This window comes from Mirounga leonina, unplaced genomic scaffold (assembly GCF_011800145.1).
Source record: "Mirounga leonina isolate KUSES-001 unplaced genomic scaffold, KU_Mleo_1.0 Mir_115, whole genome shotgun sequence".
NCBI classification, from domain to species: domain Eukaryota; kingdom Metazoa; phylum Chordata; class Mammalia; order Carnivora; family Phocidae; genus Mirounga; species Mirounga leonina.
The window spans coordinates 53,433,068-53,659,594 of NW_023270268.1; the positions used below are offsets into that span (position 1 = coordinate 53,433,068).

The 226,527-nt window shown below is 37.7% G+C and overlaps 3 protein-coding genes and 1 non-coding gene across 12 annotated transcripts; 1 reads left to right on the forward strand and 3 right to left on the reverse strand.

The window, feature by feature from the left end:
* Positions 1-17,629: 17,629 nt before the first annotated feature.
* IFT80 (intraflagellar transport 80) lies at positions 17,630-142,096 on the reverse strand. 5 transcript variants are annotated; one of them, XM_034998132.1, is made up of 20 exons: positions 141,995-142,096; positions 127,682-127,764; positions 125,023-125,244; positions 115,920-116,030; positions 114,361-114,429; positions 106,771-106,880; positions 101,036-101,125; positions 99,943-100,080; positions 73,565-73,744; positions 57,876-57,994; positions 53,899-53,973; positions 50,983-51,146; positions 37,355-37,419; positions 34,646-34,781; positions 34,080-34,227; positions 32,817-32,988; positions 31,613-31,702; positions 31,339-31,511; positions 26,430-26,553; positions 17,630-18,081 (listed from the first exon to the last, which is right to left on the reverse strand). In XM_034998132.1, the coding sequence occupies exons 2-20, from the start codon at positions 127,716-127,718 to the stop codon at positions 17,971-17,973; spliced, it is 2,334 nt and encodes a 777-aa protein (XP_034854023.1). In that variant the 5' UTR covers positions 127,719-127,764; positions 141,995-142,096; the 3' UTR covers positions 17,630-17,970. The 5 variants fall into 5 exon arrangements, with proteins under 5 accessions (XP_034854023.1, XP_034854031.1, XP_034854038.1 ...); XM_034998140.1 differs by lacking the exon at positions 141,995-142,096 and adding an exon at positions 137,192-137,230; XM_034998147.1 differs by lacking the exon at positions 141,995-142,096 and adding an exon at positions 131,674-131,691.
* LOC118007197 lies at positions 63,772-63,881 on the reverse strand. The gene has a single exon (XR_004678325.1). It is a non-coding gene; the product is annotated as a small nucleolar RNA SNORD22 (small nucleolar RNA).
* Positions 142,097-142,473: 377 nt separating the features above from the next.
* Positions 142,474-181,417, forward strand: SMC4 (structural maintenance of chromosomes 4). 3 transcript variants are annotated; one of them, XM_034998180.1, is made up of 24 exons: positions 142,474-142,579; positions 143,729-143,872; positions 144,768-144,946; positions 145,410-145,601; positions 147,188-147,364; positions 154,298-154,462; positions 154,711-154,838; positions 158,099-158,239; positions 159,002-159,152; positions 160,380-160,544; positions 162,524-162,757; positions 164,756-164,941; positions 166,173-166,334; positions 168,720-168,945; positions 169,025-169,101; positions 169,943-170,095; positions 171,274-171,400; positions 175,939-176,128; positions 177,164-177,308; positions 177,615-177,788; positions 178,217-178,399; positions 178,548-178,780; positions 179,501-179,684; positions 180,133-180,285. In XM_034998180.1, the coding sequence occupies exons 2-24, from the start codon at positions 143,734-143,736 to the stop codon at positions 180,283-180,285; spliced, it is 3,864 nt and encodes a 1,287-aa protein (XP_034854071.1). In that variant the 5' UTR covers positions 142,474-142,579; positions 143,729-143,733. The 3 variants fall into 3 exon arrangements, with proteins under 3 accessions (XP_034854071.1, XP_034854087.1, XP_034854079.1); XM_034998188.1 differs by lacking the exon at positions 142,474-142,579 and having other exon boundaries at positions 143,734-143,872; positions 180,133-181,417; XM_034998196.1 differs by lacking the exons at positions 142,474-142,579; positions 144,768-144,946 and having other exon boundaries at positions 143,416-143,872; positions 180,133-180,459.
* A 934-nt stretch (positions 181,418-182,351) lies between these two features.
* On the reverse strand, positions 182,352-194,798 carry TRIM59 (tripartite motif containing 59). 3 transcript variants are annotated; one of them, XM_034998204.1, is made up of 2 exons: positions 194,655-194,798; positions 182,352-184,967 (listed from the first exon to the last, which is right to left on the reverse strand). In XM_034998204.1, exon 2 carries the CDS (start codon positions 184,962-184,964, stop codon positions 183,753-183,755), a length of 1,212 nt encoding a protein of 403 aa, XP_034854095.1. In that variant the 5' UTR covers positions 184,965-184,967; positions 194,655-194,798; the 3' UTR covers positions 182,352-183,752. The 3 variants fall into 3 exon arrangements, with proteins under 3 accessions (XP_034854095.1, XP_034854105.1, XP_034854113.1); XM_034998214.1 differs by lacking the exon at positions 194,655-194,798 and adding an exon at positions 193,614-193,687; XM_034998222.1 differs by lacking the exon at positions 194,655-194,798 and adding an exon at positions 190,068-190,083.
* Positions 194,799-226,527: the final 31,729 nt, after the last annotated feature.

The window sequence follows — 226,527 nt, forward strand, 5'->3', positions numbered from 1 at the left end:
CTCCCCGCAGAGCAGGGAGCCCAATGCGGGCCTTGAGCCCAGGACCCTGGGATCATGACCTGAGCCGAAGGCAGACGCTTAACCGACTGAGCCACCAGGTTTCCCCCAAAGTGTTCTTTGTTTTCTATTTGCATCTGCTTCTATTGGTTTCCAGTTTTGAGCCAGGTGGTTTTTCCTTTTTATCCACTAAAGAACTGTAAACATATTTCTCGTTATTCTTATCCATAGAGATTTTCTCTGTCACTCAGCAAATGATCGTATCTTTGCAGCTCTCTAGCAAGAATTTTCATTTTTCTAGATCTCAAACAATAAATCTTGATTTGCCTTTTAACTTTTTGCTTCCTCAGTTGAAATTTTCTGGAGGGATTGTCAGCACTTTTCTCCCTACTTTTCCCTAAAAATGTGCTCTCTGCTATATTTATAAAAGCAAAGAATTAGACCCTTGTGTCTTAGTAGTGACAGGGACTTTATTTTGGCTTCCAAACCTCAAGTATATTATATGTCTGTTGACTGCTATATCTTTATGCTTCCAGATTTTTCTCACAGGCATCTTTGTGGTTTCCTTTGTGTCATTTTATCTGAGGAATGGTTAACTATTTTTATTCTTGCTCACAGACATTCTATTTGTTATACTAGATAAATGATCATATTCTATCTTTATAGGGAAGACCTTATTTGAGCCTGTAGACTTCAAATATAGCTTGATTTTCTCTTGCTTGCTATCTTTGACATTCTTATGGATTTCTGCATGGGTTCCTCTTCAACTTCTGTTTATGGTACCACTGTTTTACTGGGTAGACTAGATGGTACCTCTAACTTTATATTTCTTTTATTCCTGCTTCTGGATGATCTCGAAGAATCCCTATTGTATTGTTTAAGATTTTATCTGAGGAACTGTCAATAGTTTTATCTTCTGTCTCTCATTGGCTACATTTGTTTCATCATAGAAAGGATTAGAATCCTCCAGATTTATTCCTGTCTTATTTCAGTTTGTGGGAATTTTATGTATTGACCAAAGATTTTACCAGACCAAAATTACTTTTGATTATTTTCCTGGGTCTTAAAAGTATCTTCTCTTTGTTTTTAGGTTCATCTTTTTCTTGCAAGGTGTTCATTGGTTTGTCACATTTCTCCATGTGCATAACCCCTGTTGAACTAGCCAAGTGATCAGATTCCTAAAGATTTATACCAGTTTACTTCTTCCTCTTATGTTACTGTCTCTTTTTTCCATAGTTTCATCTTCTGAGTTTTTCTCTTGGAAGCTCTTCACAGTATTCTTTTCATTTTCCTTTATTTGAAATTTTTCTGCTGCTAGAAGCAATGAGACTCCCGAGTTCTATATAAGTTCCGTATCTGTGTCTGTGATATAGGGACAATGCTGACTCAGTTCTGCTTGAAAATTAAGTTCCTATTTCTTCCATTCATCTCTGCACATTATCTGTTGGGCTAGGCAAACATTTAGATTCTTGAAACTTTTTTGTTTTTTAAGGTAGATCTTGTTCTTTGACTAACTCTGTTTTGCAGATTCTTGGTCAAGTCTTCTACTTGGTTCTTTCTTTTAGGAGTTTTGACTGCTGGTGCCTGTTGGGTCTTCTCTGGGTTCAGTCTTTCCCACAGAAGTTTTCAGAAGTTTCCTGATTGTTGTAAGTTCAGTGGATTCACATTTCTCTCTGGGAGCTGTCCCGAGCTTCTTGGTTGTCTTATATTCTGGGGTCCACCATTTGCTGTGTGGTTTTCCTAAGGCCCTTGGTTCCTGTTGAGTCTTCCACTGGGTCTCTTGACACCTGTGGGTGAGGTTTTCACCTTTTCCACATTTCCACTTGGGAGATGAGGAGTTCTTGCTGCTTTCGCTCTCTGGTTGTATTGCTTGCTTTGGTGTTTTTATAAGCTTTTTGATGCCTTCAGATTTTCCACGGAGTCTGCATTTTCCTCATTCGTCCCCAGCCCTCTTCTGAGTATTCTTAGATTTTCTCATCATTCTGGTTTGTGTTTGGACTGTTCTAAGCTTTTTGTGGGCATCACAACCATTTATTTATTTCTCTGGTTCTGTTGGTGCTTGCAGGAATTCTTTGATACCTGCCAGGTCTTCCAAGGGCTTCCAAGGGCTCTGGTTTTACCTTAGGTGTTTTCAGCTGCCTCCTGATAATTCCTGTTAGATTTTCTACTGGTTCTGGATTCTGCTTTCAAGTGTCCTAAGCTTTCTGTGAAAGTTATCATCATTTGTTTGTTCCTCTGGGTTTATAGGAGCTCTCTGATGGCTGCCAGGTCTTCCATGGGTTCTGGTTTTATTTTAGGTGCCCTCGGCATTCCTGTGAGAATTCTTAGTTTTTACTGAGGCTGGCTTGTGCTTTGGCACACTCCTAAGCTTTCTGTGAAACTTAATACCATTTATTTGTTCCTGTTTCTTTTGGTGTTTGTTTGTGGGAGCTCTCTGATACCTGTCAAGTCTTCCACAAGTTCTGCCTTTTCCTCAGGTATTTTCAGCAGTCTCTTGAGTAGCCTGAGAGTTTCTACAGGTCCCGGATTCTGTTTTGGGGTGTTCCAAAGCTTTTTGTGGACATTTAATTTTATTTTAATCTGTTTAAAATTAATAATTTCATAAGTTAAAAACTGAAACTCATAGTACTGTGTGAGAATTCTGGCAATTCATTTTGATAACTTAAATAATATTTCTAGCATTTCTAGCTCTGATTTAAAATTTGGTAGCAATTACATTGTAGCCATTTTTCTAATGAGTAAAATATAAATGTGCACATTTTTAGACATAAGCTTGGCAGTTGCTGTGGGAGGTGGCACTCTTCACTTGCTACCATGATAATTATAACAATGATAACTATAATTCATTGAATGCTTACCTATGCCAGGCACTGGGCTAAGCATCTTGCATATATTATCTCATTTAAAATTCATAACAGGAGGAGCTAAGGATTTTTTTTTTTTTTTAAGATTTTCTTTATTGAGTGTGAGCACAAGTTGGGGGGAGGGGCAGAGGGAGAGAGAGAATCCTAAGCAGGTTCTGCTCAGTGCGGAGCCCGACCTGGAGCTCGATATCATGACCCTGAGATCATGACCTGAGCCAAAATCAAGAGTCAGATGCTCAACTGACTGAGCCACCCAGGTGCCCCCAAAGGTTAATAATAACGATCATTAACCCCATTTTACAGATGAGAAAAGTGTAGACAGAGAGGCGGAGTAGCGTGCCCAAAGTCACACGGGCGATAAGTAGAAGATCAGGAAGCAGATCCAGCCTGTTTGCCTTCAGAGCTGGTACTCTGAACCACTGAACTTTCACCATGCAATTAACTGAGCCTCACAGTGTATCTTAGCATTGTTGCTGCGGCTGTGGCCACATAGCCTCACGTTAGAATCACTCTTTATTTTTCCACAAGTGAAAGAAGGTAGCTATTACTTGTCACTTGCTGTTTAAAAGAACTGTTATTTAAAAAATAATAGAATCTAGGCCAGAAATCTTTAATGACCCAAAAACTGTGGAAATGCAGAAATGTTTTATGGGTAAACCTGAAATGATCAACAAAAACAACACGGTTATTGTTTTTTTGCATTTCATTCAGCCAAGTCCTTCAGCACCAAGTATGCCTCCTTCCTGGTCTGACTTTGTTAATTTTAAAATAGCTGGTAAATCTTGTCCAACATCTTAAAAAAAAAAAAAAAAAGCCAGAAAGCTTTTTGTATGCCCAGAATAAAAAACAAGAACTGTGGAGTCTGACATTATCACTAAATCCTCGATGCCAGCTAATATGGAAACAGGAACAAAATAGCTTCCTAAATTAAGATTCTATTTATATTCTTGTGGTAGAATATGAGTGTTTGTTCAGACTTTATACAGAATAACATAATGATTTAGACTGCCCAGATGAATCTCTAGACGCTAGATTTACTAGTTATGTGATCGTAAGCAAGTTGCTTAACTTCTCTAAGGCTATTTTCTCTTCTGCAAAGTGAGGAGAGTACCCACCTCAGCTGGGTGTCATATTAAGGTATGTACAGGTGTCATATTAACTTTACTTAAAAAATTGTCAGCTGGTTTTGGTTGAGGTGATACACTGTGGGTGAAAGCCTGGGTAGGAAAAGAGAAATGGGGTTTGGACAGGACAAAAATGGACCAGGAGTGGCAGACTAAATTATATGGGAAGGGTTGAGTGTGTGGATAAGAAGTGCTAGAAAGCTAGGCCAGTAGAGTAGGAGATTGGGATACTGGATCTTGAGACTTCCCCTATAGAGAAGCTGTGGGTGAGGACAAAGTGGAAACAGTGGTCTTGGAAGTGGGTCCTGGAGAGTGGACATGAGGGCTTTCAGAGTAGAGGAGGGTACAGGTTTCTGGGAGGATAAAAGGACGGGTAGAGGAGAGCAAGTCAATGAAAGCAAATGCATGGCCTGATGGACATTGAAACCCACCTCAGGTTTGACAGAACCGAGTTTGATAGAAAAGTGTTTATATAGACATTTCTAATTTTTAACCTGAAGAAGAGAAAGCCAAGGGAATATAACTGTCATGAAATATTTAAAAGGCAAACTTATAGAAGTGGAATTTTTTTACAGGGCTCTAGAAGGTGGAACTTAAAGGTAAAAAAAAAAACAAAACCTCAAATACATCAATTTTTTCCATCTGTCCATCCACTCATCCATGCACTATTCATTCAGCTACCACCAAAAAACAGATTTGAGGTCGTCTACAAAAAGGACACACAAAACAAGATCCTCCAAAAGTAAATGAAGGAACCAAGGCAAAGGGGAAAGGCAAAGCTGCAAAAATAAGGTCATACCTTGGTTCTGAGCTTTTTGGCAGGAAATACAAAGAAAATGTTCAATTAAAGGATTCAGTGTTTGTAAGTAAAAACCAGACCAGGTGTTTGAGAGAAGCACGTATCTTCCTGGTACTGACAGTTGGAAGAAGTTTCTCCTCTGAGTTCTCATAAAGAAAACACTGTAGTGGCGCCTGGCTGCTCAGTCAGAATATGTGACTCTTGATCTCGGGGGGTGTGAGTTCACATTGTGCATAGAGCTTACTAAAAAAAAAGACACTGTAATGTTAAGAATAACATATTCAACCATTTTTACACTAAATATGTTCCATAAGGCTTATGAACATTAGATCCTCACTATAGGCATAATATTGTAGCTCAGTACAATTTTTCAAGGAGTCTAAATGATGTAGTACAGTAACTCTTAACTCCTAATGCTTTGGTCTAATCCCAAAATAGGTTATATTCTAGAGGGATGGATGACTATATAACTTTCAAATATTTCACCATAAATGTTATTTCCCTCAAGTGTTTTGTTTTTTTTTTAAAGATTTTATTTATTTGTTTGACAGAGAGAGACACAGCTAGAGAGGGAACACAAGCAGGGGGAGTGGGAGAAGGAAAAGCAGGCTTCCCGCCGAGCAGGGAGCCCGATGCTGGGCTCGATCCCAGGACCCTGGGATCATGACCTGAGCCGAAGGCAGACGCTGTACGACTGAGCCACCCAGGCGCCCCATCCCCCAAGTGTTCTAAAAGCCATTTTGTTGCTTTTTTAAATTACAAAAATTATATTTAAACATAAACAGCGACCCTAAAGACTCTACCAAAAATAACCCACAAAACTGTTAGATCTAATAAACAGTAAAGTTGAAGGAAACAAAATCAATATACAAAAATTATATACACTAATAATGAACTATCAGAGAGATTAAGAAAATCTCATAATTGCATCAAAAAGAATAAAATATCTAGGAATTTAATGAAAGAAGTGAAAGATCTGTACACTGAAAACTAAGACTTGGTGAAAGAAATTGAAAAGACACAAATAAATGAAATGATATTCTGTGCTCATAGATTGGAAAAACCAATATTGTTAAAATGTTAATTTTATCCAAAACAATGATTCAATGCAACCCCTATAAAATTCCAATGTCATTTTTCATAGAAAAAAAAAAACAAAAAAATCCTAAAATTTGTATGGAATCATAAAAGACCTAAATAGCAAAAGCAATCTTGAGAAAGAAGAACAAAGCTGGAGGTATCACACTTTCTAATTTCGAACTATATTATAAAGCTATAATAATCAAAACAGCATGGTATTGACATAAAAACAGACACGTAGGTCAATGCAACAGAATAGAGAGCCCAGAAATAAAGCCACATATATATGGTCAATTAATTTATGACAAAGGAGCCCAAAATATGCAATGGAGAAAGGACAGTCTCTTCAGTAAAGGGTGTTGGGAAAACTAGAAACATGCTACATGCAAAAGAATGAAACTGGACCACTATCTTAGACCATACATAAATATAACTCAAATGGATTAAAGACTTGAACATAAGACCTGAAACTATAAAACTCTTGGAAGAAAACATAGGGGTTGTGCACCTAGACATAGGTTTAGGCAATGATTTTTTGGATTTGACACCAAAAGCAAAGTCAACAAAAGCAAAAATCCATAAGTGGGACTATATCAAACTAGAAAGCTTCTTTCTGGGCGCCTGGGTGGCTCAGATGGTTAAGCGTCTGCCTTCGGCTCAGGTCATGATCCCAGGGTCCTGGGATCGAGTCCCACATCCGGCTCCCTGCTCAGCGGAGAGCCTGCTTCTCCCTCTCCCTCTGCTACTCCCCCTGCTCATGCTCTCTCTCTCTCTGTATCTCTCTGTCTCAAATGAATTTTTAAAAAAAATCTTGAAAAAAAATAAAAAAATAAAAAGCTTCTTTCTGTACAGCAAAGAAAATAATCAACAAAATGAAAAGGCAGCCTACAGAATGGGAAAATATTGGTAAATAATATATCTGCTAAGCAGTTAATATCCAAAGCATAAAAAGAACTCCTACTAGTCAATAGAAAAAAAAAAAAAATCCTATTTTAAGAATGGGCAGAGGACCTGAACAGACATTTTTCCAAAGAAGGCTTACAAATAGCCCACAGGTACATGAAAAGGTGCTCAAGACCACTGATCATCAGGGGAATACAAATCAAAACCACAATGAGATCTCACCTCACACCTGTTAGAATAGCTATTATCAGAATGACAAGAAATAACAAGAGTTGGTTATGGAGGATATGGAGAAAAGGGAACCCTTGTGCACTGATGGGAATGTAAATTTGTACAGCCACTGTGGAAAACAGTATGGAGTCTCCTCAAAAAATTAAAAATAGAACTACCATATGATCAAGCAATTCCACTTGAGGGTATTTATCCAAAAGAAATGAAATCACTATCTTGAAAAAATATCTGCCCTTCCATGTTCATTGCAGCATTATTTACAATAGCCAAGACATAGAAATAACAGATGAATGGATAAGGAAATTGGGGTGTATATATATATGATGGAATATTATTCAGCCATAAAGAAGGAAATCCTGCCATTTGTGATAATGTGGATGGAACTTTAGGGCATTGTGCTAAATGAAATAGATGAGACAAAGATGAATACTGTATGACCTCACTTACATGCAATCCTAAAAAAGACAAACTCATAAATATGGAGAAAAATTAGTGGTGGCCAGAGTCGGGGAGGGGGGAATGAAATGGGTGAAGGTGGTCAAAGGATACAAACTTCCAGTTGTAAGATAAATAAGCATGGTGACTATAGTTCATAATAGTGCTTTGTATATTTGAAAGTTGCTAAGAGAGCAGATCTTAAAAATTCTCATTGCAAGAAAAAAATTTTTATAACTATATATGGTGATGGATGTTAACTAGACCTATTGTGGTGATCATTTCACAATATATACAAATAACAAATCATTATGTTGTACACCTAAACCTAATACAACATTATATGTCAATTATATCTCAATTAAAAAAAAAAAAAAACACTTCCAAAGAAGCAGTGGACCAGGTCGTTGAGGCTCATAACCCCAGATCCATTGCTTATTAGGGCTGTAATTTCAGTTGAATTGTTTAACTTCTTCGTGCCTCAATTTCTTCTTCTGAAAAGGAAGCTAGACGTAGTACATCAAAGGGTAAAACTCATAGAGCCTCGCACCGAGTACAATCTATGTATGAGGTGGTTGGCATTATCACTGCAAATGGATTTGAAAAAGAAGGGTCAAGGCTAACTTTGAGGCCATGAAGGGGTTTTCTGCATTGAGCTTTGGAGGAGCCTCTGAATTCCAGAATCTGTCAGAAGCAGAACTTTAGTACTTACCAAAAGCCTTAAAATATGCATAGCTTTGATTCAGCAATTCTCCCACTGAGAATCTATCCCATGGAAATAATCAAGGTCCTGTGAAAAGATCTGATTGCAAGAGATACCCTTTGAAGCACTGCTCTAACAGTGAAGTATTGAAAACTCCGTAATTCTCTAATAGGAGGACACTGGTTAAGTAAATTCTGCTCCATCATACAAAGAGACTTTCTGCAGCTTTTTAAAAAACATTTCTTTCTTTATCTCAGTGAGAGAGAGAGAGAGAGACCACAGGGGCGAGGGGCAGAGGAAGAGGGAGAGAGAAACTCAAGTAGACTCCACAATGAGTTCGGAGCCCGATGTGGGGCTCCATCTCATGACCCTGAGATCAGACCTGAGCTGAAACCAAGAGTTTTACACTTAACTGACTGCACTACCCAGGCGCCCCCATTCTGTAGCTTTTAAAATGATGTGCTAAGACATTATTAATTTGGGAAAACATCCATGATATAATGTCATTAAATGAAAAAAAAGAATAAAAGCATATTACGAATAAATGCGCACAGACACATAGGAGAAAATTCTGTTTTAAAACCCATATTTTATGCCACTATACTGAGATATTCCAACAAATGTATAGATCTTCCAGTCCTTTTTTGTTTAAATTTTTAATTACTCAGGTAATAACAAATACATCTTCCTTTTAAAAAGAAAACATTACAGGGAGCCTGCTTCTCCCTCTGACCCTCCCCCCTCTCATGTGCTCTCTGTCTCTCTCATTCTCTCTGTCTCAAATAAATAAATAAAATCTTTAAAAAAAAGAAAAAGAAAAAGAAAACATTACAACAAAATCCCCCCTAACACACCCACCCTCAATCCCTGCCCACTCCTTCAACTTGAGATTTAACCACTATGTGGTGAGTATCCTTTCAGAATATTCTCTGCATATCTTTACTACATAGAGATGTATTCATAGTAAATATATATAATACTATTTTGCACCAAAGGTTTTTGTTTCTGTGCAATCTTATCACATGTGTAGGTTCGTGTAACCACCACCACAATCAAGGTACAGGATGGTTCCATTTTTACAGAGATCCTCATGCCACCCTTTATAGCTTTATAGCCACATGCACCCTCTCCAGGTAATCCTTAACTCCTAACATCCACTAATCTGTTTTCCATCTCTATATTTTGTTATTTTAAGAACATTATATAAATGGAATCATACAGTAAATAACCTTTTGAGATCGATCAGCATAATTCCGTACAGATTTACCCAAGTTGTTGTGTGTAGCAATAGTTTTAACTATTGAATAGTATTTCATGATAAGGATGTATCACAGTTTGTTAAACCATTCACCCACCGAAACATCTCTGCATTGTTTTCAGTTCTTGGCTATTATGAGTTGAGCTACTATGAACATTTGTGTACAGCCTTTTGCATGAACATAAGTTTTCATTTCTCTGGGATAAGCGCCCAAGACTGTAATTGCTAGGTTATGTGGTTTGTGCATGTTTAGTCTGCAAGAAACTGCCATACTCCTTCTGTTAGTGGCTGTAACATTTTATGTTCCTACCAGCAGTATATGAGTGATCCAGTTTCTCTGCATCCTTGCCAGCATTTGGTGTTTATCACCAGTTTTTATTTTAGCCATTCTGATTGTTGAAGTTTCAATTTGCATTTCCCTCATGACTAAGATGTTGAACACTTTTCATGTGCATTATTTGCCATCTGTATATCCTCTTTGGTAAAATGTCTGTTCATATCTTTTGCCCATTTTCTAATTGAATTGTTTGTTTTTTACATTCCGATTTGATAGTTCTTTAGATATTCTGGTGCAAGTCTTTTGTTAGATACAGGGTTTGCCTACTTTCTCTTAGTCACTATTTAAGAGTCCATTTCTGTTTTTGTCAAAGTTATACATGCACAGATTTAAGTAGACAAATAGTTCCATGAGAACTGCTGTGAAAAACAGCAGGACTAAGCTCCTTCTTCTCATTGTCCCTCTCTCTTCCTAGAAGCAGCCACTTCCAGCTCTTTTAGCTGGCTCTCTTGCTACTTATTGCCACATCACTAAATAGCATGTTTATTATTTCCTGATTTTTTTGTTTTTGTTTTTTGGCATTATTTATTGCCTTTCCACTATGAAAAAAATGAAGATTTTTCTTCTTTTTTTACCTTCCATTTATTCCCCTCCAACATACGTACCAAATTCCTCCAAAATAAACCCAGAATCCCATATCCCCAATTCTAGATCCAAAACATTGTTTCATAATTCACACAGCCTGAACTCATTTGGCAGTAAAACGGATGAGAAACTACTTCTAATTTTTATTGCTTAATGTAAATATTCATATTGAGCTGCGGAAATATTGATATGTTTGATTAGGGAGTGATAGCTAAGACCCTTCTAGGGATGTTCTGTAATAAACTATCTATTTTCAGTATTACAAAAATTTTTGAATATCCATTGTGTTTCTTAAACAAATTTGAATTATTTTTAAGATTTTACTTATTTATTCGTCAGAGAGAGAGAGAGAGAATAAGCAGGGGGAGCGGCAGGCAGAGGGAGAAGCAGGCTCCCTGCTGAGCAAGGAACCTGGTGCGGGACTCAATCCCAGGACCCTGAGATCATGACCTGAGCTGAAGGCAGATGCTTAACTGACTGAGCCACCCAGGCATCCCACAAATTTGAATTCTGAAACATATTTGGCCCAAGGTTTTCAGATATGGGATTATGGGCCTGAATAATTATAATATGGTTAGATAAATATTCAGTGTTTACATTATTATGACTATGTAAATAAATTCTATTCACGGGTAAGCCATGTGATATATGATTTGATACTATTAATGTCAAAACCATGCAGAATTACTTTTATAGACTAGCACATTTTTAAATTATGTTAAAGAAGGATAACATAAGCTCATAGAATAGGAATTTTATTTGATGGTTTTCCTATATGTTATTTGGCAGATATTTAAACTGAACATTACTTCCTTGAAGTGTTTGCTCAAATTGCGCCTTCTCAGTGACACCTCCCTTTACACCCTATTTTATTATTTTATTTTTTATTTTATTTTATTTTCAGAATTCAAAATCCTTTTAATAACAAGGCAGGATCTGGGTTTGTTTTTTTTTTTTTAAGATTTTATTTATTTATTTGAGAGAGTGAGAATGAGAGAGAGTACATGAGAGGGGGGAGGGTCAGAGGGAGAAGCAGGCTCCCCGCTGAGCAGGGAGCCCAATGCGGGACTCAGTCCCGGGACTCCAGGATCATGACCTGAGCCGAAGGCAGTTGCTTAACCAACTGAGCCACCCAGGCGCCCCTGGGGTTAGTTTTTGTAGCTGTGACTGGTCCTGCGGCCTCTGGCTAGCTCAAAAATGGGAGATAAGCTTACAGCCACTTTATACTCGCCTTATTTCCAAAGAATTATAAAGTGTTTCTCCAATTAAATATTTTAATATGAATGTTACTTTACAGTAGAAGTTATTAGACTAGAAGAGCATTTTCAATCATCTAGAACATCCAGAAACCTCTGAAAAGTTGAATTGCTCTAAATTGTTTTGAAATCATGTGTGTTAGAAATCACTACATTTTAAAAATTACACACAGTGCATGGTGAGCATATGATGGCCAGAGAGAGATGTCCTCCAGCAGCTCAGGCCAAGTTGTGGGGACAGAGTAGCTTTAGAGGAAAGCAGACAGAATGAGAAAATGACTTTGTCACAGGCAATATAAGGCTGTGAAAATCATAAATTTTTTGGCCCAAAGGTCATTGACCACTGAGCAGGAGATACTGATAATATATAGGCTGTGGGCAAGGGGAAGGTAAAGATGGGTCTCTTTAAAAAAAAGAATTGCTTCATCACCTTCTCTTCGGCTTCTGCAGATGGTGTTCAAAGAAATCTGACAAGTGATTTTGCTACAATTCTATCTGCAGATCAAGAAATCTGCAAAACAAATAAAAAATCCATATATTTTTATTATGGATATTACCTTTTTATACAGTAGACCTTGTAAATTCTGATCTTTTTCAGTATAAGAATTGACAAGAAAAATATGTTTGAGGTATTTAAACAGGATTTATGTAGCATACGTTTTCAGAAATGAATGTATTTTCTATAAGTACAAAATGACAGATATTTGAAGATATTCTTCCACTGATACTCCTGGTAACTGTTTGCTATAGTAAACCATTTTCTAAAATATGTTTGCTTTAAGACTTGCTTATTTTTTATTGTAACTTATGTTCCATATTTCATTTATTATAACTTATGTTCCATGTACCACAGTCTCTGTGCCAAAGCATTTTTGGAGGGATCATCATGCCCCCAAAATATCACTCATCTGTAAAGGGGCCAGACCCCACGCATTCTGTATAAACAATCTTCTTCATTTGATGGTTATGAAATATACAAAATATTTATATATACATAAAAAAAGCACTAAATTAGATCAAATCCCCTAAAATGTATTAAATTATTAGTTTAAACTAACCAAGAAGCTTCTATAATAGATTTTTTTTTAAAGTGTAAGACAAAAGAACATAAATACACATTCAGTATGACTGTGAAAGTGATGTTGTGATACAATAAAGAGTATCTCTGGTCTTTGTCCCTGGTTTTTGGCACAGAGCTTCCAAAGCCCTTGGAATTTGAGAGATGGGAGTGTGTTATGCTAATAAAGTGACTCTAGGAGCCTTTAGTAGCTCCAGGGTGGGTGCTAGTTACTAGAAAAAGCAGCCAGGTGATTAGAGGGCTAGACCCTTCAGCCACCTGGCCTCCAGGGAGAAGACAAAGGCTAGAGATGAATCACAGGGCCAGTGATTTTTTTTTTTTTAAGATTTTGTTTATTTGACAGAGAGGGACACAGCGAGAGAGGGAGCACAAGCAGGGGGAGTGGGAGAGGGAGAAGCAGACTCCCTGCCGAGCAGGGAGCCCGATGCGGGGCTCTATCCCAGGACCCTGGGATCATGACCTGAGCCGAAGGCAGACACTTAACGACTGAGCCACCCAGGCGCCCCAAGGCCAGTGATTTTATCAAGAGTGCCTGTGTAATAAAACTCTGATTTAAAACAGTAACAACCACAACAAAACCTGGGACATTGAGACTGGGAGAGCCTTCCTGGCTGATAAACACATTGATATGCTGGGAGAATGATGGAGAGGAGAGGGCAGAGGAATCCAAGAGTTGGTGGGATTAAGGTGACAGTCTGGACAAAAACTGATATATTTGAACAAGCTTTATGTGAAGTGGTTATGACTCTTACCTGAATGAATTATGGGAATGGATATTGTGTCTGACTGGGGAAAATAACAGCACTGTAAAATAGAAGGCATGTAAATCCTTCCTTCAAGCCATAGTCATTAGACATGCTAAATGGGAATGAAGATTGCTCAGGCCCATGCAATATAGAACAGAGGCTAGAGTGCTGGTATGGACAAAACCTCTGCACAATAGCCACATATGGAGTGTAGACTGGGGCTTATGACAAAAGTCTGTGAGCACCTCCCCGTGACAGCTACTAGAACTCTGGACAAAGCAATTTCCATTTGGAGAAGCAATTACTAGCTTGCTATGAGACATTAATTGAAACTGCCTCTGACTGAAAAACATGAAGTAAGGATATCTTGGGTGATGTCAGAGAAACGCTCTAACGAGGAGGGCAGTTCTGTAATAGAACAGAAATGGTGTGTGCAGGAACACACCACCAGGACAACGCACGGAGTTACACAGCATGTTCATGAGCAGGTCGACTCGCTTCCCCAGGAATGACTCTGGAACCATGTGAGGAGCTGCAGGATTCTAGCATCATTCGGACAGTGCCTGTAAACAGCTCCCAACAGACCAACAAACAGCGGCTTGGCTTATGGATGGCAGTTTCAACATGAACACACGACACTGGGTTGGAAGGCCACCACTCTGATTGAAAAAGGTAAAACAAATTGGCTCGGTGAGCTGCACTGCATGCTGTTTACCCTTCTGTCTGGACCCTGACCTACTCATAGGCAGTGGCCAATGGCCCGGCCATATGGTCAGGCAGAAAGGCAGTGGAAGACTGGCCTATTAAAAGGGTGCCCTTCCGGGGCACGGCCCTATGGAAATCACTATGGGAACCTGAAGGGTGCCTTCAAGTAGGCCATGTCAATGCCCATCAGAACCCCCTTCCAGCATCAGAAGATGATTGGAATTGACAAGCAGATACCCAGGTGTGCTCACCTGAGGTGGCCACTGGGTTAATGAAGCGAGTGGACTGAAACAATGCAGAGGGGTTGAATCTAGACATATTCTTTTTGCACCTGCAGAGGCACGAAATGCCAACAGGAACTGTTCTGTCTGCCAGCAAGAGAGATTTAGAGACTGCAGATGGGCCCACAATTTCCAATTGTGGAAATGAACACCGCAGATAAAGGGGGACTACTGTATCTTCCTCAGGGCAGTACTTTGGTAAAGAATTAGAACAGGCAATCAAACATTGGTTGTCTAAATGGTGGGGGGGGGGGGGGGATAGAGACAAGAAGGGCTGGCTTACATGCCTTCATGAGTGTGTGCTCACGCTCAACATGAGGGGCTAGGAGAGTGTTCCCACTGTTCTGGATCTGGGGTCAAGGGGTGGGGGAGGATGCTGGTACAACAACTATACTTTTTTTTCCTTTCCCACATCACCTTAACTTTCTTTTTCCTGCCTGGTGCCGTGGTTCGTGGGCCGCGGCTGCAACTATAGTGCTTGAAGAAGGAATGATTCCTAAGCAACAAACTGTTTTAAAATATTTGTCAGAATTCCTAAGGGCCTAATGGGTGGGCTGTGCTTTCACTCTATCTGGCAATTTTGGGGGCTAACAATGCATAAACTATATCGCCTGTGGGTGGAAATAGCCCACTAGGTCTGTGCGTGTATAACCCTACCCTACATGAATGGGAGTAGACTAAGGGGGAGGCACTTGCTAGACTTGTATTGTTGCTTGCAACCTAGACCAGCACAGTGGCTGAACCTAAGGTGAAAAGGTTTGGATATAGATGGAGAGGAGGAATAGTGGCTAAAAATAAAGGAATGAATAAATTTGTTATGCAATGAGAAAATTCCAATATTAACGCTTGGCAAGAAGCTCAGAGCAAGAGATGAGATTGTCCTTTAGCTCAATTATACCAGATGCCTGAAAGTGTGAAGCTGAGACCACTCCTGCTTTTGGAACTTGACAAGATTAAGGGAAGGAAGCCTGCAACCCTAAGTGCCCTCACTCTGAGAGACATTCTGGTCCTAGGATATGATGATGATTGGACTAATTATTAGAGACTGGATGGGATTCTAGTAATGTGCCAATATCTTTTGACTCTTATTTTTCAGGTTATGTCTATGATAATGTGATATGCTATTACACACTGGCATTGTTGAAAAGATAATACTGATATTGATAATCAAATGTATTGGGAAATTGATTAATAGCTTCCTATCCTTACCCCACATTGACTCTTCTAAATGTTGCTGTATCTTTTATGCTCAGTCAGGTATGTACCTTGCCATAAAAGATCCCATGGTCAAAGACCAGGGGATAACCTGTGACATAATGAATATATCTGGTTTGAGATGAGGTGTATAGGGGGTGTCTGGTACAGAGCTTCCAAAACCCTTTGAATCTCCTTAGTGATAGGATCTTTGTTGTGCTAATGAGGTGACTGTGTGTGTGTGTGTGTGTGTGATGGTGGTTAGATAGCTTCAGCATGAGGACTGGTCAGCAGAATAACCACATGGTTGGAGGGCTCAGCCACCTGACCTCCAGGGAGAGGAAGAGTTCAATCACGTGGCCAGTGATTTAATCAATTATACCCATGTAATAAAACCCTGATAAAAAAAAATTCAGGACAGCAAGGCCTATGAGAGCTTCCTGGTTGGTGAGCACATTACCGTGCGGGGAGAATGATGGTCCTGGATTCCATGAAGAGAGCGCATGGAAGCTCTGTGCCACCCCGCTTTCCCCCCAGACCTCTCCTTTCTCCTGGACCTTGCTCTATGCATCTCTTCTACTTGGCTGCTCCTGAGTTGCACGTTTATAATGAAATTGTAGTTGTAGTTGTAGTAAAGCATTTCAGTGAGTTCAGTGAGTCATTCTAGTGAACTATCAAACCTAAAGGGGGCATGGTAGGAATCCCCAAATCTGCAGCCAAGTCACAAGTGTGGCTATCCTGGGGTCCCCGCATGTGGCTAGCAACTAGTTAGGGATCCTGTCCTCTAGTTCGTGGGACCTGACGCTAACTCTGGGTAGTATCAGAACTGAATTGTAGAACACCTTGTTGGTATCAGAATTGTTAGAATGCAGACATATTTCGTTATATTAACTTTTTAAATTGTAGTAAAATAAATATAAAATTTACCCTTTTAACCATTTTTCTTTTTAAACTTTTTATTGGAATATAACATAATGTAAAACATATAAATAAGTACAACTTATAAGTAAACTGCTCAATCATATTTCACAAACTGAACTCACTCTTACACCCAGCATCTGGATGAAGAACAGAATATTTCAACATTCCAAAAAAGAAAAGAAATACATTAAAAAGACAGAAACATTTTCATAAAAGAAATCTAGATATATTCATTAAAATGGGAGTGAGAGAGGTAGTCACTTTCCAATACATACGCATACACTCAGTCCATAATCTACCTTTCCAAAATTTACTTCATGGAGGATTTTCTAAGGAGTATTTGTGTTAATGTTCAAAAGCTTTTGTGGCAATAATTTTAGGACATACTGAATTAAGGTAGTCAAAAAGGTTTATCATTTAAGATTTTCACAAATTCAGACTCCAGGACCTAACGCCTGAACATTCTCAAGTCAAGGAGGAATGAGGAAAATATTTCTTGTCCATCCTAGATATATGTCTAAAAAATTGTAAGATATATATATATAACAAAATTTACCACTTTAACCATTTTTAAGTGTACGATTCAGTGGCATTAACTATATTCACAATGCTGTGCAACCATCACCACTGTCCATTTCCAGAACTCATTCATCCCAAACAGGAATTCTGTACTCATTAAACAATAATGCCCCATTTCCAACTCCCCTCCAGTGCCTGGCAACCACTATTTCTTCTGTCTCAATGAACTTCCCTATTGTAGGCACCTCATATAAGTGGGGTCATACAATAGTCTGGCTTATTTCACTTAGCACAATATTTTCAAGGTTCATCCATGTTGTAGCATGTGTCAGAATTTCCTTCTTTTTAAAGGCTGAATAATATTCCACTGAATGTCTACACTACATTTTGTTTATCCATTCATCTGTTGATAGACATCTTTTTTGTCCATGTTTTTGCTACTGTGCATAATCCTGCTATGAACATTGATGTATAAATATATATATATACACACACACACATATATATATACACACATTTTCATAAATCCACCCTCATGTATTTTTCTTATATAAATAAACTTTTGGAACATCTTACAATTTAGAGGTTGAATAAAAATTAATGATAACATACATTTTAAAGAGTCCAATGTTTTATTATCAGAATTAATATTTGTTCATGCTGAAGATTCAGGGATAAAATAATGGACAAAAAACTGGAATGTTAGCAATACTACATAGGTGTATAATAAACATATAGGAATATTTTGTAATTATTGGACTAAAATATATAAAAGATGAAATTACATCAATTATTTTGTGATTAGTCTTTCTGAATGTACTTTTAGTTTTAAATACACAGCAAGTGCTTATACTTAAAGAGTCTGTTTTTTTTTTTAGCATTGAAAATATGATTATCCTTGATTAATCAGAATTAGTTTCAAAAGGTAAAAATTCTTTGAGGTAAGCAAGAAATTTAGTGCCTCAGACCTATATTCTTGCTGGACTGGCTGGTTGATGATCGCTCTCGTTCTTTAGTAATTTCCATCTCAATTTTGGCTCTGATTTTCTCCCAATCTATTTGGAGCTGCAAAAGAAGAAAAGAAGAAACATACTTATATTTTATACCATATTTTGCTTAATTCAAGGTAACCAAGAGCAAAGAAAAATAGAATGATGGTTTCTAAATCACTAGCGAAAAAGAGAGCATGAAAGACAGGTTATGAAATAATGCTAAAAAAATACCTTTAAGAATAAGACCAAACGGAGCAATTACCACAATAAAAAGCAAAGACTCTCATTATGATTCAAAAGACCAAAATCTAGTTGTAGCTATTTATAAAAGGTACATCTAAAGAGTCCCATGGAGTCTTAGGATTCTGCACAGGTGCCTCAGGGCCAGGAAGGAGAAGGTGAAACAAGGGGGAAAATGGACAGGGTCCTCACCATGAGGCCATGTTTCAAATGGGTTAGCGCCTTACCTCTTATATACTGAGGTTTCCAGTAGAAGCCTAGCTCTGAGAAAGGATATAGGAGCATTCGCTTCTCCTGAGCATACTCTGAAAAACTGGCTGCTTTGCAACAACTTGTAAAGTAATATAGACATTGGGATGGTTTAGACAATGACAAAAAGATATTAAAGGAAGCGCAGTGGGTAAGCAAGGCTGGGGGACACACAAAAATAATCACAAAAACTGGTACCATTCTCGTTTCCTTTCCTTTTTTTTTAGATCTCTATGCCCAACATGAGGCTCAAGCTCACAACTGGGAGATCAAGAGTCAGCCAGGCACCCCTGTTCCTTCCCTTTGATCCATGATGCAGTGCTCCCTGCCCTGCCTTTCCCCTAAGCTCATTACACTAGGTGTTAGCAATGGACTCTTCTCTGAGTTCTATGAACAATTTCTTTAGGAAAAAGCATTCTACTGTTTAAAAAAGTTTAGAGGTCACTACTTTAGGAATGTGTGTTCTCTCAGGAAAGACACAGAAAAATTGGGGCCTAGATTAAATTAACTCTGATTTACAATGAAATAAACCCAAACTCCTGAGACTGAGCAAAAAGTGAACTGGTTTCCACCTCCATATAGGGGAACTGAGTGAGGTAAGTATTAATCCAGACTGAGGTACTACATGCTGCCCTGAGCAGATTTCTTTCAAGTAACTGGGAGATTAATTTAACCTTATCAGGACTTCATGCCTCTTTTTTTTTTTTTTTTTTTAAGATTTATTTGAGAGAGAGCGCGCACGGGGGCCGGGGCAAAGGCAGAGGGAGAGAGAGAATCTCAAACAGACTCCCCACTGAGCGTGGAGCTAGAAGCAGGCCCATCCCACACCTTGAGATCATGACCTGAGCCGAAATCAAGAGTCAGAGCTTAACTGAGCCACCCAGGCGCCCCCATGCCTCTTTTATTTTGTGCTGAAAGTTGATGGAATTAAGTATGTGGTTCTTTTTTATTCCAATATCCTTCAACTAAATTTTTGTACAGTAATTTGTGGATATTTTGGTCACTTTTTTAAAAAGATAATTCTATATACTTGCCTATAATGTGTAAAATAGATGAATTAAAAGAATCCCTCTTACTCATAGAAGATGAATGTGTGGTAAGATGGAAGTGACAGCTCACTGAAAGGCAGAACAAATATTAGATAATTTGAAAGACTCATTTTTCAATCAGGCCAGAACTTGATATTTTTAAATGGCAAAACACTCATTTCTAAGTCTAACAAAACATTTGCAAAAAGAAAGACAAAACATGATTAATGCCTTGGCCTTCTTGCAGCCTTAGACTGACCTAATCCATCACAATAAAACCATATATTGACCGTGCCCTACACAACACTTGCTCTGTTGCACCAGAAGTCCATCAAGCAAATTGATGGCATCTATATTAGTCACTTGTTACAGTACAGATGAGGGTGTCAGTTGATAGCTATCCTATTGAAAATAAACGTTTCACTTCCACTCTGGCATTAATCCAGTTTTAGAATAGTGTTCTACTGATAATTTAGTTCTTAGAGTATTTTTACTAGTGGGTTTTAGATAAGGATGTACTCATGACAGCTTTCAAGTGACTGACTTCTACACGAAGACACATCTTTTTCTATTATAGGTAGTGTCAGTACTATCTGGCACTTCTTATTCTAGTCCCTGGTAAATTCTTCTTATTCACATAGAAGTAATTTCAAAATCATACCAAATGGCTTTCCATCCTCTATCTCTCTTACTCTCGGCTGAAAATCAGCTTCCTCTTTGCGGAGACTACAATGACCATCAGACATGAATTCACTTAGTTTCCTTCTTCACACAAACTTACCTACATCTGTATCCATCTCTGGCTCTTTCCCTTCCGTCTCAGGCCAACCTCTTCACATATGTCCCCAATCCCATCTTCTTCCACTCCACTGGGACATCTGCCTTCAGTTCTCACTTACACATTCAATTTCCTCCTCTTCACTGGCTGTTCCTTATCATCCTTCCCCCTCAATTCTGTCTCCCTGCAAACTACCACCCTCACTCTTCTTCTCATTCCTGATTCTCATTTTCTCCCCAGAGCACTGTAATGTAACGTGTTCCTACTCCACTGCATACACTTTTCACTAATGCCACCATCAAGTATTTTTAGTCTTCATCCTATATATGATTCAATGACTCCTTCAACAAATATTTAGTGCTTACTATATGCCAAGGATTGTTCTAGGTGCAAGGATTCAGCAGTGAACAAAAAGATAAAAATCACAGGCTTCATAGAAAGATAAGCAAAGATAACAGTGGAAGATATAAAAATATATTAAAACGTGAGAAGTGGCAAGAGTTCTGAAAACAGGGAAGGGAAACAGTGAATGCCAGGGGTGGAGTGGGGGGGGAATGGGTATTGTGTTTCAAATAGAGTGGTAAGAAAAGGCCTCCCTGAGAAGCTGACGTGAAGACCTACAAGAGACAAGTGAGTCCATGGGTATATCTGGGGAAGAGCATGATGACAAAAGGAAGAAAAAGGTCCTGATGTAGAAGCATTCCCTGGACCTTGTTGACCACAGCTCTTTGAAAAATCTCTCAGACTGTATACCATTCTCTTCTGATTTGGTCTCCTTTCTAAATGTTCTTCCCAGTCTTTTTTTCTCCTGTATCTTTTCCCTAAACAACCTCTTAACTGTTAATATGCACCAGCGTTCCAACCACAACTTTTTTATACTTTCCCTAGGAGATCATACCAACTCACATAGCTTCAACTATGCCTACATGGGTCATGACCATAAATTTATTTATCACGTCCTGATTACTCCTTCAATGTTCACAATTATATTTCCAATTGCCCATTAGATATCTCCATCTGGATACCCCACAGGGACTTCAAACAAAAAAATGTATATTTTCATGTATTCAAACTCAAAAGGTCTAAAACTTGTATATTCTCATGTTCCTTATCTAGATAATGGTATCCCTCCCCATCTACTGTCACCCACGCTAGAAATGAAGTTGTTCTCAAATGTCTTGCCTAGTCAACTTAACCACCTCTCCTCCCACCCCCAAGCACAATGTTCTCTCGATTTTACAACTGATTTTTTTTCTTACATTAATCTTACCCTTTCCATCTCCTGGTGGAACTATTATAGTAATCTCCTACCTGGTCAGTGTCTGCCATGTTTACTTTTATATTCAAAGTAGCAAGGGGAGTACATTGTCTGCCAAAAGTGCTCAATAAATATTGAATGAATAAAAGGTAACTACCTAGCAGATGAGCTATCACCTAACAATTTCTCTTAGGTTTTGTGTCTCAGGACCTCATAAGATTATAAGGACTTAAAACCTGCAAAAGAGCTTAAGTAGTAGCTATGCCTAAAGTGGTTTGTCTGAACTACAGTATTGGCTCTTCTTCAAAATTCTCTACTTTCTGAAATTCTGCTCCCAAGCTGTTGGTTTGTTTGTATTTCCACTGTTTTCTCTCTCCTGGAATAATGTTTTAAACATTTCCTGGTTTTTCTACTTTTCTTCTTGTATAGAATATATTCGGTAGAGTGAATTTTATTTGCCAGAATTGCAAATTATTTTACAAATATTTACTGAACACTGCTGTAGACCAGGTATAATGACTCTAGTTGGGGTCTTAGAAGACAGTCCATCTTGTATAAATCCCAGGTTTCCATATTTTAAACTAGAAATGCCCAAATAACATTTCAGAGCTCATAAAGACAAATGTATATGAAACTTTTCACTTAAAAGGTTTCACATTATGCATTGTGAGCCCACCAGAATTCACCACATATCCAGAACAAATTTCTCAGTTTTTTAAAAAAGATTTATTTATTTTGTGTGTGTGTGAGAGAGACAGAGAAAGTGAGAGTGGGGAGGGGGAGAGGGAGAGAAAGAATCTCAAGCAGGCTCCATGTTCAGTGAGGAGCCTGTTGTGGGGCTCGATCTTATGACCCTGAGATCAGGACCTGAGCTGAAAACAAGAGTCAGATGTTCAACTGATTGAGCCACCCAGGCACCCCTAATTTCTCAGTTTTTAAAAATGATCTCTATTTAACTCTTAATTCTCAACTAAAAAGTTTATATAATCAAAATTTTGGCTTAGATAAATAGTGGGAAATTTTTAAAAATAATTTTCATCTTAACATACTACTTTGTAGGGCGCCTGGGTGGCTCAGTTGGTTAAGCGACTGCCTTCGGCTCAGGTCATGATCCTGGAGTCCCAGGATCGAGTCCCGCATCGGGCTCCCTGCTCAGCGGAGAGTCTGCTTCTCCCTCTGACCCTCTTCCCTCTCATGCTCTCTCTATCTCATTCTCTCTCAAATGAATAAATAAAATCTTTAAAAAAAAAAAATACTACTTTGTAATTTCTAGTTAGCTTCCAAATTACATTAATGAGGAAAAAAAGGAGGATACTAGAACATAGGACCATGGGGAGTCAAGGTAACCTATATAGTTTCAGGGTTAAAAAAAAAAAAGCCCTCAAAATAACAAAAAGTCAGGTTGTTCTAGTTATCTCATTTGGAAGATTTCTGCCACTCTTGTGATTGATGTATTACATTTGGTAACAGTTGAATACATAGATAATAAGAAAGAAGATAAAAATGTTAAGTTTTTGCTCTCTAAAATATAATTTTAATTATAATGCAATCTTTATAATATAAATTATAATAATTAAAAATTTGAAGGTAAGAATTATATTTTCTATGTCCTCCAAAGCACCTAATGTGAAAATACTGAAAAAAATATTAATGGCAAGGATAATGAAGACGAAACAGAGTAGGATGAATCTGCTTAAAAATTATGCAATAAAGTAAATTTAACGTGGGTGCTCAGTTTTAACATATCATCATATTTTCAAAACTATGATAAAAAGATCAAGTGATCGGTGATTCTCTGGGCTGCTTAGCACTGTAGTGGTGGTGGCTACTGTCATATTCTGTGAATTAGAGTGTAGTCCTCGGAGGTCCCAGGGACCCTGAGTTTGTCCCAATAGTAGAGTAAGCTCTCACAGCCCAAACTCTCAGAGGATTCATTTTCAGGACTGAAGTTCCAAATGAAACAAAAAGTCTGTGGAGCATCTATAAAATACACCCCTTTCTGGGCACCCGGGTGGCTCAGTTAGTTAAGCGTCTGCCTTCGGCTCAGGTCAGGATCTGGGAGTCCTGGGATTGAGCCTCATGTCGTCGGGCTCCCTGCTCAGCGGGAAGTCTGCTTCTCCCTCTCCCATTGCCCCTCCCCCCCGCTCATGCTCTCTCTCTCTCTCTCAAATAAATGAAATCTTTAAAAAAAATACACTGCTTCCTACCAAGAAATAGACAACTCATGTCTATCCCAGATCCAGATGTTGAAATTGCATCCAGAAACTCTAAGAATGGCCCCAAAGGCTTTACTACCTTGCAACTGTTTTGAAGTGCAAAAATGTAGATCACGACACTCAGTATTTTAAATATGGTGTGAGATAATAGAAAATATATATATTGGTTTCTGCTCCCAGTTCCTGGCAGAGAACTCCTGAAACTCTTGTAATTTCCTAAGGGATAAGAGCACTAGGAGCATCTTTTGTTCTAATATGTAGTCTTTGACCTTGCTTCCTGACACAGGGTTCCTGAAACCTTTGTAATTTCCTGAGTGAAAGGAGCATCTTTTCTTTTAAAGAGACAACTCCAGGGCGCCTGGGTGGCTCAGTTGGTTAAGCGCCTGCCTTCAGCTCGGGTCATTATCCTGGGGTTCTGGGATCAAGGACCGCTTCGGGCTCCCTGCTCCTTGGGAGTCTGCTTCTCCCTCTGCCCCTCCCCCCACTGCTTGCACTCTCTTTCTCTCACTCTCTCTTTCTCTTAAATAAATGAATAAAATCTTTAAAAAAAAAAAAAAAGAGAGAGACAACTCCAGATAAGTCCTTGAATGGCTCCTGCATGAGGGCTGGTCACCAGAAAGACCAAGCCATGATTAGAAGCTAGGAATTTTCAGTCCTGCCCCTCAACCTCTTGAGAAAGGAGAAGTACTGAAAATGGAGTTAATGATCTATCACATCTATGTGATGAAGCCTCCATAAAATTCCAAAATACAGGTTTCAAAGGGCTTCCGGGTTAGTGAACACATCCACACTGGGAGGGTGACACATCCCAACTCCAAAGAGATAGGAGCTCCTGAGGTTAGGGCCTTCCCAAACCTTGCCCTAAGTATCTTTTCATCTGGTTGTTCATCTGTGTCCTTTAATAAATTTATGTTTTAAATAAACATAAGTAAATGTTTCCCTTAGTTCTGTGAGTTACTCTAGCAAATTAATCAAACAAAGGGGACATGGGACCTCTGATTTATAGCCAGTCAGTAAGAAGTGCAGCTAACAACCTGGACTTGTGACTGGCATCTGAAACCTAAGGCGGGGGTTACTGGGATCTCTGATCTATAACTGGTCAGTCAGAAGCACAGGTGATAACCTGGGCTTGCAACCGGCATCTGATGGCGGTGGGGTGCAATCTTGTGGGACTGAGCCCTCTACCTGTGGAATCTGATGCTATCTCCAGGTAGATAGTGTCAGAGTTGAGTTAAATTGTAGGACACCCAGCTGGTGTTGGAGAATTGCTTGTCAGCATGGGAAAAAACCTCCACACATTAGGTGATCAGAAGTGAAGTGTTCTGTGTGAACAGTAAAGGAGACTCACAGGTGAATGACTCATAGTAGGGAAGAACTGTGTTTTAACCTATATAACAGGGAAAAGACTGAGTTTCTCAAGTCATATGGCAAATGGATGATGTTGGCTTTAGTAGAAATTGTAGATACCTTCTCCCTACCTTTGTTCTTCTTCCCAGGACTCATCTAATTTACCCTGTTCTTTAGGACAGGTCAGAACATTCCATTTTATTCTGTCTCCAAGAAGCAGCACTCCCACATCATGTACAAGCTCCACAAAAACAGAAGTCATATCTGACTCAGCATCCAGCATAGTACCTGGCCCAGAGTGAGCACTCGTAAACATTTTTTTGAATAAATGAATGAATAAAAGGCTAAGCAAATCAACTGGTTCACAGAATTTGGAGCAAGGCTGCCCCTGTCTTGGGATTACAAGGCTCTTGAGTCTGCATGGCTAGAGATGAACTATTTATTTCTGTAGTCTGAGCCTAGGTGGATCTAAGCAGGTGGCTAACAATAGTCCTGCTCTAGGCACTTGGGCAAACTGCTCCACCTCTCCTTGTGGGCTGCTATATACTGGAATGATTTTCTTCTAATTACAGTGATGAAACCTGAGATTCGGGTAGGGATTTGAAAGGCAAAGGTTTAGCCTTCTTTGGTTCTAGGCAGTGAAGTCTCCCTGGGCGAGGCCCTTCTCCAGGTGCAAACTAGCTCCCTAGAATTTTGCAAAGTGACAAAGTATCCATTTTCTGGCCAATGCCCTAGGTGTTTATGTATTTCCCCTGGAGCAGAATGGGCAGCTGGTGGAAGAGGAAATTCAGGAGTTAGAAACCTTTATCCCAGCCATTTATATTGTTTATATAAAAATATCAATTAGCACCCAACTTTAATACAAATTAAATATAATGAAAACAGACTTGAGTTAATCAAAACATGGCTTTAAGGGGCCTGGTGGCTCAGTTGGTTAAGCGTCTGCCCTCAGCTCAGGTCGCGATCCTGGAGTCCTGGGATCAAGCCCTGCGGCTGGCTCCCTGCTCAGTGGGGGGAGTCTGCTTCTCCCTCTGCCCCTCCCCCTGCTTGTGCTCTGTCTCTCTCACTCCCTCTCAAATAAATAAATAAAATCTTAAAAAAAAAACACAAAAAAACACATGGCTTTAAGATTCCAGAAAAAAATCAGTAGTATAATTATAGAGTCAAAATAAGACTGTAATATCATAAGGCAAAAAGTTATTTTTTGGAGATTATGGTATGAATTATTCCAATTTTGTCTTATTAAGATAAATATGTATACTTATAAAGCATATACATTATCATAAAATACTGTATAATACTTACACCTTCTGCATACTGCAAGTATCGTTTATTAGTTTCCTGTTTACCAAATGTCTCCAAAAACTTCTGACGGTAAGCAAGAACTGTATCAACATGTGTTTTGTATTTTACAGCCAATTCAAGTGCCCTATAATGAGAAACAAAACAGATTACCAGCACTGCTTGTATTAGCCTCATAGAATTTTGGGATAAGAGAGTGGAACAAATGGTCTGTGTTGGTCCCTCCCCACTCATCCCTCAATATGGAACACCATTCCCTACCTCACCCATCTTGCAAATTCCTACTTACACTTCAAGGTTCAGATCAAACATGATCTCTTCCCCCTGACCAACTTCCTTTGTAGAAATAAATGACCATTTTCTTATCTGTGTTCCCTAACATTTTACGCATACTATTATTCCTACAGCACTGCTTACAGTATATTATAATTATTATTTATGAGTCTGTCTCTTCCACAACCTATCCATTTATTGAAGGGAAATCTGGGTTTCATTTCTCTTTGGTGAGTACTCCAGAGTATATGTATGGTCAATGTTCCCTGAAAAATTCATTGAAATCATAATAAAATTCAAATGAATGAACTTACCCCCTATGTAAGTGGCTTAACTATCTTGACCATTTTTTTAAGTCTATAATTCATTCTGTTCTAGAATTTATTTATCTAAAGTCTAAGTTTATTCTGCTCAATATTCAATTAAATACTGATATCCTTTATGTTATAATACAGCAAATTTAAAATATTATAAAACTAAAATTTGTAGATAATAAAAATCTGACAAAACGCCTTTTGCCATTTGATTCTTAGAAAAAGTTAATAGTCATTTAAATTTTATAATCCAATTAATATATATCAATATAACTAAGTTATTTTTAAGGTAATATTTTATTTAAATAGCAGGCAAGAACTAAATGAATTACTGAAATCAGTGGTATAATAGCAAAGACATAAAATCTATATATTGATAATTTGGAGGGAAATGAAAAGATTAATCCTCAGTTCTTAGCCTATTTGTGTATGTAGGTTTTGGACAGCATCTCAGCCCATGATCCTGTGCATAACTCATATTAGTTGAATCAGAAAAATCCAGTACAGTATAGCTCTCCTACACTGTTTACGGTAATCTTGTTTTTTAAAAATATTTTATTTATTAGAGAGAGACAGAGTGAGTGAGAGAGAGCACGAAAGGGAGGAGGGTCAGAGGGAGAAGCAGACTCCCACTGAGCGGGGAGCCCAACGTGGGCCTCAAACCAGGACTCCAGGATCATGACCTGAGCCGAAGGCAAATGCTCAACCGACTGAGCCACCCCAGGTGCCCTGTAATCTCGTTTTTAAGTATGATGTTAAAGCACATTCTTTTTCAAGTTTCCTTGCTTTCTAATATGACATATGACTTCTGAATAGGCCAGTCCTGATTTATTTATCAGAGCCAACTATTGTAAATCAATTCTTTTAGACAATACTGACTACTGACTAGATTTTTTGCAACATGTGACCCTTCAGTAGGACAATCTGTTTCATTCTTAGTATGCTTTGGTTTGACCTAAATAGTCACTCTAATAAGTATTTTAGATATGCCCTGTGCATTAATTGACAATTGGTAGACAACTGAGAAAAATATTAAAGACTTAATATAAAAATTACGAATATAAGTCATGTGTAATACAAATGATAATGCCGAAATTCAGCACAATGATTTCTTATCAAAATATATTTACATAAACCATATGGCTAACTCCAAGGATCAGTATTTACTATCCATCGCAAACTCCTCACAAAGTTCCCTCATTCCCCTATGACTTTAAGTCTTTCAGAGAAAAAGAGGATACATAGAAAAGAATGCAGAAGTACTGCAACATAGAGGAAAAAAAGTGAAATGCAAGAAGGCAAAAACCAAATCACAGAGGCTCAAAATATGAGAAATAGAAGTAAAGATGCTTTAATCCTTCTAATCCTGTCCCATATCACCCTTTATATATCCTTAAGGCTCTGACTCCAGTGTGGTTGTGTGAGTGGAGACTCTGGTGAACCAGCCCTTTGGCACCTGAAATATGCCATTTCCTGTTCCTTTTTTATGACTGAACACAATTGGAGAAGGAATTTTTGTTGTGCAAAACCAGAAGTATTCCAAGTGGGGAATACGTAAGCATCTATTCTGGGTTGGGACTTTTCAGAAAGAAAATTATCTCCAAAGAGATAATTTGTTATGGAACATCAGTACATTTAATTATGTAGAAAGAACAGAATTGATGTCTAATACTGCATTTAGATACTAGATGCTAAGTATTATCTATATGATAGTCATTATTATTATAAAATATGCATTATCTGATTGAAGAGCAATAGCTAAAGGTAAACATTCAAATTATATGTGCTATTTTAAATGTTCTCTAAAAGCATACACTGGGTAAAAAATGTTTATCACACAGAGAAGGAATTCATTCCAATTATATAAGGGTTATGGGAACAGCATGTCTCTAGCTTTAAAATGGTTATTTGGCAACCAAACAAATGTGACATTAGATTATGGGGCTGGAATAAATCCATGTATCCTCTCTGATTTAAAATAGAAGGAAGTTATATAAAAAGATTTTATAACTTCAAAATATGATCTTTTACATAACTTGAATGAAGCAAAATCACTTTATATAACTGGTAGAAGTAGAGAAATTATTTTTTATTAATACTTACATAAAGTTTCTACTTCTCTTAACTTCAATTTTTGAGAACAGACTACCACCAAATGTCCAAAGTGAACATCACATAGATGACTTGCTTACCTACAACTCTTCAAGGGCTGTAACCTATTAGTTTGCAGGTAATTTTCCTTTTTCTTTTTTCTTTTTTTAAAGATTTTATTTATTCGTTTGAGACAGAGAGATACAGAGAGAGAGAGAGCATGAGCTGGGGAGAGGCAGAGAGAGAAGGAGAAGCAGACTCCCTGCTGAGCCGGGAGCCTGATGTGGGTCTCGATCCCAGGACCCCAGGATCATGACCTGAGCCGAAGGCACTTAACCATCTAAGCCACCCAGGTGCCCAGTTGCAGGTAATTTTCAAATTCAAATATGAATGACAGAAGCACAAACCAGCAGAACTGTGCTTCTCAAATGGAATAACACATATTAACAATATGAAATCTGAGGCGCCTGGGTGGCTCAGTTGGTTAAGCCACTGCCTTCGGCTCAGGTCATGATCCTGGAGTCCCGGGATCGAGTCCCGCATCGGACTCCCTGCTCAGCAGGGAGTCTGCTTCTCCCTCTGACCCTCCCCCTTCTCAGGCTCTCTCTCTCTCTCATTCTCTCTCTCAAATAAATAAATAAAATCTTAAAAAAAAAAACCAATATGAAATCTGTTCCCTTCTAAAGGACTTAAACAAATATAGAAATTCAGGGATCTTAAAAGCAACATAATACATTTGTTATCCAATACTTAAATTCTATCTTCCTAGAATTCTAATTAATTAATGGATCTGGGCAATGATCATCAGTGGCTGCTAATAACAGAAAAAGATAGGCAACCAGTCACTGTGAAAATATATTGAACACCACCTCTGATTGAGCCTTACCAAAAGGAAAAAAAAAGTTAAACCTGAATCTAATCAAGTTTCTAGATTCAACAACAATTTATGGCTAATCCAAGGGGCAAAGGAACATGTCAAATGACACCACAAAGATGTAATCAACAAAATCCAGACTATGGGAAACTCTATTGACCCAGTCTCTGCAGTGGGAAAATTACAAGAAAACACAAGAAAGAGGAAAACCTATAGATTAAAAGAAGCTTGAGAACATATCAATCAATCATAATGTATGGACCTTCTTTGGATCCTGAACCAACCAAACAAACAACAAAACAAAACATTTATGAGACAATCAGAGAAATAAGAACACTGAATAGAATTATTGTTAACTCTTTAAAGTGTGACCATGGTACTGTGGCTAGATTTTTAAAAACCTTGAGATACATACTGAAATATTTACAGATAAAGTGATTTGATGACTGGGATCTGCTTTTTAAAAAAATGGTAGGGTGGGTAGGGGTCGAGAGAGACAAAGATAATGAAAGACATTTCAAACCTGGAAAAATCAGCATGCCAATTTTATAACATAGTAATTTCAGGTGTGTATAAATCCTACAGGCTTTTTCACCGAGGGACACATAACTGAGAGAATGAGGGGAGAAACCTCCTATGTCATAGAGAAGAGCAGCACGCCACTCTTTCAGAAAGCAATCTGTGTCAAAGCCTAATGCGAGGAGAAGGCTACTACTGAGCACTCCTCATTTCAAATCCTACAGCCTTTCTTCCTTAGCATCACAAACCTCTCATGGCTCTGCTTCTCTCTGCCAGTCTGACTGCTTCATCCCAATCTTTCAGCAGATTTTTCTTCTTTCACCCACCCCATAAATGTAGTTGATGTCTTCTCACTCCACACATTTCCCAAGCAATTGTGTCCATTCTTCTGGTTTTACTTGCCATCCATTTGCTGATGACTCCTAAATCTACATCCCCAGTTCAAATCTTTCTCATGAGCTCCGGGTTCATTAATCAACTAATATCACATATCTATCTCTTCACAAATATTTTAAATCCAACATGCCTAACACTGAATTTACTATATTCCCTTCCAGATCTGCTAATAGTACCATCATCTACCTAGTTATTGAAATCAGAAATTCAGGAGACATCCTAGGCTCTTTTTTCTTCTTCACACCTCAACTTCTAATCAATCACAAGTTTAGAGAAGGCATAAATCTTCAATGGCAAACTCCTCATAAATAGAAATGTGAATAAATTCTTCTGTGATGTTAGGAAACTATTAAGTACAGCGGAAAATGTAATTTACCAAGTGGTAGATAGAAGAATACATTAAGATCAGTTGGGTTTTAGAATTGATGAAAAACATTTTTATTACCTTTCCCAGTTATAGAGATTAATATTGATCTGGATTGCTTGATAAACAAGGCCAGCCTGAAGAAGTACCATTTCAGCTTCCTGTATGTTCCCACTAAACATTAATATGTGAGCCATTTTTGATTCTTTAGATGGAAGCTCTTTTATAGAATTAATGTACTGAACCTTATCAATCTAAAAAAAGAAAAAAATATATATGAAGTGGATAGTGACAGCAATATAACAAATTATGGTAAGAAAACCCACAAACATACAGATAAGTAAACATTATTTACTTCACCAATTGCTGCGTAGGCTATTTCTGCAGTGGTCATATCTCTGTTAGCAACTGCCATAGCAGCTAGGCAAGCCCACATGGTTTGCTCCTAAAGTGAAATAGGAGAACAATTATTTCAAATAAGCAGTGATTTAAAATACATTAAAACTGGAGTGCCTGGGTGGCTGACTCGTTAAGCATCTGCCTTCGGCTCAGGTCATGATCCCAGGGTCCTGGGATCAAGCCCTGCATCGGGCTCCCTGCTTGGCAGGAAGCCTGCTTCTCCCTCTCCCACTCCCCCTGCTTGTGTTCCTGCTCTTGCTATCTCTCTCCCTGTCAAATAAATAAATAAAATCTTAAAAAAAAAATACATTAAGGTTACATTTTAATGAAAAAATTAGACATTGCTGAGCATGGCACTGAAAAAACTACTAATTTAATTAATTAATGATGTGGAAATTTCATGTGACTACTTTGTTGAAATATATTAATAACAAATGAAGAAATTTTTTTGAATAAAATTTCTTCCAATTTTCATTTCTAATTATCAAAGATTTATTTTTGAACTTCTGACATACTTTTAAGATAATTAAAGGTTATAAACCCTCCAGGCTTTTTGATGTGGTCAAAGAATGTAACTTACAAGGAACCAGAGAAATAGTGAGGTTCTCAGACAATGCTATTATCGCAGATTGCCATCAACAACTTATTGTAAGGGAAACCATTTAAAAGTCATTTTAAAAGTGTATTCTAAGGACTGCTAAGCCATGTAAAATTAAAAAGTTCTGTGGTCAAATATGCCTGGAAAAAACTAGATTCAACCAAGCTGAGAAATGCTGATCTAAAGTAGAGGTTCTTAACCTTAGGTGTACAAACCATCTGAGGAATTTAAAAAATATGCCTTGGATTCATCCCAGATTGAATAAATTAGAATCTCTGTGGGGGTAAAACTTGGGAATCTGACTTTTTAGAAAAAGTTCCAGAGAAGATTTTATATGTGCCAGTATAGAGAAACTACTCATTTAAATTATAGCTTCTTCAAAAATAAATCACACAGCAATATCTATCCCCTTGTATTGCTTATGTCTTCACTTATTAAAAAGAGACATGATCTCATTTGCAATTTTTCCAGCCTTAGCTGTTACCATTTCTCATCTTGCACAAAGATACGTGTAAACTAATACACAATATATACACAATTAGGGATCTAAAATGTAAAGTACCTTAACAAAGCGACAAAGTCTTACAGCATCTTCCCATTTTGAACTGCTTACATATTCATGGAGAATAGCAGGATATGGTGATATGCTGATGTGAACCAGTGAGCCATCAGCTCTTCTTATAGTTACTTGATTTCCAACAAAACTCACAATATGGGGATTTTTACTAAATTCACTGTTGGAAAAAAGCAAAGTATAATTTATGTTCTCAGCAAAATCTTTCATATATACTAAATTTGGGGAGTTGACCCTTGACATAGATATAAAGTCTCCAAATCTCCAAAATTCACCCCCAAAAAAGTTAACTCCAGGGAGAATGTATATATTTAAATAAACATCCGAATCCAACTTGCCACACACTTGGAGCAAAATAAAAAAGTTTACTGTGGCAAAAACTATTACATATTTGAGAGCTATGCCTAAAAGCATTTGAAATAAGCTTTTTTCCCCTAAGTCTTAGGTAAATTACACAAATGATTTAAAAAATCAGCGCTCATGTTTGAAAGTTTAAACCAATAAAAAATTAAGATGATTCCAAGATTATTTTCTCATAATAAAAAGAGGTGAACTTTAAGAGATTAACTTCTCTTCATTAGTTTAAATACTTTTAAAATGATGCCTCTCTGGTTTTGCTAAAGTTACGAACTGAATATTAAAATGAACTCAAAATAGATTTGAAAGTTAAGGTTTGGAGCTAAGAAGCTTTGTATTCTTATTTTGTCAAGAGTGAGAGATCTTGTTATTTCTTAGAGAATTTAGAAATATATGTTTTTTCTGAAGCCTGTAAAATTAAAAAAAAACCTCTTCAGTAACCTTATATATTTTTTCTATCTTTAATATTAATTTAAAAATTCAATTCTAGAGACACATACAGTCCTGTATGATAATAATTAATAAGTTATAATAATCTGAGAAAGAATAAGGTTGACACATGTTGCATATCACTGAAAAATCTTAAAAATGTCCATATTAAAATCACTAAACCGCACTGAAAAAAACTACCTGAGTTACACTAAAAAACAGTAGGCTTGAAAATTATATTTATATAAGGAAAATTATATCCATAGAAGGAACAAATAAATATAATAGTATTATACAACACTTTCAACTTGACCCCAAAACTTAAATCTCATTAAGCTAGCTTTAGCTGAGCAATTTCGTTGACTGGGTAGAGTGAAAGGTACCTTGCAGGATTGAAATTAGAAGCAAAAACATGACACTTTAGAGTTATTTATCACAATAAACAATTCCAACAGTAAATGTTACCTTGCATCCCTTTCATATAATGTTTTAGGCAAAATGTCTCTGTCCACATAAACCGTATTGGGGTAATACCACACTGTAAATCGAGTATCTTGAAGTCCACAAAGGATATTACATGTATCACTCCATGCCAAAGTATGCACCATTGTTCCTTATTTTAAAAAGAATGTTAATGTACTATTAGTTCCACTATAATAAGTATTAAAAATACTTTAAAAATCAACTGACATACAAGACCCCTTCTAATTCCTGGTAGGTATGACTCTATTTTCTAATTGTATAATGGTGAAAATGTGCAAAAACTCATTTAAAAAAATGTATGGAAATATTTGAGTATTTTACCTAGAACCATTATGTTTTAATTTGTAAGTCTTTCTTTCAATGCTAACGTAGCTGTAGCAGCTAAAGACTTGCTATTTAAGTGGTGTCAAGTAGTTAAGAAAGGTTATAAGACCAAAGCATTATTCACAGATTAATTCAAGTAAATATGCTATTTAGTATAAATATGACAGAGTAGATCTAAGGAAATTCAAAGTAATCAAATTTTAAATGTATTCTAATTATTTTACCAAGTTTGATAATTTGTTCTTCCTTCCCAAATCGTTTCACTGAAGTGATACAGAGATCTCTATTTTTATCAATGAAGGCAATTTTTCTATCATTGGTAAGTCCCTTTTGATCCAGAGCAATTTCCAAAATTTCATTCTAAAATTTAGAAAAAGGAAAATACTCGATTAGTTTTAGTGCTTGACATCAGATCACTTAAATCATTCAATTACAAGAACATTTGTTTATTTAAAGATCAATTAAATATCACTCCCTACTTGGAATGATAAAATGTCCCTGTTAAGTAATTTTAAACTACTGATATAATTCAAAAGCTAAAGCAGTTACTTTTTTTTTTTAATTTACAAGGGAAAGATGCCCCTTAAAACACTATAAATAATGTGTATTTTTTTGAAACTCTGTAAGCTGGGAAACATTTCTTTTTCTTCTAAGATTTATTTATTTATTTATTTGAAAGAGAGAGTGCACCAGTGGGGGAAGAGGGAAGGGGGAGAGAATCATCAGACAGACTCCCTGTTGAGCTTGGAGCTCAACTTGGTTCAATGCGGGGCGGGGGGGTACTCGATCCCATGACCATGAGATCATGACCTGAGCCAAAACCGAGTCAGATGCTCAGCTCAACCAACTGAGCTACCCAGGTGCCCCAAGCTGAGAAACATTTCTATCTGTCCTCCTGTTCTACCTTTAGTAGACAGAGTGAAAGGGTGAGGCAAGTCTGAATATCACAAGAGAGGTCTACTTTAATTAATAAGTTCCATAACAAAATTTACTCTAAGTAGAAAGTCTATGTTTATAGATTTGTAAGAGTAGATTTATGAAAATATCTTATGTTTTTAGGGTTTTAAATTTTATACGTTCTTTCACATTCATTTACTGTGAAACAGGAAACTACCTTGTATTGTAGATACAAGGTACTATACTATACAAGGTACAAGGTACTTTACCTCGTAAAGTAAGTATTCCTATACTTACTTGATAGATGAGAAGACTGAGATGCATATCCATTAAGTGATTTTGCTCAGAAAAACTGGTAATGAGTATATCTAGAATTTAAAATCCAGATTTCTGACTTTAAGATTAGTGTTCTGTCCATATAACAAAGTATTTCTGGTATACTGCATTAATCTTACACTACTATACTAGCTAGTGAAATGAGTTTCCTTATAACTTCGAAATGGTTCAGTGTGGATTCATTTCAACTCAATCCAAGAGGGATTTATTTACTGCTTACTGTCTTAAGACTTGCTAGGACTTTTTTCTTTCTTTTTAGATTTGCTAGGGTTTGTTTTGTTTTTTGAAGGTGTTACAATAGTACCTTAAATGTCCATCATTTGGGCACAGGTTAAATAAATTCTGATACACACATAAAATGTTATACTGTATGGTGGGGAGAAAAGGATTGGGAAAGCACTTTATGTACTGATATAGAAAGATCTCCAGGAATAGTTTATGTGAGAAAAGCAACGTACAGAGTTGTATGTTACATTTTTGTAAAAGAAGGGGAAAAGAACATATATCAGTTTTGCTTATATATAGGCACTAAAAAATCTCTGGAAGGAAAAAGGAGTTTAATAATGGTTGTTACTTATTTGGTAGAACAGAATTATACTGATAAGGAACAGGTGTAGTAGGGAGACTTTTTCCCTGTATATCCTTTTTTATGCTTTTTCATTTCTGAACCTTATGAATGTAATGTTATGTAAATTCAAACTAATAATTACAAAAAGAAGAAAATATAGAGTAACGCTTTACTAGTGGCATTGAACAACAGAGTTAAAAATATATCTAGACCTGAATATATCTCTCATTAGAATAAATAAAATGTGCTCCTTTGTTATTGCAATGCTAAAAATCAGAAACCAATAAGCATCTTCAAGATCTTTTTGTACTGGGGCACCTGGGTGGCTCAGTCGTTAAGCGTCTGCCTTCAGCTCAGGTCATGATCCCAGGGTCCTGGGATCGAGCCCCGCATCAGGCTCCCTGCTCGGCGGGAAGCCTGCTTCTCTCTCTCCCACTCCCCCTGCTTGTGTTCCCTCTCTCACTGTGTCTCTCTGTCAAATAAATAAATAAAATCTTTTAAAAAAAAAAGATCTTTTTGTACTTCTATAGAATTTTTTTTTCAGTTTAACTACAGTGTTGAAACCTAAAGAAAATGCTGGCTAAGGACAGGTCAATGGGAAAACTGCAAGATGTTTAGAAATACAAAACATTTTTATCTACTGATAGGTGCTAAAAGTTTAATCAAGATAGAACATTTTATTGAAAAGCAGTAAACAGCCTGGATAAAGACATATAAGTCAGATTATTTTATCCAATTAATTTGTATATATAGCTTTCCATTACAGAGTTTACTAGTGCTTAGTCTTTCTGACATTTTTAGGCAAAATATGTAGCCTGCACACTGGGTTTAAATATAAAACTAATTTCTAGGGGTGCCTTGCTGGCTCATTCGGAAGAGCATGCAACTCTTGATCTTGGGGTCATGAGTTCAAGCCTCATGCTGGGTTATAGAGATTACTTAAAATGAATTAAATAAATTAAAACTTAAAAAAATAAAATAAAAATAAAGTGGAGGATTGAGGCAATTATTGCAGATAACCCTTAAAAAAACTAAACTAATTTCTATGTTTTTTGCCTTAAAATGAAAACATTAATTTTAAAAAGGAAGTAAGTAGTGGCTATTTACATTAGAAGTAGCTAATGTCCATTACCTTATGAGAAAGAAGCTTGCCATCGCCTAATGGTTTTCCAGTTGATGCCTCAAAAAGGAAGATTACTTGAAAAAAAGTAAAGCATTGTTAATTTATTATATTAGAATTTTTATTGGTAAACTTCAATGGATTATCTTATCCTGATGAGAATTTATTTAACCCTTTGGCCCACAGAGTATCTACCAGCACAGAAGAGCAACAGCATCAAATTCCTACTTATTAATGGGGTCATTTTCTTAGAAAACAGTGGAAATTAATACTTCTTCCTAAAACATATTCCCTAATTAGAATAGTTATTAGATATTAGATATTATGTTGATCCATAAGATCTACAACGGCAAGTCCAAATCTAGATGTAATTTGTAATTTTCAGAACTCTGATTTGGACGAATATAACATCAGACAATCATATTTCACAAAAGAAAAATGTGTCAAGTGTCTACTACTATAATACCAGGCGATGTGTTATGTACTGTTTAGTTCCCTGGGGTCAGTACACAGTTTCCTGTGGTATAATTAGTAATTTGTCTGGTTTTTGTCCTGAGTTCCTGGCAGGGACCTTCAACAACCCTTGGAATTTCCTGAGTGATTAGGAGTGCCTTAGTTATACTAGAGGGGAGACTCTTGGTGAGCCCCTAGATAGCTTCAGAATGGGGGATAGTCATCAGAAAGCCCAAACATATTCAGTGTCCTGACCTCTGGGGATACAGAAGTTGGGGGGTTGGAAATTGAGTTCAATCATGTGGCCAATAATTTAATTAATCATGCCCATGTAATAAAACGCCTATAAAAACTCAGTGTTGCTTCCTCATTGGTGAACCTACTGATATAATGGGAAGGTGAAGTGCCCTGATTTCATGAGGAGGTGCAGAAGTTCTGTGCTCCTTCCCAGGTCTCACCCTATGTGTATCCTTTATAATAAAACTGTAATTCTAAGTATAGCACCTTCCTGAGATCTGTGAATCATTCTAGTAAATTATCCAACTTGAGGGGGCCACAGGAGTCCCTGTATTTGTAGCCAGGCAGCCAGCAAAATGGGTTGGCCTGGGGGCTCCCTGAGACCTGTGGCTAGTGTCTGAAGTGAGGGCAGTCTTGAGGAGAACTTTGCCTTTAAGCCCTGGGGTCTGTGCTAACTACAGGTTGTTAGTATTATAAACTGATTGCAATACACCAGTTAAGGTAAAAATGGAATAGTTGGTGTCAGGAAGGGTGAGATTCACTGGACCAACCCTAACTCACTGAAACACGTGGTTTGGGAAGAGAAAGGATGAAAGAACAGGGGATGAGGAACCTCTGACTCTTAGAGGCAACAGGATCACCCACGATATGGAACAGCTAAGCTGCAATCAGCTGTGAGAGGTAAAAGCTACCTATGGAATTTTGAGATGATGGATCCATCTCCTGGGAAGCTGGCTCACTAGATGCATAAGAAAATGCAAAATAATAAGAAAAACGGAAAATATACAATCCCGTGGTTATTATAATCTGTAATAGGTAAAATGAAAGCAAGAGATGGGCCAAATACAGATTCTGGACAGTCTCAATTACAGCCTCTAGTCCCAAGGCTCTCACTGAAAGAATACGTTGGAGATCCTGATTCTGGTTAGCCTGAGGTATAGGGCCTACCCTCAGAGCCATTGCCCAAGGAAAAAGTTAGGCTAAAACAAATCATGAAAAAGGCAAAAATAATTAGAGATAGACAGAGAGGAGCATCGAGGTCCTCATCCCAGTAAGGTGAAAATCTAAGAAATGGGATGAATAAAGCAAATGTTGATGGGGTAAAAAAAAAATAGAGGTTGGATGAACCAATGGGAATTCCTGCTGGTCCCCCAACATTGAAGGCCTTTAAATAAATCTGCTTTAATCATCCTAGTTTGGAGGAATTTGGAAAGCCAAATGGCAAAATAACAAAAAGAAACCTCACCTCTAATTGCCTGGGGCTATGGTCCCCCAATTTATCAAGATATGGATTGATGAAAGGGCCAGAGTTTCTTGCCTCAACACTCTGCTGGGGACTTGAAGAAGCTTCATATGAAGCAGCTGTGACTCTTTTACCTGAATGTATTATAGGGATGGATATTGTGCCTAGCTGGGAATGTTTCCCCTATCAAGTATTGTAAAACAAAAGGCATGAAAAATCCACCCCTCCAATAATATTAACTGGACATACAAAATGGGAACTAATGAGACTGCCTGAACATGTAGGCCTTATATCAAACGGTACAGAACAGAAGCTGGAGTGCTAATAAAGATACACTCTCTATAAAGCAGTCTTGTGTGGCGTGCACTGGGGCTTATGACAAAAGTCTGTGAGCACCTCCCCGTGACAGCTACTAGAACTCTGGACAAAGCAATTTCCATTTGGAGAAGCAATTACTAGCTTGCTATGAGACATTAATTGAAACTGCCTCTGACTGAAAAACATGAAGTAAGGATATCTTGGGTGATGTCAGAGAAACGCTCTAATGAGGAGGGCAGTTCTGTAATAGAACAGAAATGGTGTGTGCAGGAACACACCACCAGGACAACGCACGGAGTTACACAGCATGTTCATGAGCAGGTCGACTCGCTTCCCCAGGAATGACTCTGGAACCATGTGAGGAGCTGCAGGATTCTAGCATCATTCGGACAGTGCCTGTAAACAGCTCCCAACAGACCAACAAACAGCGGCTTGGCTTATGGATGGCAGTTTCAACATGAACACACGACACTGGGTTGGAAGGCCACCACTCTGATTGAAAAAGGTAAAAACAAATTGGCTCGGTGAGCTGCACTGCATGCTGTTTACCCTTCTGTCTGGACCCTGACCTACTCATAGGCAGTGGCCAATGGCCCGGCCATATGGTCAGGCAGAAAGGCAGTGGAAGACTGGCCTATTAAAAGGGTGCCCTTCCGGGGCACGGCCCTATGGAAATCACTATGGGAACCTGAAGGGTGCCTTCAAGTAGGCCATGTCAATGCCCATCAGAACCCCCTTCCAGCATCAGAAGATGATTGGAATTGACAAGCAGATACCCAGGTGTGCTCACCTGAGGTAGCCACTGGGTTAATGAAGCGAGTGGACTGAAACAATGCAGAGGGGTTGAATCTAGACATATTCTTTTTGCACCTGCAGAGGTACGAAATGCCAACAGGAACTGTTCTGTCTGCCAGCAAGAGAGATTTAGAGACTGCAGATGGGTATGGGGAAGATGCTCTGGGGGGAGTCCTTGTAAATAGCTGGCAAGTCCGACTGACGCCTATAGGCCTGGGGGCTACAAGTGGGTCCTGACAGAAATAGACCCTGACTCTGGGTTGAGCTTTTCTTACCTGGTGGTAGATGCAAAGGCTTAGAGTACTACCAAGGAAGCTGAGCAGAAGGTATTACACTGATTTGGACCATACACTGATTTGGACCACTGAATCACATTTCTTCAGACCAAGGAACACACTCTACAGCCCATCATGTCCAACAATAGCAGAGAGATCCTTTTTGAGAGTAATAGTTTGGTAAAGAATTAGAATGGGCAATGAAAACAATGGTCATTTAAAATGAGGAGAAAGGAAATATAGGCATGAATAACTTGTTTACAAGCCTTCATGAGTGTGTACTGACACTCAACATGAAGGGAGCAAAGGGTGTGTCCACAGTAGGTAAATTCCTCTGCAATTTCAGTGGAAATAGGGAATGGGGGTGAGGAAGATGCTAGTTATGACTATGTAATTATTCCCACAATGAGAGAATGCTTTTATGATGGCTATACTTTTTCCTTCTTTCCCATATCACCTCAACTTTCTTCTTCTTACTACATACAGGGTCTCAGGACCAAGGTTACAACTACAATTATCAGAAGCAGAAGATGATTCCTAGGCAAGAAACTATACTTTCAACTTTTAGGTCAGAATTTCTAAGGACCTGATGGAGTGGGTTGTGCTTCCATTCCAACTGGCAAATATGGGGTTAAATGTGAATGCAGCTATAGTGCCCAGTGGTAGAGACAGCCCACTAGTTCTTTAGAAATGGAGAAAAGGAGAAATAATATCTGAAGATAAAAGAATGACTAAATGGGTATGCAATGGGGGAAATCCAGTATTACATTAATGTTTCAAAGGATTCTCCAAGCAAAAACTGATATTGTTTTTCAAGTATAATTAGCATACAGTGTTATATTTAGTTTCAAATAAATAAATAAAAAGTTAAAACACCTTTAGCCACACTCACAAAAAAAAAAAAAAAAAGAGAGAGAGGGACAGAGAGGACTCAAATAAATCAGAAATGAAAGGAGAAATAACAAGTGACACTACAGAAATACAAAGGATTATTAAAGAAAATAAGACAAATTATCTGTCAAAAATTGGACAAACTAGAAGAAATGGATCAATTCCTTAGCTCAAGTACACCAGATGCCTAAAAAAGTGAAGCCACGGGGCACCTGGGTGGTGCAGTTGGTTAAGTGTCTGACTCTTCATTTTAACTCAGGTCCTGATCTCATGGGTCATGAGATCGAGCCCTGCTTTGGTCTCTGCACTCAGTGTGGAATCTGCTTGGGATTCTCTCTCCCTCTCCCTCTGCCCCTCCCACTTGTGCTCTCTCTCTCTAAAAAAACAATAAATGGGGGCGCCTGGGTGGCTCAGTCGTTAAGCGTCTGCCTTCAGCTCAGGTCATGATCCCAGGGTCCTGGGATTGAGCCCCGCATCGGGCTCCCGGCTCAGCGGGGAGCCTGCTTCTCCCTCTCCCACTCCCCCTGCTTGTGTTCCCTCTCTCGCTGTGTCTCTCTCTGTCAAATAAATAAATAAAATCTTAAAAAAAAAAAAAAGCAAACAATAAATGTTTAAAAATTAAAGATATTAAATAAAATAAAAGATAAAAAGGTGAAGCCGGGGCCCCTGAGTGGCTCAGATGGTTAAGCGTCTGCCTTTGGCTCAGGTCATGATCTCAGGGTCCTGGGATCAAGTTCCACATCGGGCTCCTTGCTTAGCAAGGAGCCTGCTTCTCCCTCTGCCTGCCACTCCCCCTGCTTGTACTGTCCCTCTCTCTCTCTCTGGCAAATAAATAAATAAAATCTTTAAAAAAAAAAAAGTGAAGCCAACAAGAGACTCACTTCAGACCTAAAGACACATGCAGATTGAAAGAGAAGGGATGGAAAAACATTTACGATGAAAAAGGAAGTGTAAAGAAAGCTGGGGTAGGGGCAACACTTATATCAAACAAAATAGACTTTTTAAAAAAAGACTAACAAGAGACAAAGAGGATACTACATAATGATAAAGGGAACAACCCAACAAGAAGATATAACAATTGTAAATGTTAAAAAAAATTGTAAATATTTATGCACCCAACATGGGAGCACCCAAATACATAAAGCAACTATTAACAGACATAAAGGAAGAAATTGACGGTAATACAGTAATAGTGGGGGACCTCAACACCCCACTTACATTAATGGATAGATCATCCAGATAGAAAATCAACAAGGTAACAGTAGCTTTGAATGACATATTGAACCAGATGAATCTAACAGATATATTCAGAAGATTCCATCCAAAAATAGCAGAATCCACATTCTTTTCAAGTATACATGAACATTCTCCAGAATAGATCATATGTTAAGCCACAAAACAAGTCTTAACAAATTAAAGAGAACTGAAATCATATCATGCATCTTTTCTAATCACAATGGTATAAAACTAGAAATTAATCAGAAGAAAAAAATCAGGAAAGAACACAAATACATGGAGGTTAAATAGCATGCTACTAAACAATGAATAGGTCAACCAAGAAGTCAAAGAGAAAATAAAAAAATACATAGAGACAAATGAAAATACAATGGTCAAAATCTTTGGGATGCAACAAAAGCTGTTCTAATGGGGAAGATTATAACAATATAGGCCTACCTCAAGAAGCAAGAAAAATCTCAAACAACCTAACATTACACGGAAAGGAGCTAGAAAAAGAAAAACAAGCAAAGCCCAAAGCCTGTAGAAGGAAGGAAATAATAAAGATTAGAGTACAAATATATGAAATAGAGACAAAAAAAACCACAATAGAACAGATCAATGAAACCAGGAGCTGGTTCTTTGAAAAGGTCAACAAAATTGGTAAACCTTTAGCCAGACTCATAAAAAAAAAAAAGAGAGAGAGAGAGAGACAGAAAGAGAGAGATAGAGAGGCCTCAAATAAATCAGAAATGAAAGGAGAAATAACAAGTGACACTACAGAAATACAAAGGACTATTAAAGAAAATAAGAAAAATTATATGTCAATTGAACAACCTAGAAGAAATGGATCAATCCCTAGAAACATATAACCTTCCAAAACTAAAGCAGGAAGAAATAGAAAACTTGAACAGACTGATTAATAGCAATGAACTTGAATCAGTAATCAAAAAACTTCCCCAAACCAAAAGTCCAGGACCAGATGGCTTCATAGGTAAATTCTACCAAACATTTAAGGGTTATTATTACCTATTCTTCTCAAACTATTCCAAAAAAATAGAAGAGGAAGAAAAGATTCCAAATTCACTCTATGAGGCCAGCATTATCCTGATACCAAAAACAGATAAAGATGCTACCAAAAAAGAGAACTACAGGACAATATCTCTGATGAAAATAGATGCAAAATTCCTCAACAAAATATTAGCAAACTGAATCCAACATTAAAAAAATAATTCCCCACAATCAAGTGGGATGTATTCCAGGGATGTAAGGGTGGCTCAATATTTGCCAATCAGTCAATGTGATAAACCACATTAACAAGAAAGAGAATAAAAACCATATGATCATTTCAATAGATGCAGAAAAGGCATTTGACAAACTACAACAAACTACAACATCCATATAAACTCTCAATAAAGTAGGTTTATAGGAACATAAACCAACATAATAAAGGCCACATAGGAAAAAACCATGGCTAATGTTATTTATTTTAGATAGAGAGCACGTGTGAGTGTGGAGGGGGCAGAGGGAGAGAGAGAATCTCAAGCAGACTCTGTGCTGAGCACAGAGCCCCACTTGGGGCTCGATCTCATGAACCTGAGATCATGATCTGAGCTGAAACCAAGAGTCAGACGCTTAATCAATGAGCCACCCAGGCGGCCCTTGACTCATCTGTGAATATGGTGTAAAACTGGCATTGCTGGTAAGATTGCAATACTAATATTAATGGTTAAATGTATTGGAAATATCTGAGTTAAAAGCCTCCTATCCCTAGTCCACACTGACTGCTCCAAATTTTAGGCATATTCATCATATAGGTACTATTTTTGGGAATGATCCTTTTGCTATAAGGGATCCATGATCAAAGACCAGGAGTGGCCTGTCCCTTGGAATTTCCCGATGACGGGAGTGCCACTGTTTCACTTAAAGAGATGACTCTTGGTGGGCCCCCTTAGCTTCAGGATAGGGGCTGGTCACCAGAAAGACCAAGCACATGATGAGGGGATCAGGATTTTCAGCTCTCCCCCCAACCCTGACCTCTGGGGATGGAGATTAAGTTCAATCGCATGGTCATTGATTTTGGTAATCGTGCCTAATTAGTCATGTAATAAAACAAAAAAGCCTCTGCAGCTTCCTGGCTGGGGAGCACATGGATGTGCTAGGAGCATGACCACTTCAATCTCATGAGAAGAGAGCACAGAAGCTCCCAGGCATCACACTATGTGGATCCTTTTTAATACAACTGTAATCCCATATATAGAACTTTCCTGAGCTGAGGTCATTCTAATAAATTATTGAACCTGAGAGGGTCATGGGAACCCCTGTATATGTAGCCAGTGGGTCAGAAGTACAGGTAGTCTGGGGATCCACCAAGACTAGCAGCTGACATCTGAAGTCAAGGCAGTCTTTTGAAGGACTCTCACTTAACATCAGAGTTGAACTGACATCTCACAGGGGGTAGAAATAGATTATCTACGAACAACTGAGAATTTCTATAAGTAATCAATATTATTTTACAACTTCAAATTCATGGCCTTACTATAGAATATTCAACTCAAAGTTCTACAGTACCAAAATGTTTGGTTTCCCTCAGAATTTCGGGGGGGTTTTTGTTTTATTTATTTATCTTTAAGATTTTATTTATTTATTTTACAGAGGGAGAGAGAGAGAGAGAACAAGCAGGAGGAGCAGCAGAGGGAGAGGGAGAAGCAGGCTCCCCCTGAGCCGGGAGCCTGACGTGGGGCCCTACCCCATGACCTGAGCCGAAGGCAGATGCTTAACCGACTGAGCCACCCAGGTGCCCCTGTTTTGTTTGTTTGTTTGTTTTTAAAGTAGACTCTACACCCAACATGAACTCATGACCCTGAGGTAAGAGTCGAATGCTCTACCGACTGAACCAGCCAGGTGCCCCTCCCTCAGAACTTTGTATCCAGGGTTGTAGAGGTCTCTTAAAAAAAACGGTATTTGTCAGAAACACTTGATTTGGGAGCTTACCTAGCTTCCAGTCTGAGAATTTCCTTGAACTCCTGAGGGAAGTTTCCAGAACTATTCTCTCCATATCCCCAATAAGCCCCTTAATTTTTAGAGTTATGTAAGGAAAAGAATACATGCAAATAATATGCAGTCTGTAAAATAATTACTTTTTACCATTATTTTAGCATTAATTCTAAATTATTTTTCTTTTTGAGAGCTGTTAACAATGATTTCTCTTGCTAACGGATAGCTGGGAGAAATAACTCCCTTATTGAAATGGAGCAGATATTTTGAAATTAAATGTTTTCCATAGATTATCAAGAGTTGGTTTTCAGACAGACAAAACATTTGTTTGGAAACCATGAAATACATACGAAATATTCAATGAGATAATATAAATTCAAAATTTTTGCTATATAAAAATGAAACTTTTGGTAACCTATAACAGCTCAATTTCCCTCCAATTTATCTTCTAAGTTACTTAGCCCTGGTCCTTACCTCACATGCTCTGATTTCAGGTGAATGGGTATCTAGTACTCCTACTACTCCACCTCTACACATTCTTTACCTGTACACTGTCATTCTACCTGCCCAGCTTTCTCCAAGATATGACCCTCTCAACCATCCCCACTTTCTCCTGGACCTTTACCGCACCTTTTTTGTCCAGTTCATCCTTAGTACTACAAACATTTTGAAGTTGCCTTCATTCAAAAAAAAAAAAAAAAACTTCCCCGCTGCATTAATCTCTATTAATTCCTTGCCTCTCTTAATGCTAGACTTCCTGAAGCAATAGGCTTTCAACTTTTACAACTCCTCTCCACCTATTACAATTTGCTGTTCAACCTCACTACATGAGGCAGAGGGTCCTGCATGGATCACCAGTGACCCCCATGTTGCCCATTAAATGAGTCTATTTTCAGTCTTCAAGCATCTACTTTTAGTCTTGACCTCCCAGCAGCATTGAGTGCTTCCAACCATCCTCTTTCTTGAAACTCTTATGCAGGCTCCATATAACAGTTTTCTCCTGATTCTCTCCTATTTTGGACCATCTCTCATTCTCTTTTGCTAAGTCCTTCTTATTTGTTTTAGGTTAACTTTTCACAGTACCTACTTTCCCTGATTTCATCTACTTTCATGACATCAAGCATTATCTAAATAATGATAATAATGATAATTCAAAGTTCTCTATCTCCAGCCCCAGCTTTCTGTGATGTTCTGAGTAGGCCAAGTTGTAAAAATTACAGATTTGTATGGAGGCAGCCAAACCAAATGCTGCCTCTGCCCCCTTCTCTGTTTCACCAAAGGCTTCTTCTAGTCTCAAACATGGCAGTGGTATACAGAAAAGTGTTCTTTCTCTTTTAAAAAGATTGTTAGGGGGGCGCCTGGGTGGCTCAGTCAGTTAAGCATCTGCCTTTGGTTTGAGTCATGATCTCAGTGCTCTGGGATCAAGCCCGGAGTCATCGGCTCCCTGCTCAGGCAGGAGTCTGCTTCTCCCTCTCCCTCTACACCCGCCCCCCACAGCGCTCGTGCTCTCTGTCTCTCTGAAATAAAATATTTTTTAAAAAATTAAAAATAAATAAATAAATAAAAAGATTGTTAGAGGATGAGGGGAATATTGTTGGAGTGTTAGTTTTGGTGATTCTCTTTAAATAATTCCCAAATAACTCCAATCCAAGATTCATCCCGAATGGAGTAATTTTATATGACCAAACATGCACAAGGTTTACCCAAACGAAAAGACAGAAATGGCACGAAAAGACAGTAGTTCCACAAGTAGCCAAAAAAATGAACAATTTATACAGATCCTAAAAATGCTGAAATGTGTAGAACATGATATTTAAATTCCGGAGGATCACATTTCTAGTATATTGATTATTAGCTGTTAGTAAATCTTAGGAATGTTAAGTTTAAGATCACTGGCTATATTCACGGAAGAAATAATGTTGTAACAATAAGTTATGCTTTAAAATTGCTCAGAAAAATGAAAAAGAAAAATACTGTAACAAAAGTTTTAATTAAGCAGGGCATATTTAAAAATTTTGGCTTCCATTAAAAAATGTTTTGGGCTTGGCTAAACCCAGTTTTTTTTCATAGCTATACAAACTAATAACTTTTTAAAAAGATTTTATTTATTGGGGTGCCTGGGTGGCTCAGTCGTTAAGCGTCTGCCTTTGGCTCAGGTCATGATCCCAGGGTCTTGGGATCGAGCCCCGCATCGGGCTCCCTGCTCAGCAGGAAGCCTGCTTCTCCCTCTCCCACTCCCCCTGCTTGTGTTCCCTCTCTCACTGTGTCTCTGTCAAATAAATAAATAAAATCTTAAAAAAAATTTTTTATTTATTTACTTATTTTGAGAGAGAGAGTATGTGAGAGTGGGGGGTGGGGCCTGGGAAGAAAGGCAGAGGGAGAGAGAGACTCTCAAGCAGAATTCGAGCTGAGCATGGAGCCTGAGGCAGGGCTCAATCTCACGACCCTGAGATCATGACCTGAGCCGAAATCAGGAGTCGGACACTTAAGCAACTGAGCCACAGGCGCCCCCAAACTGATAACTTTTTTATAAATAAAAGTGTACCATCCTTTTGCTGATTGTACATATTATAAAGAGATGGAGGTATATGGATAGATTCGTCTACTTCTTTCTATAACTGCAAGTGGCCCTGAACTACGGGAGGCTGGATCTGTATTTTAGTGTTAGTATGTAGCAAAAACTGGAGCTGCAGGCCTGAAAGAGTTGCTTCTAAACATAAGTAACTGCTAACTTCTACTCTCCATATACCCAGACATTTGTTTCAAATAGTCACCCACCCTAATATCATGGCTTATCTGTGCAAGTGTTTGAAGAAAGGAAGTCAAAAGCACTAGTACCTCTACTATTTAATCTGTCACCTAAAGTGGTAGAATACTGTACTTGGTGCAAGAATCCTGCTTATAAAGGAGCTCCCAAATTAGGAAGGAACCACTGGTTTCATATGTGAATGGTCCCCCTTAAAGGAAAATTTCATAGGTTAATGATTATAACTAAGTACTTCAATTGTTTTCTACTGTTAGCATATACCTCTATTTAACCATCAGTGAATACTAGTTTCTTTTAAAAGGAACATAAGGAAAATATTTTCCTGCTCATTTAATATCAGTTTACAATAATAATTTTATTTTAGTCTTTTTGATTTTCTGTTTAGAGCAAAACAGAATTGCATGATTATCTTGTCCAACAATCAAAATTTACGTAAGTAAAACAGGTAATTTACTGGCAGATAAACCTATATTTCTGAAAATGTTGATAATTCTTCCTAGCTCTAAAATTCTATGAATTATCAAAGAATTAAAAAATAATGAAATGTTTCAGATGTGAATTAAATATAGAAAAATTCAGAATAAGGTATATTCAGTGGGAAACATATATACTTTATCACAGCTTTTATCTGAAATATGTGGTGTTGAACAAGAAAAGGACAGACAACTCATAATGATCACTGGGATTTTTAAATTTAAGTTTACTGAAGACAAAAATCTGACTTCCAAATTATTATTATCAACAATTACTCAGCCATCTTAACTGTGTCTACTAACTACATACTATCTTATTTGTCTTTTTTAGCCAGAAAGGAAGTCCTTCAAAAAACAAAACAATCACCAAATGTCCTCTGTCAGAGAAAGTCTAAGGCATGAAGAGACAGTCTTAGGAGGATTATATTTCTACCAGTATGGGACATGATGTTATCTGAAAGTACTGAAAATTAAAAAGCGGGACAGTTTTCTAGCTCCTGAATTAGGTCTTTCACAGCGTGAACTAACAAAATTAACCATCAGGTCAGTTTTTTTCTTTTTAGTAACATGTCACAGTGACAAACGTTTAGCCATATGTATCAATGGAGAAAAGCAATTATTTAATATTTTCCCACTAGGCTTTAGGAATAACTCACTCTCTTATCTCATTGGTTCTACTTCCTCTCACCCATCTCTAAATATTGATGTGCTCAGTCTTCTCTTCTCTGTCTGTATTCACTTCCTAGGCGATTTCATTCAGCGCCATGGCAGCATCTGTACACCAGTGACTCCCAAATTTATACCTCTAGTCCCCAACTTTCTCCTGAGCCCTGGACTTGTCTATGCTATTGTTTACTCTCCATTCCTGCTTGAATGTGCAAAAAGCATTTAAACTTACTGTGACCAAAATAGAACCCCATATGTGGACTTCTTCTAATCTTCCTCCTTCTCCATCTTCCATCTTATTCATCCAGGATAAAAATGTAGGATACCATGCTTGCCTCCTCTCTCTCATGCCAACATCCTTACCATGGCCAAGTCTTTACATGATCTGGTTCCTGCTTATCTCTCTCTGTCCTCTCCTCCCACACTCTGCCTAGCTCATGTTGACCTAGTCCCATGGACTTCTGGCAGTTCCTTTTACAAGCCAGTCATTCCCACCTCAGAACCCTTGCACGTGCTTGTCCTATAGTCATTCCCCTGTTTCACCTCCAGTGTGCTCTATTCTCTCACCCTGCATTTTCTCCACAACACATATCATGAGCTGACTACTTATTATATATTTGTATGTTTATTTGTGTGTCTTATTCATTGTTGTATCCTCAACTTCTAGAAAAATACTTGGTACATGGCAAGCACTCAGTAGTGGATAAATGTCACTGTGATATAGCAATGCCCTAATAAAATGGTGTCTCTGTACGATGGAATTCCAAAACATCTGACATACTTATATCAATTTATAAATATAATATGGTCTTTATTTTTATACAAAAATTTTGCATTATTCATAACTTTCTAATTCATTAATTTAAAGAATATATAAATATAAAAATATTTATAAAAATATAAGTATATATAAGCAAAATAAATAGTACAATGAAGCACAGTATTTACTGTTACCAGATGAAGAAAAAGGGAACAGTTTAAAAAACCACTAAATTTAAGAATTAACAAACATTTTTAGAACTCACAAATTTAAACTCAAACTCCCTACCAACAGCTACTAAATATATAAAGATTTATTACTTACCAATAAGCTTTGCTGTTGTGATAATCTCTATCTATCAATTGGGTATAATATGACAACTTTAGTATTTTAATTAATTCACACTTAGGATAAATTAGGAAGCTCATAATTCTTTCATATAAAATCAACATATTAATAGATGAGAAAATGAAAGTTAATTTAAGGAAATTTTACACTGTTAACAAATTTCATGGAAATGTGACATGGAAAATTATAAAAATGCACTTACTTTTTTCATCAGCTTTGTCTTTTATTGCTATGGTATCATTACTCAGAGACACAGTCTGTGCATTCAGAATATCTGTTCTCATTCCAGGAAATTTTGGAGAAGAAATGAAGCGGCCTTCATAAGAATATAAATAGATACCCCCACCATCTACAAGAAGAAAATGTCTAAAAAAAAAAATTTCATTTTATTAAATCATTCCTGATAGACATTTATTTCAAATTATTCACTGCTTTAAAGCATGTCTAGTATATACACATTTCTATATGTCTACCTTACTTATTTTCTTAGTACTTCTAGAAATGCAATAATTGGATCAGAGGGCATATACTTATAAAATTTTAATATAGGTTTTTAAACTGCCCTTTGAAAGGTTGTAATAGTTTACACTCATACCACTGCCATATTGGAGTGCCTGATTCCTCAATGCTGAACACAGTATTACTTTTTAAAATCTTATGTTCAAAACTGTAATATCCTTGATTCAGAACTATTTCTTGATTCAGGAATTGCTAAGTGTTCTTTCTTGGCATGGAAACAAATATATACTAAAATTTTAATTAAATTAATACTTGAGTATTGGTGTGTAGTTTAATTGAAGGGTTTGGCCCTTACACATTAGTGTATGAAAACAATATTTGCTAATGTTGACAAAGTGACACATCATATTAGTATACATTTTTTCTTTGTTTCAATATTAAAAACTTTTTCTCTCCTGAACAAGACACTATAAGCTTTTAACCTCCTTGTGAGTAAACCTGTGTTTCAAAGGGCAAACATTTCTAAATGTAGAAATAGGACAAACATTAGGCAGTAAGTAAATTATTCTTTACCTAATCAGTTATGCCATTAACATATGCCTTTACTAAGAGCATATTCAATACACTTATAAGTAATGTATAAGTAAATTTATTTGGCACTGTTTGAATAAAAAGAATTTCAGAAATATGGTTTTTTAGATAGCTGACATCTTACTTTTTAAGTGGAAAAGACATCTTTTTGTATTAAAAATGTATGATGTTACAAAATAATATTATTTCAATTTCACCAAACAGATGATACAAAATTTGACACAATTTTCTCAATCACTCAAGGTCATCAATATGATGATCATCTTCTTCAGTAACTGTTTAACTGACAGCTTTGGTACTCATGAGAATCTGTTGGTGAATCAGAGTAATTAAGCTATTCAGCTATACAGTTCTGTGCTTTTCGTTTTCTCTATGCTGCCTTGCCAGGCAGTCACTTTTCTTCTTGTCCTTGTGCCAGCCTCTCACAGCCCACCAGCATTCCTCCTCTGGTTTGCTATTTATAAAAGGCTGTGGGTTAGAAAACCTGATAACACTATTAGGAGATTGCCTAGGTGGCGAGTAAAGGAATGAGGAATAAAATACATGGTTTTAGTGCAAAGATTTCATGGGTAGCTATTTTAGGCAATTGTTGATTTCTATTTTCAAACTTTATTCCTGGTTTTGTTGGGTTGTAGTTTTCTAAGACTGACCTCTGATTCAGTAGGATATCACTGTACTTGATAGACTGATGATAGTTTTTATGGAAAAGTGTGGGTTCTTGAGGAATAGCTATTCCCACTTTACTCCAGTTTGTTGGCCTGGAGTTTCATCGTCCTGTATACACTGAAGGCGTGGGTAAAGAATATTATTTTTCAAACTTCAGGTCACAGCCACGCAATGGCTCCTAAAATCAATGTGTTTCAAATATTTAAAACCAAAGACAAGAACAGAACAGAATAAAAAATAAGGGCCCTGAGGTCACAACGATCTCATAGTAACTCCCCCGTTTCTTTCTTTTTTTTTTTTTTAAGATTTTATTTATTGGAGAGAGAGAGAGAAGGGGACATGAGATGGGGGAGGGACAGAAGGAGAGGGAGAAGCAGACTCCCCACTGAGTGCAGGGCCCAACCTGGGGCTTGATCCCAGAGCCCTGAGATCATGACCTGAGCTGAAGTCAGAAGCTTAACTGACTGAGCCACCCAGGTGCCCCAACCCCTCTCATTCTCTCAGATCATTACTTTGATATTTACTTATAATAAATTTAGTCTCATCATTCTTAATAAATTAATACCTTTTATATTTCTCGATTTAAATTTTTAGTATAGTAAATGCTGAGACATATAATCTATATATAACCCTCAAGAACTTTTTAAGAGTGTAGAGAGGGGTGCCTTGGTGGCTCAGTCAGTTAAGCATCCGACTCTGGATCTCAGCTCAGGTCTTGATCTCAGGGTCATGAGTTCAAGCTCTGCATTGGGCTCCACTCTGGACATGTACCTACTTAAAAAAAAAAAAAAGAAGGTAGAGAAATTCTGAGACCAACAAGCTTCAGAACCATTGACCTAATAGCTTATTCTTACTTTTTTCCTTTAAAATGAATAGAAACAGGGGCGCCTGGGTGGCTCAGTTGGTTAAGCAACTGCCTTCGGCTCAGGTCATGATCCCAGGGTCCTGGAATCAAGCCCCGCATTGGGCTCCCTGCTCAGTGGGGAGCCTGCTCCTCCCTCTCCCACACCCTGCTTGTGCTCTCTTTCTGTCAAAGGAATAAATAAAACCTTAAAAAAAAATAAATAGAAACAGATTGATTCCAAATGACTAATGTACCATTCTGTAAGTGGCATGCTTTAAAGAGTGCTTTACTGCAGGGCGCCTGGGTGGCTCAGTTAGTTAAGCAACTGCCTTCCACTCAGGTCATGATCCTGGAGTCCCTGGATCGAGTTCCGCATTGGGCTCCTTGCTTGGCAGGGAGTCTGCTTCTCCCTCTGACCCTCCCCCCTCTCATGTGCTCTCTCTCTCATTCTCTCTCTCTCTCAAATAAATAAATAAAATCTTGAAAAAAAAGAGTGCTTTACTGCAATCTGAAATATTTTAACCCCCTATTCAATAGTCAAACATGATAAACACATACCTTTCTGCCTGCAGAATTAAACTAACAGTTCCTTCTTTAAGATCAAATATAAGTGGTGTATTCCAGTTCTTCGTACTAAAAGATAAATAAAATGGATATTTATTAACATTCAAAATACCAAATACTTTTTAATAAATAGATAAGTATTCATTATAAATACTGTCATCAGTTTCACCATAACTGTATATATTTCTATCATAGCACTAGGCACATTGTTCTGAAATCATTTACTTACATGTCTGTATCCCTGAGCAGAAATCAAACTCTGTGTAAGTAATAAGTATTTAATAGTAAACGTTCAACAAATGTTTATTCTAGGTATCACAATATGTGAATTGAGGAATCCTAAGTGCAAGTTCTGTCATTTATTAGCTCTGTGATTTGGGCAAGTCATCTTATGTTTCTCATCTGATAAATAGTAGCAGTATGACTTGGTAAAGAAAGGACACATTTTTGGCTAGCCAAGGATTAGCGATCTGGTTTCACCACCTGTCGACCATATGATCTTAATAAGCTTAACCTCCTAAGCATCAGTTTCTTTACTTGTAAAATGGAGATAATGGCGACTCACCTAAAGTGTCTAGCTAACTGCCTCTTATATAGGAGATACTGAACAAACAGAAACTATAATAACAATAATGTTATGAACATGAGCATTTTTCCTACAGGTCTCCCAATGTTACTGTTAGTCCAAATGAAGATTTCTGTGAAGCATTCTGTAAACTGTAAAATACTACGTAAATGTAAGTTATGACCATGCTTATTGAATAAACGGATAAATAAATGAACAAATAACTCTTTTGGTTTCTATAGTGTAATATGATTCAAAGACAGGAAAGAGGGAGAGAACATTTACAAACTGAAAACCCACCTCAAATCATCAAAGTTTCAGTTTAAAATGTTTTATTACTCTTAAGTATTCTGAATTCCTCTCAATTATTTTCATGAAACCAATTCTTTAAATCAGATTAAATCTCATATTCAGATCCAGAAAGTGCAGGAAGGGGAAGGATGCAGTAAGTGGGCATACTGGTGGGAAATTAATACTGGCTAATGCAAAGAGTCTGGCACCCGCTTCAATAAGTAAATGCACGCACAAAGCGAAACAATGAATAAAATACTAATAATTAGTAAGCCTGGTGTTCACAGGTATGATAAAGATATGTGCTTTATACTTTAGAAAAGATATCATAGCATGCTTCATTTATGTAGTCACTGGATTAACCTTCATTCTTTGATAAGAATAGTGATTGTGAGGTTTTTTAAATGTCCCCTTGCAAAACATCTGATATTTATGACTACTGGGATATATATACCTGCCATGTAAATATAAACTCCCTAAACCACATTGGTGAATAGAGCAAAGGTATTTTTCTATACAATTATTTGAAAAATCAAATGAAAATTTAACATAGAATACTTATGTATTTTTTACTTTTTCTGGAACTTTTCATATAAACCACTATATTGCTTACATGCTTGTTTTAAAAATTATATTTTTATTACTAAAATAGGGGTATCAGCTATTAAGAACTAAGAGTCAAACCCCAGCTCTTCCTTTAGTAAGGCAGTTTAGTAATTTGACCTAGGGTGAATTACTTAAATACTCTGTGTGTCCTTTAGTTTCTTCCTCTTGTAAAATGGGAATAATAATACTCAACACACAGGGTAAATTAGACCAGGACCATAACAGACAGTATAATAGTGCTCGATAAACGATAGTTGTTGTTATCTAAAATACTAGTAGGTTTTTTGGGGCCTCTGGCTGGCTCAGTCAGTAGAGGATGCGACTTGATCTCGGAGCTGTGAGTTTGAGCCCCACGTTGGGTGTAGAGATTACTTAAAAATAAAATCTTTAATACATAAATAAAGAAAATAAAAACACTAGGTTTTTTAATTTAATGAAATATATTTTGGTGAAAATAGGTCTCAGCACTACCTCATTCCCACTATTGCTCCCTGGTATTTCACTTTAATAAATATTTTGTACTTTAATAAATGTCTTGACAAGAGAGGGGAGGCAAGACTAAACCAGAAAAGAAGAAAAGCAATCTTATATTTTGCCACATATTAACTAGTATGTGAAAAGTAGAGTGACAAAATTAAATCACAGCTGCTAAACTTTTGAGTATTTTAAAAAGCAACCTCTCTAATACAAGTAACACGATACTAATCCTGTGGATTCAAGTATGTCATTGCCACTAAAACTAGCAGAACAAACCCATCACTTGGGGTGGTTAAGAGCCCTACCTTTCTTCAAACAAACCCGAAATTGAAGAGATCTTCTCTATTTTTTCTCAAGTCCATGAAAATTAATTATTCAAATGACTATGTGTACTAAGTGATTGTGAAATTTCTTCACATTCTATAATCCCTCCCCTATATAGCAACTGTGTAACTGGGTATCTTTCTTGACTTTTCCCAGAGTCTTACTGTTGCTCCTTCTCCTTCATGTAAGAAAAAAATTTCAGTTAAATTGAGCTACCTGTTTCTTTGTCCCCTCTCTTCTCTGCTTCTCCCATTTAATTCTTGGTTGCTGTCCTAAGTTGCAGATTCTGATTAGTAGCAGATTTATACATAGTGAGTGAGAATTTTTAATATATAGTTGTAATAAATGTTACTGTTAATCAAATTGGATATCTTTGTGCTGTGTATTACTGGGCTTAGGAATCCAAGATACCACTATACTTTATTTTTTGATTCATTTATTCATCCAAGAATTTTTTTTTATTAAGTACCTACTACATGTTGAACACGGTGCTGGGTACTGGGTGTACAATTGTGAATAAGACACATATAGTCCTTATCTTCAATTTTATATTCAATGATTAAACTATAACCACATGATTTTATAAAGATAAGCACAGAATATAAAAAACAATCGTTAACTGTTCACAACTCTTGAAAGTAACATCGTGGTTACTTGAGTTTCCTGGATAGTTGAGAAGTCAACTGGTGGCATGCTTAGAGCCAGCTTGTACCAAGTGGTATATTTTCAGGAGTTTTGCAGGCCAACTGTCAAATAGAGGTATTTTTTAAAATTAAATTATATAAACTTATAATTAAGCAAATTATATTCAAAACAAAGACAGTAAGTACTCCAAACCTATTACTTCCAGATGATTTTACTACCTTTTACTATTATCTATGCACTTGAGATTATTTACATCTGTTATATCTATATGATGGCAATTCTATATAATGGCTTGCTACTGTGCATCTCTTTTCAATTCTGCCTTCAGTGACATCATATTGGTATCTTGAAATCAGCCTTGGTAGAAGTATTTACGTTATAGAAATAGGCAAACACTGCAAATCAGGTTGGTTTGTTTGTTTCCAAAAAGCCAGTTCAACATTTATCAGCAGATATTGAGTTACACTTTGGAAAATACCAAGTATATTTGTTTTAGGCACAAGTTTCTTGGATGTACTGAATTATTCCCTGCTTTCTAACACAAAATAGATTGAACATATTTTCTTTCATTATTTATGGGCAACTCTGGATTTTCAATATGAACAGCCATGATTACCCTAGGCTATAACACTAAGCCTGAATACCTCCTTGTGTCCTTACTGAACATCTTTCAGCCTGTTGTCAGGCTGCTAGCTGTCCTCTCTCTTCCAGTGGTGAGATGGGTCCTTTTCCCATCATTTATCAGCTGCTCCTCTGGGCTTTGAAATCAAGTTACACTAAATTCCTTGGGACTGTGAGGAAAGTAAGAGTAAACACTATCTCAGAGAAAGTATTTTCTATTATAAAAATGATTATTAACTTCTGATGCACAAACTTTATTAGATTTATTTTCACTGCTTATACCTCATTTTTAAATCACTTTTTGGTTGGGAGTAAGTTCAGGATAAGTGAGGTTTTAAGAAAATTAAATTTAGAACCAAACCATGTTGATAGGAAAGCTTGAAAATAGATTTCCTCATCATAGACAAAACTTTGAATTTTTAAGAAATGCCAAGATGCTTACGAGAACACATAACATTGAAGAGACGTTGAAACAACTAAGTGTGCATAGTTCAAAGATGCTTTAATGACTCTATCACGGAATTCCAGTAAATCCACTGCATCATTAAGAACATTACGAACCTAAACAAGGAAAAAGGAAACACCAAAAAACAACATTAAAATACATCAGAATTTTAATTAGGTAAGTTAGCAAGATTTTGAAGCATAAAATTCAATGCACTCTGGATTACCTACTCATATAAAAAAAATTCAGTAGGAACTGGGCATAAGATGACATATTTGGGTATAAAAATCAACCAACAAAAGAAAGACACAAAAAAAACTTAGAAATGTAGATTTCTAACCTGAAAGCCAATCTCAATGATGTAACAATGGAGAAATAGGTGAAAAATGCTATAACATTGAGATATAGTAAAAAATATATATGGTATATTGGAGTTGGAAAGAGACTATATGATTTCTGCCCAGACAGTAAGAATATCTCTTTTTAGGGCTAGGTTTTACTTTAAAATTTAAGTTCTAAAAAAAAGAGATGTAATAATTTAAAAAATCAAAATGGAGTGGGAGGTATTAGTAAAGACACCAACTGTGAAGAAGTCAAGCTGCACAGAGGGGCACAAATACTACCATTACATAGAGATAATATATAAGGAAGCTAAGTACTAACTAACAAATAAAAATTTTACTTATGATAGTCAAACTGTTACAAAAGTAGCAGAATAAAGCTAGCAAGGATTTTAACACTTGGCAGTATCTGCTAACAACCTTAAGTTGACGGACAATCTGCAACAAATTAAGAAAAATGTTGAGCAAGTTAAATTTATCTAATCTCTTGTCAATACCAGATGGGTAGGACATTGTAGTAAGAGGTGAAAGTAGAGAAAAAGAGATTAATTGTACCTAGAACTTAGCATTTCTTTAAATTCCCCTCAAAATGTTAGCATCTTTCTAAATATAATGTGGCAATTGTAGAAAGGGTACGGAGATAAAAAGAGAAAGACAAACTTCTTTAAGGTACTTCTTCAAAGCACTTATACCTATAAGGCATATTACATTTTTATTATCTGCTCTTCAACTCCCATCTCCACGAAACTACCACCATGATGGAGATAGCAAAATTACATATACATATATTCCTTGACCCAGCAATCTTACTTGTAGAATTCTATCACAAAGATAAATAAGCAAAATCATGAAATAACACACACATGAAAGGTTGTTACTATATACAGCTCTATTGGTAATAGGAAAAGACTGGAAACAGCCCAAATGTCTATCAATAAGTGATAGACTGAATAAACTATGGTATATTCACAAAGTAGAATACTATACAGCTCTAAAAAGAAATAAGATCTATAGAGTGATCTCTAGGATATAGTGTAAGGTGAAAAATGCAAGATGTAAAACAATGTGTCTAGTCTAATACCTTTTATCTAATAAAAGGAAGGATATGAAGATATATGGATTTGTTTTTGGTTTTTTTTTAAAGATTTTATTTATTTGACAGAAAAAGACACAGCAAGAGAGGGAACACAAGCAGGGGGAGTGGGAGAGGGAGAAGCAGGCTTCCTACGGAGCAGGGAGCCCGAGGTGGGGCTCGATCCCAGGACCCCGGGATCATGACCTGAGCCGAAGGCAGACGCTTAACAACTGAGCCACCCAGGCGCCCCTGGATTTGTTTTTTTTAAGTGTATACTTTAATCAGTATATAAACAATTAGGTAAGCTTATGGAGAGGCTGACTAAGATACATATATTGGGAGATAACAAGTATCCATCTAAATTTTCTATATTTCATTTTTTTAACAGAATATTTATTCATGTTGTTTACTGTATAATTTCTCATGTGCCACTTTATAAGTCCTTTATTGTAAAGACCATTCTTTTCTCTGATGACAAACAGCAGCCATACTGTCAGTGATTATTCCGGACCTCCACATTGGATAAATTCAATTTCTTCTTGAGATACAAGTTTTGAGATACAAGTTTCCTTCTGTATTTCTGAGGTAATATTTTTATTATTTCTGCAGTGTCCAGTGGACCCTGATGCATCAGCAAATCTGGTGATTTACTTCCCTTAGAATGCTGTGAAACTAGGGCGCCTGGGGGGCTCACTCATTAAGCGTCTGCCTTCGGCTCAGGTCATGATCCCAGGGTCCTGGGATTGAGCCTCGCATCAGGCTCCCTGCTCGGTGAGCCTGCTTCTCCCTCTGCCTTCCACTCCCCCTGCTTGTGCTCTCTCTCTCTCTCTCAAATAAATAAATAAAATCTTAAAAAAAAAAAATGCTGTGAAATTAAAGAAGAGTGAGAGGATAGTCCTGCTGATCTGAAAACTTCTGATACACTGGGTTTAGGAATTGTCTCTTCTGTCAGAATCCCATACTAGGGCGCCTGGGTGGCTCAGTTGGTTAGGCGACTGCCTTCGGCTCAGGTCATGATCCTGGAGTCCCGGGATCGAGTCCCGCATCGGGCTCCCTGCTCGGCGGGGAGTCTGCTTCTCCCTCTGACCCTCTCCTCTCATGCTGTTTCTCGCTCGCTCTCTAATAAAATAAATAAATAAAATCTTAAAAAAAAAAAAAAAAAAAAAGAATCCCATACTAATAGAATATGTGGCTTGACTACCTGAACGACCCTGCCAGCAGACGCCATCTTGCTGTCCCTCATGACCCTGAGATGGGGCAGCTTCTGGGGCGCTTGCTAAGCACAGAAATAACAGGAGTCCTGAGGAGTTGGGGGTGGGCCCTGCCTGTGATATATGGATTTGTTTATGTTAAAGAAGCAAAACAAGAAATCTAAAACAGTATTCATAACATATTATCAGAATAATATTAATGTTATTTTATTTTATTTTTTTAAGGTTTTTTTTAATTTATTCATTCGAGACACAGAGATACAGAGAGAGAAAGAGAGAATGTGAGCAGGGGGAGAAGCAAAGGGAGGGGGAAAAGCAGGCCCCCGCTGAGCAGGGAGTCTGACGCGGGACTCGATCCCAGGACCCTGGGATCATGACCTGAGCTGAAGGCAGACACTTAACCATCTGAGCCACCCAGGCGCCCTGATGTTGTTATTTTAAACTATATTGTGGGATATAGTTTAATATATATGTTTGTATGTATATATATATATATGTAAGATAGATAGATAGATAGATAGATAGATAGATAGATAAATAGACAGATAAATAGGCCAAAGATGGGACCATTTGAGCATTGAAAAGAATAATAACTGCAATGGATTGAAACACATCAAAAATTTTAAAATCTGCAAGTTTATAATGATTACATCATCATCAATGACAACAACACTCATGGGGAAATCAACTCATTATTTGAAAATTGGTAAATATAGAAAATAGTTCAGAACTGTTTCACCTCAGAGTAACCAAATGGTTGAAAAGGCAGTGTCTTATGGAAGAACTTTAGCTAATAAATGCAGAAGGAATGGTAGAATTACAAGATTACCATTTTGCAAATCCCAATGAAACATGGTTCTAGACAAGTATTATCAATGGCTGCTAAAAATATTAAAGTAAAAGCCTAATGAGCTCTTCAGACTTTTTTTTTTATGATTGATGAATCAAGACTTACAATACCTAAGCATATTGATTAACCATAACATCACTAAAAGAGAGATAAGCAGATATATGTTGTCTCTTGATGTGATGCAATAGGAAGTCCATAGCATTACTTACAAAGTGTTCTTTATACTTATCAAGGCTCTAAATCTAATAACCAGTCTACAGGAAATACCGGGGCTAGATGAACATGTTAAATCGAATCTTATCCCATAAGGATGCAAACGGGAAAATGTGAAAAATTCAGCAGAACAAACCACCTGGTTTCTTAAGCAAATAAAGAGAAGAAATTATTTCAGATTTAAAAAGACTGAAGAGAATGGTAGAAACATTAGATTGGCAGCAGACCTATCCACAGAGACCTGGCAGGCCAGAAAGGACTGGCATGATATATTCAGAGCACTAAACAAGAAAAATATGCAGCCAAGAACACTATATCCAGCTAGGCTGTCATTGAAAATAGAAGGAGAGATAAAAAGCTTCCAGGACAAACAAAAACTAAAAGAATTTGCAGGGGTGCCTGGGTGGCTCAGTTGTTAATTGTCTGCCTTTGGCTCAGGTCATGATCCCAGGGTTCTGGGATCGAGCCCTGCAACGGGCTCCCTGCTCAGCAGGAAGCCTGCTTCTCCCTCTGCCCACTCCCCCTGCTTGTGTTCCCTCTCTGGCTGTCTAATATTTCTCTCTGTCAAATAAATAAATAAATAAAATCTTTAAAAATCTTTTAAAAAATCTAAAAAAAAAAAAAAACGTTAAAAGAATTTGCAAACACCAAGCCAGCCCTACAAGAAATATTGAAAAAGGGTCCTCTAAGCAAAGAGAGAGCCTAAAAGTAACATAAACCAGAAAGGACTAGAGACAATATACAGTAACAGTCACCTTACAATACTATGTAAGGTGTACTGTAGGCAATACTATGGCAATACTATGGCACTAAATTCATATCTTTCAATAGTTACCCTGGAATGTAAATGGGTTAAATGCCCCAATCAAAAGACACAGGCTATCAGATCGGATGAAAAAACAAGACCCAACAATATGCTGCCTGCAAGAGACTCATTTTAGACCCAAAGACACCTCCAGTTGAAAGTGACGGGGTGGAAAACAATTTAACATGCTAATGGACATCAAAGGAAAGCTGGTGTGGCAATCCTTATATCAGAGAAATTAGATTTTAAACCAAAGACTATAATAAGAGATGAGGAAGGACACTATATCCTACTTAAAGGGTCTATCCAACAAGAAGATGTAACAATTGTAAATATCTATGCCCCTAACATGGGAGCAGCCAATTAATAACAAAATCAAAGAAACACAGTACAATAATAGTAGGGGACTTTAACACCCCCCTCACTGAAATGGACAGATCATCTAAGCAAAAGATCAACAAGGAAATAAAGACTTTAAATGACACACTGGACCAAATGGACTTCAGAGATATATTCAGAACATTCCATCCCAAAGCAACAGAATACACATTCTTCTCTAGTGCCCATGGAACATTCGCCAGAATAGATCACATCCTAGGTCACAAATCAGGTCTCAACTAGTACCAAAAGATTGGGATCGTTCCCTGCATATTTTTGGACCACAATGCTTTGAAACTAGAACTCAATCACAAGAGGAAAGTTGGAAAGAACTCAAATACATGGAGGTTAAAGAGCATCCTACTAAAGAATGAATGGGTCAACAAGAAAATTAAAGAAGAATTTTAAAACTTCATGGAAACCAATGAAAATGAAAACACAACTGTTCAAAATCTTTGGGATGCAGCAAAGGCTGTCCGAAGAGGAAAGTATATAGCAATACAAGCCTTTCTCAAGAAACAAGAAAGGTCCGAAATACACAACCTAACCCTACACCTAAAGGAGCTGGAGAAAGAACAGCAAATAAAGCCTAAACCCAGCAGGAGAAGAGAAATAATAAAGATCAGAGGAGAAATCAATGAAATAGAAACCAAAAGAACAGTAGAACAGATCAATGAAACTAGGAGCTGGTTCTTTGAAAAAATTAGTAAGATTGATAAACCCTTGGCCAGACTTACCAAAAGAAAAGAGAAATGACCCAAATAAATAAAATCATGAATGAAAGAAGAGAGATCACAACCAACACCAAAGGAATACAAACAATTATAAGAACATATTATGAGCAACCTATATGCCAGCAAATTAGACAATCTGGAAGAAATGGATGCATTCCTAGAGACATATAAACTACCAAAACTGAACCAGGAAGAAACAGAAAACCTGAACAGACCCACAGCCAGTAAGGAAATTGAAGCAGTAATCAAAAATCTCCTAACAAACAAGAGCCCAGGGCCAAATGGCTTCCCAGGGGAATTCTACCAAACATTTAAAGAAGAAATAATACCTATTCTTCTTTACAGGCTCTGGGACTAGGATAGGAGGTAAGACATCTGACTGTTTCTTCACTGGGATAATACCTATTCTTCTGAAACTGTTCCAAAAAATAGATATGGAAGGAAAACTTCCAAACTCATTTTATGAGGCCAGCATTACCTTGATCCCAAAACCAGACAAAGATCCCATCACAAAGGAGAATTACAGACCAATATCCCTGATGAACATGGATGTAAAAATTCTCACCAAAATACTAGTCAATAGGATCCATCATCACATTAAAAGGATTATTCACCACAACCAACTGGGATTTATTCCTGGGCTGCAAGGTTGGTTCAACATCTGCACATCAGTCAATGTGATACAATACATTAATAAAAGAAAGAACAAGAACCATATGATCTTCTCAACAGATGCAGAAAAAGCATTTGACAAAGTATAGCATCCTTTCTTGATTAAAACTCTTCAGAGTGTAGGGATAGGGAGGGTACATACCTCAATATCATAAAAGCCATCTATGAAAAACCCACAGCGAATATCATTCTCAATGGGAAAAACTAAGACCTTTTCCCCTAAGGTCAGGAACACAGCAGGGATGTCCACTATCACCACTGCTATTCAACAGTGTACTAGAAGTCCTAGCCTCAGCAATCAGACAACAAAAAGAAATAAAAGGCATCTGAATCGGCAAAGAAGTAGTCAAACTCTCACTCTTTGCAGATGATATGATACTTTATGGGGAAAACCCAAAAGACTCCATCCCAAAACTGCTAGAACTCATACAGGAATTCAGTAAAGTGGCAGGATATAAAATCAACCCACAGAAATCAGTTGCATTTCTATACACCACCAACAAGACAGAAGAAAGAGAAATTAAGGAGTCCATCCCATTTACAATTGCACCCAAAACCATAAGATACCTAGGAATAAATCTAACCAAAGAGGCAAAGAATCTGTACTCAGAAAACTATAGAATACTCATGAAAGAAATGGAGGAAGACACAAAGAAATGGAAAAATGTTCCATGCTCATGGATTGGAAGACCAAATATTGTGAAAATGTCTATGCTACCTAGAGCAATCTACACATTTAATGCAATCCCTATCAAAATACCATCCACTTTTTTCAAATAAATAGAACAGATAATCCTAAAATTTGTATGGAACCAGAAAAGACCCCGAATAGCCAGAGGAATGTTGAAAAAGAAAAGTAAAGCTGGTGACATCACAATTCCAGACTTCAAGCTCTGTTACAAAGCAGTAATCATCAAGACAGTATGGTACTGGCACAAAAACAGACCCATAGATCAATGGAAAAGAATAGAGAGCCCAGAAATGGACCCTCAACTCTATGGTCAACTAATCTTTGACAAAGCAGGAAAGAATGTCCAATGGAAAAAAGATAGTCTCTTCAACAAATGGTGTTGGGAAAATTGGACAGCCACATGCAGAAGAATGAAACTGGACCATTTCCTTACACCACACACAAAAATAGACTCAAAATGGATGAAAGACCTCAATGTGAGACAGGAATCCATCAAAATCCTAGAGGAGAACACAGGCAGCAACCTCTTCAACCTCAGCGCAGCAACTTCTTCCTAGACACATTGCCAAAGGCAAGGGAAGCAAGGGCAAAAATGAACTATTGGGACTTCAACAAGATAAAAAGCTTTTGCACAGCAAAGGAAACAGTCAACAAAACCAAAAAACAACCGACAGAAGGGGAGAAGATATTTGCAAATGACATATCAGATAAAGGGCTAGTATCCAAAATCTATAAAGAACTTCTCAAACTCAACACTCAAAGAACAAATAATCCAATCAAGAAATGGGCAGAAGACATGAACAGACATTTCTGCAAAAAAGACATCCAAATGGCCAACAGACACATGAAAAAGTGCTCAACATCGCTCGGCATGAGGGAAATCCAAATCAAAACCTCAATGAGATACCACCTCACACCAGTCAAAATGGCTAAAATTAACAAGTCAGGAAATGACAGATGTTGGTGGGGAACTAGAGGGTATTATGCTAAGTGAAATAAGTCAATCAGAGAAAGACAAGTATCATATGATCTCACTCATATGAGGAATTTGAGAAACATAGGGGAAGGGAGGAGAATAGGGAAGAGAGGAAAAAATGAAACAAGATGAAACCAGAGAGGAGACAAACCATAAGAGACTCTTAATCTCAGGAAACAAACTGAGGGTTGCTGGAGTGGTGGGGGGTGGGAGGGATGGGGTGGCTGGGTGATGGACATTGAGGAGGGTATGTGCTATGGTGAGTGCTGTGAATTGTGTTAAGACTGATGAATCACAGACCTGTACCTCCGAAATAAATAATACATTATATGTTAAAAAAAGAAGATAGTAGGAAGGGAAAAATGAAGGGGGGGGGAAATAAGGAGGAGAGATGAACTATGAGAGACTATGGACTCTGAGAAACAAACTGAGGGTTTTATGGGGGGGGATGGGTTAACCTGGTGATGGGTATTAAAAAGGGCACGTACTGCATGGAGTACTGGGTGTTATATGCAAACAATGAATCATGGAACACTACAACAAAAACTAATGACTGGGCACCTGGGTGGCTCAGTTGGTTAAGCGACTGCCTTCGGCTCAGGTCATGATCCTGGAGTCCTAGGATCGAGTCCCGCATCGGGCTCCCTGCTTGGCAGGGAGTCTGCTTCTCCCTCTGACCCTCCTCCCTCTCATGCTCTCTGTCTCTCATTCTCTCTCTCTCAAATAAATAAATAAAATCTTAAAAAAAACAAACTAATGACTAACAAAACATAATATGGTAACTAACATAATAAAATTAAAAAAAAAAACACTGAGGAGACAAATTAACTAAATGCAATGTGAAACTTTGTTTCCTGACATAAACAAACCAACTATATAAATATGTATTTAGAAAATAACTGGAGAAATGGGACGTGTTATCATAGAAAGATATAATTTAGGAAACAACTAGAGAAATGTGAAATGCTACTATGGTTATGTTAAAATAAACAGTTTCATCTTTTAGGGGCGCCTGGGCGGCTCAGTCGTTAAGTGTCTGCCTTCGGCTCAGGTCATGGTCCCGGGGTCCTGGGATCAAGCCCGACATCGGGCTCCCTGCTCCGCGGGATGCCTGCTTCTCCCCCTCCTACTCCCCCTGCTTGTGTTCCCTCTCTCACTGTGTCTCTCTTGTCTTCTTGACAAGACTTGACTTGAGAAGTCTGTAGAAGCAACACTGCTCTCAGGAATCAGCCAATTTTTACTTGAAACAAAAATGCAAAGAGTGCTTTCAGTGAGAAGGCTGAGTTGTGTCCGCAAAGCTATGGAAGGATGCTGCACGTTGTATGCTACACAACTCCAGGGCTAAGTGAATGGGTCCCCTAGAACCGAGCAGCAGGTGGCAACTCTGCGAGTCTCTCTTTAAATCTTTGTGAGGTCTTTCATGAAGGGGAGAAGACAACGATCTTACAGATGCCCATGCTCTGATTTTAAAGAGACCTAGATCAGGCCACTCGTCTCACTTCAAGTACTTTTAGTTCAATTAGCCAGCAGAGCCACTCTCTGCACTGCCTTTGCCCCCTGGCTTCTCAACCAGGAGTCCAGCAGGTCAGGGACTTCATTCCACACTCTCCATTTTTGTTCCATTTCTGCTCCACAGAGATGTTACCTTGTTTTTGAGTCCAGATAAGTCTTCTTATTTTTATTTTATTTTTATTTTTTAAAATTTTATTTATTTGCAGGGGGTGGCACAAGCAGGGGGAGCGGCAGGCAGAGGGAGAGGGAGAAGCAGACTCCCTGCTGAGCAAGGAGCCTGATGTGGGCCTCGATCCCAGGATTCTGGGATCATGACCTGAGCCAGAGGCAGACGCCTAACCAACTGAGCCACCCAGGAGTCCTGAGCTAAGACTTTTTAAAAATACATATATTTCGTATGTTATTGATCTCTTTGGAGCCATAGATACGTCTCTTTCTTCCAAGTGTGAACTTAATGATACCACCTCACCAGAAATCTAGGCTCCCAGAGACTTTTTTAAAGGCCCAAAATACCATCCTCTCTTAAAAATATTTTAAAGCTAATGGAATGGAATGAAAGTTTTTAAAGGAACTTACATGGTAGTTTCTTTATAGCAACATGATACACAGTGAAACAAACTGGCTGCTAATATAAGTTGGGGAAATTCAATATTTAACAGTACGATTGTATAAGTCTCTGCCATTATTCAATTATAGAGAGATTTCTTAAAATTCATATTTGCCTAAAGCTTCCCATGAGGGAACTCCCTTTTTTGTGAATATGGAACACTAGAACTAAAAAGGAATAAAACATCTCAGCCATAATAACAAAACTAAACACACTCTGACAATTGTGGTTATAATTTCAAAACTATGGTGAATCCCACATCAGAAATGTCCTGTGGTGAATTTTATTTTTTTAAAGATTTATTCACTCATTTGAGAGAGAAGGGAGGGGCAGAGGGAGAGGGAGAGAATCCTCAAGCAGAGCCCCCCCCAACACCCCAAGCACAGAGTCTGAGGCGGGGCTCAATCCCACAACCCCGAGATCATGACCTGAGGCAAAATCAAGAGTCGGACGCCCAACCGACTGAGCCACCCAGGTGCCCCATTGTGTTCAATTTTATTTTATTTTATTTTTTTTTAAAGATTTTATTTATTTATTTGACAGAGAGATAGCGAGAGCAGGAACACAAGCAGGGGGAGTGGGAGAGGGAGAAGCAGGCTTCCTGCCGAGCAGGGAGCCCGATGTGGGACTCGATCCCAGGACCCTGGGATCATGACCTGAGCCGAAGGCAGACGCTTAACGACTGAGCCACCCAGGCACCCAGCCATTGTGTCCAATTTTAAAATGCACCCATTTACTCTGTTCAATTTAGGGTGCTTCCAAGATTAACCTCTTGATATCTGTATCACCTAATACTTCTACCTGACCACAATATTTAGACTTCCACATTTCCAGAATACTCATTTAATCCTATCATAGATATAATCATAGCAATACTTATCATTTATTTTTGTTTTACATATATCATCTCAATCCTTAAAATCACGCTATTATTAATTCTTATCTTTACAAAAGATAGAGTGACTAAAACTCAATCTTGAATTATGGCAACTATTAAAAGCCAAAGCTGTGCCCCTTGCTAAACTGAGAGTAGCAGGAGAGACAAAAAAGGTAAAGAGGAGACCTAAGAAATGCTTCATCTCCTTCACCAATACTCTCTCCCTTCTAGGCATTTCTTCCTAACAAAGACATCAACTATTTCTTTCAGAAAGAATCATCCACTCCAGGTTACTGTACCCAGAAAAGCTGAGGTCCAGGGAGACAGGTAAAAATAAAGCCTATTGCCAGGTAGCAACTTCCAGGTCCAGCTCCATATTTAACAATTTGGACTCAACGTGATCTCTGGTTTCTGAATTAATAAAACACAAACCGGGCGCCTGGGTGGCTCAGTTGGTTAAGCGACTGCTTTTGGCTCAGATCATGATCCTGGAGTCCCTGGATCGAGTCCCGCATCGGGCTCCCTGCTCGGCAGGGAGCCTGCTTCTCCCTCTGACCCTCCTCCCTCTCATGTGCTCTCTCTCTCTCATTCTCTCTGTCTCAAATAAATAAATAAAATCTTTAAAAAAAAAAAAAACACAAACCAACCAACAGTCTACTAAGTTTCTAAGGAAATTGTGAAACTCTAAACCAGGCAAACAAAAAAAAGTGATTGTTCAGTCCCTATGACAATCCATGGCCCCACCTTACAAGAAAACTAAGTGCTGCTTAATGTACAGTCCCCAGAAAGGGAATTCTCCCAAGTAGGAGACCTTCCCAGAAAAGCACACCAGAGTTGCCAAATTAACCAAGCAACTAACTCTACTGCAAAGAAAAAGAGTTCTCGGTATATTCCTGGCCAGCTGGCTTTTAGCTATGGACCTGGTAATCAGTGTGTTGTTTTCCCTCTCCTCTTTTCCAAATTGTTTTCATCACAGCCATCCTGTTTTCCCTTCATCACTGTAGGTTAGCAATATGGGCGGGGGGGGAGGGAGAAGAATAAGTAAAAATCACATTTATTTATAGTTTTCCAAATCAGAGATCTAGAACTGGATGGAATATGTGGATGAGTCTAAGTTATCTTCTTTTAGGGAGGGATGGGCTTGTTTTCAGTTGCATACAGAATAGCTGCATTAGTTACGTAAAGTGGTTGGTAAAGTGGCTCTCAGTGATCTCCACCTCCTATTATTCACATCCATGTATTATGTCTTTCCACTTCTGTGTGCATCGGATCTAGCAGCTTGCTTTTAGTGAACAGAATATGGTAAAAATGATGAGATTTCACTTCCGAGTTCAGATTATAAAAAACTGTTACTTATGGCTTGCTCACACTCACTCTGGCCCTTCTCACTTGCTTGCTCTGATAAAGCAAGCTGCCAAGTTGTGAGCTACCCTTTGGAAAGGCTACATATAAGGAACTGAAGTTGGTCTCCAGTCAACAGTCAACAAGAAACTGAGTCCCTCGGTTCAGCAGATCATCATAAACAGAATCCTGTCCACAACTATGTCAGCGAGCTTAGAAGCAAATCCTCCCCAGTTGAGCCTTCAGGTGTGACTAAAGCCCTGGCCAACACCTTGATTGTAACCTTGTGAGAGACTCCAAGCCAGAAAACCTATCTAAACCATGCCTGGATTCCTGACCCAGAGAAACTGAGAAATAACAAATGTTAAAACATTAATCCACTAAATTTTAGGGTGATTTATTAAGCAACAATAGATAACTAGTACAGTATGGTCGCTAAACAGCCAAAGGATAAACCATAGTGGATATATGCTGGTTTTTGTCTTCCCAGAATCAAATGCTTTTTTCTGGTAAGCATGCCTTCGCTTTCCTTTGGGGAACCATTCTCTCCATTATTCTCAGTAACCAAGAGGTTTAGATGGGGTTGACTCATCCTCCCCGACAAACTAAATACACTCAACCTAAACTTGACACATGAGACCTGATGCTGAGACTTCTGTTGAAATCATTGTGGGGAGTAAAGCACTCTTCTTATTGGACTTTAAGTTGATAGATGTAAGCCTGGAACTATCAAGGCCATAAATGAGGGAGAGGTTTTGTAAAAATAAAGCCAATACAGAGAAAAGGAAAATCAAAGAAGAGAAATGATGAAATCCTGTTAACAATAAGCCTCTGAATCTAACAATGCCTCAAGTCTATTTCTTGACTTCACACACAGAAATAAGTTTCTTTCTTCATTGTTTACCTTAAATCAATTTGAGATGAATTTATGAAAAAAAAAAAAAGAGAGAGAGAGATTTTCAACATACTAATCTAGGAGGTTCCGTGAGAACAGGGACCAAATTTGTTTTTATCACAACTACATTTCCCATTGCCTAGCCCAATGCCTGGCAAGTAGGGATCACTCAATAAATATCTGTTGAATGTGTGAACGAAAGTATTCTAAGAAAAAACACTGAATAGGCCCAACTTAGCAAAAATGCAATGCAAATGTTTTATAATCACTGAGAGAATAAAACAAAACACCTTTAAAAAAATTAAAATTGTGTTCTAGTTCTAAAACTTTGAAGATTATTTACAAACATTATTTTAACTATAAAGACAATTTGGATTAGGTAAGTCATTTAAGCACCTCCACTATTCATTTTAGCTCATGTAAAAATCCTCTAATTTCTAGGATGACTCCTTTTTATTATGAAAGAAAAACTCCTCTTTCTAGATATAGTCTCATCTTGGGGCATTTTTGAAATTAAGGTTAGAATTTATTTTAGCAATACTATATTAGCTAGTTCCCCATATACTATCTGAATAAAATAATCATGTCCCCAAATCAATTGATTAGAACTCACAATGCAGGGTGCCTGGGTGCTCAGTTGGTTAAGTGTCTGCCTTCAGCTCAGGTCATGATCTTGGGGTCCTGGGATCGAGCCCTGCGTCAGGCTCCCTGCTCAGCAGGGAGTTTGCTTTTCCCTCTCCCTTTGCCCCTCCCCCTGGCTTGTGCTCTCTTGCTTTCTCTCTCTTTCTCAAATGAATAAATAAAATCTTTAAAAAAAAAGAACTCACAATGCATTCTTTGTCATAGATACAATACTATGAATAATGTTTTCGTTGCCAGGTTAATTAATGAAATATCTATTTATACATAACATCTAGATCCAAAAACTAATTTACAGTAAATACGGAAGACAGAGGAGTATGTCAAACCACACCAAAGGGATACAGTCAGTAAAGTCCATACTATGGGAAACTCTGCTGGACAAACAACTTGGTTTCTTCAACAAATAAACCGCAGGGGGTTAAAATAGAGATTGAAGGGAAACCTATAGATTAAGAGACTTAAAAGACATGTCAACCAATTGCAACATGTAAACCATTTTGGATCCTGATTCAAACAAACTTTAAAAAATGTGACATGTAGGAAACAACTGAAAATTTGAATACTTCCTGGATATTTGATAATATTAAGGAATTATTATTTTTAAGGTACAATAACGGTATTGTGGTTATGTTAAAAGAGTCCTTGTCTTTTAGCTGTATATTGAACATTTTACAGATAAAATGTGATATCTGAATTGGCTTCAAAATAATTGGGGAAGGAGGAAGATATGGACATGGGTGGGGCCAGCTTGATCATGGGTTGATGGTTGTTAGGGCTGGGTGATGAGTACCTAGAGATTCATTATACTATTCTGTCTACTTCTGTGCAGGTATTAAATTCTCCATAGTAAAAAGTTTAAAAATTTAAAAATAAGTAAACATAACAAAGAAAAACTAAAATGTACCTAATTATTATGAATCTAGTGATCATATTATCCAAATTTAAAAATCTGGATACTTAGGCTAAAGAATATTTGAATAACCCTAGAAATTATAAGATATATGCTTCCAAATAATTACGATACTCTGAATTCTGAATATGAAGACAGAGGCAACTCATACAGACAAGAGGAAGAAGAGTTAGAAGGTACAGTTCCCTTTTCTCTGGCAGAGGGTTTGCCACTGGTACACTGTCTTTGGCCTCTTCCTCCTACCTTTTGTCAACTAACTTTTAAAATATTTGTTGAACATTTATCATATGTAAGACACTGGGCTTGAGTAAAACATAGTACTGTGCCCTTAAGAAGCTTACAATTGCATAGATAACCCCTCCCACTGGAGTTCTCAGACCTGAACATTTCCACCCACTTCCCATTGCCACATTCCAACCTTCCTGTCTTATTTTACTCTAAAAGTACCTGTTTTTCTCTCCCTAACTCACAATAAGAACTTCCTAGCATTTTCCCACTTCGGCTTGCCTTAGGTAATTCTTAAAAGGAAAAAAAAAATTTTTTTAATCAGGTTAAATAAGCTTCTACAATTATAAATAAATAAAATAATGTAACCCTGACAGTGACTAGCAAGCTAGGCCTGCCATGGGGTCAGCCCCAGGAGTTAGATCTAACTTGTCACAGCTTCTTCCCTCCTTCCCCAACTGAATCCACATATTCCCTAACTGCTTCGAGTTTTACCATCCCTGCCTCAACCCCACAACCACAGTAGCTGTGGGCACTCGAGTTCTGTATCAGTGACAGGATCTTACCTTAGGTCATGAAAAAGTCACTAATGGCATAGTTAAAATATTTCTGATGTGCCTGAATTTTTATAAACTTGATTTATATATAATTAGTGAAGATAATTCCATATTCTGTATCGTGAGCTAATGTGAAAAGCAGCAGGGTTAATCATCCATGGAACATAATCATACCTGCATGGTTCTTCGTTTCGTTAAGGTTACTTGAAAATTTTTCCACTCCCAACGCTGCTCCACCACGTGTGCAAAAACAACATGCCCATTTCCACAGGCTCCGGCGATCTGAGTGCCATCAATTGACCATGCAATGTTAAATATGCTGCCAGTGTTGGGCTTTTCTAAAGCATATGACCACTGGAGAAGAAAGAATGACAGAAAAATTGATATACTGAAAAAAAATTTTAAAGAAATTTTAAATTGAGCATACATTAACATTTTAAGATGATTTTTTAAAAGAATGTGTCTTTATCCTAGAATTAATATTTTTCATAATAAAATGATTGTGTACTGAACAGAAGAAGATACAGATGTAATTTTTAAAGTACACAGTAGAATACGATAGAAGTATATAAAATCTCTCAAGCACTGCAAAACACCCACACCATTTCCATTCACATCATTATATTTAAGTAATAATACTGAATGGGTAAATACAAAGATTCTATAGAAGAAGAAAAAAAAAGACACTTTACTATTAATTCTTAAGGTCTCTATAGTCCCTACATCTAAAAGGATGGAATTTTGGTTATAATATTTGGAATATTGGTTATAATATTCCAATAATGTCACTAAAAATTGAAACTAAACACACAATATAACTAAGACATACCTGATAGACATTTTAAATCATGAAAGCATAGGTTAATGGATATTTTCTTCTTGTTTCTTTCTCATAATGTAGTAAATGTAACTTCTAGAGTTTACCTTTTTGAGAAAGTTATCTAATCAATAAGCATCAACTGGGACAAAAGAGACTGTGTGTGTGTGTGCGCATGTGTGTGTGTGTGTGTGTGAATAAGACAGTAAGAAAAAGCCTTTTAAAAGATGCTATTACATGCATTTTCTTTCATTTTTCAGATGCAACATACATATTTGCTAAAAGGATGACTTATTTGACTAAATTGATACACATTCTCTTTCCATTCTTCCAACCTTAAAAAGCCTAAAGTCAAATTAAGTCTTGATTTTTTTGTTGTTGATTTTTTGGTTGCTCTTCGGTGGGTATTTATTTTGTTGCACATTATTGTTGTTTCAAATGTGTTCATTGTTAGCCATGGGCTCACTGACAAAAAAAGTGGAGAAAATGGAAAAAATACAGAAAAAGATTCATTAATTCACACTACTATCAAAAAGACTTTAAATTCTCAATAAAGTTCATATATACAATAAAAATGCTGAATGACTCTTACCACTCACTGACACTTTTTTTCAACTCCCTTCCACCATCCTTTAAACCTCTACCTGTTGCTCAAGTAAAAGGCCTATAGGGTGCCTGGGTGGCTCAGTTGGTTAAGCATCTGCCTTCAGCTAGGTCATGATCCTGGGGTCCCAGAACTGAGTCCCATGTCGGGCTCCCTGTTCAGCAGGGAGTCTGCTTCTCCCTCAGACCCTCACCCCCTCATGCTCTCTCTCTCTCAAATAAATAAATAAAATCTTAAAAAAAAAAAAAGGCCTATAAAAAAAAGTTATCGAGAAGGAGGTAATGAACAAACTTCCACTTCATCAGCAGCATGAAAATGTTAGAAACTTTCTTTTCTGAAATTAAGAAAAGCAAGTTCAAAAAAAGAATATATATGAGTTGAAGTCATCTTTTTAAAAATAAGTGAAGACAAAGAACATCAAGGATATAAACAATGTGCTTCTGGCAATAAAATGAAATTAACTCATTTGTGTTTGACAGAATTATGAAATACTGCATGACTACTATTTTACATAAAAATTAAGTGGTTGGTATAGGCAAATGAGACTTGATTGTTAATATACAATACTTAACAGATTGTACTAGGCTTACGGCACATCTGTCATTCTAAATCTAGTCTATTCTCATGGTGTAGATCCAACAGAGATCTTATTTTAAAACCACAGATTCACATTTTAAAACTACTTACTTTTTTTTTTTGAGAGAGAGAGTGTGTGTGAGAGCAGGGAGTGGGGGTGGTAGAGAGGGGCAGAGAGAGGAAAGAATCTTAAGCAGGCTCTATGTGTGGAGCTTGACACAGGAGTCGATCTCACGATCCTGAGATCATGACCTGAGCCAAAATCAAGAGTTGGATGCTTAACTGACTGAGCCACCCAGGTGCCCCTTAAATCTATTTGCTTTAAAGTATGATCTTAAAATACCCAAAGAACCAAATCAGCAAGAAAGACACACCTTACTAAAATTAAACATAGAAAAATGTATCTAAGAACTCTTGGATGCCTAACCCTAGCTAAGAGGAGAAACTGGAAAGAAATGTTTAGATAATACTATCATCACCCTATATTTCTCTGATTTCTTTCAGAGTCTGTAAGATTCATCAAAAATGAAGTCTGCAACATGCAACTTATCCCTAAAAACAAACTTCAAAGAATATAACAGTACCATGATATTAAAGTTATATTAAATTTGTATATTTTTATTTAAAATTAAGAAGTGATTTCTTTTAGATGACTAGTTTCAAAAAAAAAATACAAGCACAAGCAAATCATCAGAGAATGGGTCTTTAATAGTTATGAAATTTGGGGTGGGGTTAGGAGATAAGGTTATTTTGTCCAGTCAGTAAATTTATTAATTATTGGTAAGTCAAAAAGATTTATCATCTGTGCTTTAAACAGACTTTTAGGGGCACCTGGGTGGCTCAGTTAGTTAAGCATCATTAAGTGTCCTACTCTTGATTTCAGCTCGGGTCATGGTCTCAGGATCATCAGATTGAGCCCCCCATCAGGCTCCACACTCAGCAGGGAGTCTGCTTGAGACTCTCTCTCTCTCCTTCTCCCTCTGACCCACCCCCACTGCTGTGCTCTCTCAAACAAATAAATAAATCTTTAAAAGTAAATAAAGAGATTTTTAACACTCTAAGTCTCTTCTCTTCCTCTAATATGCCATGGAATATTCACGTTTGTGTTTCAAACTCTAGAAAGAAATGAGGTAGCCTCCCAAGATGTAATTTAGTGATACTAGTAGTAAGATGAAGATGAATTTTTAAAGATCCCTCTCACTTAACACTTACTCTTGCTTTAACCCGACTATCCCTTACTTTAGGATATGCCCAGGCCAGCAGCATCTATACTGCCTGTGATCTTGTTAGAAATGCAAATTAATGGGCCCAACTCCACCTTATAGAACCTGATCCTCTGGGGATACAAGGCCCAGGAAACTTCTTTAATTTTTTTTTTTAAAGATTTTATTTATTTATTTGAGAGAGAATGAGAGAGAGCACATGAGAGGGGGGAGGGTCAGAGGGAGAAGCAGACTCCCTGCCGAGCAGGGAGCCCGATGCGGGACTCGATCCAGGGACTCCAGGATCATGACCTGAGCCGAAAGCAGTCGCTTAACCAACTGAGCTACCCAGGCGCCCGGCCCAGGAAACTTTTAATGAGCTCTTCCAGGGATTCTTATGCATGGAAAAGTTAGGACACTGGTTCTTAATTCTGGTTGCACATTAGAATCACCTGGGATGCTTTTATAAAAGATACCAAAACCCAGGAATCCAATCAATTAAATCCAGAAATTCTTGGGATGGGATCTGGGTATATTTTTTAAAGTTCTCTATGTGATTTTAACATACAGCCACTGTTCTACGAGAAAAGCAAAATCTGTAATTTGGTTTAAGACTATCATTAACAACTGGCTCACTGTTAATACCCTGCCAATTCATCTGCCAACTCTTGAGAAAATTACATGACCTGTGTCTTAGCCTCTAATCCAGCTTCTCATGGTTATGTGTAAACTTGGTTTCTTACATTTGTTACCAAGTCCAAGCTTGTTCTGCTCACCACATGACAGGCCAATTAAGTTGAGAGGCTTTATGTTGGGGCAAGGAGAGTGACTTTGTTTGGAAAGTCAACAAATCAAGGAGATGGGAGGGCTATTGTCCCAAAGAACCATCTCCCCAAGGCATGAGGTTTGAGCTTCTGTTATGTTAGGAAGAGGGGGAGGTGGGAAGGGAGTGGAGTCAAAAGATGACTGACATCTGTAGACATCTGAGAAAGACAGTGTAACCTCTTTGTCCTTGATCCATTGATCTTTGCATACAGGAATCTGGTCATGTAGTTTCTGCAAACCTTAAACATGCGTAGTCATTTCTGTATCTCCTGTATTTCCTCATCTCCTCGGGTGAGGTAGATTTTGGGTAAAAAGCAGTTTTTGCAAACCTTATCTGTAACATGCCTGAGTGCAGGGCTAAGCAGAACTTTCTGCAAGGGAAATCTAAGCAATATGGAGTCAGACATGCTAAGTTTCTCCTTGTTACACATTCATCAACCTAATTTTTCCTCTTTCACTTTTTATTATCAGACTTTCAAACAAACTAAAGTAGGAAGAGTAACATAAAGCACTGGTTTTCAAACTGTAGAGTGCTTTAGAATTACCTAGAGGGATTGTTAAAACAGATTACTGGGCCCAACTTTGGAAAACAGTGTGGAGGCTCCTCAAAAATTTAAAAATAGAGCTACCCTATGACCCAGCAATTGCACTACTGGGTATTTACCCCAAAGACACAGATGTAGTGAAAAGAAGGGCCATATGCATCCCAATGTTCATAGCAGCAATGTCCGCAATAGCCAAACTGTGGAAAGAGCCGAGATGCCCTTCAACAGATGAATGGATAAAGAAGATGTGGTCCATATATACAATGGAATATTACTCAGCCATCAGAAAAGATGAATACCCAACTTTTACATCAACATGGATGGGACTGGAGGAGATTATGCTAAGTGAAATAAGTCAAGCAGAGAAAGTCAATTATCATATAGTTTCACTTATTTGTGGAACATAAGGAATAACATGGAGGACATTAGGAGAAGGAAGGGAAAAATGGGGGGCGGGAATTGGAGGGAGAGATGAACCATGAGAGACTATGGACTCTGAGAAACAAACAGGGTTTTAGAGGGCAGGGGGGAGGGGGGATTGGTTAGCCTGGTGATGGGTATTAAGGAGGGCACGTACTGCATGGAGCACTGGGTGTTATACGAAAACAATGGATCGTGGATCACTACATCAAAAACTAATGATGTATTGTATGGTGACTAACATAACATAATAAAATTAAAAAAAAAAAAAGATTACTGGGCCCACTCCAGTTTCTCTGATACAGTAGATGTAGGGTGGGTACGGCCAAAACATGTTAGATGACACCATGAGACTGCAGATGGCAAAATCCAGGCTATGGGAAACTACAGGACATGACCCAGTTTCTTTAACTACAGAAAATTATGAAGGGTAAAAAATTTGGAAGCGGAACTTACAGATCAGCCAATCACCATGACTGTATCTTATTTGCATCTTAATTTCAACAAACTAAAAAAGAAAAGAGTTGGAAAAATTTCAACAGTGCCTGGATATTTGCTAATATTAAGGAATTATTGTTAAGTGTTTTCGGTTTATTGTTATTGAGATTAGGTTAAAAAGTCTTTGTGTTTTTAGTGATGAAATGATATGTTGTCAAGGGTTTGCTGAAAGTAATCTGGGCCATGGAGAAGTAGGTGGTGGTATAGATGAACTAAGAATTAGCCATTAGTTGGTAACTGCTGTAAGTGGGTAATGGGTAAATGGGGATTCATTACACCAAATGCAACCAATAAATGTTATTGTTAAGCATCATAAACTCATTAATTTTAACATATTTGATGTGTTCCAATAAATATAATGTTCAAATTAATCCAATTTTAGCCAGCTTTTTTGACAGAATCTTGTAGTCTTTGATCACTTCCCTTGTTTTTTAGTATGACAAAATGTTCCAGATTCACATTTTATATTTTCTGAACCACACCTCACATCAGCCTTTTCTTCAGTGAACCCGGGTTTATTTTATGGAAATGTGGGAAATGGTATTGAGAGAAAACCTTCAAGTGTTAGGGGTGCTCACTGTTAAAAGTTGATCATTGCTTTTCTAGGCCCTTTTAGTGGACAGAGCTAGGAAATTTTTTTTCATGAACTTAAACTGATACTTCCAATTCAAATCCAGGAACCATAGGATTTTACTTTGATATCTTTCACCTAGCCCAAAATCCCAGTTCTTAAGAGCACCAATAAAAATACTCAGAATAACCATATCAACACCATAGTTACAGAGTTTTAAAATTGTTTTCAATTCTTTTGCTCATAAGCCTTTTCTTTTTTTCTTTTTAAATGATGATTTTATTGAGATATATTTCACATATTATAAAATTCACCCTTTTAAAATATAGAATTCAGTGGTTTTTAGTACAGAGTTGTGCAACTAATCTAATTTCTGAATTTCAGAACATTTTCATCACCACAAAAAGAAACTCACACCCATTAGCAGTCACTCCCATTCCCCCTCCCCATGTCTCATGGCAACCACTAATCTGCTTTTATTTTCTATACGGGCCATTTCATCTAAATGGAATATATTATGTGGCCTTTTGTGACTGGCTTCTTTCACTTAGCATAATGTTTTCAAGGTTCATCCATATTGTAGCATGTTTCATTGCTTCATTTCTTTTTCTTTTCTTTCTTTCTTTTTTTTTTTTAAGTAAGCTCTATGCCCAACATGGGGCTTGAACTCACAACACCAAGATCAAGAGTCGCATCCTCTACCAACTACCAGCAAGGTGCCCCACTTCATTCCTTGATGTTGCCAAATATTGCATGGATATAACATATTTGGTTTCTCCATCATTTGATGGGCATTTGGGTTTTTCAGGTTATTGGCTATCATAAATAATGTGGCTATGAACATTTGCATGTTGGTTTTTGTGTGGACGTGTTTTCATTTCTCCTGTGTATATACCTAGGAGTGGAATTGCTGAATCTACGGTAACTCTCTCTTTGACCTTTTGAGGAACTGCCAAACTGTCTTCCAAAGTGGCAGAGCAATCGTCTGAGTCTACAGCAAGCACAAAGAGCCAACACTCAAATCATTTAAAGTCATTTGGAATAGTTCCTCTCTAGATAGATATACAAACAACTGAATATATAATTAGGGTTTAATTTCCTTTTGAGTTTTACATTTGAGGAAAACTTTCTTGAGTGGTAGCTTTTAGTATTTGTTCTGTTCATTACTTCAGGCATCTCCTCTGAAGACTCCTATTATATATACTTTGCATCTTTACCTTCTGTATCTATCACTTTGTATCAAAACTTTGTATCTCGGGTGGGGTGGGAGGGATGGGGTGACTGGGTGATAGACACTGGGGAGGGTATGTGCTCTGGTAAGCGCTGTGAATTGTGCAAGACTGTTGAATCTCAGATCTGTACCTCTGAAACAAATAATGCAATATATGTTAAGAAAAAAAAAAAGAAGAAGAAGAAGAAGAAGGTAACAGGAGGGGAAGAATGAAGCAGGGGAAATCGGAGGGGTAGACGAACCATGAGAGACAATGGACTCTGAAAAACAAACTGAGGGTTCTAGAGGGGAGGGGGGTGGAAGGATGGGTTAGCCTGGTGGTGGGTATTGAGGAGGGCACATTCTGCATGGAGCACTGAGTGTTATGCACAAACAATGAATCATGGAACACTACATCTAAAACTAATGATGTAATGTAGGGGATTAACATAAGAATTAAAAAAAAAACTTTGTATCTCTTTTGCCATTTCCTTGCTTCCACTTCACTTTCTATTTATCCCTTAAGGCAATATCCATTGTGTTTATTTGCCCTTATATTCCTTCTAGTTTCATCTTCACTTCTGTAATAATTTTTCCCTTTTTTATAATTCCCTTCTGAGTTCTGCCATCTCTCCTTAAAAATTTCCCTTTCTCTAGTCACCTCATTTCTTAATTTTCCTAGTTTTGATTTATATGGTTATTTCATAGCTTTTGTCATGTTTTCAATATCCTTCAACTTGTTTTGAATTATTTGGCAGGGCTTGTCTATTTATGGCATGCCTTCATTGTCTTTGGCAACATTATGTAATTTGACTATGATCCTTTTCTGGGACTATGATCCCAAAGGCTTCTGTCCAGTTTCAACTGCTATTTGAACTGACTGGCCTGTCTCCGTTTCAGGCATTTATTGGCAATTTGGGAGTTCTTTTCTCATGGTCTTAAAAGCCTAGCTGTCTTTCCTCTGCTTCCTCACACATAGATGCTGAGACCATGTATACCTGTCAATGGTATTTTGGAAAACCACTTGCATTTGGGAGTTTGTAGGAATATGAAATATCAAGTTTTGTTGTAGTGGCTGTCTGTGGATTGTTGGTTATACTCTCTTACTTTCTGTTTTATGGGGAGATTTGAGAAGATTCAAAAATTATGACACTATACCCAACAACATAGATAAATCTCACAGACGTATGGCTGAATGAAAAAAGTCAGACAAAAGTAAAAATACTGTACGATTCCACTTATATAAAGGTCACAAGCAGGCAAAACTAACCCATGGTGACACAGTCAGAATAGCAGTTATAATGGAGGAGTAACTAACTGGAAGAAGGCCCAACAGAAGTATCAATCAATGTTATTTTGAGCTGCCTATAAAGAAGCATTATGTCACTGAGCAAGAACACAACAACTGATTGCTGGTTTGCTTTTGAGGGGTTTAGCAATATATTTTTTTCTAAAGGCAATCTTGAAAAATTGTAAGGCTGGCCAGTTTGGTTTTGGCTCTGGGTAAATATTACTGGCACCTCCCCAAATACCTAGAATGTTGATGGTGTTCTATGGCCAACCCAAATTCTCCTCATAAAGGGCCATCTCCCCGTGTAATAGTATTTTATACCTCTCTCCTCACTCTCATCTGAAATCTGCTCTCAACTAGCCAAATACTTCGAAAAGGACCTGAAAATAACAATTTCTTAAGTCAAAGCAATAAAGCTAATGGAAATTTTGTTATCAGTAAGAAGGGGGTGAAAGCCTTCCCCAGGATATTTCCACCTACATACTCATTGCTAAGATTGGCCCTGAACTGCAGTTACAAAGATGCAGTTTTCTATTACTGTTGTAACAAATTACCACAAACTTAGAATCTTTCATAGATCATAAATCCACATGGTTTTCACTGAGCTAAAATCAAGGTGTTGTTGGCAAGTCTACATTTCTTCTTGGAGGCTCGAGGGGAGGATCCATTTCCTTGCTTACTCAGGGTCTTAGCAGAATTCAGTTTCTTATAGCTGTAGGACAGAAGTCCTCATTTCTGTGCTGGCCACTGGTAACTTCTAGAGACCACTTGCATTCATTGGCTGTGGTGCCCTTCCTCCATCTTGAAAGCAAGCAACAGCAGAATGAGTTGCTCTTACTTAGAATCTTCTCCTCCTTCATCCTTTATCCCAGCTGGGAAAGATTCTCTGCTTTTAAGGATTTATGATTAGACTGGGCCAATCTGAATAATCCAGGATAGTCTTACCATCTAAAGGTCCACACCTTTAATCACTTCTACAAAGTTCCTTCTGCCTTTTAAGGTGACATATTCACAGGTTCTGGGGATTAGGGCATGGACATCTTTGGGGGCCCATTATTTGACCTACTGTGAAATTATAGCAGTCAATTTAGGGACTTTATTATTTATTATCTTTTCAAGATTTTATTTATTTGAAAGAGTGCACGTGAGAGAGCACAAAAGGGAGGGAGAAGGGCAGAGGGAGAGGGAAAAGCAGACTCCCCACTGAGCAGGGAGCCCAACTTGGGGCTTGATCCCACGGTCCTGGGAGCAGAAGGCAGATACTTAACAGACTGAGCCACCCAGGTGCCCCAATTTGGAGATTTTAAAATTTTTTTCCTAATGATTCAGATTCAGATATAAGCATAAACAGATGAACCAGTACTTTTACCACTTTTTAAAGTAGTTTGGGGTTTATGGGTTTGGCTTTCAAAAGGTTTATGCACAGTTAAAGAGAAAATAAACAATAATTTGCTCATGTTGTCACCAAGTGGTAGTAGGAACTTGGTATTGTTCACATGGTATTCAATTATCAAGGATATCCAAAAGAAAAGATTTAAAAATTATTGAACAAGTTGCTTTTAGAAAGAAAAAAGAACCAAAATGGGTTTAGGACATCAAGCAAAATATGCATTTAATAGTCTATCATGTAAATTATACAAAAGCATTGAAATTATATAGGCATACCTTATTTTACTGCACTTCACTTTACTGCACTTTGTAGATACTGCATTTTTTACAAATTGAAGGTTTGTGGCAACCTGCATCAAGCCAGTCTATTGACGCCATTTTTCCAACAGTATCTGCTCATTTCATGTCTCTGTGTAACAATATGGCAATTCTTACAATATTTCAAACTTTCTCATTATTATTATGTGTGTTACGGTGATCTGTGATCAGTGATGTTATTATTGTAATTGTTTTGGGGCACCATGAACCAAGTCCATATAAGACAGCAACCACAACCCTAATCAGTCAGCAGCCATCCACATTAAGGCAAGACCCTCCACCAGTAAAGATTATGACTCACTGAAAGCTCAGATGATGGTTAGCATTTTTAGCAATAAAGTATTTTTTAATTAAGGCATATACATTGCTTATTTAGGCATAATGCTATTGCACACTTAATAGACTATAATATAGTGCAAACATAACTTTTATATGCACTAGGAAATTAAAAAATTTCATTTTGCTTGCTTTATTTGTGATATTCGCTTTATTGCAATGGTCTGGAACCAAGCCCACAAAATCCCTAAGGCATGTCTTTATTAAGAAAAAGCAAGCTATTTTTTTCATGAATATTTCCTGATAGTATGAAAAAATTAGACTCTGAGACAGAACCTTCCTCAGGGAAAATATGAACATCTTAGAATCCTGAGAGGAAAATCCTTAAGGATCAATTTTAAATTATTAAATCTATGGCCCCTAAACAGATGATACTGCAAATAATCAGATAAGGCCTAATGGTCTGGGGGAAAAAAATCTATAGAATTTCTTTAAAAGGGAAAGATGTTCAGAAGGGAAAGGTAATTTAACTAAAAAACAATGAAATAAAAGGAAATAACATTTTTCCTTAAATCAAAATAAAGGATTTAAAATTTTTTACATGACTGGTATCTCCAGCATTGACTAATCAGAATGTGTGAATATTGGAGTTTAGTTTATGAGGTATTTATTTATGCAGAAGATACTGTGAGAGAGATTGTAGAAGAGGAAATTATACCACTTCTCCCCCACATGCAGGGTGGAGGAACAATAACCTACTGTGGAGGAGGAGTTAGTGGATTGGTCCATGTGTAATGGGAGCTTTTGCATGATTTCAACATATAGTACACCTAAAGAACATTTGTCAACAGAACTGAAGTTCTGTGCTTCTAGACATAGATAATTAAATTTAGATTTTTAGGTACCAAAATCAGAAAAAAGCAAAACCAAATTTGTGCTTCTTGGTTAAAAAAAATCTCTATTTAAAAAAAAGACTTTTTAATGTTTTTTTTTTAAAGATTTTGTTCATTTATTTGAGAGAGAGAATGAGATAGAGAGAGAGAGCATGAGACGGGGGAGGGTCAGAGGGAGAAGCAGACTCCCTGCCGAGCAGGGAGCCCGATGCGGGACTCGATCCCGGGACTCCAGGATCATGACCTGAGCCGAAGGCAGTCGCTTAACCAACTGAGCCACCCAGGCGCCCGACTTTTTAATGTTTTTAAGTTATTCGACCAGAGAGAAAGCTTACTTTAACCAAGTTTAGTCTCATCCTATATAAGTACAGACATATCTAAAAATTTACCATTACTCTATTCCTTCTCTCTTCTCCCACAACAATTATAACCTTTGCCATTAAATAACCATGTTATTTAATTATCTGTTTACATATCAGTACTCTCAACAGAGGGTGAATTACTCCTAGAGGACACATATGAATATTATTCTTTGACTAGCTAGAGTATCACACATCAATATTTGTTAAATGAATGAATGAATGAGTATGCCTGTGTCCTTAGGAAAGAATTCCTTCCCAGAGCTCAACCATGACTTCAAACTTTTTAAAATAAAAAAAAAAAAAAAAATCCAAGGAGCAAATTAAAAGTCAAAGATTTAGAAATCTTAAAGTAGCCTTCTCAAAAACATCAACCAAACTGATTAAATGGATCAATTCTAGTAATGACCTAGTCAAAATGCTGCAATGTAAGTCATTGAGTTACATTAATTGTGATAAGTAAATGTAAGTCATTAAAAACCAAAACAATATCTTTTGTCTGTACAGTGATCCATTAAAATGCAACATTTATGCAACACCTGCTATGTGTTAGGTATTGATTTTAAGAAGATTAAAAGTTAATTCTGTAATAGAACTGTGATTTTGTTATGCTTAGTGAATTTCCCAATTCCGGAGGGCAGGGTCTTATACTGTAAAGGATGCACAGTTCCTTGACCTGGCCTCTGGAAGATATCCCTGTAACCTTGTAGCCAATTCTTCTTTTTGCTTAATGGTTTCTGCTACTTGTATCCAACTATAATAAAATGTAGAATAAGTTTGAAGTTATAGGATCAGCCACACTTCTCCAGCACTGCTGGAGTTTTTCCCACTTGTAGTATACCATGTGCAGTGCTGCCTCTTTCTTGTAACAATCTTCCTATGAAACAAAGAAAGAAACAACACCCTACTACTACTTATGAGAGGAAGCAAGCAGGATGTCCAATGGCCACGGAAGAGATATCACAGAATGGTGGAGTTGAAAGGAAAGAGGTAATCACTTAGCTTAGTCCATTTAACTTTGTAATATCACCACTGGAGTCTTGACTCCAGGGCTCTACAACCATGTCAATACTACTACATTAAAATACACTACAATACAGGGCACTTGGGTGGCTCAGCAGGTTAAGCGTCTGACTCTTGATTTCAGCTCAGGTCATGATCTCTGGGTTGTGGGATCGAGCCCCATGGTCTGGCTCCACACTCAGTGCAGAGTCTCCTTGAGATTCTCTTTCCCTCTGCCCCTCCCCCTGCTCATGTGCTCTCTGTCTCTCTAATAAATAAATAAAATCTTTTAAAAAAATAAATACAATATGCCATCATACTGGACAGCACAATATGGAGAACAACTGAGAATGCATTTATATAGTGTTGACCTACTCATTAAAGGATGTTATATCCCTGTAAGAGAAGAGACCATTTTTCCCCTGTATTCTGTCAAACTGCTTAGGCATACAGTTCCCCACCAAGGAAATGACTAACTGAATATTCAAGAACAGAGTGAAAAAAAAAAAAAAAAAGGCAAAAGTTCTCTTAATCAAGCAATAGCACCACCTGCTGATTAATAAAAGCAACAACGTCGGTTAATTTAAAAATCTGGCCAAAGGTATCTTACATATTCAGATCTTTTCCCTTGAATTGTTCCATTTAATGTAACATAATGCAATTCATTAATATATTCTGTATATTTATTTATAATAATTAATTTAATTTGAAAGTTTCTATTTCACGTATTTGAATCATGCATTTCTTAAAAATCAAAGGTAAAAATAAAATTTTATTATCAAATCAAGGAAAAAATTATGGTACTATGGCTTTTTTTTTTTTTTAAGATTTTATTTATTTATTTGACAGAGAGAGAAATACAGATAGGGAACACAAGCAGGGGAAGTGGGAGAGGGAGAAGCAGGCTTCTGGCTGAGCAGAGAGCCCAATGTGAGGCTCGATCCCAGGACCCCAGGATCATGACCTGAGCCAAAGGCAGACGCTTAACACCTAAGCCACCCAGATGCCCCATGGCTTTTAATTTTTATTCCGTAAGTAATTTACTTGTACCATAATTTATTTTACTAACCAGTCAATAATGTATATTTAGTTTGTGTCTGATATTCCCTGACTACCTCACCTAAAATAATGCCATCTTCCTTACCCAGCCTTATTTTTTATGTCATTTATTACCACTTAACATATTATAAATTCATTTTGTTTGTTTGTATATAGCTTTTCATCTGCTATAATGAAAACTCAAGAGCAGGGAATTTATTTTGTTTATTGCAGTTTCTTTAACACCTAGGTCAAGTGCCTGGCATATAATAGACTCTCAATAAATATTCATGAAGTAATTAATGAATATGAAGATAAATGAACGAATGAATATGCAATGAATCTTTAAACTTCCTTGAAAGGATAATAGCTGTGTCAAAGTTTCAAGGATCTTGATAGATCTTGATAGAAAAGTTGTACCAATTAATACTCCCTTCACAGCTTTTTGAGGAGGCCCATTTTCCCATCTTCTGATGAGTGAAAGTGGCATTACACTGTGATTTTTATTTATATGATGAAGAGACTGATCACATTTTTGGGTTCTGCGGGCATTTACAATATACTTCTTTTATTCTTTGCTCATTCTTTTTTCAGTTCAAGATTTTCTATTTGATTCCTTTTTGTAATTTCTCTTTTGATATTTTCTATTTGTTCAGACTTTGTTCTTCTGGGTTTTTTTTCTTTTTTTAAGATTTATTTCTTCTATTTTAAATAAAGGGAGCGGGGGGGGGCGGTGGTTAGGAGGGGCAAAGGGAAAGGGAGAGAGAGAATCCCAGGCAGACTCCCCACTAAGCGTGGAGCAGGATGTGGGGCTTGATCTCACAACCCTGAGATCATGACCTAAACTGAAACCAAGAGTCAGATGTTCAATTGACTGAGCTACCCAGAGCCCCTGGTTTCTTTTAGTTCTTTATCTATGGTTTTCTTTAGCACTTTAAGCATATATAAAGTCTTTGTCTAATAAATCCAATGCTGGGTTTCCTCAGGGATGGTTTCTATTTTTTTTTCTTGTGAATGGGCCATACTTTGCTGCCTCTTTTGTATGCCTGTAATTTTTTTGTTGAAAATGGATGTTTTGAATATTATAATGTGGTAATTCTGGAAATTAGATTCTCCTCCCTCCCCAGGGTTTGCTGTTGTTGCTTCTTTGGGGCTACAGTCATTTGTTGTTGTTGTTGTTTAAAGATTTTATTTATTTATTTGAGAGAGAGCACGCAAGCACATGAGCAAGAGGTAGGGGCAGAGGGAGAGGGAGAAGCAGACTCCCTGCTGAGCAGGGAGCCCAACATGGGCTCAGTCCCAGAACCCTGAGATCATGACCTGAGCTGAAGGCAGAGGCTTAACAGACTGAGCCACAGAGATGCTCCAGTCATTTATTTAGTGACCTCTCCAAACTATTTTTGCAAAGACTATATTCCTTTCATGTATGGTCACCTAAGTCTCCATTCTTTTTTTTTTTTTTTTTAAAGACTCCATTTATTTATTTGAGACAGAGAGAATGAGAGACAGAGAGCATGAGAGGGAGGAGGGTCAGAGGGAGAAGCAGACTCCTCGCCGAGCAGGGAGCCCGATGCGGGACTCGATCCCAGGACTCCAGGATCATGACCTGAGCCGAAGGCAGTCGCCTAACCAATTGAGCCACCCAGGCGCCCCTAAGTCTCCATTCTATTATGTAAGTAGTCAGTTAGTGACCTGACAGAGCCAAAAAGAAAAAAAAAAATACTCTCCTACTCTGTCAATTGGCTCTGAGCTGGGGCACTCCTTCAACATTTAGCCAGACCACCCATAATTTTGCCTTAGCCTTCACCACCTGCTTGTGCAGAGCCCAAAGATCTGCCAGTGATGCAAGCCTAGCATCCTCTCAGGTCTTTTCTGAGCGTACATCTGGCCCTGGGCATGTGTTTTGTACTACAGAATCTCCAGTATTTGTAAGAGCCCTACAAAACCCTTATTTTTCCATTTATCTTCCTCCTCAGCCTCCTCCTTCCCAGGCTTTTCGGTCTATCTGCTGCTTGCCCCATTCACCATCCCTTGCCCCCAGCAGCCGTGAGTAGTATGCTTTCAACAGATGCTACCTGGGAAGCCACTACAGCTCTGACAGATTTCAAGGGAGGCAAAACAAAGACACACCTCTGTGCTGATCCCTCAGGGGGACCAAATAAGTCAAAAAGTACAACCACAATTTTTTTTGAAAACATGGTCCATATTGTTCCCTCTGGGACCAGCAAGCCACACCAGAATGCAGGTTGTCATCCCTATAGTCACTGCCATGCTGGGAACAGGGGATGGCAGGCAGGTAAGGAAAAAACACTGCAATGGTTTCTTACCAAATTTAGCAGTCTCTTTCTTCATTAAGCATTCTCCTTGGGTGTGGCAAGTTCTGAATTAGATTCCAGAGCTCTGAAAAAGTTGATTCTGACATTTATTGCCAGTTAATTATTGCTTGAGTGGAGGGAACAATTCTTGGAATTCCCTAGTCCACCATTTTCTGCAACATCACTTCTCTTTTGCTCAGTTTTATTGAAGAACTTATTTATTTTTATTTTTTTAAGATTTTATTTATTTATTTGGGGGGGCACAAGCAGGGAGGAGGGGCACAGGAACAAAAGGAGAGGGAGAAGCAGACTCCACGCTGAGCAGGGAGCCCGATGTGGGGCTCCATCCCAGGACCCTGGAATCATGACCTGAGCTGAAAGCAGACACTTCACTGACTGAACCACCCAGGCGCCCCTGAAGAACTTTTTAAAAACCTTTACTGCATCTGTACAATTGATACATAGTCATTAAGTAAGGTTCACACTAAACAAAATCATATGAAGAAGGAACAGATGACCCAAATATACTTTTGGGTACAACTTAGTTAAAGATATGGGTATACAATTTTACAGAAGTAGAATCACAGAATAACATGTTCTCCTATAACCTGGTCTTTTCACTAAATAACTTAACCATGGATATCTTTCAGGTTATTAAACATAATCTCTCTTCCCCATTTTTAAATATGTTAAGGGTATTCCATTTTAGGTATAATCAAATAATAACCTAATCAGTCTTCTTGTGGACATTTATTTCTAATTTTTACTATTATAAAAATTCTGCGATGAAACTGTTATGCATACAGCTTTATGTACTTGTACAATGATCTCTTTAGAGTAAATTCCTAGAAGTGAGATTACTGGTCAAGGGGTATGTACATCTGATATTGGATATGTATTATCAAACTACCCTTTAAAAAGGTTGAATCAGCCCACATTCCCACCAACAGTGAGAAATGAGAGACCTCATTTCCTCCTACTTGAGTGAATCTGAGGTTTTTAAGTCATTATTAATCTTTTTAATCTATTAGGTAAAACACATCATTACTTCTTTACTTTATATTTATCTATGAGTTAAATTGAACATCCTTTCATGTTTTTATTGGCCACTTGCATTTGTTTTGTGAACTGACTATTCATGTCATTTTGCTATTTTCCTGGATAATTTCTTGAACAGAGAGTCTTAAGCAGGTAGCTCCTCTACTCTCCTCCACTTTGAGAATCATTGCAGTAGTCAGCATAACCCTCAAATATGCAGACCTAATGTTTTGAAACTCGTGATCAATTATTTTGAATAAACTTGATATGTAAGGAATGATAGTGGTAGGACAGCTGCTATCAGATCAGCCTTCTCACAAATAACACCTAGTCACTCTAGACAAGAAATAAAACAACTACTTGAAGACTGGAGAGCAATCAAAAGCAGGCAGACAGCTACTCTGGAAAACAGTTTGGCAGTTCCTCAAAAAGTTATAAAGATAGAGTTACTATTTAACCCAGTAATTTCATTCCTAAGTATACCCAAAGAAATGAAAACATATGTCTGTACAGACTTATATACATTCTTAGCAGCATTATTCATAATAGCCAAAATTTGATACAACCCAAATGTTCACCAACTGAGGAACGGATAAACAAAATGTGTTATATTCATATAATGGAATATTATTTGTTCATAAAAAAGGAATGAAGGACTGGTGTATGAAACAATGTGGATGAACCTTGAAAACATTATACTAAGTGAAAGAAGGTAGTCACAGGAGACCACATACTATATTATTCCATTTATATGAAATGGCCTGAATAGGGAAATCCATAGAAAAAGAAAGGTGATTAGTAGTTGCCAGAGGCTGGGAGTTGGGTAGGGAGAAATAGGGATTGATAGTAAATGAGTATGAGACTCCTTTTAGAGGAGAGGAACATGTTCTAAAATTAGAATGTGGTGGTTGCCCAACCCTATGAATACATTTAAAAACACTGAATTGTATACTTTAAATGGGTAAAATATATAGTATATAAATTATGTCTCAAAAATGCTGCTTTAAAAAAAGCAGGGAGAAACTTGAGTCAATCGTTGAAAAAAGGAAACAGTATTGAGTAAATTTCCATTTTTTACAAACTTTTACCTAAGAACATATCCTAGTTGGTGCCAAGAATGGTGGCTAAACCTCAGATAGAAACTGGCTGTCATTGGCAGAGAAATGAGAGGATAAAGTTCAATGACCACACAGATGGAAGTTGAGGGGAAAACTCCAGAAAGAAAAAGGTCACAGAGAATTCATCTTTCCACCAGAAGGAAGACAGAGACTGAAGGCTGAGTTCAGTCAAGTTAACTCCCTGTTAACACACACAGAAAAGTCAGTGCTCTTTAGAGAAACATAGCAGAATCCAGAGTCTTTACTATGTATTGTTCACAATGTTCAGAATACAATTCAAAATTACTAATTATGCAAACATACAAGAAAAATGGCACAAGAGAAAAGGCAATTGATGACAAAATGCTAGAATTATCAGATAATGATTTTAAAGAAGCTATTATAACCAAGGCCTTAATGGAAAATATTATTTTGAACAAATATAACAACAGAGAAAAATCTCAGCAGAGAAATAAGAACTATGAAAAAACAACCAAATGGAAGTTCTAGAAGTGAAAACTACAATATCTGAAATTAAAATTCACTGGACAGGCTTATGAAAGGATTGGAGATAACCAATAAAAGGATTAGTAAACTTAAAGATAGATCAACAAAAATTATCCAATTAGAAATCTGAAGGGAGGGCGTCTGGGTGGCTCAGTCGTTAAGCGTCTGCCTTCAACTCAGGTCATGATCCCGGGGTCCTGGGATCGATTCCCACATCGGGCTCCCTGCTCAGCGGGAAGCCTGCTTCTCCCTCTCCCACTCTCCCTGCTTGTGTTCCCTCTCTCGCTGTCTCTCTTTCTGTTAAAAAATAAAAAAAAAATCTTAAAAAAAAAAAAAAAAAAGAAATCTGAAGGGAAAAGAGATTGGAAAAACATGAATAGAGTCTTGTTGACCTGTGGGATAATATCAAAGCTCTAAAAAATTCCTAACGTATATTCCAGCAGGGGAGGGAAGAAAGAATGGGACAGAAAAAAAAAAAATCTGAAAAAATGGCCAAAATTTGTCCAACTTAGGTGAAATCATAAATTTATATACTCAAAAAGTTTACAGAATCCCAAACAAGACAATACAAAGAAAAGCATACACTATCAAACTGCTGGAAACCAAAGACAAAGAGAAAATCTGCAAAGCAGCCAGAGGTAGATACCACTTTACATTCAGGAGGACAATGATACAAATAGTCACTTATTTTTCATCAAAAACAATAAAGACCAAAAGAAAGTGGGACAATATTTTTAAAGTGCTCAAAGGAAAAAACAAACAAAACTCTGTCAACTCAGAATTCTAAATTGAGTGAAGACGTCCTAAAAGAATGAAGTGAACAGACATTTTCAGATAAACGAAAAGTAAGAAAATTCTTAGCCAACACATGTATACTGAGATATGCCTAAAGGAAGATTTTTAGGCTGGAGGAAAACTTCAGGCTGAAGGAAACTAGGATCTTCAGGAAGAAATGAAGAGCACTAGAAATGTTGAACATGTAGGTAAATATAAAAGACTACCTTTATTCTCTTAATTTCTTTAAAATGAATATGACTTCTAAAGCAAAAATTATAATATGCTGTGTGATGTAATACTTATGACAACTATAGCATAAACAAGAGGTAGATAAATGGAGTTACATGGGCACAAGGTTCTTATATTTTACACAAAATGGTATAATATTAACTCCAAGTAGTATATGAGACAAAATAAGCACCAAGTAATGCCCATTCTCTCTGGGCAACAGACCAGGTAGAAGGGGCCCTGCAGGACAGAACCCTTTTGACATAACTACCCTAACTCCAGGAACACACCATGAAGAAGCCATGGCACCCTCCCCACTAGGCACTGTGTGCTGTGGAGACAGTGGGATAGAATGCTATGGAACATTCCCACCCTGCACTCAAAGAGCAGAGGGGGCACCCCTCCTCTTCCCCACTTGGTGCTGCCAAGACTATGAGGTAGATCTCAGTCAGACCATTCCAGCCCTACACTAGTGAAGCAGGGGCCCTCCCTGATGCGCACTGCAAAGACTGACAAGTAGGGCTCTGTCTGCCATCCCCAGTTTGCACCAATGACAGCAAAGAGGCAGCACCAACTCCTCTCAACAAGAGTTGGGGTAGGATTATGGAGAGAAGGGAGCTACAGAAAGATATTCTTTAAGTCTGTGTATGAAGTCTCTGGAACACCATCAAGCAGCCCATACATGCAACCCAGTAACACTATGACAACTATACTGCAGTGTGGAAGAAATACCACCTAGGTTTCAAATTTGCCTCTGGGTTAAAAACAGGGCAGATCAGAATAGTGCTGCAATGGCTTTAAAAATGAAACTGATATTTGAGCCACAGTCCACAAAAATGAACCAGGACATGGGTTCTGAATCAATACAGGTAACTGTCTGATTAAAAAGAAGATATAAATAGAAACTAGAGTTTCAGATCAGCTTAGTGAGGATCTTTTAAAAATAAAATAATTTTTAGATGAAAGTTAATGGCAATATTAAGTTTACTGTATAACAACTGAGTTAGAGTAATACACCTATTCACAAAAATATAAAAATTTCCGCTTTTTCAGCAGAGGGAATACAGTCGATGGTACTGTAATAGCACTGTATGACAACAGATGGTAACTACACTTGTGGTGAGCACAGCAATACATATGGACTTGTCAAATCACTATGTTGTGCACTTGAAACTAACATAATATTGTGTGTCAACTATATTTCAATTAAAAAATCTGCTTTTTCAATATTCCTGTCATCAATCTAGTTACACACTTTTACAGTATGAAATGTATTCAAACCAAAACCTAATCTATCATTAGCAGCCTCCAAGTGTTTGAGATTTTTCCTCTCCACTAGAAATATTTCTTGAAAAACATTAAAATAAAATGTTTACAAAAATCACATTTTTCTAGGCTTAATATTTCAGATAACCTGAAAGTTTACATCACCATCATTCTTTGAAGCTTATTTTATAAAATTACTATCTAATTTTTGTCAAGGAAGCCTAGGTAAGAATTTTTAATAAAATGTTAAGAAACACTGCACTCAACTAAAAATTTGTGAAGAGCTCTGAAAATAGAAATCTGATAAATCTGTAGCAAAACCTGGGGCACAGATCATTCTCGAGGACCAGATTCTTATATTTAATAATGAAATTCTTCCACAAAGTCTGGCTCTGGATAAATGATTACTACTATTTAAACTTTCAGTTCCAAATTAGGAGAGAAAAAATAAATGAGCTACATTGAAGAGTGACACTTCCAGGTTGAAGAGAACATGTAGTTACTTCTTAAAAGAGGCCTTAGCAGGTTTTTTCAAGAGATAAACAAATGTGTGAGAAAAACATCCAACACCAACAGACTTACATTTTTGGTTTTAAGTTGACACTACTTACTTGCTAAGTAGAAAAGATGAAGAATCTCAATAAGCATTGCCCTGCTTACCTTTCATCACATTAACTTGCCTTGACCCTCCAAACAGATTAGTTCCCATTTCTAGGAGCAGCCTGTACCTCCCTGTAAAATTTATTGCAACTGTAATTAAATAACTGAGTGTGTAATCAATCATTTAATATCTGTCTTAGCAACAAGACAGTAAACTCCACAGGGGCAATGGCCACTTGGCATTTTTTTAAAGATATGCAAAAAGTACTTACAGGTAATTTGGTTTTGACTCAAAATGCTTACAGCATTTATATCTTAGGAGAGAGAATTATTCCTCAAGAAACATGTAATGTTCTATATCACCTTAAAAGTAATGTCCATGTTTTAACATTTGTATGTATGTATATAAATATATATATCCATATGTGTGTGTATACATATATTTAAATAGCTTCAGAAAAAATACTTTTTTCCAAAAAGTGAGAAGGCCAAATTAGATGATTAGAGAATTGAATGGATTTTGCAAACAAAAGGATAAATCTAGTTTTTTCTCCTCTTCAAAAATTAAATGAAGCATTGTTCTTATTTGAAAATTTTAGAAAATGCAGATATGCAAAAAAAATTTTTTAAATCACCTATCATTTCAAACTCCAGAAATAACCTTTGTTATGTATTATATTCTGTCAGACTATTTTCCACTCATATATAGAGAGAGATATACATTTTTATATAAATTGGACCATCCTATGCACAAAATTTGTAACTATTTTTTTTCTTTTGATTATGTATCTTAAAAATCTTTTCATGGCATTATGAAAGTAGATTATCATTTCTAATAATAATTATATTCCATAAGTTAAATAACAGCCTAATGTTGGAGATTTAGATTGCTTTTCATTTGTTAAATTATAAATAACATTTCATTGAGCATTCTTTATCGTATGATTTCTATAGATTTTTGGAACTGGAGTAGTGAAAGTATATGTATATCTCTTGGCTAATTTTGATACATAGTGTCAAACTGTTTTCCAAAAATGTTTGAAGAGGGCGCCTGGGTGGCTCAGTTGGTTAAGCGACTGCCTTTGGCTCAGGTCATGATCCTGGAGTCCCGGGATCGAGTCCCGCATCGGGCTCCCTGCTCGGCAGGGAGTCTGCTTCTCCCTCTGACCCTCCTCCCTCTCATTCTCTCTCTCTCAAATAAATAAATAAAATCTTAAAAAAAAAAATGTTTGAAGAAATCAATATACATATATATATTCCTAGGAACTACTTTAGGAATAGTCCTTGTCTAATCAAATAATTCATAAAATCTAAAAAATAATTGTATGAAGGGAGATATAATATGGTTAATAAAAATCATGCAAAAAGAAAAATGATCAGATAAAAGAGTTCCAAATAAGGGTGCCTGGGTGGCTCAGTTGGTTAAGCGACTGCCTTCAGCTCAGGTCATGATCCTGGAGTCCCGGGATCGAGTCCCGCATCGGGCTCCCTGCTCAGCAGGGAGTCTGCTTCTCCCTCTGACCCTCCCCCCTCTCATGCTCTCTCTCTGTCTCATTCTTTCTCTCTCAAATAAATAAATAAATAAATAAATCTTTAAAAAAAAAAAAAGAGTTCCAAATAATTTTTGTGAAAATATGCAAGGCAAAAATGAAACAAAAAAAATCCATTGAATTTCCATTGATAATTCAATGAATATAAATGCTCCAATAGTATTCACAACTAGTTATTCTGAGTCAGTTTAGAAAATTAGGAGACAATATCATCACATACATTATTCATATACTATAAACATTTTCCCTGTAGCAAAATGATAGAGTATAGATCATTCCTGAAGACTAGATTCTTACAATATCTAATACTGAAATTCGGCCACAGAATATGCCCCTGGGTAAATGATGACTACTGTTAATTACACAACTTTAAGTTACAGATTATGAGAGAGACAAAATATTATATCCCCAAAGAAATTTTAAATGAGACAGATGCTAAGGAAGAATCAGAAGAATAAATTACATGAGTTTTTTTATACTTAATCTTTTCAATTAGACAACTCTTTTGGTGTCACCTTCATTATCATTTACTCTTTCGTCTCTAAAATTAAGGCATTTTTTCTATAATAGGGCAAGCTTTAATACTTTCAGAACTCAGAAGGAATAATCAAACATCTCACACATTTTACTTAAGTGTTCCTTCAAGTGTGGTCTGAGGACTACCTAATAAAGGTAACCAGGAAACTTCTTAAAAAGACAACTCCCTGGACCCCATTCTACTGAGATTTTGATTCATCACATGGCAAATGGGGGCCCAAGAATATGTATTTTAGCAATATCCAGGTGATACTTCTGAACACTGAAATTTAGGTAACTTGATTTATCATTGTAATGACTGCACAGGTATCTAATAAAATTATATCACACAAAGCCAGTACCAATTATACCACACCACAAGAAGGCACTATCCTCAGTCCAGCACCCAGACAGTAAGGTATTCAAATTGAAATCTGGGTAATTATTCTTGATTCTTCCCACTTTTTATAGCAAGAGTTTATCTCTTGAACCTGTCCACTTCTTCCCATCCCAACTGCTATTCCCTATTACAACATCACTTCCTTATACTGCAAGACTACTGCAAAAGCCTCTAATTAGCCATCCTGCCTACAGTCTACTGTCCCTCTAATCCATCCTCCCTGGTGACCTCAGAGTACATTTCCCCAAAAATGCCAAATCTAATAAGGTCACTACTTAAAATGGATCAGTGGCTCACTACTGCCCGAGGATAAAATCCAAACTACTTTTAATTTTTCTAACAGACTAATTCCTTGCCTTTGCAAGTTCTTTTCCTTCTCCTGTACCACTATTCCTTTGATACCAAAGCAATATTTCCAACATTTGAATATTATCATGTCAGTAGCCACCATCCATGGCTCTCTACTGATAACATACCAGTTTTCCAACTTTATTGTTTTAACTGTTCAAAGGTAATCTTATACTGGATGCTCAAATAGTAAAACTGATTAATGTAGAGCTTTTCTGGTTGCAGAAGATTTTTGGAACTGGAGTAGAGAGAATATGACCAGGCGCCCAACCCCCTCACCTCCTTTCTACCCTACAGTAACTCCTAAGAGTGCTTCACAGAAAATACCTTCATTTTAAAAAGCTAGACTCTTTTACATGGCAAACATAGATCTGGTCTAAGAATAACTTTTCTGTATTACCTCCTGGTACTAGCCCATGCAAAATCTTATTGACATTGCATAAAAGGCACCATACTTGGATACCCAGAGGTTCCTTTTGACTGCAACTCTCATCCCCAACTTGTCTCCTTGAAGAACTACTAATTCTTCAAGCCTCGGCTCTCCAATCAATATTCACAGGCAGAATTAAGCTTTTCCATACCTTCACAGTGCTTACACAAAATAAATCTCCTGTATAGCATTTATCACATTGTACTATGAGTCTTATAGCCTGATTCTCTACTAGATTGTCAACAACTTGAATGAAAATCTTTACATCTCTCTATCCCCAGTTTCTAAAATACTCTGATGAGCAGTATACATGTGATGTCTATTGAATAAAAGAAAATATAAATAAATGTTAATCTCAAGTCCTTAAAAAATTATTACAGTGTCCAGTCTATTCAGTCAAATAAGGTAAAAGAAAAATCCTTTTAGAAAGTTTACTTTTCCAGAATAGTTAACATTCTGATAATAGGCTTGGTGTTTAATAAAGTAAATCTTTAATTCAGTTATTCAGATCAATTCAATACCCCACATTTTTAAATTTTAAATATTTTCATCAAAATGGCAATTTAAAGATTTATCTATTTTATTTTTTTTCAAAGATTTTATTTATTTATTTGAGGAGAGCTAGAGAGAGAGAGAGCATGAGCAGGGGGGGTGGTGGTTAGACAGAGAGGGAGACGCAGACTCCCCACTGAGCAGGGAGCCCGATGTGGGACTCAATCCCAGGACCCTGGGATCATGACCTGAACCAAAGGCAGGTGTTTAACTGACTGAGCCACCCAGGCACCCTTATCTATTTATCTTAAAGAGAGAGAGAGAGCACACGCAAGTGAGGAGAGAGGGAGAGAGAGAATCCTCTCAAATAACCAGAAAACTTATAAACCAGATCATTTATGAAGCTTTAATAATTCTAAATTTCTTTGCATTCAAGGAAAAAAAGCCACAGAACAATTATGTGATTTCCTCTTAGTTAGGAATAGTACAGAATAACCCCACTCATCACTCAGCTGCTTCTGGAACACTCTGATGAAGTAACTCATTATTCAAGTACAATGGATGAATGCTGCTGAGCTTGGCTGTTTGTCTAGGTTCTAAACAGAATTTGTACAAAGAAGGGTATACTCTCTTGTGAGGAAAAAGTCCCCCATGTATTCAAACATGAATTCTTGACAAAAACCCAACTCCTTTGGTTTTAAAATGATCATTTTTCAAATTTACTATTAATTCCATGCCAAAAACATACAACTAAAATTTCTATATGAAACATATTGACAGTGAAAAAAAAGTTTAAAAACTGAACTCTCCGTATTGGCTGGGTATAAATTTTAATACTTTAACTACTTCACCATCTTCTACAATCATGCTTAAAATCAGTATTTCCAGAAAGACAAACAATAGAGAATGTACCCATTCTTCAGATTCAACTTAAAGCGTTTATATGGTCCCATAAATCTGGAATTGATTGAACCAATATATTCAGAAGACAAATCAGAAAGATGCAGTCAAATGCATTCACTGAAAATATTTTTTGAAGATTGAGAACCAGTGCTCGCTTCGGCAGCACATATACTAAAGATTGAGAACCAGGTGTGTTGTGCATAACCACATTCATGACAGCACATCTGTGATTGTTCACCATTATGACTTACCCCAGTTTTATCACACAAGCGTAAAGTATGGAACGATCCAACAGCAAATAACTCTCCATCTGGAGCCCAGGCAACTGAGGTAATAGGATGCTCATGAGGTTGTGAATTGTACAAAAGGCGGCCATAACTATCCCATACCTAAAAAAGCAAATTTTAAAAAATCTTTTATAACAGTCACCACATTATTACAAAGAAGTTTGTCCTAATGGTAAGGTATCGATTAAAGATTTAGAAATCATCACTTTATTACAGTAGTAATTAAATGTCTTTACTATCACACAAGGCGGAAAAGCTATATTCTTTAAATCCTAAATATCTCAAAAAATTTTATAACGTGATAATTTTCCAATTTCACTAAATCCTTGGTTAATCATATAGCCTACACATTTTGAATCCTTTTAAATTTAACAATAAATTTTGAAATGTTCAGTTTTTTGCTTAAATTTTTTTGCTCAGTAAGTGCTCTATCAACTTTCCCTAAAAGTATTTATTTCAACTAAATTTCCTCTAACTCCAGTTACACTGAATCTTATTTTCAGTATAAATTATTTTGGTCTGAAGCTGAACAATGTTTAATAAACCAGTAAGATTGATTTTTAAAACTTCACTTGAGTTGATTTAAATAACCAGTAAAACTAGGAGTTTTATTTATGTTGCTACTCATTAAATCAAATTCTATACGTCAGTGAGATAGGTCAATGAGAAAGTCAACACTTTAAAATACCACTTAAGGGACACCTGGGTGGCTCAGTCGTTAAGCATCTGCCTTCTCAGGTCATGATCCCAGGGTCCTGAGATCAAGCCCCGCATCGGGCTCCCTGCTCGGCAGGAGGCCTGCTTCTCTCTCTCCCACTCCCCCTGCTTGTGTTACCTCTCTCACTGTCTCTCTCTCTGTCAAATAAATAAATAAAATCTTTAAAAAAAATAAAACAAAATAAAATACCACTTAAAATTATAAAATAACAATTTGCTAAATTATTAGAGCTAAAAGACATAGCTAAAGTAAAGTACTAAAAGAATATTCTTATTTGCTAAACACTTTTCACCTAAATTTAATTCTTTCAACCAGGTGATAAATTCAAAAATCACATACCTTATATTTACAGTCCTCACCAGCAGACAAAATCAGATCATTGACAGAGTTCCAATCTACTTTTAGAATAATGCCATCATGAGCTTTCCACTATGAGAAAAAGTAAGATATTAATTATAATTTCAAGAGCACTAAAAAGTTTTTATTTTTATTTATTTATTTATTTATTTAAGAAAAGACATTTTGCCTCTCTAATGATTCTCTTGTTCTGTCTTTGGAGATTCCTGTCTTCCTTTGATAGTTGTTATGCATAACCTCATTTGCTTGTTTCATTTCTGATTTAAAGTAATGAAAACACTTAGCATTATGACATCCGCTATATAGCTTACCTCCTTATAAATCTCAATTGCCTGGATTCCAGATGGAAAATCTCTTGGTATTGAACTATTCCAAGCTTGACGTGTGTGTGTGATAACACTGGACTGAATCCAAATCTTGCTCTCTTTTATACAGTTGATTCAATTAAAGATAATGCCTTCATTCTTATTGACTAATTCTTCTTTTTTTAAAACTTTGATTATATGACCATCTTCTTTAGTACTCTATTCATTCTCTTCTGCATATTTTCCTAAGCCTCATTCTCTTTACCTTCATGTCTCTAGTCACTGAACTACATAAGAAACCTCTGCATATAACCTCTGTTACCATATAACAGAAGGATGTTTTCCACAGATATGTACATATTCTATACATATATATAGAATGCATACATATATGTCACCCAGAAATTGATAATCTAGAAAGTAAGCATGGATCCCTTCTTGCTCTTAAATACAATCAATTCATGTGCCCATTTATCACATGAGTTTTACCATGTTTAGGGAGAATAATATAACTGAAAAAATTAATTTTCCTTGAAGACCATAGGTACATTTTAATGTCTGAGCCAATTAACTTCAGATCAAAGAGTAACTGATGTTAAGGGCTCTCTCTCTATAGACCATTCCCAACTATTGTTCCTTCTTTTTTTTCTTTCAAGATTTTATTTAAATTCAATTTAGTTAACAGATAGTGTAGTATTAGTTTCAGGGCAGAATTTAGTGATTCATCAGTTGCATATAACACCCAGCACTCATTACATCAAGTGCCCTCCTTAATAACCATCACCCAATTACCCATCTTCCCACCCACCTCCCCTCCAGCAACCCTCAATTTGTTCCCTATAGTTAAGAGTCTCTTATGGTTTACCTCCTTCTCTTTTTTTATCTTATTTTTCCTTCCCTTTTCCTATGTTCATCTATTTTGTTTCTTAAATTCCACATATGAATGAAATCATATGGTATTTGTCTTTCTCTGACTGACTTATTTCACTTAGCATAATACCCTCTAGTTCCATCCATGTCATTGCAAATGGCAAGATTTCACTCTTTTCAATGGTAATATTCCACTGTGTATATACATACATCTTCTTTACCCATTCATTAGTCGGCAGACATTTGGGGTCTTTCCGTATTTTGGCTATTGTGGACATTGTTGCTATAAACATTGGGGTGCATGTGCCCCTTTGAATCACTATGTTTGTATCCTTTGGATAAATACCCAGTAGTGCAATTGCTGGGACATAGGGTGGTTGTATTTTTAACTTTTTTAGGAACCTCCATACTGTTTTCCAGAGTGGCTGCATCAGCTTGCATTCCCACCAAGTGTAAGAGGCTTCCCCTTTCTCCACATCTTCACCAACATCTGTTGTTTACTGAGTTGTTCATTTTAGCCATTCTGACCAGTGTGAGGTGGTATCTCATTGTGGTTTTGAACTGTATTTCCCTGATGCCGAGTGATGTTGAGCATCTTTTCATGTGTCTGTTGGCCATTTGGATGTCTTTTTTGCAGAAATGTCTGTTCATGTCTTCTGCCCATTTCTTGATTGGATTATTTGTTCTTTGAGTGTTGAGTTTGAGAAGTTCTTTATAGATTTTGGATACTAGCCCTTTATCTGATATGTCATTTGCAAATATCTTCTCCCATTCTGTCGGTTGTCTTTTGGTTTTGTTGACTGTTTCCTTTGCTATGCAAAAGCTTTTTAACTTTTTTTTTCAAGATTTTATTTATTTATTTGACAGAGAGAGACACAGAGAGAGAGGGAACACAAGCAGGGGGAGTGGGAGAGGGAGAAGCAGGCTTCTGGCAGAGCAGGGAGCCGGATGCGGGGCTCAATCCCAGGGCCCCGGGACCATGACCCCAGCCGAAGGCAGACGCCTAATGACTGAGCCACCCAGGCACCCCAAAAGCTTTTTATCTTGACGAAGTCCCAATAGTTCATTTTGCTTTTGTTTCCCTTGCCTCCAGGAACATGTCTAGTAAGAAGTTGCTGTGGCCGAAGTCAAAGAGGTTGCTGCCCATGTTCTCCTCTAGGATTTTGATGGATTCCTGTCTCACATTGAGGTCTCTCATCCATTTTTAATTTATCTTTGTGTATGATGTAAGAAAGTGGTCCAGTTTCATTCTTCTGCATGTTGTTGTCCAATTTTCCCAACACCATTTGTTGAAGAGACTGCCTTTTTTCCATTGGATATTCTTTCCTGCTTTGTTGAAGATTAATTGACTATAGAGTTGAGGGTCCATTTCTGGGTTCTCTATTCTGTTCCATTGATCTATGTGTCTGTTTTGGGGCTAGTACCATACTGTCTTGATGATGACAGCTTTGTAATAGAGCTTGAAGTCTGGGATTGTGATGCCTCCAGCTTTGGTTTTCTTTTTCAACATTTTGGCTTTTCAAGGTCTTTTGTGGTTCCCTACAAATTTTAGAATTGTTTGTTCTAGCTCTGTGAAAAATGCTGGTGTTATTCTGACAGAGATTGCAATGAATGTGTAGATTACTTCGGGTAGTATAGACATTTTAACAATATTTGTTTTTCCAATCCATGAGCATGGAATGTTTCTCTATTTCTTATGTCTTCCTCAATTTCTTTCATAAGTGTTCTATAGTTTTCAGAGTACAGATCTTTTATCTCTTTGGTTAGGTTTATTCCTAGGTATTTTATGGTTTTTGGTGCAATTGTAAATGGGATTGACTCCTTGATTTCTCTTTCTGCTGCTTCATTATTGGTGTATAGAAATGCAACAAACTTCTGTGCATTGATTTTATATCCTGCGACTTTGCTGAATTCTTGTATCAGTTCTAGCAATTTTTTGGTGGAGTCTTTCAGGTTTTCTACGTAGAGTGTCATGTCATCTATAAAGAGTGAAAGTTTGACTTCTTCCTTGCTGATTTGGATGCCTTTTATTTCTTTTTATTGTCTGTTTGCTGAGGCAAGGACTTCCAGTACTATGTTGAACAACAGTCCATCCTATTGTTCTTAATGTACACAGTAAAATATTAAATTAGGGTCAAATAAGCTCTAAGAATAAGCAGTAATTCAGAGCTTGTTTTATTCAAGATATATAAAAATATGTACTCTCAGAAACAAATGTTTTGATAATATCCTTTAAAAGCATTAATTCACACAATTTACTGCCAAATTAATACGAATGTCCTGAAATAAACTGCAAGGATAAAAATAATTCATAGACACAGATATGGGTATATATAGGTACACATACACAGAGATTCTCAAGAACCTCATTTCAAAGCTACAAAAATAAATTTTTGCATATTCAAAAGTTAAGAACAAAATATGATTTAAACTTTCTGTATACTATGATTTAGGATTATCAGTTTATATATTACACATATTTGTATACTACACATAAGGCATAGACAGTTTTCAATTATTTCTCAATTAACCGGGCATTTTGTGAAATTCCTTTGACAACAAGCTCCTTGAGGGCAGGAACTATGTTCTGTTTCACTCTGAGTTACCTCACACATGGCATAGTATCTGGTATATAGTATGTATGCACTACATTTTCACTGAATGAATAAATAAACAGAAGTCTCCTCACTATAAAACCAAGTTCTGGGTCTCTAGAAGAGTCCCTAGAGCTCTTAAGGGAAATCAGGTGTATACTTTTAAACTGTATTCTACAAGCAAGAATTAAGTGTTTCTTTTTGTGGACAATCTAAATTTGAATATATGTTTATGCCCAAGGAAAACTGCTGCAGCTTTAGTTTACGAAGAAAAAAAAAAAGAAAATTTGCATTAAGTTACTAATTATACTTTAACTCCTCTTCCACTCTAGCTGAATTTTGGCAATGGATACTTTTCTTTCCCTCCACTATGTGCTGGCCCAAAGATTCTACTAAACCACTAAACTATAATTTACCAATGGTAATATATAGTATCTTTCTGACTTTCATTTATATAAGCCTAATTACAGGTATCTCAATAAATCATGTAACTATAAACCAAAAGATTCATCTTGCCTGTTTTTGCTGTATAATTTTAAAGCAGATTTTTGTAGTTTAAGTAGTATGGAAGGACTTTGACTAAAGGCAGGCAGAACTAGTTCTCTTTTGCAGCTTCTTTCATTTGCCCAAATTCTTTACCTTAGCTGCCTAAGAGCAAGCAAGGACTTGTATCTTCTATTTCTTTTTTGTACCATGGTTCTTAGCAGAGTGTTCTGCATGCAGTAAAAATGTAAATGCATGTTGACTTTATGAAATATATATAGCATAATCTACATAGAAGTTAAAATTATGGAAACTCAATGTCATTTCTATTTCCTTACTCCCCAAAATCTATACGTACTTAACTGTTAAATCTGATGCTCTTAAAACACGTTTATACCCATTGTAGCTGCTCAATCTCCAACACCAAATCCCTTACTTAGGACCCAGTCATTCTACATCTTTTTTCCAGCCTCCTTGGCTCTAATTTAATAAGGGCAGACTAAAAGGTAGAGATGACATAATAACTCACACAGTAACATCTATAGTAACAACTACTCTATATTGAGTGCTTACAGTATGCATTCAATATGCTTATTGTATAGTCTGTCTTATGCACTTTGCAATTTAACTCATTTAATCCTTACAACAATCCTATAAGTAGGTATTAGCATCACAACTAAGATGAGAAAGCTGAGAATCAGATATTTTTTAACTTGCCTACAGTTACATTTAGGTAAATAAGTGAACATCTGAAACCAGGTGACTAAGTATGAAGCCTGTATTTTTATTATCCACACTATACTGTGTCATTATCAAAATATGAAGAAAATGACTCTGCCTTTTAACACTGAAATCAAACCTCAAAATCCTGAATATAGGCTTAAAGGTTTTCCATTAATTTGTCCTACTCTGACCTGTCTTAACTGTCACCCTTGTTTTGCTTCTATATATTTGGTAAAATTATATACACCTAACTTGTTCTAAACATTACACTGACGACCCCTCCACTCTAAAAATACTAAAAGAATGCTAAGGTTTTAGAGAACACTTAAGTGTATTGAATAAATGATGTTGAAGAGGAGGATGCTAGTTATAATGATAAGAAACACAGTCTAAACAAGCTTTTAAAGTTTTATGATTTTGTCCTGTTTTGTCTCAAATCTATACATCTGAGGCTGACTCTGCTAAATTTAAAGATGCCTATCATGCCAAATCATGTGACAATTTAGTAACTCAAAACACATTTATGATTTACTGATATAATGTAAGTTGGAATAAGGAGGAAGTGAACCTTGTTAGAAATATAACCAGATATCCCCTATTCTGTAATACAGGCTAATAAAAACACACACTTAAAAGCCTCAGACAAAAAGACCACCCAGAAGAAAGAGACTCCTAAGAAAGTGACCTCTCGCTTAGCAGTCCAACAGATCCTGATAACAATTTGCATATGCCTGAGAAGTACCTGTAAAACTTTAGCATTTGGTTGAAGAGGTTTAATGATCAGCTGCTTGCCTGCTGTGTAAAGAACCTTTTCTGAATCAGGGCCCCACGCTACTGAATATACTGGTGTTCCTGTAAAAAGGAAAAGAAAAGAAAAAAAAAACCAAGAGATTTTCATTATTATGCCTTATAATAAGAGAGATAGTTAAGAGGACCAAAAAAGCAATGTGGAATGTCATTTCATTTCCTTCTTATTCAATGGCCCTCAAAATTGGAGCATAGCCTGATACCGAAACACAGACTGAATTAATACTGACCATTGAAAATCTACTGTAAGCAACTGAAACACTGTTTTTAACTAATTTTGATCTTGCTTAGAAAATATGATGGGAGCTTTTAGGAATTCAATATAGTTCGCTATTGAAATATAGCATACATATAAATATATATCTAATATACATATAGCATATATAAAATAAATATACCTCATTATTTTAAGATATAAAGTATCAGAAAAGTCATGATTTATCATTTCCCACCAACAGCAATCAGTGCTAAACTGACTCAATACATAAGTTGACTTAAATTTTCCATACAAAAATATACATGGTATATTTACCTTATTGATTAATTCCCATTCCTGAGGCTACTACAGGAAATATACCTACCACTCATCTGCTGCTTAAGCAGTTCTCTAATGGACAGAAATCACCCTACCCCAAAATGATCTATCCCTCCTATCTATGAATTTATAAATGGCAAATTAAATATCAGATTAGGGAAAGTTCTGCTATCTATCAAGTGTAGCTTTGGCCTGAAAGCTAGGCTACGAAGGGTTCAGATATCCCATAACCAGGATGAAGGTGACTTAACACTTTCAGGGGAAAAGTACATTTGACTTATGTACCATTCTATAAACTACTTTAAATTTCACACTGTTTTCAATTTCTTAGGATAGGAATGTATTTTTTAACTCAATGACTTTCTACATTATTTAATATCTTCTGGAAGGCTGTACTTTATTTGAACCTAGTTTTTAAAAAATGAATATTATACCTATTGAAAGCATTAAATAATCTGTATTCCACTGTCTGACCCAGTTACCATCCATTAGGAAAGTGAATCAAGGTTATACAATTAATCTATGAAATATCAACCCATTTGTATTTCTAAAACTGCTTTCAAAAACTGTCTAGAACTCCTAAGTCAGACTACTGTAGCAGTTGACTTTCTGTGAATGAATAAGACATTCTTAGTAAAATGAAATCTGAATCTGAGGATTTATGGGTAATCAATAAGATTTCATTGTTCATTTAAATGGGAAACCCAACTGGTGCTAATCAACAGGGAGTAATCAGTAATCAACAGGGAGTAAATTTCAAGAAGATAAAGGCTTGTGTTCGAGTGGCACCCTACTTCTTTCATGCCATTTTCTTCCCAATCAGAATATAATTCAGTTGTGAGCAAATCTCAGCTGTTTAAGGGATTTAAAATTCTAGCTTACAACAGACCTAGTACAAAAAACCCCTGAAGCATGCATGATTTAGGTTAGATATCATATTGGGTCTAAATATGCTATTCAATGACATCTAGGATTGTTCTGTATCAGAGGAACTCACAAATGGCCAACCTCATTCAGAAGGCACTTCTTCTGTTCTTGGTAAGTACATTATCTTGGAATATTCTCTGGAAGTAGCCAGGAGCTGACCTGGATTTCACAAGTAAATTGCCAAACAGGATACAACTCTAATAAACTCCCCAGAAAATGTAAATCAAAATTTCAGATATTTCAAATGTGGTTCTTGATGAGTACAGGAAGGGAATAGAGGCTGAATGCTTTTTTGATAGGGTGGTGGAGTTATAGGTATCTTCTTTATTTCCATTATTATAAGTTGTAATTATTGTGAAAAAAAGTAAATTAATATATTTTAATTAAAGACTATCAAATCATCATGAATACAATGAGTAAAATTACACTTTCCTGGGGTGTACATTAAAGGATGACAAACATCTACCCCCAAGGAAATAATTCAGTAAATACAACTCCCATTGAGTTATACAGGATGTGACTCTAGCCCTTTAGTTGTGGTAAAAGGCACAGTTGGGGTATAGGATGAGGAGTTAGGGACGCTTTTGTCCTCTTTAACATTGAATTTGTGGCCTCATTAAGTCAGCTGTGCACCATTTCCTTGCTTATAAACCTTATAAATCTTCAGAATACTTATCTTCCCTGTTGGGACTTGGGAGTTTATTCATTTCTTGATTATAAAATATTTTTAAACCATAATAATGTTAAAAAAACAGATATAAGAACTTATAGTATAAAACAAAATAGGATTATAGAGGAAAAGTTAAGTAATTCCTTTGCTATAACATGTGGCTTTTAACTATGGGGTTATGAGAGATAAGATAAATAGCTAAGTCTCATTAGTTCAATCTTCCTAACCACTAATATTTAAAATGGATATAACATCAAGAACTAAGAGAAGTTTTCATTATATTCATCTCTTATATTTATAATAAAATGTTAAGTGTAAAATTACTATATATATGAATGTTTTCTTTTCCAAAAGGAGATATACTACACAACTTCCAATTTGAGTAGTTCTGATGAACATCATTACTGAAGTGGAAAAATTAGCTTCATAAAGAAAATAATGATTTTTATTATGATGAAATCCATCCCACTTGCATTTCAAACAAACCTGTAATATTTAAAATATTTTTTTTAAAACATGCTTATTAAAGCATTGAATTACTCTCAGTGCTACACTTCACTTTGCAAACTCAGTATGAAAATAACAACTATAGCCTTCAGGTTAAACAAGTTTTCAACAAAAAGTTTAGCAAATTATGTGATGTTATTAATTCTAACACTAACCCAAAAAAATGGACAAAAAATAAAAGTAGTTTCATAATAATTAAATAATTTCTTGCCTTTTATATTGGGAATTTTTATTTATGTTCCATTTCAGTTAAGACATTCAAAAATATCTTGTTTTTCTGACTTTGTACACTAAGATCATGTGACCTTTTTGACATTTTTTAAGAAACCACATGCACCTGGGGTTGTGTTAAATGTCAGACCCTTATCTCTCTGTAAAACAAATTATCTAAATTCTTTCAACCTGTTGAAGGCATTTTAAACCACAGAAGAGGAGACAAAAATGTATTTCGATTGTTTTAAGGAAGTACATGGTCAAATATACCATGTTTTTCACACTCATACTAAAAAGTAGCCCCTAAAAATGTTTTTGCATGTTTTAAGAATGCTTTTGAAACAAACTCTTCACTATTACAATGAGGTATTAGCTATCTTTGCCTTGAATGCAATATAAGTCTACATTGGGTGAATATAAGTAAAGTACTTAGAGCAGAGTCTGATACTATACAATCACTATCTATTACCTACTACTACTAGAAATTACTTTGTAATGCAATAAGCAACCAGTTGTTTATTGTGTTGTTCATGATAGGAGGAACTCAATTTTTTTTGGTTGACAAATCATCAAGAATTAAAAAACCAAGAATTATTTCCCTTTTATTCTATTTGTAGGGACATATATTAACAGTAAGCAATCAAGTGGGATTTATTCCACAAAAAAGCAACTCTGATTGTATCTGTCACTCGGTTAGTAAAGAGAAAAAGCTTAAATGAATGCATTTGTATCATTAGTTTCTATTCTCAGACACTTTTCCCTTGGGGATCGCAACTTACCCTATAGCTTCACCTTTCACCTTTCTATAACTGACTCTCACATTAATATTTCAGCCTTTACCTCTGAACCCTAACACAATATTTCCACTTGCACCAAAGACTTCAAACTCTACACATTCAAAATTATCATCCCTCTACACATATCCCCTCGTTTATTCTTCTCTCTGAATTCTTTACCTCTTACAGGATATTCATTCCTGTCAGCCACTAAGAACTATTCACTTTTTTTCAGCTATCATCACTGTCTCTGTCCAAATCTCAATACACACTAGCATAGAACATTCCAATAACCTCCTTACTGGTCACCCCCATTTTTTTCATTTTATTTTTTTGTTACTATTTTTAATTTTTTGAGTGTATCTGACACTCAATATTACATTAGTTTCAGGTGTACAACACAGTAATTCCATTTCTCTATACACTATGCTATGTTCACCACAAGTGTAGCTGCCATCTGTCATTGTACAACACTATTAAAATATCATTACCTATATTCCCTGTGCTGTGCCTTGTATTCCCGTGACTCATTCATTCCATAACTGGAAGCCTATATTTCCCACTCCCCTTCAACCATTTTGCCCATCCCCGTATCCCCTTTCCTTTAGCAACCATCAGTTTATTCTGTATATTTATAGGTCAGATTCTGCTTTTTGCTTATTCTTTTGTTTTGTTTTTAGATTCCACATATGAGTGAAATCATATGGTATTTGTCCTTCTCTGACTTACCTCACTTAACATAATACCCTCTGGGTCCATCCATGTTGTCTCAAGTGAAATGACCTCATCCATTTTTTATGGCTGCATAATATTCCATTGTACATTTTTACCACATTTTCTTTACCCATTCATCTATTGACGGACACTTAGGTTCCTTCTATATCTTGACTATTGTAAACAATGCTGCAGTAAACAGGGATGCATATACCTTTCTGAATTAGTGTTTTCATTTTCTTTGGGTAAATACCCAGTAGTAGAATTACTGGATCATATGGTATTTCTGTTTTTAAGAGGAACCTCCATACTATTTTCCACAGTGGCTGTACTAACTTACATTCCACCATCAGTGCATGAGGATTCCTTGTTCCCCACATCTTCACACCACAACTTGTTGTTTTTTTCTTTTTTCTTTTAGCCATTCTGACAGGCGGTTTTGAATTGCATTTCCCTGATGGTCAGTGATGTTGAGATCTTTTCATGTGTCTGTTGCTGGCCACCCCATTTAATCTATTTCTTTTAATTTATCCTACATATTACTGCTAAGTTTATGTTCCTAAGAAATAGTCTTTATCTCTTATTCTTCTGCTTATTTTTTTAAGGTTTGGTATGCTCATAGAATAAAATCAAAACCTCTTCATTTAGCATCCAACACTATCAATGTCTTGGTCCCTCTGGATATACAGCCTCATACAGCCTACCCTCTGGCCCAAGGGGTCTGCTCCCATTCACCTGATTTCCATGCCTTACGCTGTTTGCCCCTATGCCTTTGATCACCTAACTTCCTCCACAGCTCCACTCCATTGCCAACAAGCCCATTTCCTTCCCTAATTTCTTTATCCTTCAAAGCTCAATCTAAAGATATTCCAAGGGCATCTGGGTGGCTCAGTCAGTTGAGCGTCCAACCCCTGGTTTCGGCTCAGGTCATGATCTCAGGGTTGTGAGATCAAGCCCCACATCAGGCTCTGTGCTGGGCGTGAACTTTGCTAAAATTCATTCTCTCCTTCTCCCTCTGCCCTTCCCTGAAACCCCCCCTAACAGAAAAAAAAAAAAATTCCGATATTTGCCAGGAAGCCTTTCTGATACTTTCTTTCCCCCCAAAGTGATAATCTCTGCTTTCCTGTCCTCTCACAGCATCTTATAATAACAAAAACATCCTGCCTGTGCTACAGTTATTTACATTTCCAGTTCACCTCCTTTACTAAATTCATTATAGACAGGTTCCATTTTTGTCATTCCATTCTTCCATTTGAATATAATGTGGGGGAAATGTCCTCAAAGGTTTGCAGTATTACTCTATTCCAATTTTAGCCTATAATTAAAATATACAACATAACACAATTTAGCCTATAATTAAAATACACAATGCTTAATTATAATTATCCCTGGTCCATATATTATGTTCCTCTAATAAGGATAAATAACTCCTCAAAGGTCCCAGTAAGAATTGTTTTTAAACTAAATCAAATTTTTCAAAATAAAACCAACTGGGATTAATGCTTCTTCTGTATTAGAGGAGGTGATGACCATGACTTTTTCTATCTATATATCCATCTCCAATCATTAAGAAATGAATTAAGGGAGTGCTTCAAATATTAACCTCAGGAGATAACCACTACCAGGTATTTATGGTTACCCTTTGTTAAAATTTGGTTAATGGGTAGCTAAAGAAATGTAACTATTTTAACACTATCCTAAGAGTAAACGTGACTTAAAAATGAAATCTGGGGGCTCCTGGGTGGCTCAGTCGTTAAGCATCTGCCTTCAGCTCAGGTCATGATCCCGGGGTCCTGGAATCGAGCCCCGCATCGGGCTCCCTGCTCAGTGAGGAGTTTCCTTCTCCCTCTGCCCCTCACCCCACTTGTGCTCTCTCTCTCTCACTAGCTCTCTCTCTCTCTCTCAAACAAATAAATAAAATCTTGAAAAAAAAGAATTCAGGTAAAATAATACTAAGGGATTATTTCTCTTGTTAGCCCTTAAAAATTACATAAATCGGGGCGCCTGGGTGGCTCAGTCGTTAAGTGTCTGCCTTCAGCTCAGGTCATGATCCCAGGGTCCTGGGATCGAGCTCCACATCAGGCTCGTCGCTCTGCGGGGAGTCTGCTTCTCCCTCTCCCTCTGCCTGCCGTTTCCCCTACTTGTGTGCTCTCTCTCTCTCTGTCAAATAAATAAATAAAATATTAAAAAAAAAATTTTAAATGAAATCTGGACATTTGGAAGTCAGTTACCAGAGATGCTTCACAATATAACTTTATTATATATTTCTCAAGAATAGTCTGCTACCTGTCTTTGAAGATCAGCTGATACATGTTCAGTTCAACATGAAAACTGTTTTACTATTTCTAGGTAAAATCTAATTAGGAAAATAAATCTGCTGTACACACACAGAAGAAAAAATCATATGTAATCTAAATCTTGACAGGAATGACCACTGAACTGACTTTATGGGCACTTCTTTCCAATTAACATGGAAAACTGAGATGCTACTCTAAGCAGCTGCAGCTTACCAAGTTTTGGACCATCAGGGTATCTGTTCCCCTACATTAGTATGGATATCAAATGTAAAATACAATTTAGAAAGGATGATAATATTATGAGGTTATTAGGACTTTTAAAGTAAGGAGTTACTCCTAATGTTTCCATTATTATTATTTACTTAACTAGACACCCAATCCTATTCCAGATAGTATATGCTCGTAAGGATTCAGAATTATTTTTAAAAGAATCATCAGCCTTTAACTGCATTTATATAGACTCACTAAAAAAGAAAAAGCCCTTGAGTGTTTCTTATATTTCTTGGCTCAAATAATACAGTTACCATGGCCTATCAGGCAACATGGAAAGTAAGAATATAAATAGAAATAAGAGATTTCTGCCTCAGTTGGTTAAGCATCCAACTCTTGATTTCAGCTCAGGTCATGATCTCCAGGACGTGAGATCAAGTCCTGCACTGGGCTCCCCACTCCCAGTGGAGTCTGCTTGGGATTCTCTCCTTCGCCCTCTCCCCTCCCCCAACAACTCATGTGCGTTCTCTCTCTCTCTCTGTCAAATAAATAAATAAATAAAATCTTTAAAAAAATAAGAGATTTCAGGCTTTGAACCTTACCTAAATCAGTCTTAGGAACTATAATAGTTTTTAAAGGGAACTATTAAGGTATCTTAATTGACTAATAAACGTACCTTGCTGAGCTAAAGTTGATCTCAGCATCCCAGTCTTTGACCAGATTTTTATTTGTCCATCTTCTCCAACTATAAAGAGAAAAAATAATTGATATTTTTATCTATAGGAAATAAATTTAAACATTAAATTTGCATATAAAATCAGTATATCTATATTAACACATATCTAAAATTCAGACACAATTTACTCATTAAATGACAGTGCTTCATAACTGTAAAATTTAATTGCAATTACTTTGAAAAAATTCTATGAGTAGCCTAATTTCCATGCCAAAAATTTTTATTTTTTCCTTTAATCTTAGAAGACTTATGAGTATATTATTCAAATAATGCTTTCATTTTCACTGAAATCTCCATCCTAGAATTCTAAGACAAGTGCTTTCAGTGCAATAAGAAGAGTTGCAGGCAAACTCCAGTGAGTTGGGGACTGAATGGAGTGAAGTAGTAGACTTTTCTTTGAACAGCTTGCCTAAAAGAAGAAAGAAAGAAAGAATTCTCTAGAGAGAATCATTTGTTAAAGGCAGGATTTTTATTTCATTCTTCTCAATTTTCAAGATGGATGACATGTGAACACATTTATATGCTAAAAAAGAAACAAATGGAAAAGGACAAGTTGAAAAAATAGGCAGGAGAGGAAACAACTCACTGAAAAAAGTCCTAAAGAAAGCCCAGGGGATAGGTAGGTAGTTTGATTACATATCCATAAACTTGTTGTTACTCTTCCTTTTGATAGGTGGAGCATAATTTCTCTCTTCTTTGGGCTATCCTTAGTGACTTGCTTCTAATAGAATATGGTAGAAATGATGGAGTATGACTTCCAAGGGTGGGTCATAAAATATATTGTAGCTACCATCTTTCTCTGTCTTGGATCACTCCCTTATGAGGCCTGCTGTTATGTTGTTAGAACATTCAAGCAGCCCTATGAAGAAACCCATGTGGTGGGGAACTAAGGCCTCCTTCAAAGCTCAGTCTAAAAATATTCCAAGAGCATATGAGTGAGCCATCTTGGAAGGAGAACCTCCAGCCCCAATCAAGCCTTCACATGACTGCAGCCCTATCCAACATCTTGAGTCTGAGACAGAACCACCCAGCTAAATTAAATTATTCCCCTCCCACAGAAACTATGAGATAATACATGTTTATTATCTTAAGCCATTACCTTTTGGGGTAATTTGTTAGACAACATTAGATAACTAATACCATAGATGAAGATGAAAATGCTTATGAGAATAGGGCAAGAGATGGGAGAGTGATGGAATGGGGGTAAAGGTCAGTTAAATATTTTGAATTTTAAAATTTTAAAGAATTACAACTTTTATTTACCCCATAATTGACCATTTCAAAAGCCCTGACAGAACATTCTCTGTAAGTCATATATGAAAACTAATAATTAATATGACATTCTGAATTATAACATTATCTAGCAGCCTAGTTCAATGCTGTGCCAATTATTTGCTCTTGGACAATGAAAGACACTATTACTAAAGAAAATATTCTGATTCCGTGAAAATCTTTCTTTAAAAAATTCATTTAAAATGTCATTTTTGCAGACAACTTACCTGTAACTAATGCTGTTCCTTCATAATTCCATCTTCCTGCAAGAACTGCTCCACAGTGAGCTTCTACACTTTTTTCCACTCTTCCTAACTTAGAAATCAGATGAAATTTACCTAAAAGAAATTATACTTGAGAAATCTATTTGAATTTACTCAATCAATAAACATCTTTTGAACAGGTACCTACTACTAGACTAGTTAGCATAGTGGTAGGTACTGGAGACATAAGGACAAATAATATTCCTATTCAAATCATTGTTCCTACTCTCAAGAAAAAAACAAATCTATTGGAAAATAGGCACAAAAACAAAATTATAAAACCTTGAAACAAGTGGTGTAATAGAAGTATGTATATGATGCTATGATAGATCAGAGGGACAATAAAACTCCACTGGGATATGGTCAAAGGGGGCCAAGAGAAATGTCAAGAAAGCCTTCTAATTAAGCAGAGTTTTGTGGTCTTGCTTTATTTTTTTCTTTTTGCAGGCTATAGAAAAGCTGGAAAAGGTATAAAGGACAGGAACCAGGACAGTTAAATGGTGTTAAAACATAAACTGAGGCAGGGGCACCAGTGTGGCTCAGTCTGTTAAGTATCCAACTCTTGATTTCAGCTCAGGTCATGATCTCAGGATTGTAAGATCTGGCTACATGCTGGGCATGGAGCCTGTTAAGATTCTCCCTCTCTGCCCCTCCTCCCCGCCTCTCTCATTAAAAAAAAATAATAATAATAGATTCTCTCCTTCCCTCTGTCCCTCCCCTCTTCTCTCCCTCTCTAAAAATAAAAAATAAAAAATAAAAAAATAAACTGAGGCCTATCAAAAATTTTTAAGAGTTTATTTGAGCAAAAATCTTCCAAATGGGGAGCACTAAACCAAAAGTGGTAAAGAGTGTTTCACCAATAGTTGCTGAGGAAGAGACTTTTATAGAGAAAAGGTGGACGCAAAGGAAGGAAATTATTGATTGGCTATAGCCTAAGGCCTAGTTAGCTGTTTGTGATTTGTTATCCTTAGGTTTCAGTTTCAAAGACTTGAGGGTGTTTACAGACTTAGATTTTGGTTTGCTCACGCTGGCTAAAGGCATTAGGGCCACCTCTGTTGAATGGCCTTGTTGTTTAATTAATTTAACAATTGATAATTCCAAATTTTAAAATACTTGCCTTATATGATTTTACCCTGTGCCAGGCACTAGGTAGACAAAAAGGAGCAGGCTACTTGATTGCTGTTCTCAAAAGGCTCACACATATATAGGTAAAAAGTACAACTTTTTAAAATTACAACTTTAAAGGACCTAAGCAAACTAAGAGATGTCAAGGGGACAAATCAACTGTGCAAAGAATAAGTGCTACAGAAAGCTGAGAAAAAGAGGCACCCAGGTGGCTCAGTCAGTGCCTTCAACTCAGGTCATGATCTCAGGGTCCTGGGATTGAGCCGCGCATTGGGCTCCCTGCTCAGCGGGGAGCCTGCTTCTCCCTCTGCCTGCCGCTCCCCCTGCTTGTGCTCTCCCTCTTTGATAAATAAATAAATAAATAAATAAATAAATAAATAAATAAATAAATAAATAAATAAAATCTTTTAAAAAAAGAAAGCTGAGAAAAGATCATGAAATAATGTGGGTTTGAATAATCCTGAAATCTAGTAATATATAGCTCATAATAATTATTTTAATTAAGTACAGTGACAGTAGAAACTTCCCCCAAATCTATCTATATCTACCTACCTTGCAGTAAAAAAATCACGTGCCTAATCAAATTTTAACTCAGAGAAGTTACTTTGTTTGAATTCACTTTTAACTTAAGGCTTTTCAAGACCGTCTTAATATTAACAATTCATTAAAAATATATCTAAATCAGGGGCACCTGGGTGGCTCAGTTGGTTAAGTGTCTGCGTCCGGCTCAGGTCATGATCCCGGCATCCCGGGATCACGCCCCGTGACGGGCTCCCTGCTCAATGTGGGGAGTATGCTTCTCCCTCTGCCTTCCCCTGCTCATGCTCTCACTCTCTCTCAAATAAATGAATAAAATATTAAAAAATATACATGCTTGAAATGGTTTAAAACATTTCTCTGGAAAACTCTAATACAGATGGCTTTGAAACATTTAACACCTAGCACCTGTGGTTATTTCACTAACCATGTACCCATTCTTACCAACAAAGTCATTCCCTCTTTTTTACACAGTGAGCATTATTTGCAGCTCTGTTACAATATTTTTTTATTGGGCTGTGATCTGTATCAGGGCAGGGCGCCACGTCTTAGTCATATTTTTATTTCAATAGTGCTTTTACATAATCACATTTGTTAAACTTGACCAACTCAGTAACCATCTCCTAACTTAAAAAAAAAAAAAAACTATGCTGACATTCTTTTTTTCTCATTCCATCTAATAGCTTTCTTTTCTCATCGTTCATTTTCTAGGCCCTCTACAATAAGCTACGCTTTTCCTTCATCTAACTACCCACTAGCAGCAATTACTTTTCCCCATACCTTCCTTTTAACTTTATATTTATCACTGGGTCATTTTTGAATGTAATAAGATTACTTTGAACTCAAATGTTATTCTCTTCATGAAACTAACTTGAAATTAATTGGGATATACTTTTTATGCATTGCTTTACAGAGAAAATGCAAGGGGGAACAAATCTCAAAAGAAATTGTAAAGATGACATACAGTAAGTGGAAAGCTAATCCTGTGGCCATTGTTTACTTTATTGAGGTCTGTTCTCACTAAATGTTAGCATATTGCCTATCACAGAATACCCACATAATAAACAACTGTTGCATATAATGGATGAATCCATCACCAAAGAGATTAACCAAATAACTCTTAAACCAGAAATGAAGGATCCAGAAATTTCCTTTCAATTTATGCCATATTTGAGAAATTTTATATATTTAGATCATTGATATTTCTTACCCTAAAATACCTAATACTGATTTTCTGACAAGTGCTAAAATTATTCTTGCTTCCTATGACCTCACACAAGACATATACTGGGACAACTAGGGTCAGCTCTTTGCATAGATTTGGCACTCAGTAAATCTTTGGACTTTGTATTTTGTCTGGTTACAGATTACATGAATAGCACACCCAGAATAAACCATAAATATAAAATACTATATATCAAATATTCTTATTTTTTTATTAAAAAACATTTTTTTTAAGTAGGCTCCACACCCAATGTGGGGCTTGAATTCAGAACCCTGAGATCAAGAGTTGCAAGCTCAACCACCTGAGCCAGCCAGGTGCCCCCATATATCAAATATTTTTAAGCCCATAATTATCCATTTAACTATTTTGTTTCTTCTCTCCAAATTTTCTATAAACTTTTAAAAATGCAAGACCCAGACTAGAGATGAATTTATTTCTAATTATTTGCCAGGGGTGGGGTAGAGAAGAGAATATAATCAATATGGTTATATTAATGTATTGATTTATTGAACAAAAAAGTGGATTTGGATAACAAACATGGATATTTAAATCCTAAGGTAGAAAATTAACCTTTTGTTCATTAAAGAAAAAAAATAAACTTTTTAAAAAGAGGGAAATGTTATAAAAGAGAAGAAAAATAGAGGAAACATTAAAATTATATAAAACACATTTCTTAAAGTTAGAAATGCCTTAGGAAATGTCCATGGAAACATGAAAGGGTTTGGAATAGGGTGTTAAGAAAAAGGACACATGAGCGCTTTTGCATACTGCTTAATAGCAGAAATGATTTGGCAGATGGTTGCAAAAAGCCAGAGATCTATAACCAACCACCAACTTATGATAAAAGAAATGAACACACAAAATCTTTTTTTTTTAAGATTTTATTTATTTATTTGACAGAGAGAGATATAGCAAGAGAGGGAACACAAGCAGGGGGAGTGGGAGAGGGAGAAGCAGGCTTCCCTAGGAGCAGGGAGCCCGATGCAGGGCTCGATCCCAGGACCCCGGGATCATGACCTGAGCCAAAGGCAGACACTAAACGACTGAGCCACCCAGGCGCCCCCACACAAAATCTTTTTAAAGTGGAATTTTTAAATAGACATATTAAGAAAATAAGGGAATTATCTTAAGATATCTAATACAATGTATTAAAAAAATTATCTTTCAGTAAATGTAATTTAAAGAGTATTTAACAGCTTTACAAAAGATTTTACACCAGAATTCCCCTAATGCATTTTATATAATTCAATTATTTTTTAAATGTAAATCTTAATACATTGTCAAATATCTCTTCTAAAAAGTAGCATACAGCTGCATGAAATATTCAAAAAGTAGTAATGTTGGAGAGAATTATTGGTAAGACAAAACACTTGGCAAAAGTCTGCCTTATGTATTTAAGGACCTGCCACCAAATCTCAGGGATCTCTTTTGGAATGTTATCACTACACAGAAGAGGGAGGGGGTATGATGAAGGAACACTGGAAGAGTAATAAGAACAAACTCAAAAACTGTAACCCTTCCCTGCCAACATTGGGGAAGAAAAATCAAGAAAAGAAAGTTGGTGGCAACTAGAAAAGAGAAACTCCTGAGCAGTAAATTAAATTTTTAAGAAAAATTTTTTAAGAATTTGGTTAACGTCATACAAAATGGAAAAGTCCTAGAGATCTGGTGTACAATACTGTGCTTATAGTTAACAATACTGCACTGTATATTTAAAAACTTGTTAACAGGGAAGATCTCATGTTATGTATTTTTTTAACCAGAATAGTATATATTTTAAGTATTGGGTTAACAAATAATATAGTTCTAATATATAAAATAATCTCCAATGTTTATCTGACAGAAAACCCCTTGACTACCTCCCATTGACAACTACTTCCTTTTTTCTTGAACATTTCTTTTTCATTTCTGGATGCTCTTTTCTATCTTATCCTTCCATTTCTTTTCTTTGATCTATCATGCTTTTCCCTCTCTTTCACAAGTTCCCAGATATTTCTCATTCTAGCTTAGATGAAAATACTAAACTACTCTGCTTTGGTTCTCACTTCTTTCCACATCTAGCTGTGGCATATAATGTTTTTGTTTTATTATACAGTAAACCTAAAAATAAAATTAAGCGTTATAGTTTCTCAAGAGTCATAATATATTTATACTTATATATTTAAATAAATCTCACAAATTTATCTCTTAAATTACATTTTTACATTAAAATTTTTTCCCTCGCAAAAAGTGTTTTCTCTAAAACCAATTTGAAATAGAGACCCAAGCAATTATTCTTTAGCTGGGTGTAATTAAGTGATCTTAATTCAGAGAAACACTCAGACAACAGAAATTATCAAGACTAATTATATTTATTGTCCATATTCACCAGACACAACTCAATTCTTATATACTATTGCATTTAAAAAGGAAAAGGCAAAGGAAATATACAGTATGTCACCTTCTGTGTAATACAAAAAGTGAAATGAGAAAATATGCATGTATTTGTTTACTTTTGCCAAAAGAAACACAAGAAGGATAAACCAGAACCAAAGAGATTGTTTACCTACAGGGAGGAAACAGAAACAAGGCGTATGGGATTGGGTGGTAGGAGTAGTGACATTGCTCTGAGTATGCTTTTTTTAATACAGTTTTGTCTTTGTGAAACCATCCATGTTAATGTTTTACATGTTCAAAAAAATAATCAAATCAACAAGGATGGGGGAGAATGGAAACCTTAGTAGAAAACAAACACAAATAATACATTTAACTATATTTTAAGTGACTAACATAACAGTTAAGGAAGGGGGAAATGCAAGTAACTTTTGAACACAGGACTTTGATTCTATATATTCAGTATAAAGATAAAAACAAAAGTAAACAAATATTAAACTCTAGTTTTTTGCAGTAGTGTAGATTAGCCATTCTGAAACAACCTATGTGTACTGTAGAATTGAACAAGTGAGTAAACATATTGAAAATAATAATGGGAGCCAGGCTCCCTCACTATTTCCAAGTATAAAAAAAAGAAAGACTGGAATTAACCCTATAATGTTGAATTGGTGGCATCGAATGAACTCATGATTTTTAGTATGGAAAGGAAGGAAGGAGAAGAGGAAGAAGGAAAGAGCAGGAAAGAAAATGGAGGGAAGAAGGGCAGGAGAAAGAGAAAAAGAAATAGCTGTAGATACGTATGTTTTTAAATATACATTTATGGGGCGCCGGGGTGGCTCAGTTGTTAAGCATCTGCTTTTGGCTCAGGTCGTGATCCCGGGGTCCTGGGATCTGGATCCTGGGATCGAGCCCCACATCGGGCTCCCTGCTCGGAGGGAAGCCTGCTTCTCCCTCTCCCACTCCCCCTGCTTGTGTTCCTGCTCTTGCTATCTCTCTCTCTGTCAAATAAATAAATAAAATATTTAAATAAATAAATATACATTTATATTCCTATTTCTTAGCTCTCTGAAAGGATCTTGAAGCAAACACACCTCATTGAAATGAGCTTTGCTAGCACTCTCATCTTGTTTTTAAAATACCAGAAAGCACCAAGAAAAGAACAGGTCTCCTTGGAGAAATGGGTGATTTGGGGGGCTGGGTTTGGGAAAGTACAAGATAAGCCTCAAATAGCTTGTGCCGGCAAAGAAGTACTCAAAAAATGATGAGAAAATACTACCCCACCCCCCCAAAAAATTCATTGGCGCTGGCTTGATGGGGCTCCACTGGCCAAATGTGGGACAATTTTCACAACAAAATAAAAAAATTACAGAAATAAAAAAAGAATCTATGAGTCTAATCTGACATAAGTAAACAAATAAATGGGTAAGAGAGGGGAGGCTCTTCTTTGCAGCAGAATACCAACTAATCAATATGGAAGGAATTATGGAATTTAAAAAAAAAATCACCATTTAGCAATCATCTGAGTAATAAATGATTCAGCCAAATATCAACAGTAGATGCTAAAATAGTGGGTAGAAGTTTAAGGAAGAAAATAATATTTTTACAGAGTCTGAAAGTATCCATTCACAAATTATTTATTAAAAGGTAAAAACAGGGGCACCTGGGTGGCTCAGTCGTTAAGCATCTGCCTTTGGCTCAAGTCATGATCCCAGGGTCCTGGGATCAAGCCCGCATCAGGCTTCCTGCTCAGCAGGAGGCCTCCTTCTCCCTCTCCCACTTCCCCTGCTTGTGTTCCCTCTCTCGCTGTGTCTCTCTCTGTCAATATATAAATAAATAAAATCTTTAAAAATAAATAAATAATAAAATAAAAATAAATAAAAGGTAAAAATAGTAACTTCACAGATTACTTTAGTGAATACAACCTTTCAAAGTAATCAAAGTTAACATCACCAATAATGGGTCAAACCAGCATCATGAATCTCTCAATGTGATGCCCTAATTATTGTACACTGAAAAATGTGTACACTGAATCTAACTATGAGGAAGTATCAGACAAACACAAATTGAGGGACATTCTATAAAGGAAAAACAGATCTGTATTCTTCAAAACTGTTAAGATCATAAAAGAAAGGGCACCTGGGTGGCTCAGTTGGTTAAGATCATAAAAGAAAGACAGGAGACTCTAGATTAAAGGAGGTTAGAGAGATATGACAAAAGCAATATGTTATTCTGTACCAGAAAAAAACAAATTTCTATAAAAGATGTTATTAGGACAATTGTTAAAATTTGAGTATGAACTGTATATTCAACTTAACATCAATGTTAAATTTCCTGATTTTGATCAATGTATCGTGGTTATATAACAGAAAGTCCTCATTCTTGGGAAATGCACTGAAGTATTTATGGTAAAAGGGGCATGTCGCACGTCTATAAATTACCCTTAAATACTTAGGGGAAAAAAAGTGTGCGTGTGTGTGTGTGTGTGTGTGTGTGTAGTGAAGTGGGGGAGAGAGGGATAGAGCCAATGATAAAGTATATGGGACAAAATGTTAACAGGAAATGAATTTGGATAAAGGATATGCAGGAGTTATTTCTACAATTTTTACAACCTTTCTGCAAATGTGAAATTATATCAAAATTAAAAGTTGTTTTTTAAAAAGTCAACCCTTTGTTTTATCATCTGAGGTAAGCAAATTCTAGCTGTGGTTCACAGTCAATCTTCTAAGTCCAGCTACTTTCACACAATATCTCATTTAATCAAGATTCAGAAAAATAAGGTTAAAAAAAACTATCATAAGTTCTGTCTGTAAAAGAAGTAAAATCTGATTCAATACTTTGCCATAACATCCCTTCCCTGTTCTGGTTACAAAAGCCCTCTTCTCTTTCTCTTTCCTTTTCCATGGTGGCCTGAGGCCTACTGTGTTCAGTCAGTGTCCCATTCCCTTGACTAAAGTGATTCTTCATTGGCACATGACCCAAGCTCGCCCAGGACTCTCTCTGCAACTTGTCTGCAAAAGATACTGAGGAAGAAGCACTCTCTCTGCTGACATTTCTTTTCTAGGATGAGCCTTGGGTTACTGGCTGCCATCATGCTCACCTTGTGGGGACAGCCCATCTAACAGATGGTGAGAACAGGGGCCTAATGCAGCTGTGGTTGAAGATCTACCCCTGGAGTTAGGTGAACCAAAAAACTCCATCTGTGCATAAGTTAGTCAAGTAAGTTTCCATCACTTTTGATGAATGTATTTTTAATTGACATAGTAGGTAAAGTGTAATACAGACAAAAAAAGTTCAAGTTATTTCAATGAAAATAAAAACATTCCCACAAAAAGTAGAAAAATTACGCTTTTTACTCACCAGTAATAAAGCTACAGTCAAATCAAATAAGTCACCAACTCTATTGAGTGGAAATTAACATGTACTAGAAAATAAAGACAATATTCAATAGCTTACTAAATGTTGCATTGTGTCCATATCTTTTTTAGTGTGGTTCTGTTATAAAGCTAAATTTGAAGAAATTAGAAACCAAAACTGATAACAGCTTAACAACTATTTTCTGTGAGGTCACAGAAAAAGTAAAGCTGAAAGCTCAGATCAAATCCTACAATATGCCAGCTTCACTTTCTCCCATGACAATAGTTTTATAGCCTATACACAAACCAAATGACTACAAAGATTTTGGATTAAATGTGTAGACAGAGGTCTGCAGATCTACAAACATCAGCTTTGTAAAACAACTAAAAGCATGCCACACTAATATGTCTTTTAAATACAAAGATGAGCATATAACATTTATTAAAAACTTACCATCAGAACTTGTGAGGACAAAGCTTTCTGCTTGAGTTTGTTTCTTTATGCCTAAACTTTTTGGAAACCAGTGAAGATCTATGGGGTAAATATCATCAGGAAGCTTTACTATTTGACTTGTTTCACTGGTTAACAAGTTCCACTTCACTATCTGGTGATCATCACTACATGAATACAGTTCTTCAGCAGTAGTCCAGCCCACACAGCTTACTAATTCTTGATGTGCCACCATGTTAAGGAGATATTAAACACACAAAAACCTTAAATCTTAATAAATAAAATAATTTGCAGATGCAGATTATAAGAAAAAGATAAAATAGGGTCAAATGTTTCAAGCTTCTAAATATACTTTCCATTTCATGACTTTCATATTTTTTCCATATAAAGGAAAATAAGCATCTATCAAGACAGTTGTAAGAAGAATGGAAAGCAAGAAATCCACATGCCAAAAGAGGACAGAAAGATCTGACAACATGAAAATTTTTAAATTGTGTTACAAAAGATTCCATAAATAAGGCCAAAAGATACACAAAGACATCTAACAGATCAAAAGGTATGAAAGGATATACACTAAACTATTGGGGGATAAGTGAGAAGAAAAGTGAACTATAATTTTTAAATCTACATAGATCTATATCATATTAGAAGAAATATGTATTATTTTGATAAGTTAAAAAAATCAAGTGTTAAAAGAAGACTGAAATCTAATAGTAAAATACCTGCTTAAATTACACATTATAATAACAATTTACCTAGAAAAAAACCTACAGCTTAACTGCCAAAACTAAAATCTTACCAAACTTTTTGACATTAAATTCAGGAAACAATTCAATTATAATTTACTGCACCTACACAATGCATAGCACTGGATAAGATATGAATCCTAAAATTCCTACTTTATTTAACCCATTTTTTTCGGTCTCTGATTTATCAGGAGGATTCCTATAAATTGAGATGCTCAAGTAGCCCTCTGTTCCTCCATCAAAATGGGCTGCTTACCCTAACAGAACTGTGTATATAGAGAAGGCATTTCAGTTTGTCATTTACGAGGAATCTTTTTCTTACACATATCTGGGTATCTGTATTACCAGATCATTCCTGGTTGGGTTGTTTGTTCTCTTGCTATTACTGTATAATCTTTTTACTTCCTCCACTTCTGACTAGTGCTTTTTATTGGCTTATCTAAGCAATCAATAAACTCCAAGGAAAAGAAACAATGTGCTATAATTATTCTGGAATGTTCTAAGATTTAATACTTCAAAATGATAGATTAAGCAATAACCAAAAAGGTAAAAGAAATTATAGGAAGATCTTAAGAATCTGCAAAAATAGATAACAAAGTAGCATTGGAATATTCAACATACAATCTAAACAAAAAGACCTGGTTATCATGAGACCATTACTGAAAAAATTGTTCCAATATAATTGCTATGGTCTAAACAATGTTAGGTAAAACTTAACATTAGAAAGGGAGAATGTTAGATAAAACCAAGAAAGGAAGAAAATACACACACACACACACACACAACACACCCATTTCAAAACAAAAAACATTAAGTTTATCCTTATATAAATTGCTGTAAGTGCACATCGGCCATGTGTGATATATCTTCAACCTATTAGGTCAACTAAGAGTATGGGAGAAATGAGAGGACTGACAGACTAAGAAAGTTTAAAAAAACTGTTATTCTTCAACTTGAAAAGGTAAAAGCAGACAACAGACACAGCCAAAATCTGTAAGATTATATATGGCGTGAACTCTTGAGGGCATACTTTGAAAAGACAGTAAAAAGGATTTAAGGAGAAATCAAAGGAATTATAACTTCACTCAAGAGGTAAAATAAGTAAGATAGTATAAATTTTAAAAATTTGATCAAATATCTAAACAGTGCTTTGATATCTCTGATGAAGGACCACATTTTTCTCTATTTCAAAGCTACATTTTGTAAGATAAAATAAAAATGAATTATTAGAAAAATTATATTTGGGTGTTGTGACAATGTCAAATTGCCAAAAAAATGTCTTACCTCTTACTTTCTAATTTCTGTACTTATCCCTTCACAGACCTGCAATAGTCTACAGTTGATTCTTTATAGAAGCACTAATCTAAATAACTAAGCATGAAGGTAGAGAGACCTGTCATATCTTCCTGACACGAAATTGGGTATTCTTGCTAAGAAAATATAGGGTCACGCATTTGAGAAAATATTTATAATCGCTACCTTCCCACTTGAAATAATAAAGGTCTGACTGCTCAGATTTCCCCAGCTTATCCTCCACTTTATCATGAGTATGAAGAAATAGAGCAGAACTCAGTGAAAACATACTAAATCACACTAGCAAAGAAATTATTTGGTTTTAAAAAAAGAGCCGCTCTTTAAGATCCTACTAGACTAAACAAAAATTGTGTTTTATGTACTTAAGCACAGTACTTAAACAGAGTAAGAAAAATGTCAATAAGGATTTGAAAGTAAGATTTAGAGCAAATAGTTTGCTTTGGAAAATTACCTGCAACATATGATCTCAAATATTTCAAAAACAATTTAGCTAAATTACCATTAAAAGAATGAAAAAAAATCCACTCTTTAACTAGAATACAATGTAGAAAACTTTTAACAACAGATGATCACAATAAGGTTTATAAGTATCAAAAGGATATGTTTTGGTTCTTTTAAAAGAGAGATCTTCAGTCTCATGTCTCCACTTTCAGCAAAATTATAAAATGCAACTTGATTGTATTCACTGTAAAAATAAAAGTTAGGGGGAAAATATAAAATTTACATTAAGAACAAACACATGTACACAAAAAAATAAAAGCAAACAAAACATCTTAGCATTCCAAGGACACTAAAACACCTCAATACTGTTGGCATCATATACATGGAAAGAAGAAGAAAACTAGTCAGTGTGCTAACCCTGCCAAGGAGCGACTGGAAGCCTTGGGTTGGTTGTAGAGGTCCTCTACAACCTGCCTGAAACAGTTCTACAAGTGCAGACCACCATTAAATCTGAGCAGGTAAATAATTTCCAAAGGCTGTCCTAGGGCCAAATCAAAAGACTCTGTAAACTGGGAACCCCTTAATGGCAGATCATTATTGGTCCTATTGAATGGTACATTAGAATAAATTCCCAAGGTCTAATCAAGGGATCAAGGCCTTAATTTTAATGGTCTCAATTCTGGAGCCCACATGTGAATATTATGACATCATCAACCTGAGGTAGATAGAGGTTGGAGGTAGATATACTGCCCAACAGTTATGGTTGCCATGGTGGCAACGTGAAAAATAAGTGTGTTATTTAAGGAAAAGGTAATAAATCTCTTATAAAAGTTATATAAAAATCACAATGTAATCGCCAAATAAAAATATGGAAAAAGAAGAGCAATACTCCCCCAAATAACCTTGTCACCAGAAGATATAAATCAAATGGAGTTTCCTCAAAAAATTAAAAATAGAACTACCCTATAATCCAGTAATCACCCTACCAGGTATTTACCCAAAGAATACAAAAACACTAATTCAAAAGGAAATATGTACCCCTATGTTCACTGTACCATTATTTACAATATCCAAATTATGGAAGCAGCCCAAGTGTAAATTGATAGATGGATAAAGAAGAGGTGGTGCGTAATCATCCATAAAAGAGAATGAATTCTTGCCATTTGCAACAATGTGCATGGAATATATATATGTTATATATATATTAGATAAAACCAAGAAAGGAAGAAAATACACACACACACACACACAACACATCCATTTCAAAACAAAAAACATTAAGTTTATCCTTATATAAATTGCTGTAAGTGCACATCGGCCGTGTGTGACGTGCTAAGCGAAGTAAGTCAGAAAAAGACGAATACCATATGATCTCACTCATATGTGGAACTTAAGAAACAAAGCAAACAAAGGGAAAAAAAGGGGAAGAGAAAGACAAACCAAGAAACAGACTCTTAACTATAAAGAACAAACTGATGATTATGGGAGGGGGGGAGTGTGAAATAGGTGATGAGGATTAAAGAGTACACTTACCGTGATGAACACTGAGTAATGTATAGAATTGTTTAATCACTGTATTGTACACCTGAAACTAATATAACCCTGTATGTTAACATACTGGAATGAAAATAAAAAATCAAAAAAATATATATAAATTGGGACGCCTGGGTGGCTTAGTCAGTTAAGCATCTGACTCTTGATTTCAGCTCCAGTAATGATCTCAGGGTCCTGAGATCCAGCCCCAGGTAGAGCTCCGAGCTCAGCAAGGAATCTCCTTGAGATTCTTTCTCTCCTTCTCCCTCTGACTCTCCCCGCCCCCCCCCCACTGGTTCATGCTTGCACACGTGCACCCTCTCTCTCTCTCTCTAAAATAAATCATAAATCTTTTTAAAAAATTACTCTCAGGGCACCAGGGGGTTCAGTCGGTTAAATAACCAATTTTTGATTTTAGCTCAGATCATGATCTCAGAGTCCTGGAATTGAGCCCAGGGTCAGGCTCCCCGCTTAGTGGGGAGTCTGCTTGTCTCCCTCTCCCTCTGCCCCTCCCCCCTGCTCACTCTCTCTCAAGTAAATAAATAAATCCTTTTTAAAAATTAAAAAAATAAATTATTCATATATTTATAACTCATATATTTATATAAACCAAGAAAATTGCTAAATTGTCTGAACCTAATTTATAGTTACAGAATTCTGAGTCATATCACTAACCTAAAAGGAAAAAAACAAATCAAAGTGTAATTGAAGGAAAAAATACCTCTTTGCCCAATAGAAAATTACTGCTAACTACATCAAAGGAGGTGCTGAGTATAGATAAGTATTCAGTGGGTCTCCCTTAGATAATTTCTCATTCTCCCAAATCCAAGAAGACTTTTAGATCAGCGAAGTGCTAAATACAGCTGTATTTCAAAACACCTTTTTCACTTATTCTGCTCATATATTTATTAGACTAGGTGGGGGTGGGGACTGTTAAAACCACAGAAAAAAATCTGAAGTTTTATGGTCAGCCAATATGCAACTAGGGTCAGAAACACTTCTCTTCCAGTTAGTTCACTAAGGGAGATTTCTGTTCTTCTTCAAAAGTATGAATCTATGTATAGTAGCCAGAGCAAGAATACTGCTCTCTCCTAGGCACACCTTCCAGGGCTTACTTTTTTCCTTAGAAGCACCTTTCTCAAAACTCCTTCCTCCCTTCCATCAGACCTTCTCTAATTACAGGAAAAAGAGCAAAAGTATTTACAAAATGCTTTTTCTTTTTTTTTTTTTAAAGAATTTATTTATTTATTTGACAGGGAGAGACACAGCGAGAGAGGGAACACAAGCAGGGGGAGTGGGAGAGGGGAAGCAGGCTTCCCGCCGAGCAGGGAGCCTGATGCGGGGCTCGATCCCAGGACCCTGGGAACATGACCTGAGCCGAAGGCAGACGCCCAACGACTGAGCCACCCAGGCGCCCCAAAATGCTGCTTTTTCATAATGATTCAAATTCACCAAGCTTAAAAGGATTTTTTTTTTAAAGATTTTATTTATTTGACAGAGAGAGAGAGACAGCGAGAGAGGGAACACAAGCAGGGGGAGTGGGAGAGGGAGAAACGGGGTCCCTGATGAGCAGGGAGCCTGATGCGGGACTCCCTGGATCAGGACCTGAGCCGAAGGCAGATGATTAACGACTGAGCCACCCAGGTGCCCCGCTTAAAAGGATTTTAAAACAATAAAGGCAGGGGCGCCTGGGTGGCTCAGTTGGTTAAGCGACTGCCTTCGGCTCAGGTCATGATCCTGGAGTCCCGGGATCGAGTCCCGCATCGGGCTCCCTGCTCGGCAGGGAGTCTGCTTCTCCCATTGACCCTCCCCCCTCTCATGCTCTCTCTATCTCATTCTCTCTCAAATAAAAAAAAATAAAAATAAAAAATAAAGGCAGACAAATTGGTGCTTCTGGAAATGACAACACAATAGATAAGAAAATACACGTAAAATCTGAATATACAACTGTAATCAGAAACCTAAAAGATCTTTGGCGAAAGCATGATGTATCCTACATCAAAATACCTCAAATTGCTGAAATCCGTGACAATTAGGAATAATTCCTCACCAAAGAAATTACAATTCCATGTAAATAGTAAAGGCAGTATGGTTTTATAAGAAAGGTATCTGCAACCATTTAGAAACCTGGTGCAAAGGAATCAGAGCATGGCATTCCAACACTGGGAAGATTCTCCCTTGCTCAGAAGATTTTCCCCCATACATCCTATTTAGCTGAGATCATCTGCATGAAGGAAATGTGCATTCTGATGTGAGACTGGATAGTAGTATAAGGGAAAGGAAGTATTAGAGCATAGCCAATTTGGGGAAGTGCAGAGCTGCCTGAGGACGACATTGAGGCTTTTTTTTCTGCCCAAAGCCACAGTCCCCAAGGATCTGACCAGTCAATAGTATTTGGGGAGAGGGAGTGGCTAAGGTGGGGGAGATAATTGTACGAAAATCTCTACAGTATAGCTAAATTGATCTATTTTGCAATTTTATATGTGAAATAGATGGCTTTACCACTAAAAATCATTAATAAATTGGTTTTGGTCCAGTATAAGTCAACATCTGTGGGGCTTAAGAGGAAAAAATGTAAGGGACGCCTGGGTGGCTCAGTCGGTTAAGCATCTGCCTTTACCTAAGGTCATGATCCCAGGGTCCTGGGATCCAGTCTGCATCCTGCATCGGGCTCCTTGCTCAGCGGGGAGCCTGCTTCTCCCTCTCCCTCTGCCTGCCACTCTCCCTTCTTGTGCTCTCTCTCTCTCTGTCAAATAAATAAATAAAATCTTAAAAAAAAATTCAGATTTGAGTTTTTAATATTCATTTTATTATGTGTCAATTATACCAGATTTTGAGAGAGAATGTAGACATTGGTAATGATAAGGTAGGTTAAGACTGTGAAAGTTGGTATATGAGGTCAGGGAACTAAGAGGCCAGGGAATGAAATGGAATGATTTGTGGATATTAAATCACTGAGAATAATGACAATAATCGTGGTAGAGGATAAAGACAGCTAGCCAGGTGCTAAAATATTCATTGAATGAGGAAAATCACAAAGAGATCTGCAGCTGACTGCAAAACAGATGGAGAATGGTTTAATCTAGTAGGACTTGTTTAAAGGGACTAGGACATTATAAAGAGGAAGAGAAAGAATCAATTGTCCAGATACATCAATGAGAAACAAGGCCTTTTGACACACGGGATCCTGGGAGGCAAAATAGCCTCCACTTGAAGGGCCCATGGGGAAAGCAATTTCTTCAGGAAACAACCAAATTTAAGGTTAGACTACCAAGGTAAAGGGATCATTCAGAGTAAAGGTTGAGAATGCAGATTTGGCGTCCTACGAGTTCCAAAAGGTAGAGTGGTAGGATTTGGATGGGGAGGAGCTAAGAGTTTGGGACAGATGGTAGGAAATGGTAGAAATGGCTAGCTGTCCTCCAATATTCATCCCTGCTTCTGTGGTAGAAAAATCTGAACTTTTGCTGTACACCTGGCCACCTAGAATAAAACTGTTTCCCAGCTGCCCTCAAAACTAGGTGTGGTCACATAGTGCATTAACAATTGTGAAACCCATGTGGAAATATTACAACATCATCAACCTAGTGGCCCAATCTGGGATTTACATTCTGTGGCTAACCAAAGCAGCAATATGAAAAGTAAATGAGTTACCTAAGGAAGCCATTTTATTAACTCCTATAAAAGTTTTATAAATCACAACATAATTCACAAACAAAAACTTGAAAAATAAGAGTAATGCTCTCCATGCTATGTCATCAAGGCCATGTATAAAACAGCAACAAGATAGAAGGAACCAAGATTCTTGACCTTGTGGAGAGTCATATCAGTCTTGTACCACCTTTCAGTGATAGAGAAAAAGTTTTATCATGTTTACATTACCATCATCAACAGCTAAACTCAATAACAAACTAACACGGGGAATTAAGAGTCTTGGATGTGGAGATTGAGGTAAACGTGGATATAAGCATGCTGGAATAGTCCCAATGGTCTCTCAAGGGAGGGTGGATAATCAATTTAAATTGTAGCCTTCTTCCTGGAACTGGTCTCTTAGGTAGTTATGCAGTGTTGATGCAGTTTTGTAAGGGAGGAAGAGGCAATCTTCCTAAGAGCACATGGAACTCTGTGGGATTCCTTTTCAATCTGCTAGGAGTGTTAGGCTTTACTTCAAGGGGCAGTTTAGGAAGGGAAAGGAATTGCAGAGTTATAGAGGGAATAAATTTCACCAACCTTTTGTCCTAATTTTCCCAACCTTAAACTGTGGGCTCAGTTCTTGTACCTCCTCTATATCTACACTACTGCTATGGTGGTATCACCCAGTTTCATGGCTTAATATAAATTCAAACATATTGACTACAATCTGACAACTTCCAATTTCATACCTCCAGTTCAGACTTCTGCACTGAACCTGACTTTTATACCTAACTGATTTGACAACTCATCTGAATGTCTAATAGACATCTCAAACTTGAGATCCAAATCACACCTCTGATCTTTCCTCTAACTTCGCTCCTCTCATAGCCTTACCCATCTCAGTAAATGGTAATTCCTTTCTTCTGGTTGCACAGGCCAAAAACCTTAGAATTAACAGACTCTTCTCTCACATCCCAAATCCAACTTTTAAAAATCAAAACTTTTACGCTCTGTCTTCAGAACATCTGATTTTTGCCACCCCCACGTTATGATCCCAGTTCCAGGTGCTATCATTTGTTAACTTGAATATAATAGCCTCCTAATTGGCCTCTAACCCCTCACGATCTATACTCACCACAGCAGCCAAAGTGACTGCTTTAAAATAGATCATGGCACTTCTCTGCTCAAAACACTACAATGGCTTTCTATCTCACTCAGAGTTAAAACAAAGTTCTTGCAACAGTATTCAAAGCTTTTATTAATCTGGACTCCTCTACTGTAATGGTTAATTTTATATGTCAACCTGGCTACACAATGGTGCCCAGTTATTTGGGCTAGTCTAAATGTTGCTGTAAATGTATTTTTTACAAGTGATTAACATTTATAATCAGTTGACTTACAGTAAAGCAGATTTCCCTACATAATGTGAGTGGGCTCCATCTAATCAGTTGAAGCCTTTATGAGCAAAGACCACAGTTTCCTAAAGAAGAAATTCTGCCTCCAGACTGCAACACAGAAATTTTGCCTGAGTTTCCATTTTTTGGACTCAGGACTACAACAGCAACTCCTCTTTCTCTAGAGAGCCCTCATATACCCTAATATTCTCTGATCCTACCTGATTCCTTTCTCTCTTCACTCAAACTTCTCCAAACACACAAACCTCTTCTTCTAACATACTGAGAATGCTCATATTCTTTGCCTGAAATCCCTGCCCCCAGATAGCTGCATGGCTTACTCTTCTTCCCTCCTTTATATCTTTCCCCCAAAGTCATGTTCTCAGTAAAGCCTTCCCTATATACCCTATTTAAGGCCATCTGCCATACTATGCATTTTATTTACCATTCCCCTTTCTAAAATGTAAGCTTCCTAAGTGCAAGAATTTTTGTCTGTTTTGTTCATTCCTATATTCTCTGCAACTAGAGCCATCCTTACATACTCTAAAACGGAATCAGCAGTCATAGGTCATAAGTGTAGAAGTTAGAGGTATATAAGTGTACATATATAAAGATATTTAAGTGTAGAGGTTAAAGGAAGAAATAGAATAGTAGCTATCAAGGCCTTTTAAACTAGGGTAGACCTCCGTATGTTTGGGGACAAAAGAGAAGGAATCAGTGGAGAGGGATAGATTGGCAATACTATAGAAGCAGAGGATAACTAAGACAACATGGTTACCACAAAGTCATTTGATCAAGGGCACTGATAAACATATAAATTAACAGTTCACAGAAACATAAATGCAGATGGTCAGTGGGCATTCAAAAACATGAAACAATGCTTAGCCTCAATTATAATTAAAGAAATGAAAACTAAAACAACTAGATACCATTTTTCTGTTATCAGAGTGGTTAAATGCAAAATACCCAGAACCCAGTGCTGGCGTATGGAGAAACAGATACTCGCATACATTACTGAAGTGCAGGTAAATTACTGCTAATGGTCATTTATTCTTTTGTTCTCCAGCCCAAACCTTTGACTGCCTTTCCTATACTTGGGGAATCCCCTAACTTATGGGTCCTTTTCCCATTACAAGAAACATTATTTCCTCTCTGGCCTTCCTTATAGCTAGACAGAGGCAAGTAGCCTAGGCTCTGTCAATCTGACACATCTGTGCTACACTTTGAGTTAGAAGCTACTGATTCAATGGAAGTATTAGATAAGGAATCGACCCTGGGAAGAATTTCTAGTCATAGGAATTTATCATATACATATAAATGTACATCAAGATATATATGCAACTACATAAGCCTGTTTATTACAGAACTCTGTATAGTTCTATCAAAAACTAAATTTAAATGTTCATCATGGGGCGCCTGGGTGGCTCAGTCGTTGGGCGTCTGCCTTCAGCTTGGGTCATGATCCCAGGACCAACGACCCCGCGTCGGGCTCCCTGCTCAGCGGGAAACCTCCCTCTCCCACCCCCCTGCTTGTGTTCCCTCTCTCACTGTGTCTCTCAGTCAAATAAATAAATAAAATCTTAAAAATAAAATAAAATAAAATAAATGTTCATCATAGATTACACATTCAGGTTGTGGATATATGTGTTTATAATGTGGAGCCAAAAAGCTAGAATTAGGAACTAATTTTAAGAATTAGACTTAGCATTATGCTAATTGAAATAATCCAGTCACAAAAGGACAAATACTATATATTCCACTTACATAAAGTACTAGAGTAGTCAAATTCATAGAGACAGAAAGTAGAGTGGTGGTTGCCAGGGGCTGGGGGCAGGGATGAGGAAGAATGGGGAGTTATTCTTTAATGCGTATGGAGTTTCAGTTCTGCAAGATGAAAAGAGTTCTGTGGATAGATGGAGGTGATAGTAGTATAACAATATAAATGTATTTAATGCCACTGAACTGTACACTTTAAAATGGTTAAATGTTTTACAAAAAAAGAAAAAAAGAATTAGATTTAAGAATTAAAACTAAGAGGGGCGCCTGGGTGGCTCAGTCAGTTGAGCATCTGACTCTTGATTTCGGCTCAAGTCATTATCTCAGGGTCGTGAGATCAGCCCGAGTTTGGGTTCCTGGCTTACTGCCCCGTCTGCTTGAGATTCTCTCCCTCTCCCTCTGCTCCTCCCCCTGCTTGCACTCTCTCTTTCTCTCTCTCAAATAAATAAATAATAAAATCTTAAAAAAAAAAAAAGAATTAAAACTAAGAGGCAGAAGCACTAACAAGATGAGAAAAATTTTAGGCAGGAAAGAGGGAAGGCATAACTTATCAACTTACAGATAAGAAATAGCAGACATGCCTCAGGAGTGAACAAGAATGTGAAGAATAGATAAATCACAAGAGCTAGATCATAAGTACATTTATACCAAGTTCTGTTTGCGTCATTTGTATATTGGCTAGCCCTTGGGTATTGATATTAAAATTAACGGTTTGCTTATGACTACCCAAGGCCCTATTTTTAAAAGTGCAATTTTTATGTACAGTTTTCTAAATTGATAGTTCTGATCGGACTCCTGTGACTCTTTCCCAGGAGAGCAAGGAGGGAGAGGGAGGCAGGCAGATCTTTTCCTCAGGTTGTCCCGTCATAAAATCACTTGCAGACTAGAGCTAGGATCTCTTGCATGTCAGAGAAAAGAGAGGCAGGCTCACCATTTCCAGAGACAGATTCAAAGACATAATAATCAAAGGAAACAGGCTTGCAAATGGCCATATTACAATTCAATTCAATTACTGAAGACCTCCAACCCCCATCCCACTCCAATGCCTCTATGCATTTGCTAAAGTATATGTATATGCTGTGGTATTTACATTTCTCTGCAGTTCTAGCCATGATTATATCTAGATCTTGCCAACCAGACTTTTAATATTATTGTTTGCTGTATTTATAATTTATAATTATTTTGCAGTATGGCCTAATAAATTCTAGCCAGTAAACCATGAGATTCTCAAATCTCAAATAAGTAGTCCATATTTAATTCATCAACTAGCATAAAAGAATCACATTCAACAATATGCTAGAGTGCCATGCAGCTATTTAAAAAATGAGATGGGAGCGCCTGGGTGGCTCAGTCCATTAAGCGGCTGCCTTCGCCTCAGGTCATGATTCCAGGGTCCTGGGATCGAATCCCACATCAGGCTCTCTGCTTAGAGGGGAGCCTGCTTCTCCTTCTCCCTCTGCCTGCCATTCCCCATGCTTGTGCTCTCTCTCTCTCTTTCTGTCAAATAAATAAATAAAATCTCTTTAAAAACATAAATAAAATAAAAATTAAAAATGAGATGAATTTGTGTGTGTTGAATCTGTATGTACTGATATAGAAAGATGTCTATAATGTCAAATGACAAAAGCAAAGTTTATGGCAGTATAATATAACACAATCCTTTTTGTGTAAATAAAAAGGAATATATATTTAAGCTAGAAGATTCTAAAACATTTTTCTGGGAAGATATGCAAGACAACAGAGACCTTTGTGAGGCTAGGTGCAGGGGGATGAGAAGGGAAGGTTTTCATTATCATTTTATGTTTCTGTACCGTTTGAAGTTTTTACCATGATTACAGTATTTTATTTATCTATACACTTGTATATTTAGTACAGTATTATCTGAGTGATAGGATTATGGCCCAATTTTGTTTTCTTCTTTATGCATTTCTGTACTTGAAAAAAACTAATAAATGTTATTTTTCTCATAGGATCACCATTCTCATTCTCTTCAGTCTCTACTGACTTCACCACCTTCTTACTGAAACTTTTACCTACTGATCTTCCAGATATTGTATTGTTTTCTTCCTTATATAAAATGGGTCTAATAACACCTACTTCACAGGTTGGTTATGATAATTAAATGTATGTAAAATGTCCAGTAAAGTGCCTGAAACATTAAATAACTGTTAGCTATTCATAGTGAAAATTTGTGTTTTTGTCACTCTACATATATTCACTCTTCTTAGCTACAAAGAATTTTTCTCTTTGGAACACCCACTTCCCCACTTTTAGCCCATGTGGCTTCAATGAAGCCAGCATGAGAGAGACTTGAGCCAATTAGAACATTCTATTCCCTGTGCACAGAGACTGTTTCACAGGTGGCCCAGGACTTTTATTCAAATAAATGATGGGGAAGAAAAACCTCCCTTTTTCTCAAGACAATTTAAATTAGGTTTTCTATTATCCATAATCTAGAATCCTACCTGAGATATTACTATAATTATTTCTTCTTCCTAGAGTCTAAGAATGGACATTTTCTGGTGCTATCCTCACTTTACAAACTTAAAAAACTAATCTATTTTTAGGTTTCAACCATTCATATAGCACTGTCTCATCCTATTTTCTTTCCTAAGTTATATTCTTTGCCTCTGCTGCCCACTGGATATATCTTTCCTAACCCCGACCTACATGAATAAAAGCAAACTCATTTTTCAAAACAGTCTTTCCCCAAAAAACTCACTTCCTATTTTTTCTGTGTTAACACAGGTGAGAATTTCAGGGCGCCTGGTGGCTCAGTGGATTAAGCATCTGCCTTCAGCTCAGGTCAGATGCCAGGGTCCTGGGATTGAGCCCTGCGTCGGACTCCCTGCCCAGCGGGGAGCCTGTTTCTCTCACTCCCTCTGCTGCTCCCCCTGCTTGTACTCTCTCTCTCTGTCAAATAAATAAAATCTTTAAAAAAAAAGGTGAGAATTTCAATAACATTCATGTACTAATATATAATATAATGTATTTATGTACATATTATATGGATGCATATATGTGTAATACGTGCCTGTGTAACATGTAAAATGTATAATATGTAAGTGTATAATAACATATTATCAAGAGGAATATTCATTACTATCTGTCCTGTTCTATAGCCAATTTATTAATCTTTTTTTTTAAGATTTTATTTTTAAGTAATCTCTACACCCAATGTGGGGCTCGAACCCACAACCCTGAGATAAAGAGCTGCATGTTCCACCAACCGAGCTAGCCAGGTGCCCCAACCAATTCATTAATCTTGCACAATATTCTCTAAGTATTTATTCATTACTTATATAAATTCATGTTTATTTATTCATTTTTATTTATTAGTTAATATCTAATTAATCCAAATACTTACAATTAACTAAAAACTTCATTAATATTTTTAAAGATTTACCCACAAATCTAATATCAGACTTTATGAAATGTTGAAACCACATTAGCAGACAAAAAAATATATCATGATGATGACAAAACTTAAGTATGCACTTAAAGAATTGCAAATGTGGATTTGAATTCTAATTCCAATTATTCTCTTTAAATTTATTTTTATTTCTTCTTACGTGGTACAATTTCACTTTTAAAATGTAAAAAGTGAGGGTTCTCTTCTCAGACTGCCTGAAATTACAAATAATGGTTGTTTGTAGATGATTTTGGATCAGAAAGATGAGACCTGATTATACTTTCCCAAATGACTGTAAGTTAGTCCATCCCAATCTGACCAGCTTCTTTTTATAATTAAACTCTGTTATTTTCATGAGAAGTATCCAAAATATTGGAAGGGATCAATCAAGTTTCTTTTCTTGTGATCTAATCTCTTCTCAAATCACTTCACTTATTCTAAGCGTCCTACTTTCACTTTAGATTTAAGTCTACTCTGTAGCTGTTTGTTATAAATGTCTTTTCTACATTATACAACCTGGTTTAAGCATGTTTTGAAAATATTTGTTCCGAGTGGAGCATGGTTACGTTCAACTAAATCTAAATCCATAGGTCACTTAATTGATTTATTGAAATGACATTTCTTTCTCATCTGTCGTTAAGACCTACTGCTATTTATAGCAATCATCAAAGGCAGTAAAACTAGGAATTATCTGTAACTTGTTTTTCTTTCTATCCCCTCATCACTAGTTCAGGATTCACCAACAAAGAATAGTATCTGACTGACTTTAGGTGTTTAGACTCTTAACCATTAAAATCTATAAAAGCTATAGATTTTTCCCCCCATGTGCCTAGATTTTTTCCATTCTACTGTGTAGGCACTTCTCCTTCCACATGGAGAACTATACACTAATAATCCAATACAGCCATGCCTGATCTAAGTCTTTTTCCTCTTTAACAAATCCCAATTAACTACCGTTATTTATTTTTTTAACCAAGTCATTCCTTAGCTCAAAATTTTTCTAATAAGTGTTTCCTCCATATCATATCTAACATCCTCAATCTGGCTTTCAAGACCCTTCATAAGCTGACTTTCTAACTTGACATCCCATTATTCATCCTTAGCACATGCCCTAGTAAGGTCAATGTTATAAACACAGTAATATCAAATGCTTAGCGTGTGTGCTAGACAATTATAAACAATCCTATGAGGCAGACACTATATACTGATTTTATAATAAATATTCTCAGAGAGATTGATAAATTGAGTAAACTGTCCAAGCATGTAGCTAAAAAAATGATGGGATTTGTGATTTTGTTATGTTACATCTTTCTACTACATTGTCTCCATGACTCTTTTATACCACTCAATTTGGTCTAGTCTTCGCTTTTTTCATGGTTGATATCTCTCCGACTCAGGTTTTGTAGTGTTTTACAAACTTTGAAAATTCAAGATTCCAGAAGCTTTCAAAGAGAATCACTACGTTTTCTTGATATGCCTACCAGCCAAAAAATTTTTTTCATTGAGTTTTACTGTCTGTAGTCTGTCTTATGAAAACAATAATTTTTTTCAACTTTAAAAATAAAGGTATATTATTGGTTGATGTGCATTAAAGAGGGCACTTGATGTAATGAGCACTTGGTGTTATATGAAACTGATGAATCACTAGATTCTGCCCCTGAAACTAGTAATACACTATATGTTAACTAACTTGAATTCAAATAAAAATAAATAAATGTGTATTATAGTACTGAGTCAATGTTCCTGCAAACCACACCAGTCTCTGAACCTCACCGCATTCTTACAGTTGGCAGGGAGTGTCCTCCACACCCCTCTCGAGAATCACTGAACCTGACTTTATGCTCCTGAGGCAAGACTCATACTACTTACTTAGAATGGCAATGTAAATTCATTTATAAAGCAGATTTATCGGTGCTTTACTATGACAGGCCTAGGTATGCAAAGGTTAAAGGGGGGAAAAAGGCTCCCACTTCTCAATGTCAATTACGTAAGTGTCGCTGAATAAATACTTATTGGAGGTAGTCAAATCAACCAGTGGTTAACATAATAGCGGATGAGGACCACATTTGAGAATGTAATCAAAGTTCTGGGAAAATTAACTCCCCAGAAAAATGCACAAACACACAGAATTCCGTTTACAGTTTCAGCAGGGGATGGGAGGAGTATTAGGAACTCCACTGAATCTCAATCACCTTACCACCAGGATCACAGACTCCAGGGTAAAAATCGACTAACAAAACTAAGTTCTCTTGGAACAGGAATACTTGCTTAATAATCCTGACTATGCCTCGCACAGTGCAACGTATTCAAAAGTTACTTAAGAAATATTTTCCGATCGATAATTTTCTCATGAAGATAACCAGATGACACCGACAAATCATTTCTTCCATTATGGAATCTTTCAAACAAATTATTTTGAAAGCTCAAAATCCCCTTCCACTAGTGACACTAACGACCTAACACCAATAAATTCGAAATTATTTTGCTATTCACATATAGACTATACAATCATTCACCAATCGAGGTTTTCTGTTCTTGTCTTTCTACTACTTCCAAACCCAGGGCTTCCTGCTTCGCATCCCAACAGCTACGTCCAGAGCCCCACTGCCTCCAAGGAGATGGAAAATAACTGATGCCGCATACACTATAAAATCAGGTAAGGTGGGGTCCATTGATGGCCACAATTTCCAAACCCTTTCCTCACCACATCCAGAGGTGAAGAGTTTTACCTTAAATTCCAGGAAAGCAGTGGCGATTGCTCCCACAGAGCTAGGACCAGTTACCAAGAAACCTCCCGACCTCCCTGTCACCATAGTGACTTCCACGAGCTACGCACCCTCCCTCTTCTCGCGATACTTCCCCGCCGCGGTCACCCGAGCCCGCCCTCTCTTTAAGGGACGTTAGTGGACGACTGAGCCCTCCTCCAGCTGTGGGTGGAGCCGTACTGGTTTTTTCCCTCTTGTTAAACACTCTCCAGATTGGGGTTTTTTAATATAAGAGTTCTGTTGCCATAGGTCTCAGACAAAACAGTGCTTTGGTCTGCCTTTTCACTTAATATAAACCTGCCCTGCCGCCAGTGTCCCGCCAGGAGTTCGCGCATGCGTGTAAGCGGCCAGAAGATGGCGGTGGTAATCGCCGCATTTTTTTCAAATTAGTGGTTCCCAGAAAGCATTGCGCGCATTTGTAACGAATTTCCGTTCGAGTTTGTATTTTAGGCGCCATTTTCGAGTGAAGGACCCGGAGCCGAAACACCGGTAGGAGCGGGGGTGCTGTACAACGGTTTCCAGCTTTGGTGTGAGTGGACTGCCCCGCAGGTAAAGTACTTCTTTTCCTGATCAGATTGTCACACTCTTACTTCCTGCTCCGTCTGCGGGCGCCTGGAAAGTAGAGGCCTTGAGCTGGAGCAGCCGAAGTCCGCTCTGGGCTGAGGCTGCCGCCGGGAGATTTGTTTCGCTGTCACCCCTCCCCCCTCGGCCGCCTCCCGGCAGTCGGGACTCCCGCGCGCTTCTCGCGGGCGCCACTTCTCTGAGCCACTTAAGCGTCGCTCGGCGGGGGTGCGGGGGACGCAGACTCTAAGCCTCACGGATCTCTTCTCGGAAATCCCGGTCTCTGTCGGGGAAAGGGCGTCTCCCTGCCCCGGCCCCCTGACCTTCTCTCTTCTCCCAAAGGACTAATCACCGGGTCTGAGCCCTTACTGGTGACCTTTTGTAGTTTATTGTCCCAACGAGATTCCGCAGTGGGCCCCGGAGGCACACACCCCGCCACCCCAAGATGACTGAAGTGGAGCAGGCGCTGCCTGTGTCTGATTTGGAAGTCGACCCCAGTCTCCGGCCGCCTTTCCGGGTCGGACGGTAGCGAGGAGACCTGGAAGCCTCGGGGCCGTCAACGGCGCCAAAGCTAAATGGCGGGGAAGGTGGGCGGCGAGCCGCCCGTTAGTCTTACTAGCTACTCTAGGAAGAGTTGATAGTCCCCCAAACCTAAAGCTAATAGAACTCTTCTCACAAAGTCTGTGCGCTTGCTTCCCTAACCCCAGCAGCGTGGGAATGTCAGTAAATGCCGGCGTATAGGAATTATTTCGTTAGGAAGTTAAAGGATAAGATTCTTAAACCCTTCTGTGGGAGGACGGGGGTGGGGGGTGGGCATTAAGAAAATAAAAAGAACTTAAGCAGTTCTATCCTTGCTTGATAACCAGGCACGTCTAGGTTTTCCCACTTGCTTCGGACTTAAAACGAATCCCGCCTTTTTGGCACTTGGGGTTTTCGTGCCTTTTTTACTGAGCACCCGCTGGCGTCGAGCGGCGTTTTGTAAACGGGGCTTTCGGAAACGGGCGGACAGTTTTTCCCCGGGTGGGGTGGGGTGGGGGCCGAAGCCCCCGTCCGACGCGGGCGCCGGCGGGGGATGTGCCGATGCACCGTCCTGCGGCCCGGCGGGCTGACTTGCTCCTGGCTCTCCCCCGGCCCCAGCGACCATGCCCCGTAAAGGCACCCAACCTTCCACCGCCCGGCGCAGAAGGGAAGAGCCGCCGCAGTCCCCGGACGGCACCAGCAGCGACGCGGAGCCGGAACCCCCGCCCGGCCGCGCGGGCAGCCCGGCCCCTGCTACCGCAGGTGAGTACCACGCTGCGACTCCGCAGGAAAACGCGCTGGGAGGCCAGGGTGGGTCCGCTCCCAACCCGGGACTGGCTGGTGTTTGGGGTCGCGGAGGTGAGGGGCTGCGGCGTTGACGTCTGTAGGTCGCGTGTCGGTCCCGTAGAGCAGCTCAAGAAAGCGATTTGGCAATGTTCAGAGATCGGAGTCTTCGTGCAATTTCGGTGTAACGGTGCTGGAGGGGATTGGGGCAAGTACGTGGCTACAGTTATGAATTTGTTTGTGGCCTTGTATTTCTGCGGAAGTCGGCATGGTCAGCCAATAGCTAGTGGACTGTTTTCTAGACAGAATTAACATGATTGTGTCTTAAAAGTTGCTTGGCCCTAATTTAACTTCCCTGGTCTTAAATTGCGTTTAAAGAGATGATGATAATTTACTCGAAACTACCGTAGCTTTTGTGAGTACAGGAATTAGGTGACATTAGGATGCCCCTGTGACAGGGTCGCTGGAGCTCTTGAGTGTCCAAAGTTAAGGTTCCCGGTGCTCAGAGATGCGGAGAAAGTTAGATCTAGAGCCTTAGGATTTATCCACCTGTTTAGGCGCGGAGCAGAGAATCAGGTTGTTGTGGTTTTCCCAGACCTGCTTTATGTTGTAGTGTTTTGACTCCTAAGAGAGAAATTTTTGTAGGATTTTGTGACTGGTGGTCCTTTCTTTTAAGAATTTCTTTCTTTATAAAACGAAGCTGAAAGATTTTCATTTCTCCTGAGTTTGGGATAATACATTTAAGTGGAAAATAAGGATTCCTAGGTTTCATAAATAACATTTCTCCAAAGATTAGCAGGCAGTAGTTCTGCGAACTAATTGCACTAATGCAGGCTTTTCCCCCCTTGCTTTCCCTTTCCTTTGACTGACTTAGGGACACCAAGTGAGGAAATTGATAATAGAAGTTTAGAAGAGATTTTGAATAGCATCCCTCCTCCCCCGCCTCCAGCAATGGCCAATGAAGCTGGAGCTCCTCGGCTTATGATAACTCATATTGTAAACCAGAACTTCAAATCCTATGCTGGGGAAAAAATTCTGGGACCTTTTCATAAGGTATTTGACTATTTTAAATAACTATTATAGGGTAATGTGTTTTTATTACAAGATATTTCAATTTTACCATGTTTATCCTGATTGATAACACATGGTATGTTTCCTGTGTTTTAGACAACTGAAATTAGTTTTTGTTTATCCTGGTTATCTTTGGTACCTCTTTAGCTGTTAAGTTTTCCCTCACTGAGTAGAATTGGTGAGTCTTTTGTTTGAAGAAGTATTTTCTCTATTAGAATGAATTTTGTAAAGTGAGTTGGAATTAGAATATGGTCTTATTTAAAGTGTTGAAGCTTGTGATAAAGGAGAACATGATGTAAGAAAACAAGTTGAAATGAAACCTTTTAAATACTTAATAGTTTTGCTGCAAGTAAAAAAGGCAAGAGGTTTAAGTTAAAATAAGTTGTATAGTATGACCTTTTTAAACTTCACTTTAAATTTTTTTTTTTCTGTTCTTTTTATGCAGCGCTTTTCCTGTATTATTGGGCCAAATGGCAGTGGTAAATCCAATGTTATTGATTCTATGCTTTTTGTGTTTGGCTATCGAGCACAAAAAATAAGATCTAAAAAACTTTCGGTACTAATACACAATTCTGATGAACACAAGGACATTCAGAGTTGTACTGTAGAAGTTCATTTTCAGAAGATAATTGATAAGGTAAGGGACTTTGGAGTATTTAGTTATTTGCAACTTCAAGTACGGAACACAGGATTTCCATACATTGCGCATTTATTATTTTTGGCTTAAATTGCCTTTTAAAAATCAATGTATGTTTAAAGCAGAACAGATAACTGATTTTATTAGCTCCCAGATACTGATTTCATTACCTCCAAAACCGTATTTTCTTTTTGAGTAGTGGTGGTAGCAGCCGTTAAACTTAAAATATTAAAATTTTTAGCCAGGGGAATGAATTATAAGTAGCTCATAGTAGTATTTACTTTTCAGAATAAAACATTGAGCAATTTTAGTATCCTGAGTAGTAACTAGGCATTATTTCACTATAAATTTTGGGCTCATTTTTAAAGTTCTGTTTTTATTGCTTTCAGATAAATTACTTAAATTTGAAAATGTAACAGATGACTAATTTTATCATCTCCATTATTTTAATTCACATTAATGTTATTAGTAATAACATACTAATGTAATATGTGTGTAATATAAAAGCTCTGCTTCAGTTTAAACTATCCTTTATAAATAAAACTACCCTTTTAAAACAGAAAAGGTGAAGTTAATATGTTTGTTTTCTAGAAAAAGAAACAATTTTAGGTAAAATGTCTACTTAGATTATTTACATGGTTCTGTTGGTACTGGTTTTTTTCTTGTCTGTTGAATAGCTAACTTTGGAAATTCATGGCTTAAAAATGACCGGTTGGAACCTAAAAATATAGAAAACTCCATAATGAAGCAAGGATGTGACTTGGCTTGTTTTTTAGATTTTTTTTTTTAATATAAAGGGCTTTAATTAAATTTACATGGTGGCATCTATTTTAATTTTGTTTCTTAGTGCTTTTCTGTTGTACAGTTAAGGTTGGAAAATGATTGCCAGTAAATTAGGTTTGATTTCTTTGCTTATTATAATTATGTTTGATTCGTATAAATTTTAAAAGCCATAATTTCGAAATGGCAAAGCTTTTAAGGGAAAGCCAGTTTTAATATTAAAGTATTTTTGTACTTCATTTTTTAAAATCTGTTTGATTTTTTTAGAAATTGGGGGAATGTAGTTATCAGTTCTTTGCACTTCTTTATACCTTCCATTAATGGCATATTGTTTACCAAAAAAAAAAAAAGAAAGAAAGAAAAAAACTAAGCCATGTTATGCCATTACTACCTTCCTTTCCTTGAATCATCTCTTGCAGCTTTTTAAAATGGACTAGTAATTTAATCTGTCAACATGGTTTAATAATTTGGGTGAGTTTGTTTCAGATATGGTAAGATTCCTATCCCACTTCAAATGCTCTTTTCTCAGTCAAATATATTTTTAGACTTGTTTGGAGGTGGGTTTTTTGTTTTGTTTCTCTTTGTTTGGCTTTTTGGTTTTTGTGATCTACGAGGAAGGGATCAAAACTTGGAAAGTATTCTTTGCTAAAAGGGTTATTTCTGAGAACTATTGCCAGTTTATATGCATGTTCGATTGAAGTTTTTAATCCATAGAATTTGTTTGAATATGAAGAGAGTGAAATTTGGTGCAGACCTGTGACTTAGTACCAACAATTGTTTTCTGGTTTTGTTTTTCCGCAAAACAGGAAGGGGATGATTATGAAGTCATTCCTAACAGTAACTTCTATGTATCCAGAACTGCCTACAGAGATAATACTTCTGTCTATCACATAAGTGGGAAAAAGACAACGTTTAAGGATGTTGGAAATCTTCTTCGAAGCCATGGAATTGACCTAGACCATAATAGATTTTTAATCTTGCAGGTAAGTTTATTAGACTTCAGAGATTCTCTTATTTTTCTTACTTTTTTTTTTCCAATAAAGTTTAGAGGGATTCCCCCCTGTTGGATGAATCCTGTATTATTGAGGCCTTAAAGTACTGTAGCAGCACATCATGGTTTACATACTACAGTCAAGATGCGAATCATTATTTGCTGCTCTAGAAATTTAAGGAAATTCATTCAAAACTATTCTCACCATAAGATGCTCGTTTATGTTTGGATGGACTGGCATACTTGTTCCGCTCTAGCAGCACGTAAATATTGGCGTAGTGAAATAAATATTAAACACCAATATTATTGTGCTGCTTTAGCGTGACAGGGATATAACAGCTATTTATTGTTACTGTTTGTATTTTCCTTTAAGATAATATTTTAAATGAGATTCATTATTTTTTAATAGTCCTTTACTTTTGTTCTTATTCTCATCTGTATTAATATTAAATAGCACAACGAAAAGAATTCTTAGTCCTTTACTTTTGTTCTTATTCTCATCTGTACTAATATTAAATAGTACAAAAACGAAAAAAACTCTGTACACTTGGTGTTTGACAATTTTACTTGAGTGCCTTACTAATTTTTTTTTTTTTTTTTAAACACTTAGTGTGGTTAACTAAAAGTTTACCAAGCTGGTTTTTGTTTTGGCTAGAATGGCCTACTTGAACCACTAAATATTGGAAGATCAGAAAGTAACTCATATGTCATTCTGAAGTATCACAGCTCTTGAAGTCTTTTTTAGAGGGGTATAAAACTAAGTACCTGGTGTTGAGTTGAATTAACCCTGTGTTCTTTGAGTAAAGATATGTTTTACCAGCCTTGCTTGGTAAGAAAAATACCTCTTCTTTTGTCTTACCTTTCTAAAAGTTATTAGTGTAAAACATGGCTTTGTCAGATACATTAAAATTCCTTTTTGATTTGAAGCTCCTTTCTTTTCCTATGTTCTATCCAGAATCTCCCAAGAGCATAATTAAAACAAAACTATTGTGATGTAAAATAGCTGCTGATATTCTTTAATGTCTTATGCTACTGATTTTAAACTAAGTTGGGAATTTTGATTTCATACTGAAAGTTTTGTTAGGATGCCTGAGTGTTCTCAGTCAGTTCCCATTGTTCTGGAATGACTTATATTACTATCTTTTGTTACCAGGCATGGTGCATTTGTAATACTTCTGTAACCCAGACTTATTTAAAAAATGAATGTTGGGGAAAATCAGCTGCAGATATATTTCTAAACAGAATTTGAATTTACATAAATGTGAAAATAAAGCTGTGTGTATTTGTGTATGTATGTGTGTCTTTAATCAAATTTAACTGTTATATGGATTTTCATATTCTGGGATTTGGTTTGGTTAATTGTGGATTATAAGTTATTTCACTCTATAATACTGTATTTGATAATACCATTTTGCAGGAACCTATTCTTGTGTTTATTTTTTGTTTATTATTTGCTATTTACTATCATCCTGGGATAATTGGCCAAAATTTTACACCGGTGCCAAGATTCCTCAAAATAAAGTGGACTTCATCTTAACCCTTGTAAGGGTAATTTTTTTTCCTTCAGTGCAGCTTTCTATATAATTCCATAATAAAGGAAGCTAAATAGTCATAACTTCCCCAAGAAGTAAATAACAGTAATTTTTTTTTAACTGTCAACTTTGTTAAACATGTGCTTCTGAAGTACCTATGCTTAGCCATTTGTCCTCATATAGTCACAATCTTTTTGTGTCCTTTTAAAAATTATTTAAAACATTTTTAATATCAAGGTAAACTTCCCAAGTAACAGATTTTCCATTTGATTAAGTTTACAGATAGGAACCTTAGGAATTCACTTGTTAGGAAGAAGAAACAGGGATTGGACTAGGTAGAACTAATGATACCCTATTTAAAAGCTTGAGGGAAAGTGACGGTGGTTTCTATGGTGTTTATTCAGTTACTTTTCAAAAGCTTAGACTCCTGCACTAGCTTTAAAGCAGATGAAGGTAAGTAAAAATGTGATTTTTTTATTATCTTCTCTCCCATTCAACATATCTCTTAATGTGATTTGGGAGGCTGGGAACTTGGAGACAGCATAATATCAAAACATAAGTACTTAGTTTGAATAAAACGTATAGACTGTTTGGCCAGTGGTAGTGCTAAACAGCCTCAGTAATCTAAATTAGGTAAAGTGAAAATTGATTTTAAGATTAAACAGCACTAAATTTTAGAAGTCTGTAAAAACATTTTTACAGTGTTTATATTGGTTTAGTAGTTCTTTGAAGTAGGCATTTCTAGTATTTGAATCCATTTTAAATTTCATCAGTTGATTCAAATGAGTACCTAATGAGGCTATGTGCTAAGATGATATAAAAGATACAGAAATGGTTTAAGCCCTGTTTCTTATCCTTAGAGGCACTTATACATGCCTTCAAAAAGTGTTAGATTATAATTGGCCATTGTACTTCCCATGTTTAATACATCCCCATTTATATATACCTTAATTTCAAAGCCTTTGTCCCATTGTAATAACTGTTGGTGCAAATAAGTAGGGTTTTGTTAGGTCTCCATAGCATTTCATGATAACTATGTATAAATGAGATTTAGTTGGTTTTGGTGCATTTGCTCTAAAGTTAGAAGAATGATAACCTTAATGCTTTTATGATAGTTCAGAATTACACTAACGATTGCGGTCTCAGGAATGGTTTTATAAACTCCTAAAAGCTACAACTATTAAGGCAATTTTAGCTTTGTCAAAGTTCTCAATTTCATATACTTTCTGTCTTATTATAAAACCTGAATTAGAACTTTAAATAGGAACCAAGATTTTTTCCTTGTTGTTTAGTAATTTGGAAATAGATAACTCAGACCTAGGTTAATCCAATTTATCTCTTTTTCCTTTTTTTTTTTTTCCCCCAGTAATACTTCTCCCAAGCCTGGCATGTCCTACAAACTATTTGGGTTATAGTCTTAGCCTGTAGAAATAAGTCTATGCTATGTCAAAAGTTTTTTTAGCTTTACCAGTTACCCAAAAGTGTCTGATTTAACAGCCTTAGCTATAAAAGAAAACTACCCCTAAGCAACCAGAGTAGACATCAAGCAGTCCACCTACTAAAGCATTATCCTTTCTATTTATTTATTTTAGGGAAATACTAACCTTGGTGATTTGGTTTGTTGGCCTCTGACAGCTGACAGAGCAAATTAGAATAAAAATTTATTAGAACATAAAGGACAGTAATTTATGGTACAGTGGAAGATGGAGAAAATAAAAAGATTATCAAGACAATATAAAAATTCAAAGCCCAAGGGCACCTGGGTGGCTCAGTTGGTTGAGCGTTCCCTTGGTTTCTGTTCAAGTCATGATCTCTGGGTGGAGAGCTCCAGCCCTGCATCTGGTTCTGTGCTCAGCAGGGAATGTGCTTGTCCCTCTCCCTCCCCCTCTGCCCCTTCCCTGTGCTCCAGCATGTGGGCGCTTGTGCTCTCTCTCAAATAAATAAAAATTTAAAAAAAACTTCAGAGCCCAGTAAATCGGGGCCATTTAGTTTTGATGCAAACACCCATATTTATCATAAGACTCCTTCAGGCCTTATTAGGAAAAAAAGGTTTTAATATAGCTATGGACTTGAGTTTCTTGTTGTTCATGCTTGCTAAAATTTGGATTCCATGTGAATTAAGAATAAAGTGCATCATACCTATTTATTTCTTAGATTTTTAAACTCTATTTCTGTAAAATAGATTACCAAAGAATGGTGCAACTGAATCAAAATATCCTGATTTGCCACCTACTTAGTAAGTTAAGGTTTAAGCCCTTGGTTATTACAAATATTTTCTTGAAATATGTTTGCAATTTGTATGTTACTGTTAAAAACCATAGTTGGTATTTTACACAGCTGTTTAATGACTCTGATACAACTTAAAGGAAGTTTGTAGTAAATAACAGCAAAAAAATGCTTAAAATCTTATTCAGTCTACTGAAGGTATAGAAGCTAGAGATAACTGTGGAGGCCTATAGGACTTGTCTGGCTTCAGATGCTACTATTATAGCAACTTGAAATTTTATGTTTTCATGGCTACCATTATTTGTGATTTAGAGCCTTGATATGGACGGGTGACTTTAAATTTAGGTTGATGCTTTAAAATCATTCTGAAATCTATGGAGCTTATTGCCCCAGGTTAAAACTATATTGTATAATTTCACATGGAATAGGTATGTTTTCAGGGGCGGGGGAGGGTCTTCCAGGCACAGATTGTGAACAGAGTATATATGAAATGGTGCAAAATGGAAAAAGAAGAAAGCAAATAGTAGCAGATGGTAAGGCAGGCAAAAAACGTCAAGGAACAGAGCCATAAGAAAGGTCCCAGGTTGTCATTGGAGTACCATAGTAGTCCTAATAAGTGACAGGTAGAGGCCTAAATGTTCTAATAGTTTGTTGAATCCGTAGTACTAATCTGATAACTGGTTGAAAAAAAAAAAAAATGAGTGCCATGTAACAATCTAAAACTGAATGTTATGTGGCACTTGTAATGGAACTGTTTTGATTCATAAATGTCCTTGTCTTGTCTTTAGCATTTTTATTTTCAACAGACTGCAACTTCATTAGAATGAAAAATCCTAGCTGTATAGCCATCATTTTAACTGGGGAGAGAGGAACAAATAACCCAAAAGAAGCAACACCTATGTTTTACTCCAAGCTAGGCAGTCTCCTAATAGCATTATTCCATCTCTTCAGTAATTTGGCCAGGAAAAGTGTGATGCTTTTAGGAATATTTTTGTCAGTGTAAACTACATTGAGTCCTAACTTCTGGCTATCTGAAAAATATCTACTCAGTAATACCTTGTGCCCATTTGACTAAGATGTAAGTTCTCTTGTCATAGTTTTTCAGTCATCTTAAAACAGGTGTTCAGATACTCAAATTGAATTAGGTAGTATATTAGAATAACAGATGTCAGACATTTGTTGTTTGTGTTACAAACAACAAAAAGAGTTAAACTATTACCTCAACATCAATGGTTCTCAGCTGTGTGTAGTTTTGCATCTCTGTCCCCGGGACATTGAGCAATGTCTGAAGACACTGGGTTGTTACAGCTGAGGGTAGGAGGGTATGCTACCGACATCTAGTTCATAGAGGTCAGAGATGCTATTAAACATCCTATCATGCCCAGCAGAGCTCCCCACAACAAAGGATATCCAGCCCAAAATGTCAGTAGTGTTGCTGTTGATAAACCCTGCCTAGTTAAAAACTTTGAATAAGACTCTTTGCTTCTTCAAGGCTGGCGTTTGCCTGTTGTAATCCAAAACTTTGGACATTATTCCATGGTTTAATCCTGTCTAAGACTTAAAGCTAGTACTGCAAACATTTGGAAGGACCTGATAATTGAAAGCAGAATAAAATGTTTTATGTAAATATCTACATATTTTAGTGTAAACACTAAGTTAAAACACTAATTTATACATACTGAAGGTTACAGAGAAATAAAAATAAGCTCTTTGGATAACATTTTACTTTGTATTTGATAATCATGTTCTGTTGTGTTAACTACAGAAGGGTGATAGCGTATAAAAATATTAAAAGTTATGCTTTTCAGTGATTAGATTTAAAATGAGCTGTTTTTAAGTCGAGGGGGTGGTGTTTGTTGTTTGTGTTTGTTTTTTGCTTTTGGGTTTTTTTGTTTTTAAGTAGGCTACATGCCCAATGTGGGGCTTGAACTCACAACCCTGAGACTGAGTGGCATGCTCTACCGACTAAGCCAGCCAAGTGCCCCAAGTTTTTTGTTTGTTTGTTTGTTTTTTACTTATATTAATGTGGGAGCTCTTAGTAAATATGACTGTCATTACGTTAGCAAGATTTAACCCAGATTTTTGAGGTTTATTCATAAATATTTAGAATATTTAAACTGAGGAAGTGATATGCTTTTTGTGTGTATTTTTTCTTGATTTTTTTTTCACCCTTGCTATTTTGCTGAAATAAAGGCATATTATGTATTTTTTTCTACTTGCCTGTTCCTTTTCTTCTGTTGTAAGAGCACAAACAGGCTACTCCTGTGAAGGAAAGCAGCAGCATTTTGCCTGAGCATGTTCAGACAAAATTTTCTCCACCATGAAACTAAATGGCTGCCTGGCAGTCAGCCTTGAAGGTTACTGATTGTGCATTTTTCTTCTTTATTTTCTCTTTGTAATTAAATTACATAAATACAAATAATGTTAATCTAAGAATTTTAATTACACTTCAAAGCTGTTATATTAATGATTGCAAATAAGTTTTCCAAGTTCATATGTACCGTGACCTTTAAGTTTTCAGTCAGTTGGATATCTTGTAATAAGAAATTAGGTAATTTCCCTTTTTATTTAATGGTCTTGATTTTAAGAAAGTTAGGACATTGAGTTTTGAGTTGTCCTTATAAAGTCTAGCACTTGTTGAGGAACTCAGAACACCAGGTTTATAGAGAAAGTTAAATAATACACCATCTTGGGACAGGATTCCTACTACAGTTGAGCGATGAAGGATCTTTTTGAAAATTCATTGTTTCAGAACAGGAACTCTAATTATGTTATTAACAATTGATAATATTGCCAAAGTAATTGTAGATTATGCAAATTCCTTGCTGAGTTTTGCTGCATAGAAAAGTTAATACTTTTATTTTTTTTATATTGAATGAACTTTTTAGATTGGGAATCTTTCTTTGGCTCTAATATGTGTATGTGACTATGTTGTAATTTTTGTAAGCGTTTATGTAAGGGAGTATAAATATATATTTCTTACCACCTATGAAAATGAAAACTCAACACCAGTGGAGAAAACATTTTTATTTGTATCTTATTAAATCTCATTAAACTACTGATTGACTTCATTTAGTTGTTGGTTACTGTTGGGTTTGTTTCTAATTCTTAAGATCGATATGGCTAAACATACACAGTAAGTGTGTAATACAACTTTTTTTTTTAAGGGTGAAGTTGAACAAATTGCTATGATGAAACCAAAAGGCCAGACTGAACATGATGAGGGTATGCTTGAATATTTAGAAGATATCATTGGTTGCGGACGGCTAAATGAGCCTATTAAAATCTTGTGTCGGAGAGTTGAAATATTAAATGAACACAGAGGAGAGAAGGTGAATCTTCTATAGACTCTATTGCAAGTCAGACTTTTGTTTATTGAACAAATTCTGCTGAGTCAAATACTAAAGTTGGAATTACTAAAGAAATCTTTACTATTTTAGATTGAATTTTATATTTCTTATTGACATTTAAATGAACAGTGTTTTATTAATGATGTTTTTGTCTAATGTGGGTATATTTGAAATTGAAGCTATACATATAAAGTATATTTGAGTAATCTGTACACTTTAAATTTTTGTAGTTAAACAGAGTTAAGCTGGTAGAAAAGGAAAAGGACGCCTTAGAAGGAGAGAAAAACATAGCCATTGAATTTCTTACCTTGGAAAATGAAATATTTAGAAAAAAGAATCATGTCTGTCAATATTACATGTAAGTACATTAATGTATCAGTTTTTATTTTTTTTTAAAGATTTTATTTATTTGGCGGACACAACGAGAGAAGGAATACAAGCAGGGGGAGTGGAAGAGGGAGAAGCAGGCCTCCTGCTAAGCAGGGAGCCTAGTGTGGGGCTTGATCCCAGGACCCTAGGATCATGACCTGAGCCAAAGGCAGATGCTTAACAACGGAGCCACCCAGGCGCCCCCTTAGTTTTTATTTCTGACATTAAGCCCTGTCTTTCCTATATTAGAGAAAAATAAAGAATGAAGTAGAAAAAAAATCTAAAAACTATTTTATGTAATGAATTCATTAAATTAGGGTTTTTTACCATATTATTAAAGTTGATTGTTTTTATCTCGTTTTAATTTTAATATAATTAACTTATTATATATTAGTTTCAGATATACACTGTAGTGATTCAGCAATTTTATATTCCATACTCATAAGTATACTTCTAATCCCCTTCACCTCTTTGGCCCATCTCATCACCCATCTTCCCTCTGGATAATCATCAGTTTGTTCTCTGTAGTTAAGAATCTCTTTAAAAAAAAAAAATCTTCAAAAAGGGGGGGGGCACCTGGGTGGCTCAGTCGTTAAGTGTCTGCCTTCAGCTCAGGTCATGATCCCAGGGTCCTGGGATGGAGCCCCATATAGGACTCCCTGCTCCGCGGGAAGCCTGCTTCTCCCTCTTCCACTCCCCCTACTTGTGTAAGCCTGCCTCTCCCTCTCCCACTTGCCCTACTTGTGTTCCCTCTCTCGCTGTGTCTCTGTCAAATAAAAAAAAAAATCTTAAAAAAAAGAATCTCGGTTTGTCTTTCTTTGTTCCTTTTTTTCTTAACTTCCACATATTCATGAAATCATGGTGTTTGTCTTTCTCTAACTTACTTCACTTAATATTGTATTCTCTGGATCCATCCGTGTTGTTACAAATGGCAAGATTTCATTCTTATGGCTGAGTAATATTCCACTGTGTGTGTATATACCACATTTTTTTTTTTTTTAAGAGTTTGGGAGAGAGCATGCACGGGGAGAGGGAGAAGCAGACTCCTCCCCCACCACCACCCCCCGGACCCCCAGCAGGGAGCGCAACGCCAGGCTCAATCCCAGGACTTTGGGATCATGACCTGAGCCCAAGGCATACATTTAACCAACTGAGCCACCGGTGTCCCATACCACATCTTTATCCGTTCATCTTTTGATCGACACTTGGGCTATTTCCATAGTTTGGCTGTTGTAAATAATGTTACAGTAAACATAGGGGTGGATATATCTTTTCAAATTAGTGTTTCTATATACTTTGGATATAGTGGAATAACTGGATCATATGGTAATTCTCTTTTTCCGTTTCCTTCCCCAGATTTGGGAAGTTTTCAGCATTATTTCTTCAAATAAAATTTCTTCCCCCATTTCTCTTTCTTCTCCTGAGATCCCTGTAATGCTAATGTTATTACACTTGATGGTATTGCTGAGTTCCCTCTCCATTTTTTATAATTTTTTTCTCCTTTTCAGCTTGATTGCTTTCTATTACTCTGTCCTCCAGGTCACTGATCCATTCTTCTGTTTCTTCTGTTCTATTTATTCCTTGTAGTATATTTTTAATTTGAGTTGTTGAGTTCTGCATCTCTGGTTGGTGTTTTTTGTTTCTTTGTTGAGTGTCTCAGTGAGATCCTCTGCTCTTTTTCTCAAGTCCAGTTAGGATCTTTATGACCATTCCTTTATCTATCAGGCATATTGCTTATCTCTGTTTTGTTAGCTCTCTTGCAATTTTTGTCCTGTTCTTTAATTTGGGACGTAATTCCTGTCTTTTCTTATTTTGTCCAACTCTTTTTCTGTGTGTTAGGAAATTCAGCTATGCCTCCTGCTCTTGAAAGTAGTGACTTTATGAAGAAGAGGTCCTGTAGTGTCCTGCAATGCAATGTCCCCTGTTCACCAGAACTTGACACCGCAGGGATGTCTGTTATATGTGTTGCATGTGCCCCACTGATGTGGCTAAGCCACATTTGCCTTCAGTCCAGTCTGCAATGGTTCTCTCTGCCTTTTGGGCAAGGTTTGTTCCCTGTGTTGTTAGTGCGTCAATCTGGGGCCACTTTGGGCTTGAGTTGAATTAGACCAGGAATTTGCCAGAGATGCAATAGCACTGAACTGCAGGACACTTTCCCTGTTATCCGTTGAGCTTTCATTGGTAGGCAGGGCCTGCAGCCAGACCAGATGTCTGCTCCCAGCCCACTGCTGGGGTTTAGTCAGACTGGTATGTGTGGTTATCTTCCCCTCTCCCCAGGGCAGGTGTCACTTTGGAGCAGTGCTGGCTCCTGTCTGTGCTGCTTGCTGCTGGCTTGTGGCACCACTTTGGATGGGCTCTGGCCAAGGGCATATTGGAGGGGTCAGGACTGCAAGAGAATGGGGGTATGGGGCAAGCTCTTAGCAAGATAGGTGGTGAGTCTTGGCATTGCAGTGGTTCACACAGGTATCCCTGTATCTAGGCTGGGAGATAGAGGAGGGATGGCTCCTGCCAGCTCCTTTGTTCCTGGAAGAATCTCCTAAAGGTGTCTGCCCCTCCAGCACATGCTCTGAGATTAGTAAATAAATTTCTTTCACATAAACCCGTTTTTCAAACTGCTGCTTCTATGCTCTATCTCCTTGTGGCTTTTTGTTGTGCTGTCTCTTTAAGGGTCAGATCTCCATGTCCTCTTACCCTCCCCTCTCTGCCTGCTGATTTTTTTAAAAAGTCCCAGGTGTGACACCCCACAGATTATCAGAACTCTCCAAATTAGCCCCCCCCCCCCCCCCCCCCCCCCCCCCCCCCCCCCCCCCCCCCCCATTCCCCCCCCCCCCCCCCCCCCCCACTTCTCAAAGCCAAATGTTATGGGGATTCCTCTTCCCCATGCCTGGGATTCTTGATGTGAGGGTCTGTTACTCTCCCTTTTCCATGCTTACGGCACCCCTCCCAAGGACAGTCCCATGGGTCCCTTTAGTCCCAACCACGTCTCCGCCTTTCCTACTGCATCTTCAACGTGGCTGGCCTCTTCTTTACATGTAGCTCTGGAAAGTGTTCTGTTCTGCCAGTCTTCATCATTTTCTGGGTTTACACTTATGTGGGTGTTACCTAGTTGTAGCCTTAGGATGAGGTGAACTTAGGATCTTCCTACTCTTCTACCTTTCCCTGAAGTCCTCGAAGTTGACTTTTAAGTATCCTACTTTTAGTTGGGAGGTGGGTTATGTATAAAAAAATCTCTGATTTTTTTTTTTCCAGTTATGATCTGCAGAAACGAATTGCTGAAATGGAAACTCAAAAGGAAAAAATTCATGAAGATACCAAAGAAATTAATGAGAAGAGCAGTATACTGTCAAATGAAATGAAAGCTAAGAATAAAGCTGTAAAGGATGTAGAGAAGTAATAATCTTTTGGAAAGTATTAGAAGTGTTTGGGTTGAGTTCATGTTTTTGTGTGTGTGTGTGTGTGTGTGTTTATATATAAACTTACTGCCAGCACGTAAGTGTAATGCTTTTGCCAGCATATAAAATGGTTTCCCTTTCCAAACAGGAAATAAATTAATTGCCCTGTATCTAGTTGATTATTATAAATCGAATGTCCAACACTGGTCTTAAAATAGCAGAGGATGCTTCCCCCTAGCGGCAGAACTCAATAACACAAAACATCACATCAAAAATAAGCATTTAACCTGACAGGTTAGTTGTCTTAAAAATAAACAGTCCACAAATCTAATTGAGGTAAAAGTAGGTCATCATTTACTCTAGATAGGCTTTTTTTTTTTTTTTTAAGTCTTATCATGATCTTTCTCTGTCAGTATTCAGTGACACCAGTATCTCTTACCTATGTGATTTTTTTTTTCTTTAAAATGAGTTTTACTTAAGTTTATGGTAAACTCTCGCTATACCCTGACATTATAGTCACTCAAAAATGTAGTATTTCCTATCTAGCTTAGAAGGGCAAAACAACTCTCATAATCACATCTTAATGGCTCCCTCAAATTTAGTGGGAGGTGCAGATCAGTTTGAAAATGGATAGCTGTAGGATCTTCCACCTCCTTGTAAGAGTTTGGTCACGTTTACAGCAGCAGTGTCCTAGGCAGAGCATAAAACATGGCTTTAAATGAATATCCAAAATAGTGATGTAATTCTCTTTATTTGCTAGGAAACTGAATAAAATTACAAAATTTATTGAGGAAAATAAAGCAAAATTTACACAGCTAGATTTGGAAGATGTTCAAGTTCGGGAAAAATTAAAACATGCTTCAAGTAAAGCCAAAAAACTGGAGAAACAACTTCAAAAAGATAAAGAAAAAGTAGGTTTTAAAAGAATCTGAATATTAGATCTAATTTTCATTATTTTTCATGGATGTGCCAGTCCCTTATTTTTAAGAAAATGGGTTAGTATTCTGAATATTAAGTGTTTCAGCATTTATCTCTGAATGTGATTTTTTTTTTTCTCCAAAGGTAAATATTGGCATTCATTGGCCTTGAGTTTTAGAGCTTATTTTTCTGTGACATACATTATTAGGGAAATATTTACCAAATTAGCAATTCTATTTGATCAACAAAATAGTTTTCTTTTTCTTAGGGTAATGGTTTAAAGAGATGTTTTTGGTTATGTATTTTGAACTTTTAAAAATATTACCTGCCTCCTATAAAAATCAAGTAAAGAGTATCAGAGTAGGAGTTCCCTCTTGGAAAGGAGGGAAGGGAAAGCTCAAAATTCACAAGGAGTTGATTAGCTATTCTGAGACTTTAAAAACAAGTTCGGACCAGAATGCCTAATTTCCTAGGAGTCCCTGATAATGAATTGGGAGTCCTTCGTTGTATTTCTCCAAATGCATTTGTTTACAAAATACTTTCTGCTCAGTATGGGAATAAATCTTGTGTGAATCAGTGTTTGAGGGTCATCATTTTGGGAAATATTGAACTCTGCTACTAGGTAATCAGGATAAACAAAATAACATGGATATGAGAGTAACCCTTAAATTGGACAGACTAGGGCAATTTATAACTTACAGAAGTATTAGCTTTTAGGCATCAAATGTCAATAAGTGCTTATTACCAAAAGGTATTAATGGAATAAGGTACTAGTCCTACATAGTGACTTTGGAAGGGTAACATGAAAGATTTTAGGATTTCAGGGAGGCCAGGGGTTATAAAAGTAATCTGCGGTAAGTTACAATATTCCGTGAAGGACAGTCTGGGAAATTCCATGTAGTCAGAGTGTATTAATTAGTGAAGAAGGGTAAATACAGCCTGAAAGTGGAGCAGAAGGAAGAAAGACCTGATGGCCAGCTAGGGAGGATTTTCTTCCTTAACAAATGAGGAATTCATAGAATTAACTTTTCTACTAAACTGAAAGCACAGAAATGAAGTAAATGGTTAAAGTATTTGCTAAAGCCGGCTAATTCAAGTCTGATTTACAAAGGAAACCACAGATAGGAGGATGCTGAGAAACAGTTTTAAATAAGTCAAATATTGATGATACTAGATAGTCTCAAGGCATATGCTCCTGTAAATTTATTTTACAATCTTAGGTTGAAGAATTTAAAAGTATACCTGCCAAGAGTGAGAAGATCATAACTGAAACAACAACTCGAAACAGTGCCCTTGAGAAGGAAAAAGAGAAAGAAGAAGAAAAATTAAAAGAAGTTATGGATAGCCTTAAACAGGAAACACAAGGTCTTCAGAAAGAAAAAGAAGTAAGATTCTTTATCAGTTGGTGTTTATTTTGGTGACTTTTTTTTTAACTTAATGTTTTTGCGTAATAGTAAAAACTGAACTGCTGGAGGGATTTTGGACTTCTGATATCTAATGTTCCTAAAAACAGCCTAGACTCTTTCCCCTTTTTGTTTTCTACTTTCCCATTTTAAAAAAGTTAATGAGAATTTATGGTGATGGCAAGAAATGTATCATGTCAAATACTTTGTTATATGTCATTCTTTAAGTCTGTTGATTTCATCAAATAGTCTTTTTCGTCTCCTTTTAAGTTACCAAGAAAATAATTTAATTGGTTGACACCTATGAAATCATGGAACCACACTAACAACAGGTTGATACCTACCTTTCTTTTCTCCTGTAGCACTTGTATAATAGTTTAAAACCATGGCTCTTGAGTCAGTTCTCAGTTGAAATCCTACATCAATCATTTATTACCTCTGATCTTGCATGGGTTGTTATGTCTCCAAGTCCTCCTCTCAAAATGGAAGAAAATATTAACATCTTGTGAATCTTCGTGAAAATAAAATGTACATATTTTTACGTAAAGTGCCTAGAAATAATGAACTTTAGCTACTTTAGCACTTCACTAATAAAACGAGAGTGTGAGGTGGTCATATCTGAATAGTCCTTATACCTTACCGTTCAGTCTTACCTGCCCAACAAGAGTATAAAGCACAAAGCTTATCTATCCTTGTTTATATTCACCACAGCCTTTGACAAAACTGAGGTTATTGAGTAGAAATTATAATAGTAATTGAATTGAATTGACTTATATAAGTAAATTATGTGAGGCTTACATACATCAGTTACAGACTTCTGTACAAACTTTGTATACATCAGTAAAGTTTTCTTGGGTTTTGTGGTTTTTTTGTTTTAAGTTACAGATTTAGCAGATTCTCTTTTGGAACAGGCACGTTCTAATGCCGCACTACAAAACTTTACAAGTAGGATGCCCATGTGATAAAATGGCAGTAGATAATGCAATAGCTTTCATGATATAATACTTTATGGATACAGATTTTCACATTTGCTCATCTAATGCATACTGAGTATTTCTATGTGTCTTGGCACCCTGAGTTAATGACAAAGCCAGGACATACATCCAAGTGTCTTCATTCCTCAACATAATATAGTAGCTGAAAACAGAGGTTCTACCACTTAAGAGTGATTGCATGACTTGGAGCAGGTTATTAAAACTGACCTCATTTTCCTCAAAATGAGCATGATGATGGTACTTACCTCATGAGATTGTTATGTTAAAGAATTCATACATTCAGAATAGGCCTAGAACATCAGGAGCAGTGTGTGTGTATGTTAGTGTTCATGATTTTCACCATCAAACATTTAAACTGATGATCTGATGACTTTGCACATAACCCCTGGTCCTGGGCCTATTCCCTTACGTGTGAAAGGAAAGGATTGAGCTTTTGTAAGGGCCTTTCATATGCCATTATTCTAATATATAGATCCTTTCTACACAGTCAGTTATAGTAGCCCATATTTTCTGCTCACTTGTCAAAAAATAACTAGTGTTGAGGATTACCTGGACTTACCTCTAAAATTTACAAAGATTCTCAACATAAATATACTTGAGGAAACTGCTGAATAGTCCTTATACCTTACCATCAGGTAAAGTAATGTAGAAAGACCAGGGATCTAGAGTTTAGACTCAAGTTTTTCTTCTTTGAACCACTCTTATTGTTGTTTTAATCTCCAAAATGAGCGTATTTATATCTAGTTCATTAAGCTCTTGTGAAATTAATTGGGAAGAGACTTTATGTGTTGTGAGTGAACATTGGCAACTAGGCAAAAACTACTAGTCCAGTTCAAATTGTAAGAATTATTTTTATGTATTATGTTTGTAGAATCTCTAAAGCTGAATTCAACATGTATGGTTTCCATTTCAGCTTAGGTTTGAAAATGTATTTCAGATTTAATGGAGTCCATTATATTTTAACAGAGTCGAGAGAAAGAACTTATGGGTTTCAGCAAATTGGTAAATGAAGCACGTTCAAAGATGGATGTAGCCCAATCAGAACTTGATATCTATCTCAGTCGTCATAATACTGCGGTGTCTCAATTAAGTAAGGCCAAGGAAGCTCTAATTGCAGCTTCTGAGACTCTCAAAGAGAGGAAAGCTGCAATCAGAGAAATAGAAGCAAAACTCCCTCAATCTGAACTGGAATTAAAGGAGGTAAATCGTTGCTTCTGTATTTCATCAACCCTTGTTATCAATTTATATATTTATATATATTTTTTCTAATTTAAACATCTGAAGTGACTGATAGATTTACCTTTTTCATTTAGTGTGATCTTCCCCAAAAGACTGGAGTTAGTATTTCAGTATTCAGTATGAATTGAGACTATCAAGGAACTATATTCTCCCCAGAGTGTCAAACAGTAAATAACACTGCTACTGCCACCATTATTTCCCACAGAAATAATTTAAACAAAGAAAGTTTGTGTTTCCCTAAATCTAAATGTAGACAGTGTATGCAGGGGTAAATGAAAAACCTAAATATATCTGTAAGAATGAATATACATACCATCTATCTTAGTATATTTTTTCTGGTTTTGAACTTAAGGATACAGTTTTTCTGTTGTTGGGACTGCATACTGTTTTAAACTAATCAAGATAGCTACCTTAGCTCATTAGGCATTCCCTTCCTTATCCTTGAGTGAATTAGGTCTCTCAGGAATTTCACAACTTTAATCTCCAGAGCCTCATTGGGTAAGATGGCAATAGAAAATGCTGTTTGAAGAGAAAATGTACACTATTTGGTCATCAGGGAATTTCATGACCAATTAGAATTTATTTATTTTTAAGATTTTTTTTATTTATTTGACAGAATGCAAGAGAGGGAACACAAGCGGGGGGTGGGGGTGGGAGAGGGAGAAGCAGGCCTCCCGCTGAGCAGGGAGCCCAATGCGGGGCTCGGGCTCAATGCCAAAGGCAGACGCTTAAGGACTGAGCCACCCAGGCGCCCCGGCCAATTAGAATTTAAATGTAAACTTAAATTATATCTAGTGGCTACTTCTATCTTGCTGGTGATTCAGTTTATTTGGGGATAAATTATATTTATAACTTGAGCTTTTACTTGATACTGTGACTGGTAATAGAGGTAATAATTTAAAGCCAGGAGATAGGGAGAATGTCAGAAAAAAAGTGGCTGCTGTAACTTAAGAGATTGAGAAACTGAGTTTGGGGTTTTGTGTACATGTGTATGGTTTCTCTTGTTGGCAGCCTGACATTTTTGTATAGCAGTAATACTATTCATTTACCATGTTCTCTTTCATTTCAAAGCTGTGCATTTTGGGGGTGCATGGGTGGCTCAGTCAGTTGAGCATCCAACTCTTGGTTTCAGTTTGGTTGTGATCTCATGGATGACGGGATGGAGCCCCAAGTAGAAGGGGGAGATCCACATTCAGCAGGGAGTCTCCTTAAAGATTCTTGCCTTCTGTCCCGCCCCCCTCCCCATGGGCACATGTTCTCCCTCTCTAAAATAATCTTTTTTAAAAAGCTATTGTTTAAAAAAAAATACATATATAATAATAAATATAAGTATCTTTCATTATTTAGAATGCATAGCACAGTATAACCATAGTCCTGCCCAGTAACCCATATTCTGGGTCCTGTACAAAGGTCCATTTTTGATTAATGTGGACATTAAGAATTAAGATACACTGGGGCACCTGGGTGGCTCAGTCAAGCATCTGCCTTCAGCTCAGGTCATGATCGTGGGGTCCCAGGAATGAGTCCCACATCAGGCTCTCTGCTCAGCGGGGAGTCTGCTTCTCCCTCTGACCCTCCCCCATCTCGTTCTCACTCTCAAATAAAATCTTTTTTTAAAAAATGTTAAAAAAAGAATTAAGACACACTTATGCATAACTGTGTGGTGCCAAACTGGGATTTCCGCAGCCATAGCTCAACTTACTCTATCAAATCAGTATGCTACTAGAACCATATTGCACTTATGTTCCTTATTATTGACCCAAATAATTTATGTTCCTTTAAAATTGGAAAACTCATCCATATTTCAAACCCAGTCTCAACGGTTACAAGATGGAAGTTTAGTTCTGGTTCAAGTATTTATTATTGGTCTTTCCTTTTTTTATGAGGCATTGCAACTGATTCTGTGCTGTGGTTGGGCATATGCTTCTGGGATTCATTTTCTTCACTTTACACTTTTAGAAAGAAAAAGAACTTCAAAAACTTACACAAGAAGAAATAAAATTAAAAAGTTTGGTTCGTGATCTTTTCCAAAAAGTTGAGGAAGCAAAGAGTTCCTTAGCAATGAATCGAAGTAGGGGGAAAGTCCTTGATGCAATAATTCAAGAAAAAAAATCTGGCAGGATTCCAGGAATATATGGAAGATTGGTAAAGTAGATTTATTTGGAAATGACTATATATTTTTCTTAAGAAAGATACTGTAAATAATTTTCTTCCTTTGACTTAAAGAACTGTAATACTAAGTTATTGTACATGGAATAACATTTAGTTTTAAAAGACATTGATTTTTAAACACTTTGCTCTTCAAGCATGATAAAATTCTTTGTGGTATCGGTTATCTCATATTAAAAGGAAGTTTTTTCTTTTGTAGTTTCAGATAACTATCATTTTCGTACCAAGAAAACTAACTAGTTGTGATAAGGAAAACTAACAAAACCACTTTATTCTTTTTTAAAAAAATAAGAATTTGATAAATTCTGTGTTTTATACCATTATATTGAAGGTTGTGGCTAGAATGTAGGGAAATCAACAAGGGATAATATAGAAACCCAAGACTAGCAGTACTGGAGACCGTTAGTGCCCCTGAACTTGAAGAGGGAAGGGAACTGTAGCCATGGCTAGAAGCTGGCCAGAAGGAAATGGGGAAAATATTTCAGCCCCATTCATCTCTACCGTGCCATCCCTAGCTGATTGATACCTCACATTCTCTAAAGCTAAAGAACCAAGGGGGCCAGTTAGTGTAGTTCCTTAGTCAGCCTTCCAGAGAAGGAAGCAGAAAAAGAATGATTTGTAAAGGCAAATGAAAATTACCCAGCATAGTTTCTTCCATGTCTTCGTGTCAGGTGACTTCCACCTTATTTTCTTGGGAGATAATGTGATTCTATTCTTTTGCTCTCATGGAAAAATAAAGTTAGTCTGTGGATGCTGCTTCATGGCTAATAGAGAAGTAGGCAAATGTGTTTCATCAGGACCTATATAATCCTAGCTGGCTTTCAATAATTAAAAATTTTATTATTCTAGAATTTATTTTGCTTAAGCCATAGTACTTTTACGGTTGAAAGATTTTAAAATCACGTGTTTTCATGCAACAAACAGTTCTTTCATTTTGTGCTCATTAATTCAAATTCTGCATATCTATAAATTTTTTTTAAAGGTATGTTTAAAAACTACTCGTGATTGCCTTTGCAGAAGGGGAAGGTTGAGTGAGAGGAACACATATTTTTCATTGTGTACCCTTTTTGTGTTTTTTAAACCATGCATAAGTATAGTTTTTCAAGTAAAAGTAACAAATCTGTAGAAATTGTAATGAAATGATCCTGTGCCTAATTTCTTACTGATTATATGCATTGATTTTTTTTTTCCCCTTCCTCTTAATTAGGGGGATTTAGGAGCAATTGATGAAAAATATGATGTTGCTATTTCATCCTGTTGTCATGCATTAGACTACATTGTTGTTGATTCTATTGATACAGCTCAAGATTGTGTGAACTTCCTTAAACGACAAAATATTGGAGTTGCAACCTTCATAGGTTTGGATAAGGTGGGTATTCATAATAAGCTACCTGTAATTTAATTTTAAAGTGCAAATTGCTTTTTTATTTTGAACCCTAGTTTTTTTCTTTATAGTTATTTAGTGAACACCTGATACGTTTTGAGGATTATTTTTAGGTCCTGACGTCATATAGTTGTAGGAAAAAACCTTATAATACCTCTCCTAAAGGAATATACGTTCCAATATTAGAGTGACTGGTAGTTATATTTTTCCCATTATCAGTAACTACTTTTAAAAAAACAAAACCAAAAACCTTTATGTAGATAGAAGTCACAAAAAATAAAATATGCCATTTTGAAGTATCGAGGTCAATGGGTTTTAGTATATTTATAAGATTGTTAAACCATAACTACTAATTACAGAATATTTTCATCACCCCAAAAAGAAATCTACTCATTCACAGTTACTACCTATCTCCCACCCCCCACAACTTACAATCTACTTTTTTATTTACTTGTTCTGGACATTTTGTATAAATGGAATCATTCAATATATAGGTTTTTGTGTGTGGCTTAGATTTTCAAAATTTATCCATGTTGTAGCATATATCATCAGTTCATTCCTTTTTATTGCCAAGCTGTTCCATTGTGTGGATGTACCACATTTTGTTTATCCATTCATCAGTGATAAACATTTGTGGTGTTTCTATATTTTGGCTATATGGGTAATGCTGCTTTGAACATTGGTATGCAGATTTTTGTGCATACGCATGTTTTCAGCTTTCTGGTTAATACCTAGGATTAGAATTACTGGGTCACCTGTTAACTCTTTGACTTTTTGAGGAACTGACAAACTTTCCCACTGTTGCTACACCATGTCCTACCCATAATTTATAAAGCTTCCAGTTTAATAGTCTCCACGCCCTGTGTGAAGCCCAAACATGGGGCTTGAACTCTCAACCCTGAGATCAAAACCTGAGCTGAGATCAATAATTGAACACTTAACTGACTGTGCCACCCATGCGCCCCTTTCGTGGTTTTGATTTGCATTTCCTGATTATTAATGTTGAATATTTTTTCATGTGCTTATTGGCCATTTGTTTATCTTCTTTGGAGAACTATTCAAATCCCTTACCCATTCCTTCATTGGTTTATTTGTCTTAGTTGTAAGAGTTTTGTTTTGTTTTATGTATTTTGGGTGCAAATCTCTTGTCAGATATATAATTTGCAAATGTTTTCTCCCATTCTGTGGATTGTCTTCCCTTTCTTGATGGTTTCCTCTGAAGCACAATTTTTTAAATTTTGATAAAGCCTAATTTTTTTTTAATTTGGTTTATGTTTTATCTGTCATATCTAAGAAACTACATAATCCAATGTAAAGTTTTTACATTTAGGTTTTTAATCCATGTTAATTTTATAATACAGTAAAGGGTCTAATTCTACTCTTGGATGTGGATGTCCAGTTGTTCCAGCACCATTTGTTGGAAAGACTATTTATTCTTTCCCCATTGAATTTACTTGGCATCCTTGTCAATTGACCATAAATGTAAGGGTTTATTTCTGGACTCTTCATTTATCTGTAGGTCTATCCTTGCATTAGTACACACTGTCTTAATTACTGTAGTTTTGTAAAAAGGTTTGAAATCAGGAGTCCTCTAATTTTGTTCCTTTGTTTCTTTCTTAAGTAGGCTCCAATTCCAGCGTGGAGCCCAGTACAGGGCTAGAACGCACAACCCTGATATCCAGAGTCAGATGCTTAACTGAGCCTCCCAGGCACCTGAATTTTGTTCTTTGATATCAAGATTGTTTTGGCTATTCTGAGTCCCTGTAATTTCCATATGAATTTTAAGATCAGCTGCTCTGTTTCAGGGCAGGGGGTGGGGGGACGCAGGTAACTGGGATTTTGATGCAGGTTGCATTGAATCTGTAGATCAATTTGTGTGGTATTGCCATCTTAATAATTTTAAACCTTAACAGTCCACGAACTGAGGATGTCTTCCATTTATTTGGGTCTAAATCCATACCATAATGTTTTATAGCCTTTACTATACAGTTTTTGTGTTTCTTCTGTTAAATTCCTGTTTTGGAGGTTTTCTGTCCTAAATATGACATTATAAATGGAATTTTTAAATCTCATTTTTAGTTTATTCATTACTGGTGTATAGAAATATAATTTTTGTATATTGATTCTGTATCTTACAGCTTTGCTGAAATATTAGGTTTAATAGTTTTGTGTGTGTGTATTCTCTAGGATTTTATATATCATCTGGGAATAGAATTTTACAGTAAGTCTTTTAAAATAATAGTAAAATAATACTCAATTATGCAGATATTCAGAACCTTATATACATGTTCTTACATGATACACATGTATGTATGTTACATAAATGATACCTGAAAGAAATGATTTTTTTTTTTTTTTTTTTAACTTTAGATGACCGTATGGGCGAATAAAATGACCAAAATTCAAACTCCTGAAAATACTCCTCGGTTATTTGATTTAGTAAAAGTAAAAGATGAGAAAATTCGTCAAGCTTTTTACTTTGCTTTACGGGATACCTTAGTTGCTGACAACTTAGATCAAGCCACAAGAGTAGCGTATCAAAAAGATAGAAGATGGAGAGTGGTGACATTACAGGGGCAAATCATAGAACAGTCAGGTAATCATTTTTTTTTCCTGCCATTGAGTTTATTTAATCTTGTTAGGGGAGACAACTAAGTCTTACTTCTGTTCTGTAGGTACAATGACTGGTGGTGGAAGCAAAGTAATGAAAGGAAGGATGGGTTCATCAGTTGTTGAAATCTCAGAAGAAGAGGTCAGCATATATAAAATTATAGTCAGACCTTTTTTATTAAGCTTATTGATGTGTAACATGCATACTATAAAATTTAGCCTAAGTGAACTCAGATTTTAAGGTAACAGATTGAATTTTGTATAAATGACATAAGATGTGGGAATTTTTTTTAATATAAAACCCTTTAAGGCTCTAAAAATAAAACATGTGAATTAGAAAGTATATGCTCAACATATGTATCTTTCTAGTATTACATTTGGATCATATGGATATTTCATAATTTAACCACTCACTTATTACTTGACATTTAATTTTTTTCACATACAGTTATTGCTGCAGTGCGTAATTGTTTTTTCTGTTTCAAAATAAGTATAGCAAAGACTTCTAATGAAAATTTCTAAATTTTATTTCAAAATATTTGACATGACCCCAAGTATATGAGAATGTCAGAATGTCTAGAAAAAACTTTTGTGTTCTGTCATCCTCTTGGAACACTGCACTTTTTTATTCCTTAAAAATACATACTTTGATGTTCTAGATACCGAACTTTTTCCAAAGAGATATACCTTGATTTTTTTTTCCCCCCATATTTTGAAATAGTTGCTATCCTTCCACTTAAAAATTTTCATGGTGTAAAAGGTAATATATATGGCACTTAAAATTATCTTCCGCCTCAGATTCTGTGATGAGGAAATTAGTTTGACCATCTCCTAAGCTTTAGGATTGGGAATTGTAACTGGGTTTTTGGTTTTATTCTAGTCTTTAAAATCAGAAATTTTGATTTTCTTCATTCATAGGTTGATTTGGCTGCTAATCTGAAATGACTCTTGGAGTAAACTTACTTCACTGGTATTCTTTGTAGGTAAATAGAATGGAATCGCAGTTGGAGAGAGACTCTCAAAAATCAGTGCAAATCCAGGAACAGAAAGTACAATTGGAAGAAGCAGTAGTTAAGTTAAGGCATAATGAACGAGAAATGAAGAATACACTAGAAAAATTTACTGCAAGCATCCAGGTACTCTTGTCAATATTAGCTAAAACTGTTAGAATTCAGTAGCATTTGGCAGAAGCATTTTATTGTTTGCTTATAATTTTAGAATATAAAGGAAGAGAGTGGGCCTCTAAATGGAAGTCCTGTGTCTTGATTTCATTTTCCTGAGTACTAATGGATAAATGCCCTGTTGCAATTTTGCTCTAACCATAGCTGTTCTTGGTTTCCATTTATACTCCATGGCGTCTTCCCCCTAACACCTATGTGAGCCTTTATTTTCATTCTCTTTTCAAAGTAGAATGCTTCTTAATTATGAAAAAGCATTGATACTCACTACTTAAAAAAACAAAAAACAGCAGAAAATACCCACAAGATTATCACCCTTAATTTTTATGTATATGCTTCAACTTTTTAATAGAAATACTTAGTCTTTGTGTATGTGTTTATATTTATGGTAGATATGGATATATGCATAGATTTTTAATGAGTCATACTAACTTTTCTAGTAAATCGTGGTTTCTTTCCAAGCCAATGTAAATTTACTTTGTTTGCAGCTGCATTTGAGCATTTTGTTTGTATCACAATTTGATAAATGCTTTTCCATGTTATGAATATTCCTGTTTAAAATACCCTTGTCAGGAGCACCTGGCTGGCTCAGTCAGTGGAGCATGAGACTCTTTATCTCAGAGTTGTGAGTTCAAGCCCCAGGTTGGGTGTAGAGATTACTTAAAATCTTTTAAAATAAATAAATAAAATATCTTTCTTAGATATATCTTTATACACTCATCCAATTATTAACTTAGGTTAGATTTGTAAAATTATTACCCACTATGTGTACAGTGTTTAAGGCATTATTGCATAATGTCAAATTGTTCTCAAAAGGATGGTTCTGATTCATTTACTTTTAATAGCATATGCAAGTAATTGTTTTTCCAAGTCTGAACACTAGGTGGTAGTCTTTGGTATATTGTAAATTTGCTAATCTGCACCAGAAAATGGCATTTTAACTTGTTTTTGTGATGAATTACAAATTTCATGTGTTTGTTGGCCTTTTTCATGTTTTATATTAATTGTTCATGTTTTCTGCCCTTTTCCTGTTAGTATTTTCTTCTTAAAGATTTTAAGTGTCTTTATTTCATTCAAAGTATTTAAGGCAAATGTTATTAGTAAAAATATTGACCTATGTTAAAATATTTCTGTAGCGTTTATCAGAGCAAGAAGAATATTTGAATGTCCAAGTTAAGGAACTTGAAGCTAATGTACTTGCTACAGCCCCTGACAAAAAAAAGCAGAAATTACTAGAAGAAAATGTTAGTGTTTTCAAAACAGGTATGTTTAAGGATACATGCTTATACATGCTTGCTTTTTTTTTTTTTTTTTTTTCTGAGATTGTCAGAAATAAGTTTTTTTTTAATGTTTGGAATGTTTAAACATAGCAGTTTATAGAATAAAAATAGCAGTCACATACTTCTGTGCAAGTCACTGCTCTGTTTCATGGTTTCTATTATTTCGTTCTTAAAAGGTTATAAAGTAAATACTATTAAGTACTTCATTTGACTGATAAGAAAACTTAAGCACAGAATGATTTATATAATTTGCCGAAGGTCATATAGCATGTGGTGATAGAGGAATTGAGGACCAAGGCAATCTATTTGCAGAACCCATGCTCTTAATTTTATACTTTATATATTTGGCGCAATCCTTACCCTTCAAAATAGTAGTTATTTTATAGATTTAGGAAACAGTATCAAATAAAAGCATACAGGAAATAAGTGGTATACACATGAAGAAAAACAGTCTTTGTTTGAGAATTTAGAAAACATGTTTTTCCTTCCAGAACTTTTTCTTTGTATACATGTAAATATGTAAGTGTTCCACCAATATCATAAAGCAAGAAAGGGAATTCATAGGCTTATAGCCAGAATTGGTTTTGAAATTGAAGTTCCCTGATTATGTACTTCAGCAGCCCTGCTTCTCTTTCCATGTTGGATTCAATCAAACATAGATGTGCATCTTATTGCAGGAGGAAGGCATAATGGGTTATGATGACAGACCCCTTCCTGACTTAAAATATTTTAGCTAGTGACTCCAAACACTGTAAGCCTTTTGTCACATCCTCAAGAAAGACCCCTGTTATGGTTCATTTTGTGAGCCCAGGAGGACAAATACTGATTGTCCAGATGCTCCAAAAATGACGGTTTTCTTCCAAAAGAAAAAGAGGTAAAAAGATGTTAAGTAGACACGTCCACTGTGCACATTGAATATTCATCAGTTACCCATATTAACTTTTTTACTTTTGTGGTCCTGCATTTTTGTCTGAATTTTTAATATTAAGATATTCACTCAAGTAGTATCTGCTACTGGTTATGGCCAGGTTTGTTTTAGGTGCTGGTGATTGAGCAAAATGAACAAAATGAAGTCCCTCTATATAAGGACCTCACACTTCAGATGAGGAAGCTAAACATACTGCATTTTATACCGGTTGGTGCTAAGTGATAATAAAACAAGGATTAACAGTGCAGGGTATGGGAATCAGACACAGTGGTTAGATGGACCTCTACTAGAGATACTTGAGCAGAGAGATCCAACGGAAGTGTGAGTGCTAACCATGCGATACTTGGAAAAAGCAGTCTAAGATCATAGAGGGAGGAGTTAAGTACAAAGGCCCTGAGGCAGGAGTATGCTGGGAGTCCCTAGGAACACAAGGAAGCCAGAGTGGCTAAAGTAATGGAAGAATCCAGATAATGTAGGGCCTTACAGGCCAGGTCTCCAAGAGAAATAGCCACTGGAGAGTGATGTACAGGGAAGTAGCATTATCTGACAGGATTTTTTTTTTCCTTGCATTTATTTTGGATCTATATTTTGTTATTGCAGACACTTTGACTTAACCCATGCTCCTCTTTCCCCACACATACCCACAGTATTTTTTGTGACTGCTTTCATGGTACCTAGTTGTCAAAATTGAGAGGCCAAAAATGTATATCTGTGCCATTTCTAGCAGCACTTTCACAGAGACTGCAGGAATCTGTATTTCATTCTTGTTTGAAAAGGAAGCCTTGACTTTATTAAGAGCCATATATATATATATATATATATATATATATGCTCTTCTCCTGGAAATACTGGGTATTCATAGATTGTGTTAATGTTTACTCTAAAGGACCCATTTCTGCAAGCATATATTTAAAATTAAATGTTCCATTTTACATTAATTTAAAATCTTAAAAATATTTCATGTCTAGAGAATAAAGGGAGCAAGGTGGTTATAGAATGACTTCAAAATTACAGATTAGGGGCACGCCTGGGTGGCTCAGTCGTTAGGCATCTGCCTTCGGCTCAGGTCACGGTCCCGGGGTCCTGGGATCAAGCCCCGCATCGGGCTCTTTGCTCGGCAGGAAGCCTGCTTCTCCCTCTCCTACTCCCCCTGCTTGTGTTCCCCCTCTCGCTGTGTCTCTCCCTGTCAAATAAATAAAATCTTTAAAAAAAAAAAAAAATTACAGATTATATACATCACAGTTTTTCCCTCCTACTTCTAATAGACATGCTACTATAGATATTTTTTTAAAAAATGCACGGTAGATTACTTGAAAACAAGAAAGAAAATGTTCTAAAAGTTGGAACCTTTCTAGGGATATTCTGGCCCATCCCCCAAGTGTAAGTTGTGGTTCCAGCCCCCATAGTAGCTGGTGTTCTATCCCATGAGTGAGCAGAGCATGCAGGCAGCCTAATGGAATTTTGATTAAGAGAATATTGACACTGTAAGCAAAACAGTTCATTCAGTAGAGTACTAGGGGTGTGGGGATTACTAGTGTTGGCAATATAGAACTTTTAAATGTGTATGTTTAATATCGTTAGGATAAAAGGGGGATACAGAAGACCAAAAAAGGGAAGAAGTTGTTTTGTTTTAGGAACCAAGTGGTGATTTCAGAAATGTGAAAAAATGAGTTGTTGGAATTAAATTCAATAGATGGGCTGAGGGGCACCTGGGTGGCTCATTCAGTTAAGCGTCCAACTCTTTATTTTGGTTCAGGTCATGATCTCTGGGTCATGAGATCAGGCTCCTTGCTGGGCATGGAGCCTGCTCAAGATTCTCTCTCTACCTCTCCCTCTGCTCCCCCGCTCCACTTGCTTGCTTGCTTTCTCTCTTAAAAAAAAAAAAAAAAAAAAAAAATACATATATAGAAGGGCTGAAAGAATTCTTTGGTGCTGTAGGACAAAAACAGGAGAAATGGTAAATTATAAGATTGGGAGATTTGTTGCAATTCCAACCTCCCTGACAGAAGAGACAATGGAGGGGAAATTAAGTCCTCATCCAATCCTGTTCTCAGTAAATCCTACCTCCTCCTCTGCCAAATGCCTATATACCTCTTACAGAAGCTTTGTGGGACTCTTTCCATAAGTTAGCTCAGTGTTTCTGTTTACCTTTCTAGATATAAGAATTCTTTTTTTAATTTTTTAAGATTTAATTTATTTACTTGAGAGAGCACAAGCATAGGAAAGGGCAGAGGGAGTGGGTGAAGCAGGCTTCCCGCTGAGCAAGGAGCCCGACGCTGGGCTCTCTCGCAGGACCCTGGGATCATAACCTGAGCCAAAGGCAGAGGCTCAACCCACTGAGCCACCCAGGCGCCCCTATAAGTATTCTTAATAGCTTGTATAGTGATTAGAATTTATACATGATGGGTGCCTGGGTGGCTCAGTTGGTTAAACATCCAACTCTTGATTTTGGCTCAGGTCATGGTCTCAGGGTTGTGAGATTGAGCCCTGCGTCAGGCTCTGTGCTCTGTGCTGGGCGTGGAGCCTGCTTGAGATTCTCTCTCCCTCTACCACTGCTCCACTGCTGCCCTGTGGCCTTCCCCCACCATGTGCATGAACACACTCTCTTAGGGAAAAAAAAAAGAAAGAAAGAAAAAAAGAGAATAGAATCCACTCTGGCTAGTGTAATTGGAATTTATATAGTGCATGCGTGTGTTTAAGAGAGCACTGGATTGTTGACAGAATCATCGGGATGACTAAAGGAAATTTTAGGTTGAACAATGAAGGATAATTTCTAGAGCTATTCTAAAGAACCATCAAAGGATCTATACTGCCTCTTACACAATTGGAAAGTCCTCTTTCAAATTGGGAAGGTGTCACTGCAACTACCAACAACAGGAGGACATTGCACCTACTGTAATTCACACTGTCCACGTTAGTGCTGCTGCTTGACAATACTCACAAAGGTTTTGACTGGATACCAGGACTTCTAATGCCACCAATAAAAGGCAGATTTCTCTGACTGCTTGCCAGTAGAAATGTGTCCGATATATCATGTATGCCTTCCAAATTATGTGAATTCTTTCAATTGAATGGCCCCAAATTATGTTGGACCCTAGTATGAGGGAATCTGGGAAATGTAACTTTTAGTTTTCTGTGCCACAGAGAAAAGTGCCAGTTCATCCTTTCTCCCCGACTTTGTTACAACATGTGAGGGAGAACTTTAAGTTAGGTTAGCAGAATAAAATAACCAGTTTTTCTTTTTACCACAGGCAAGTTAATAGGCATATAGTCTGAGGGTAAAAATCATTGAGACCAATAGTCAAGGAAGTACCTAAGAAAAAGTTGCAAAGATTTTTGAGGAGAACCTGAGGGCATGAAGCCATTAAGAAATAAGTGGGTTATGCTATGGCTAAGCCAGAGAATTTAGCCATATGTGGTTATAATACCATTTGTTTTGAGATAGGGTGTTCTGGTTTTTTTGAGATACACTTTTCCCCAAATGTCTAAAATTTCTTTTGCACACATCAGGTTAATGACTGAAGAAATTTACTAGTAAGTGATTGTGTGTGAACCTAGAAACACAAATTGAGTTTTTTTTTTTTTTATTTCAGAATATGACAATGTGGCTGAGAGAGCTGGAAAAGTAGAAGCTGAGGTTAAAAGATTACACAATACCATCGTAGAAATCAATAACCATAAACTCAAGGCCCAACAAGACAAACTTGATAAAATAAATAAGCAATTAGATGAATGTGCTTCTGCTATTACTAAAGCCCAAGTAGCAATCAAGACTGCTGACAGGTAGAGTATGTATGCTACCCTAACCTGTCATCCTCTTGCCTCCCTGTTGGAAAAGGGGTTTTATACTTAAATTTAATGTCCTTTAAACATTTCTGCTGTTACTTTAATTATTAAGCCTCTCTGGCATGTTTTTATCTAATAGGACTAGTAAAGGGAAACCTATGAACATTTATTTATGATGACCACTTTTGTGTGTGTGTTTTAAGTGGTAAACAGGTATGCCTTGGCAAAGTATAGTTCCGTAACTACCCACTTGTGTGCACATAAAAATCTGTTTTATTTCTCTGGCTTAGAGTAGTTAGATGGTTATTAATTTAAGTAGATCTACATCTAGGAGAATAAGAGGCAAAACTGTCTTGGTAAGTTAGTTTTTAGTTAATTGGATTATTCCATTGTCTTTATTAGGTCTTGTTTTTAAATTAATTTTTAGAGTATTGGTATTTCTAGATAATTAAAGCTAAATGTGTATATAAAACGTTAAAATGTAAATAACTTTTATCTTAAGAATTTGTTATAATTTTATCTAGTTAAGTTACTCTAGGGTCTGGCTCAAAGGTAGATAAAGCACTAATAAGCCATTTGTTAGGAGCAGAAGATTGCCTAAATACACTGGTCAAAGTAGAAGTAAATTTTATTAAGGGAAAAAACGGTCATTGTTCCCCTCCTTGGGAAACACGTGTTGCCCTAACTGGGAGGTATTATTTATTTGAAGGTATAGCTTCATGGGTGTAGAGATTTAAGAATCTCCACAATCAGCTAAGAAAATGACAAGACTATACTAATAAAATGGACAACTTGGCTTCATGGTCTAAGTTTCATTAATTTATACTCAGAGTTTAATAAAATATACACATCCCAGAAGTGTATGTATAACATAAAAATCATTTCAAGGATGGTTTATTTAGTAAATCATAAATTTTAAATTGTGATAGTAAAATCTCTCATTAATGTTATGAAGTTTTTTGGTAAACTTTCATAAGCAGGATAACAAATCCCTTGTTAGCACATTTCTAATGTATCATTTTGCTTGTTTAGAAATCTTAAAAAAGCACAAGACTCAGTCTTTCGCACAGAGAAAGAAATAAAAGACACTGAGAAAGAAGTAGATGATTTAACAGCAGAACTAAAAAGTCTTGAGGACAAAGCAGCAGAGGTCGTAAAGAACACAAATGCTGCAGAGGTAAGACTTGGAGATGGGAGTGAATGGTATTTGAAGCAATTCAAGGATTTGGATATATGACATCAGTACTCAATAGCTTAAAACTTAATAGCCTAGTAAGTACCCAATAGCTTAAAACTTTTATAGCTATAATTAACATTTGTACAAAAAAAATATGAGTACTGTAACTTTTCCGTAAATAAACTTTTAAAATGGAAGGGGCATAGGGAGCGATTGCTAATTTCTTCATCTCTGTAATGTAAAAATACCTGTTCTTTCTATCCATTTGGGAAGGTCTTATCTATAGTAGTTCTTCTTGGTTTTTAGGAGTCCTTACCAGAGATCCAAAAAGAACATCGTAATCTACTTCAGGAACTAAAAACAATTCAAGAAAATGAACATGCTCTTCAAAAAGATGCACTTAGTATTAAGTTGAAACTTGAACAAATAGATGGTCACATGGCTGAACATAATTCTAAAATAAAATATTGGCAAAAAGAGGTAAGATGGTTACCATTTAGTTAAATGTCGCTTTAAAATATCCTTTATGAAAGAGTTGTGTTTCTTGTTTCTATTTTGTATTTTTGAGATGTTATGATTCTTAATTCCCAGAGATAATCATTTCTCAGGTTTATAGAATACATAATGAACAATATATAGTAATTTCTATATATAGAGAAGTCTGGGTAATGGTTCATTTTCACCCCAGGGCTGATTCAGAGATTTAACAAAAGGCTACATGAACACTTTGGAACACTACAATTATTTTTCTTGATGTTCTTTGAAAAATAATTGCTACAGAAATTAGCCACAATTCCTTAGTATATATTTTAGTAGATAGGTAATTTGTCGTATTGTGATTTGATTTTTTTAAAAAAACAATTATAGTTCTGTGCCTTCCCTAACACTCACCTTAATTGAACTTTTAGATTTCAAAAATATCATTGCACCCCATAGAAGATAGTCCTCTTGAAGAGATTGCAGTTTTAAGCCCAGAGGATCTTGAAGCAATTAAGAACCCAGATTCTATAACAAATCAAATTGCACTTTTAGAAGCCCAGTGTCATGAAATGAAACCAAACCTTGGTGCCATTGCAGAGTATAAAAAGAAGGTATGAATAAACTGTGTAAATGACTTAGTCTGAAATTCCTTTTAGTCCTTAGCCTAAATTGTGAATTTTAATTTATATAATTAGCAGTTTTAACTCTCATCTCAAAAGAGTAACTGAATAGATGTTTTTCTCATTTTTTTTTCCATAGGAAGAATTATATTTACAGCGGGTAGCAGAATTGGACAAAATTACTTGTGAAAGAGATCAGTTTAGACAGGCATATGAAGATCTTCGGAAACAAAGGCTTAATGAATTCATGGCAGGTTTTTATATAATAACAAATAAATTAAAGGAAAATTACCAAATGCTAACTTTGGGAGGTGATGCTGAACTGGAGCTTGTAGACAGCTTGGACCCTTTCTCCGAAGGAATCATGTTCAGGTTTGTAATTATACTGAGTTTTGTTTTGTTTTAAGATTTTATGTATTTGACAGAGAGAGAGAGACAGCAAGAGAGAGAACACAAGCACGGGGAGTGGGAGAGGGAGAAGCAGGCTTCCCGCGGAGCAGGGAGCCCGATGGCGGGGCTCGATCCCAGGACCCTGGGATCATGACCCAAGCTGAAGGCTGACACTCAACGACTGAGCCACCCAGGCGTCCCTATACTGAGTTTTAGATTCTCTTGTTACATCTTTCTACATAATCTCCAAATTGCCAGTATTTTTAAAGGGTGGGATGTGAAGGTTAGCACTCCAGCTTGTTTTATTTGATGGTAAATAGTAATTTGTTTACATATTGGCAGTTTACAGCATAAATTCTGGACAAGCAGCAAATAATTTTACACAATATTTGTCTAGTTCATCTTTTGAAATTTTTGAGCCATTTTAGTTTAACATTAGGATTTTAAAATTGCAAAGCAAAAAAAATGCACTGGAAACAAGAATAGCAAGAAGTGTTCACTGGCTTACTGTTTAAATCTTAAAATTTTGGTAGGTGTTGTGTTCATTCTCCAATAACATTTTTATAAAATAACCCCAAAAAAGTTTAGATCTGTGAAAAGCAAATTAGAGATCCCCAAGGAAGATGGTAGAAGCCAGTTATGGAAAACAAATCATGAAGTCTTTAACTTTGCAATCTAAGGAGAGATTTTCTTTTAATTCAGTGTTCGACCACCTAAGAAAAGTTGGAAGAAGATCTTCAATCTTTCAGGAGGAGAGAAAACACTTAGTTCTTTGGCTTTAGTATTTGCTCTTCACCACTACAAACCTACTCCTCTGTACTTCATGGATGAGATTGATGCAGCCCTTGATTTTAAAAATGTGTCCATTGTTGCATTTTATATATATGTAAGTAATCGTTTAGAGGTTTTCATTCTGAGAATTTTATGATGATATACATGGAATTCATTGACTTCTTACTTTTGAGCTTTTCCCCTGTACTCTTTAATATCATGTCCTAAGACCAAGTCCTTTATTTGAACTAAATATTTCCAATTTGGACAAGTTAAAATATAAACTGATAATGTAAATTAGTAGCAGAAACATAACTAGAATCTCTAGTCTCCTTAGATTTCTTTCCCACTAGAAGACTTCTAGGCAATCATGCTTCCAAAAATACCCAAATTCCTCTCAAACTCAAATACTGTGTCATGAATTACCCATGCTATCATTCCTGTTCATCTTAATTATCAAAGTAATGTTGAATTTATTGCCCAGAAAAAACATTTCAAGGAAGTTTAGATGTTTATTACGATTTGTTATTAATACCTCTAACCTATTTTTTCTTTCTCTTTAGGAACAAACAAAAAATGCCCAGTTCATAATAATTTCTCTTCGAAATAATATGTTTGAGATTTCAGACAGACTTATTGGAATATACAAGACATACAATATAACAAAAAGTGTTGCAGTAAACCCAAAACAAATCGCATCTAAAGGACTTTGTTGAATTTGTTTATACCCAGGATTCCTTAAATTGAATCCGCATATTGTATTATGATTTTCTATTTGTAAAGAATTATAAATTATGTAAAATACATATTCCTAAACTGAATCATATAACTAACTGGCTTCTATTTTATGCTATTAGGAGACATGTTATAAAGTCTAATAAAATATTCTAGGGGTGCCCTGGGTGGCTTGGTTAATAAGTATCTCCCTTTGGCTCAGGTCATGATGCCAGGGTGCTGGGATCGAGCCCTTTATCACGCTCCCTCCCTCTGCCTCTTCCCTTGCTTGGTCGTGTACTCTTGTCTCTCAAATAAAATCTTTTAAAAAGTACTCTATATACCTGCTTCTAGGAGGCTAGGAGTCTGACCGTTTTGTAAGCAGCAGGCTATGGAGAAAATAAGATGCCTGGGAGGGTCAGGTGATTTGCCCTTAGTCCCAAGCTGTTACCAAGAGAGTTAAAAATGTGTTCGTGAATAGTAAGTTCTAAACTATATCGTGTTAATCAAGATGCAGCATACCATCATGGATCTCTAATCTACAATGGAAAAACCTGCCAACTACTATTGAATAAATTCTTAAGGTATTCTATTTACTATAATTTAATAGTTTAGTCACTATTTATTACCCAAACAATGGGAACACTTTTTTAAACAGTTCTGAATTTCTGCAAGATGAAAATTTAAATATTTTATATGCTTTTCTGTGTTTAAAACTTGCAAGAGGGCCAGCAAACAGACAATATCTGAACATGAATAAGATACTCATCAATTAATTGCTTCATAAAAAAATGAAGTATGTAGGGGTTAACTTCCTTAGTATAAATGGAAATTAAGATGGAGTATTTGCCTATCCATTTGCCAGGACACTTTTCTGCACTGCATTAGCTCAGTGTTACCGTGTAACTGAAGCTGGCAACCACTTGGGTTCAAGAGGAATCTTGGTGTTGAATCAAGTCTTTGCCCGGCTATTTGATTTCTAGATATTGATTCTAAGGAATTAAAGTTATTAGCTCAATATTCAGCAACCATTGTTTAGGTACTAAAAAATTCCAACAAAGATGGTTTATATCATGTCATTAAATATGTAAATACATTAGCATGGACTTAAATAAAGCAAGATCTGAAACTCAAGTGTGGTCATTTGTTTTAAATGAAGATATAAGGGAAAAGTAAAACTATAATCAAGTGCTTTTTCATCGGTGAAAGCAGTGATTAATGGAGCTTAACACTAGCACTAAAGCTCTATGACATGTCTTAAAGATTTAAAATAGATAATTCCCATAACTCATATGAAAATTCCCCAAAGCTACCACTCGAGTTTGAGCACCTTATTAAGCCACTCAATGCAAATAAAATAGCAAAATAAGTTTATTAAAATATATATTTTGTTATACATAAAACTTAGAAATATTTCAAGATTATATACTTTAAATTTTACAATTTCATCCTCCAGGTAAGAAAAAACAGAACAGCATGTTTTAAGAATCGGTTATTTGGGGGCGCCTGGGTGGCTCAGATGGTTAAGCGTCTGCCTTCGGCTCAGGTCATGATCCCAGGGTCCTGGGATCGAGTCCCGCATCGGGCTCCCTGCTCCGCGGGGAGCCTGCTTCTCCCTCTGCCTCTCTCTCTTATGAATAAATAAATAAAATCTTAAAAAAAAAAAAAGAATCGGTTATTTGTATTCTTGACTATATTCATGCACACTACATAAAATTCAGTTTTGTCTAAGAACTGGCAACTTACAAAATGGTAATGTCAAACCTAAAATGTGTGTATATGTTCCAATCTTATAGATGATTCTTAGACATAAATTAGTCCTAATTGAATAAAAATCCTGGCTTAAAGTTTTGGTAGCATGACAGCAGGAACTCTGGAAAGACATTGTCTCCCATATGCTGACTGTAGGCCTTGGGCAAATCACTTTTTGTTGTGTTTGCTTATCTACAGAAAGAAGTTAATACCTCCTTCAGACATGTGACATTAAGTGCTTGACACAAATAGCTAACAAAATTTCAGTGCTTACTAATACACGTATTCAAAAAGTTGTGGCATTTTTGTATTGTGACTAATCAACTTCAGTCTAAAGTTAATATGTTGTATTTATATTTCAGTACCTTAATATTTAGCTCCCCCCACCACCTCTATTAATACCCTCCAGATGTTCTTTGCCCACACGATTGTTAACTGTGCTAGATACATATTCTGATTCTGGTCATATATTTGACTTGATAGAGCCAGCCACCTTTGTGGTAAGATATTCTCAGCAGATAAGACTTTAGGAGCATTTTAGAACTACAGCCATATTAATTCATTATAATTTATATGTAGTATAGAACCAGGAGCATTCCCTAAAATGACTTGAAAAGTCTCTGAACTAGATAGGGTTCCTAGGGAATGGATCTAAGAGCAACAGCCAATTTGGAATTCTGGAAAACAAATGAACTTTTACTTAGTTTTCATGGACAAAAGTCCTACCACAAGGACCACAATTCCAGTCCCTGTTAACAATAAGGAAACTAATCAAAGGGATTTGACTTAAGAGCTACACAGGCTCCCATTTAAGCAAAATTCAAGAAAGTTAAATTATTGGTACTTTGATAATAGCCTAAGCAAATAGCAGAAAAGCCCATTTTTAAGACAAATAGAGTTCATATGATGCCACCTAAATCCAATGATGGAATATATCAACAATATACTATGCTGGTAACATGTTTTGAATTTTTAATCTAAGAACTGATTTGACTGGCAAGACTAAAGCACTAACCAAAAAGTCAAACTTACACAAACCACAGAATAAAATAAGACCATCATTTGAAAAGGTCACTGTTTGTTCCCTAACAAAATATTTCCAAAAGCAGTAACTTTGTCAGGAATGAATGTTGATAAACATTGTAGGGCTCTTAAATCTATCTTAAAATACATAAATGCCTCAGGTATGTTTGATCAAAAATATCCTTAATGTAAGCAATCCCTTACCACTTTTAGACTTTGCTACTTGAATTTAAAACCTCTACTCACCATCCTTATTTGGCAAAAGGCTTTCAAGCCACATCAAAATAAAGGCCTATACACTCTAAGGATTTTGCCATCTTTTAATCTAAAAACTATACATAAAGAACTGCAACACTAACCACTGCAGTAATAGAATGCTAAAAGACAAAAAATGCTAAAAGATAGTATTGATACAGGAATGTTTCAATGCCAGAGCAATAAAGTAAATGGGCTAATGTATTAAAGCAAGTGAACTAGATACTACTCTGGTTTAGACACCTTATGTATGATTTCTAACTGACATATTTCCATCATCTAAGAGGCATGGATGGTTTAACATATTTCTATATATTTGTTGTAACTCTGATAGGTCAGTTGGCTATTTTGTTTATCCATCGTACCCTATTTCTCCCTTTAGCAATGGTTTAGTCTGCTGTACAGAGTAAGCCTATTTAAACAATTCAGATTTGAATTTTCAACGATAAACTATTTTCCACAGGAATTCCTTCAGTAAATATAAAGTGTGACATAGCATATTCTTTAAATCATGCAGATTGTTAGATAAACTTTGGTAAACAGATAGAGAGACTTCAGAAAAACATATTGAAGTGATTTCATTTAAAAAGGTTATTATGTGTTGGTTAAAAAAGAGGATCAACATCAGTATCACTGAAATTAAAGTAACTATAACAACGTTTAAAATCTTAAAAAATTCAACTTCTTTTTCATCTTTGTCAGGCCAGGAACATGGCATCCTCTTTGAAGAAATTTTCATTTCAGGAATGAGAAGTTTCTTAATTTGTCCAATTTCTGTTCTGCTCCAATCTTCTTTCAATATTTGGCTTACTCGAGGATAAATTTCAACAGGTTGAACCTCAGGAAGTGGTCTTTGTTTCAAAATCTGCACATGTTGGCGGATATCATCAACTTTTTCAAGAAATTTAAGTGGAGACTCTTCCTGTAAAGATGATGTCAGTGTCATTAATTCAAGTTGCTGCTCTCTTATTTCTTTCATTCTTTCAATTTGTGGAGTATATTCTTGATTAATCAGATTGCTAACATCACAGAGAGCAGCTAGGAAAACTTTTTTTTTCTGTTCTAATGTATCACTAAGCTCCTTAAAATACTGTAAGACAACTTCCTTATCACTTTGGACCATTTTTTCTGAATGAGATTTCTGTTCTTCCAGCTTTTCAATAAGACGAGTAAGATCTGTCCAGTGCGTGTCAGTTAACTGTTCAAGCAGTTTTTGAGGCGTGTCCTTTTCTTTCAGATAAGCACTTTGAAGATCATCTATGGGATGACCATGATGTTCACCTATGGTAAGGCAGTGACCACAAACTAGTTTTTTATCTAGGAGACAGTAAACATTTAATGGTTGTCTGTAATGTTCAGGACAGGTGACAATATCTGGATGGTCTTCTTGCTGGTACTTTTCAATAATAGCCCTTAATGCAAAATTAACAGGTAAAGATTCAATACCAGTTGGAGCAATTTCAATAACACTTCTGCAGTTAGGGCATTTGAGTGGAATTCGTAAAGGTCTCCATATATAAAAGTTCCCAGATGCTTGAAGAACGTTTTCCAAACAATTTCTACAAAATGTATGAGAGCACGGTAGTACACGAGGATCTTCAAAAATACTGTAACAAATGGGACATGTTAACTCGTCCTCAAAATTGTGCATTTCCTGTCAAGAGAAGAAAATATTTTAAGCTCCATGTAACAAAGACACTTGTACATACCATATAAAGTTTTAGGTGTTAACCTCAAAACTATTAATATACTGTGCTTGTCATTTAAAAGATAATTAAGATGTTTAAGATTTTTAAATACAGCTTTTTTTTTTTTTAAAGATTTATTTATTTATTTATTTGAGAGAGCGAGAATGAGAGAGAGTACATGAGATGGGGGAGGGTCAGAGGGAGAAGCAGGCTCCCCGCCGAGCAGGGAGCCCGATGCGGGACTCGATCCGGGGACTCCAGGATCATGACCTGAGCCGAAGGCAGTTGCTTAACCAACTGAGCCACCCAGGCGCCCTAAATACAGCTTTCTAAGTAATACAATTCCTAATAATATAGACATCATTTTTAAGAGCTTACTTTGAGACAAAAATCATGCTAAACAATTCTAATTTGTAGTAAATACTTCAAATTAAAGTTATTTAAGTTTGCTTCTATGCAGAAGTAAAATTCAGTGTTCTGTTGAAGTCTACTTAATGATAACCTGTGCAATTTTTACATTCTAAGTGCTAAAATCTAAACTATGCACAAGAACTGGAAGTCCTAGCCATAGCAGACAAGAAAAAAGAAAAGGCATCTACGTTGGTTAAAAAAAAAAAAGTAAAACTGTGATTATTTGCAAATGACAGGATACTTTATATAGAAAACCCTAAAGATCACCAAAAAACTTAGATAGAATAAATGAAGATTCGGTAAAGTTGCAGTATACAAAATTAATCTGTTGCATTTCTATACACTTAACAGTAGCAGGAAGAAATTAACCACACTTACCAGAATAAAATACCTAGGAATAAATCAAGAAGGTGAAAGACATGTACTCTGAAAACTATTCAACACTGATGGAAGAAACTGAAGACAACATAAACAGGTTGAAAAATATGCCATACTCTGGACTGGAAGAACATTGTCAAAATGTCTATACTACCTAAAGCAATCTACAGATTCAATGTAATCTCTATCAGAATACCAATAGTATTTTTCATAGAACTAGAATAAGCCTAAAATTTGTATGGAACCACAAAAGATCCTGAATAGCCAAAGCAATCTTGTAAAAGAACAACAAAGTGGGAGGTACCACAATCCCATATTTCAAACTATATTACAAAGCTGGAGTAGTTAAAACAGTATCGTACTGGTACAAAAACACAAAGATCAATGAACAGGATAGCCCAGAAATAAACTCACAGTTACATGGGCAATCTCTGACAATGGAGACAAGAATATACAATGAGGAAAAGATAATCACTTTAATGATGCTGGGAAAACTGAACAGCTCTATGCTAAAGACTGAAACTGGACCACTTTTTTTATACCATATAAAAAAATAAACTAAAAGTGGATTAAAATACCCAAATGTAAAACCTGAAAACTCCATCAAGAAAACATAGAAAATAATCTATGGGGACATTGGTCTTGGCAACATTTTTCTAGATATGTCTCCTTAAGCAAGGGAAACAAAAATAAAGTGGAACTACACCAAAATTAAAAGTTTCTGCCCAGCAAATGAAAAGGCAATGGGAGGTTATCTGCAAATGATACCTATCTGATAAGGGGTTAATATCCAAAATATATGAGGAACTTGTACAACCCAACACCAAAAACAATCCAATTAAAAAATGGGCAGAGGGCCTGAATAAACAGTTTTTCAAAGACATACAGATGGCCAACAGACACGACACAAGGCTCAACATCACTGATCATCAGGGAAACGCACATCAAAACCACAAGACACCACCTTAGGTTTGTCAGAATGGCTAGTATCAGACAAGAAAAATAAGTGTTGGCAAGGATGTGGAAAAAACGGAATCCTGCACTGTTGATGGAGTGTAAATTGGTGCAATCACTGGAAAACAGTATGGAGGTTCCTCAAAAAACTAAAAATAGAAATACCATACAGCCCAGTAATTCCACTCCTAGATATTTATCCAACAAAAATAACACTAAATCCAAAAGATGTATGCACCCCATGTTCACTGCAGCATTATTTGCAATAGCCAAGATACGGAGGCAGTAGAAGTGCCCATCATAAATGAACAGATGAGATCTGGTGTGTATGTATGCATATATATGTATGTGTGTGTGTATGATAAATATATAGAAACAATGGAATAATAATCAGCCATAGAAAAATGAGATTTTATCATCTGCAATAACATGGATGGACCTAGAGGGTATTATGCTAAGCAAAATAAGACTAATACCATGTGATTTCACTTATATGTGGAACCTAAACACATGAGCAGAGGCACCTGGATGGTTCAGTTGGTTGAGTGTCCGACTCTTGGTTTCAACTCCAGGTCATGATCTCAGGGTCATGGGATAGAGTCCCACATCAGGCTCCTTGCTTAGCACAGAGTCTGCTTAAGATTCTCTCTCTCCCTCTTCCTCTGCCCTCCCCCCTGCTAGTGCTCTCTCTCATTCTAAAATAAATTAAATCTTTTTAAAAAATAAATGAGCAAACAAAAACACCAAAACAGATCCATAAATACAGGAACAAAAGTGGTTGTGGTCAGGGGGAGGGTGGGGGTGGTGAAATGGGTGAAGAGGATGATAGGAAGGTTCGGGCTTCCAGTTATGGGATAAGCCATGAAGATGAAAGGTACAACACTGGGAATACAGTATTTTAATAGGTCTGTATAGTGACATGGTAGCTATAATTGTGTGAGCATACCATAATGAATATAGAGTTGCTGAAACTGTTGTACACATGAAACTAATGTAATGTATCATTTATACTCAAAAATAAGTTAGGATTCTTTTTTAAGATTTTATTTATTTGCCAGAGAGAGAGAGCATGAGCAAGCACAAGCAGGGGGGAGTGGCAGGCAGAGGGAGAAGCAGGCTCCCCCCTGAGCAAGGAGCCCGATATGGGACTCGATCCCAGGGCCCCGGGATCATGACCCTGACCCGAAGGCGGACACTTAACCAACTGAGCTACCCAGGTGTCCAATGGATTTTTTTTTAATTATGCAAAAATAGGCAAGATTGAACATTCCTACTAAATAACAAATTGGGATTAGCAAAACTATATTCTTTAATTAAAAAGAATTCATGTTCCCAGTTGGCTCAACCATAGTTCCTAAGGCAAGGTATTAAATTTCTCTAGTAACAGTTACTATAAATTTCTTAGCTTCTTCAGTTGAAATACTAGTATGCTTAAAGTCCAGGATCAGCGTAGTTTAATATTCCAAAGTAATAATTCTAATTTGCAGATTTGGAAGGGAAAAACATTTTTTAATTAGTTCTTCCAATAAAAATCAGTTTTAAAGATGAAGTGTTGATTGGGGTTAACTATGAATTACTGACTAGTAGAGCGTTAGTGGTAAAGAACATCATTACTCCTCTTTCCTTAATGAAAGAAACCCAGCAATAGTAACTTGACCTCTTGGCAAGATACTTTTGACATTTCCAACAACAAAAGCCTGACAGTTTTGTACCCTACGTCGTCTTACAGTCTTAGTTTGTACCTATCCTCAAATTCAAGCCACAATCTCCAGGAATTACTTAGCTCTGACAGAGAAAAAGCAAGTTACACCACCATTTAGAGAACCTTAAAGAGCAAAACAAAAAACCCAAGTCCCATTCATGTAAAATATAAAGGTTACCAAATCATCCTCTATAAAACTAACTTTTAAGATGAGTAATTTGAGAAGACATCTACAAATAATTGTGTACTTTTATTAACTATTAAAAACCTCTCTAGACTTTTTGGCTCTGTGCTCCTTCACATTTTTAAAATCAAACCCTTATTCAAGTCTCAAATTGGGCCCTGCCTCCTCCCAAATTAGGTCTCTTATTAATCTCACTGAATGCTGTCCTGCCAATTTATGGTATTTAACTGGAGTTATTAAGAGAATTTTGTAACATTTTCCTATATATTAGGATGTAAGCCTGCAATAAGGGCAGGAATTGTGTCTAAACACAGAACTTGTAGGTATTCACTACACGTATTCACTAAACACATAGTAAGGATTCACTCAACATTGGTTGAATAAACACTACCCCTTCAGAAACCAATGTTAATGTCAGATCTTACTTTTTTGTTTTTTTAAAAAACAGCAAAATCTCTACTTTGTTTAGGAAAAGCTATAACAGGAGAGTCTATCAAAAATTACTCCATTCAGATTGACAATATTCAGAACGCTATTAAGTCAAAATGTGTCACACAGATCCTAAGCTTCAACTGTGAAACATTCCGGGAAATTAAGTAATTGGGCAACAGTACAGAAGATGACATTCATTGCAGATAAGTCCAAGAGAATGCATGCTGGGAAGATTTCATGACTTTACACCATATCTACAGAGAGCTCTATAATCACACAAAACCACCCATGAAAAACAAACATGTTTCTCAGAGGATTTTAGTGATGTCAGAATTCATAATGAAGGAATAAACAAAACAGCACTTTGCAGGGGAAAAATGACATTTGATCAGTGGACATATATTCAATTTAGATTTAATATTAGAGCTATTTAATGTTTAAGTGCCAAAATTAGGCCTAAAACAGAATCAAACCTTTCCCTCTAAAGTCTTATTTGACAAAAGGCTAGAAAACATTTTTCCCTGAGACCCATTTAGGGATCCCAAAAGCTCAACTTTGTTTACAATGAAGATATTTATAACAATACTGAAAGAAAATGTCATCTCCTGAGCTCATATAAAATAGAAAGCAAATATGGTCTCAAAAGTTAACTTTCACAGTACATAAACATTTTTAATAAAATTTAATTAGAAGTTTGTAGTTAACTTGAAGACACAGAAATGAAATCCGACTCTTGGATGACCCTCTTCTTGCTCTTAAAAACTGATTTTAGGCAATAAATTTATGACAAGTCAGAACTGGTTAACAGAAGCAAGCCTGGTTAAAAACAACTCTGTAAGGCCAGCAACTTTCTGACTCTGGTTATTGCCCTAGAAACAGAAGATAAAGGTGGTTTTCATGCTTAGAAGCTAGTCCTTCCGGAAACTAGTATGAAATTTTATGCACCAGCAGTTTTCTATATCCAGCTCAGACTTTTGAGAGGGAAAAAAGGAGCAAAAACTTTACCTATGTATATCTTCTAGGATGAATGTCTTGGATTTATCTATGTTGTATGTATGTAACAACACTGGAAACTAGAAGGCAGTGAAGCAATGCCCTCAATGTTCTCAGGAAAAAATGGCTTCCAACCTAAAATTCTATACCCAGAAAAATAAATTTTGGAAAAGAAAAGCAAGAATTCTCACCAGATTAATGGTGAAATTAAATCCAGGACAACTGTGCAGCAAGCCTAAAGAACTAGTCTGGGAAAAGAAGACAGATCCAAAAGGAATCCAAAAGGTCTTTAAGAAATGGAACTGACAGTATTTCAAGTGTCTGAACATATTGAGAGGTGATGACAAAACTAAAGTTTGGGAAAAGTGACAGAATCATGAAATGGGAGGAAATATATGGCTCATTTATCATATTAGTCATAATATTAAATACTGATTTTACCAAAAACATGACTTATGGACTGAATGCCTGTGTCCCCCCAAAATTCATGTTGAAATCCTAGCCGTTAATGTGATGGTATTAGGAAGTACAGCCTTTGGGAGGTGATTAGGCACCCCAGAAAGGGAGCTCTTACCAGAACCCAACTATACTGGCATCCTGATCTTGGACTTCCCAGCCTCTAGAACTGTGAAAAATCTGTTGTTTAGGCCATTTAGCCCATGGTATTTTTGTTGTAACAGCCCAAACTAAGAAAATGACAATTATACTGGCTGGAGGGAATAAAGGAAGGAAACAGTGCTTAAGAACTAAATCTTAGGGGCGCCTAGGTGGCCCAGTCATTCAGCGTCTGCCTTCGGCTCAGGTCATGATCCCAGGGTCCTGGGATCGAGCCCCACATCAGGCTCCCTGCTCCGCAGGAAGCCTGCTTCTCCCCCTCCCACTCCCCCTGCTTGTGTTCCCTCTCTCGCTGTCTCTCTGTCAAATAAATAAAATCTTTAAAAAAAAAATCTATAAACAGATACCAAAATAAATCATTAAATGAAAGTGGTTGCTTCTGGGGAGCAGGAAGCAGGAGTGGGGAGAGTGAGGGCAGGGGACTACTATTTTTCATTATTAACCTAAATACTGCTATTTTATTTTCAACTATTAACATCTAATTAAAAACATAAAATTTTAGACAGAGACAATCCTAAAGCATCTAGGCAAAAAAGTAAGATATCTAAAAAAGGAAAAAACAATGGTCTCAGAATTCTCTTCTGGGAAATTTTAATTTCCAAAAATGGCCACAACAATCATCTCCCACAAATGCTCCTCCACGGGGTGGCTTCAGAGGTACTCCCCCATCAAAAGATGAAATCTCTTCCCCACAAAAAACCCGGGCAGGCTATGTGACTACTTTGATCAACAGGACATAAAGTACAAGGGATGCTATGACCGTTCTGGGTATACCCCTTAATTAGCCTGGCAGGTTACTGCACCAGAGCCATGAATCACTATGTAAAACAAAGTTCAGACTACTCTGCTGGCAAGAGAGGAAAAGTAGAGAAGCAATGAAGTACCAGACATGTGAGCGAAAAAGTCATCATGAACATGCAGCCAGCCAAGCCTTCAGATATTTGTTACATGGTGGTACATAACCAGAACATCTCCAAAGCAACAAGGAATGCTGAAAGATCATATAGCAATGTCCACAGGGTCTAGAAGGAAAAGGATATGACCTAAGAATTATGTACCCAGCCAAGATGTACTTTATTCATGTGAAACAAAAATACTCTTAGGAAAATCTATAGGGTTTAAAAAAAAATTTGTATAGAGCAGAGCTGAAGCTATATACTTCCATTACCAAACAAAAGGAATATAAAAAGGATTCATCTAAAGAAAAAGAGTTAGGGGCAACTGGGTGGCTCAGTCGTTAAGCGTCTGCCTTCAGCTCAGGTCATGATCCCAGGGTCCTGGGATCGAACCCCGCATCGGGCTCTCTGCTCAGCGGGAAGCCTGCTTCTCCTCTCCCACTCCCCCTGCTTGTGTTCCCTCTCTTGCTGTCTGTCAAATAAATAAAATCTTTAAAAGAGAAAAAAAGGAAAACCAACCTAGGAAAGGCAAAAGAAAAATAATAAAAATAAATGAAGAAAACAATGAATTAACAAAATTGCTAGTGATAGACCCAAGAGTTGTCAGCTCTTTAAATAAATAAGCCATTAGCTATCTGGGATAGGCAGCCTCCAAGATGGCCCCCAATGACCTCCACTTCTAGTACTCATGTCCTTTTGTAATCCCGTTCCCTTGAGTGTCGACTGGACCTAGTGACTCCCTTCTTTTTAAGATTTTATTTATTTATTTGAGAGAGAGAGCACAGAGCCTCCATAATGTCTAACTAGCATATTATAGGTGCTCAGTATTGGGAATAGATTATGGAGAACAGTACAAAAAAAATATCATTATCCATTCCATTACACAGTAGTGTGTAAATGATTTTTTAAATTTTAATTCACTAATAATGGCTTTCATCTCTAAACATGAATAGTAATAAAACATCCATTACATTTTACAACCTCTGAAGAAAATTATGCTTACATTATAGGGTTAAGTGAGTTGCTCTAGAACTTATAGTGTGAGTCAGCTATAAGGCTGGGAAAATTCTGATTGGGTCTCACATCTTTGTCGCCCTAACTGATACAAAGCACATTTTATGCAATTCAAGATTACTTTAGAAATACTACAACTGTGCCATCCATATACCTAGGGCAAGATTTTAAAGATACTTTTGCACATATAAATATACAAAAATAATGAAGGGTCACCATAACTCTTTCAAATTAAAAAAAAAAAAATTCCTATGGTCAGATATGACTTTAACTCTGCCCATTTGCACTGTTCTTGCATTTTGACATCAACCTATTTCCCCAAACTAACAAAGAAACTACTTACGTGATTTAACCAAGAACTGAAATGAGAAATTCAGATTTTCATTGCTTTTTCCTCAGTACTTTTCACAGTGAAAATATATTCAGCAATATGTTTGCTGAAAGGTAATGTTAAAACTAACATTACCTGAAATCAAAATTTCACCTTGCCAGACTAAATTATGGTACCTTACTTCAAAGGATAGCTACATAGTCATCAAAAAAAAATGCAAATCAGTATGTAAATGCATAGTAAAAAGGTATCCAGATAACTTAAGTAATAAATGCAACTTGCAGGTCTGTATATATAAAATGATATCATTTGTGTGTTTAGATGTACACAAGTCCTCATAAAATTTCTGAAAGGGTATACAAAAGTGACGAAGGTATAGGTCAGATGAGGGAGTTGTTTTCACTTTATGCTCCTCCTAGATGGCTTTTTTCCCCCAAGATTTAAAAATCTCAACTTGGGCACCTGGGTGGCTCAGCTGGTTAAGCGACTGCTTTCGGCTCAGGTCATGATCCTGGAGTCCCTGGATCGAGTCCTGCATCGGGCTCCCTCTGACCCTCACCCCTCTCATGTGCTCTCTCTCTCTCATTCTGTCTCAAATACATAAATAAAATCTTTAAAAATCTCAACTTACACTTTAAATCACATACTTAAAAAAATTTACCCAGGATTTCTTTTGTATTCACTTAATCTTTCAGGGCTTACCTAACTTTGCTGATCTTCTGGCTTAGTGACTGAATATACTTGATCTTCTCCAACTTTTTCAGTTTATTTGTATTCTAAAATTAAAATAATTTTATCTTAATATTTTAGATTTACATTCTCGAAGAATGTATTAAATATGACATCACAGGAATGGTTATTTCACTCTTTGATGTTTATCTCCCCTATGCCTCATTGTGTTTTATAAAAATAGTGACAAATATCAACAGTTGTTGGTGCAGGAGAGGTATCACTTGTACACTGAAAATCCCAACAATCCTGTGACCAAATATTGTCACAAAGGACCTCTTTGTGTAGCGTCAAGTATCTTACGAGTACTTGAAAATGTTAGCCAACAATGGTGATGACGGAGCGAACATTCGTGCGCATTTTAGACTTCTTAAAGTTAACCTGAAGACAAGAAACATCCATAGGAGTGAAAGATCCTGTCAGCCTAAAATTATAAATACTGATTTGGATTATTCCCATCAATACGTCTCTACATCGCTCAGTTCTGCCATTTAAATGTTGTGGCGTCCTGGGTCCGTTTTCCCTATTGCCCCTCAGAACTGAGGTTTCACACCTGTAAAATGGGCATAATTACACCCACTGTTAAGTCTCACGAGAACCTCTCACAAAGAAGGGCCTCAGCATAACCGCACCCTGCCCTTTCTCCAAGGGTTAGGACAAACCTTCCCGAGCCTCCCTCCTAATGCCCTTCCACCGCCCCGGCGCCCCCCGCCCGAAACCACGCGAGGCAGAGCAGGTCTGTGGAGTCCCGCTCTTCTCATTCACCCTCCCCACCACACACGGCCTGCTCCCTCACGGAAATTTAGCTCCGTTCATACGGGACGGAGGAAAACGAGGTTCCGCAACCTCCTCCTCCGGGACGAGAGAATAAATGCAGGACCCATGCCCATCCTCTCCATCATCAAGCCCCTGGAACTCTCCACCAAACACACCCAGGACACCTGCCTGCGCTTCCAGGCAAAGAGGGACCCAGAGATGCCTTCCCGAACCCGAAGAGACGCTCCTTAGACTCACCCCGGGAAGTTGGAGACCAACCTACTCCAACAGGCCAGAACTGCTCTACTGCCTCCAGACTCCGCGTCCCCGAGATGCTTGGCGTCGCCGCCCTCCTCCGCCCTGAGAGATTTCAGGTGCCCAGACGGGGCGGGGCCTCGCGGCGCCTCACGACGCAGGCGCAGTCTCCCAGCAACATTCAACTGCGTAGCGTCCGCCAATGGGAAAGAGCGCGCGGCCGCCGTTCAAAAGTAAACGGCCGGTAGCGCCTGCGGAGGCGGGGGCGTCACTGCGAAGGCTTGGCTCGAAGCCCTGGGCCAGCTTCCCGCACCTGCGCACTAGGCGCCCGCCCGCCTCTCGGAAGCTGCGGAGGCACGCGGCAGGAGGCGCTTCAGGGCGCGCGGGGGCCTCTGGAAGCCGCCGGCTTAGGCTGGGCCGCCGCCGCCTTGGGGAGGTGGGACGTCGTCCAAGGCCCCGGGAGAGTGGAGCCTGGCGGCGGCTGACTACCCCCACAAGAAACATTCATAGGGCTGTTTTTTACTCGGAACCGATCTGGCACGTCCTGATTCTAGGCTTTGAAGTGCAGCGTCTCCCATTGTTACCTCCCAGGTTCCCTGCAGCGGGCAACCTCCACCGGCACACGCAACCCAGCCTGCAAGCTCCGTCCTCCCCTGACTCCGAGTTTCCTACCCGGACCTACCAGAGCTCTTGGCTGAGCGTAGGGGCGGGGGCTTCTGATTAATTACAGTTCTCTTAAAGAGAACTTACTCTGTGACAGCTAGTGGGACCCTAGGACTTCTTTAGGACCATCTCCCTCATCTCCCTCCCTCCTTTTCCCAGCCTCGTGAAATTATCGCCTACAGATGGCCACTGTTGCTCAGTATTCCTGATTTCTGATTCAATCTCTTCGCCCTATCTCACCTTAAGCCCCTAGAATCAGAAAACATGCAGTTCACTAGTCCTTTAACCTTTTTTTCTTGAGAAACTTTATCCAGCTTTATCTCAAGACTCTTACACACTTTCCATCTCTTAACTATACTGAGAAGTCATTTGACACTGTGCTAGATAAAACAGCCTTGGGGGCGCCTGGGTGGCTCAGTCGTTAAGCGTGGGCCTTCGGCTCAGGTCGTGATCCCGGGGTCCTGGGATCGAGCCCCGCATCGGGCTCCCTGCTCCGCGGGAAGCCTGCTTCTCCCTTTCCCACTCCCCCTGCTTGTGTTCCTGCTCTTGCTTTGTCTCTCTCTGTCAAATAAATAAATAAAACCTTTAAAAAAAAATGAGCCTTGGTATACTGTGTATTGCCAGTACCTTCAGGTATTAGGCTCTTATGCAGTAAATTATAGTAAAATATTAAACATGATTGAAAAAACAAGGTAGTATCAGTGAGTCCTCAGTCAGTTTCAGATATCTTCGCCAATTCAGTTACTGAAAAGTTTGCTTATGATGTATGGATTCTGGCAATATCCCAAGATTCCTACTGTTACATGATGGTATAGCTCCATTTCAGCTTTATTATGCATATATATTTCCTATTTAAATATTGATTCATCCTGATAGATTTTTAATTTCCTGTCATAATAATATGGATCTCTTTCCATAGCAATAAATACACTATATCTATATAAAAATTATTCTCTTTAAAAAAAAAAGTGAACCAGTGAAGTTAACTATGGATTTTGGGTGATTATGCTCTGTCAGTGTAGATTCATCACTTGTAACAAATGTACTGTTGCAGGATCGTGGAACGCAAAGGCCAAGATAGCATTTTTGAGACATTTTATGGTACAACTTAGTAAGTTTATTTAAGTAGCGCAAGGACAGGACCTTCTATGAAGCTGGTTATATGCTTAGTGCTCAAGGGGGAGGGGACATGTGGGAAGTATTAGATCATGAATGTTTTCTTCGAAATTCTACTCCTTAAACTACTTTTCCAAGATGTTCTGGTGCTTATCATTCAGCCCGATTTATTAATCGGCAGTCATGAGACCCTTTCAGAATGTAGCAACCAGCACACATTTGATCTTTATCAAGACTGTGCAGGCTATAGATCAGCCTACTGGGCTAAAGGTGAACATTTTTCTCCTTCTATCCCTCATCATTTCCCCCCTTGACCAATTTTTGGTCTTTAAATCTCTAAAATTGTTGAAGGGTGAAGGGCTCATCTTCTGTAACTTCTCCAAGCTGACAGGGGTCATAGAGATGTCCCTACCTATGGACGGAAATTGGTCACTATCTGTCCCTGTAAATAACTATTACAGAAGCCATTGCTACAGAGTTCAGTTTCTAGTAGTAAGACTCATCTGTCAGCTGGGCAAGGGAGTCAGGAACCGCTCGCATGTATCTGGACAATAGGAGAGAACAAAGTGAAAAGACAATATATTAGTATTAATGTTTTAATGAAAATAAGAGCAATGAGAAGATCCTTTAGCATGGACCATGGTCCACTTCCTGACCAGGAATGTAACCAGTCATTAAGTGGCAATGTAGGGCTTTTAAGAGCACCAATTTAATTATTCTTATTCTTATATTTTTCTTATAATCTGGAATATAGACACAACATTCCACTGTAATAACGGCACATGATCCTCCTTGTGCCTCTGCTAAGACATCTAATGCCATTCTATTTTATAACATTTGAGTTACCTTGGTGCTTAATAATGTAATGCTGTCTTGAGAGGCATTTAAGGCCTTAATTGTGTTTTTATCAAGGGCCTCCATGTGTCTTATGACATCTTCTAAATCTACTGATGGAAGAAAAATAGACATCAGATGCTCATACCAATGGAACATGGCTCTTGTCCCTCATCGTTTTAGACATGGAAGATTAGCCGGACTGGGGGTAGTCCTAGTGCTATTGCCGTGCATCCAGGCATAACCTATGGTGCATCTTCCAGTCCAGCCTGGTGGAAGCCATGGCCACAAATCTGGCCCACATAACATTGTGTTCCGGTCAGTGCTAGCCATCTGATGCCTAGTCGCCTTGTGCAGTGGGGCAAACCAATCCTTTGCCTGTGAAATAACAGGATGGCCACAGGGTGCTTTGGAGGAGCCACTCCATTTGGCGAGTACTATTGGGCTATGAATCAAGAGTATGGTTTTTTGGGGCACCTGTGTGGCTCAGTCGGTGAAGTGTCTGCCTTCGGCTCAGGTCATGATCCCAGGGTCCTGGGATGGAGCCCCGCATCGGGCTCCCTGCTCCATGGGAAGCCTGCTTCTCCCTCGGCCCCTCCACCTGCTCCTGCTTTCTCTCTCTCTTTCTCAAATAAATAAAATCTTTTTTTTTTAAGATTTTATTTATTTGACAGAGAGAGACACAGGGAGAGAGGGAACACAAGCAGAGGGAGTGTGAGAGGGAGAAGCAGGCTTCCTGCGGAGCAGGGAGCCCAATGCGGGGCTCAATCCCAGGACCCTGGGACCATGACCTGAGCCGAAGGCAGACACTTAATGACTGAGCCACCCAGGCGCCCCTCATTGAGAGTTTCTGACTTCTAAAAGGCTCAGGTAGGAAGAAAAGTTAAATGCTTCAATTTGTTCACAACGGAATATGTTATCATCTTCCTCAATTCATTCAGTCCTATTTTATTAGTTTTTGTTCAGTTTGAATGCAGCTTTTCCATTAGTTCTGGAAATTCTTACCCAGCTCACTTTTATGATTTTAAAGATATCAAAAACCTGTATTTGTCAAAAGTCCTTTTTATGAGTCTCCTTGAAGATGAAACACATTGTGCAAGAGCATCAGAACAATAACTATAAATGACAAAAAAAACACAAGACTCAGAAAATGGACATGGTTAGGGGCGCCTGGGTGGCTCAGGCGGTTAAGCGTCTGTCTTCAGCTCAGGGTCCTGGGATCTAGTCCCGCATCGGGCTCCCTGCTCAGCAGGGAGCCTGCTTCTCCCTCTCCCTCTGCCTGCCTATCTGCCTACTTGTGATCTCTCTCTCTCTCTCTCTGTCAAATAAATAAAATCTTTAAAAAAAAAAAAGAATGGACACGGTTAAAGATCTGATATGGGGTTCATTATTATGTAGCTGACAAGGAAGTCAGTTATTTCTGTGACACACAACATTTCAATCATTCAAGTAATGACCTTATATCAGCACGTATTAAAACTTCAGGAATTTCATGTATTTTCTAGAATAGTTATAGCATTTACCCATGCAAGACAACCTAAGGCTTATCATTATTGGTTTGACATTGTTTTCCAAGTAACTTAACATACCAAATAAACAAGCCTATTTAGTCAAAAAGACTTCATTTACAATTCTGATCTCAAGGAAGTTTGTTAAAAACCCCAGAAAGTGGGGCACCTTGGTAACTCAGTCGGTTAAGTGCCAACTCTTGATCTCAACTCAGATCTTGATCTCAGGGTGGTGAGTACAAGTCCCATGTTGGGCCTCATGCTCGGTGTGGAGCCTTCTTTAAAAAAAAAAAAGAAAGAAACAAAACAAAACCTCAGAAAAAAAAATTTTTTTTTAATTTATCTCTACACCCATTACGGGGCTCAAACTCATGACCCTGAGATCCAGTCACACTCTTCTGACTGAGCCATCCCCAGGTGCCCCAAAAACCTCAGAAAGTTTTAAAGTACATGCCTAAATAGGATTACAGGTCATTGAGGTGCCTGGGTGGCTCTGTCATTAAGCGTCTGCCTTCGCCTCAGGTCATAATCCCAGGTGGGGAGCCTGCTTCTCCCTCTTCCTCTCCCTCCCACTGCCTACTTGTGCTCTCTCTCACTTTCTTTTGCTCTCTCAAATAAATAAATAAAATATTTTTTAAATTTTTTTTAAAAAGGGATTACAGGTCGGGCGCCTGGGTGGCTCAGTTGGTTAAGCGACTGCCTTCGGCTCAGGTCATGATCCTGGAGTCCCAGGATCGAGTCCCGCATCAGGCTCCCTGCTCAGCAGGGGGTCTGCTTCTCCCTCTGACCCTCTTCCCTCTCATGCCCTCTGTCTCTCATTCTCCCTCTCAAATAAATAAATAAAATCTTTTAAAAGAAAAAAGGGATTACAGGTCATTATAAATTTAATATTTATATATATATATATATATATTTTTTTAAAGATTTTATTTATTTATTTATTTAAGAGAGAGAGAGAGAGAGAAACAGCATGAGAGGGGATAGGGTCAGAGGGAGAAGCAGGCTCCCTGCTGAGCCGGGAGCCCGATGTGGGACTCGATCCCAGGACTCCGGGATCATGACCTGAGCCGAAGGCAGTCGCTTAACGAACTGAGCCACCCAGGCGCCCATAAATTTAATATTTATATTTAACTAAGGGATTCTACAGAAGATTAGATAATTGTTAGCAAAACTTAGCTCCTTTAACATTGAGAAGTTTTAACTCTCTTAAGTAATCAAAGATCTGATAAAGACAAAACATAGAAGCTTTGGTTTTCTGGGCAGATAATGAAAAGAGAGGGGAAAAAAACCACTTTGTTTACATTTTCTTATCAAGAGCAGACCAACAATATAAGAAAATTTTGTCATTTTAACAGAGAGAAAAGCAGACTTTCAATCTTATACCCTTTTATTTTTTTAAAAGATTTTATTTACTTATTTGACAGAGAGAAACAGTGAGAGAGGGAACACAACCAGGGGGAGCAGGAGAGGGAGAAGCAGGCTCCCCAATGAGCAGGGAGCCCAATGTGGGGCTCAATGCAGGGCTCGATCCCAGGACTCCGGAATCAGGACCTGAGCTGAAGGCAGATGCTTAAGGACTGAGCCACCTGGGCGCCCCATACTAGTCCTTAGTCCTAACCACATATAAAATTCTATTCCAAAAATTTCCCCTCACAAGTCTTCTACAAATTTCTTTTTCATTCGGATTTTGTCTTAAGACTCTTCTCTCCAAATAACCAGTCTCATTTTAGGACCAAATTACTTTCTTTCTCTCTCAACAAAACGTATTCCCATTCCTTTTATCTTTCTTATTAAAAACATTTTTTTCTCACATACAGAGTTGCTTCCCTAATTTCCATCAGTCTTCATTACATTTAGCAGAATTTTAACTCTTAGAAACCTTAGTCTCCAGTGAAAATTAAGTAGTAGCCAATTGTGAACTATTATACCAGAATTCTTTAGACCTGCAATTTATAAATATATTTCATAATTTCGAAAGACATATGTTTTTCCATACTATAATCTTTCAATAAAGCAGAAAGCATGATTACCAACAGACCCAAGTATCCTCAGTTTCTCTGCAGTAAGAAGCCAAAAGCAGACGAACCTATATTCAGTAACCAATGTTTAATATTCTATCTTATTTGGAAAAGACTTACTTATCCAATGAGTTTAACCTAGTTTGTCACCTAACTTAGCAGAACTTTAAAGGTTCAGGTTACCAAAGAGTTTGAAAGCTGTTTTAACAGTTACCCATGAGAACTTTGAGACAGACAAAATTAACCATCATATTAAGCCATCTTTTGCTGACAAATTGCAACAGAGATTAACATGAGAAATTTGACCTTTAGTAAGCCTTGGTAGAATAAAAATTAATGCTCTAACGACATGTCTTTTTTTTTTAAATAGGCTCCCTGCCCATCATGGAACCCAATTAGGGGCCTGAACTCACGACCCTGAAATCAAGATGTGAACTGACACTAAAAGCTTAATCAACTGAGCCACCCAGGTGCCCCCAGACACGTCTATCTTAATTAAACTAAAAATTTTAAATTAGTTTAAATACCAAATATGTTGCACCCGGGTCCACTTAAAAGTTAATCAATTTGTTCCCCACTGTCAATTTTTAGCGGGGGGCACCTGTGGGGAAATGAAGTGGGCAGTTGAAGTCCAGGGAGGGGGTGCCCTTCACTCCTGGGGAGCGAGGGTATGAGGAACAGGAGCCCATGGCCCCGGGGCACTGAGGACGTAGAGGGGCTGATTGCGCAGGCCACGCCTACGTGGTGCAGAAACTGGAGGAGAGGAAGATGGAGGCAGAAAAGGCGAGTCCAGGAAGGCTGGAGGTCAGCCTACTGGGCTAAAGGTGAACATTTTTCTGCTTCTGTTCACTATCAATAACACTCTGGTGGAGGAGGTTGGTAATGGGGGAGGCAACGCATGGGGGGTACAGCGCGGGAAATACAGGAGAAATCTCTGTACCTTCCCCTCAATGTTGCTGTGAACCTAAACTAAAAAAAAAAAAGTCTTTATCAATTTTTTTAAATTTTTAGTGTCATTGCTTCTAGAATTAGTTAATACGACTGAATAATGCTTTGAGTTATTACATTTTCCACCTCTGTCTTCCCCCCTACCTCCTTCCCTGAAAACAGTTCTGTCACAAGACAGAAGTAGCTCTCACGAGACTTAACTGGCTTCTGTTTTCCAAAAAGCCTCAGCCCACTGAGGAAAATAACATCTCAGGGAAGAGGCTGAATGTTTGGCAGAAGCAGAAAGAGAGACGTCTGGTGGCCGCTTCAGACTGGAGGTGACTCAGCTCCGCGTGGAGGAAGCGATCACACCTCACAGGAAGGGCTGCATCTGTTTCTACAGGGAGACTGGCTTCGAGGCCCATGGGCTCCCAACTCTGCCATGGCTTTCTGTGACCCAGCATGACCAGGAAGTGGCGGAGAGCTTCCAAAGCCCACACAAAGAGCGGCAGCCTCAGCAGTGACCCTCAGCTTGCCCTACTTGGGTGTGTGGGCTGGGATTCAGGCCCTCTGCAGAAGATAATGTTGGCCTGGAAAGTTGGACAGAAGAAAACACTCAGATGCGGAAGTACATACTTATAATCCATAAGCTTCAAAATCGGAGGTGCTAAGGAGCTCAGCTACCGCCCCCAAAAAAGGAAGGGGAAAGTTCAGCTGCCTTGGGGCTCTGCCTATATACTGGCACCGATCTCCTTTTGATAGAATCTAGGAAAAGGAAAAAAGATGATAAACTTTGTGGTTATTACCAGGTTATATGAAAATGAGGTGATAAAACTTGAATTTTATGTCGATCTTTGGTGCTCAAGTCAGACTCTCTGCTTAGACATTCTCTGTCTCAAGCACCAGAACAAAGGGCTCAGTCACAGAGAATGCTCCGTAGGCAAGCTAAAACACTTTCCGATTTGGTGTTTTCGTAGCTACAGAATTCAACATCCCCTGTTGTCTTCCACTGCATCAGCCTCAGCCAAATTATAACACAGACAACCTGTGATTTTCCAAAGTTGGAAGATACCTGTGGTTCATTTCTAGGACTTGAAAGAAAGCACAGCAACAACTGGTACCGTGATGACAGTGGCAGTCGCACTGGGGACGATGAGATAGGAGGATTTCCTAACATTTCATAGAGGTTCATTTTAGCTGCAAAAAACACCTAACTCTATGCTGCAGTAGAGTTCACAGACTCAGAGGAAATCTAGAAAAACCTCATTTTCAGGGGGATAAAAATCTACCTACCATGTTGGCATTGCCTTAATGATTGCCTTAAGGCTGAGTCTGAGCCCAAATTTGATACTATTACCTAAAAATATATAAACTACACAATTTTATTTTTTTAGAGAGGGAGAGGGAAAGAGAATCTTAAGCAGGCTCCACACCTGACTCGGGGCTTAATCTCACGACCTTGAGATCATGACCTGAGCTGAAATCAAGAGTCAGACACTTAACCAACTGAGCCACCGAGGCACCCCTAAACTACTCAATTCTAAACACTGAGACATATATAGAATTTATTTTCACACAACCCTTTTCAGCTGTACCTCTGAATGCAATTTGGAAAATGAGAAGTCTGTCTTCTGTTCAATAGCAGTTTACCTCCTAACTAGTTTCCTTTTCATTTGCTATCTATCATTAAGAATCATTTTATTTTGGGGCATCTGGGTCGCTCAGTCGGTTAAGCAGCGCCTGGGTGGCTCAGTCGGTTAAGCTTCTGCCTTCAGCTCAGGTCATGATCTCAGGGTCCTGGGATCGAGTCCCGCATCGGCTCCCCGCTCAGCGGGAAGCCTGCTTCTCCCTCTCCCTCTGCTCCTCCCCCCTGCTGGTGCGTGCTCTCTCTCAAATAAATATTTTAAAAACCTATCTAAACGTTTTGAATTTCAAGAATTTTTTCCTATAAATCATTCATAGAATTTTGATGTTGATTCGGTCTTGTCTGATTCCCTAATCCATTTCATCAAACCGATTTGATTATTTGCCTAATAAATGCACGGCATGGAAGACACTAAGAACACCCTGTACCCCAGTTGCTTATCTAAGCGAGCTAATACACAGCTACAGTGGAGTAAATAATATCAGAGAAACTGTAGTCTAGGGTGAGCGTACAGCCAACTGGGACAAGTAGCCCAGGCCTGAAGCTGGGGAGCTCCCAGGATTGCTGGTGACTGGTGACCAGGTAGCTGGAGCTACAAGGAGGTGACCTTCACCTGTTCTGAAGTCCGCAGAGAGGTTTCTATGGTAGACACAAATCAGAGTGGCTGCCTGCCTCACAGTTAACTTTCCATGAGTCGTGTCTGTACTATACCACGTTTTCAGTTTATGGTCTCTGTCACCTAAACTCAGGTTGGATTTGAGGCAAGACAAGTCTGGGATTGGCTAATGCCTTCCCAACCGTGGCTGGCCTCACAGCTGAAAAATCAGGAAGCATTCATCTTTTAAGTTTTAGAGGCAGAGAATAAAACCTAAAACCCCTCTGTTGTTTAAATCCTCTGCCGAGACACTGCCCTGTTTTCTCTTAAAGGAGAAGAGCTAGGACTTTTCTAGATACAAAGACACACCTACTCGGCACAGGGCAGGATACACTTGTCATCCTACATCTTCAGGATGGCAAATACCAAGTACATGTTTGTGAAGGCCTTGAAATAGCTCATGCGGACGGTAACGTACAGTTCCTTTTTGTTCTCTTTCAGGATGCCCTTAGTGTTCATTATAACCAGAATTCACCTCTTCTTAAAGTTTAGGCAGATTTGAAGACAGAAGCAGATAGTGTGATTTGTCTTGTATCCCGCCTCATTGTTGAGATTATCTCGGCAATATATGAGAAAACACTTGCAAACAAGTCTTAGAGACGGCTTTCAGAAAAGGAAGAGATTGCCATCTCACAGATGTCTTAACCTCAATACAATGGCTAACATTTATCGAGAACTTACTATGAACCGGGCACTGAACTATCATTCATTCTCTCACTTAATCCTCACAACCACCCTATAAAATAGTTACTATTTTTTAAACTTTTAAATGGAGTATAACAAAACAATGTCTCTGGTTTTTGTTTGTTTGTTTTAAAGATTTTATTTATTTATTTGACAGAGAGAGAGAGAACACAAGTAGGCAGAGAAGCAGGCAGAGGGAGAGGGAGAAGCAGGCTCCCCGCAGAGCAGGGAGCCCGATGCGGGACTCGATCCTAGGAACCCCGGGATCATGACCTGAGCCGAAGGCAGCCGCTTAACTGACTGAGCCACCCAGGCGCCCCCAATGTCTCTGTTTTTATCCTTATGTTACAAAGGAAGGAACTAGCAAGTTTAAATAACTCCCTCAAGCTACCCAATGGGGTTCTCTGATTCCCAAGCAGGTGTGTCCACTGCTGGGCCCTGTGCTTTCGTTTTCTTACCTTCTGTATTAGCTTCCTCTGGTTGCCGAAATAAATTGCCATAAACTTGGAAATTTATTCTCTCACAGTTTGGGAAGACAAAGTCCAAAACCAGGGCGATGGCAGGGTTGCGCTCCCTGCGAAGGCTCTGGGAGAATCTGTTCTTGCCCCTCTCAGCTCCTGGTGGTTCCTGCGCTCTCTGGGCTTGTGGCCTTGTCACTCCCGCTCCAGCCTCTACCTTCACATGGCCTTTTCCTCTGTGTGTCTGTCTTCTCTTTTTCTGTCTCATATAAGGACACTTGTCATTAGATTTAGGGCCAACCTGAGTAATTCAGGATGATCTCATCTCAAGATTCTTAATTACATCTGCAAAGACCTTTTATCTGAATTAGGTCACATTTCACAGGTCCCGGGAGCTAAGATGTGCACACATCTTTTGGGTGAGCACCATTTAACCCACCATGCCTTCCTAATAAGATCCCTGAACATTGGGGCGCCTGGATGGCGCGGTCGGTTAAGCGTCCGACTCTTTCGGCTCAGGTAATGATCTTGGGGTCATGGGATCGAGCCCCGTATCGGGCTCCGTGCTGAGTGCAGAGTCTGCTTGGGATTCTCTCTCTCTCCTCCTTCTGCCTTCCCCCATTATCTAGAAAACTAGATAATGAATCCCAGAGATCATCTCTCATTTTCAGCGGAATAAACTGAGGCCCACAAGAGAGGTGTCTGGTTCAAGGGGACACAGCAAAGCAAGTTCACGGCAGATTCAAGGCCACATTTTACCTTCCTGATGCTGTATCCAAAGACCATTTCACATCATGAGGGGATGATTAATATATATCATTGTATGATTAAAAATGTTTTCATCTGTCAAAGAATCATGATTAAAAACAATAATCAGTATGTCTCTGTGGCAAATTTCTCTCAGATTTCAGGCCCAGGAAAAAGTTGGGGTTTTTTTTGGTTTTGGTTTTGGTTTTCACAGCTAGACTGGGATACACATAGCTATGGAAGCTACATAATTGTATCTCTTTCTGTCTGGCTGCTAAGGTATTAGGTCCGAATCTTAGATTCTGACCGATTTCCTCCTCCCCAGGCCAAATAAATTACTTTTCCCCAGATGGCTTTTGTGTTGGAAATTTGAGTTACTGCTTCAAGATACCAGATACCGAAGCGGGAGGCAGACCACTCCGGGGGCACTTAGGGAATACGGGGGCTTTGAGGACTGGTCGGGGGTGTTTCTCGCCTCCCGAGTGTGTGCAGGGCTGGGAGTGGATCTGTGACGGCCCCCTTGTAAAGGTTTGGTAGGGTGCCGCCCCTCCTGCCTCTCTCGCCCAGCATCTGCCCCTCACCGCAAGGCTGGTGAGAAGAGCTCAGCTCTGCCTGCCCTGTCCCGGAGTGATGGAGCAGCCTGGAATTAACCAAGTCCCTTGGAAATCCGAGAGGGCACTGCCAGCATGAGGAGAACTGGCCTGCACTCTCAGGGTTGAGGGCTGCTGCAGAAGCACCAGCGTTCCGAAGGATCAGATGAGCCTAAGGTCCTGCCCCCCATGCCAACCAGAGGTGCAGACGGGCCTCAGTGGGAGATGCTGGAAGTATCCTAGCCTCCTAGAAGCTGCAGGAAGAGTAAACCAGGAGCCCAAGGGGAGCACCTTCCCTGGCCCAAGCAAACCGCAGGTGAGAAGTCCCCAAGGACTTCTCCACCAAGGAACCCAGGAAAGAACTCCAAAGTCTCCAAAGAGGTGCAGAAGAGCCTCCATGGGAGAAAAAAAAAAAAAAAAGTCAGCTTCAAACATCTCTCAGGCCCAGAGAATTCAAACTGGGCTTCCAGAACTTTCCCTCCCCTCCACCTTCCTGTCCTAATGCAGGACAGATTAGAGACAGTAGGTAGCTGGGGGTGGTGGGGGGGGGGGGGGGGATGGAGAGGAGGTAATTTAGGAAGAAGCCAGCCCTGTGCTTGCCCCAGGAACCAGCAGCCCTCCTGGAGAAGGCCTTATCTGAGGGAGAGGGAGTAGCTTGGAGTTTCCAGGGAAGTTGAAGCTTAGACAATGGGACTAATTTCTGAAATGACACTGTGTTTTGTGATTTAAAGGGGCCTCAGGACTTTGTGTACCAAACCGCGTGTGTAGCCAACCAAAAAAGTCAGGCCTGTTGGCATTTTCATCCAGGATCATGGGAGGAATTTTCCCCACTGAGTATGTTTTAAAGGGACCTTCCTCAAAGCACAACATTTTAAAGTCACTATGTAGTTGATAGGTTCCTGTCCAAATTATCGCTCACATTGTGTTGAAAACAAAAGTCACCCTCTCCACCTCCTGTCCATGAACAATTAGAGATCTATTACTTTTAAACAAAAAGATGTTTGTTACAGCGGGACAATGTTGGCAGAGATGGGTCCCAGCTCGCGATGGCTTCAGCAGATTGCCCTGCTCGCCACACACACGGCCTCGCCTCCGTGGTTTCTCTGGACCGCGCTTCCCACTGCCCTCTCTCAGGAGCAAAACACAGTCTACTCACTTTTGCATGGAGAGCACCTTAGCCATTTCTTATTATACAAGCTTCTGACTGCCTCTCACAGGGTCCAGTTACTTTTCCTACCACGAGGGATAAAAAGTTCCTTCTCTAAAAGTAATTCTGGCATCAACTGGAGACACCGTGGTTTTCATTCTGTACCCATTGAGGGCAACCAAAAGTGAGTCGTGCGTTTATAAAAAATAACCCATTGTGTGCATTTATGAAGATAATTTTTCCTGAAAAATTTTCCTTTTCAGGAAAAATTACAGAGCTGGCGAAACCATGAAACACATATATGGTGAGGCCAGGCTTGACTACGGTTCAGGGCTTCTGGTTCCTAGTAGTTCTCAGTGAGTTATAAACTTCATATTCTCACACAACTTCTGAATTCCTGTTCATAGAGCTTACTCTACCCAGCTGCAGGACTGATCTGGCAGTTAGTACTGTCAGATTAATGATCAGGTTACCAACAACGATTAGCTAACATGTCCAACAGAACAAGGATCTGGATCTCATAAAACTGGGAAGCTTTCTGTCATTTAAAACTATTCACCTGAAGAATGTTCTGCTAAATAAGTCAGAGATGATTGACAGGATTATTTTTATAGCTCGAATGATCTTAGCTTATGGAGAATTAGGTATTATTTGCAGTTGACAAGGTAGTTACCACAGGGGGAAAAAAATGCCTCCTGGAACTGCTCTTAGCTCTGGTTGTAATATCCCAGAATATTTCAAATGTCCTCAGTGATTATTAGAACATTTCAAAATATTTTCCCAGCAAAATCTTTTTTTTTTTTTTTAAGATTTTATTTATTTATTTGAGAGACAGAGAGAATGAGAGACAGAGAGCATGAGAGGGAGGAGGGTCAGAGGGAGAAGCAGACTCCCTGCGGAGCAGGGAGCCTGATGCGGGACTCGATCCTGGGACTCCAGGATCACGACCTGAGCCGAAGGCAGTTGCTTAACCAACTGAGCCACCCAGGCGCCCCCCCAGCAAAATCTTTTTTACTTCAGTTTTTTAAATATGCATGGAAAAGTTGTAACCATACAGCAAGTTGTCGGATTTAACTTTTTAACAATCCATACTGGGTACCCTCAGATCAGTGCCATGCCTCTAAGTACCAGCCCCTCGGGAGACTGGAATGATTATACTAATGTTGCTCAAAGCATCAATGGAACTCTTCTTCAGAAACTGTCTTTCAAGCTAGTCTATGAACCACACCAAAACCCAAAAGCAAACAAAATTAATATAGGCTCATTATTTCATTCATCTATCTTACATTTGTTTTTAAAAAGAATTGATCAGGGGGAAACTAGCCCTACCAGACATTACAGCATACTAAAAAGCCTCTATATGAGAAGAATGAGTTACTGATGCAAAAATAGACAGATAGACCAGTGGGATAAACCAGAGCAGGGCTCAGCAAACTATGGCTGCTTTTGCATAGAAAATGCTATGGCATTGGGGCACCTGGGGGGCTCAGTTGGTTAAGTGTCTGCCTTTGGCTCGGGTCGTGATCCCGGGGTCCTGGGATCAAGCCCTGAGTCAGGCTCCCTCTGCCTCCCCGGACCCTGTGGGCTCTCTTTTTCTCGCTCTCAAATAAATAAAATCTTTAAAAAAGAAAAGAAAAGAAACTGTTATGGCAAAGTCTGTGGTTATTTTTGCCCTAAAACAGCAGAGGCCTTAGGGCCTACAAGCCTAAATATTTACTATATGGCACTTTAAGAAAAAGTTTGCTGACTCCTGGACTAGAGGGTCCTGAAATAGATTCAAATGCATATAAAATTTAGTATATAATAAAGTTGGCGTCTCAAATTACAGAGGCAGAGATGGGTTTTTAATAAATGCTGCTGGGACAATTAATTAGCCACTGGGGAAGAGATAAAACTAGATCCATACCTCTCATCATACATAAGAATAAATTCCAAATGGATTAAAATTCTAAAATAAAATAAAAATTAAACCATCCATATACTACACAAAACTGTGATTTTTTACATTTACATTGTAAATACTCCAAGTAGGGAAAACTTTCTAAGTATGATTCAAAATCTAGAGGCAATGAAAGAAAATACTGTAAATTTCACTACATAAAAATGAAAAAATTTTTGCATGGCAAAACTGCCATAAACAAAAACAAAAGACAACTGAAAAACTGGGAGAAATATTTGCAACATATGTCACAGACAAAGGGCCAACATATAATCCTAATATATAAATAACTCTTAAAATTTGAGGGACAAGTTACCATAAATCTCATAGAAAATTGGGAAAAAGATACAAATAGATAATTCACAAAAAAAATATAAAAATGGCACTCACACATATAATAAGATATTCAGAGTCAATTGTGTACTTAGAAAAATGCAAATTATATATGACACTTCTCACATATATATTGGTAAAATATCATTGAAAATTAGGAATTATCACAGCACATTCTGTGGTAAGGCTTCGGTGAGTCTCATACATTACTGATGAGAATGCAGATCCTTTTGGAGCAGAACAGAGCAAAATCTAACAAAACTACATAAGCACTTATCTTTTGATCCCGGGATCCTAGAAATGTACTCCACGACAGACCTCCAACAATATGAAATACATACGTACAAGGTTATATGTTGCCGCACATTTGCAGTTGTCTGTGTTTGCAAAATACAAGAAACAACCTAAACGCCTATTCCCAGGAGAGTGGTTGAATAAACTATGGAACATCCATCTAATGGAGTACTATTCGGCTGTAGAAAAGATGAGGAAGGTCTTTATGAACTGATACCCAGTGCTCCCCAGGATAGAACATCAGACGAAAAACGCGAAGTTCAGAAGAGTACAGCACTCTTCTTTTCATGTAAGAAAGAAGAGGATCTAAGAATATACATGTATCTTCTCATTTGTGCAAAAAGAAACCCAGAAGGGTAATCCAGAAACTAATAATGGACGGGTTGTCTACAGGGCATGGGCGGGGAAGGGGTGCAGAGAGTGGGGGAAGGGAAATGCAATTAGAGCGCCCTTTCTCTGAGTATGCCTTTTGTGAAGCTTTGACGTTTGGAGAAGCAGGTGCCTCTCCCCTTCACCCTGCGGCCGACACCCGGCTACCAAGCTTCCTGCACCAACCGCTTGCCTGCCTGGGCCCGCGGGGACTGCCCATTTCTAGCCTCGCCTTGCTTACCTGTCTGCCACAGCACCCGTACGCGACTCTAAATAAACTAGGGATTATTTTGGTTGCAAGTAACTGAAAAGCCGCTCCAAAGTGAGGAGTAACAAGAGTTAGACGAGTACGGGTTTCCTTTCCTCACATCGCAAGAAACGCGGAGGTAAGCGGTCAGCTGCGCGGCCTCAGCAGCCCCGCGGCCTCGGGCCCAGCACCTCCGCAGTTCGCTCAGCCTCTCGGTCGCGGGGCCAGGAAGGTGGCTCAGCTGCAGACGCCGTGTCTGCCTGTTGTTCAGAAAAGGAGGAGGAAGGGACGGTGCCAGCCATGGTGCCTCTTTCACCAGGAGGAAGAGCTGTTCCAGAAACTCCTCAATATTCTTGTATACGGTCTTCGTGGCCAGAATTATGTCAAGGGAGCTGGGATGGGCCCTCATAGCCCTGCCAATGTAGATTTTTTAAAAATACACGTACAGGGGCTCCTGGGTGGCTCAGTCGGTTAAGCCACTGACTCTTGGTCTTGGCTCCAGTCATGATCTCAGGGTCCGGGGATGGAGCCCCGAGTTGCGCACCGCGCCCAGCAGGGGTCTCTGCTTAAGATTCTCCCTCTCCTTCCCCCACTGCCCTTCCCCCCTCCCGAAATAAATAAATCTTCCCCCCCAAAAAAATACATGTACATAAAATATATCTTACAAGCGCAACGGAAATAACAGTGATTCTTGAAAGAAGGCCATTTATTCTATGAATGAGACAATATCTGACTTCTGATAAAGGAACTAAATAATGAAACCAATTTTGTTACTTACAAGAAAACTTTGCAAATTTCAGTTTGAAGGAGTTGGAAATACAAAGAGCAAATTCGGCTCCAGGCCCGATTTGAGCTGGATTTATATATGCTAACTGTCTCATGTTAGAACCACGTTAATAGTTTTGGATGTTCCTGAAGTTTTCTCACCTCGGTTAGCAGCCAGCCCTGGCCCGAGCCCCGATGGGGTGAAGTCCCCTGACGTGCGGCGGCGGCTGCTGCCATCGAGAAAGGCCCTGTGTGTCCACACAGCTACATTACTCACAGGTCTCTGTCAGAAGCTTGTTAAACTCGTTACAAAACAGGTTGGTTCAATTCAATTTCAAATACACACTTGCAGGGTGCTCATCTATATCTGCTGAGTATCAACACAGTAAACTTTATTCTAATTTCATCTTGATGTGATAAAGCTGTTTTGCCCTTTTTCCCTTTTCAAATGAGAAAAATCTCTAGGATCATGAGATGGCTGAAGACCCAAGTATGAAAAAGAATCTGCTTTCTGAAAATATTTTCTGATTACAAAAAATAATGAAACTTCCTATTTTTAAAAAAAAAATCATTGGTAAAGAATGAAGTAGAAAATGTAATAATCCTACCCTTCAGCGTAACCACTGTTAATGGAATGATACGTATAGAAATCTCCTCACTTGTGAACATTCACAAATAAGGAGGAAAATTCACTCAGGGTAGAAACCTCATTGTCTCTCACAGTCACCAAAGGATACAGTTAGTGGAGACTTGCACACTAATGTCACCTTGGACTTAATGAACACACGGCCTTATTAAAAGTCTTTTGAATCCTTTCCTGTTCATAAGTTGAGCAGCTTCTGTGTTTTCCAGGTGTCTATGTATTTGCTAACATTGGATGGATTGTGAATATTATTAGCCTTTATCACGTCAAGAATATATAATGTTCTCTTCTTCCAGAAGCTTTCTTTCTCCTCAGCAAGTACTTCTTCCTAGAATACATGCAGTATAGAGGTCAGCTGGGGTACAAAACCCCACTCCCCTGTCCCTTGAATTTTATTTGCTTATTTATTTACCCCTTGGATTTCAAAGTGCAATTCCTTTAAACTGCCTCCCACCCTCAATTTCCAACACCTGGGAAAATTCTCAGGGGTTCCTCAAGATTTCTGAAAATTCCATGGATTTAGCTTTAAGTCCCCTTGGCCCCATGGGTAATGTCTCTATTTCACCTCCCATGTCATCCCAGAAGGTGGAGCTCAACCCCATTTCCAGTTTCCACAAGAAATCTCTTCGTGCAAAACATGTTGTTTGAAAGTCTTTACCAGAGTTTGGAGGACTGCATAACACAGTTCCTAGCATTCCACCACCTCCTTTGCCTCCCTCTGCTCTCTTCTTCTCCTGAATCCCCCTTCCCCTAGCCCCAAATTCTTCTCCCTCCGTTATTCAGGAAGTCTCCTCTTTCTTGTAAGCCAGTGGTTCCCAAAATTTGGAAAAGTCAAATTCTTCCCTCCAAGCAGAGTTCATTGCTTTTCAAGCCACTAGTGGCCAGTCCTGATGCTGCACCCTTCTGCCCACTGCCCACTGTTCTGTGGGCCCAGCCAGACAGTAGTTCTCAGTGCTGCATGGAAGTGAGGCCCCGTCTCCAACCCCAGACTCTCACAGGGTCCTTCATCATCCAGTCCTATAGCTTCTACCTGCACTTCTCAGGGTCACCAGCATCAGCACCACCCAGGAATGTGCTAGAAATGCAAACTCTCAGTCCCTACCCCAGATCTACCAAATCAGAAACTGGGATCAGGGGCTGACAGTCTGTTTTAACAAGCCCTCCAGGGGTTCTGATGCATGCTGAAGTTGAAGAATTTCTGCATTCACATCCAGGGTTTAAACTCCACTCCACGTCTGGCTTATAAAGTTATTTTGTGAATGAAGGAGCACCCCCACACACAAGAGGCATTTTCACACCAGCTACTGAGAGACTAAGTATATCCCTCTCTCACTATATTCCATATCCATTATAATACATCTGCTTCTTGCTTTTCCTACTCTTGCCCTCTGGTCAGACACCTTTCCTGTCTTGTTATGGAACACAGAGATGGAGCCTGAGACCTGGCCATCCCTTTGACCACAGCCTGATTCACCGAGTCACCAAGCCACTCCAGAGTTACCTGGGTCCAGCCTGTGGGTGTCTGATAGGCAGGGGATTCACAATAGGACACTTAGGTCTGCACATGTAAGAGCGTGTGAGGATAAAGTGTGCATCGAATTAACTAGCGAACACCAAACTCTAAGATGAGAAGTTGAAAGGCTAATATAAATTAGGAGCACTCCCACTAGCTAACAGGTAATTAATGTAAAGGCTTTGAGTTATTTTGGAGGAGCAGAGGAGATTCAGGAAGGGAAGAGTGGCCCAGCCCCTACCCTACTCTGCCCTGGGAGCTTAGGGGGGTGGGGGGTGGGGTGGGCACGGATATCCTATTCTCCAGAGACTGATGCTCTTTGCAGAGAATGGAAAGAGGCCTGAACTTCTCTGGGCCAAGGCCCTCTTAGAAGCCCAGTGGTTCTTTATGAGAGCTGAATTTGCTCTCCCATTCCCACCTTTTGGTCTGCCTCTTCCTTCCCTCAAGTTCTGAGTGTCTTTGGTTGCTGCCATCTCTCATCATTTCTCCTCCCTTCTGCATGTTTCACCCCTTATTCCTCTGGTCTTTCTTTCCCTGACCTAATTTTCTACTATTCCACTCCCTCTTGAACTTTCCATTCCACCGTGACTTCTGGAATTTCTGTTTCCAGGAAAACAAACTACATACTCCTCCTTTCCACTAACAGTTCCTTCCACTTCTGGAACTGGCTATTCCCAGAAGAGCCATGTCTCCTGCCACTTTCTCTGAGAACACTGGGCTTTCTCCCACACCTGGGGACAAGGACCCAATCTCAGCCGCTGTGGACGTAAAATGAAAGCACATTTTGTGCTTGCTCCTTCATTCCCCACCACCAGCAAACCCTCAGCTCCCAAAGTCTCCCCAGGGATGTGCTGTGGCCTCAGAGGGTCACTCACATATACTCCTGCCCTTCTGTCCAAGCTCTTAAATAGAGTTCACTCCTTTTCAAGCCATTAGAGGCTGGTCCTGATGTTACCCTCCTCCCCTCTCCCCCCCCCCCCCAGCCCGCTGCTCTCTGCGCCCAGCCAGGGGTCCTCTGGGCTGCATGGAAGTGAGGCCCCATCCCCAACCCTGTGCCCCGTAGACCCCAGAGTCTCAAGTTCCCTCATCGTCCAGTCCTACAGCTTCTACCTGAACCTCTCAGGGTCTCCATTTTCTTCCTCTTTCTCCATCTCTTCCATACACCCAGACCACAGTGTCTTTTTCCTCTTTTTTTGTTTTGTTTTTTTCTCCAGCTTCATTGTGTTATAACTGACAAATAACATTGTGTAAATTTAAGGCGTATTAAAGTGATGATTTGATACATGTATATATTGCAAAATGATTACAAGTAGCTTGGTTAACCATATTCATCACCTTACATAGTACTTATTTTCCCTTTTTCCTCTTTCAGATGAAAAAAAGTGAACACCATCCATGCATCTTGAGAATACAAATGAATTCCAGAGGGTGGGGGTTATTTACAGCCCCACACAGCAAGCTTTGGCAGCATTTTACACCCTTAAGCATCTCTATCTTCTGGAAAGGCTCTCGGTTTTGCTTTCAGGATACCACATGCTTTGCTCTAACTCCTTCTCCCTGGCCATGTCTTCTCTTTTGGGAATCCTTTCCTATGCCCGTGTCTACATGTTGATGTTCCTTTCTTGGGCCCTGTTTTCCTTTCACTGCACACATTTCTCTCCGCTAACCACACCCACTGTCACAGCTTCAGTTACCATGGGTGGGCCGAGGATTTCCTAATCTACAGCTTTAGCCTAGACTTCCTGCTCTGCCCCAGAGCCACATACTTTTCCTGCTCATTGGACATCTAACTCTTCTTGGATGTCTTCCAGGTCCCTTATCATCATCATGTCCTAACTCACAGTCCTACCCCACACCCTAGCTCTTTGCCTACATTCCCCATCTCTGCAAATGGCACCACCACCCTTATGGTTGCCCAACACCTTGAGTCCTACTCCCCACTTTACAACTAGTGAAATACAAAGTCAAGAGTCAAATCCTGACCTCATGGTTCAGGTCAATACGATTCCCTCTTGGATATCCTATGGAATAGGGCTCTGCACCTAGAGTTTTGCTCTCCTCTGAGGCCATGCTTTCCAGTCTGTTTCTTATCATTTCCAATCTGTTTCTTATCATTTGCACAGCACACTGGGATAACCATTTGAGGCTTCTGGAAGAAGCCACCAGGTTTTGCCTGTTGCCCCAGAGGCTAAGAGGTTCATCATCTGGGCTCTCTTCAAAGCCATTCATGCCACCCTGGGAGCCTCTGGACTAATTTCTTTACCCTGCTGTAGTCAGAGTGGGCTTTCTAATGCACAGACCTTACCAGGTCACTGTCCTGCTCGGACTCCTGTCGCTTCCCACCAGCCTGCATGGCTCTGCAAGATCTGACCCTGCCTCCTTCTCTAGCCTCCTCCCTCCTTCTTGTTTTCTCCGCACATCCCCTTCCTCACATTCCAGTCACACCAAAATGACTTGCAGTTGTTACCCAGAGAGGCCTTTGAGCTCTTGCCCCTGGACTTCCTTGCCCCGCCCACAGCGCCCTATACTCCCGTGAGGCCGGCCCTCGCTACTGTCCAACACAGAAATTCACAGAGGGCGGAACCCTGCCCAGAACTGTGTCCGGCACATAGTGAGAACCTAAACATTTCTTGAAGAGTGAGTGAAAGAATGCGTCAGCTTTTGTGTTAAAGCACCAAACCAGGGGGAGAAACTTGGGTCCCTGCTGTGCCTCCAGCCTACTAACCCCCTCCAGATACTACTATCTGGGCCTCAGTCTTCTCGCCCATCAAGTGAGAGGACTGCTCTCTGAACTCCTTTCCAGCTTCAAAGGCCTGTGCTCCCCACCGCTCTTTGGATCCCAGCAGTTCTACAAAACGTTGGAACTCCTGACCTTTGCAAATAACGGGAGGTTTAAATTGGTAACAATTTTTACAAATTTCCTCACCAGCAGAAATTGGAAAGTAACCAATATACCAGTATATTTTTAATAATACCTTTTTTTTTTTCATGCAGGCTCCACACCCAGCGCAGAGCCCAGCATGGGGCTTGAACTCACGACCCTGAGATCGAGACCCAAGCTGAGATCAAGAGTGGGATGCTCAACCAACTGAGCCATCCAGGTGCCCCAATTTTGAATAATACTTTTTTTTTAAATTCCACATTTGGGGAAGATAGCAGGCATGGCTCCCCCCTACCTCCCACACCCCACTCCTAGTGGAGGTAAGGTCGTGACTGGAGGAGGAAAGGTTTCACAGTCCCTGTACCTCCTCTCGTTCTGCCTTCATTCCTTTCTCCTCCCTCCTCCACCCAGTTCATTTGGTTGGAGGAAAGAACAGATACACTGTTTCAAGCCTGACTATGAAATAAGGTCCAAGGTTGAAGAGGTAAGTAACACAAGTCTGTGCAAGCTCTTCAGTAAGTCCTTTCAAGATTATACTGATCTTCCCAAACCATAGTCACCAAAAAAAAAGCTTTAGTCATCAGGAGGAAAATGGGTTACATTCATGTTATACTTTATACTGGGCAGTGACTCTGAATGAAAATGAAGCTAATAAATGACCCAACTCAAGAAGAAAGAAAACAAAGGTCAATCTTCCAAGGGAAGAGAAACTAAGAAACTCTGCCACTTTTAAGGACCTTTCCTCCTGAAATTCTCTTAGTGTGCTTAAGACTAAAATCAAGTCTCAAACCAAAGTGATTGCTCCCGTAAGAGTTTCTGCTAGGTAGAAATGTTACAGTTGAAAGACCTGGCTAATCAGTGCTAATCAAAATGATATTAGCCATCAAATGCTAGACCACTGTGTTATTGTATCTATTGTGGACAGTCTGAAGCCTATCCTATAGTATTCTTGTTCATTTATATACTTGTTCTTACGTTTGAGAGAAGCTATTGCTATACTAACCACATACATATACATAAACATAACTAACCCCTCTGGAATATAATCTAAACCTACATCCTAATGATAATTTTTATTTCTATAGTTCTTTTATACCTTTTTAAAAGAAGATTTATTTATTTATTTATTTTAAGAGATCGAGAGAGTGTGCATGGGGCAGAGGGGAGGGACAGAGGGAAAGGGACAGAATCTCAAGCAGACTCCCTACTGAGTATGGAACCCAACATGAGGTTCGATCTCACAAGCGTGAGATCATGACCTGAGCTGGAACCAAGAGTCAGACGCTTAACCAACTGAGCCACCCAGGCGCCCCTAGTTCTTTTACTTTTATAGGTATGTATTATTTCACCTTCACTCACATTTGCTTCTTCAAAATTTTTCTAATACAGGGGTGCCTGGGTGGCTCAGTTGGTTAAGCGTCTGCCTTCCACTCAGGTCATGAACCCAGAGTCCTGGGATCGAGTCCCACATTGGGCTCCCTGCTCAGCAGGGAATCTGCTTCTGCCTCTCCCCCTGCTTGTGCACTTGCTCTGTCAAGTAAATAAATAAAATCTTAAAAAAATAAAAAATAAAATTTTTCTAATACACCAAATAGAGTAGTAGACAGGACTTGAGATGTGAAGGTGGGGGGTGAGAATGAGGAGTGATAAGGGAGAACATTACAGGAGGAAGGGAAGTACAAGTTAAACTGTGTTCCTGCTTCGGCAGCTTATCATTTTGCAGTATGTCTCCCTGCAGATAAAATTATTTTTCTTCTGACTTCACAGTGAGAGGTGCCAGGGTTGTTTCAATAAGCCTGCCTCCTGAGAGTGGCTGCTAGCCAGAGGATGGGCCCCAAGCTCTGTTTTCCAGGAGGTGGGGTCATCAGTCCCCTGGGTTTCAAGGGCTGGAACTGACCAACCCTAGAGAGAAAGGGAACAGTGGTTTTGGTCCTCTAGGAGTGAATGCCAGAACACAACTTCCAGTGCGGGGAATGTCCCGCATGGGTCCTAAAGAGTTGAGCACTCTGGGCTGGCACCCTGGGAGCTAACCCCAAGTGAGGGCCTTCCTTGGCTAAGCCTAGTGCTGAGGGAAGGAATGTCCTGCTTCAAAGGATCACTTATGTGGGTCCATGGGGCACAACCACCCAGCGGCCAACAGTACCTGTCTATGATAATGGAGGACCAGCCTCAAAAAATGACACTAAATACCAGTGAGATACTGTAGCCATAATGGCCATCTATACTGAGTGGACATGAGCGCTTTCCTAGCTTGAGGTGCCTGACATCCTTTTAAATAGGGCAGGCCCTGGGATTTTTAGCAAATTGGAAGGGGGAAGACTTGGATGCTTTGCAATGCCTTTAGTTTGTGTGAAAGCCCACCTTCAGGTATTTAGAGAGTTCTTTTTAGGTCTCAGGTACTTCTTGCCTATCACATCATAAACAACCTAGAAACACTCTGCAACGACCCTTGCTGGAATGAAGGCGACACCAGAGAGGCAGGAGTCTGGAGTGACTTTTATCACGTATCACATTTTATCACAGGTAAGTACCATTCTCTGTTTAAGAGGGGAAACAAGACAAGAACTCTGGAGAGAGCCCTGTGGCCACCTAAACCCTGGGGTGGCCAGCTGGGGTCACCCAGAGGCCTTCACCTTCTTACCCTCTGGTGAGCTCTTCTTCATGGATCCGGTGATTTAAGTAACACTTGCCCTGGGTTTCTGCTTGTTCTCTCTGCTTCTACCTTCTTTTGGAGGGGGTAATGGATCAGTTATGATAATTTTGTTTGAAAGCAAAATAATTGTAATAATCATTTTAAAAGAAATTAAAAAAAAAATCTCAACTGACTACTTGGTACTGTAGCTCTGAGCTGACTGTCCTCATGGAGTTTATAGCCCCCTGGCAAAATAAGAATAATACATGCGTATTTACTAGGAAATGGATTAATTCTACTCATTTTTTTATGTTTTGAATACCTACGAAGTGCAGGTGTAAAAAGATGACTAAAGGTAAAGGTATATTAAGATAAATAAGAATAGAGTTTTTTGAAGATAGGGAGAAAAATTCTCACCTTCCAAATTGTCATATTTCAGATGTTTTTAAATGTTTGGAAGTCAAAATGTATTTTCCTACAGATGTGGCAAGAACTAGACAAAGGAGGAAAGGAACATCATCAAAACAAAAACAAAAACAAAAAACGGTCTCTAGGCTTTAGCACTAGTTGGGATTAACAACTTCCTGCTATGGAATTTGAGGAAAGAAAGGAAACAATGGAAGGGTAGGAGCAATTCTCAGGGCAGGTCACAAAGCACAGAACAGCTTGATTAACTTTCCAGAATAATAGTTTTGCTTGGGGGCCAGGTAGGCACCTCCTTCATCTGTTGTCCTACAAAGGTCTTTTATAACTCAGATTGCTGTCCCTTGGTCATCACTGCATGCACAGTCCAAAATCCCCGTTCTAATCTCCATGTGATTAAACCTGATACAGATTCTCTTCTCTAGTTTCATACCTTGCCCAGAATCTTCATCGATGAACAACCCCCTCATTTATCTTTGACACAGTCACCTTCTCCTTTAGGGTACAGCAGAAATCTCACTTTTATAGAAAGAACCTTTTTGACTCAGGCTAGAGGAACATCTCTACCACCACATTTTGACACTACCTAGAGAGGGGTAATCTCTATTTTTGTACATATTGCTTAGGCACTCCTTGTGCTTCTTCTAATCTGGATGGTGTCAGAGAGCCCTTGAAAGCTTTTTTTTGCATCCTAGAGCCATTTTAATGAGGGGAGTTTTCAAAGAAGAGAGGATTTTTTTTTTTTTTTAAGATTATTTATTCATTTGACAGAGAGAGAGAAAGGACAAGTAGGCAGAGCAGCAGGCAGAGGGAGAGGGAGAAGCAGGCTTCCCGCTGAGCGGGGAGCCCGATGCGGGGCTCAATCCCAGGACCCTGGGATCATGACCCGAACCGAAGGCAGACGCTTAACTGACTGAGCCACCCAGACGCCCCGAGAGGATGTTTTTTTTAATGGAAACATTTTTATGTTAATTTTTTTTCTAAAATGAATTTCATTTTTTTTTAAAGATTTTATTTATTTATTTGAGAGAGAATGAGAGAGAGCACATGAGAGGGGGGAGGGTCAGAGGGAGAAGCAGACCCCCTGCTGAGCAAGGAGCCCGATATGGGACTCGATCCCGGGACTCCAGGATCATGACCTGAGTCGAAGGCAGTCGCTTAACCAACTGAGCCACCCAGGCACCCAAAAAATGAATTTCATTTTTAAAGGCAAGTATTAAAGGTTGTTTAGTATCTCATAAACTATCATTCATTATTTATTTATGATTAAAAACTAATCTTTTAGGCCAAATACACAGCGGAGTGAGTGAATAGATCCATCCAAGGCTGTGATGAATGGATAAAAATGATTACAAATTATAAGAATAGCATTTGGAAAAACCAAACAATCATGCTGGTCATCATTCTAGTTATTTAATGACAACACATTGGCTTATTTAACAGCTAGTGGTTTCTTCATACACTATTGTCTTGAGAAAAAAGCATCTACAAATCTTTTATCTCCTCCCTTAGCATATCAAGGATCAGACTTGGCCAATTTTATGACTGGGAGGTCCAGCAGGGAAGAGGAAGGACAAAGTGGACCCTTTTCCACATCAGGGTTAAAAAAATATGCATCTATGATGCATCAATTTGTGTATCAACTTGCCTAGGCCATGGGATATCCAGATATCCAGTTAAACATTATTTCTGAGTATGTCTGTGAGGATGCTTCCAGGACAGATTAGCATTTGAATCAGTAGACTGAGTGAAGCAGACTGTCCTCCCCAGTGTGGAGGGGCCTCATCCCATCCACTGGGGGCCTGAATAGAACAAAAAGGGGAGGGAAGAATTTACCCTGCCTGGTTGTATTCTCCTGTGCTCAGACTGGGATTTATGCAGTTGGCTCCTGGTTGTCAGGCTACAGGCTTGGATTAGAACTAAACTATGGGCTTTCCATAGCCTCCAGCTTGCAAACAGTAGATCCTGGGACTTCTCAGCCTCCATAATCTTCTGAGCCAATTCCTCATAATAAATCTCTCTACATGTGTGTGTGTGTCTGTACATATATATGTATTTATGTGTGTACACACACACACACACACACACACTCTATTGGTTCTGTTTCTTTGGAGAACCCTAATATGGCATCCTACAACTTGGACGTGCAGAGAAAATGTACCTTCATTTTAATCTCTAGTTGATCTGGCAGATCGGGTGATCTTTTTATTATTATTATTTTATTTTATTATGTTATGTTAATCCCCATACATTACATCATTAGTTTTTGATGTAGTGATCCACGATCCATTGTTTTCGTATAATACCCAGTGCTCCATGCAGCACGTGCCCTCCTTAATACCCATCACCCGGCTGACCCATCCCCCCACCCCCCGATCTGGTGATCTTCCCAATGAGTTTCTACTCACAAGTTCTTAAAAAAAAAACAATGTTTTTAAATAAGATTTCCATTTGAAGTTTGTAATTTAAAAAGTCTCTTTGGGTAGTGTTTGGCCTTGTGGAAACAATTACTGAGGCTTCTTCTCTCTCTTAGGCGGGTCCGGATGATGAAGGGAGAGGGGCTCCTCTGTGACTTTGTACAGTTGGGTGGCATATCAAGGCAAGGTCCTTGGAACCATGCTCAGTTTTTGCTTTTGCACCTGGAGGCTGTGCACAATCCATCCTCGGCTCAGTCCCTCCGAGCTGCCGGACCTCACGGTTGAAGTCTGAGGCCAGCCTGAGTGGGGACTGGACTCTGTCATCAGTGTGGGCAGTGCTCCCAGTGGCTCCCCAGCAGCCTGGCTTTCCCAGACTCTCGCTGCCTGCAGACACCTGAGTCTGCCATAGTCTCCCTCTGGTCAGTAGCTCTGCCGTCCAGCCTTGTCTCTGGGTGAGGAGTCGCCCCTTGCTCTGCCTCGCTGGGCCAGCGTAGACCTGCTGCTCCCACGTCACTGTCTGTACTGCATGGGAGCGGGGAGTGGCAGCTCACGCGAGGGCCTCCTCTGTCCCACGTGCTCCGTCACTACACCCATGTGGAAGTACCCTCTTTGGGACCGGCAGCCTGAGAGGGGGTGCTTTTGACGAGTCTTTCTCCCTCCCTATTTCTGATTTAAGGGAAAGCAGGAGTAAGAACGACCAGCCAGTGTAGCCAGGGGACTCTGACCTTGTTCTCGGTAGCTGCTAAACAACTTTCAGGCAAACTGCTAGGGAGCAATGTTAAGGAGCCTTCATTAAGTTTCAAGATCAAATCCAAGACACCACAGGACTTGACAGCATAATCGAAACAGTCACTGGAAAAATGAGAACTGCAGTTGTAAGGAAAGAGGCCTGCAGGAAGAAGATGGAACATGGAGAGAGGGGAGCAGGGGGTCCTGAGCTGCAGCTACTCTTCACATTATCCCTTTGGAATTCATGGCAAGTTCACATCAGCAGGAAGGACCAGTGTAAACGACCCCATGCTGACCTGTCCAGTTTTTCCTCAGATGCTTCACGCTTGTGGGCCCGGATTTAGAGTTACAACTGCAATGCCTAATAATTAATATATCTGATATATATCATAAAGAAAATATATATCGTTTATATAAAACAGTCCTGTTACAATCAGCTTGAACATAAGCTCTTTGAGAACCAAAACCTTCTCTCATTTATTTACTACTGAATATTCCTTGGGCCTAGGGCCTAGGACAGAACCCAGTACATAGGAAGTGCTCAGGAAATACTTGTGACCTGATTAACTGATTATTGTGTGCTATGTTGAAAATCTTTTCTCAGCATGTCCTATGTTGAAGGCAATAATTCTATATGGCTTATTTAAAATTTTCCAAGTAATAGTTACATTTTGAAGGTAAACTTTACTAGTTTTCACCCATTAAAAGATGCTTTTGGGGCGCCTGGGTGGCTCAGATGGTTAAGCGTCTGCCTTCGGCTCAGGTCATGATCCCAGGGTCCCAGGATTGAGTCCCGCATCGGGCTCCTTCCTTGGGGGGGAACCTGCTTCTTCCTCTGCCTGCTGCTCCTCCTGCTTGTGCTCTCTCTCTCTGACCTATAAATAAATAAAATCTTAAAAAAAAAAAAAAAAAAGGAAAAAGAAAGAATGGGGAAGGTGTCGAAGAACTGGTATGTAAGGAGATCAGAACATCTAGGAGAAATGCCATGAGTGAGCTCCATGTGAGGGGTAAAAGTGCATCTCTCTTAGTGCTCGGGAAGATGGATAATAGATGGATGCTTCTTTTCAATGAATAAGAGAAGCTCTTACCTGAACCTGTGTACACAAAAGTTAATAAATCATAAGTTCATATGACTTACGGTGATTCTATGGGCTATTTTCTTTCAATAAATTCCTTGTTGCTTAAACAGACTACACTTCTGAATTGCAATGAAGACTGGTGTAACAAAGGCCAGGGACGATACACTCTATAATAACAAATTAAACAAACAAGCAAACCAACCAACCAACAAAGCTGGGGCAAAGCAAAATGCCTAACAGAATTAGTAAGTAAATTATGGTCTACCCATATACTGAAATACTATGTTGGCATTAAAAATCATGGAGTAGAAAATAATTTTGTGACTTAGGAAACTGCTCATGATCAAAGTGAAAAGAGAAGGATATAAAATTGTACATCATATAATACCAAGTTTGTTTTGTTAAAATACACCATATGCATATGAAAGGACTGAAAATAAATACATCATAATGGTAACAGTAATTATTTCTGTTTGGTGTATTATAGAAATTTATTTCCCCATATTTCCACATTTCAGAGGTTAAATATATATTACAATTGTAAACTACTGTTACAGACACATATACACACATGCACACACACACATAAGATCTGGGGAAAGGAAATAAAAAGCAAAACTAAGCACCATAAAACTCCATTTCAATATGGTGATGAAATGTGTATTTTCTGTATTTCCATATGAGAATCTGTTGAAATGAAAATGTAGAAGAGCAAGAAACCCCTAAGAGTGAGGAGAACAAGTGAAGGAGTAAATCACTAGAAGAGAGGTATCAAGTGATTGCAGGAAAATGAGCAGCAGATAGGAGCAGTTTGGTCAGAGTGGAGGATGCTCACAACAGGAGTCTGAAGAGACTGGAGTGGAGATGGGGGTTGACCTGAGTGGTGGGAAGCTGAAGGGGCTCCAGACCAGGAGTGGGCTGGCAGACAGATGAGATAGGGTCTGAAAACAAGGATAAACCGAAGATTAACATTTGGCACTTTAAACTCCCTTCCCTTCCCTTACATGCATGTAAAACAATTGACATTTATCTTGAGGGCAAAAAAAGGAAAAGAAAAACAAGTGGGCTCTAGCCAAAGAAAATGATCTGCTTAAGGAGAACTAAGGCTTCCTCCCTCCTCACTGTGAAATGTTGAGGACGTCAGTCTGATGATCAGCATCCTGTCCGTACACTCTAAAGCAAAGTCTGCAGTCAACAAGAACTTGCCAAAGCATGCAGAATTCTGAGTCTTGTCAGTTTAAGGAAAAGCTCTTGGGGAAAAGGACCTACAATGCAACAGCAGAGAAAACACACTAACTACCTGGCATAATCAACCTGATCCTCCATTCTTAAAGATGAACAGAAAACTAAGGATCACTGCAAATATGAAGACCAGTAGCAAGAAAGATAAGGATTAAGATAAGCAAAACACTTGATCGCAGAAAAAACAATATAATTCAGAGAACAGATGGGGAAACATCCTTCAAATTAATATTTAGAGAGATTTAAAAAGGCAGTAACCCATAAAACAAGAATAGAATGCAAAGAAGAAGGAACTTCAAGGAACACAAATGAAGCTACTGAAAATGAAAGAAACAAATGATTGCCAAGGTAAAAAAAGAAATTAATAGAAGGACTGGTAGATAAAGTAAAACAAAAAAAACCAACCCCCCCCCAAAAAAACCTCTTAGAATGTTAAACAAAAAAAGACAAAGGGATGAAAAGCAGGTTTCAGCATTTAAGTTCCAAAAAAAGAGAAGAGAGAAATGGAGAAGAAATTATCAAAAAAAGTACAAAACATTTCCAAGATCTGAAGAAAGACATAACTCTGCCAAATATGATAAACTAAGCAAGATCCGTGCTAGATATATCATCATGAAGTTTCAGAATACAAAATATAAAGAGATCATTAAAAGACTCAGAGGGGAAAGGGGGATAAACAGACTACCCATAAAGGAATGAGAATCCAAATGTCATAAAATTATCAACGGTAATAATAGGTGCCAGAAGACAATGAAATAACTTCTTCAGCATTCTGAGAATTCTAGATTTGAATGCAGAATTGTATACCTTGTCAAATTTTGGTGAAGGTAAAATAAAGATATTTTCAAATATGCAACGACTTCAAAAATTTACCTCTATGAGCCATTTCTGAGGAAGTTACTTGAAGATGAATATCTATAAGACAAAAGTAATAAACAAGAAAGAGAAAGAAATGGTATCCACAAAGGAATTGATCAATTCCTGGCTTACCACTTGCAGTGAGTCCACACTGTAACACAGAGTGGAAGGCTCTGGAAGGGATGCCTCGGGGGGTAAGAAGGAGATTGTGACGTTAGTTTTGTAGAGAAGAAAATATAATCCTACCACACTATTTTGCTCTGCAGTGAGCAACATGGGCTTAATGTAACCATATTCATTATTTTTCAATTTTTAGAATCAATCCATAGTCAAGACAGATAAGACAATTATGGTTACAGAATAAAATGAAAAATAAATCGAACAGTATACAGCAACATTATTCGTAATAACAAAAAAAGTGGAAACAACCAAAATGTCCATCAACTGAGACAGACCAAGAAAGTGTGGTACATCCACACAATGGAATATTGTTCAGCAATAAAAAGGAATGAAATACTGA

Coding starts and splice junctions, on each gene's coding strand:
- IFT80 (XM_034998132.1), bottom strand. CDS start 127,718: ATGAGACTGAAGATCTCTCTTTTAAAAGAACCAAAAC. Junction 100,081..101,035: donor GTGAGGACTGTAAATATAAG/GTATGTGATTTT, acceptor TTGCTTTTTTAG/GTATGGGATAGTTATGGCCG. Junction 32,989..34,079: donor TTATATGAAAGGGATGCAAG/GTAACATTTACT, acceptor TTTTTCCAACAG/TGAATTTAGTAAAAATCCCC.
- SMC4 (XM_034998180.1), top strand. CDS start 143,734: ATGCCCCGTAAAGGCACCCAACCTTCCACCGCCCGGCGCAGAAGGGAA. Junction 154,463..154,710: donor ATGAACACAGAGGAGAGAAG/GTGAATCTTCTA, acceptor AAATTTTTGTAG/TTAAACAGAGTTAAGCTGGT. Junction 154,839..158,098: donor CATGTCTGTCAATATTACAT/GTAAGTACATTA, acceptor TTTTTTTTCCAG/TTATGATCTGCAGAAACGAA.
- TRIM59 (XM_034998204.1), bottom strand. CDS start 184,964: ATGCACAATTTTGAGGACGAGTTAACATGTCCCATTTGTTACAGTATT.